Raw genomic sequence first — 276,813 nt, forward strand, 5'->3', positions numbered from 1 at the left:
CTGATATGTAGTATATAAAACTGAAAACAACAAAAGAACAAGACAAACAAATGAATAAACAAAAACTCATAGACACAGACAACAGTTTAGTGGTTACCAGAAGGGTAAGAGGGGAAAGTGGGTGGTAGATGAGGGCAAAGGGGGTCAAACATATGGTGATGGAAGGAGAACTGACTCTGGGTGGTGAACACACAATGTGATATATAGATGATGTATTACAGAATTGTACACCTGAAATCTATGTAACTTTACTAATAATTGTCACCTCAATAAACTTTAATTTAAAAACAAAAAAATACCCAATAGACTGTAGGGAATCCTGATTGGGGCCCCTGCCTCTCGACTCCCCCTCCAGGAATCAGTCCACACCCCACCCTACTGCACAGCCTTGGGCTGTGCACATTCCAGCTGAGAGCCCTAAGGGACACACACACACAGTTCCCTGGCAGATAGGCAGAGGCAATAGTCCAAATATTTAATACCCTGCAAGTTGCGGGCCCAGCTAATCAGAACATACACTGGCTACAAATGGCCTCCCTGAGGTTACTGGCTAAATATTGCTCCTGCATGAAGGGGTCTCATGTCACACCCTACATGTTGCGGCGGGAATACATAAATGAATGGATGGATGAGTGAATGAGAATGTAAAGTGGTCTTAAATAACACTGCAAAAGAAGAAACTCAATAGAATTACAACGTTATTAGCTGCAGCATTATCTGTCTACGTACTTTTAAAATAGGGAAATGTCATCATGCTGCTTGAAAAAATTATGCTGCATGTGAAAGGGGAAGAGGCAATAATGAAACAGGAAAGAAGCAGGGAGGCAGAGTTAGTTGGAGTTTGGCAGAACTAGATTTGGGAGGTAGCTTTGCACTTGTAGTTCTGTGACCTTGGACGAGAGACTTCATCTCCGTGAACATTTTTTCTATGAATATCTGTGACTGTGAGGGGAAGGAGAGGGACAGAGTAGTTTAACCAAGATTACACCAATTCGGGGTCAGATGGGCTGAGAGGTCTAGGGGACGTTTATTCTAGTGTGCAAGTCAGGGGAGGCCCAGGGATCCTAAATCCCAGATGATGTTTTTAAGGCCTTTCTCATCCTGAATGCAAGCTGATGGGGATTCTCGGTTAAACTTCTAAATCGCTCTTCCTCCCTCCAGGTGCCCTCCCGCCCCCACCCTGCCATGCACACCAAGAGGTACTGACTAAAGAACAGTAGGCTCAAGGAAACTTCCGGTTCCCACTCCCCGCCCTCCAAAGGCACCTGGGAATCCCCATGTCCTGTACTCTCCCTGCCTTTCCTGATACATTTCCTCAAGGATTTCTCCTGGGTCTGCCTTACCTGGCAATGGATACACATATTCTCTCCAAGTTAGCTTGGAGAAGACCCAGCATCACCAAAAAGATGAGGAAAATGGGCTGGGGGAGGTAGACTGAAGAATCTGTCTGAATTAGATTCACTGAATTAACCTGTGTCCTCAAAACTCACAGTTGATACTATCATTATATGTCATTTAGATGATTTCTGGAGTCCCCTCAGGAGTGTCTCCATCTCCTGAAGCACAGCTGGGATCCAGGCAGACATGCAAAAAACAAACAAACAAACAAACAAACAAACCTGAATTACTTTGTGGGGGATGAAAAATAATTTTCCTCTATCCTTCTGAGTTCTTAACTGAGGCCTCCTGTAATAAAAGAGATTAACAAGAGAAACAGATGCTTACGCAGGGAAGAAAGTAAGTCAAGAGGTGGCTTTAGAATTTTGTCTTCAATGCTATCTTACATACCATCTTAATAACGGAGAGGGGAACATGTAGATCTCATAAGGGAGAGTGAATGGTTTTTAGGAAACATGAATGACCCTTAGCAGAAGAGATGGGAGGTATGATTGTGACAAAGTTTTTGTGGTTGTGGTGTCTAGTTCTAGAATCTTCTTCTGTGTTAAGAGTCAACCTTCCCTGGATGATGAAACTCCCTGGGAGGGGACTTATGACAATCGAGTTCCTTTTGGAGGTTCTGTCTCTAGGCAGATAAGGGAAGTTCGGAGAAAACATCTCCCTGCATTTGCTATTTTTCAAATGTATGCAGCTCAAAATAAGCAATCTAACCAAACAGCATATTTTGGGTGGTATGTGTACCCCACTACCCTTCAGCTTCTAGCATGGGTTCCCAGTGAAGCCTGTTAAAAATAGGGGTCCTTGAGTTTCATCGAATAAGAACTTTTGAGGATGAGTTCTGAGAATCTGTTATTTGGACAAAGTTCTGAGAACCAAAATACCTACACTCCACAGAGCTCCCATCTCCTTAACACGGAGCTATTATTCCCTTGTCTTCATTAGCATGACTTTACTATTCCAGCAGATTCTTGCCTAGGCAAATGCCTTGATTATTCATCATAGAAATTGTCTAAAATATCTATCAGCTCTTCAGCGAAAGCATCGACAGTTTGTACCCTAAGATTATGTGAATCCCTTGCCTTATGTTGCTTTTGCTGCCAAACTCAGACTGTTGTGTTGTGAGTTTTTACCCAATCCTAGTCAGGACTTCCCCCACCTCCAGTGAGGGACCTGCCTGAAACCAAACTTCCAATTCTCTATGAATTCTGGCCTTGCCTCCTCCCCCCGCCCCCTGCACTGCCAAATCTCTGCTGAGACGGTGTTCTCTCTGTCTCAACAACAACAACAGGTTGTACTGATGGTTTTGGAGGGAGCTGGCATTCCACAGTCCCCAGGAGATTCTGTGACACAGATTTGAGAACTACTATACAGAATTAAGTTCAAATTGCTAAGCTTAACGTTCAATATCCCAGCAGTCTGACTGTTGCCTCACTTTCAAAGCAGTTGTTCATTTGCTCTTCTTCACAAAGCGTGCATTTAAACTAGCCCGTTCTGTATTTTTTACCAACTTTGTGCTTTTCTTCAGGCTTTTCTCTTTGCTCATCCTTCTCCATCTCAGCATCTTTGTCTACCCATTGCTGTAACTGGTCTCCAGGGATGGTTCCCGATTAACCATCCCTGCAAGGGCTCGTCCCCCTGTGAGTTCTTCCACAGTGAATCTGGTCTGGCTCTGTGACTCACTTTAACCAATTCAATGAAGCCTAAGAAGTCAGTTTGAAGCCGAAGTCTTGCACTTCTGAGAGTCCTGGGCTGATCAGATATTCTGCTGGAGAGAGCATGTGGAAAAGGAGAGACCATGAGACTATTTAGAGGTAGAGGGCCCCGCTCTGCCAGCGTCCTGGCTTAGCCCAGCCTTTCTGCCATCTTTATGTTACATATGTAAGTAAGCCTCATGGACAATCTGCCCAGCTGAGCTCCCTGCCAGCCAACATCCCATGGACCCGAGGGGTCCGATTGAGCCCAGTCAAACCACAGCATAGGGAGGGATAAAGAATTGTTGTTTTAAGCCACTCAATTTTGTGGTGGTTTGTTATATCGCCATAGACCACCAAATATTCACCTTCAAGGCTCACCTCAAAAGCTACTCCTTTATGAAGCGTTTTGCGTTATCCCACTCAACTTCCTTCCCGTTTCCACAGCTGGAAGTAGAAATCACCTAGTTCCCAGCTGAAGTCAAACAGAAAATATTCAACTTCCTGAATGGAACGTTCCATTTTGTTCTGGCTTCCTGAAGAGTATTCTAGGAATTCAACCTGTTCTATGGACAGCAGGCCTTTTTAGGTGAGACCAGCAATTTAGGAAAAAATACTTTCCACCAACAGTCAGAACAATTTGTGATATACACCCTCTCCAGTAGATCAAAATGCATTGCAAATAGAGATAAAACCACTCTCCTGGGAGGAAATCATAGCCTTTAATCTTTAAAGTCACCCAGGTTATGGTTTACCTGGTAGAGGCTGGGATATGGTTGAGGGGATATGGAGGTCTAACGACAGGGACCAGTGTAAGGGGAAAGGTGAAAAAAGGGGGTGGCTTTCAACCTTCTTGGTTTATGGTGCGGGCTTTGGACTAAGATTTTACCCCAGGGGCATACTTTCTGCCTGTTTTCAAAGCCAAGAGTGTTGATAAAGTAAAAGGCTCCTCTGATGGTGAGCAGTTGATTTTATTCTGGAAGCCAGTACCCCTCACTGCGTTGGCATCACTTACCAGCAGAGGGCAGTGCAGACCGCAGGTGTTGCCTGCCTGAGACTCTCCCTTCAAGCAATTGTAAGTGGCACACAGATGTGATCACCTTGCAGGTCATTTTATGAGACAGAATGACGTTTTTTTTGTTTTGTTTTGTTTTGTTTTAAATCCAGTTGTGGTTAAAAAAAACACACATAACCTAAAACATAAAATTTACCATCTTAACCGTTTCTAGCTGTTTAGTTCAGTGGCGTTAAGTATATTCACATCGTTGTTCAATCTCCAGAACCTTTTTCATCTTGCAAAACTGAACCTCCATGTCCGTTAAACAACAATTCTCCATTTCTCCCACCACCACCACCAGCTGTTGGCAACCCCCATTCTACTTTCTGTCTCTATGAATGTGATTACTCTAGGTACCTCAGGTAAGCAGAATCATACCGTGTTTGGCGTATTTCACTTAGCGTATTGTTTTCAAGGTCCATCCACACTGTAGCGTGTGTCCTAATTGCCTTCATTTTCTGAATGACTGTGTTGCCTTTTGCACAATATACACTTGGCACAAGTCTCCTCGTTCTTGATTTGAACACCTCCTGGTATGTCATGTATTTGTCACATCAGTGGCAAATACTTTTACTTATGTGGTTGCACTTGTGATCTCCATCCCGTTCCTCAGGTGATTTATTTACCAGATCTGTACAGTTAGGAATTGTCTGTATTGTGCACCTTTGTATGTATGAGGGAGGCATAGTGTCTCCCTTCACCTCCTGCCAGTGCCAGCCACACTCGAGCATTAAAAAAGGAAATGTCCTCATCAGAGCCCTTCTCATCTGCTTCCCCTTAATTCAAAGTCACCATGGGTCTTCCCTTCACAGTGTCAGCTTTTGGTCATCAAGGAGCAAGACACCCCTTCCTTTAAAGTCATTTATCTTCCTATGTCAGCAGCTGTGCTAAAACTATTTGAAATAAGGTAGACTACACAGTATTTGGTCCCCCAGAAAGGTATGGGTCAAGTGCTGGAGGAGTTCGGAGGAGAGAGAAATCATTTTCAAACTGGGCATATCAGGAAGGTTCTATGATAGAAGAAGCACTGGAGAATGGCCTTGAACAACTTGTTCTTTTGAAGATATGGCAGTTAACAAAGAATGGGAAAAGAGAGCAGAGGGCAGGGGTGGGAGTGAATGGGAAAGGTGAGAAATTGAAGAGAAGTTATCAATTTGACAGCAGGTAATGTCATTTTCAGACCTGTCCAGATCCCCTACATACCATGCAGTTTCAGGAAAGGGTCAAGGGTTTCTTACTGGCATTTACTTTAAAGAATAAGATTTAAAAGACGTAGGGTACAGAATACTCTGACAGAAAGTGTGTCATCTGCTTGTGAACCCATCTGTAAGACAGGTGAGACAGTGAGTGGTTTGGGTGTTTAAGTGACTAACCTGGTGAGTCACAGCCACGTCAGGGACAAATCCTGACTCATTTCTAGTATCACTGCCTGGAACATCCCTCCACCTCTTCTTCTAAGAGGCGCTTCCTGCAACCTCCTCAAGTAAATTGAGATTCTATCTCATACGAATTCATAGCTATTTTCACTTTTTCCTTTATAGGACCACCATTTCTAAGAATACTTTTACTAATGTGGTTGCACTTGTGATCTCCATCCCTTTCCTCAGGTGATTTATTTACCCGATCTGTACAGTTAGGAATTGTCTGTATCGTTCACTGTTGTATGTTAACTAGCACAGTGCCCAACATTGCGCTCAGCAAATATTTACAGTATGAGTGAATTCTGCCATACAGCGCTCTCACTGGACACTCATATTCTCTCTCTCTCTCTCTCTCTCTCTCTCTCCCCCCCCCCCTTTTTTCATTGAGGTCACATTGGTTTATAACATTACGAAGTCTGACAATTAAGTTCGCGAAATTGTTGCAATGATTGTTGCTAACCTTTTTTGACATTAGAGGGATTATTCATTATGAATTTGTACCAACTGGACAAACAGTTAACCAAGTTTACTATTTGGAAGTGCTGAAAAGACTGCATGAAAAAGTTAGACGAAAACGACCTGAACTTTAGCCAACAATTCACAGCTCCTGCATCACGACAATGCACCAGCTCACACGGCACTGTCTGTGAGGGAGTTTTTAGCCAGTAAACAAATAACTGTATTGGAACATCCTCCCTATTCACCGGATCTGACCCCCAATGACTTCTTTCTTTAGCTGAAGATAAAGGAAATATTGAAAAGAAGACATTTTGATGACATTCAGGACATCAAGGGTAATACAACGACAGCTCTGATGCATAGCTTCCCAAGGGGAGTACTTCGAAAGTGAGTGTAGTGATAGTCAGCAATGAGGTACGCAGCACTTTTTCTAGGATGCGTTTGCGAACTTAATTGTCAGACCTCATGCATAAGTTTCAGGTGTACAACATTATAATTTCACATATGTATATACTACAGTATGTTCACCACCAAAGGTATAGTTTCTATCTGTCACCATACAATTGACGCTGTTTATTCACCCAGTTTGCCCTCCCACCCCTTTCCCTTCTGATAACCACCAATCTGTTGTCTGCATCTATGAGTTCTGTTTTATTTGTTCATTTGTTCTTTTATATTCCACATATGAGTAGAATCATACAGTATTTGTCTTTCTTTGTCTGGCTTATTTCATTTGCATCATACCCTCAAGCTATATAGTATGTGTGTCTGTGTATGCATGCGCGCGTAATATATTTCACGTGATTATAATACAAAGCTTAAGAAGTGACTTGGGAAAGGATGATCTTGCAAAGACCTGGTCAGAAGACAGGCCACTCTCCTGTCAAAAACAAACAAACGAACACCAGCAAAAATACCATACAAAAGCCAGAAGAGAAAATCATAGAACCCACAAAATATCACCACCTCCTGGCAAACTGGCAGGGGTCAATGAGCAAGAATTCCACGAAGAACAGTATAGAAAAGCAACTGATTATAAATTGTGACGACCATCCTGGAAATGTGGGCACTATACCGGCTGGGCAGCAGCAGTGCTGGGTTTGCTTCATACTGAAGAAACAAAGGGAAGTCTGTAAGGTATGTGACGGCAGAGATTGAGTCTGCCTTGTTCGTCATCCATCACCGCTTCCCCAGAGCTCAGAGACCACCCTGTTACCACTGACCACAATTTATTCTTTCTCTCCATCCACCCATCTGCTCCTCCAGGCACCTGCCCAGTTCACCCAACACTGTCTTGTGTTCAGGGCTGCTTCACCGAAACACACATTTCTACTGGTGCCAGTCACAGGGCATGGGGGCATTCTGTACATTGAAGTTCATTCTTTGGATAGTGTGGTTGGCCTTATCCACATGGGATTACATGGGGAAGCCAGCTTTGTCCAGAGTCTGGGTCTGGGCATAGGCGACCTGATAGGTGAGACCCTGTCCTCGGTACCAAACATGGTGCCTCCCATCCGCAGTGCTCCTGTCTGGCCCATCAGGCACCAGGACACGGGGTCCCCTCGGGCCCCAGCAGACAGAAGGTGGGGAAGGTCCAGATATAATGCTCAATGAATCTCTGGCTCCTCTCATTGCCACCAAAATGCCAGAATTTATTCACCAGGGCAGCGTGGGTGACATCCAGGGATGAGAGTTGAAACATCTCTTGGTTGGTATTGGGAACAAGGGGAAAGAACAGCCTACACTATCACATGCACTGTGAAGTATGATATTTGCTTCCCCTCCACATTGTCTTCAGGGGCAAATAGGGGGCAAATTCAAGGGCATGTGCTCTGCAGCCAGGCTGCTTGGGTTCATCATCTGACTACTTGTGGGATTTGGGGCTGATGACTTCACCTCTCGCTCCCTTTATTTCCTCATCGAATACAGAGGGATGATAATCACACCTCCCTCATAGACTCACTGTGAGGCTTAAATGAGCCCATGGATGTAGGTGCTTAGAGTCAGTACCTGGCAGATAGTAAGCACCCCACAGAAATTAGCTGCAATTGTTTCATTTGGCCTTGGACATAACCATCCAAGTTAGATATGGCAGGTGTTCTTATCCTCATTTTACAGAGAAGGAAAAGTTTCTGAGAAAATAAATGCCTGCCCCGAAGCATATGCTAGCAAGCTGTAAAGCCAGAGCCGAGAATCGTGGAAGCTTAGAATGTTGGTGTTAGGGGGCCCTTGGCCACTGTGGGAAAGCTGCAGTCCACAGAGGGGCAGTGACGTGGAGCACCGAAGCTGGAAGCTTCTGCCATGGCCTAAAGGGGCTTTGACGGGTGTCCTGGAAAGAGCCCACAATGTGGTACCAGAAGATGGAGACTCAAGCCCCAATTATACCTTACCCGTCCACGTGACCTGAATGAGCTCCTAGTATTTCATCCTCTGAGCCTGTTTTCTGTCAGGAAAAGGGGGATAACATTTCCTACCTTATCTATCTCTTGGGCTGGACAAGAGAATCAAATGAGATGGTATGTGAGGAGGTGCTTTGCAGGTGTAACGTGCGATTCAGTAAAGATTTTCCAGGCATGTTAGCAGAAGGCCGTGGGATGGACCATCTCCAGATCAAATCGCTGCCGTCAGTTTTTAATTCTCTTCAGTGTTAGACTAGACATCAGTGGGAGAAAATATATCACTTGTTGAAATTATCTTTATTGGAAATCTTTTGTTCTGCGAATTCACTAAGTACATTTATTAAGCACCTACTATATGCTAGGCACTGTTGTAGCTGTTGAGGACCTTTCAGTGAGCCAGACAGACAGTGTCTGCTCCAGGGGGGTTTGCATCCTCTTGGGAAGAGTGCAAACATCAAATAAGGATGTAAGTGAACTAAGTCAGCTAATTTCAAATAAGTGCAAGTGCTATGACGAACATAAAACTGGGTCATGAGTGGCAAATAACGGAAGTGATTTTTAGGTGGGTGGTGTCACCAGTACTCACTGGTAACGTGACAGTTGAGAAGTCCTGAATAACAAAAGAAGTCCTGTGTGTAAAGAATCGGTGGGGGTGGGGAAGATATTTTAGGAAAAGAGAAAAGCTGACTCAAAGGGCCTGAGTTTGCTGTGATTGACAGCAGGAGAAAGGCCCATGTAGCTGGGGGAGTCAACAAGACAGGAGATGAGGTCTGAAAGATAAATGGTGCTGGCTCGTATGTGGCCGTGAAGGAGTTCAGAATTATTTCAAGGTGGGATGGGAAGTACTGGAGTCTTTTAAGAAGGGAGGGACATGTTATAATTTACATTTTTCAAAGGAAGATTACTTTGGCTGCTCTGCAGAAAATGGATGATAAGAAATCCGAGCGAAACTCAAGAGATATGTCCACCTCGAACCTGAAAATGTGACCTTATTTTGCAAAGGGTCTTTGCAGATGTAAATAAATTAAGGATCTCAACATGAAATCATCCTGGATTACCCAGTGGGCTCTAAATCCAACGACAATCCTTATAACAGAGAGAAGATACGCTCACAGAAAAGAAGGTCATGTGAGGGCAAAAACAGAGACTAGAGTGATGAAGCCACAAGCCAAGGAATGCTTACTTAGAGCCACCAGAAGCTGGAAGAGGCAAGTAAGGATTCTCTCCTAGAAGCTTTGAAGGGAGGACGGGCTTGCCGACACCTTGACTTCAGACGTCTGGCCTCTGGAACTGTGAGAGAATAAATTTCTGTGGTTATAAGCCAGCCCAGTTGGTGGTGGTTTTTTGTTTTTCGTTTGTTTGTTTGTTTGCTTGTTTTGGTGATTTTTTTTGCAGCAGTCCTACAAAATGAACACATGGGCTCCTGTAGTACTGAGAGACACAAGGTGGAGCCGTGCGGCTTCTGTAGGACCTGCACGAAGTTGTGCTTCCACCACTGGGGGATAACTTCTTTGCATCCAGCACAGAAGGAAACAATTTCTTTGCTGTCTCAGAGACCATAGAGAGAATGCATTGTGTTTGCCTGACCTTGACCAATTTAACAGCTACAAGATTTTCTATTTCCAACCTCATCCAGGATGGGCTGTGAATCTGGATAAAGAAAATGAGGAATAATATGAGATATCAGTGTTCATTTCAATGTTGGGAAAAAGCTGCTCAGGAGCTGGAAAGTTTGTGGGTTTAGAGTTCTCAAAACTCGTGTTCAACCATGACATGGCCTTTATAGGAAACTGTCTAAATCACTCCAACATTTTTAAATTTAATACTGGGATAACGCAATGTAGTTACGACTATCAAAAGAGATGACGTATAAATGTGATTACGTAAATTTATTGAACAATTCTATGCACTCTGTGCAGTAGATCATTGCAATAATGATTCCAGTTCTTTCCTCACTATCTGGATTTTTCCTCATGAAATGACTCTGGGCTGGACCAGGACATTTGTTTTGGCCAAGGGCACAGTAGCAAATGTGATTTACTAAGAAGCTTGAAATGTGGCAGCGCCCGGTGTTTTCCCTTCTCTTTCTGCTCTTGAGAACCCTGTGATGTCTATACAATGCCCAATCCACTTACATTGGCACAGTCACTAGCCAGCAGAAACAAAGCTAGCACCAACAGCCAGACTAGCGACTGTGACTAACTGAGTCCTACCAGCTCACAGACAACCCCCAGCTGACTGCAGCCATGTGGCTGATTCTTCATCTAGGAGGGACAAACTGAAGAATCACCCAGCTGAGTCTGGTCCAAATTGCTCACCCACAAACTTGGGAGCTAATAAGTTATTGCTGTTTTAAGCCACCATTTTGGGATGGCTCGAAAACCTAACTGATAAAACCAGACAGAGTGAATGCTAAGCACTTATTCAATACCTCACTGAGTCTTTAAACGGCTTTATCTCTCGAGTGCCCTTGTAATCCTCATTTTTATCCATAAGAAACGGATCCACAGAGAGGTTGTTAGTTGCCCTAAATCACACAACTAGTAAATGGCCCAACCAGGTCACAACCTTAGATAGTTTAGCTCCAGAGAGATATTCTTAACCACTGAATGCCTCTGTTGTAGATATGACAGAATGATAAAACAGAGATGAGACAGAGGGGAAGCTGTGCTCCCATACACATGCTTGCCAATAGATCCTGGAGAATAAATCATGAGTCCTTAGCTGTTAAGAAATGAGATTACTCCTGCTTTCCTTTGTAAACCCCATACATTGCCATTTCCAAGTTCTAATTCACTGTGGAGGTGGTGGCAGCTGAGAGAAAGGATGGACAGCAGGCTGAGTGTCAGGGGCTTGGAGTAAAGATATTATATGTGGAACAGACAGCTGTTTTTCAACATGAAGAGTGACCCTACAGTAGAGACATGGGAGATCTCAGCAGCTGGCACACATCCCAGTGCTCTAACTTTGAGTCTGCAAATGTTGTTTCCAGTTGATGACTTCTGGTGAGCCAACGAATTCCTGACAGTTTTTCGGGTCCTTGGAATCGATTTGGTAAGTATTGGAATAGTCATCAAGGTCATCTGTCATCTCTTGTTTGGTTTAACAAAGTAGAATCAACCAAAATATTTGTATTCCATGATTGCCATACTGTTTTTCAGTGTTCCATTACACTATGATATTTTAAAATGCTAAAATATTATACTTTTTCTGGGTGTGTTGCGTTTATTTAGGAATTATTTATAATATGAGGTCAAGTCAAGGTCTTCCTCATTCAATAATATTGAAAACTGTCTTGAACAAAACTATTCTTTTTCTATACCTCTATAAAACTCAAATAGAGAAGTAAACTGATCAGTAAAATCTTTGGCCAAATAAATCTTGCTCTAGTGCAAAGATTTTTAGACCATGTGGGCTACAAACATGTTTTTTTAAAACTGATACAGGTAACAGAATTAGAATATCCATCAATAAATGACGAAACCAAAGAAAAGGATGATGAACCATATATGCTTTTTTATAAAAATTAAAGTTTATTGGGGTGACAATTGTTAGTAAAGTTACATAAATTTCAGGTGTAATACATTATCTATATCTCACATTGTGTGTTCACCACCCAGAGTCACTTCTCTTTCCATCACCATATATTAGACGCTGTTTAACCTCTTCTAGAGGCCCCCTGCCCTCTTACCCTCTGGTAACCTCTAAACTATTGTCTATGTCTGAGTTTTTGTCCCTTCATTTGTTTGTTTTATTCTTTTGTTCTTTTCGGTTTTATATACCACATATCAGTGAAATCATATGGTTCTCTACTTTTTCTGTCTGACTTATTTAGCTTAGCATTATACTCTCAAGATTCCATCCATGTTGTCACAAATGGTACTATTTCATTTTTTCCTACCACTGACTAGTATTCCATTGTGTATATATACCACAATTTCTTTATGCATTCATCTATCTAAGGACATTTTTGTTGTTTCCATGTCTTGGCTACCGTAAATAAAGCTGCAATGAACATCGGAGCACACATGTCTTTATGGATAAATGTTTTCAGATTTTTTTGGTAGATACCCAGGAGAGGGATTGCTGGGTCATATGGTAATTCTATTCTCAATTTTTTGGGGAACCTCCACACTTTTAATTTTTTGAGGAACCTCCACACTGCCTTCCATAATGGCTGCACCAGTCTGCATTCCCACCAACAGTGTATGAGGGTTCCTTTTTCTCCACAGCCTCTCCAACACTTGTTACTATTTGTCTTGTTGATGATAGCCATTCTAACTGGGGTGAGGTGATATCTCATTGTGGTTTTTATTTGCATTTCTCTGATGATTAGTGATGTTGAGCATTTTTTCATATGTCTATTTGCCATTTGTATGTCCTCTTTGGAGAAATGTCTCTTCATGTCCTCTGCCCATTGTTCACTTGGGTTGTTTGTTTTATTGTTGTTGAGTTGCATGAGTTCCTTGTATATTTTGGATATTAGCCTCTTTCTGGAGGCTCTGTTTGCAAAAGTCTTCTCCCATTCAGTTGGTGCCTCTTTATTTTGTCAATGGTTTCTTTTGCTGTACAGAAGCTTTTAAGTTTGATATAGTCCCATTCATTTATTTTAGCTTTCACTTCCCGTGCCTTTGAAGTCAAATTCATAAAATGCTCTTTGAACCCAAGGTCCATAAGTTTAGTACCTATATTTTCTTCTATGCAGTTTATTGTTTCAGGTCTTATGCTTAGGTCTTTGATCCATTTTGAATTAATTTTGGTACATGGTGACAGATAGCAGTCCAGTTTCATTCTTTTGCACGTGGCTTTCCAATTCTCCCAGCACCATTTATTGAAGAGGCTGTCTTTTCTCCATTGTATGTTTTTTGCTTATTTGTCAAAAATTGTCTGTCCATATTTATGTGGGTTTATTTCTGGGTTCTCAATTCTATTCCATTGGCCTGTGTGTCTATTTTTCTGTCAATACCATGCTGTTTTGATTATTGTTTCCCTGTAATAGTACAAGCTAAAGCCAGGAGTGTGATACCTCCAGCATTATTCTGTTTTCTTAAGATTACTTTGGCTATTCGGGGTCTTTTGTGGTCCCATACAAATCTAATGATCTTTTTTTCTATTTCATTTAAAAATGCCATTGGGATTTTGATGGGGATTGCATTAAATCTGTATATTGTTTTGGGTAATACAGCCATTTCAACCATGTTGATTCTTCCAATCCATGAGCACGGGATGTCTTTCCATTTCATTGTGTCTTCTCACATTTTTTTTTAATGTGTTATAGTTTTCAGCATATAGGTCTTTCACATCCTTGGTTAAGTTTATGCCTAGGTATTTTATTCTTTTTGTTGAAATTGCAAAAGGAATTTTTTTTATTTCTTTTTCTGAGATTTCATTGTTAGCATATAGGAATGAAATGGACTTTTGTACATTGATTTTGTAGCCGGCAACTTTACTGTATTCGTTTATTGTTTCTAATAGCTTTTTGGTGGAGTCTTTCGGGTTTTCTATATATAGCATCATGTCATCTGCAAAGAGTGACAACTTAACTTCTTCATTTCCAGTTTGGATGCCTTTTATTTATTTCTTTTGCCTGATTGCTCTGGCGAGGACTTCCAACACTATGGAAAAGCAGAGGTGATAGGGGACAGCTCTGTCCCGTTCCTGAATGTACAGCAAAGGGCTTCAGTTTTTCACTGTTAATTATGAGATTAGCTGAGGGCTTGTCATATATGGCCTTTATTATGTTAAGGTATTTTCCTTCTATACCTAATTTATTAAGTGTTTTAATCATAAATGGATGTTGTATCTTGTCAAACGCTTTTTCTGCATCTATTGATATAATCATATGATTTTTGTCCTTTATTTTGCTTATGTGATGTATCACATTGATGGATTTGCATACGTTGAACCATCCTTGTGCCCCTGGGATGAACCCCACTTGGTCGTGATGAATAAGCCTTTTAATGCATTGTTGCATTCGATTTGCTAGAATTTTGTTTAGGATTTTTGAATCTGTATTCATTAGAGATATTGGTCTGTAGTTTTCTTTTTTTGTATTGTCCTTACCAGGTTTTGGTATCAGGGTAATGTTGGCCTCATAAGATGAGTTAGGGAGTATTGCCTCTTTTCCAATTTTTTGGAAGAGTTTGAGTAGGACAGGTATTAGATCCTCTTTGAAGGTTTGGTAGAATTCACTAGTGAAGCCATCTGGTTCCGGACTCTTGCTTTTGAGAAGGTTTCAGATGACTGATTCAATTTCCTTACTGGTGATTGGTCTGTTTAGATTTTCCGATTCTTCATGATTCAGCCTAGAAAGACTGTATATTTCTAAGAACTTGTCCATTTCTTCTAGGTTATTGAATTTGGTGGCATATAGCCCTTCATAGTATTCTTGGATGATCCTTTGTATTTCTGTGGCATTCGTGATAACTTCACCTTCTTCATTTCTGATTTTGCTTATTAGTGTCTTTTCTCTTTCTATCTTAGTGAGTCTAGCCCAGGATCTGTCCATTTTATTAATCTTTTCAACAAACCAGCTCTTTGTCACATTAATTTTTTTCTATTGTCTTTTTGTTCTCTACTTCATTTAGTTCTGCTCTGATTTTTATTATTTCCTTTCTTCTACTGACCTTGGGTTTCATTTGTTCTTCTTTTTCTAGTTTTTTAAGGTGTAATGTGAGGTTATTTATCTGGGATTTTTCTTGTTTTTAGGGATAGGCCTGTAATGATATAAATGTCTCTCTTAAAACTGCTTTTGCTGCATCCCACAAATTTTGGTAGGATGCATTTTCATTCTCATTTGTTTCTATGTATCTTTTGATCCCTCGTCTTATTTCTTCTTTGACCTGGTCGTTCTTTAAAAGTATGATGTTTAATCTCCACATATTTGTGTTTTTTCCTGCTTTCTTTTGCAGTTGATATCCAATTTCAAAGCCTTATGATCAGAGAATATGCTTGGTGTGATTTCAATCTTCTTAAATTTGCTGAGGCTAGTTTTATGTCCCAACACATGGTCTATCCTTGAGAATGTTCCATGTACACTAGAAACAAACTTGTAGTCTGATGTTCTAGGATGAAGTGCTCTATAAATGTCTATTAAGTCCATTTCATCTAATGTGTCATTTAGGGCTGCTATTTCTTTATTTATGTTCTGTTTGGATGATCTAGCCATAGCTGTCAGTGATGTATTTAGGTCCCCTACTATAATTGTGTTTTGGTCAATTTCTCCCTTTAGTTCTGTAGTTGGTGGGTATATTTTGGTGCTCCCTGATTGGGGGCATAAATATTGATGATTGTTATGTCTTCTTGTTGTGTAGTCCCCTTTACCATTATGAAATGTCCATCTTTGTCTCTTGTTACCTTTTTTATCTAAACTGACATCTGTTTCATCTGGTATCAGTATGGCTACACTTGATTTTCTCTGGGTACCATTTGCTTGGAGTGTCAGCTTCCACCCTTTCACTTTGAGACTATGTTTATCCTTGTAGCTGAGATGTGTCTCTTGGAAGCAGCATATGATTGGGTTTAGTTTTCCGATCCAATTTGCTGCTCTGTGCCTTTTTATTGATGAGTTCAGTCTATTTACATTTAGAGTGATTATTGATATATATCATTGTATCTCTGGTTTTTTTGGTAAGACTGTGTCTCCATTGTTTCTTTGCCTTTTTGTTGTTGTCTATTATTTCTGTGTGGTGGTATTCTATGATTTTTCCCTCTGTTTTTCTTCTTTTATTACATTATATATTTCAGTTCTGGATTTTTTACGAGTGGTTACCATTAAGTTTATGTAAAAGAAAGTTTCCTATTTAGAGTATTCCATTTTCTTCAGCATGCTTACTTTCTCCATTCCCATATTCTTGTTCAGGCGTTTACTCTCCCCCCCCCTCCACCTTTTATGTTTTGGTTGTCACAAATTATCCCTATTTATGCTGGTCAAATAGTCCCCTTCAGTGTTTCTTGTGCCGGTCGTGTGTTAGACGTTGTGTGTAGTGTAGGTCGTGTATATTCCCTCAACTTCTGTATGTCAGGAAAGGTCTTTATTCCTCCTTCATATCTAAAGGATATCTTTGCTGAATATATTATTCTTGGCTCATAATTTCTCTCTTTCAATAGTTTGAATATTTGATTCCACTCCTTCCTGGCTTGTAGAATTTCTGCTGAAAAATCTGATCATAATCTAATGGCTTTCCTTTGTAGGTTACCTTCTTCTTTTCTCTGGCTGCCTTGAGGATTCTTTCTTTGTTGTTCATTTTTGACAGCTTCAATACAATGTGCCTTGGAGGAGGCCTGTTGGGGTTGACGTAAATAGGTGTTCTATTTGCTTCTTGGATTGGAGGATCTAGTTCTTTCCACAAGTTTGGGAAGTTCTCGTCGTTTGGGTGCTGGCTTGGTTAGTAGATAGCCATCAGCTGCGGGTAGTCGGCCATCAGCTGTAACCAGTTAGCCAATTAGCCACTGATATAACTGCTGTGGCTGGGCTGGTTTGTTGGTTGGTTGTTGGCAAGCAGAGAAGCAGACAGGGGATTGCAGATCATCTGGATCCTGCTTTTTGCATCTCGCAAGGCCACCAAAGAGCTGGGGTGCAGGAAAATCCCGTTTGAGGTACTGGTGGATGTTTGTTCCCTGTGTCTCCAACCCAGCGCCAGTGAGAATATGGTGGTATGACTCCCCTATCTATGGCTCCATTGGTGTTCCTTTTTGGCCTATCCATATCCTGCGTTCTTATGCAGGGAGCGGGACCAGAGACAGTCTGTGTCTGTGGACCGCAGTTCTCAGAATGCAAATATTCTGTTCTTTTGATCTGACACTGCTACTGTTCTGCTTCTAGCACCGGGCAGGTGGGGGCGGGGCGAGCTCTGGGAGGGTAGGGAGGGGGTGGCTAGTCTCAGTGCCTAAGGCTTCCGTTCTCTGCGGCAGTGAGGGCTTAAACCACCGTTTTCAGCCTTCTTCCCTCAGTCTTTGCTCCGCAGTCTCTGCCGTGAGCGTTGTGTTCAGCCATGGTATATGCTGCCCCCTCAGCCCTGTGGGTCATAAATGGAGCCCTAGCAGTCTGAGTTCTTCCCTCTCCCGCAACTGCGGTAGTTCCGGGATGCAGCGAGCTCAGAGCACCGAGCTAGGTCTGCATCCTGCGCCTACGTGTCTCCGTCTCCGCACTTCTCCCTTCCTCCTGCCCTGCTCGCGCGATTTGCCCACCTTTAGGTGAATACAGTAGTGGGCCTCTTCATCTTGCCTGTCTGCTGTGCAGGGAGTCCTTTGTGGAGTTATGGTTGTTCAATGTGTTGTCAATCCCAGGGGAGATTTCCAGAGGCTTACCTCATGCCGCCATTTTTATGACGTGATCCTGTTTCATCTTTTATTGATGGGTGTTCTAATTCTGTTACATGTATCTGTTTTAAGAAAGACATGTTCATAGCCCATATGTTCTGAAAGTCTTTGCACTGGAGCAAGATTTATTCTTTTGGCCAAAGATTTTGCTGGTCATTTTACTTCTCTACTTGAGTGTTATAGAGGTATAGAAATGTAATTTTAAATGGGTCATTTTTGTTTAAAGTTTTAGAGCAATAGCTAAGAATAGTTTTGCTTAGGACATTTTTCATTATTATTGAATCAGGAAGTCCTTGATTTGACCTCATATTATAAATAATTCCAAATAAAGGCAACACCCAGAAAAAATATAATGTTTTAGTATTTTAAAATATCATAGTGTAATGGAACACTGAAAAACAGTATGGCAATCATGGAATACAAATATTTTGGTTGATTCTACTTTGTTAAACCAAACAAGAGATGACAGATGACCTTGATGACTATTCCAATACTTACCAAATCGATTCCAAGGACCCGAAAAACTGTCAGGAATTCGTTGGCTCACCAGAAGTCATCAACTGGAAACAACATTTGCAGACTCAAAGTTAGAGCACTGGGATGTGTGCCAGCTGCTGAGATCTCCCATGTCTCTACTGTAGGGTCACTCTTCATGTTGAATAACAGCTGTCTGTTCCATATATAATATCTTTACTCCAAGCCCCTGACACTCAGCCTGCTGTCCATCCTTTCTCTCAGCTGCCACCACCTCCACAGTGAATTAGAACTTGGAAATGGCAATGTATGGGGTTTACAAAGGAAAGCAGGAGTAATCTCATTTCTTAACAGCTAAGGACTCATGATTTATTCTCCAGGATCTATTGGCAAGCATGTGTATGGGAGCACAGCTTCCCCTCTGTCTCATCTCTGTTTTATCATTCTGTCATATCTACAACAGAGGCATTCAGTGGTTAATATCTCTCTGGAGCTAAACTTGTGACCTGGTTGGGCCTCTAACTAGTTGTGTGATTTAGGGCAACTAACAACCTCTCTGTGGATCAGTTTCTTATGGATACAAATGAGGATTACAAGGGCACTCGAGAGACAAAACCATTTAAAGACTCAGTGAGATCTTGAATAAGTGCTTAGCACTCACTCTGTCTGGTTTGATCATTAGGTTTTCAAACCATCCCAGAACAGTGCCTTAAAATAGCAATAATTTATTAGCTCACAATTTTGTGGATTTGAACTGGATTCAGCTGGGTGATTCTTCAGCTCATCCCTCCTAGCTGAAAAATCACCCATGTGACTCCCGTCAGCTGGCGGTTTTATGTGAGCTGGTAGGACTCAGTCAGTCATAGTCTCACAGTCGCAAGTCTGGCTGTTGGTGTTAGCTTTGTTTCTGCTGACTAGTGACTGTGGTAAAAACATGAACGAGCACAGATTGTAGTGATAAGTATGTTAGCTGTTTATCTTTATCTGAAAATGGCTTTATTTTACCTCAACTTTTGAAGGATATTTTCAATGCACATGGAATTACATGATATTTTCCCCTGAAGCACTTTTTATGACATTGTTCCAAAGCATTCTGACTTGTAGTGATGACGAGTCAACCGCAGTTCTTATCATTGTTCCCTATACAACATGTGTCTTTTTGTCTCTGATTGATTTGTAATATTTATTTATGTAATTGTGGTTGAAAAAATAATATGATATCTTAACAAATATTTAAGTGTAAAGCGAAGTATTATGTATAAGCTGTGTGTTGTACATTAGATCTCTGGAAATTTTTCATCTTGCATAACAGACAATTTTACCCATTGAACAGCAGCTCATCTTTCCCTCTCCCCAGCTCCTGGTAAGCACCACTCCACTTTCTGTTTCTATGAGTATCATTACTTTAGATACCTCATAAAGCGGAATCATGCACTGTGTGTCCTTCTGTGACTAGCTTATTTCATTCAGCATAATGTCCTCAAGTGTCATCCATGTTTTCACATATTGCAGAGTTTCCTTCTTTTTCCAAAGGATGAATAATATTCCATTCTATGTATATACCACATTTTCTTTATCTGTTCATCTGTTGACAACATTTAGGTCGCTTCCACGTCTTGACTATTGTGACTTAAGGCTGCAATGAACAAGGGAGGGCAGATCGCTATTCAAGATCCTGATATCAATCCTTTTGGAAATATACCTGGAAGTGGGATTGCTGGATCATGTGGTAGTTCTATTTTTTAAATTTTGGGGGATCTATCATACTGGATTCCATAGTGGCTGCACCATTTCACATTCTTACCCACAGTGCACAAGGGTTCCAATTTCTCTATATCCTTGCCAACAGTTTTTAGTTTTTGTCACTCACACAAAAAATAAGCACAAGAAGAACTTAATTTTCCTCAAAACCCTACAAATTAAGTACTATTATTAATCTTCTTTCTAGATACAGAAACAAAACATGAAAGATGAAACAATATGTCCAAGGTCACACAGTAGGTATGATGAGGTAAATCATCATCATACAGTACATTAAACAGTAAATGTTTAAATTTTAAAACTGTATTACAGTAAAAGACACATTGCCATTAATCCCCCTCAAAAACTACCCCTCGTTTCAAACACACTTATCCCATTGTTCTTGCCACTTTCTGAATCAGTTCTGGAAGTCCTCCTTTGTGAGTGTCTTTAGTTGGGCTATTGTGGCTGCCTCTATGTCCTGAATTGATTCAAAACCTTTATTTTTCATGGTCAATTTGACTTTGGGGAAGAGCCAGAAGATGTGTGGTGAATAAGGAAGATGAGGACACACTATAATGTTTTTATTTGAAAGAAATTGCCATCCTAGATGCCATGTGTGACATGAAGGCTTTCTGTTGAGATCACAAAACACAGTGAATGCTGCTGCCGAGTGCCATCCAATGGAAAGGCAGGGATCTTCAATACGGAGAAGCAGTACCTTGAACCTTAGTAACAGTGTGTGACAAATTCCAACTTGTTCGGTGCTGTCAGTCGGGTGTGAGCTATGGTTGAGAGAAGGTGTGTTTTGAAGTGTGCTGTAAATCATCCTACAGCATGACAACGATCCGTGTCACAATCATTTCTGGTATATTCCAATTTCTATCAAATAAAAACATTACCTTATTCACCACGTCTGGCACTGTGTGACTTCTGGGTATTCCCCAAAGTCACAATGATTCAGGACATCGAGGCAGCCATGACAATACAACTGAAGACACTCACAAAAGAGGATTTCCAGGACTGCTTCAGAAAGTGGCAAGAAAAATGGGATGAGTGTGTTCAAAGTGAGGGGGAGTATTTTGAGAAGGATTAATGGCAATGTGTCTTTTACTGTAATAATTTCTTTTTTTATTTAAACAATCACCATATTGTTGGATCACAGCTTATAAATGGTGCTGTCAGGATATCAGCCCTGTTAATTTGGCCATATCAGAGCTGTTATGTTAGGCAGACTGACACCAGTGCTCCTGAAACTTTGTGTCTGACCTCATGTTCAAGAGAAAATTTACATGCACTGTCTCATGTAAAAAACCACGAATGATAACCAGAGTCAAGGAAAAGCAGGAAAAATCCTTGGTTACCTGGTATGAAAATACTCTTGACAGCTGGGGAAACAACCCAGAGAGGTTAACAGCCTAGATTAAGTTACAAGGGAGGGCAGCAGAGACCCTAGATCTGACTGAGTAAGGCTGAGGGCTAAAGGAAACAGAAGACCAGAGGTCTGGTTTCTAGTACTGGGGCACAGGACTCTTCTGTTGTAGTCAACCTTTGTGAGATACGGACCCTGCTGGGGCCAGGGTATCCACTCTGCTGATAGTGACAGAATAGTTTCAATGGCCTTGGCCTTGGAGAAATAATAATGAATGGTTACAATGCCATCGACCCCAGGAGATAAGACTGAGGACTAATACTCTAGGAAGGAGAAGACTCCTAGAGAGGGCGGGAAAAAAGATGTGCAAACTTGGGCTGTGCTGGTCCATGGACTGAAGGGGCACCCCAGCTTTTCGGACTTTCTCTCTAGACACTAGCCACCCCTGTCTGTGCTCCTCTGATTAGAGTGATTCTTCTTCCCTCCATAATGAAACTACCCACTTACCTGGTAAACAAGGATAAGGCTGATGAGGACAAGAAGTAGTGTTAGATTTCCTCCTTAGTTGTTTCAAATAGGAGTTGGGACTCAAAATATCATTTCTAAGAACAATTCTCTTTTTTCTGTGGATGGTACAGCAAGTGTAATGTGGGGTTGTGGGCATGTTTGTGTGAAGAGGCTCTGGGTTTAAATTCTATTTAATTCAGCCACGCTGAACCTCAGTTTCCTTCTCTATAAAAGTGAGTCTAAGAAGTGCTCACAGGGTCATTCTCCTGTTGTTTAACTGCAGCCTTAGAATAGGCCGTGAGAGGGCAGAGCTTATCCTACAAAAGGAGAGTCCTTACAGCTTTAGTCACTCGATGCAAGTGATTTCCTGTTCTGTATACGTGTAAGGAAAGAGATCAGATTCTGCAAATCAGATCTCACCCATATCTTGCCTACTGTTTTGCTCTTCTTGCAGATATTTGAGAGTGGGAAGGGGAGGAAGAAGGCATTTATTGCCTACACAATCTGACTCCCCTTCCAGTATCTGGCCTGTTGGTTCACAAACATTGCAGAGTAGTGACAAAGCCTGTGGGAGCAAAGAGCAGCCTGGCGTTTTGGGAAAAAATAGCTCCGGCGGCACACTGTCAACCTGTGAACCTTGCAGAAGCAGCTCCTTCAGCACGAGGCTCCCAAAGGAAGGGCTGGATTGCGTAAGCGCTAACACCAGGAATTTTTCACTTTGTGTAAGGTCCACCTTAGAAACCTAAGCTCAGCAGTTTCTGGAAGAGACACGCCAAATTGCACTCTGTAAGGTACTGCAGAACTGACCACATCAGGGGGAAATTTCTTCATCTAGAAGTCTGTTCTTCTCATTTGTTCCTGGGGACAACTGTGAAGATTGGTATAAAGGCATCTCCCCGGGTGAGGACTCATGCCCTTCTCTCCCGACCTCAAAAGAGATAATCATTGCTTTGCGGCATCCTGTCCACGTAAGTGACACAAATCAAAATGCTCATACTGTGCTCTGCTCAATATCATATACCTAAGGTAAATGAATAAGTTCAACTTAAAAAATATACGTCTAGCACCTACTCTGTAAACGGCAACTAGTTAGGTGCTATAAAAGTTTCTTGCAGGTTTCTGATCTGAACTGATAAATGAATGAGGAGAGATTTGGGCACTTTTGGAAGCGGGTGGGTGAAGGGAGCACTGAATGTGTGGAGGCACTGCAAACGTGACCATACTTCATCCTTCTGGTTATGTTATAAGGTTTTTTCTGCCTGGCTGATGAGAAGGTTGTTGTACTTAAAGTCAGAAAGGAAATAAGTAGATGAATATAGACAAGATTTCAAACCAGATTTATCATTTTTTTAAGTCGTATAGTAAGCAAATTTACTTTAAAGATTTCCCCTATACTGCTACGACCACAATCTATTTTTTTATTTGTCTGTGTTCTGTTTAAACTTATGCTCGTCTATGTGCTCTATGGACTGTTTTATGTCCTACATTCTCTCATTTTCTTCTAACACTTTCCCAATGTGTCCATACATACAGGTATAATGTGAGTGTTGTAGAGTTGCTTCACCCCAGTAGATCATATATTACCTTTCCCTATCGCTGGACATTGGGATTTTGCGCAGACCGTGCTTATGTGTGTGTGACTTTATCTAATTCTGTTTAGAGCTTTTTTCCTTTTGAACTGTTTTCTTTCTGTTAATTTTCTACTTCTGGAATGACTGAGTTAAAGATTCTGAAGCTCACTCACGAGGAAGTTGCCTGTGGCCCAATTCGCCATCTCACAGTGACTGTGTCAGAATCTCAGTCTCAGTCATTTTCAGTCTCCCCTAGTCATTTGGCACCATCCTTGGTTGTTAGTTTGTGTGCACCTCCTTTGAGGGTGGTACGGACGCTACACTTTTCAGGGAATATGGTAGCATCACACCCCACGGCTTTGACAGCAAACTCTCCGTGCATGTCATACTCATGTAACCTCCTTGTGAGTTGCCTCTGAATAAAAGATAAGATTAGCTTTCAGAAATTTCCATTTTCACAGTCCTAAGGCCTTCAAATATATGACAAAGTTATCTCTACACTGGTCTGGTCTGGATTTTTCTTCAAGACATAACTTAGCATAAAGTAGCTTAAAATCTTTCTCATGCCCAGCATATATTAAGCACTCAATATACATACGTTGCTTGAATTCGTCAATTAATCATATCTATGCTTTGGACAGTGGAAAAATCAGACAGAAAGGCTACTATAAGCATTTCATGCATTCACTGCTTCACCACCCACTTATTAAAGGCATATTATGAGGCAGGGATAATGATAAGCGTAAGGGACAAGGTAATGAATAAGATCAGCTCTCGTCCCCACAGGAGTTCACACCTAGGGAAGTACTACTACTGTTAGTAGCAGTTTCATGGAGAGTGCCAGATCGGACACCCACCAACCTGGGGCTGTCTAGGTGGAAGGAGAGCAAAACGAAACAAACCAAGCTAAGTGGCACCCACCACGGTCCCCAGAGAAAGCTCCAACAGATTCCAGCCCCTGCAGCACATGCCCCCGAAACAGTCACTGTATCTGCTTCGCACATGACCCTTCGCATATGCTTTTCAAACTGCTGTCTCTGCACTGAAACTCATTGGGACTGAATTTGTGTGTGGGCCCTGTAAGAGTGGACACTCAGTTTCCCACAGCTCCTCGGCTCCCTCAGATGCCTGGCTTATCCTTAAACCAGATGTTATACGGGCTCCCCTTCCCAGTGCCAGTCCGGGTCCCTCAGGCTGGGAAGCCTGAGGTGGGTCTTAGACACTTGGGTCATTGGGGGAAGTCTGTGGCCATAATATCCTTCCTACCCGTGGCATGTCACACCCAGGGTGTGGGTCCTGAGCATACTGACTCTGCCCTGCCTATCTGTCTTGATGTGGCTTTTCCTTCACAGCCTCCTTAATATTCTCCAGTTATAGCGCATCTGTTCCACTAGTCTTCGGATTGTTTGCAGAGATACTTGCTCTACATAGTGGTAGTTTTGGTGTGTCCTAGAAGAATTGAGCCCAGGATCTTCCTAGTCTGCCATTTTGACCAGGAGGTTGATCTGTCTGGGGAGCTATTTTAGATAAAGGACCTGGGGGCAGGTGGGAAGGCAGAAAATAGCGGAGGGGCAAATAAGTACAGACAGCAATGACTTTCTTCTAACATCTACCTTCAGAAATTTACAACCACCTGAGTCTATCAAGAAATCATTGTTAAAAATTAAAAATCAGCACCATTTGTTGCAAAGACTATCCTGTCTTTATTTAATTGTCTAGACATCTTTGTAGAAATCCAATTGACCACAAATGTCTATTTCTGGACCCTCAATGCCATTTCATTGATTTATTTGTTGATCCTTATACCAAAACCTCTCTATCATGATTACTGCAGCTTTCTAGTAAGCTTTGAAGTCACGTAAATTTTAAAATCAGCTTGTAATGTTTTACAATTAATTTTTGGGTGTTTTATAACTAATTATAAACTATACATCAATTTGGAAAAGATGGTGACATATTAGCAATAATTGGTCCTATGGTCTTTTTTATTTTGCTCTGTGTAACATATTATAGATAGTTTCAATTGCTGTATCTTTAGTTTCACTGATCTTTTCTTCTGTAATGTCTGATGAACTTATAGTAACACCCAATGTATATTTCATTTTAGGTGTATGTTTTTCAGTTCTGTAAGCTCCATCGGGTTCTCTTTTATATCCTCCATTTTTCTTAATTGTTCATGTTTTCCTCCATCTTGTCAAACATGAGGAGCACTGTTATTATAGCTATTTAATATCCACGTTTGCTATTCCAATATCTCTGCATCTCCCTATTTTTAAAATTTCTTTAGGTAAGGAGAAACCTTATTTACAAGTGTTATTGCGTGGAAGTGGGGGAAAGAGACCATTCCAATAGGGGAAGAAACACCAATACAATAAGGAAAACATTTTGACCATAAAGTCTGCAAATGTCCCTTCTGAGTCAATACTTACTGACCTGTGCTTTTCAGCTGGTTAGGGAATCACGTTTTCCCATTTCTTTTCATGCCTAGCATTTTTGTTGTTGTTTTTGTTTTGTTTTGTTTTTGGATGCTGGAAAATGTGAATTATATACTGTTAGTTGATAGCTGTTGCTATACTTATTGAGAGCATTGCATTTTGTTCTGGTGCACATCTAAGTTATTGCAATCAGATGGATCATTTCAAGGTTTTCTTCTAACCAGTGTTAGAATGGATCTTGAGCAGACGTGGCCAAGTTTCACCCTCCTGCTAATCCGGAGCATCTTACTCAATAGACTTATGTTCTGAGAACTTCCACTCCAGCCTGTGGGAAACATAAACTATTCACAGCTTTGTGTGAGATCTATGAAGTTTTCCACCTGCCCCTTTGCAGTGCTTATTCTCCTAAGACAAAGTCTAAGGTAGCTTCCCCTTACACAGGTCAGTAATGTGCCAAAGATTCGAGGAGATCACTTTCTCTGAAGAGCTCCAGATCTCTATCTATCTATTATCTATCTATCTATTATCTATCTATCTATCTATCTATCTATCTATCTATCTATCTATCTATCTATCTATCTAGCTCTAGCTCTAGCTCTAGCTCTAGCTCTAGCTCTAGCTCTAGCTCTAGCTCTAGCTCTAGCTCTAGCTGTCTCTCTTTCTACTTTCTCTCTGTGTGAAGCTCTACCCTGTCTTCCACAAACTCCAATCTCTGTATGCTCGTCAGTGAGACCCGTGTGCTCAGGGTCAGGTTCCATTTCCTTGAGCTGCAGCCTTCATACAATAAGCTGATGCAATCATACGTCTCACATTCTCTGCTTTCCTTTTTTTGGGCTGTCATTGTTTTGCACTTCCCCCGTCCAAGAAAAGGTAAATCGAGATCCTGGTATCCAATCTTGGCCAAAAGCAGAGGTTTCCTCCCTCCTTTTCTAAAATCACAAAGTTACACTCTTCGGGCCTGGAGTGTTGCATCGCAGTCCCAGGGATTTTAATTCAACGTCCTCTCACTTACAAGTAACGTACTCCTCCAATGATCACAATTCCAAAATCAAAAACTGGTACAGCCTCTTTTCTCCCCTTTTTTCATATTGTTGGGGTATTATGGAATGTTTTGGTAATCTCAAGTTGATACAGTAGGTCAAATATGTAAAAAAAAAATGCTATTTTTATACTACCTAGTGCTTTGTACAATACGTATCACAGATCCAAGAGTGAGGCTTAGAGATGGAGTAAGACTCAGAAACAGGGTAAGACTCACTGACAGGATGAGGGTACCATCTGGGACGATGACTTGGCAATTTAAATAAAAGAAAAAAAGGTTAGTTGTTTATATTTTAGACCATGTCAAAATGCCCTCCATTAGAAAGGCTGCATCAAAATATCATACAATGTACAGCACGTGTACACAACTGGGGAGAAGGAAGAGGAGGGATAGAGGAGGAGAAGAAAAAGAAATACAAGGAAGAGCAGAGAGAGAGGAGGAAGACTGGTCGTAGTGATAAAATAGCACGCTCAGTGCTTACCATATGAAACCTACTCTTCTAAGCACCTACTTACTCATTTAATGTATTAACTCATTTAACCCGCACAAATTCTGGAAGTTGATTAGTGCTGTTATCCCATCTACCCTGAGGAAACCAAGGCACAGAGAGACTAAGTAACTTTCCCAAGGTTACACAGCTTAATACTGGTAGAGTCAGGAAAATCACCGATAGCAACTAAATTTCAAAAGACATTATATTTTTAAAATGTGCTTGTTACCATAACGTGAAACTGATGTCTGGAATTCACCGATGTGTAAGAAGGTGAACTACGAAATTCCAAAAGGTGCCGCCTGTGCTTTCTGCCATTCTTGTCCTTCCTTGGAGATGGTGAAGACCTAGTGAAGGTGACACCACTAAAGGGACCCTAAGAGGGACCTGTGCATTAGGATAGAACTTGCTCCTTTTGTTTCTGAATCTCTTTCAGCTCTTCTCATTCCTGGTTGTTTCTTGTTTATCTCCCTAGGCTAAGGTATCTGCCATGATGTTCCCATTACAAGGTGCCCAGATGCTTCAGATGTTGGAGACATATTTGAGGAAGAGTCTTCCTGAATCTTTAAAGGTACAGTTGAAAATTGTCAGGGAGGGAAGGAATAGAAACTTCCTGTGAAAGAAGAGGAAAAGAGAATAACATTTGTTGAGTACCAATTCTGTGCCAGGCACTGTTGCATATTTTCTGTCATTCAATACCCTACAAGATATTTGCTCTGATGTCCATGTCACGGGATAAGAAGGTGGAGGCTCAGTTAAGTCATGTGCCCTGTATTACACAGATGTGTTGAGTTGCCATGCTTGGTAAGAACATAGGTATGTCTGAGACCTACCACAGTCTTTTGCCCTGTGCTCTGTGATTCAAAAAGTATTCCTCACTCCTTTCCAAGGAACATTCCATAACAGCCCTGGAAATTTGCCCAGTTTTTCTCCAAAGGCAAGACTACATATAATGTTTAATTTGTTCCCCCTAAGAGAGCACTTTGCCAGGTGAAACATTGACCATCATGAGTCTTCTTTGAAATTAATAATAAGTCAATTCCTAGTTTGACTTAAATTTCCCAATTGCTCTGAACTACTGCATATCAGGCTATTTTGTGGTCAGATCCCAGTAGCTCCCTTAACCTAGTAAAATTGATCAGAAATCTCAGGGTTAGAAAGAACATACACATCAATACCTACATCCAGAAGTGTGCAAGAGCAACTCTACTGATAGGCCCAGGTCCTTACTTGTGCTTTTCTTTAACAACCGAAGGTATAGGGTCTGCACCATTGTGTGTGTGTGTGTGTGTGTGTGTGTGTGTGTGTGTGTGTAACAATCATTGTCCCTGAAACTTTTTTGTGGAAATAGATACCTGATTTCTCCTGTTTTATATGATACTTTTATAACATGCACACATGTTAGATCAGATAAATGTATTCACCTCCCTCAATGCCTAGTAGATTCGTTATTCACTTCTTTCAGTATAGGAGAAAATACTATTTTATTTACATTATTTTATTTATAGATCCTTTGGCTTCATATCACTTTTTGGAAAGAGACTAATGTAGTAACTTGTCTGTTCTTTAATTACTACCAAAAATAAATGGCTCCAAATCAACTAATCTAAAATTAAAGTCACTACATTGGTGAGGTGGAAGGTGGCAGGAGGGAAGGATACTGATATAGTCATTGGACTTCATCTGTCCCTGGGGAAGCCATTAAAGTGTCTACCATCTTTTGGACCTTTGGTCATTGGCTTGTTTCCTTGCTGGTAACTGTGGATTTGTGTTCGCAATTGTCATAAGGCCCATGCTGCCATATTCCCAAGCACCAAACCACATGGACACTTCATGTTCACAGGCTTGACATAATTCATTCTCTCCCCACTCCTCCTTCTCTCTCAATAGCCTGTACAACATGGTGGGGTTAGGGATCCAAGGTTGCCGCCAGGCAGGGGACCCCACACCCTATTCTCTTGAGCACTGTGTTGTAGCCTCAGCTTGTTGGTGGGAGTTCATTTGACCTTTCCAGAAGGTAATATGGACATATGTGTTAAAGAATTTTAAACATAGTCTTTGAACCAACAATTAGTTTTCTGTATATTCTAAAAAAATATCAAATGCCCATGCAAAGATTTCTGTGCAAGCATGTTCTATAGAGAATTATTTGTTAAAGTGAAAAGTTGGAAACAGCTGAAATAACCGTCAATAACCAAATGAATAAATGAAATGGTGATACATTCATATAATGGAATCCTGTGCAGCCATTAGAAAACAACTGAAAAGTATGTGTTTATGAACATAAAAATATGCCCACAGTAAATTTAGTGGGGAAAAAAACATGTATCAGATCATCTTATTTTTGTTCAATTATGTATCTCTGTGTGTATGAATAGGAAAAAGTCTGGGAAAAGATGAAATGCTAAAATAAAGAGTGATGTTCTTACAATCATGAATTTTATTTGTCCAAATATTTTCCTATATGCATGCATGATTCATAATGGAGGGGAAGAAAAAGGTCCTCTCATTTGACCTGTAGTACAAGGAGATTGTTTGACCTAGGTGCCCTATTTGGTTCTTTGCATTAAATTTCATGAAGTCACAGAAAGAATTTATTGTCCTGATCAAACAGGACACTTTTTCATCCTTTCCTAATATACTTACCCTCCCACTTTCTTGGGATGCTGTAGGTTTATGGGACCGTCTTCCACATGAACCAAGGAAACCCATTCAAGCTAAAGGTCCTGGTGGACAAGTGGCCTGATTATAATACAGTAGTCGTCCGCCCTCAGGAGCAGGTAAGGAGCCTGATGTGGAATGAATACACTTCTGCTTTCTTATTTGCTACGTGCCTACCAATTGCCTAGCAAGGTGGTAGACCCAGGAGATATAGAAATGATTTGCAGTGATGTTAAACAAGTCCGTGTCCTGAAGGAGCTTATAACCTTGAGGAAAAGAGAGAGAAGCAAATAAATTATAACTCATGGTGAAGTATGCAAGATCAGAAGATGCACAAGGTACAGTGATAGTACAGGCGAAAGCTGTTTAAACTATGGAGGCTGAAGATGGCGGTTACAGGATAAGGTTAGGGGCACTTCTCAGTGGAAGTTTCACCTGACTTGCATTTTGTAGATAACTAATTTGTTAGGCTGACAAAGAATAGAGGACATAGCACGGGCAAAGGTAGGAGGGTGTGAAGCAGGACAGTGAGGTAGGGTGATTGTATAAAGCAAATTTATAGAGCTAGAATTTCCATATACATTTTAGGGGAACCTTTAAAAATTAGTGAAACAAAATTTCAAAACCAAAAATTTTTAAGCTCATTTAAAAACATCTAGTGAAATTATAAATTTATATAATACAAGTATTGTACCTTTTCTATAAATAAATAGTATTTAAAATCACTAAATTAGATAATATATAAAATGGAGAAATTTATATTAATAATAAAAACTGAAGTGACATAAAATCATTTGATATGTTATCTTAAATGTGATCTTAAGGAAGAAAATGTGTTAGTATTGTCATCGCTGATTTGTGACTGTGTTTTGCGCAACTTTTACCAACTATTTTTAAAAAGCTTTCTAATTCTGCCCTGGTTTCGGTAATATTTTTCTGTGCCTCCTTCCTCCTAATAATCTCATCTTTTTTTAATAATGGGGCTCCTTCTAAATAAATGGTTTCTTTGTTTTTCGGGAACTACAATTTGTTTAACCATAGTATTGTTTTAAGAAAACATTTCTAAGTGGGTTTCGTCTTCTTTGAGTTCGTTAAGTATAGATGGAAATTTTAATCCAGAGTAACCAAATTTAATACTGTCATATTCATAGTTTTTGTGTTCTGTAACTATTTGAACTGTAGTAAATATTATTCTTGCAACAGAAGCTCTTCCTTGTCGATTGATTTTTCTCTTCTTCCTGTTGAGGATCATGGAAGTCTAGAACAATGCTTTCTAAATACTAGTGTCTCTGCTTGATTTGAAATTTTAAAGCAATATATGGGCAGAGAATAGTATTGTTCTGTAATTTTCCATTATAAATTGAATACTTGAAACTCTTCACCTCATGATTAAATGATTCAGAAATAATCATAATGCACCATTAAATACCAATATTTTAGTACTTAAAATTTTCACAGAAAAATGGAATTTAGAAAAAGTATTATAATCATGAAATACATGGAAGTTTCCTTCCCTATTCTCCTTTCTCTAATGATGACAGGAGATGATAGATGATTTTGATCACTACACCAATACCTATCAAATCTACTCCAAGGACCCTGAGAACTCTCAGCACTTCCTTAGCTCACCAGAGGTCATCAACTGGAAACAGCACTTGCAGATCCAAAGTAAGTAAGAGGAATGGGATTTGTGTTGACTCACTTCTCTGTCCTCAACAGTTTACCCTGTGGCTCATATCTCCTTTCTCCAAGCTCCAGACCCTCAGCCTGCTGTCATTTTTGGACTCTGCTTCTACTATACCTGTAAAGAGGGAAAAACACCCTCAAACTTGCAAAGACTGGCTTCATATATGGAACCATAACATAATTATTAGATAGCCAAGAATTTATGGCGTATTTTGCAAACATACCCAGAATCCCTTAGGTTGATTGAGTGCCAGAGCTGAGTTTCCCTAGGGGCTTCTGTTCCTAGAATAAGAATGACAACTGGTACCTTCAAATACCTCCCAGGTCCTGAAGGACAAGTGGCATGGTTACAAGCATACCCTCCGGAGTCAGACTCCCGAGGATGGCATCTGTCACTTGCTATATAATCCGAGCCACGTGACTTATTCTTGCTAAGATTGCGGCTTTCATATATAAAACTGAGGATAATAATGGTACCTAAAACACAGGGGTGTTGAAAGGATTATATAAAATCTTGAATAAGAATTGCTTAGCACAATACCTGGATGTGTCTGTTAACTTTTGCTGCATAGCAAACCTCGTAATTCTGTGAAACAATCTGGACTGGGCTTTGCAAGGCATTTCTTTTGCTGGTCTCATTTGGGTTTCCTCATGCAGTTGCAATCCATTAATAGGTGGACTATTGGCTGGATGTTCTAGCATGGCCTCAGTCACGTGTCTTTTTTTATTATTAAATTTTATTGTGGTGACAATTGTTAATAAAGTTACATAGATTTCAGGTGTTCAAATTTGTAGTAAATAATCTATATATCACATTGTGTGTTCACCACCCAGAGTCAGTTCTTCCATCACCATATGTTTGATCCCTTTTACCCTCATCTACCACCTCCCCCCTCCTTTATCCTCTGGTAACCACTAAACTATCAGTCACATGTCTTAATGATGGTTCTGGCTGTCAGTGCTGGTTGCTCTGGTGACAACCCGATAGGAGCACAAGTCATCAGCAGGCTAGTTTAGGCCTATTTATATGGTGTTGGTCTCAAGGTCATTAAGAACACAAAGAGAGGCAAAGCCTCAATGTGGAAGCACTCCTAAACCTCTCCCTACATCAAATTTACCCTTCCCCATTGGAAAGAACAAGTCATACGGCGAAGGTCAGATGCAATGCAGGAGGGAACTATTCCCAGGAATGGATAGAGGAAATGTGGACTAATTGTGGGCCATTCCTGCAACAATCTACCATACTAGAAACATAGTAAGTGTGCAATAGACGTACACTACTATTTTTTTAAATAACTCATCTCCTATGATTATCAAAACTGCATGAATATGTATCCCAGAAATCTTGGTTCCAGTTTGGTATTGCCACAAATGGCATAACCATGACTGCATGAATTTCTGAGCACTTTTTCACTTAAGTAAAATGAGGAAGTTGCACAAATCCTGATTCTGTGGCCTCCATCACATAGTGGCAGCACCAAGCCAGAACCAAGGTTTTCTGACTCTAATTCCTAGCACTTGCTCTTCCACTGGACAGCTTCTCCATAGAACGAACTGCAATCATCGCATCTCTCTTTATAATCCCCTCTAGGTTCACAGTCCAGCCTGAATGAGGCAATACAAAATCTAGCAGTCACGAAATCCTTCAAAGTCGAGCAAACACAGCGCTTTCTCTATATGACAACTGAGACTATAAAGAAACTGGTTCCTTCCCTGTTGGATGTGAAGAATTTACCCCCCCACAGTGGCAAACCGAAAGCCATGTAAGTTTGATAAAAGTCCCTCCCACTATTCCCACCTCTGAGTCCTGAAGCGCCTCCCAACTTCTCCTCCTGTTTTTACTCTGTCCATCCCATAATCAATATTATTCAAAGCAACCAGAACAATCATGTTTAGAAATGTAATTTAGAGCATGTTCATCTCCTGCTTAAAAAGCTCCCACCACCTCCTCTGTCATCTGGAATACACCAGGCCTCTGTCAACTTCGCCGACTTCTCTTTTGCTCCTTGCTTTCTGCCTCCAGCAACACTGGCCTTAGTTCTGTCCCTGTGTCATCACAAGCTCACCCTACTCCAGGACTTGCATTTGCTATCCCCGCTGCCTCGTCAGTCTCTCAAGACAACAGAGATAAGAACAAATATAATAAATAATCATGGACTTTGCTTTTTCTCTTGGAACCTCCATAGCAACCAAGAGATGTTTAAACTCTCATCCCTGGATGTCACCCATGCTGCCCTGGTGAATAAATTATGGCATTTTGGTGGCAATGAGAGGAGCCAGAGATTCATCGAGCGCTGTATCAGGAGCTTCCCCAGCTTCGCTCTGCTGGGGCCTGAGGGGACCCCCGTGTCCTGGAGCCTGATGGACCAGACAGGAGAGATGCGGATGGGAGGCACCGTGCCTGAGTACAGAGCCCAGGGTCTCGTCACCTATGTTGTCTATACCCAGTCCCAGGCTATGGAGAAACTCGGCTTCCCCACGTATTCTCATGTCGACAAGAATAACAAAATTATGCAGAAGACATGTTATAATCTGCATCATCTCCCCATGCCCTGTGACTGGAACCAGTGGCACTGTGTGCCTCTGTGATGTCCTACACACAAGACAGTGTCGAATGGGCCTGGGCCCCTGGCTGGAGTAGTGGATGGGTGGATGGACCAAAAGAATAAATGGTAATTGCAATCATCAGTAAGAGACTGGTCTCTGGGGAAGCGGTATGCATGGTCAGCAGGACCACCATGGTCCCTGAATTCAAATCACTCACAAGCTTCCCTTAGATTTGTCCATGTAAAGCTGTCCCAGGTACCCTGCATGGCCCCACATACTTTAGGTCCCCACACTTCTGGAGATCTCGGTGACACTTCTTCATCAGCTATGTGTGGCTCCAAATGGCTTCTCCTGAAACTCCTAGTGCATGGGATTGGTGGAGACTTGCCCAATTATCCAAGAAGGGGTAATGTTTTCTGGGAATTATGACTTATTCCTTTCTCTTTCTATAGCCTTTCTCTTAATGTTCATCAAGTGAACTCTGCTCGGTAGGTCTGTAGAGATTATTCTGTCCTCTGATTGCTGCTTTATGAGTACATTAAATATATTTTACACAAAACATAGGACGTATTTAGGTTAAACATTACATACATGGTATGGCAGGGAGAGTTACTAAGAAAAGGACTAACTTATATTAGCCTGTCCTCTCCTCACTCCCACACAAGGGAAAATGATTCATTATTGTTTCTAAAAATGGAGGTAACTAAAACACCCCAAACCACCAGAGATTCTGTGTTTGATTATAGAAATTGAAGTTAAGTGGTTCATGATGATAAGAATATGGGGTGAGTTTATGGAGAGTGGGAGGACCCAGACCAAGGAGGTAGATATTTATTGAGAAGAGATAGAAGTTGAGGGGGAGAACAGTACAGAATCGGGACCTATTGTTTCATTTGACCTTGGCACATTGTTTCATGTGCCTGAATTCTATGCAGTTAAGACAACAGTGTCATGGGTGAGTATGGTTGGTAATGCAGAGGGATATTTTTTCTGGTTGGTACCCGTTAGTTGGGAGAGTTAGCTGTCCTAACACTTCAAGAGAAGTAACACTAAATCCCAACATTGTGCAGCAAAGACAGCACTCAACTGGGAATCACCTGGATCAAGATTAATGTCAATTGTGTTCATTTTGTCTAACTCACTGAGAAAAAAGAGAAAAGACAAACGAAATCAAAAATGAAAGAGGACAAGGTACAATGAACACCACAGAAATACAAAGGGTCATACAAGAATACTGTGAAGGATGATGTGCCACCAATAAACTAGAAGTGAACAAGTTCTTAGAAACAGATAACCTTCCTAGACTGAATCATGAAAAACTGGAAAATCTCAATTAAATGATCAACAGTAAGGAAATTGAAATAATCATCAAAAGCCTGCCCAAAAGTAAAAGTCCAGGACCAGACAGATTTACTAACTAATTCCACCAAACATTCAGTGAAGATTTAATATCTGTCATTCTCAAACTCTTCCAAACACTTGAAGAAGAGGCAATACTTCTTACCACATTTTATGATGCCAACATTACCCTGTTACCAAAACCTGGTAAGAATTAACACTAGAAAAGAAAACAATAAACCAATATCTCGGATGAATACAGAGGCAAACTTCCTAAACAAAACACTACAAATCAAATCAAATACATTAAAAAGGTTATACATCATGATCAGGTGGGGTTCATTCCAGGGGCACAGGATGGTTCAACATATGCAAATTGGTCAATATGGTACACCACATAAATAAAATACTGGATAAAAAATTTAAGATATCAATAGATGTAGAAAAAGCATTTGACAAGATACAACCTCCATTTATGATTAAAACACTTAAGATCAGAGGGTAACAGGGGACAGGGGTGGTAGATGAGGGTAAAGGGGATCAAATATATGGTGATGGAAGGAGAACTGACTCTGGGTGGTGAACACACAATGTGATTTATAGAGGATGTAATACAGAATTGTACACCTGAAATCTATGTAATTTTACTAACAATTGTCACCCCAATAAACTTAAAAAAAAACACACTTAAGAAAATGGGTACATAAGGAAAGTACCTCAACATATTAAAGACCATATATCGTGTTTCCCCGAAAGTGGTGGGTGTTCCTCTTTGGCCTCACCATGTCCTGCGTTCTTATGTGGGGGAGCAGGAGCTGAGACCCCACAGGCCACCCCGCATGACAGTGGCTTTGTTCCCCTCCCAGGAATGGCAACTGCCAGACCTTAGCTGTCTCACTTCTGTATCTCCACCCCTGTCGCTGGGACTGGCAGCCGCGTATGTTTGCTGCTCAGGAAGGAACTTCTACTTCTCTAGTTCTAGAAGCTACCTCTCATTCTCAGGGCTGCAAACAGTGTGCTCTGTAACCTGACACTCACTCCTCCAGCTTCTTCCTGGTCCCCCTGCTAGCTCTCAGAGTGTAAGGGCATGCAGCCAGATTCCACGGCTTTGTTTTCTGCCTGGCAATGGTGGCTGCTAGGCCACAGCTGCCACACCTCTGTGTTCCATCTCTGCCTGGGTCACTGGGTTAAGCCACAGTGTGCGATGACCACGCAGGCCAGATGTTTATTCTACCTTTCTGATCTTTAGGGCTGCAGAGAGTGCATGCTGCAACCTGATTCCTCCCCTCTCCTAAGACCCTTAGTGAGAGTACCTGTCTCTGCCCTTCTCCCTCTCCTCCTCCCCTGTTCACCCCCTTGGTCTACCTTCAGTTGTTTCAACGCGCAGATCTCACACATGTTTATGTGTTGAGCAGGGACGCCTTTGTTGAATTATAACAGTTCAACTTGTTGTAACTTCAGTGGGAGAGACCAGGGCTATCTCTTATCCCCCCATGCTTCTGACCACATAATCATTTTTAATGACTGCATAATATTATATGGAAGAATTCTAATTTAATTTCTCTATCTTCTGTTGCTGGACATGTCACTTTTTTTTCTAAATTTTTGGTTGAATGAGCTTCTGCCTATTTAATAAGTAGAGACAGAACATGGTGTTGTGAGCACGGGTTTGGTGAACAAAGTCCAAGAGCATCACACACGGGGCAATCTGTTTAACCTTTTCCACAAACATTTGTTCACTGAAGAGATGAAGAAAGAGAGACCCTCCAGACTGGAAGGGGCCCTGTGGTTGTGGGGAGAGGGGAAGCAGCAGTGTGTGCCAGACAGGACCTCAGGACTAAGTGCAGTAGAAACATGGTGCCTTAGCAGGTAGCACAGAAGATGCCAAAGACCAAGGGCCAATGGAATGATGAACATTTCAATGACCAAGGACCACACCTCAGCCTGTGCTTTTGCACCCTTTTCATGACGTGTTTATGTCAGACTCAGGAGGAAGAGGGGGAGGCAAACTTTGAGTTACTGAGCTTTTATAAAATTATTAAATTTCTGCCATCGGCAAAGGTTCAATATAGAAATTAAGTGCAATTTTAGGAAAACTAAAGAGGTTACAAATTTTGAACATTGGTGTTTGGGACCAGTGACATTCATATGCACTAGATTAAAAATAGGTGAGATCACTTCTCTTTTCTATGCACATGCTAGCATCACTAAGTCAGAACATAGTGATCCAGGCGGCCACTACACATGGAATGAATTGGAGTTGACGTTAACCGATTTTGTATCCACTATTTGGAGAAATTGATAGGCAGTTTTTCAGGTCATGACACAAATATTTCTCTCACATGAGACGTTAGTGAGCATTGAATGGGAATGGGTTTTAAGCTACATCTTTGTAACAAGAACCATTCATAGAAATATTCTGGATTTCTACTTACGGGAAAAACTATGTCATCAAAGAGTCAATTGAGTGGAGAGAAGAAGCAATTATTCATTAAAGTTGAGGATCTGATATTGAGCCTTACTTGGCCTCACAATAGAGTTGGGCTAAGAGTAGTGTCAAGAGTTGTCTCACAAAAGTTGAGATCAATTTAACACAAGGAGGAAAGAATAATTCAAATCCCAGAAATCTGCCCTATAGAGGCAGAAAAACAAATTTAACCTAGAAAACTTTAAAGCAGCCACTCGAGATGAAACCATCCTAGTGCACAGAGCACCTAACTGATTTACTACCTCCCCCTCCGAAAAAAATAAAAGGTAGTTAGCTGTGGGATGCATTCATTCATTGAATAGGATTGCCAGCTGAAGGCCATTAAGAGTTAACATAGACAAATATTAGGTGATGCCTACCAAAACAGATGACTTTAGTTTTAGCACAGTTGATCTGGAGTCATTTTTTCTGGTAGTAATTAAAGGTAGAACAGGCAAGCGTTTAATCCATATCTAGTAAAGGAAAGTCTAATTAATTCCTTTCCTGAAAATGCACAGTCATCCTGGTTAAAGGTGGTAGATCCCTTTGGAGAAGACGGAGAGGAAGACTGACAGTATACATGTTTGACAGTGGAATGATTCTCCCTCAAGGGTACTTATTCTTCCTTCCATTCAAGGAGTTCCAGATCTGTAAATTGGCTCAAGTCTGGGAATTAATTGAGAGGCAGTGATTCTCTGTTTTTATGATTCAAGTAAGATGTTTGAGTTCATGTAAAGCACTTGGTGTACTTCCTGATACTTAGTAAGTGTTCAAGACATGTTGGCTCTTAATTTTATCATATCATTTTATTTAAGCTTCCCCACAACTCTGTGAGGGAATGATAACCCTGTAAAAGTTGGAGCAAGAACACTGAGACTCACAGATATTTAACTTTTGCAATGTTACCCAGAAAACTGAATTTGTGGAATCAAAGCAGTGTGACTCCAAACCCTGCCTCCTGGGTAGTTGTCCTGCCCTACCGCAGTTAGAAGGATCGGTGTATTAGTTTATACTAACTGCCTGTGGCTTAGTCTACAAAAGACCCTACACAAGGTGTCAGAGCACAAAAGGTAGGATATCATGTTATTTCTTCCAGATTTCCCATCAGCATGAACAGTATAATAACTATACTGAATCATACAGTGTGCTCATGCTTCCCTATGGAGTCCAGATGCATGATTCATCAGCAAAAGAAAATGGCATTTATTTTAGAGGCAAGCCTTGTAAACTAACAGGGTTTATACCTAAGGGTTTTGTTGTCTCTGTTTTTGGTGCTGTTATAAATGGTACTGATTTTTAGTTTTGAATACCAATTGTTCATTGCTAGTTTATAAAAATACAATCAATTTTTGTATTTATGGTATATTGACCTTGAATCCTATGTCCTCGCTAAACTTAGTATTATATCTAGGAGCGTTTTGTTTTTTGTAGATTTCTTAGGATTTTTTACATCAGACAATCATGCCCTCAGAGAATGAACTCTGTTTTATTTCTTTCTTTCCAGTATGTATTCCTTTTTTTATTTTTTCTTATTGCACTGGCTAGGATACCCATATCATGTTGAATAGAAATCATAAGGATGAATAATCCTTGCCTTGTTACTGACCTCAGAGGGAACCTTCAGTCTATCACTATTCAGTATTATGTTAGATGTATGTTATTCGTGTATGCTTCTCATCAGGTTGAATAAATTTCTTTCTATTCCTAGTTTGCTGAGAGTTTTATTTTCATTAGGAATATTGCATGTTGTCAAATACTTTTCTACATCTATTAAGAGAAGATCATATGGCTTTTCTGTCTGCTGATATGATGAATTACATTGATTGATTTTTGAATATTGAACCTGCCTTGCTTTATCAAGATAAATTCCCCTTGGCTATGACGTATTATCCTTGCAATATATTGATGGATTTGACTTGATATTTTGTTGAGGAGTTTTTCATCTATGTTCATAAGGGATATTGTTCTGTAGTTTTCTTATAATATCCATTTCTGGTTTTGGTATCAGTAATTCTGTACCCATAAAATGAGTTGGGAAGTGTTCCCTCCTCTGTTCTCTTCTGCAAGAATTGGTATTATTTCTTCCTTGTATGTGTAGTAGAAATTCTCACTAAAAGCATCTGGGCGTGGAGTTTTCTTTGTTGGAAAGTTTTAAATTATGAAATCACTTTCCCCAATATATATGAAACAATTTAGGTTGTATATTTCTTCTTCAGTGGCCTTTGGTAATTTGTGCTTTTCACAGACCATAATTTGTGGAAATTACGGGCATAGTGTTGATAATAGTATGTCCTTATTATCCTTATAATGTCTATTGGGTTTGTAGTGATGTCCCCTATTTCATTCCTGATGTTGGTAATTTGTATCTTCTCTCTTTATTTCTTGATCAGTTTGGTTAGTGATCTTTTCAAAGAACCAGATTTTGGATTCATTGATTTTCTCAATTGTTTTTCTCCTCTTAAGTTCATTGAGTTTAGCTGTTATCTTTTACATTTTCCTTAATTCTGTTTGCTTTGGGGTTAACTTAAACTGGTGTTTTTAAGGTGAAAACTTAAAGCATTGATTTGAGACCACTATTCTTTATTAGTGTAAGTATTTAATACTATATATTTCCCACTTATAGTTATATCCCAAAGCTTTAGTTATATCCCAATTTGATATGTTGTTTTCCATTTTCATTCACTTAAAATATTTTCTAATTTTTCCTCTGACTTTAAAGCATGGTTTATTTAGAAGTATGTTGTATAATTTCTAAATATCTAAATATTTTCAGATACTTCTCAGATTTAAAAAGTTTTAAGTTTAATTTCATATTATTCAAGGACATACTTGATATGATTTCAATTCTTTTAAAGTTCTTTAAAATATGGTCTATTTTGGTAAATGTTTAATGTGCATTTGAAAAAAGATGTAATCTGCTGTTATTGAGGAAAGTATTCTATAAATGTCAATTAGTTCAAACTGGCTCATAGTATTGTTCAGTTCTTCTATGTACTTAGAGGTTTTATGTCTATTCTATAAATTACTTATAAAAGAGTGTTGAAGTCTTTAATTATACTTGTGGATTTACCTATTTCTTCTTTCAGTTTTATCAATTTTTGCTTCATGTACTTTGAGCCTCTGTTGTTAGGTATATACATTTCAGCATTTTTTATGTCTTCTTGGTGAACTGATACCTTGATCATAATGCAATGGCACTCTTTATCCCTGGTAATATTCTAGTCCCTTTGCAACATATATTATTAAAGAAAAAAAAGAACTCTCTATGGTACAAGATCATTGATCCGTTTCTAAAACTAAATTTCTGTCTCACCACAAATTAAACATTATCCTTTCAGGTTTAACAAAACATACAATGACCTGTTGTTAATTTCAAAGAAGAGTCATAATGGTTAACCTTTCATCAGTCACTTGATTGTTTAGAAAAAATAAATTAAGCATTAATATGTTAGTTTCAGTCAACTTTGCAATTCTTGGAATAACTCCCGGTGTTATCTAACATAATTCTTGGTAGGGAACAAGGGGATGGTTTTGGGTCATCACACAGCAAAGGTCACAGTAGGTTCAAATCATAGCATTGCCACTCACTACTGGTGTGACTTTGGTCAAGTCATATGACTAGCCTCCCTTTCTTCTTTGGTTACATGGATATAATATACCTGACGTGCAGCAAGGTGATGTGACCCAAACGAGTTGCAAAATGAGTGAATGCCTGACAGAACAGGTGCTCAGTGAACACTTATTCTCTTTCCCACCTCTTTCATAGGCAGTTGCTAGTCCTTTATTCCCTAAGATGCTCCACTCTCACCTTCAAGGACTCAAGGAAGCTCCTCCTCAAGGATTTCTCTAGAGTCTGCAGCACTGTGGGCCTTGTAATCAGAACATCTTGGCAGGTACCTTAGGCTAAAGAGAGGATCAAGAACCAGGAATGAGAAGTGCTAGAAGACATGATAGGCACTTCTAGCTTTTGGTCTGGCCTTTATCACAGCCACTTCATTGGTGCCCCATTCACTAAACTCCTCATTATCTCAATGAAGGATAAGATTGGCAGGAAGCACAGCTGCCTCTTTCTGAAATTATTTTCAATATTTTTTAAACTTTTAAAAATATTTCTGAAATTTTAATTTTAATTTTTATATCACCCAGAATTTCAATAATTAAGGATTCACTGAGATTAACAAATGAGTATATTCTCTAAGCATATATGAGCATCTTATAGATTAAGTTTTCATTTATGACAAGCCTGACTTTGCCACTTAGAAGCTTGGGCAAGTTATTTAACTCCTCTGTAACTTGGCTTCCTCATCTATAAATGGCAATGACCTGTCCCATTGAGTAGTTGTGACAAATAAACCAATACATGTAAAGTTCTTAGAACGGTGTCTGAGACATACTAAGCACTCAATTAATGATTATGATTATTATTACCCTTTTTATTATCATTAGCAGAAGCAATAGTCAATCCACCCTGTCATCCAAAAAAAAGTCTATTGGGTGACCCTTCTTCTGCGCAAGAATTTATACTGAGTATTAAATGGGGTAATCCATGTAATGTGGCATATGGTAAGTGAGATAATAAATTTTAAATCTTTAGCAGAGTGACTGGCATGGAGTAGTCCTCAGTATGTGTCAGCCGTTTTAATTATTGCTATCACTATAACTTAAATAAAGCATATCATTTCTTGCTTTTGGAGCCAAAGAAAAAGAAAAAAAAAATCTTTTTCTATGAGCCCTTATATAGTAGACAAATAAATGATGTAGTGAAACATTTTCCAAACTTAACTACGTGTTAGAGCCACCTGAAAAATTTAAAAATTACTTAAACTTGCCCCTGCTATTGATGTAGGTGATGTTGGATCTGCCGGCAGTTTCTGAGTGTGGGCCGGAATCCTGTCTCGTGAAGCCAAAGAATGGAAACACGGACCAGGGAGAGGCAAAAAGTTTTAAAAAGAGGATAGTTTATTAGAGGCAGGAGAAGAGGTTGCAGCTCCCGAGCGGGAGGGGGTCCCGAATGGGGGGTGACCCCTGACTGAGGCTAAAGCTCTTACTTTTATACCTTCCCTTGCCTGCTTGGGGAAGGGGAGCTCTTTGAAGAAGAGGATTTGTTTTAAGAAAGGAACTGGTGCCTTCTAATGAAATTCGTCTACCAGGTTTGTTCTGCTGCCCATCCTAAAGGAATTAGCAAAGTAACCCACTCTTTATCTATCACATCAGCTCTGTTTGTCAGACCAAAATGAATTTTACGATTAACCTCAAGGCCTTGTTACATTATGTCCTGGAGCGGAGTGATTTTAAAACCTGAAGTTTTAGGATATGACTGTCTTTGTTTATTCCACCAGGGACCTCCCTGTCTACCTAGGGACATGCTAACTCTCCCGTATCACTATTTTTTATTTAGAAGGTCTTAAGGGAATATGAAATCTGGAATTATATATTTTTTAAAAGTTCTCCAGACTATTTTTATTATTGTTGTTCAGCTTAATTGAGATATAATTCACATACAGTAACATTTACCAACTTTAGATACTTTGATAGTTTTTAAAAACGTATGAATTTGCATAACTAACACTATAATAGTAATATAGACAATTTGAATACCCCCAAAAGTTTACTTAAGTCCCTTTGCAATCCATCCCCTTCTCTTACTCCTAGCTCTTAGCAATCATTAATCTGATTTCTGGCCCATGGCTTTTCCATTACAGAATGTCAAATAAGAGGAGTTATTTAGTATGTAACTTTCTGAAATTATTCTTAGTTTGCTATCAAAATGCCTTTGAGACTAATTCAAATTGTTGCATATATCAAAGGTTTGGGTTTTTTTTCAGTGTTCCATTGCAAGAATCTACCAGAGTTTGTTTATCTTGTCACCTATTGAAATACATTTGGGTTGTTTCTAGTTTAGAGTGATTGTGAGTAAAGCTACGGTGAACATTCATGCACAAATACTTGAACATACACTTCTGTTCCTCTTAGGTAAATGCTTACAAGGACGTTTGTATGATCATATACACACAGTAAGCATATATTTAACTTTATAAGAAAGTGCCGAATTGTTTTTCCAAAGTGACTACACTGTTTGATAGTCCCATAGCCGTGCAGGAGCACCCCATGTGATCCACATCTTCTCCAACACTTCTCCAAATGATTTTCTTGTGCAGCCATATTCAGAACCATTGATGTAGTGGTTAAAATCCTCAACAATACACTTTAAATCAGGAAAGCAAGAAGATTTGTAGTGCTAGTTCTCAAGTCAGGCAAAAGGCTGAGGTCAAAGTGTATTTCAGTAGATGCAATTCTCTGAGGGACTGACAATGTTGAATTTTACCCAAGTGCTGTCATCCTGGAAAACAGCAACAGTTAAAGAAATTCCTCCGCTGACTTTGCTGAAACAGCTCACTGCAAAGAAGTGACTTAAGACTCACAGATGTCCCCATTGTTTACCTATGAAAAAAACAGACCCTGACCCTCTAAATTCCTAGTCTTTGTCTCATAAGTGATTAGCTAAACTGTGAATCACCACTGGCATATCAGAACAAATTGCTTGTTCAGTAAAGGTGGGTTAAGTGTCTCTTATTCCCCTGGGATGAGTCAGCATACGAGGCAGGATAAAAAAATGTTTAAATTAAAAAATTTATTACAGTTAAAGACATATTTCCTTTAATCCCCCTCAAAATACTCCCCCTTGCTTCAAACACACTTATCCCATAGTTCTTGCCACTTTCTGAAACAGTTCTGGAAGTCCTCTGTCGTGAGTTTCTTTAGTTGCACTGCAGTGGCTGTCTTGATGTCCTGAATTGCTTCAAAATGTTTACCCTTCACGGTCGTTTTGACTTTGGGGAAGAGCCAGAAGTTGCACAGTGCCAGGTATGGGAAATAAGGTGGATGAGGACACACTGTAATGTTTTCATTTGACAGAAATTGCCGTACCAGAAGCAATGTGTGACAGAGTGTTGTCATAGTGGAAGATGAAGTAAAGACACGAAAGAAGACTTCCAGAACTGCTTCAGAAAGTGGCAAAAATGATGGGATAAGTGTTTGTAGTGAGGGGCAGTATTTTGAGGGGGGTTAATGACAATGTGTCTTTTACTGTAATACATTTTTTTATTTAAACACTCACTGTATTTTTCGATCACACCTCGTATAACTCCCTTCTTAGCCCCTATCAAGAAGAGGCTGAAGTCAGGGTAAAACTCTCTGAGTTCTTTCACCCCACTTCCCCCACAAGATTCCCTCTAGTCCCATTTATGCTTCCCTCATAAATGGTTAGCTTGGTGATTTAACCTCACTGATGGACCAGAACAAAATTCTGATGTGTCATCAGAGTGTTCACAGACTTGACCAAACTTTAAGCTTCTCTCCTCTACACAGGACTCTGAACTTTGACTCCCTCCACCCCCACCCCCCCAGCCTGGGGCAACATTAGCAGGAGAAAGCCTATCTTTATTACAATGATGCTCCATGCACCCTGCTTCCTCCTCTCTGTAAAAGGATAGCCGTTTCTGCCTGACCTTTCAGATGTTTGTAGATCTTATGGTCTGAAGGTTCTCTGGTTGACATTGTCCCCCTCTTTCTATTACAGTGGAAACTTCCTCTTACAATAATCCTTTCAGATAAATTCTCTGCTTACTGTTTGGTGTTTTTTGTTTGTTTGTTTGTTTGTTTGAGTAATATTTTGGTACAGCTTCATTGTAAGTTCAGTGGGCTTCGTGACTAGCCTACAAATCTGAATATCAATCTATTTATTCATTCACTCATTTATTCCTTCACTCAATAAATACTGACTGAGAACTTGCTGTAGTGGCTTGGTAAGGTGTCACCTCAGCTAGGCTGGACTAGATTTCCTGGAATTCCCTTCCCTGCACATTTCCAGTTAGGGTGGTCCACACAGGAGATTCCTACGGGAGATTGGGAGAGCAAAATGGAAGCAAAAGGCATTTGGTAGCTAACTTTGTGACATGAGGCAGTGGCTGGGTTAGCAAGTACTTCACTGTCCCTGTCCCCTGGATTTGCCTTCAGCTTCTCTGTCATCTGGGCTAGGGTGTTTAGCTTCCTAACAAAGGAACTGGCTTCTGCAGGACACCCACTCTCTCAAGGTCAAAGTCGTGTCTGTCCCTGTGAGCTCCAGCTTGTGCTGTGGGTTTCAGCTTGTTCTTGATGCCTCCCACTTTAAATTCATTTTCCTTTCCCAACTACCTTCCCTGAGTACTTCAATCTTCAGTGTCAGATGGGAAGAAACAGCCTTATAGAAGCTGCTTAACTAGGACACACACCTACAGAGGGCTGAGTCCCTGTAACTAACTAACCTACTTCTGCTTCTCTGTTTGGACCCTGACTGGCTCTCTGAGCAACTATCTGAGCTACTATGAGCTTAGAATAAATTAGAATATTAATAGATAGATTTCCTATTGTCTAAGAACTCATGATCTAATAAGGGAAATAAAACACGAACATAACTAAAAATGCAACGTAGAAAGAACTAAATTACTTCATATGTGTGCAGTTACAGTGCTATAGATTGTATGACATTTTAAAGCAGCTATTGTGATGTGGCCTAAAACATAGATCATTATGTTTCTCATTTTTATTACCACATAATATTTAAAACTGATTCTCTTATCCTTTACCCTAGTCCCAATCCTCACCTCTTTTTGAGCCTTATCCCATCCTTAAATCTAAGGGCCTGGTGTATATAGTGTATATTACTACAAAATGTAAAGAGTATTTCTATATTTTTGATTCACTGTATCAAATTGGGATTATCAAAATAATTGGATCATAAGATGCTGACTAAAAGTGGTGGACAAAGGCCACTTAAAGGCCACTTTAAGTATTCTGCCTAAACCCTATGAGAATTCACAAGAGGGAGGTATTACTCCCAAGTGGAAGGTTATCGGGTCCTTAACGGAGGTTGCACTAGAACTGGCCATAGAAGAGAGGATGGTGTTAGATTCCAGTTGCCATACTCCTGGGAAGCACTGGCTAACTCTTTCTGTTAGGAACTATGGAGAAAGGTCTTCTTGTTAGACTCAAACTGTGTTCAACTTGGATTTGCAAACCCCTGTAAATAGCAGGAGAAAGTGACTGTTGTCAAGCCCGTTTAGCTAACTACTTTCCTGACTGTTGTTTTCAAGTTCATCCCCGGTCGACTTTTGGTGTCCAGGAACTTTTGTAAAGCAAGATTAACTTATAGGAATGTACTGGACAGAATCTCAGTGTCTCTCTATGAAGATAATTTACATAAATACTTATCTATCATTATTTTGCCATATGGGAGAAGCTTAAAATGAAAAGAGTAGGAAATGACAGTCCAGCTGAGATTTTTAAAATCACATTTCTTTTTTATGATTTTAAATTAACACTTAATGTCATCTGTGTTGTAGTCTTTGTGCTAGAATCTACCTTGTCCCTTTGAAATTTCCATGAGGGCACTTGAGTTCCCTCATCATCATCGATCCGAGGAAAAAATCTGACTGCCTTAGAATGTTACTAAGGATAAAAATAAGATAAAGTTTGCATGGTGTAGCTACACAATATGCTGTATAGATGTCACCCAACCAGCATATTCCTCCCCAAAGACTGTTTTATTTTCTGTTACCCATCTACCAAATCCGTATACATTTATTTGCCAATTCAGAACAAAAGCCTGACTTTAGCCAGTCAAGAACTTCTCGCAGAACTAGGATATTGCCCTATACGTGGTAGGTGCCTGATGCAGGTTTCTTATATGGAAGCGGTTTCTTTTCCTCTGGCATAATTCTCAACATAAGTGGGCTGAGAAATTCTTATCCACATCCAACAGTAGCCTTCTGATTCGTTCTGCTTCAATGGGGGAGCAGAAGGCGATGAGGGGGAACTGCCTTCTGGTCCTAAACATCCTGCCATTACTCAAACCACTCCGAGCTGTGAAACCAGCCAGCTAAGAATTGGAAGATAAGTGAATTTCTATGAGAAATACCTCTTTTCTCCCCTCCCCTTTCACAAGTACTTGCAACAGCAGCAAGAAACAGCTGCTGTTCAGATTTGATGTACAGACTCAGAGCTCTTTTTTTAAAAAAAAAAGTTTTCATTAAAGTATAGTTAACATACGATATTATATTAGTTTGGGGTGTACAATATAGTGACTTGATATTTACATACCTTTCAATGTGATCACCACACTAAGTCTAGTGACTATCTGTCACTGTGCAAATTATTACAATATTATTGACTATATTCCCTGTGCTGTACATTACATGTTAGGCTTAGCGACATCTTTTCTTGTGTCATCTTCACAACTACACTATGAAGTTTTCTCCCTTCCTTCCTTCCTTCCTTCCTTCCTTCCTTCCTTCCTTCCTTCCTTCCTTCCTTCCGTCTTTCCTTCCTTCCTTATTATTTATATCTGTCCATTATTCATTCATTCAGCAGGTGTTGACTGATAAGTCCCTGGCTAAATCTTTGGACTAAAGTTTCAATATATTCTTTGCCTTCATGGAATTTACTTTCCAGTATTGGGAAGGGGATAAGCATTTAACAAATAATGGCACAAGTATTTCATTGACTTTGGGATAATTTATATGGATGAGAACTACAGCGTACTACGAGAACGTAGATCAGAGGAAACTGAACTAGTTGGGGTATTTATTAATGATGAATGTGTCACGGACTTTAATTAAGCACAGACTGTGTGACAAGAATTATCCATTCGTTCTCCTACTTAAGCCTCAAATGAAAAAACAAAAAAGCCTATCTGGTAAACTTTTATCCCTGTATAGGATAGAGGATAAGAATAATGGGCCGTAAATCTAGTGTGTCTGCCTTTAAAGACCTGGATTTGCCATTCTCTATGTTTAATTTTCTTTATATACAAAACTGGGGTAATAACAGCATCTGTCTCATAGGGTTACTGTGAGGACTAAATGAGTTAATACTTGTGAAGTGCTTTGGAGTAGAACCTGTCATTCGGTAAGTGCTCAGTAAGTGTACTTCCTCTATTATTCTAAAGACTGGAAGCCTCATGACATTGGGCAAATCACCTCACAAGGCAATCCAAATCACCTCTAGGCTTTGGAGTCTTTGCTTATGTTGCTAAATCTTCATGTGTAAGCAAATTAATAGAAATAAGGCACCTAGCATTGATACTGACGCACAGCATGCTCTCAAAAAAGATATTCTCCTTCTCCCTCTCCTCCATTTTCTTCTACTTCTCCTTCGTCTTCTTCTTCTTCTATTATTATTATTAGTAGTATTAGTAGTAGTAGTAGTAGTAATAGTATGTCTCATTATCCTCAAGTTGATTATCTTGAGGGTTGAATGGTAGATGCTTCAGACTGAGATCAGGTCAACATTTTCTTTGCTCATCTCTACCCAGAGTTGTTCTGAGTAGGAGTGTGTCCCTCACACATCAGCTTGAGGACAGCCAAGTGAGGGTTTTATAGTATGATCACATCATCAGAATATCATGACAAACATTGTGGCCCCCACGTGTTCCTGGATATTGCTAAAGAATCTGACTTATCTGTCTATAGCTTTTTGGGGCCTTTTCAACAATGGCCACCTGTGGCCTCAGCCTTGTCCAGGGCCTGAGCCCAGGGCTGCCATGGAGCCCAATTCAGAGGGCACATGAGCACATAGAACTCACAAGCCACTTAGCAAGACTGACCTGCCGCATGCAGGGAGAACAGACAGTGCTGCAGCCCCACCAGGCAGGGAGCCTAGAATCAGCCTTGCTGTTGAACCTGGCATGGAATGGGGGGGCTGGGGGGGGGAAGAAGGAAGAAAAAAATGAGAGAAGGGCAAGAGAAGACAAGAAAAAGATAAGAAAGTAGAAAGGGAATAGTAAGAAAAAAAGAGGAGGGGAAGTCTTGATTTCCCTCGGGCCCATTATAATAGGCAAGGTTATTTGTTGCAGGTAAGTTGGGCTGTATAACTCCAAATATGGAGAGGAGAATCTATTAGAAACATATTAGAAACCCATATAATTCCCCACAGTACCATTTTGGTGAGAATGTAAGGAAATTTCGGAGGAACACACCAAGACAAGTTGGCCATAGGCTGCCGCTGCTATGAGAATGGTCTCCAGTCATCTCCACGGTCCCATGTATTAGGTGTGAAGCTACTCAAGTGCCACTGCCCAAAATCCTCCAGCTGGGCTGGTGCATTTCCTCACTGGAATTCTGAGCCAAATGCTAGATCTTTCTCTGCCTCAAGTAAAAACTTCCTTGCCTGAACAAGGTCACTTTGACAATGAGCCATGGTGATCCCTACAGCATCATAGATTTTCCTCAACAATCCCAACCTTTCCAGGGGATCTGGAATCATTACATTTTCCTTCCTCCCCCCCCCTTTTTTTTTTCCTTTCCCCTTTTTTTGAGTTCCATAAGCTACCATCTCCCCAGACTTTAATCATGTTTCAGTCAAATTGCAGGAACTCTGATAATTATAATGGCACTTTGCCCTTTCTCACATCTGCTGTACCCAGGCTCTCCAAACACCCCAACCCCAGGTTCTTTGACCAGTCCCCTAGCTTTGTCTTGGCCTTGGAAGAAATGCCAACACATTCTTTCATGATTCCTTCTTGGCTTCCTTCAGAGGAAAGTCTCTTTTATTTATTCAGCAAATACTGATTAATCACCTGTTACGTGATTAGAATTGTGCTAGATTCTGGGGATATAGCGGTAGACAATAGATATGGTCTGGGTCGTCATGACTTCCAATGAAAAAGGAAAATGTTTAGCAAGTCAATATAAGCGTAACAAGTGTTATGAAAGAGAGCTTTGTGTACCATAGGAACATATTACACGGGAAACTGGAGGCTTCCCAGAAGAGAAGGCTTCACCAAGAAAGTGACATTTTGCTGAGACTGAATAGTGGGTAAGAGTTAGCCAGACAAAGGGAACTACAGCGGCAAGGACACTGAGTCTGAAGAGAAAATTCTAGTTGAAGAACTGTAGGAAGCAAGTATGGCCAAAGGGCGGAGAGTGAGGGAGAGAGGTGAGGTAACAACAACTGCCTCATATAGTGACTTGAAAACTACTCAAAGGACTTTGGATATGAGAAGTCACTGAAGATATTTAAACAACTAACTGATTAACATTTCAAGAATATTGTACTGGCTACAGTGAATAGACTACTTTTGAGGAGCAGGAGTGAAAGATGGGGCAACTAATTTAAAAGCTATTATGGAAATTCAGGTAGGAAATCATTGTTTCTTGGACTAAAGTTGTTGCAATGAGGATGGAAAAAAATCGATGGAGTGAACGTATTGTTAAGAAGTAGAACCAAAAAAATGCTTAGCAATGGGTTTGATTTGGTAGGGAGGGAGAAGAGGAAGCCAGGGATGACTCAGCTTTCTTGCTTGAACAAAGGAGTGACAGTGATACCAGCCACCAATATAAGGATCCCTGGCTAATCAGATGTGAGAAGACAGTGCTGAGCTCAATCCCAGATATGTTTGGTTGAGGTGTCTGAGGTGTTTGGTGGAAATGTGTGTTGTGTGTTATTTACTATAGTCTGGCAGTCAGGGGGAAAGGAGTGAAGAATTGTGCATGTTGGCAATACTCACTATTGAATCCATGAAATCGATTCACCCTAAGAAGAGGATGAAAATTAAGAAAGTAGACCTTAGGAGCGAGCCCTAAAAAGCCCATCATAGACTATGGAATTTCCATAGACTATGAAGAGTCAAAGGTGGAAATTAAGTAAACACAGCTAGAAGGCAGTAGAAAAAGCAGAAAAAATAGTCCGTGAAAACTGAGGAGAGAAACAGAAATATGGCTAGCCAGCTCATGAGATGGTTGGCTATTTGATCCCAAAGACTATCTTTTATTCTTCTTTGTATCCCCAAGATCAAGCATAATATCTGACTTTAACCAGGACTTAAAATTTATTTGTTGAACAAGTAGAAATATAGATGGATAAATTAATTAATTGAGGGGAACTTAGGTTTCTGAAACATGATATGACCAAGATTCTATCACCCATCATGGCCACTAAGAAAGAACTTGGGGGTTTAGTGGGGATAGAAAGATGCTAATACTTATTAAATATCTATTATAACAACATCGTCATCAAACAACCATTTTTGAGCACTTTCTATATGCCAGAAACTTTGCATATTTTACCTAATTTGATCATGACAACATTCTTATAAGTTGATATTGTTATCCCATTCTACATATGAGGACACTGAGACTCAGAGTGTAAGTGTCTTACCTTGGGACACATAGCTCACAAGAGAGAGAACTGTAGACTTGAACCTAGTCTCTGAGCCTCAAGCCATCATCTCTTAATCATTAGGATGTGTTATATGTTGAGCTATAATGTGACATAATCTTTCTTTGTAGACTGTTTTGAGGCCCTTACTTTGTCTGTCTTGTCACTCCCTAGTGGAAATGTCAAATAAGTAAGGGAAATTGCTAAGAAAAGTGATGGTTTTCACCTTACCGAAAAATGTGATGCACTTCTCAACTTACTAAAGCTTTCCCACTAGTCTCCATATCCCTCCACCAACAGGCCAATGCTTTCCTTATTCTCCCAAAAGTGCTGCCTCAACATTCCCTCCCTCCCTGGAGAATGTTTCTTAAAAAATTGAGGAAGAGAAGCATAAATTGTTAGGAACAACAAAGATGACCAATTCCCTTATCTTTCTTTCTCTCCAAAAGGGATGGACTTACTGAGCCCTGGCAGAATAAAGACATGTTTAACTTATAACACGAATAAGGAGAAAGACTGAACATTCCCAAATGTTCCCCGTGCCCATCTGAAAATGAAAAGTGAAGCAAGTCCAGCTGAACACACTGCTTTCTGCAGGAGAATCAGTATATATATATAAATTGAGGTATTTTGTTGATGATTGCATTCAGTGGTTTTACTCTCTCTCTCTCTCTCTCTCTCTCTCTCTCTCTCTCTATATATATATATATATATATATATATATATATATATATATATATATATATATATATTATACCACATGTTTATAGTATCATTTTATATATATATATATATATATATATATATATATATATATATATATATGTGTGTGTGTGTGTGTGTATATGTATATATATATACACACACATATATATGATAAAATTTATACTAATATAATATGTTATAATATTATTCAGCCAAAAAAAAGAAGAAAATCCTACCATTTGCCATTTGTGATAACATGGATAGACCTCAGGGCCATTATACTAAGTGAAATAAGTCAGACAAAGAAAGACAAATGCTGTATGATCTCACTTATATGTGAGGTCATATATAACAAAAACAAAAAACAAAAAAGAAACACAAACTCATAGAAAAAGATTAGATTTGTGGTTACCAGAGGCAGCAGATAGGGGAAGGAGGAATTGTATGAAGGCAGTCGACAAGTACAAAACTAGGGATGTAATGTACAATATGATGATTGTAGTTAAGAGTGCTGTATGGTATATTTGAAAGTTGTTAAGAAAGTGAATCCTAAGTTTTCTCATCACATAGAGAACATTATATTAAGTGAAATAAGCCAGACACAGAAGAACAAATATGGTAAGATTGCACTTATATGTCATACCTAAAATAGGCAAATTCAGAGACTGAAAGTAGAATAAAGTTTTCCAGAAGCTAGGGGGCAGGAGTAATGGCGTGTTATTGCTTATTGGGTACAAAGTTGATGTTGGGGATAATGAAGTTTGGGGCATAGATAATGGTGATTGTTACACAACACTGACTGTATTTAATGCTACTACATGGAGGAAACAAAACATGGAGAAAAAATGATCTCTGAGTCCCTGGCAACTTTCCATTTTTAGAGTCTATCCTTTTTCCTGGTTTTAATCTACATTTCTGTATTTGAGAATACACATCTCTATAGTTTTATTTATGTTAGAAAAAAAGTCCAACCAAGTAAATGTAAAGATCTAATTGGCTTTATTGAACAATTCATGAATTGGGAAGCATCCCGTCTAGTAAATAGAAAGGTTTTCTGAGGACTTGTACAAAATGGAAGGTTTCTATAGGCAGAAACATGGCAGGACAAGAAAGTTAAAAGAGTGGATTATTGTAGTCAAGGTCACCTTCCCCTGGAGAAAGTCAGAGTGTCTTATGGGGCACTTTATCTCATCAGTGCTGACCTGGAAATTCCAGACTAATTGGTTTAAAGTTCCAGTCCTGGGAGAGGCTGAAACTGCAGTCTAGGTATTACGTCTTGGTGGGGCTTGGCACACGTGCCTCCTCTTGTGACCGGTTTCTTTTTAACACATATAAATAAAATATTTTGGTTTTGCTCAGAGTAGCGCAAGTTGATCATTGGTCTTTGAACCTACACAGTCTTAATTAAACAATTTGGTAAATTTTTAGCAACAGTTTGTGCTTTGGAGTCTGGTCATCTTCTTTTAATAATTATTAGCTAGTGTACAGAGGTCAAAGGCAGAGAAAAATGTCCACACTTTATTTACTATGTGTTTCCTGAAGAAATAAGGTTTGAGTAACCTTCTAGTTTTAGTATTGCATGGGATCCAGGACACTAGAAGGGATCCCGGGGATGTCTATAAAGACTCCATATCTCTGGGTTCAACATTTCGTGTTAGAACTTCCCTAAGTGAAGCCATTCAGCCAACCTAAATCTAGAAGGCAGCCTGCGGCATTAGGGTAAGTGCCTGAGACTTACTCAATTCTATCTGTACAGTGAGTAGGAGTTGATTGGCTAAAGGAGTATAAACTAAGCTGGCTGACTCTCTGGTGGATTTCTCCAAAATGGGGAGGATCCAGGTACAGAATTACATGATAGATCATAGTCATCAATAAAATGCTTTTTTCCAGATTCTGATATTGCTCTGTGATAATTATTCCAAACCCAAATAGGCAGAATGTCTAATAAGTAGTTTTACTCTTCTAAGCTGTACAGTGACATGCATTTCATTTAGGTTATTTCCTTTAATACTAACAGAATTCCACGAAATATAACTGTCATTCTTTCCAATCACAGATAAGGAAACTGAGACAATAGTCAGGAACCCATACTTCAACTCATTTATCAATGATTATTAAACTTTAGCTATCTGTCACAGGTTATATCCCAGAGGTTAAGAATACCAGCTTGAGAGCCATATAAATGAATTCAGTTCCTGGATTGGCCACTTACTGATTGGGTGGCTTTAGACAAGAGATGTAACACTCTCTAGTGTGGTTTTCTCTTCTGTAATAACCATGCTTAACTCTCAGGGCAGTTTTGAGCACTAAATGAGTTAAAATACATGAAACATTTATATTACTGCCTGGAACCTATTAAGTGGTACCTAGGTATAAGATATTATCATGAGGCCATTTCTTCATCTTTGTATTGTGTCTCTGTGATTCCTTTGGCACTGTCTTTTTTCTTAATCTTTACTAAATTTGTTCGTTCATTTATTTTGTTCTTTATATTTTACATGTAAGTGAGATCTTATGGTATTTGTCTTTCTCCATTTGACTTATTTCACTTAGCGTAATACCTTCTAGGTCCATCCATGTTGTTGCAAGTGGTAAGATTTTGTTATTCTTCATGGCAGAGTAATATTCCATCGTATGTATGTACCACAATTTCTGTATCCAATCGTCTACTGATGGGCATTTTCATTCTTTCCATATTTTGGCTATTGTGAATAGCGCTACAGTGATCATAGGGGTGCATATATCTTTCTGAATGAGTGTTTTGCATTTCTTTGGATAGACACTATCTTGAATCAAAGCTTTCTACTTTTGTTATATAGCCGAGATATGCCATGGCTGCCAGAGGAACCAATCACGAGAAGCACCATGTCCTGGAATGTAAATTAGGGCAGGAAAAGTGGGGTCAGATTGGAGCTGAGTTCCTAAGTTGCTACCTCTATGTATAGGCAGGGTGGCTGGAAGCCTATCGCTGCTCAGACAATGATCACCAAGTCACACAGCTGTTAAGGCAGAGGTCTATTATTATAGGTTGGCTATGTCACCCTTTACCAGTCTAGGTGGGCACCTATTTTCAAGCACCAAGCACATTTTAAAGATGAAAATATTGATTCTGTTTTATTTAGATTTAAGTAAACATTTGCTAGGGTGCCTTCTCCCCCAAATCCCTTACGTGAATGGGACCTGAACGTCAATGTTACATATGACCTTGACCTCTAAGTCATAGTTGAGAGGATTTTAGATAGACACAGGTCTCAAACTAGAGTAAGTTCTTTCTCCCATGAATCTGGACCTAGAATATAGAAATGTTAGTCAGTCTCAGATTGAAAGTATGAGGTGACTTTACTCATGGAGAACATAAACTTGATGTTATTTTATAGGCTGAATAATGACCCCCTGTGATATCCACATGCTAATGCTTAGAACCTTTGCACGTTAAATTACTATATGACAAAAGGGATTTTACAGAGGTGACTAAATTAAGGATGTTGAGATGAGGAGACTATCCTAGATTATCCAAGTGGGCTCTAAGTCTAACCATAAGCGTCGTTGTAAGAAGCAGGTTGGGAGATTTGAATGCAGAAAAGCAGAAGGCTATGTGAAGATGATGGAAGTAAAGGGAGAAAAGATAGTGTAATTCAGGGCCATAAGCCAGGGAATGAGGATGGCCTCTACCAACCGGAGAGATGAGGAAATGGATTCTCCCCTAAAAGCCTCCAGAAGGAAGTGGCCTTGCTGACACTTTGATTTTTATCCCTTAAGACCCATTTTGGATGTCTGACTACCAGAAATATAAGATAATAAGTTTTTGTTGCTTTAAGCCACTAAATTTGTGGTAATTTGTTACAACAATACAAAATTAACACAGTATAGATATACAAATCATCTTGAGAATATAAAGTTAAGCCACACAACTCAACCTACCAAGCCCTTGTGATAAAAAGCTAGTCAAAAAACCAAACTTTCACTGACAGCCACATACTTTAATTCAGTAGAGTATCTCAAAGCTCTTTAGAGGGCATCAAGGACCAAGAACAATGATGCTGAGGGCTTTTGAATGGTCCTTTGGAAAACTTTGTAAGAGGAAGGGGAGGATACCAGAGCAGACTTTTTATTTTCAAACATAGAAGCATGAAAAAGTAAGATTCTTTCATGAAAGAAGTCTTCTTCAAAGAAGAAAATATTGCTTTTATTTTTTTTATTATTAGTTTCAGGTGTACAAAACAACATAGTGATTAGATATTTACACCCCTCACAAAGTGATAACCCCCTCAAGCGTATTACCCATCTGACACCATCATAGCTATTACAATGCCATTGACTATATTTCCTATGCTGTACTTTAGATCTTGTGGCTAAATATTTCTTTAAATTATAGTTGACATTCAATATAATTTTATGTTAATTTCAGGTGTACAACATAGTGGTTAGGCATTTATATAATTTATGAAGTGATCCCCCAATAAGTCCAGTACCCATCTGACACCGTAGATTTTACAATATTATTGACTATATTCCCCATACCATAGTTCACATCCCCGTGATTATTTTGTAACTACCAATTTGTACTTCCTAATCCCTTTACCTTTCTTACCTATCCCACCAACCTTCCTCCCATGTAGCAAATATTACTTTTAAAGGATTACTTTGGCATTAATAACTTACATTGTGGGATTTTAATTCTGAAATGTCTGTCACCATAAAGGAAAAGAATATCATCAAAGGTTCAAACTTCTTATTTTTTATATTATGGAGGAGAAGAAAGACAAAAATATTATATGAGAGTGGTTTAAGTAATGCATAGATCTCAGATTATTGGATGCTTTTTTGTGCTAATGTCAATTACCATGTTTGTGTTTGTACTGATGCATTTTCACTAATAAGAAAGGCTCAGAATGGACAATGGCACCAATCAGCAATATTTCTTGGGGGTACATTGCCACTGATGCCAGCCACAAGGACAAATGTTAAATCCAAAACTTCTGAATAATTTGTGGGATTCTTCTTTAATTTCTGCCACATGTAAATAAAATGGTATTTTTTTCTGACTAAGATACTCCACAATGTAGTAGGCCATTTCCCTCATGTTGCCTTGGCCTCGATATTTAGGGACAGTATAACCCATTCTTAACTCACAGGACTGTTCCATCACAATCCAAGAGACAGGGAGCTCCTCCGGACCCAGAATACCAAATCCTGGAAAATTCTGGAGGCAGCGTTCAATATATTTCAAGCTCCTTTCATTTCTTCCAAAGTCCCACTGGTCATTCACAAGCCCTGCATGTAAGGGATCCAACATGATACTCCGAACGTTTAATTTGCTGTCAAGAAAATAAATGAGCATTTATTCAGCCAGCATTTACCAAATACCAGGATTGCACACAATAAATAAGACACCATCCCTTTTCTTGAGGATCTCACAGCCTAGAGGAGGAAACAGATGCGCACACACACAAAAGTGCTATTTCTATGATTGCTTCAAAATCTTCCAAATAATTGAGAGGGACAAAACCCTATGTGTTTTACGATGCATTTCACAGCATGAAATTGGCATGACATAGCACAGTATACTTCAAAAAAGTCCAAGCAAATGCCCCAAGGAAGAGGAAAATGAGTACATATTCCTAAAATAGCAAGGATTAGACCACAGCGACCTCCCACATTGCTGAATTTTGAATTCTACTCCACAAAATACCTAAATATACAAGATGATATTTCTTTCAACAGATCTATCCATACAGTGCATGTCCAGGAGGATGAGAACCATGTTCTTCTTACAACTTCATGCACCCAAAGCCCATCACCACACACCTCTAGGGAAGTACCCTAAAATGAAGTTTAAGAAGCACCAGTATAGGGAGGACATTGGATTTTGGGGGTGGTAACAATCAGGATTTTAATTGGATAAGATAGCTGAGACTCAGTTTTCTCATCTACAAAATCAGAATAACAAAGAAGTTTTACCCATCCGCAGAGAGGAAGAGTTTTCAGGAATTTGTCAGGTTCAAAGTCACTCTATGTTTGCCAGTGGGTAGGTCACTGGGCACTACATTGTCTATACATAGGTGAGGCTTTCTTTTTGCTCTCTTCCATGCCTGACCTGATCCTGGTCCTGCTTCCTCAAAAATCTCAAGCGTTCTCCCTGCCCTCCTCCTGCAGTACAGGCCAACCTAGAGTGGCAAGGTACTAAGATATGCATTCGGGCTTAGAGGGAAGAAAGAATCACCTTAGGACAGTACTCCATTCCGGATTGCCATCCCCATTTACCATTTTTCCTTGTGCATATGCTTCTGTTAAGATTCTCATGGAAACAAGCTGGGCCAAAGCAAGATTTGAATATTGCTAGCTCTCCCGGCTAAATCAATTGTATGTGTGAGTATTCAGATTTTATTTTTTTTTAATTAGTAAGACAATTATAAAACATAAATTGACTGACAATAATTATTTCTTCTTTCTCTGATCCCCTACTGCCCAGTTACCTTCGCTAAAGGCAACTAGTGACACGATATATTTATGTAACCTTCTAGAGGAATTCATACTGTGTACACTGTTCTGTGTGCTTTGTTTCTTTTTTTCACATAGCAATATATTTTGGAATTCTTTTCTTATCAGTTCATATAGAGCTGGTTCATTCTTGTTAATGGCTGTATATCATTCCAATGTTTGGATTATACCTTAATGAATGGACGCTACTGATGGACACTTAGGTTGTTCCATATGTTATGCTATCACATATTAAATTCATCAAAGTCTTACCATCCAATCTGGTAATATCTTTCATTTAATATACATATTTTTGATCCAACCATTTCAATTCTAGGAGTCTATCTTTCAGAAATATTTATACAACTTGTGTAATGACCTATGTATAAAGACATTTGTTACTGAATTTTTGTTATAAGGAAGAACTGGAGATAAATCAAAAGTGTGTTGATATGGGAATACATAATGATATATCTCCCTATTAAGGAAATCTATGCAGCTGTCAAAATAAACGTAAGGTATCTGTGTGAACTTACATGAAAGATGTATCTTACATATTTCTGAGTGGAAAATAAGTTTTTCAGTACAGTATGTGCATATGTTATTTTTACAAAAAGAAAAAGAAAAGAACAAAAAAACTCACAGAGTACTGAAAGTATCCTCCCCAAATGTTAAGAATATTTACACCTGGTCAGGAAGATTGTGGGGAATCCAAGTGGGCAAATTTTCACATCTTATTTTGAAAACTGGGATACTTTGTATAGCATGTAGTAGTTTTGCAAAAAATAAATAGTTTTAGTAAAGATTTTTCAGTGCCACCATGTTGTCCGATACCCTCACAGGAGGACTCTTCTGAGACCAAAGTGAGTTAATAAATGTAAAGGATCTCATCTAATGAAGGCCCTGCCCATGGTCAGCAAACATTAGATAACATTTCCCTTCCTTTCCCCCATGGAACTGTGTACCTTATCACAATTTAGTCTCAAAGCCTACATATTCAAGACTTGCTCTTATGGCAACTGAATGATTCTACCAGGAATTTGGGAAGCAAAAAGTCAAATCTCACTTTTGACTTTTATTCTCTGTGGGCATATTAACTTGCTCCATCAAATCTGCCTTGCCATCACTTGATGTCTTGAGTTTCCTTGGCATTTCTAGCTTAAGGAGTTTGGTCCTTGTGTAATCCACCTGCACTGATTTTGAAGCTGCAACCTTCCTTATTGCTTCATCCAAGCTCTCTTGGCAACCTGGAGAGAGGAAAAAGACACTGCATCATCACTTCCATATCTGCTGTGAATGAACCAGGGGTTCTTTGCATTTTACATTTTAACTCAGACCAGTTACCTTGGATCTGGAAGGCTTGTTCCCAATTGATAACCTGGGGGCATGCCAGGACTTCCTGTATCTTGTCAGGGGCTTTGGTAAAAATGTGGTAAGTGTTGGTGTAATGATCCAGATCATCCTTCATCTCCTGATATAACAAATAGCAGTCATATTTACATAGCACTACAATTTCCAAAATGGTCTTGCATATACCTGGAGTGCTAGAGACTCAATTGCTTGATACCCTCTGTTTTTTTTGTTTTGTTTTGTTTTGTTTTTTGTTTGTTTGTTTTTGTGTTTTCTGGGAGAAGCACATAAAAATGGCCTTGGAATCCCTTGAAGAATAAATCACTCTTAACACACTGAAGGTGGTTCCTTTCTGATGGTGCATTGAAGTTGGATGCCCTTGGGAGGGGAGTAAGTCGCCCCATTGTCTAGAATGGACGGTACACCAAAAACAGTGGGTATTAAGGGTCTAAAAGAGAAGGGTGCCTCTGGAATGGAGAGAAGCATGGGGAACACAGCCGGGGGTCAAGAGTCTGGGTCCGTGAGGAGCGGATACCTAAGCTAAGTCAGCCCCAGCACTCTGGGGCTGGCATGGTGATTGGCACTTGGTGTACACAGGAATGAAGCTGACTTTTAGAAAAAGCCGTCATGGCGGGGCTCACAACAGCACCTGGAGTAGAAGGCCAAGTCTGCCACTGCATGGGGGTTCTGGGGGTTACTGTAGGTGATGTTGTGTTCTAATTCCCCCGATCACTATGTAAATGGGGTGGGCGTAAATTGTCCCTACTCTAGGAAAGAAGGGAGTCACTACTTATGCTCTCCTAACCTGGAAGATGGGGAAGACATTCTTATTAAATATACATGATTTATCTATTGTTTAACAATTCTCCCACATTGTAATTTTGTCAACTTCTCTTTTTATAGTGGAGAAAGCAGCAGTCTTCCCAAGGTCATATTAGTCACTTGGAAGATTTAAATCTCAAACCCAACTCTGATTCAAGTATTATTGGGTTATGTTCATTTAGTCACAGGGAAAGAAAAATATTTCCTAACTGTTTCCAGCCATAGGCATCTATGTTGAGGTGTACACCTGTGATCAGAATCTTAGTGGAAAAGAACTATCTAGATGGGATCCTGATGTTATTTACAAGACATGGATTATTGGCTATTTGGTTTACTCCCGTGCCTTATATCGCTGTCCTACCCTCTACACAAAGCAGACTTTCCAAAACCTAGATGAATCAGGGGTGCCAAGGTTCTTCTCCCCAGCCCCCAGCTTCAGCTCTGTCATTGTCACACTGAACATCCTAAATGTGACTGGCCTGGTATTCAGCAGCTTGTGCTCTTACCTCTTCCTGAGGCCGAGTAATGACTATTTGATAATCTGGCCAGGCATCAACCAGCACCTCCATGTTGAATGGGTTTTTATTTTTAATGTTGAAAATGGCACCATATACCTACAAGAGCAATAAAACAAAACAGGAGAGGTTAAAGTTTTTCTTTGAGATAGAATCTTGGATGTGGTACGGGAAATAAAACCAGGGGTTAGGAAGATTTGACAGAATAGAACTAGTGATTCCAAAATGGTTCATTGGCCTATTTATTGGAAAATATGCTGCAAAAAGGCCCAGTAGGGGTCCATGAAAATCCAAGTTAATAGCCGAGTCATTAGGAACTGGGTACCCTGACATTCATTCATTTGTTGTTTAAAACTTCACACAATTTTCCCCATTATTTTCATTTCATACGATACCATACCATTTACTTGGCATCTATTATATATCAGATGTGTGTCGAGTATAGAGAATTCAAAAGTGAATATGAAAATTGTCACTGCCTTCAAGTTAAGTGTAGATGCATAGAGAAATATATAGTCTGTCATAATGGGACACATGCTCTGACAGATGTATGCACTTAGTGGTGTGGCCTCCCAAGCAGGAAATGCACCACCTATCTAGGAAGTGGGGGGAGGCTTACAGAAGAAATAATGTTTGAGTTGGGTCCTGAGGCATAAGTCAAGTCTTTTCCTGGCAAAATAAAGAGAGAAGGACGGCAAGTCATTTCAGGTAGGAGAAGAAGCATGAGTGAATGCTTCAAGGTGCTTGGAATTTATCATACCTGCTGAACTGTGAGGGGCTCGGTGATTGCAGCATGTGGTATATGGCAGGGGATGTTGGGAGATGCAGTAGAAAAGGCTGGGGGCACTTGGTGATAAACCTGTGTAAACCCAACTAAGGACTATAGACTTTATGCCTTGGACATGGACCACTACTGAAATTTTAAAGCCAGGGAGTGATACAGTCATATTTGTGTCAGATAGATGACTCCGGTCAGCAAGGTGCAGGCAGGATGGTGATATTGAAAACAGGGAGACACTGCAATAGCCTGAGGCAGAAAAGGAAATCCACTGGAGATAGCAATAGAAGGGAGCCAAAAGGTGTTTAAGAGGCCCTAAAAGAAGTGAAGTAGATGAATGGATATGGGTGTTAAGTTCATCCCTGAAGAAGGACTCTGACTTTAGACTTGTACTCCCATCTGTCCAGGGAAGGTTTTGAGCCCTGGATATATCCTTCTCGTACAGCATCCCTCTTGCTCCAGACCACCCCCTACTCCCTCACCTTCAAGGACTCAGGGATGTTCTTTTCCAAGGATTCATACAGAAGCTGCATCTTCTGGGGTTCATGAAGCACAAACATCTTGTGTAGCACCTCAGCCCCCTTCCCTCAGGAAGATGATCTAAGGGAAAAAAAAACCACACAAACAAAAGTACCTGGAGAAATAAGACAGGTGTCCAGCAAGAGGAGGAAGGAGAAGTCACCTAGGACACCACACATTGTCAGAAGTAAAAGGCTTTAGCAGTTATCTAGTCCAAACCTTACATTTTACAAATGAGAAACGGAAGCCCAGGGCTGCAACTGGACCTCGGGGCTCCTTGGGGATCTCGCTACAATTCCATGGTGAGAAGTACCCTGAAACGAATCTCCACGTGGCCCATTTGTTCAAATCAAGCCAAGAGCTGGAAAGTGAATGTCTTCAGCTGTTCAGATGCAAATGAAAAATAATGCATCTCTTCAGAAACTGTCTCTGGTGCCTCTCAAGCACCCCAGGCATTGAAACACTTGTTCTAATGTTGTCATAGTATCAGTAGTATTTTTAGCCATCATGAAAGAAAGATCTTCTGGAAAAGATCCTAAGAACCATATTATGTGTAGTGCTTTTTCCCTAAGGAGGTCTCAGGAGGGGAAAGTTTGATTAGCAGTGAGACTCTCCAAGCATAAATTTTCAAAATCTAGGAATTATATCCTAGCAACCTTAAAAATAGAGAAAATCCTTTTATTCAATAATTCCACTTCTAGAAACTCATCCCAAGGAACAAATAATAGACATCTATAAAGATATAAACACAAGTAAATCCACTGTAGTATTATAATACTGTAAATTTAGAAATGATCCAAAATCTACTATAGAGAAATGGTTAAGGTAATGATGGTATATCCAAATAATGTATTACCAGGCAGCCATTAAAATTATGTCTTCAAAGTATGCTTAATGACATAGGGAAATGTTCATGCTATAAAGTAAAGAAAATATATGACATAATCCCAAATTAGTAATATAAAGATGGATAGGTGAATGGCCATATGTGTATATATACTTGTGTGTATACCCAACTCAAACTCTTTCTGAAACAAAGTAGTGTATAAATAAGATACACATATGAACTTCTAATCTTATACACATGAATATCTAACTATCTATATAATTATATAGTATATATTTATATTACATGTACCTAATTAAAGTATATGATACTTAAAAACATTATATAAGGATAGGCATATATTCTAAAACACCAACAAATACAAGAAATTCAAAGTAATTTTGATGGCTTATAGGGGAACCATCATTTTTTTCCCATCGTAACAATCCTGGAAAACCCAGTACCCATTGTGTGTGTGTGTGTGTGTGTGTGTGTGTGTGTGTTTAGCCAGAATCAAAACAAAACGAAGGACAGTGATTAAGAACATGGTTTTTGGATTCAAACAAACCAGAACTCAAACCTTGGCTCCTCTGTTTGCTAGCTGGGTCACTTTAAGTAGGTCATTTTACTTGAGCTTTTCTCTAAGCTTCACTTTCTTCATCAATAAAATGAGGGTAATAATACCTTCTTTGTAGGTTTTCCTGAGGATTATTCCCTCAAGTCAGAACATGTACGAAGTGTTTAGTGTGCTGATAGGTGGTGTATATATGTGATTCTGAAGGAAATGTTGAGGACGCTCAAATCTAATCAAGGGGACCATTCTATAGAACAGGAACATAACTGAACAAAACTGCAGCTTCAAAGACGGTGCTATATATAACTTGCTTCAATAAATCTATTAACACAACATTGACATTTTCAGGCAAACCAGCGCTCTAGAACAGTTACAGGGAAAAGAGGGTCCTTGGATATAGAGTTAGAGTAAAGGTAAGCTTATTTAGCAGAGAGTAAATAAGAAAAGAAAGGTCACCCCACAGACGGAGTGGCTGTCTCTAATTAATAGTGGAAGAGAGACTCCCTCCACCTCCCAGACTAGAGTTTACATGTGTTTTCTTGCTTCTGTGGAAAATGTATTGGTATGGGGGAAAAGAGAAAAGATGAACAATGGTAAGTTATGTTTAACTTCTGTAAGACACAAGAACAGGGACAGTTTTGTCTTTAACCTTTGTAAGGCACAACCTGTGCCATAATGGAATCTCTTCGTTTAGTAAAGCCTTTGGATGGTTTGTTCTGTGTGATTGATTAATGTCTCCCTGAGTTCTGTGTCTTAGAGCATGTAAGCAGTAGGCTTGGAATCCAACCTCCTAGTTTCTTCTTGTGTAAAAATAGTCCGCATGCCCTTTTCTTATAGTAGAACAAGCCAGTATGTTTGCAGCACCATCTGGGATGATGGATACGCTAACCAAATGGCAGATAATTCTGCTCATTCTGCAGACTCTTTGTAGCATCTATCCCCCAGAAGAGTGTAATCTTGGAAAGTGGGACCATGTCTTATTCTACCTTGTAGCTCAAGCATCAAGCATAGCACTTGGCATAGAGTAGACATCAATGATCTTTTGTTCAATAAATGAATGAATGGAATCAGTGAGGTGTAGAGATGGGGCCCTTGAGTTACATTTCCTTGAAGACTACGTATCAACTCTCTTTGCTCTGATTCCTGATTTAGTCAACTTTCTGAGGAAAATGTGGCTGCTAATAGAAGCTTTCAAGTAAAGAAGAAAATGTCCAACTGTAGATAGTTTGAGCACCTTATATCATTTATATAAGATGTAGGGGGATGCATTAAAAAGGATGTGAGAAAGATTGTGCATAGCTTTTGTTGCCGCCACCTGCTATCATCCAAAGCACATCCTCTCCCACCTGTTTGCCATTTTACAGCCAACGGCCCTCCATGGCAGGAACCTGGGTCACCTCCCATCCATTGGCGACATCTATTTCCAGCTCACCCTGGGGTCTTCTGGTAGTAGAATTTTTCTGGTTTAAACTGATCCAATGCATAAACTGATATGATTGATCATCCATAAAAATATGTTGAAGAATGTAGATATTTAACAAAATCAGAGAGGCAGAGGGGCCAACACAGGAGACCAGGGGAAATTGGCCAAAGAACAATGTGAAAAATAAGAGGAGGAGAGGTATCCCAGGAGTCAAAATTAGAGAAACTTTATTTAGAGGAGGAAGTGACCAGAGGAGTCAAATGTTGCTGAGAAGCCAAGAGAGACAAGTACTAAAAATGCCACTGCATTTGGAGTTAGGAATTGATTTCTGATTTGGTGAGAGGTATGTCACGGAATGATTGAGGAATAAAGCAGGGTAAGGGGATTAGAGAATAAATGAAATGTGAGGAAATGAAGGTAAGTCTTTCAAAGAGCTTGACCAGGAAAGGAAGGAGAAGAATATGAAAGTATTGAAGCGGGGTGGAGGGTGCAGGGCCTCAAAGGTAGGCATTTCTTATTAGATGAGAGAGTTAAGCATATTTATGCTAACTACAACAATCAGGTAAGATGGACAGTAATTGATATAGTTGAAGATGAAAAGGGGAAAGAAAAATAGCTAAATCCACTGACCAGGCACTGCTTCAAATCATTTATGTTTATTAACTCATTTAATCTTCAACTATGTCTCTAAGTGTAGTTGTTGGGATCATTTTGGGACAGAAATACCTCTTCTACAAGATGGAAAAGAGATATTTTAGTTTAGGTGTGATTGCAGGTATATGTACATGAGCACCTGGGGTAAGAAAAAAAGAGCAGAAAGTTGACAAGTTATCCTTAAAAATCTATTTTCTGAAAGAACGAGAATGGCAAGCCATCTTTTGGAAATGAGTAGGTTGAGGGAGTGTGCCAGAAAGGGTAGAGAAAAAAGAATAGTTTTATGAGAAACTATTAGGGTTTGAATGGGGTTTGGTGTTAGTGGGAGAAAATGCAGACTAGGAATATATGGAGAGATTGCCAGGCATTGCTTAGGTGCAGATGGAAACCATCATTTGGGAGTAATATTCATCCACATGTTATGAGCTCAGCATCCGGATACCAGAAGCATAGAAAACAAATTGAAATGAACCAGGGTTGGATTTTTCCAGTCATAGAGCAGCAAATAAGATAAGGGGCAAAGTATTTGAGAACAAGGAAATGAAACATTTTAAACTGAATTTAAATTGTGGAATCTAGGGGAGAGAAGGAAGTAAATGAACACGGGGACCAATCAAGTGGGAAAAGTTGGCGAGAGAAAGGGATGAAAGCACTTTATGAGGTCAAAGAATAGCCATGGTGATAGACAGGGGAAATGTATTCAAAGAATAGGAGATTAGCATCAGAAATTAGCCGATTCGAGGTGAGGATTTCAGAAGTATATCAGTTCTGGATACATGGCTGTTGGCTTCAACTTCAAGTCAGTAGAGGAGTCAATAAGGGACTGGGTGTTGCAGGTGTCATAGACATCGCCAGGATGGGACAAGAGCTGACCAGAGAGACATTTGTCAGAGAGCAACAGGAAAGGGTAAAACTTCACCTTAGCCATATGGCACAGCATTTAAAGAGGGAAGGGGTTTTCTACGCAAATGGACAAGTAACACTTTGGAACCATGGATTGAAGGCTGGGAGAATACTGATTCTTATCTTTTTAAATTTTTTATTAAATTTATTGGGGTGACATTGGTTAGTAAAATTATACATTTCAAGTGTACAATCCTATAATCTATCATCTATACATTGCATTGTGTGTTCATCTTTTTTTTAATGCTGAGTCTTATCTTTACTCATAGTGTTACTATGCGTATCTGGAGGGAGGCAGGGAAAAGTACATGTATGTCAATAATTTATCATTCAAGGAAAGGATTTGGATAGCTTACCAGTTTAAAATAACACACTCTGGCTTTGTAGGTTTTTAAAGGAGTTTCTCGCTCCAGGGCCTACAGTTTTTTGAGGAATTGGTTCTCAATGTTGGGACTCTGGTGAGCGCTCCTTTCAAGGGTTTGCAAAGAGGAAAAAAAAAATGAATTCACAAGTACAAATTCTTTAGAACCTGATTAATTGAAAAGCTTAATGTGAACAAGACTTTAGCTGTCCAAAACAATTCTACTTACCTGAAGTTTCTTCGTAGACGGGTATACACACGACCTTCGGCAGTCATTCAGTGTGGCAATGGAGAGGCTTCAGCTACCACCACCTTATGTTCTCATCCACACTCAACTTGAACTAAGTCAGGGGAAAGAGCCAAGAAGTAGTGGGTTTCCATAGAGCAAACTGGAGCTTCTGTCCTGTGATATGAAGTCAGAGGTTTTGTGGGCCGCAGAAAGATTGGGAATGTGTTTTATATTGAGCAACCTCTTCAATGATAAGACATTTCCAAGTGAAGCTTTTAATTTATACAGTAGCCCTTGTACCTGATTCGTTATTCCAAAACTGTAGAAATAAAGCCAGGTTATGGAGTTGGTGACAGTTGCCCAGCTGCAGCATTATTTAAATAGTATAATTAGGGCAAACAAAAGACTTGAAAAATTTGACTTCACTGAAAAATGCTGGCCAGATGCCTTCAACCATGTGACCTGGGCAAAGCTGAGAACACCTGGGCGAATTTGCTGTTAGTACAAGAACTGAGTTTCATATATTTTGTCCTTTGTGTTGTTTAAAGTGAATGGAGATAGATGAGGGGGGTGGGTGTAAACACAGGAAAAATAAAGAGTTGCTAGACAAAATTTGGGGAGGGACTGGAATTAGTTTTAGAAAGGTATAGAGGTAGAAATAGTTTCTTAAAGTGTGCTGCTCACACCATCCACATCAAGATCATCTGGGATTGCTTGTTAAAAATACAGGAGTTCTCCAAATGAACTGAATCAGCCTCTCCCAGAATGCTTGGGAATCTGTAGTTTATAAAAAGCTACCTAAGAGTCTGATCTACATTAACATTTTTGGAGACTTTGAGAAAGAGGAAAGAGAAAATAAGTTATCAAAATTTTACTCACTTTCTAAAATGATGTGGAGAAACTTCACACATTTTCATCATTCATTACATGAGAAAAGCAACAGTTATTTTCACACAGATAAAGAAGACGATGTTGAGAGAGGATTGACATCTTCCCCAGGATCACAAAACTAGCCAGCAGCAATGCCTCCACCAGAAGCCAAAGACCAAGTTCTTTTAATGACACCATGATGCTGCAGTGAGTGAGTCCCTACCCTTGGCCATTATATCTTCTTCCAAACCTACTTCATTCCCTTCAGATTACGTATTAAAAACCATCAATGAGGATTTAGCACTAACTATGTATGTGTGTGTTATGTAAGGCTTTGGGCCTTACAGTTTTAGTAATTCCAATTTTTGAACCAAAAATTGTTCACACAATCCATCAAAGAATTTTTACAGATTTGTAATTTTATATGAGTAATTTGTTCATAAAATTGCATATAGTTATATCATCTATTAAGTCATCCTTTTTAAAAAAATGTTGGTCTACTTTCTTCCAGTAAATGCACAATTTTTTTTTACATAGTTGAGATCGCACTGTGTGTAGTTGAGATGACACAATTTTGTATCCCACACTAAGTATTGCATAAGTAATTTCTCAAGCCATTAAAAAAATTTATAAAGTTAGTTTATAATGGTTGACAACTGAATTGCACAGCTTAGAAATAATTTTATTTCATATTTGCACTTTTCTAGAAACTCCAGACACCCAGGGGACATAATTAACATAAGCTTCCTGGATGCACCCTCCTTCCATAGACCTGTATAGTCACATTGTTTTTCTAATGGCTTATTCTACCAAAAATTCTTATGACTCATGCCTTTATGCAACTTGGACATTTTGGAATTTTTCGTATGCAAATTGTCAGTCTTTGGTAAACATGTAAAAGAAGGTTGGCAGTAGAGAAGGGAAGGAAGCCAGACAATAAAGTAGTATTATAAGAAGTCTTGTCACTGAGACATTGTAAAGGCAAATATATTAGTCAGGGTGGGTTACTCCAAAATTCCAGTGACTTAGCACAATAAAACTTTCCTTCTTGCCCATATCACAGCGCCATGTAAAGTGGTGGGGGTACTGCATCCCACACAGTCCTATCAAGATGCAGGTTTGTTCCATATTGTAGTTCTATCCTCCTCAGAGACCTGAGAATTCTCTCCAATCAGTTCATGGATGGTGAAAGAGAGTAAGGGCCAGCTATGGAAATGGTGCCATCACGTCACTAAAAATCCAATTGCCATAATTCACATGGCCATACTTAACTACAAATGAGACTGGACAATGGGATCTAGCTGTGGTCTTAACAAAAAGAGAGAACGCAGATATTAGTGAGCATGTGCAGAAACTGCTACAATGAGGGAAAATAACGTATTGAGATAAGGGAGGAAGCTGGAAAAATAAAAAAGGAAGCCTGATGGAGGAGGCAACCAACATCATGCAAATTCTAAAATCAGACAGGCATTGATTGGTACATGGGTGGAGAACCAAACATGTATATATATTTGTTCGGTTGTTTTTGTGTTTCTCTACAACAGACTTCAATTAACCCATCTTATGGAAACTGGAAAGGAGAAAACAACTACAGTTGACCCTTGAACAACACAGGATTTAATTGTGCAGGTCCACTTATATGCAGATTTTTTTCAATAAACATACGGGAACACTTTTTGGAGATTTGTGACAATTTGAAAAAATTTGTAGATGAACCATGTAGCCTAGAAATATTGAAAAAATTAAGAAAAAGTTAGGTGTGTCATGAATGCATAAAATGTATGTAGATACTAAATAATTTTATTATTTACTACCATAAAATATACACAAACCTATTATTAAAAGTAAAAAATTATTGGGCAGCCAGATGGCTCAGTTGGTTAGAGCGCAAGCTCTTAGCAACAGGGTTGCCTGTTCAATTCCCACATGGGCCAGTGAGCTGCGCCCTCCACAACTAGATTAAAGGACAATGACTTGGAGCTGATGGACCCTGGAGAAACACACTGTTCCCCAATATTCCCCGCCAAAAAAGGTTAAAAATTATCGAAACTTATGCACACAAACACAGAGCATACATAAGGGGACTGCCCTTATCTATCTATAAAGCTGCTAACCCTGGAGCCTTGAAGGGGAAAGATACACCCCAGTTGCCAGTCTTCTGGTTGTACAACAAGAACGCTGGACAAGAACGCTTTCTCTGGATTGATTCCATCAATGCTTTCCCCTCTAGTCAGGAAGTACCTTGCCAGTAAGCGATGGCCTTTTAAAGTTCTTTTAATTTTGCACAATGCCCCTGGCCACCCAGACCCCATGAGTTCAACCCTGAAGGTGTGGAAGTAGTCTACTTGCCCCCAAACACGACGTCGCTAATTCGGCCTCTAGATCAGGGGTCATAGGGACCGTTAAGGATCATTACACACGGTACTCTATGGAAAGGGTTGTCAATGTTATGAAGAGAACCCCGATGGAGAGAACATCAGGAAAGTCTGGAAGGATTACACCTTGAAGGTACCATCGTCGTTATGAGAAAAGCCATGAAAGACACCAAGCGGAAACATCAAGTCTTCTGCTGGAGAAGACTGTGGGCAGATGTTGTGCATGACATCACAGGAGCAGAGCCAATCGAGGAAATCATGAAATAGACTGTGGATACGGCAGAAGGTGGTGGGTGAAGGGCTTCGAGATGGGGACCTTGGAGAAATCCACGAGCTAATAGACACCACACCAGAGGAATGAACAGAAGATAACTTGACAGAGCTAAATGCTTCCAAACCAGCACCAGACGATGAGGAAGAAGCAGCCCAGAAAACAAACTGACGTGAGACAATGTGGCAGAAGCAGGCTTCGACTATCAAGGCTGCTTTTGACTTCCTTTGTGACGTGGCCCTTCTATGGCACGGGCACTGCAACTAAAGCAAATGGTGGGAGAACGATTGGCTCCTTACAGAAACATTTTTAGAGCAATAAAAAAGCAAACTAGTCAGGCAGAAATTGCAGTGTATTTCCACAAATTTACATGGTCTGTGGCTGCCTCTCGGGCCTCTGCCTCCTCTGAGACAGTGAGAGCAGCCTCCCGCCCCTTCATCCTCAACCCACTCACTGTGAAGATGACAAGAACAGACCCTTCTGACGACCCACCTCCGCTTCATGAGTAGTAAATACCCATCATGCCACACACTGAGTAAGCGTGTGTGTGTGTGTGTGTGAGTGTGTGTGTTGTGAACTGTATGACAAGACCTGTAAGTGACGTTTTTGTGTCATCGTCATCATTGTCACCTAAATATTGTCATGTAGAACATTGTGTACAAGACTTAGATGGAAGTGGATAACCTATCCTAACACAGGCATAGGTGAGTGATATTTAATATAACATTAATACTGTGTTAGTTTTCTTACTGTTTTACAACTTTGCTTTCAAAGAATGACATTACTGTACAGTATGCCTGTCTTTCTCATAATTGGAGAAACTGCATATCAGCTTATCACCACAGGGAAATGGTTTTTTAAAAAGTGTAACAGTGTTTCCAATACTGTACTATGAATATGACTATAATACTGTCTGCCATAAAATTTTATAAGGATTCATTCCTTAGTATATAGGCTAGACTACTGTGAAGCAATCGTATCAATTACACCAAAATGCAATCACATTGCTGCTTCTCTGTTATCAGTGCATGAGTCTTTGTACCTGTAAATAAATATGATTTTCTTTTTCACATTGTCTTTTCACTTTTGATGTGTAGTGTTAGTACCATGTTTAACTGAAAATAAGACCTAGCTGGACAATCAGCCCTAATGTGTCTTTTGAAGCAAAAATTTATATAAGACCTGGTCTTATTTTACTATAAGACCTGGTCTTATCTAACATAATGTAATATAAGACCAGGTCTTATATTAATTTTTGCTCCAAAAGACGCATTAGAGCTGATTGTCCGGCTAGGTCTTATTTTCAGGGAAACACGGTAATACGTATAACATCTAGTGTTTTGTATCCTAGAAGACAATATTGATGTAGGTACTGACTGACAGACAGTTCATTTTATAAACAGATAACATATCGATAAATACAGTACAGTACTGTAAATGTATTTTTTCTTCCTTATGGTTTTCTTAATAAATTGTCTCTTCTCTAGCTTACTTTATTGTAGGAACATAGTATGTAATACATATAATATACAAAATATGTGTTAATTGACTATTTATGTTATTGGTAAGGCTTCTGGTCATCAGTAGGCTATTAGTAGTTAAGTTTTGAAGGAGTCCAAAATTATACAAGAGGTAAAAAGAGGTCAAATATATGGTGATGGAAGGAGAACTGACTCTGGGTATTGAACACACAATGGGATTTATAGATGATGGGTTATAGAAATGTACACTTGCAACCTATATAATTTTACTAACCAATGTCACTCCAATAAACTTAATGAAAATTTTTAAAAAAGGAAATAATTATACATGAATTTTCAACTATGCAAAAGGTCAGCACCCCTAACCCTCATGTTGTTCAAGAGTCAACTGTATTGATTTTTGTGCAGAAAAACACAAATAGAAATAATTGCCTTTAGATATTTATTGAATGTAGCTACAATAAACCATTTATTTGCCGTTCCTTTATTTACTTAACAAATACTGGTTGAGTACCCACTCTTTTAGACACTGTCCTAGGCTGTGAGGTTCAAGAGAGCCTTCCTGGAAAATGTGATAATTAAACCAAATCTCTTGACGGATAAAATAGAACCAGCCAAGTGAAAGAGAGTTGGGATATTGGAGCTGGTGAGGACCACGCTCCCAGCAGAGGGACAGCATCTGGGACTTCTCAGAGCAAGAAAGAGTACAGCACTTTGGAGGACCTAATTGAGGAACTCAAGTATGACTGGAGTCTAGAAGGGATTTATCAACCCTGTGAAGAAGTTCCTAATTAATTGCAAGGATGAAGGGAATCCATTGAAAAGTTAGGCAGATGTCTTTTGGAGGGATACACACAACAGATGATGGCCATCTGAGCTAGTGCAATAGCCATTGTGATGGAAAGAGCTGGATAGAGCTGAGATATTTCAAAGGTAGGATTGGCAGAATTTGGTGATTAGTTGAGAAGTATGAAGGATGAGATTTAGGTTTATGGACTGATCCACCGGAGGATGCATCAATAATCTTAATTATGTTAAGGGAAAAATATGTAAATTGGTATCTGTTATTTCACTTGAGGTTTTCATTATGGCATTTTAGCATCTGTAAAACCAAATGTCTCTCTCTATTAATGAATGTACTTACTTTTGATCGGGCTCTCATGGTCTCTCACCTTCTAAAGTCGGCTCCCTCAACCCTATTCTTTCCATAAGATGAAATATATTTCTCAATAACAAATTCTGCAATAGGTTTTATTATATGCCCAGTGCTATCTCTACCCTCCCCTCATGCTTCATAAGGAAGGATTTGTTGTTTGCCAGGGGAGACTTTTAAATCTACTTATGGGCATGCAATTACTAGACAGTGAGAATGTAATTAACAGAAATTCAAAGATGTCCCCAAGTTGCCTGATTATAGGTTTTGAATAACAATGGCTAAAACTTATTGAGCAATATACCAGGCACATTCGAACTGATTAACATTATTTTATTTGATCCTCACAACCGCCCTATGAGGTAAGCATTGTCCTCATTTCATAGAAAATTTCTATTGTCCACATTTCCTAGAAAAGGAAACTGAGATACAGAGAGATTAAGTAGCTTGCTCAAGATCACAATCTATATAGTCTGGTTCCAGGGACGATGGCTTCAAAACCTTTGCCAAGAGCCTCCAAGTGAGGTGTGAAGGCGAACAATATTTTCCTGCTTGTCACTGCCATCAGCTATTTAGGATCACTTATCAGCCAGTTTCCTCATTCATGTGGAAGCCTGAACTACCAGGAAACCCCCAAAGGTATAATTAGATAAATACTTAGAGATATTTTTGTTCAACTATTCCTATTGAAAATGAATTCCCAAGAGTATAAGACAGTGCTTAATTCAAGGGGTGAGAAATAGAAAAATATTTTCAAATCAAGCTAGTTTAGTATAAATGTACTGAATTCCACAAGGCTCTGGGTCCAGTATTTCTGTGAGATTAGTAAACAAGCTGAAAGGAAGTTGGTGTACAGGCTGCTGCATCCGCCCTTCTCCTGTGAGTTTCCCCTGCCCACCATCGGTAGAGAGAGAGAGTATAAAATCATAGTTAAAACATGGAACTTTGGGGGATTGTGCCTGGGTTGCAGCCCAGGATCTATGAACTGTTGAGTGAGCAATTTAAACTCCCACGGCCTCAATTTACAGAGCTATGACATATAAATAATAACACTGTCTACCTCATAGAGTTATTGTGAGGATGAAATAAGATAATACAAGCGATGTACTTAGCACACTTTCTGAAACTTATTGCATGTTTTCAAAGTATTATTTTCTCTGCCATGATGTCAGTGCGTCAGTATTTATTGTTTTATCTGGTTGCTCAGCATCCATCTCCTTTTCCTAATAATGTCAAATTCTTATTCAAGAAAATAATATATTCCTCCAAGCCCCTGGTATCCAGGCAAGATCAACCGGATACTTTCACTGGGGATGTTGAATCCTGAGGGAGTGATGCTATACTTCTTCCTTCCTGGGCCTCCAGAACTTTATTTAGTTACTCTCTGTTCCCAAAGCTTGTTCTAAGGTCTCTTCCACCACAATGAATTCTTTTTTTCAACTTTAATTAGCCAGAGAGTTGCTTGCCACCAATAACCGTCACTGATAAAGTGTCTTTATATGATAGCAGTATATTTGTTAGTCATCCATTTGATAGTCATCTGATTTATACATGTTTTCAAGAATTCCATTCACTTAGTCATTTATTCATACCTAGTTTAGCTCCGCCATTCAACTAGTTGGGTGACTTTAGGCAAATTAACCTGAATCTTAGCCTCTTTATCTGTCAAATGTAGGCAATTATACAAACCCTGCAAGACTGTTCGCAAGATTTCAGGCCATATGAATATGTGTCATTATTAAATAGTATTAATCTGGAGCATCCATATGTTTGGGAGAGACATGGCTCTTGTTAGAAAAGAAAGGCAATAAAGAGGAAGGAATTAATGTTTAGTTTCTGGTTTCCAAAAACAGGACTGTGAAGCAAAGGTTTTTTTCTCCTCCTCCATTTATCTTATCAAATTCCAAACTTGGAGTACTCTTCTCATAGACATCTTCCCTTTGCTGATGTCATCAAAGCCATGTGATTTGTTGCGCAATGGAAGAAAGGGGATATGACAAGGAGGAGACCCTTTCAGTGGTCTGGGACTGTGAGAGAGAAGGAGGGAGAGGGAGAGGGAGGAGCCTCGCCATCAGACCTGTGATTTTTCCCGTAAGGGTTTTGCTTTGGAGAAGGGAAGGAGTGTTACATGAGTAAGGGTAGTGCCATGGGTGAGAGATTCCTGACTCCACGTCACTTGGTAGCCGTGAGACAGTGATGTTGTGGAACTCCCTGTACAACCTGGGGTGCAGACCATTAGAACGCACTTGGTACATCAAAATCAGAGAGAAACCTTGAAGCTAACGTATCTGGAAAAAATGGAACCCAGACCTGGGCACCATATTTTAGAGGGATCACAAAACTAAATTTCTTTAATAACACATGAGCTCCTCCACCACTTGGGCCAGTTCTCAGGGCTGACATAGTAAGTACAACATACACCCTTAAAAATCTGTTTTGGGACTAACACTGTTCAGGCCCCTGGAAATTGCTTCTCCACATTTTTTAAATGAAAGGCTACCATCCAAATGCCATGAAGGTTTTGTAGGTTGTGCCATTACTGAAACACTGTAAGAAAAAAAGGCAAATTACTTAACTTACTAAATCCTTCCTCTCAGATAGCTTGAATGCAATACATTAGTAATTACATAAGCTCCAACTGTCCATTTTCTTTGTATTCCAAGTCATGAGTCTGGAGGGTCTAATGAATTACTACAGTATTTGCAATAATTGCACAAAGGAGCTAAGACACATTTTGCAATATTAAATAATTGATATTGCTCTGTAATTTGTATTCATGTAGATGTAGAAGGAACATGCATGAAGTATGACATCAATTTTTTATATTATTTTAAGAATCTAGTTCTTACTTTAAAGATGGTAAAAATAGTAATATAAAAATAAAAATATGATTGTGATTTGTATAATAAAATTAAAATCCTTTGAAATATCTCTACAGTAATAATAATTTATCTTACATAACCTACCTTACTACAATGTCTGAAAAATATACTGGGCATGCCAAAAAAATATATGCACATGACTTGTATTCATCTTTTGTTATCGGCATATATTGAGTATTACAATTTTGATAGTTTTTTCCTTGCTTGAAATGTGTATAAATTTTTTGGCACCTTCCGTATATAAAAGCCTGACCACTGCAGTGTATACCTGAAGCTGAAGCTGAATAATAATGAATGTCAACTATAATTATATATATATATTCACAGGATGTGGAGTACAGCATAAGAAATAGATTCTGTGGAACTGTAAGAGTTATATATGATGTCAGAGGGGTAGTAGATTGGAGGAGGGGGTTATCACTTTGTGAGGGGTGTAAATGTCTAACTATTACATTGTTTTGTATACCTGAAACTAATAAAAAAAAAACCAAGCAGTTGAACAAAGCATTGTCTCTAGTTAAAAGGATTCTTCTGTTCAAAGAGTCATACAATAAAATGACTTCCAACAAAGTTTTAAATAAATAAATTCATGATTGATTTCTAAATTTAGGTATTGCTTTAAGAAATTTAATACCAGTTGATATTGCCTCAGCAGAGCAAGTTTTCTCCAAATTTAAATTAGTAAAAATCAATATAAGAACTATAATCATTCAAGAAAGTTTATCTCATTTATCAATAATGTCAAAAGAACACAAAATATGTGAAAAATTGCTTATAACAACATATTTTGTAATTTTGATTAAATGAAAGTGAGGAAAATGAATTTTATTATATAACTATATAATAACTGATAAGTTACATAGACCCTTATTTTATCACTCATTTAAATACCATTAGTTTATCATACAGAACACCCAATCATATTCAACATAATTAAATCTAGGCATCTTTGATACATTGTTGACTTTTGATCATATTAAAACCATACTTACTAGATTTTTTTTTTAATTGTGCTGTTATACAAGTATATTTGTCAAGGTAGGAACATAAACATTATCTAGTAGTTTGATAACTGATTTAGAACAGGTAAATATCTAGACATTGGTACATGGGCCTCCATCAGTACCCTTGCCCTAGGTGCTACAGAGAGGAGATGAACCAGCTTACGGCCTCCCCAGCAGTTTCAGTTTTCATTGCTAAGGATACGGTGTCGATTGGGACAGGACTGGTATAGTCTCCTAGGTAACAGGGGCCAAGGAAGGACATGGTGGAAACTATAGGGTCTGCAGCCAGGGGACTGACCTAGGGGACACCATGTCAGTAAGAGGGAGGTAGCCTGTTCCCAAGGAGCATTGTGTGACTCAAAAGATGGTCCATCAGTACCCCATCTATTAGTGCCAGAAGGGCAAGAAGCTATCAGGTGAATGGGATCTTGAAAACCACCGGATTACCAGCCAAAAAAACCCAAGTCTTATCTCCTGCCTTAAGTTTGCACGAGCCACTCCCTTCCTCTTATACACTCAGATAATGTCCTATAAAATGCAGAGAGAAGAGAAAAAGGATCTGAGAGAGGGAATATCACTGACAGAGACTATTTAAATGGACCAAGAATAAATAGAATGTGTCTAACTAGCCTGTGGACACTCAAGAAGAAGAAAAGAAAAATTATGTAGAAAATAAAGAAGCCACAAAATATTACCAGGAGTAGAAAAGATACTTATGAAGTCTATATGGCAACACGAAGAAAGTCTTTTATTACCACTATAAATGCAAAGAGAAGTTATTCCAACTTGCAAACAGAGGATCTTCTCAATCATGATTAAAAAGATAATAACTGAAAGAAAGTCTGGAGGAAATATATAAAAATTTTCAGCAGCTATTGAAGGTTCTGGAATTTTGCACATTAGTTAAGATTCTTTGGGTTATAGGCAGCAGAAACCTTTATTTTTTATTTTCTTTTTAGTATAAATAAAAGAAGAAATATTTGAGAAGAAATCTCTGAGTTTGGAAGGAAATTCGGAACCCAAGGACAGCCAGCCCAATTGTGGAATCCCAGCCTACAAATCTGTCAAGTTACACCCAAGATTGCTTTCCCTAGGTCTCCTCTCAGTTTCGCTCTGCGTGTTTTGTTTCTTTTCCTCTTTCTAGACTTGCTTTCTCGGCTGGTCCAAAACTAACATCTCATAAGCCTTACATCAAAGCCCCTTTGGTATAGACCACTGAAATTGTGACCACAAGGACACCCCGAATCTTACTTTAAAACCCCTGTGGTATAGAATTGTTTACCTTAACTCAGATTGCGTTCATCCTCTGTCCAGGCAATAATGCCAGAATAGCAGGGAAATGTGGTACAAAGTATGGCTACTGGGCTGCATACAGCTGTGACTAAAAGAAGTCATTGCAGGAAGGGGGTGTGGTAAACCAATAAAAATCCCCTACCCCCAAAAGTTATACACTATTCTACAATGCATCTTTTATCCTGCTGTGGGGACAGAGCCAGGAGTACAGTTTCCAGGCTCTCACCCTTACATGGAAAGTTGCTCACTTGGATAGTAAATGGCCATCAACTCTGATTGGATGGCCATCAGCTGTGGCTAGTTGGCCGTCAGCTGTAACCAGTGAGCCATTGGCCACTAATATAACTGTCATGGCTACGATAGCAGAAAATGGGGGCTAGCAAGAAGATGGTGGCTAAGCTAGCAAGAGCAGATTACAGTTAGCATGGAGGATTGCAGTTAGCAAGTGAGGTTGGTTGGCAGAGAGAAGTGAAGGGCAGTCTGCGGGTAGTGTGGCTGCTGCTTCCTGTGTCTCCAACCCAGCCACCAGCGAGAATATAGTGGTATGACTCCCCTATCTATGGCTCCATGGGTGTTCCTTTTAGGCCTCACCATATCCTGCGTTCTTATGTGGGGAGCGGGAGCTGAGACCCCGCATGACATTCTGCATGACACTTACTTTCTGCTTCTGTGTTCTCCTGTATAGCGTGGTGACTAAGAACATGGGATTAAGAACTCGATTTCTGAGAAACAGAAACTCATAGACACAGACAATAGTTTAGTGGTTACCAGAGGGTAAGGGGGGTGGAGGGTGGGAGATGAGGGTAAGGGGGATCAAATATATGATGATGGAAGGAGAACTGACTCTGGGTGGTGAACACACAATGGGATTTATAAATGATGTAATACAGAATTGTACACCTGAAATCTATGTAATTTTACTAACAATTGTCACCCCAATAAATTAAAAAAATAAATTAAAAAAAAAAAAAGAACTCGATTTTCAGGTTTGATTCCTAAATTGTTTACTTATTGGTTATGTAACTTGGGCATAATCTCTCTTCTGCCCTCATTTCCTTATTTATAGATAATAATAGTACCTCATTCATAAGATTGCTTTAGGGACTAAGAAATTTAAGATATGAAAAGCAATTTACAACAGTGTCTGCCACATTGCCTGTGGCCAGTACAGGAGGTCAGATAATTAAGTTCATGAACGCATCCTAGAAAAAGTGTTACATATCTCATTGCTGAATATCACTACGGCCACCTTCAAAGTACTCCCCTTGGGCAACTATGAGACCATTCCAGTGTAGGGCCACCCTTCAAAGCAATTTTGGAACTCTTTTTCTGGAATGGCCATCAGAGCTGTTGTGGTATTACCCTTGATGTCCTGAATGTCATCAAAATGTCTCTTTCAGTATTTCTTTATCTTTGGGTAAAGAAAGAAGCCACTGGGGTCCAGATCACATGAGTAGGGATGGTGTTCCAATACAGTTATTTGTTTACTGGCTAAAAACTCGCTCACAGACAGTGCAGTGTGAGCTGGTGCATTGTCGTGATGCGAGAGCCATGAATTGTTGGTGAAAAGTTCAGGTCGGCTAACTTTTTCATGCAGCATTTTCAGCACTTCCAAGTAGTAAACTTGGTTAACCGTTTGTCCAGTTGTCACTATTTATAATGAATAATCCTGCTGGTTAGCAACATCATTGCAACAAGTTTGCGAACTTAATTGTCAATCTTGTATGTATACGCTTGACAGTATGCAGAAATAAATGTCTGCCACTTGTTTATTTTTTTCAACATCTTTTCTAACTCCAAAAAGTCTTTGAAGAAACTTAAAGTGTAGATGTAAGAAAAAGAGCTGTTTTGAGTATATTCTTTTTCAATTGTCTGTATGTATATTGGCAAGAGGGCGGAAAGGCTAAGAAATTTGGCTTTTCCTCTGGAATTGGGACAGCCCCAAGTCCAAGGTGAATGACAAGGGCCCAAGGTCCATAACCTTGCTCAGAGCCTTGGATTAAGATATTAATAGTAGAGATTTGGGGGAAAGCTCATTAAAGGAAAAATTTCCGTGATTTATGTATGTAACATTATATAATATACATGTATTATATTTGTGTATATATTTTTATATATAATATATAATATTTTCCTGAAGGATAGCCTAACTTTTTTCCTTAAGGGCAAATGTTACCATAAAAAATTTTATAAAACCTCTTTATCTGGGCGGGCCGGTGTCTCAGGCGGTTGGAGCGTGACTGGCAACTAACTCCCTCAGCCGTGGGGAGCACGAGGTTCATAATACCAGCATGGGCCAGGGAGCTGTGTCGTAAAACTAGATTGAGAAACAACAGCTTAAAAACGGGGGGTGGGGGGGGAGGCAGGGGGGATCGGGGGCAAAAAAACACAAAAAAACCTCTATCATATTTAATCCGTGTCTTGCTCACTGAACACAGACTCAAAATTTTTTTTAAATAAAATTGTTTTCTTTAATTATAAAAGTAATGCAGGATTATTGTCTATACTGGAAATTCAAAAAAGTATAAAACTAAAATTACCCAAAATTTTACCACCCTAGTGAAGCATTATTAACATCTTTATATATCATATGTAACTTCAATCATATTGAGTCAACAATTCTGTTTACTACTTTCTTCTCTTAACATTATATAATGGCAAATTTCATTACCATTAAGAAATATTTTTAAACCTAACTTTAAGATCTGTATAATATCTATCTGCTGATGTAAATATGCCATCATTTATTTAACCATTCCTGTATTTTGGAAATTTAGGGTGCTTCCAACATTTTGCTATTATTAAAAAACAAATGCATAAGGGGTACTTTTGTACATGATTGTTAGTTTTGAGGTTATAATTGTTTTAGGATAGAATTCTGGAAATGGAACTGCTGGGTTAAAGGCTAAGAGTAATTCTGAGATTCTTGATACATGCTGTCCAATTGCTTTCTAGAAAAAATGTAATTATTCTTATATTCATAAAAAGGCCATGGGGGCCAACCCTGGGGCTCAGGTGGTTGGAGCTCCGTGCTCCTAACTCCGAAGGCTGACGGTTCGATTCCCACATGGGCCAGTGGGCTCTCAACCACAAGGTTGCTGGTTCAACTATTCAAGTCCCGCAAGGGATGGTGGGCAGCGCCCCCTGCAACTAAGATTGAACACAGCACCTTGAGCTGAGCTGCTGCTGAGCTCCCGGATGGCTCAGTTGGTTGGAGCGCGTCCTTTCAACCACAAGGTTGCTGGTTTGATTCCCGCAAACCATGCTGCGCCCCATGCAACTAGCAAGGGCAACTGGACCTGGAGCTGAGCTGCGCCCTCCACAACTAAGACTGAAAGGACAACAACTTGACTTGGAAAAAAGTCCTGGAAATACGCACTGTTCCCCAATAAGGTCCTGTTCCCCCTCCCAAATAAAATCTGGAAAAAAAAAAAGAAAAGTCCATGGGAGCATACATTATAGTGGTTGTCTTTATTATTCATAATTAATAGTAGCTGAATTTGTTGTTCATTTCCACTTGCAAGTCATTGTGCTAATTGTTTATATATGTTATGCCATTTAATTCTGAGAATAATCCTACAAGGTATGCTGTAGCAAACATTTTAATTAATTAATTAATTATTAATTTTTTTTGCCTGCCATTAGCATTTGTTCTCCACTTCTCTGTTAACACACCTCATTTTTCCCATTGCCTATAGTTATAGTGGCCCTGTCAGTCAAGGTTCTCTACCCTTCCCTGACCTACGGGTGGTGGGCATGAGTCCCACACTAGTCTGATCAGACCTTTGGAAGCTGAATCGTGAGGCTTGTGGCACATGGATGGAGAGGATGGAACGGATTCATCCTTATAACAATGTCCTAAAGAAACCAGCCATTGATTTCCATACCCAGATAGACAAGGCTGCCTGATTCCTCAGCAAGTTCAGGGAGTTAAGTTTTTCCTTGACTTCTGAGAGCTGTCCTACATCTTGAAAATTAATTTTCCTTTCTTGCTTAGGTGAGACACAGCCAGTTAGCACAATGACTCTTGAATTAAAACTTCTTAAAACCTTGACTGAAAGTTTCAAGGAGAAAATAATAGTGAAAAACATGAGATTGGGTAATTTTAGATAAATTGGGGGAGAAACAAAGAACAGGAAAAGTATTTGCAGGTGAAAAAAAACAACACAGTAGCTTTGTCTGACAGCTACAAGAACAGCATAAGAAGACGTGTCAGAGACACAATTCTGTTTATTTAAACATTCAAACATTCTGAAATCCTGAGTTCAGGCAATAGGAAGCTTTCGTTTACCTCCTGTTTCATGAAGCCATAGAACATAGCGTACCTTTAGCAAGACTTTAGCCCAAGCAAAGAAAAAACATATTTGTTAACTATTTTCATCTCCATGGGCATTTTCATCTCCATGAACATAAAAAAAAATTTAAACATCTATATTAGCTAATTGGGTAATGACTGCTTCAGATATCTGATTCATGGGTTCCTCCTTTTACACTAATCTACTTGGTAAGTTCTTCACATTTTTTATTATTTTTCACATCACTGGATATAAAGCCTAAATCTATAAAATAGCATGTTTATAATTTTTTTTTAAACATTTGATTAGTGATTTTTTTTTTTTTTTTAGTGGGGAAGGGATACAGAACTTTATTGGGGAACACTGTGTACTTCCAGGACTTTTTTTTTTTTCCAAGTCAAGTTGTTGTCCTTTCAGTCTTAGTTGTGGAGGGTGCAGCTCAGCTCCAGGTCCAGTTGCCGTTGCCGTTGCTAGTTGCAGGGGGCGCAGTCCACCATCTCTTGTGGGAGTCGAACCAGCAACCTTGTGGTTGAGAGGACACGCTCCAACCAACTGAGCCATCCGGGAGCTCAGCAGCAGCTCAGCTCAAGGTGCTGTGTTCAATCTTAGTTGCAGGGGGCACTGCCCACCATCCCAGGATTCGAGGAATAGAACTGGCAACCTTGTGGTTGAGAGCCCACTGGCCCATGTGGGAATCGAACCAGCAGCCTTCGGAGTTAGGAGCATGGAGCTCTAACCGCCTGAGCCACCGGGCCGGCCAAGCATGTTGATAATTTAACCAACACAAAAAACTAACATATGGTAATTACTTTGTGCCAGGCATGATGCTAAGTGTTTCATAGGCACTACATGGTGTAATACCATACCTCTGAAAAGTATGCCCTCTCATCTCCAGTTTACTGATTAGAAAACATTTTGAGACCAACTTGATGAAGAAATTGGAGGCAGAGCTAAAATTTGAACCCAGCCTGAGCTTTGAACCACTATCAGTTAACGCTGATGACCTTCTCCAAGTGATTGTTAAATTCTTGGCCCATTTCTGAGAATTGCGAATGTCATTTCAATTGAACTTCAATGGTTTAGTGTCAAAACTTTTCCTTGTTTTTAAAATCTAGTAATGAAACCGAGACAACTTCTGAAACAGTCTAAAACACTTTTAAGAAAACATTTGTCAAGCCCTGCTCTAAGTTTCCTTTCCTAACTGTCCTTGAAGTGCTAATATTTTCTATCCCTGATAAAAGAAGGCTTGTCAGGCATCTGTTGACCAAGATATAAGAAAAGCATTGTTATGGTGGTGGTGGAGGAGTTCCGGACTCATTCATCTGTGGTTTCAAAATCTGACTCTGCCTCTCTCCTTTGTGGCTGAACTAGAACTTACTTAGTCTCTCTAAGCTTTGGTGTCTTCCAAAGGAGAGTGACGATGACATCCACATGAGGATTACTTGGTGAATATGTGTAAAGTGCACTTGTAATTCCTTTGGTCCTAAACCTTCTCCCTCTCCCTTTACTTCTAATCTTTTCAGAGTTTCTCCCTGAAGAGCTCAAAGACCGAAGTGCCCCACAAAATGCTTCTGCTGCGAGATTCCTCAAAGCTGCTGACCTTATACAAATCCTTGGCCAGAAGCATCCCTGAATCCCTGAAGGTGAGAGGGTAGCAGGAGGTTGGGGAAGGGAAATGGGGTGTCGAGGACAGGGAGATACCAAGCTCATAATTCTGCTTCTCCTCCCGACTTTCTGTAAGGGGGTTGGAGCTGCAAAAGAGGATGGAGGGGGAGGCACCTCTGCTGCTGCTTCTTCTTAGGAGGAGGCAACTGGGCAGTTCTGCAGGTTTTGTCATTCACTTGGGGAGGCAGTGGAGGAGGGTGGCTAAGGGCATAGGATTTGCAGATAGACTGAGCGGGTAGCATTCCAACCCTGCCACTTGCTAATGGTGTGCCTTTGGGCATGTTACTTTACGCTTCTGTGCCTTGGTCCCTTCATCTGTGAGAGAGGGATAATATTAGCACCTTCCTCTTGAAGTTATTGTCAGCACTCAATTGTATATGATGTATGTACTAAGAACACAGCAAGTGCCCAATTAGTGCACACTGGCTGTTTGTTATCATGAGGACGCCTGTGAGTTCTTCCACCTGCTTGCTGGTGCCTTTACTTCCATAGATATGGCCCTGGGGACAGGCCTCATGTATCTCATCACTGACTTGGTCCTGGTACCCTCTCCTGGCCTCCGTTTCTCTCTTCATCTCATCCAAGTGCCCATCTCTGAGGATGCCAGGGCGACCTTCCCAATCGCTCCTAGTCCCTTCTGCTCCTCCTTCAGGTGTATGGCTCTGTTTATCACAACAACCATGGAAACCCCTTCAACTTGGAGGTGCTGGTAGACTCCTGGCCTGAGTATCGGACAGTCGTTGTCCGGCCTCAAAAGCAGGTAGGCGCACAGACCTGGACAGGTGGACCTGCCAGCTCCAAGGGGCCTGAGGAGCCAACACAGTTCCGACACACCATGCTGCTTGTGTAAGGTAAAAGAGAAATTGGAATACTTTAAAGACACGCCTTCAGTACTTGGTACCTGGGATGAGCTCCATATCCCCACCCTGCCTGTCAAAGCGTAGAACTCAGCTACAAGAGCAGGATGTGAGGGGGAGGAGGAGAAAGAGGAGGGCAGCATGAGAAGGAGAGGGAAGAGAAGAAGACTGGCACTGGCAGCTCACCTCTGACCTGATGCAAATTAAGGGCTGATTGGGAGGTCAGCGACAGGGGCGGAAAAAAGGCCAGCCTAAAGGGAGACATGGGTGTCCCGGACATCAGAACAGCCACTTGGAAACAAAAACCAGGCAGAAGTCCTCTAGTAAAAAGGCCTCTCAGGAAGGGACCTGTAACGACTATGTGTCAACCAGGTGGAGACACTTCTCCTGTTAGCGAATGTCATCCTCAGAACAACCCTATCAAGTGAATATCTCCAATTTAGAGATGAGAAAACTATGCGGAGAGATAATACGTCATGTGGCTGCAAGAGACCATAAGTTAAAGCAAAAAATAAAGGCAAAAAATAAATAAATAAAATAAAAGAGTTCGCTACAACATACCTTGTCTGAGGATTATTCTCAGAATTAAATGGCATAACACATATCATATCAACAACTAGCACAATGACTTGCAAGTGGAAGTGAACAACAGATTTCAGCTACTATTAATTATGAATAATAAAGACAACCACTACAATGTATGCTCCCATGGACTTTTTATGGATATAAGAATAATTACATTTTTTCTAGAAACAATTGGGCAGCATGTATCAAGAATCTCAGAATTATTCTTACCCTTTAACCCAGCAGTTCCATTTCCAGAAATCTATCCTAAAACAATTATAACCTCAAAACTAACAATCATGTACAAAAGTACCCCTTATGAATTTGTCTTTGGCTTTGGCTAATGTGGCCTGAATTCAAATTTGAATGACTGCCGATTTTACTAGCTATGTGACCACAGAAGTTCTCTGAGCCTCAGTTTTATCATCTGTAAAGTGGGGATAATATGAAGGAATTGAAAGGAATTAAGAAGTATACATTGTCAGTTATAAAAATAGTCATGAGGATATAAAGTACAGCATAGGGAACATAGTCAATAATATTATAATAACTACGTATTATGTCAGCTGGGTACTAAACTTATCAGGGTGATCACTTGATAAGGTATATAAATGTCTAATGACTTTGTTGTACTGAAACTCATATATTATATGTCAACTCTAATTAGAAAATAAATTAAATAAAAAGAGTAGCTTCGATATAGAATGACAAAGTTTAAATGAGAGGCTGTATATCAAAAACTTAATATACAGTATGTGATTGTAAATATTACAGTTGTTGATGGCTGAGGTCCTACAAAGAGTGATTAAACTGAGAGAGATGCAAGCTTGGATCTATTTTTGCCCTAAAGCTTATGAACTTCCCAGTGCCATGGACATCTAGTCAGTGCACTGATGCTTCAAGGCCAGTAGGCTTTATTGTGGGTACGGAAGCTGAGTCCGAAAATAATAAAGTCATCCAAATTAGGCCTGGGGTACAGAAAGTAATGACGCGACCTCAGGTGAGGAAACCAGGGAACCAGGCTGGGCTGGACGCGCTCCACGTCTTCCTTCTTGACACTTTTCCTAGGGAAGTGCATTCGGTCTCCTGGCTTCCTGGCAATCTGGGTGTGAGGACTGACACTCAGCACATGAAATCCCATAACCCAGTTTCTTCAAAGTGTGGTATGCTAAATGTGGTCAAAAGGTGACATATGGTCAAAGATTTCTTTTTATTTCAATTAATTTCATATTTACGATGTGTATTGGAGAATATAATTATAGCCTCAAACCCATGATGTCACATATTCATTGCTTTGAGCAATGCTAGTTTTTTAAAAAGTGAGGTAATAAAAATACTAAATACATTAAAGTGCCATGGTATATCTATATGACAAAAATTGGGAAGATGTAAGATAATACAATTTATTTTGAACTATATTCACCTCACTTAATTCCATAGCATACCATGTTCCTTTCAGTATTAAAAAGCAATCCAATTGTCATGAAATTATGACTGATTTTTTTTAACTCCAAATCAGTTTTTATACATTCCTTAAATTTTCCTTCAAAGTATAAGGTACATAGAAAATCACTTGATCCCAAATTGTATTTTGAAGTTGAACTATCTTCCTTTATTCATCTGACCAAATTCCACATTACTTTGTAGTGTTACAAACATTCAAATTTACATGCTGAAACTTTATTCAGAGACTATCCAAGTAAGTTCCCCACAAACATCAGTGGTGTTATTTTTTTAAAAAGTCAAAATTCTGTTAACAACTGAAGTATTTCAGGATGAAATAATCCATTGGAGGGTACACTAGAGGGTACAATTGAAACATAATTGGTCATAAATAGAAAATTATTGAAGCTGGGTCATGAGTATATGGGGGTTAATTTTATATATGTATAAAACTTTTTCGACTTTTGTGTAACTAACATTTTCCATTAAAAAATGCTCAAAACAAAATTTTGTTTTATTTATTTATTTTTAATTAAAATTTATTGGGGTGACAATGGTTAGTAAAGTTACATAGGTTTCAGGTGTACAATTCTGTATTACATCATCTATAAATCCCATTGTGTGTTCACCACCCAGAGTCAGTTCTCCTTCCATCACCATGTAACCAAAAAGTCTGTTAACTTCCTCAAAACTTTGGAGGAGTAGCTAGGAACAGTAGAACTAACATTGGGCTAGCCCTGTATCTCACGTGGCCACTTACTAGTTGATCTTGGAAAGGCACAATCTTTTTACTGAACTTCAGTTTCCTTATTTGAAAAATAGGGGGTTCACCCTGCATTCGAGTCCAGTGGGATGATCATTTAAACTACAGGTTTTAAGATCCTACCCAGATGTAATGAATAAGACGCTGTGGGGGTGGGGATCTAGATAAGGTTTAAACTTTTTCTTTGTTACTTTTTAATCATCAAGGTAATACATGCTGATGCTACAAGTGGAACAATCCAGTGTTGTTTTAAGAGATTAATAATCTCTCCTTTCCCCCTTTCTCCTCTTTTCCCACCGCTTGAGATAATCAGTGTCTTGCTCATACTAACAAATACAGCGTATTTGTTATCTGTTCTTTCATAACTTTTTCTTAAAGATCTAATTGGCTTTATTAAGCAGTTCAGGAATGGAGCAGCATCCCATCTAGCAACTAGAAAGGAACTCCCTTTCTTCATAACTTTTTAATTTGCCTTGAATTCAGCATGGACATCCCTTTGGGTCAATGAATATAGCACTACTTCTTTTCTAATAGCTGTGTAATATTCCATAGAGTGACTGCACTGTAACTTAGCTATTCTCCTATTGCTCTATTCAAATTACTCAGTTTTCTTCCAATACAAAGATGCTTCAATAAACATCCTTGCACACATATGTTTACATCCTGGAATACATCTCAATAGGACTGAAAGTCTATAAACAAGTCAAAGGGCATGTGTGTTTCAAAGTCCAGTAGTCTCTGCCAGATTACTTCCCCAAAAGATTGCCCCAATTTTATTTCTGTTAGCAGTAAACGGAAGAACTATTTCCCCACATTCTCAGCAGCCTTGAGTGTTATCCCTCAATTTATTTCAAACTCATGGATGAAAAATGGCATCTTATTCTAGACTTAATTTGCATCTCCCTATGAAAAGATTGAACACATTTTCATATGTTTCTCAGGCATTTGGGGTTTACTCCTAATCATCTGTTCATATCCTTTGACCACTTTTATACTGGATTTTTACATGATTATTAAAATTCTGCAAGAGTATTCTGAATATTAGGGATATGCACACTTGAGGTATATGTTAAAATTTCCCAATTTACAATTATCTTTATTTTCTAGATAGAGCTCTTTTACAATTTTTTTCCCATTACAATTGACATGCAATATTATGTTAGTTTCAGGTGTACAACATAGTGATTAGACATTTATATAATTATGAAGTGGTCACCCCGTTAGTCTAGTACCATAAATGGAGATTCTGACAAGCAGAAATTTTAATTTTCATGTAATCAAACATGTTATCTTTTTCACTATGACTTCTGAGTTTCCTTTTTCTAGTTGGGAAGGTTTTCCTACTCCACAGTTATACAAATATTTCCCTATTTTTTCTTACAATAAGTTAATTTTTACTTTTAACATTTTAATCTTCATTTCATCTGGAATATGTTTTTAAATAACATTAATTAAGATTCTTTTACTCTTTGCACACGTCTGTCAAACACAGTGAAGGGGATGTACAGCCCTCATGTAAAAATCACATTCTTTTTTGCATTTCTTCATTTGTGCAGTTTGCTGGTGCTGCCTTATTCACGACTCCCCTCCCTAAATACCCCCAACTAGCCCTAACCCATGCACTTCTTATGTCTCTATTGCTCCCTCTTTTTTTCCTGTTATTCTGCTATAATTTAATTTTCCCTCTACATTCTCAATGTTTTGACCCCCATTTAAAAAAATACATAATACGGCAATGACGGAGAGCTCCTGGATGGGAGTTGGAGGGCAGGAAGGCTAAGGAACAAAGGAGGTGAAGTTGAGTCTAATCTTCAGGTGAGGAAGAAAGACTAGGGGCACTCATATGAATATTACCGTTCTATAACAAAATACACATTTTAAGGCCTTGAGAACTGTTCTCATTTGACTAAAGATTTCGGCATAGCATTGGACAAACTTATCGGGGGGATCACTTCATAGATTGTGTAGATGCCTGGCACTGCACTGTGCACCTCAAGCTGATATAGAATAATATCAAATGTCAACTATAATTATATATATATTATATATATTATATAATATATATAATATATACAATCATGGGATGTGGAGCACAGCATAGGGAATATAGTCAATGGTATAGTAATAGATATATATGATCTCAGAGGGGTAGTAGATTGGTGGGGGTTATCACTTTGTGAGGGGTGTAAATGTCTAATCATTATGTTGTTTTATACACCTGAAACTAATAATAAAAAAAAAAAGATGCTTTTATATCTTTCTTCCATATGGCTAGCTCATTATGCTAGTACTATTTATTAAATAAATAATTCCACTGAAACTTAAACATCTCTTATGTCACATAACACATTTAAATGTTTTTGTATCTATTTGTTTCTAGTCATTTCTTATGATATTTCTGTGGCTTTATGGTAAGTTTTAATGCCTGATAAAGGAAATCTCCCTCCAATGTTGATTTTTTAATTTTTTTTCTTATGGGCTTATGAGCTGTATGGACTTAAACTACTAAGTTTTCCAGTTTCCCACAAACTATCCCAACTACCTACTGCAATTGTAACTGGAACTGGATTAACTTTTTTAAACAATTGTGGAAGGGTTAATATTTTCATAACACTAAATCTTTTCGTTTAAAAACATGGTATGTGTCTCAATTTTCTCAGTTCCTGTTTTATACATTTGGTAAAATTTTAGTGTTTTTCTTGGGTAAGCCAAATGACTTTCCATTAAACTTATCTTTGGGGATTTTGTGCTATTTGTCGCTACTCTTGGTAGAATTATTTTTCTTTTCCATTTCTGAGCATTATTACTTTGCTATTGATTTTTATTTGTGTTCTAAATTTCAAAACATGTCACAAGATTCTTTAAGATCTCATTGGTTTATGTGGTTTTTGTCAGTCTCTTGGATTTTGTAAATACATAATACTGTAATAGTCAGATAATTTGTTTCTTCTTTTCTCATATTTGTATTGTTTTTTAGTCTCTTGCCTTATTGTATGTAGTAGAACCTAAGAAAATAATACCAACTAACAACAGTAATATTTCCATTCTCATTCTTGATTTTAATGAGATGGCTTTAACAATTCATATTTGGAATTACATTTAATCTATCTTTACATATTCAAAGTATTTTCCTATTATTTGCATTTATTTCATACTTGTTACTTTTCTTTTTAGCAATTGATATATCCATGCAGTTTTTCTCTTTTAATTACTACACTGAAAAATCTTCTGATTCTAAGCCATTCTTGCCTTTCTAAAACTCTACTTGTTCACATCTTCTACTCTTTTGATTTACTACTGGGTATTTTATTCAGGATTTTTGTATCTGCGTACATAAATGAAAATGTTCAATAAATATCTTTTATTCCTTTTTTTAGTATATTTTGAATTGGGCATCTTCCCATGTTGCTGTGGCCTTATATTGAAATTGTGTGTTAATTTTTGGTTTATATAGAATTTAAATGTAAATAATCTGATTTTGGCCAATTTTTAAATGGCAAATTTTTCATTTTAGTTTTAGTCATTTCTATTAGTCTTTGAGTTTCCTATTTCTTTGAAGGTCAGTTTTAATAGTTTATTCTTGAGAGAAATCATTCATGTCTTTTAACAGTAAATATATTGCCTTGAAGTAGCTTATAACTTTCTCTTATAACTCTCTTGTTCCCTTATCTTTTTCTTTCTCATCTCTAGTACTGCATGCTTTTCGCTTTTCTTTCTCTTGTTTTTCCTTAAAAGTCTTATTAGGAGTTTATCCTTTTTGGGGCCATTTAAAAATGAGCTTATGGAGCTGGCCTGGTGGCACCAAGGTCATGGGTTCGATTGTCACATGGGCTAGTGAGCTGTGCCCTCTACAGCTAAGGTTGTGAACAACAGCTCTCCCTGGAGCTGGGCTGCTGTGAGCAGCCAGAAGTTGGCGTGAGCTGCTGCGGCTACTGTGTGCCACTGTGAGTGGCCGGCAGCAATCATGAACTGCTGTGGGCTGCTGTGTGCTGCCGTGGGCTACCATGAGTGGCTGGTAGTTGGCCGCTGGCAGGGGAGCGCAAGGTTCATAACACCAGCATGGGCCAGGGAGCTGTGTCCTACACAACTAGACTGAGAAACAATGGTTTGCACCGGAGTGGTGGGGGCGGGGGGCGGGGAGGCGGGAGGAGAGGTGGAAGAATGGGGGGGGAATGAGCTTATGGCTTTGTATATCCTTTGTACTAAATCATATTCTCTATTTCATTATTTTCAGCTTTAATTTTTATTCACCATTGCCTTTGTTTTATTTTGGTTCATCTTGATATTTTCATAACTCCTTGAATATTTACATTTCCTATCTCCAGTCATTCTTTTAAAATCAGGCCTCTTAAAATATTTATTGTCCTGAACACATTAGGTTTTTGTTTGGGGCCACACTCAGTAACCTGCTTGTCAGGCGGGGTCTCAGCTCCCGCTCCCCACATAAGAACGCAGGATATGGTGAGGCCCAAAAGGAACACCCACGGAGCCACAGATAGGGGAGTCATACCACTATATTCTCACTGGCGGCTGGGTTGGAGACACAGGAAGCAGGAACCACAGGATCCACAATCCGCCGTTTGCCTCCCTGCCAACCAACCCACCAACTAACCCCCTAGCGTAGCCACGGCAGTTATATCAGTGGCTAATGGCTAGCTGATAACAGCTGATGGCCACCCAGCCACAGTGGAGGGTCATCTGATTACAGCGAATAGCCATCTAATAAGTGAGTCAGCACCTTTCCATGTGAAGCCAAGAGCCTGGAAACTGTTCTCTGGGACTCTGGCCCCACACTGCATTTAAACAGCACTCTTAAATTCTTGAAGGATACTTTTAAATTAGTTATACTATATGTTTCATTCTTTAACAATATAATTTCCAACCTAATACATTCATCGCCCAACCTCTAACACTTGCAGTACCTTGCCATGCCTCTGACACTGAGAGTCTCGATAAATGAGAACTAAAGAAAACGTTCAGGGGAATGATCTCACCTTTCACTGTTCCATACAAGAGATGATTGATGACAATGATCTATACATAAACAGATACAGTATATTCTCCAAAGAGCCTCAAAAATTACAGGAAGTCCTGAAAAATTGTGGGGTCATCAACTGGAAACAAATGTTCCAAATCGAAGGTAACAAGTCAGAGGTAATGGGTAACGGCAGTCGCTCTCAAAGTGGGTCCAGAACCAACAGCATCACCTGGCAACTTGTTAGAAATGTAAATTCTCAGCTTTACTGAATCAGAAACCCTGGGGACTGCGAGGGGACAGCAGTCTGTGGTAGAACAAATGCCCCACAAAAGCAGAGAACTCTGAATCGCTGCCAGTATTGCTTTCTTACCTTTCTTCCCAGGTTGCCAAGAAAGTCTGGGTGAGGGAATAAGAACAGCTGCATTTTCAAAGTCAGCGAGAGTGGAGTATCTGAACTTAATCCTGTATGTAACGGAAGATATTATGAAACTCAATGCCACCAATGAGAGCAAGCCTGGAAGCTGGCGTGAGGCAGACCACCCAGACGACGTACCTAACAGGTACAAAACACATGTGCTACCTGATCCCGTGGCTTTCCTTCAATATTGTTAATTCGTACACATTTTTCTAACTTCCATAAATCAGTTTTGGAGTGAGGAGAGGACAAATGTGTTCACTGGGATGAATAAAGGTTGTCGATTGTCAAAGCCAACAACTTCGCAGAAGTGGGGATTTAATCAAGGAGATGAGTGCTCGAGAGCTCTAGCATGAGGTGGAATCCCGAAATTGCAGGAGCAGGGATCAAAGTTCTGTTCGTCTTAGTTTGTTTCCACAGTGAGGATCTGAACTGGAAGTTTTCCCGGCTGAATGTGTCCCATTCTGGGCTGGTCAATGACTTCTGGGAACTGGGGAAGAACGAGAGGAGCCTGCATTACATCCAGCGCTGCCTCCAGACCCTGCCAGCTTACTGCACGCTGGGCCCGGAGGGGACTCCGATCACCTGGAGCGCCATGGACGCCACTAGTGAAATAGTAATGGGCTACACCCTGGAGAGATAGCGAAACAAGGGCATCATGAGACGGATGATGGTGCATTATGTGACATACCTGCGTCAAGAAAATATTCCGTTTTACCTCTCTGTGCGGGCCGAGAATGAACAATCTCACAGAGTGCTAAAGCGGTCTGGTTTCTCTGTGGCCTCATGTGCATGGCACCAATGGACCTGCTACCCACAGAAATGAGTCCTCTGTGAGCTGTGGAGCTGTTTAGCCATCTTGGGAAGGTTCTCTCAGTATTGAAGCAGAAGTCACAATATAGCTTTCTTTCATTCACAAATGGCTCTTGGGCGTTTATGATATGCCAGGGACTGTTTGTGGGGGCAGAGCCCCAGAAAGTAGTTTACAGGCTCTCGGCCTCACATGGAGGGGTGCTGGCTCGGGTAGTAGATGGCCATCAGCTGGGGTTGATTGGCCATCAGCTGTAGCCATTGAGCCATTGGCCACTAATATAACTGCTGCGGCTACGAAGGAGAGCCGAGAAAAGTGGAGGAGAGTGAAAGAGAGTCGTCGGTGGGTTGCAGACAAAACGGACAGCAGGTCGCACGTCCAGCGAACCCAGCCTCCAGTGAGACCGTAGTGGTATGACTCCCCTACCTATGGCTCCGTGGGTGTTTCTTTTTGGCCTCACCATATCCTGCGTTCTTGTATGGGGAGCAGGAGCAGAGACCCTGCAGGCCTCCCTGCACGACACTGTTCAACGTGCAGATAGGATTTTAAAAGATGCTGCCACAATCCTGAGGGGCTTACAGTCTGGCGGAGGGTGAGGTGGTGGTAATTCAGTCTTTCAAAATGTATGATAAGGGTTGTGGGGAAGGCAGGGGTTACCACCAAACCTGTAAATGGGAAGCCAGAAGCACTTCTTACTTCTGGGAGTCAGAACTCTTTATGAAGCTGGATTGATTGAATATACCATCTGGAAGACAAATGAGGAACTTCGATTGTCAATAGAATATACTTAGTCTGTATGGGTGTTTATTTATGGATTTATGGACCTGCTATTTATGGATTTATGATGCACAAATACACTGAAGACTGGAAGTCAGTCTCATAGTTTGTGACCAGCAAGGTATAAAAAGTGAAATCCCAAACAAATGGCTTCCCTAGGTTGACCTCACCCACTCAGACAGTTTCCCACAACTGCCATGTGGAAAATGAACCTAGAGAAGTGAGCCTGACGGCCTCAGGGCCTCTGTTACGGAGGTGGTGTTTGCTGCAGTGCCTTTTGTGTATCCTTTGCTAATCATTCGTGAAGCTTGGTCCTCGGTAAGGTGTTTCCTGTGAGTCTGGTTGTTTGTTCAGCCCTTTGTGTGTGCCACGGCTGTGTCAGGGGTAAGATCTGGTATCAGGACGGTTCCTAAAAGAAGTAACAACTAAGGTGAGGATGTAAGAGTCTGGAAGAATGTACCAGACTAAAAAAAAAATGTGGTGGGAACTTCCAGATGAAAGAGAGAACACATGGCAGGAACTTATTATAAGCAGTTTATCATCGAAAACTTATATTACCAATTCAGAATCCCTGAGCTGAAAAAGGAAGGAAGGAAGGAAGGAAGGAAGGAAAGAAGGAAAGAAGGAAAGAAGGAAAGAAGGAAAGAAGGAAAGAAGGAAAGAAGGAAAGAAGGAAAGAAGGAAAGAAAGAAAGAACATCAGGAAGAGTACAGACATACCAATGGCCTCTTTTGGCCCTTCCCTGCAATCCTGCCTCTGGAACTTAGGCTGTTGTGGATACTGCAGCTATTGCATAAAACAAAAGTATCTTAATAAAATTGGCTTTGGGTGATTAACCAATCCTTGCCCCTATCTCTTCGTAAAAAAGTAAACCTCCACTGAATTTAATGTTTATATTTGAAATGATTTTAAAGGATGCAATTCCAGCAATTAAAGAATTATGTAAGTTAATGAGCTTTTAAAAAACTCCAGTGCATCATAGAAGACTGTGATGGGTTGTCACTCACACCTTAGTAAAAATTGGTCCAATCAGATTGTTAAACTCCTAAGATCTGGCTGATGTTATATTGATCAAATGAAAGCATGGTCTGAGAAAGAAAGGAAAGATATCATTTTGAATTTTGAAGGATAGAGAAGTAGATAAAAAATAAAATCTGGAGCTTTGGTTTAAATGCAAATAGTTACATCCTTGCATTCAAAATGCAGGAGCAAATATAGAAGTGAAAAAAGAGAAAGCAAATAAAATTTGCCTATTTAAAAATGGTGCCTCAGGCAGGTACTCTATTCAGAAGAGGATATGCATCCAGGGTTTGGGGCTCAGGCTACCTTAGCACAAATCACCTGGCAGTTTCCTTTACCTGACTCTAGATGGCTCCATTAAGACAGTGATTCTCAAACTTGATCATGTACCTGGATTAAAGAAACAACAAGAAAACCATGGAAAATAGGAAGGAGATCTTTTAAATGTGACAAAAATAAGTACCCAAATATAATAACCACAATAAAAGTGAATGGATTCATTTACCTCTTAAAATACTGGTCTCTCGTATATTGAGTTAAAAATAAAACCCAAGAAGCATGTATTAGTTTGCTAGGGCTGCCATAACAAAATACCATAGACTGGGTGGTTTAAACAATAGAAATGTATTTCTCACAGTTCTGGAGGCTGTGAAGTCCAAGACGGAGATGCCAGCAGGGTAGGTGTCTTTGTTGGCTTGTAGGTGGCTGCCATCTCGCTATGTCCTCACATGGTGGACAGAGAGAGAGCTCTGAACTCTCTTCCATTGCATAGAAGGACACCAATGACATCATGGAGGCCCCATCCTCGTGACCTCATCTCGCCCTAATCACCTCCCACAGGCCCCACCTCCAAATACCACCACCTTGGGCATTAGAGCTTCACCATGAAGACTGGGGAGGGACACAGCATCAAGTCCACAATAAGGCTCATCTGAAACAAACAACATGGAAGGATTAAAAAGATACCCTAGACAATGTGAAACCGCACGCAAGGTAACAACAACAATATCTGACAAAACAGAATTTAGGTGAACACCTGATAAATACAGAGGCCTCCCACAAGGGAGTGTGACCACACGTGAACTTCCTTTCTTTAACATGCATTCTGCTTTAATCCAAGCTAGTTTTGTTTAGCCCCATAGAACCATGACTCACTTGCATTCTTTCTCCAGGTCCTCCTACCTGTGCCTATCATGTGTGTCCATTCCTTTTAACCATTAAGCTCTGAGGACATTAGGATCTCATCAGCGTCAAATTCACTTAAGAGTAAAGCTTCAGGTCTGTCAGCCATGACCAAGATGGAATCACCAAATGTCAGAGTAAAGTTTTAATCAAACAAAGATAACACTTTGGCCTCAGTTATGTTGCAGCCCCAGACTCATGACAGCAGAACGGCCCCAGAGACTGCATCTCCTGGAAACCGGACTGAACAATGCCATGACTGACACCAGGACTTGGGGCCATGATCAGTTAGCCTTAGGCCCCGACCAATCCATTCAGCCCATGACCCCAACTCCCATATTAACCATGATTAATGGTTCCATGATTCCCTTCTATAACCCAGCTGTTAGAGGCCATTGGGGAGCCGGGTCTGAGCACGAGCTCACCTGTGTCTCCAGACTTGGCACCAACTCCTTAAATAAACCTTTACTTTCTTTGCTGCAAACTCCTGCTCGTGTGTGTCTTTTTTTGGCCTGGATGCACGCAGGCAAGCGGACCTTTGAGTCCATGGTAACGAGAGGTCATGAAGCTTCCTAACACAAAGCACCCACAAAATATATAGACACACAAAGAGAAATTAGTAAATCCACAATCATAGTGGGAGAATTCAGGATACTTTCAGGGTACAAAGCAACAGATCAGGTAGATTTAAAAAAAAAAAATTGTTCCAATCCAAAAAAAAAAAAAAATTGGATTTACACAATATCATTATAACTTGATATTTTGATGATTTTTGGTTATCTACTTATTTTGTATTTGAGAACGCCTGCTGCTCTGTATGTTTGTCTATCACAGTTGACCTACAGGGACTATGGGGGGTGGGAGTGGTGTGCTACCACAAGTGGGCACTTGTTCCTAAGTCTAGAGGCTCCCGGTCCCTTCTTGTGGTCATCGGCTATCTATTGGGCTGGCTCTGCATCTCTAGCCCCAGTGGTGACACTCGCCACTTTAACCTGTGGATGTCACAGCTGTCATGTGGCTTAGGACAACCGGGGACATGAGGATGGAAGAAAGAGGGCTGACTAGGTGGACCACAATAAAAGTATATCCTAGGCCACCGCCCACCCATTTCTTACTTCTGTCATCCCCAAACTTGAAGGATTTCTTCGGTTCCTATCTCCATAGCAGTCTGTGCCCTCAAGTGTTTCCTCCAGGTTTATCTTTCTGCTCAAAATTGTTGGCCCAATGATAGTGTTTTTGCTGTACTGCTGCAAATATTTTTTGTTCTTGTTCCTTTTCATTTTTTCCATTACTTCATATCATTATTGTTGTGAAGCAGAGAGACATGTATAGGTCACTACCTTGGTCCCGCCCCTCACGTGTATCACTTGCCTCGGATTTGCCTCAGACAGTTGCCCTTGCAATCAGACGACCCTGGGCCAATCCTGCTTTAGCATGGACACTAAGTCCCCTGAACTATTACCCAAGTCTCAGGCTTTCCATATGCATCTCCCCTTGACACAGAAAACAGTCTTTTTTTTTTTTTTTTTACCTGACTGAAGGCCTCAGTTCAGGAGTTATGGGCAGCACTAAAGCTGACCCCAATGGCCTGTCTCTAAAGGTGAACTTGCTGTGCCTTTTTAGGGTACAGGGAAGAAACAGTAGGTCAAACGGAGCCATTGCTTCTTTCCTTACCCCGAAGGAGTTCCTGTTACCACAGGGAAAATTTAGGGACAGTCAAATGGAAGTTCTTGGCAGCCAAGCCTTGCCTTGTCACCTAGCCTGTGCGCCCAGGAGTGAGATGTTTAAAACTTTAACAATGATGCCAAGGGGTGATAATAAAAATGTTTAAAAACCAGTAAGGTCACCACCATTCCGAGCAGTTGGTCTGCCCAGGGGAGATCATGGCACCTCTCTAGCAGCCTTTCGTCTGCCCACCAGCCCCCACCCCAACACACACACACACACACACACACACACACACACACACACACACTGCTATTCTCTTTGGCCCCTGAGCTCACCTAAACTTAGCCCAAATTTTTATCTCCCTGTGCCCCAAACTCGTGTTGTAGGGCTTTTGTGAATCCCTTTCTGAGCATGCTCACTGACCTCCTAAAAATTATTCATGAGAAAGGGTAACATTTTTATTTTAGGCCAGATTAGCCAATCTTATTATGTATGAACACTGAACTATTCAGTTGCTGTGAAAATATATTGAAAAGGAGTTACGCTTGTATGTTGTGGTTATGTGCCGTTGAGTGGGCTCCAGCTCCTGAGGTTCCAATGAATGAGTGATGTCCATTCAGTGACTGTACAGTGTGACTATGCATCATGCTCGTATAGTCACAGGTCATCTTTGCAAAGGTAGTGTCTAGAGAATGTGGTGAAAATGAATTGACTTCCCGTGTATACTCTTTTTTTCTTTTGAAAAGTGGGCTGTGCCTGTTCAAACAATAATGTGTTTTGTATAAGGAGATATTGCCTCAACTAAGAAATCATATGAATTCACTTATCTATCATATTCCCTTATTAACTCTTTATTCAGTCAATAGTATTTTTCTTAGTGCTCATAGCGGAACTCAAATTTCTCTACTCTTATACAAAATAAAGTACCAGCTATTCTCCCTCTGCTTCCCTCTTGCACCCCAATAAGACTATATCTTCCCAAAAGATTCATCCCCCCACTTTCTCCCTCCTCACATCCAGAAGAGTGAGTGTGATGAGTGAGACAAAATACCTCTACTCCTCTAACCTGGTCCCTCTGAGCCCAAACACTGGATATTTCAGTTCCAATATCATAGAATTTCCCTTGCAGTGAGTCACTTCTATTTAAAGAATCCTTCTTTAAATCTTTAATTATACATTCTCAAAGAGTCTATCACTGTCCATTTAGATTTAACTAGGTACATAATTTGCCAGATCTTTTTCCTCTCATTTTTATCTGCTCCTATCTTAGGCCTTCGGCTCCCATTCACTTGATGTTTGGTTAGAATTCTCCAGTATTTTCTACATGTGAGTAGGTTACCAATACGATTTCTGAAGTCTTCCAAACCCACAAATATCTTTCATTGACCCTCAGGGACCCCACGTTTTAGGCTGACCAAATTTTATTTTCTCCATTTTACACATGAGGACACGGAGAATCAAAGAAAGAAGGTATCCTGTTCAAGGTCATGCAGCTAGTCAGAAGCAGATTAGCAATGGGGGTTTCAAATGTGGATTAACAATTAAAAGCACAGGATAAAACAGGACTTAACCCAACTCCAAGGTGATAAAATGAGGACTGCGAAGAGCAGGCAGAGCATATGCGCTCTCATCAGGAGAACTGCACTGATCCAGGAGTGACTTCCAGGCCCAGGCCTAACACGGAGCACGCTTGGTCGCACCATCTCAATACGGAGAAGCTAGTGCATGTCTGTCTGCACACTCAACTTTATACCTTGCTGATCACACTAGCTCTTCAGGGATCTGTAAATAGCTCACTCGTTATAAATCATATAACAGATAATCTCTCTGTGCAGGTTTGCAGGATGTTATCCTTGTATTACACAGAAACTGGCAGTTGGGCAAGACTCCTCATTTATCTTTAGTTCAAGAAACGGGTTCAGGAAGAAATTCAGTCCAGGGTCAACTCCTAGGTGCCTGTGGCTCCTGTGTCTAGGAGCGGACTCGGATCATGTGAGGACAGGGTGTTCAATTATCCTGTTCACTCCTTTCTTTGGAGGCAAATCCAAGTAAGGAGATTAGGTCTTCTGGCTTCTAGTCCAGGAGTGAGATTTTAAAAAACTTTAACAATGATGCCAAGGGGTGATAATAAAAATGTTTAAAAACCAGTAAGGTCACCAACCATTCAGAGCAGTTGGCCTGCCCAGGGGAGATCGTGGCACCTCTCTAGCAGCCTTTAGTCTGTCCACCAGCTCCCACCCCAACACACACACACACACACACACACACACACACACACACACTGCTTTCCTCTTTGGCCCCTAAGCTCACCTAAACTTAGCCCAAACTTTTATCTCCCTGTGCCCCAAACTCATATGTTGTAGGGCTTTTTTGAATCCCTTTCTGAGCATGCTCACTGACCTCCTTAAAATTATTCATGAGAAGTATATCTAAGGGTAACACTTTTAGTTTAGGCCAGATCAGACAATCTTGTTATATATGAACACTGAACTGCTTAGTTGCTGCGAAAACATAGATAGAAAATATCTGTACAAAATATATTCTACAACACAACAAATGCCATTAGTGAGAAGATGCTGAGAGAGACAAACATCAGAGTCTCTCTGAACTATAACTCAGTCTTACTGGATGTCTTTGCATATCAGAACTTTACCTTTGCTACCTGCTGTGGTGGGGACTGAAAATGTGTTATTCCTCACAAAAGGCAGAGAAAGACTGCAGATAACTGGGGTAGAGGGAAGGGCGGGCCCTGAGGATTGCAAGAATGTAGGAACCAGAAGAAGCGTGAACCATCTTCCCCTTACTCCCACCCTAGGCCCAAGAGATTTCAGGAGGCTCTAGGCAAGGCTTTCTCCCTCCCTCCCCAACCCTCTGGGGCACTTCCTGGGCACACTGGATTTGCCACCACAATGCCTTTTACAAAAACCCCAAGAACCCAGAGTGATGGAAAGACAGATTTGCCCAGAGGAAAGTAAATTGGAAATAAAGGGTTGAGCCAACATGAGCTATAGCAACCTTGGACAAAAGTGTACACCTTCAGCGAGCACATGATGAAACATCTCCTACATCCATGTCTCCATTCCATGCCACAAACGTGGCCCCCTAAAGGGGTAGGAAACTCTTGGGTGCCAGAGAATCAAAATAGTCATGAGGATGTAGACAGTATAGGAAATATAGTCAATAATATTGTAATAACTATGTATGGTGCTACCGTGTTTCCCCGAAAATAAGACCTAGCCAGACAATCAGCTCTAATGCGTCTTTTGGAGCAAAAATTAATATAACACCCAGTCTTATATTATAGTAAAATAAGACCATCTTGTATTAATTTTTGCTCCAAAAGACACATTAGAACTGATTGTCCGCCTAGGTCTTATTTTCCGGGAAACAGGGTAAGTGGGGGTTCATTAGACTTATGGGGGGGTCATTTTGTAAGTTATAGAAATGTCTAACCAGTATGCTATACACCTGAAACTAATATAATATTGAATGTCAACTATAAATGAAAAAAATATTTTTAAAAAGAGTGGGCAAAGCAACACTGTGCTGCCATTCGGCATCATGAATGTCAATCTTACCCCGGTACATCAAGGTTATCTTCTGGCCCCATCTGCAGGCCACTTCCAGAACTCTATCCGCTGTGAAAAAGCTGGCAGATACTGCTGGCCCCAGGGCGGGGCGCTGTTCTTAGGGGGTCTGTTCGCAAGTGCCATGGCGGTTCTGGAAGGGGACTACCCGCGGTGATCTCTCTCCCAGGAGCTGCGAATAAGGGAGCCTCAGGCGCTGAGGGAGGTCACAGAAGGACAGATGAGTGCGGCGGAAAGCGAGATTGGAAGGGAGCAAGGCTGGGAAGTGCTGGGGTGGGCGGTCGTGGAGCCTGATTTGAACAACAGAGAAGCTATGATTAGGGGCTAAGGTCACTCTGCCTGGCTGCTTGGGTTTAATCCTGGCTCTGCTAATGGTTTTGTGTCTTGAGGCCAATTGTTTATCTGTATGGCCAGTTTCCTTTGAAATAGGGCTAACTGTAGCTGCCTCCTATGGTTGTGATGAGGATAAAATGAGTTCATATTTGTAAAGTACTTAGAGTAGTTTTTGTCCAATGAAATTAACAATTGGCATTAAATATGGCCACCAGCACCACTGGCATCACCTCTTGAGAAACGCAAGTTATTGGGCAACCGTCCAACTGCACCGAGTCAGCAGAGGGAGCTCAGGACTGGTTCCACAAGCTTGCCAGAGGATGCTGATGCATCATGAACTTTGCAAAGCATTGGCCTGAGTTTCTCAGGCAGGTCTATTCCTGCCTCTCCTTGTTAAAAGGTGCAGATTACTGAGCCTCACCGCAGACCTACTGAACTTAAATATATCTGGATTAATTCCCAGAATCCATGTTTAAAAACTAACAAACAAACTACCCAAGAATCAGGCAGGCAGCCGTCCCGGTTGCCATGGGCTCTCCCGCTTTCTTGGGTGGTTCCCTCCTTGCTCCTTCCCGGTAGGCGGCGGCGCGGTCCCTCCCGGAGGCGCGGCGTAGGACGAGCGGCGGCCGCGGAGCGTGGAGCCCAGCGCGGGCCGGGAGATGGTCCCGCCGCAAGTGTTAGACGTGGGGCCGCGTCACACTAACTTTCGTACCTGGGCGAGGGCGCCTACCGCGTAGCGCGGTGAGTGTCCGCAGCCGACCGCCCACCCCCGCTTTCCGGGCAGCCGCACCCCAACCCTGGGATTCGCTGCGGTCCGCGCGCCTGGGACTTCGGGCGGGGCCCCCGGGCCGGTGGAGGTTTGGGTGTAGCTTGCGACCCTAGGGGGATGGGCCCTCGCTCTCGGCGGGGCGGGGCGCGGGTGGCGGACCCCAGGAGCGGGGGTGCGCCGCACCCCGCGCAGCACCGATGTTGGAGCTGTGACCCCCAGAAAGGGAGCAGAAGAGCGTCCGGCTCTGCCCCCTAATGCCAGCAAGGTGGTCTTCTTTTTGACATCCGGTTGTAAAGCCCGGAATTGCTTCAGATGCTTGTGGGTGGGTGGTGGTAGCGGCCGCGATCGTGAAAGCGGTTCGCCGCGTCTTGTGTGTAGAACACCGAAATGAATCTGTTTTCCTCCTCTCGCCTATGTTTTCCGCGAACGGCTTGCATTACATATCTTTGGTGATGCCCATGGTGCTGTCCTGCGCAGGCTTTCTAAAAAGTATTAGCGGCATCAGTGCTAGTTGTGTGATGTTTCAATCTTGAAGTTTTTTAATGGATTTTAATACCGTGCTGTTTGCGTTTAAGGAAGGATAAGACAGCATCACTCTCTTGATTTATTGAAGAGTCGTTTGGAGTTGGGCCTAATTTGACTCCTTTTTTTTTTTCTGTACCCCAAGGGAGCTCTGTTAGCAGCATAAATGCATCCAGACGTTATAGCACAGTTACTGTGGCCTTTTCTTGTTAATGTTTTAGTGGTTCATATACGACGATATGCAGACTTAATGGAGGTCTTGCAGAGTCACATGCAGAGACCCTCATCTTAATCCATATCTCAGAAACGCGGAATGAGGGTGACGGTATTATTTGTGTTAGAACCAACGAGCTGCAGTGTTTTATGCTGATGAAGACCTGGAAGTGTAGACTCCCTTACACCGAAATCTTCTTGTGACTGTGTCTTTTATGTTAAATGAAGGACATCCCATTGAATGAAGGAAGTATTTATTGTGACACCATTCCCTCCCTCCAGGTGGCTGTTTAAATAAAATAACATCCAATTGTGGCAGGTACTGTGCTAGGTACATTATCTCATTTTATGTGAACAGCCACCCGGAGGGGGGGGGGGGAAGGTGGTGATATCCCTCTTTCAGGTGCGAAAAAGTATTTCAGGTGAAGCCGATTCCGAAGGTCATGGAACTAAAGAGTGACACTTGAGTCTGTAGACTGAGATCCTAATTCAAATGCTGCAGCTCTTTCCATTACGCCATTATCCTTACTGTTACTACTAATAATGTTAGAATTTTATCATATTTTACTATTAGGAGCAAATGTATTTCAGAAACATTCAAATTTGAATGATGATTATTTTAGAAATGTCACAGAAGGCATACTTTACCAAGTATGTTAGCTAGATTGAAAAACTAAAATTCTTAAAAAAAAAAAAAAAAAAAAGACTTCACTTGAATCTTGAGTATTCTCATTCTCTTCAGGAGCAAAATGCTGCACAGTAGACAACTGTGAAAATTAACGTGAACTCAGAGGCTTAGGAGCCAATAGAGAAATTGAAGTAGGTCAGACCTAAAGGAAAGAAAAGCTCTAGAAAGTAACTGTCTACAAGGTCACTTCTCTGTCATACACCTGATTGCCGTTGCACCTGGTGTTAAGTATGCCAATCAACATGTGTCACTGTAACAGGCTCTGAATTGCCCATCATGGCCTTCTGTTTATAATAAATGTCACATTTATAATAAAATCCAGATTCTTTACTAAGTCCTACAAGGTACTTAGTGCCCATAGCACGTACAACCCCTCCTTAAGGTTATGTTCCATTGCAGGGCAAATTCTGTCCCCGGAGATGTCAGACAATTTGCACAGCGCCTTTTTCTCTCTACCACCTCTTACTTCTCATAAATTTTTAACATCTCCAGATCCTACAAAGGAAAACGAATCAGCAAGGTCTCTAATGCAATGCAATAATTGGTTCTCCACCTATGGATATATGTTGGACCCAGTCACCTGTAACCACTTTAGGGTGATTTAAGGAACAACCATGATTTGATAAAACTATAAAAAAATTTTCCTCTTTTTTCATATTATATTCACAACAATACTTTATTTATTTATTTATTTATTTATTTTTATGTGTCAAACTCTACTGGAATACAGAAAATAGACAATGGGAATCACAGTTGGTGCTGGCAGCTGTAGGTCCTGTGCCCTCATCCTTCTCAGCCTCAAGGCCTGGGGGATTCCTGCTCCCCACAGTGCTCTCCCACTTGTCTGGACCCGGAGAACCCTCCACTTTGGAAAACTGCACGGGGTGGGAACTTCCAATTTGCATTCTTCTGCCAGCTTCGTGATTAGCAGCAAATGCTCACAAGTTCCCAAAGATGCTAAAATGATGACAATTCACCAACACAAGAAGTCTCTACTGTCCAGTCAGGTAAGTTGCAATCTCTTACTCTGGAACAATCTAATGCTGAAAAACAGCCCTGAAACAGCAAATCTCCTGAATAGTAATCTCTTGAAACAGCAATCAATCCAATCCAATCCACCTGAGGTCTGTCTTATATCTCTCTTTAGATGCACCCCAGAGCCAAGTTTTGTGTTCCATCCTCCCTTCTCAAGGACTAGACTGCTCCTGGAGGGTCTGGCAGTCAATGATACGAATGCTGCCCATCTGGCTGAAGGGCTAGTTCATCTGGTTAAGCAACAAGGCCTGGTGATGTGCCTGTCACGTCATCCTGAATACAACGTAGCTACTTCTTCACTTCATCTGCTGATTTGGATGAAACAGACAGAAAACAACATGATCTCATATCTCCCCTATTCAGGAGGACAGGAGATCAAAGAGGGGATTTACTCACCCCCTAATCAAAGCACAGACTTCTTTTAACCCTAAGCTAACCATTACCTCACATGCAGGAACAGACAAAAGCTAATAGACAAAAGTTAACACCACCGAGTGTAGGCAAATTTTCCTCAATATCTTTCCTACAGGACACCAGGCTGGACCTGGTGGGCAGCAAGGGCTGGCTGTGGCCCGGGTTAGCTGGTGAGGTCAATGGCCACACAACTATACTTTTAAAGTTTACTGTCTCCAAACACCACAGGACACCTGGAATTAGAGCAGTGATTGTAGATCTCAGTGTATATTTCACCTTAGGCCAAGTTACAAGACGCTTCCACGATTTTCCAACGACACCATCACTTTTACATAAAAATCTATTTTTCCATAAATTACAAAGGGGTGGTCACCATCATCACCTGTAAATTATACCCCTCCGACCCCAGCCAACTTTTCAAACATAGCACCCGATATGGAAGGCACCTGCTCCTATTCAGGTTCTTAAACAGTAAGTGTTTTCTCAAGCCTCTTGCAAAGCAGTTTTGCTCAGCAGTTTGGAGACGCCTGACTCTGGAGCCCTCCATCAGGAGGGTCAAGATCTGCATCCAGGAGTGCCAGTGGGGGCCTCTTCCTCTTCCTCCTCCCATTCTGATGTGAGTCAGCCTCTCCTGGAAGCTGGCCCATTTGCCAGGGCAGGGGCAGGGGGCAGGGGGGAGAGGATGGGGAGAGTTGGGGAGCGGTGGGAGCTCAGTTTCCTCTAGACCCCACCGCGGGAGCAGGCTGCTTGCTGTCTGCTTTGAGCCATTTCTGCAGCTGGAAGCTGGTGAAGCTCACCGCAAGGACAGACGCCTCAGGATGACAGGCGGGGTCTCTGTGTGGCTCCGCAGCGACCACAGGTTCTGGCCCGGGATGTCTTTCCCACGCCCACCGCCCACCGCGCAGCTCCTGAAGGGCTGCGATGGCCGAGCACCAAGCACCAGGGGACAGGGCTATTGGCCCCGCCACGCCAGACGCGGGGCGCGCCGTTCCCGCTCCGCGAGCCCCCTGCGCAATCACAGCCCCGGGAGGCGCAGGGTGCTTGCTGCTCAGTCTCCCGCCCCGCTCGCTCAGCTTATCACGCGACGGCAGCGGACGCGGGTGGGCGGGGAAGAGATGGAGGGAAATGAGTGCTCAAAGTTTGTCCTGGACGCAGAAGCAGGCGGTGAACCGAGTGTGCCCAGTGAGGGGATGAGTGGGACGCAGCGGGATGGTCCCGACCGCTAGGACCGGTGGGCGGGCGCGTCCCTGAGCCCGGCCTTTCGACTCCTCAGCCCGCGTGTTGGGCTCCCCGCCAGTCCTTCCCCTCCCCGCCACTTGGTTGCCGCAACCTCGCCGTCCATTGGCCAGAAACGCTGCTTCGTCACGAGCGCGGGTTTTCAATCACCAGCTGAGAGGGAGAAGTTCCCGGGCGGTCACAGCCCGCCGAGCGCCATCTTCGCAGCGCCTGGGAATCCCAGTGCGGCGGTCACCGGCACCGTTAGGCAGGCTCTCCGCCTCTGTGAGTTGTTCTTCTGGACTTGAGTTGTACCTGGAGCTCTTAGGGGGTGTTTGGAGAGGGCACCAGGCAGAAGGACCTCAGCCCAGACCCCAGGAGGTTGGGGGGGGGGGGCGGGAGCGATAGCAGCTTCCCATTGTGGGAATCCCCTTCCTGCTCCCCAGCTTCAAAATCAGGAGTTTTACTTCTGGAAAGACACTTGGAGACAGTCTAGCTAGCTGATGCAACCAATATGCTGTGCTCATTTGCGAGGAGGGGAGGGGGGGAGGATTCTGGGCGTTCAAGTGCAAATTCCTAAACTGAACCCAGGTGGTACTGAACCAGGATTTTTGAGGGAAGGAGTCTGGTTTCTTCCTTTTTAACAAGCCAGGGGGTAATTTACAGGCACAAAGTTTGGTCTGAGCCAAGCTCCTGCCTGAGGAAACTGAGGTGCCCATGTGAGATGTAGGGAGAGGGTTTGAGGGAAGTTATCCTCCGATGGTGTTTGTTTGTTTGTTTGTTTGTTGAAAGGTGGGGATTCTTTCCTGGCCTTAGGTAGTTTTCACCAGGCCTACTCTGCCAGTTCTAGAAGCACACCTGAGACAGCCCTCTGCAGGTATCCCCAGTGCTCTCTCTGTGCAGGTGTCTCCCTCTGTGTCCTGTGAACTCTTGCCACCTCGGTCTCTCAGCTCTATCTCCTCAAAGCAGGAATTCCAACGGGCTCCGCCTGGCTGCCCACCTTGCACCCTGGCTTGGTGTCTCTCCAGGCAGACACCCCGAGTAACCACTCGCTGTACTTCATTTGTTGCTGTCCTTAATGCATGATGCCCAGTTCCTTGCCCGCCACTGTTTCACATATTTAGTCCATTTTGTCTTCTTTTGTTTTCAGATGAAGGGTAAATCCCATCCCTATCACTCCATTTGGCCCAAAATCCAATGTAATACTGCCTTAATGTTCTCATCTACGAGTTCTGCTTTAGGTGACACTCCTAGATCTGTTCCCATTCATTGATTTCCCTCCTCATTATGGACCATATTTTCCTGCTTCTGTTTTATGCCTGAAAGTTTTTGATTGGATATCGAGCTTGGTTAGTCTCATATTTTGAGGGTGCTAGAAATGCTTATATTCCTAGCCATATGCTCTAACTTTGTTCTCACCCACAGTTCCTCTCCTAGGAATCAGTGTTATCCTTGTATGACTGGAATTTCAAGTTTATCAGGTGGCACCAGAGCAGCCTTCCCCCGAGGGCTACTTTTGTGGGCTGTGGAGGCAACACCTTTCTGAATACTCTGCTTGATAGCTCATGAATTCTGAAGTTTTCTAGTTTGAGTTTTGAGAACAGAAACTATTCTCAGCCTGGATGAGCGTCAGAATTGTTCCAGCTTTCCCTTTGAGTGGACAGTGGAGGGCTCTTCCCCTGGCTTCCAATAGTTTCATCACTGTCACGCACTGACAGATACTTAGCTGAAATTTCAAGGGGTGCCCACCACAGATCGACTCTCCGCCTGTCTCTGCAGCTGCTGCTCTCTCCTCTCTAGTACTGTGCCCTACAGACTCCAGCCACCTGGGCTTCCCACAACTCTCAGCTTATCTTCTAACTAAGGAAACCGCCAGGCTCTGTTGTGTTTCCCCTCCGTGAGATATGGCCTGGAAAGGCTCCCGAGTCAGTCAGCTAGACAGCTGTCAGGCTTGCCTCTTTTGATTTCCCTCTCTTAGGGATCAGAGATCACAGTTCTGAGCTGCCTGATGTTCAGTGTTTGAAAGTTGTCCTTTTGTATATCCTGTCTTCAATTGTTTTCATCATTTCCAGTTGGAGGATAAACCCAGTCCTTGTTTCTCCATCTTGGCTGATAGTGCAAGTGAGTTATATTCTCTTGGAACTCATCATGACTTCCGTAAAGTGTGAAGAGAACGAGTCATTCAGTGCTGCTGAAAATGACCAGAGTACCAGACGTGAAGTCGCAGAGGTATGTCTACTTTTTACAACTCTTGGGTGGAACAGCACTCTAACCAGAGGTCTACACAGGGATTCTGTAGGTTGATGGCTCATAAAGAATGGCAATTATGGGGTGTCTGGTTAGCTCAGTTGGTTAGAGCGTAGTGCTAATACCATGTTTCCCTGAAAATAAGACCTAGCCAGATCATCAGCTGTAATGTGTCTTTTGGAGCACAAATTAATATAAGACCTGGTCTTCTTTTGATATAAATAAGACCAGGTCTTATGTAATATAATATAATATAGTATAGTATAGTATAATATATAATGTCATATAATATAATATAATATAATATAATATAATATAATATAATACTGGGTCTTATATTATTTTTTGCTCCATAAGACATATTAGAGATGATGGTCTGGCTAGGTCTTATTTTCGGGAAAACACAGTAACACCAAGATTGCCAGTTCGATCCCCTCATGGGCCACTGTGAACTGCGCCCTCCTTAAAAAAAAAAAAATGGCAGTTATAATTCCTTTTCTTGTGTTGTTCAAAATATATTTGGGGACAATATCCATGCCACTGCTTGTGTAAAATGAAATGATAGTATATGAATTAATGCAAAGAATGCCTTGTTAGACAAGGTGGCTAATGAACAGTAGAGACACCTCAAATCCCTGGAAATATAGATAGGCGAAAATCATAACAGTTAATCTTTACTGAGAAATTACTGTGTACCAGGAATTAGCACTTTCACTTCTTATGGGTTATCTCATTGAACGTTTAATACAACTCCATGCGATCGATATTATTACCACCCCTATTTTACAAATGAGAAAACTGAAATCCAACGTTCTTAAAGTCTCAAAAGTAATGGACTTCAGAGCAAGGATTTTGAACCCAGATGTCAATCTCCAGAGTCCAGTTTTTGACCAGCACAGGATTATACTCAAAAATAGGCAAAATGATGATACTAAACCGAGATATGAATGAGGTATTTTAGAGTGCAGAGAGAAGAATGTTTGTGTGTTTGTATATGAGTATGTATATTTGTTTGCATATGAATATCTATTTGCATATGAATATCTACCCAATCCTGTGATTTAGAGAGTATTTTATCATATTTCCTTATGCTGTTGGAGCCATGTACAGAACAGAAAATAAACAGATCATTAATGGGAAGTTTGTAAAGGTGTTGTCTCAAATGTCCAAAAGATGTATTAACTAAGTCCAGCTTTATTAGAAAGTAAGTAAATGCAGATTTTAAAAACACTCAAATCAGTTGACATTTCATCAATTGGCTAACACTTAACATCATAACACTGAAATGCTTTGAGGAGTCACCCATTTGGTTGATGCCATTGGACAGCAGGGTGAATTGATGCCACTTTCCTGGACAGCAGTTTGGCAGTAGACCTCTTGTGAAGTACATGTATAACCTTAGTCCCAGTTTTTTCACTGCTGGGAATCTGGCCTAGAGAAATCATTCACTTATTGTGGAGAAATGCTTGATACATTTAAAGTACGAAAAAATTGGAAATAATCTAAACAGCAAGAGAAGAGAAGATTAGAAGAATTTTAGAGAGAATCAAATTGTGTTTTCAAAGGTTGTTTAATGACGTGAGAAAGCACTGATAAATCGTTGTGTGAAAAGTGAACTCATACATAGAATAATAGAAGCAAAGAAAACGGAGAATGGTTATCTCTGGTGATGGAATAATGATTGACATTTTCCACCATTATTCGGCACCCATTATATTATGTAATTTTCATCCAGCATAGCTATTATGTCACAATTAGAAAAACATGAAACATTGTTATTAAGGGCAATTGGTATTAAGAGTTTAATCTTTCCTTTCTTAAGGATACTGTCACGAAGCAGACATGTTCTGGCACAACTGTTGGTCATTCTCTGTCTGACAGAAGAGAGTGTAGCGGCTCCAGTCAACTTAGAAGTGAAATCAGTGAGCATGAAGCGACCCTTAAAATGCAGAACCTAAATATGAGCATCAGTGAAAAATGTCATTTCACCTTTACTTTGAATGAAAGTTCTGGGAAAACAGACCGGAGTGTGTTTACCGCATATGGTGAACTCAATGAGAATATCTACTCAGCTCTGAGAGCAAATGAACATTTCAGTGAAAAGATGCAGAATCATTTTAATAAGATCATCATGGCTTATGAAGAAAAAACAATTCAAGGCTACATAAACTTAGGAATGCCTCTCAAGTGCCTACCTAGAGGTTCTCACCTTCAAATTACAGTTAGTCAAAAAAAGAGTAACCACGAAGAAGGTGATCAGATATTACGCCTGTGTGAAAATCCAGACATTGAATGCATTCTTTTTCACGTTGTTGCTATTGGGAAGACAATAAAGAAGATTCTTAAGATCATGGAACTTCATGTAAAGGGAAGTACACTTTGTATCTATGCCCCGAAGGGTGAGACTCTCAAAGAAGCCCTATGCAAAGACGGCCGATTCCGGTCTGACCTGGAAGAATTACGGTGGAACCTAATGGATGGTCATAAGAACATTCATGGAAAACAGTCCAAGGTTGAGGAAGTATCTGGGAAAATCTTAGAAATGGACATTTTTAAAAAGCTATCTGTCAGGAAAGGTACTCATCAGAAAATTAAACAGGAGAATGAAAATGCCACTGATGAAATCGAGGTCCATGAACTAGAGAAAGACGGAGAGACTGAAGATGAAGAACACAACCGAGAAACAGCTCTCGTACCTCAAAGTCTAAGTCATGATATTGAAGATGAAAAATGCCGGACAAGTTCCCTGATTGGAAGTAATGATTTCAACAGGAAACAAAACTCACAAGTTAGGCAAAGGCCCCATCTGGATATGTCATCTACTCATAATCAGGATCTCCAGAGAGGGGAAACTGATCTCTGGCTAAAGAATTTAGGAAGAAGTTTGGACAAAGGTTTCATGGAGCAATATCCAAATTTTAGGGAACAGGCACGGTGGATGACAGAGTATTTTCAGGAGGAACAGAGTAGAAAAAAACTGTCACCGTTTAAACAATTCAACACATTTAAAAAGTACTTTGCAAAAGAGACTGAAAATTCTACTTCAGTTGCAACCTGTGAACATCTTATTCATCTTAGTAAGTCAGTTGGGTTCATGAAATGGAACAATAATGGAAGGGAAGGCAATGCTACTTGCTTTGTCTTCAATGGTGGTTATATTTTCACCTGTCGACATGTTGTGCACCTTATGGTGGGAGAAGGCACGGTTCCAAGTTTGTGGCCAGATATAATAAGCAAATGTGCAAAGGTAACTTTCACTTATAAAAATTTCAGCCCTTGTGCTGTCGAATGGTTTTCCATTGAGCCAGAATTGAAAATGTCTGAAGGATCTCTAGATTATGCCATTTTAAAACTAAGTGAAAAAGAAAATGGGTTTCCTCCTGGCCTGTTCCGGCAAGTTTCCCCTCTGCCACCTTGTGGTTTGATTTATATAATTGGTCACCCAGAAGGCCAGATCAAGAAAATAGATGGGTGTGCTGTGGTTCCTCTAAATGAACGGTCAGGGAGGTACCCAGAGCATTACCAACATGTAGCACATCAGACTGCCACTTACAATGCTTTCCCTATGTTTACCCAAAGAAGCTTCCTATCAGAGGCCTCGAGTACTGACACGCTTAGTTACGATACCTGTTTTTCCACCGGGTCCTCTGGCTCCCCAGTGTTTAATGCGTTTGGCGAACTGGTCGCTCTGCACAGCGTCGGGCATTTTTATAAACAAGGAGCTATGGTTCATCCCCTTGTGGAATTTGGCTATTCTATAGAATCAATCCTTAGTGATGTTAAACAAAAAAATGAGGCCTTGTATAAATCGTTAATGGAAGAGAAAAACGAGATCCTCAATGAAGACAAAAACAACAAACAAGAGTCATCGATTGAAAATGATCAGAAGGAACCCATGGAACACTAGAAAAAAACATGGTGTTTTCAAGAAAATATGCCCATAATTTAAAGTACCTGGTTCTGCTTCCTTAAAGTATGATGAATACACTTTGTTCATAGAAAACTGTTAGAGAGTCATGTGGCTGTGCAAAACACATATGAGAGCTCAAATAAATAGTTGTTGTTTTTCTCACTGGCTTCCTCTTTTTATGTCAGACAATCTCAAGCCTCACGTAAAATACAACTACAAAGAATGTGGTATGTACCTTCCTGAATGCCTGGGGTGGTACCTCCATCCCAACTTCATAACTGGTGAAGTGATTCTTGTTCAATGGGGAAATGCACCTTTAGAGTTAAGGAACAAAGGTGTATTTTTCCTTTAAACCCCCAAATTCTTGGTAATCTTAATTGTTCCCCTTCTATGTCACCTGTCACAGCAGCCTCTATTGCAAAAACCAATAGAGAATCCCAGCTTTTCAGTTCTGCCCTCTAGTTCAGCGTTTCTCTGGCAGATGGAAGGAGTGACGCGTTTAGTCTCCATCCCCACCCTCTCATGTTCAGAGTCTAGAAAGCTAAAAGCTAATTGCCTCAGTCAAATTTGCAGTGAAGGGTCCGGATATAAATCGGATTCCTTGAACTGATGATGCACATGCATGTCATTTGGAAGATAGAAATGAGAATTTCCTTCTGCCTCATCTTCTGGCAAACTAAGTCATAGGGTGAGCGTGTGGAGATTGTAGCGTGGGCACGGTCAGTGTCAGTGTCTAGTCATCAGCTTGCTCGGTATCCAGACTCCTTACTATGGCCTCCAGGGTGCCTAGTGCCAATGGTACATGCAAGCGCGCTCCTTAAGGGATGTCCCATTCCAGGGCACATTCTCTGTCCCCAGGGATGGTAGACACTTTCCACAGGCCCTTTTTCTCTCTCTACTGCCTCTTGCTCCTAATACTTTTTTCACATCTCCGGATTCTACAAAGGAAAGAAAATCAACAATTCCCCTTGTACAGTAAATTCTTCTCCACCTATGGATATACGAGTATAACAGCACCTATACCACTTTCGGATGATTTAAGTAACAACCGTGATTTGATAAAACTATCACAGTTTTTCCTCTTTTGTTTCTTTTTTCATGTTGTTTTCACAACTATGCTTTTAAAGTTTACTGTCTCCAAACTCCACAGACCACCTGGATTTTGGACAGTGGTTGTAGTTCTCAGTGTATATTTTACATTAGGCCAAGTTAGAAGACGCTTTCACGATTTTCCAATGACACCATCAATTTATACATAAACATCTATTTTTCCATAAGTTACAAGGGGGTGGTCACCATCATCACCGGTAAACTATACCCCTCCTACCCTGGCCAACTTTTCAAACATAGCACCCGATATGGAAGGCACCTGCTCCTATTCAGCTTCTTAAACAGTAAGTGTTTTCTCAAGCCTCTTGCAGAGCACTTTTTGCTCAGCAGTTTGGAGACGCCTGACTCTGGAGCCCTCCATCAGGAGGGTCAAGATCTGCATCCAGGAGTGCCAGTGGGGGCCTCTTCCTCTTCACAGACTGATGTGAATCAGCCTCTCCTGGAAGCTGGCTCATTGGCAGGTGGGGGGAAAGGAACGAATGGGGGTCAGCAGGTTCCACTAGACCCCACCGCGGGAGCAGGCTGCTTGCTGTCTGCTTTGGGCCATTTCTGCAGCTGGAAGCTGGTGAAGCTCACCGCAAGGACAGACGCCTCAGGATGACAGGCGGGGTCTCTGTGTGGCTCCGCAGCGACCACAGGTTCTGGCCCGGGATGTCTTTCCCACGCCCACCGCCCACCGCGCAGCTCCTGAAGGGCTGCGATGGCCGAGCACCAAGCACCAGGGGACAGGGCTATTGGCCCCGCCACGCCAGACGCGGGGCGCGCCGTTCCCGCTCCGCGAGCCCCCTGCGCAATCACAGCCCCGGGAGGCGCAGGGTGCTTGCTGCTCAGTCTCCCGCCCCGCTCGCTCAGCTTATCACGCGACGGCAGCGGACGCGGGTGGGCGGGGAAGAGATGGAGGGAAATGAGTGCTCAAAGTTTGTCCTGGACGCAGAAGCAGGCGGTGAACCGAGTGTGCCCAGTGAGGGGATGAGTGGGACGCAGCGGGATGGTCCCGACCGCTAGGACCGGTGGGCGGGCGCGTCCCTGAGCCCGGCCTTTCGACTCCTCAGCCCGCGTGTTGGGCTCCCCGCCAGTCCTTCCCCTCCCCGCCACTTGGTTGCCGCAACCTCGCCGTCCATTGGCCAGAAACGCTGCTTCGTCACGAGCGCGGGTTTTCAATCACCGAGAGGGAGAAGTTCCCGGGCGGTCACAGCCCGCCGAGCGCCATCTTCGCAGCGCCTGGGAATCCCAGTGCGGCGGTCACCGGCACCGTCAGGCAGGCTCTCCGCCTCTGTGAGTTGTTCTTCTGGACTTGAGTTGTACCTGGAGCTCTTAGGGGGTGTTTGGAGAGGGCACCAGGCAGAAGGACCTCAGCCCAGACCCCAGGAGGTTGGGGGGGGGGGGCGGGAGCGATAGCAGCTTCCCATTGTGGGAATCCCCTTCCTGCTCCCCAGCTTCAAAATCAGGAGTTTTACTCCTGGAAAGACACTTGGAGACAGTCTAGCTAGCTGATGCAACCAATATGCTGTGCTCATTTGCGAGGAGGGGAGGGGGGGAGGATTCTGGGCGTTCAAGTGCAAATTCCTAAACTGAACCCAGGTGGTACTGAACCAGGATTTTTGAGGGAAGGAGTCTGGTTTCTTCCTTTTTAACAAGCCAGGGGGTAATTTACAGGCACAAAGTTTGGTCTGAGCCAAGCTCCTGCCTGAGGAAACAGGAGCCCACCTGAGATGTAAGGAGAGGTTTTGAGGGAAGTTACCCTCCGATGGTTGTTTTGTTTTTGTTTTGGGGGGGAGAGGTTGCGGCTGGAGTTCTTTCCTGGCCTTAGGTAGTTTTCACCAGGCCTACTCTGCCAGTTTTAGAAGCGCACCTGAGACAGCCCTCTGCAGGTATCCCCAGTGCTCTCTCTGTGCAGGTGTCTCCCTCTGTGTCCTGTGAACTCTTGCCACCTCGGTCTCTCAGCTCTATCTCCTCAAAGCAGGAATTCCAACAGGATCTGCCTGGCTGCCCACCTTGCACCCTGGCTTGGTATCTCTCCAGGCAGACACCCCGAGTAACCACACGCTGTACTTCATTTGTTGCTGTCCTTAATGCATGATGCCCAGTTCCTTGCCCGCCACTGTTTCACATATTAGTCCATTTTGTCTTCTTTTCTGTTCAGGCTGAGGAGTCTGTCTGGTCTCTGTCACTCCATTTGGCCCGAAATCCAAGGTAATACCCGCCTTAATGTTCCCCTCTACTAGTTCTGTCCTAGGTGTCACTCCTGGATCCGTTCCTATTCATTGATTTCCCTCCTCATTATAGACCATATTTTCCTGCTTCTTTTTATGCCTGATAATTTTTTATTGGATATCGAGTTTGGTTAGTCTCATATTTTGAGGGTGATAGAAATGCTTATATTCTTTTTTTTTTTTTTTAAGATTTTTATTGGGGAAGGGGAACAGGACTTTATTGGGGAACAGTGTGTACTTCCAGGACTTTTTTCCAAGTCAAGTTGTTGTCCTTTCAATCTTAGTTGTGGAGGGCACAGCTCAGCTCCAGGTCCAGTTGCCGTTGCTAGTTGCAAGGGGCACAGTCCACCATCCCTTGGGGGAGTCGAACCGTCAACCTTGTGGTTGAGAGGATGTGCTCCAACCAACTGAGCCATTGGGAGCTCAGCGGCAGCTCAGCTCAAGGTGCCGTGTTCAATTTTAGCTGCAGGGGGTGCTGCCCACCATCCCTTGCGGGAGTCAAGGCATTGAACTGGCTACCTTGTGGTTGAGAGCCCACGCTCCAACCAATTGAGCCATCCTGGAGGCAGCTCAGCTCAAGGTGCCGTGTTCAACCTTAGTTGCAGGAGGCAGAACCCACATTCCCTTGCGGGACTTGAGGAATTGAACTGGCATCCTTGTGGTTGAGAGCCCACTGACCCATGTGGGAATCAAACCGGCAGCCTTCGGAGTTAGGAGCATGGAGCTCTAACCGCCTGAGCCACCAGGCCGGCCCAGAAATGCTTATATTCTTATCCGTATGCTGGAACTTTGTTCTCACCCACAGTTCCTCTCCTTGGAAACAGTGTTATCCTTGTATGACTGGAATTTCAAGTTTGTCAGGTGGCACCAGAGCAGTCTTTTGCGGAGAGCTCTTTTGTACCACTGTGTAGGCAACACTCTTCTGAATACTCTGCCAATATTCACGAATTCTGAAGTTTTCTAGTTTGACTATTGGAAAAAGAAACTATTCTCAGCCCTGTATGAGCCTCAGAATACTTCACATGGCTCCTGCTTCCCCAGGTGTCCAAAGAAGCAAAGAAACAAAGAAGAGGGCAGTGAAGAGAGGTGGGTGGAGGAGGCTTAGGCAGGAAGAGCCAGATCGGTAGGAAAGTGAAAGAAATGCAAACGCACACAGCGCACACAGCTGCAGTTCCCCAAAGACCAGAGAGATTTTCAAATCTCAGCCCCACCTCCCACCTGTCCTGAGGGTCTGAGGTAACATGGGCTCATTCTCCTGGGCCAGTTGTGAACAACTCAAAGGCCTTCCCTTCCTTTGAGAAGAACCAATCTTGGCTGGGCTCTGGATTTGAGCCCGGGGTGCTGGTGGTGGGTGAGGTGCACCGTGGAGTCGGTGAGTGCTGGAGCGCTAGGATGCTCCGCTGGGTGGGCAACTGCATACAAGTCTGTGGGGCTGGGAGCAGAAGAGGCTGGGAGTCCCCCCCTCTGCCTCCCCTCCTGGCGCCTGGGTGGGGCAGCACTACCTACCTGTGGGGCTGAGGGGGCACAGGTTTTAGTTCAGTGGCTGCTTCTTGTCATGTGCTGTGTGCTAGGGGAAGGCGAGGTGGTGGGCTTGGACAGGCCTAGGGTTAGCAGGGATCCGATCCCTGCCCCTTTGCAGCTGTGCTCAGCTCTAGCCAGGGAGCCCAGTGTCAGAGAGTTGAGTGAGAAGAGAGGAGGGAGGGGGAGAGAGATGAAGGGGAGAGGAATTCCTAGGGGAAGCCCTTGGGAAATGGACCAGGGCTGTATATCTTTATCTCTTTACTGGGGAACACAGGGCACGTCTTTTAGGTCAGCAGAGAATTGACTTCTCCAACAGTAAAACAGGGCTTTGAGCAGGACAGCTAAGGACACTTCACATTTTGATATAACATGGTTCAGTCTGGACAGGAATCCATGTTGGGGACAGGATGTTGATGTATTTTCTTAACCTTTGCCCCTCTCCACTGTGACTGCTCAAGTTCATCCCAGTGGAGTGCAAAACTGACATTATTTTTGCCCACTTTGTGTTTCTCTTTTGGCCTATGTGTAATAATCACTCCTAAAGCACCTGGGTCCTCTCTCAGATTCCGTAAGATGGGTCATCATCAGCAGACATACTGAACCCTCAAATTCTCTTAGTTGTTGGGTAGTAAGTTCCTGCCTTCAAGGACCTTGCAGCGTAGGGTAGCTCCTCAATTACGTGTATCTTATCTTTGTTTCCCCAGGGTCTCCACTGTATAAAAAGTCTCCCTGTGGTAAGTATATTGATAATGATAATATTAACAGCAGTAATATTTACTGGGCAACCTATTATATGCCAGACACTGTTCTAAAGGCTTTACATGCAGTATACTTTTTAATTTTCACAACAATGGAGGCTGATTCTACCACTACTCCCATCTTAGAAGAGTGGAAATGAGACACAAATTATTAATTAATATGCCCAAGGTCATGCAGCTAATAAATTGTAGCCTAAACTTTGAACCCTGATGGTGTTATAAAAACTAACATTGAAAAAACTAACATTCCGGTCAAGATGGTGGAATAGGTAAACACTGTGCTTTACTTCTCTCACAACCACATCAAAATTATAGCTAAACTACAAAAACAAGAACAAAAAACCATCATTGAGAATTGCCTAGAATCTTGCTGAACTGAAACCATACAACTAGGGACATAGAGAAGAAGCCACCTCAAGACTAGTAGGAGTGGCAGAAATGCAGAACAGGCTGGTCCTATACCCACATGTGACCATTAAAAATCGGGAGGGATATCTCAGTTGCGGAGGTCTCCCAATCCCCAGAGGAGCGAGGAGTCCTAGCCCTTCCCCAGCCCAGAGTTTCAGAGCGAGGGAGACAAGTCCCCATAATTTCTGGTTGTGAGAACCAGTGGAGATTGTGACTGAGTCAGGTGGAGGTTGGCTAGAATCCCAAGCCCTCCTCTTAAAGGGATCACGCTGGACTTACTCACCAATGGAATCACTAGCTGTGAGCTCCCGCTGTAGAGGTGACAGGGACACATGGGGGGGAGGAGGGGGAACTGAGTTGTCTGGCTTCACAATGAGGACTGGAGAGGCAGCTTTCTCCCAGACAGAGGAGCTGGCCGAAACCATTGTTTCTTTGTTGAGCCCTTTACCCCTCCCAGAGTGCAGATGCAGTCAGCCGCCATATCTAAGTCTCCATCAACATGGCTAACACTAGTCATTCACCATGCCTTCATGATTCTGAGACCCTGCCCCATGCAACTTTTGGGCACATCTAAGCCGCTTCCAGTGGCTTTTTCATACAAATCACCTCCCTTGACTCATACTGCAGGCTTTCCTAGGGTCTCTCAAAGGTTTGCAGAACCCAGACAAGCAGCATATGGCTTGAGCATATCCCATACCTCTGGTACTAGTGGCAGCCCTAAGCCCAACACTAGTGGCAGCCGGCCTTGGTTCACAGGTTGGCCTCTCGAGGTACTTCCAAACACAGCATGAGCAGTGGCCATCTAGGGATTGCTTTGTGGCTCCTGCTGGGTGGCCCCCAGGTGGGGCATGGGCTATGGTGAACTTGCCCTGCAGCAGGTCCCCTCCCAGGTGGCCTGGGGCTGGAACCCCCAGTGGCCAGCTTCAAAATGAGCTGGAGCATCACCTAGCCACCTCCAAGGACAACATACCCAAGGGACAGATTGGGCAGGCACCACAGCCCTGCTGAGGCAGATCCTGCTCTGTAGGATCAGCCTCTGTACCACAATTCTACCACTATAGTCATGGCCAGTCCCCATAACAAATGACCCCCAAGGGTCAATTCCTTCCATTGACATGCAAATAGCAATCAAGGCTCAACTACAAGAGGAGGGCACACACAACCCACACAAGGGACACAGCTGGAGTGCATGGCTCAGGTGACCAGGAAGCCTGTACCACTGAGCCCCACAGCACACCTACTTCATGAGGCCACTCTACTAAGACCAGGAGACATAGCATCTCTACCTCATAGAAACAAACACAGGGAGGCAGCCAAAATGGGGAGACAAAGAAACATGTTCCAAATAAAAGAACAAAGCTCCAGAAAGAGAACTAAACAAAATGGAGACAAGTAATCTATCAGATGCAGAGTTCCAAACACTGGTTATAAGGATGCTCAATGATCTCAGGGAGAACTTCAACAAAGAGATAGGCAACATGAAAATGGAGATAGAAAACATAAAGAAGAACCAGTAATAAATAAAGAATACAGTAACAGAAATGAAGAATACATTACAGGGAGTCAACAGTAAATTAGATGAAGCAGAGGATCGAACCAGTGAGGTAGAAGATAAGGTAGCAGAAAACACCTAATCAGAACAGCAAAAAGAAAAATAATCCAAAAAAATTGAGAGTTTAAGCGGCCTCTAGGACAACATCAAGCATACCAACATTTGCATTATAGGAGCACCAGAAGGAGAAGTGGGAGCAAGGAATTGAAAAACCATTGGAAGAAATAATGACTGAAAACTTCTCTAACCTGGCAAAGGAAATAGATATACAAGTCCTGGAATTGCAGAGTCCCAAATAAGGTGAACCCAAAGAGACCCACACCAAGACACATCATAATTAAAATGCCAACGATTAAAGACAGAATTTTAAAAGCAGCAAGAGAAACGCAGTTAGTTACCTACAAGGGAGCTCCCATGAGACTGTCAGCTGATATCTCAACAGAAACTTTGCAGACCAGAAGGGAGTGGCAGGAAATATTCAAAGTGATGAAAAGCAGTGACCTACAGTCAAGATTACCCAGCAAAGCTATCATTTAGAATCAAAGGACAGATAAAGAGCTACCCAGTCAAGAAAAAGCTAAAGGAGTTCTTTAAAGCATAGTCTTTAGATAACTTCTGCTTGACAAGAACTACAGGAGCTAGAGCATAAATTAAACAATATGATGAAGCAAGCCAGGAGGTAAACATACTGTAAATGACTTCTCTGTTCTCTTCAAGAAATCAATGATTTTTCTAGAATAAAAGAAATTTAAGAATTATAATAATTAAAGACAGCTTTTCTATCTCAGTTGGATTTTGGTCTGAATAAATTAGAAAAGTTCTAAATTTTTAGAGACAGAAAGTGATAATTAGGGTTAAAATGTCAGGATGTCTCTAACTGTAAAATAACCTAGTAAAAGAATGATGCAAATTTGCCCCCAAAATGAGCAATCATTAACCCTATGTGATAGGTACATGGAGGCTCATTATATTATCTTTTTTTTTCCTATTTGAAAATGTTCATAATTGAAAGTCATTAAAAGTATACTCTCTGGGGCTTTATGACCTTGAGTAAATAGCTTAATCTCTCTGGTTGTTTAAGTTTTGTTTTTTTTTAATTAAAATTTTTTGGGATGACAATGGCTAGTAAAATTACGTGGGTTTCAAGTGTACAATTCTGTAATACATCATCTATATATTGCATTATGTATTCACCACCCAGAGTCAGTTCTCCTTCCATCACCATATATTTGACCCCATTTACCCTCATCTACCACCCTCCTCCCCCCTTACCCTCTGGTAACCACTAAACTATTGTCTTTGTCTATGAGTTTTTGTTTCTTTGTTTGTCTTGTTCCTTTGTTGCTTTCAGTTTTATATTTCAGCAATCCCTCTGGGTATCTACCCAAAACATCTGAAAACATTTATCCATAAAGATATATGTGCTCCAATGTTCATTGCAGCTTTATTTACGGTGGCCAAGACATGGAAACAACCAAAGTATCCTTTAATAAATGATTCGATAAAGAACATGTGATATATATACACAATGGAATACTACTTTGACATAAGAAAATATGAAATAGTGCCATTTGTGACAAAATGGATGGATCTTGAGAGTATTATGCTAAGTGAAATGTTCAAGTTCTTTAAAATGGGACTAATAATGCCCACCTCACAGGGTTGTAATAATTATATGAGGTAGTTTATAAAAACACATAAAATAGGGCATAATACAACATATGCATATTCCATTCATTCATTGAATGTATCTTTATAAATGTATCTTTATTGAGGGCTTGCCACATGACAGCTGCTACCCTTCCATGGTGTTTATCACTACTGGAGATTTCACTTTTGTTTACATTGTTCAGTCTCTTGGGAGAAATCAGAGGAAAGACAGAGGAGAAATTATCTCTTTCAACAAAAACGAAGCAGCAACCAACATTCCTGCCTTCCCAGGCAACTCTCATTCTGAGGTTATTTTGTCTTCTTTTCCCATCCGTTTTCCTGTTAGTACAACATCCCTGTGTTATCTGCAACTTAAGTGGAGGCCAGATTTTAACATCAATGTAACTAGAACACACTTTTGAATTCTCCAACTGCCAACCCTTCTATAGGGTATTTATGCCTGCCTTTGAATTCCATCTCTGCCACATAGCTCTGGCCTTGGGCAGGTCAACTACCTTCCTAAGTTAAATATACTTTCCCCATATGCAAAATGCAGACATGCCTATTTTGCACGGTATCTGTGGGCATTGGCAGTTCGAGGTCATTTTTGTGAAGTATTTAGTATGGTGCGCTATCAAGGGGAGCTTTTATTGTTGGGATGGTTGTAGCTGGTGGATAAGCTGTCTACTTGCTAAATCAGCATCTCTGAGGACAGCGAGGCTGGAGCTGAAGGGAAAGGTGGGATCTGGGGGTCTCTGTACAATTAATGATAGCTATGAAGATACTGCTCTAACTTGAACCTTTTTAATGTTTCAGCTGAACTGTCTGTTCATCTTCAAGCCATCATGAGTTCTAAGAAACGCAGATCACAGAAGGTCTTATCCGACGTAAAGAATAATATGAAAATTGACCACTATTTTCCTCAGGTATGTTTGTAAACACTATGTACAGAATACACCAATATTAGACTAGCCATCCTTGACACTGGCTTTCACAGTCTTCCTGCCAAGAAATTAGCTCATTGTATGTAGGGAATATTAGATAAGTTAAAATCTTTCTCATTCATTTTATTTTTTCCTTTTTGGGCAGTGGTGGGGTGAGGAGAAGCTTTAATAAAAATCTTAGACATATCAAAGCAGCCTTTAACAAAAAGCTATTGGAACACTTCCAGAATCAATTGTAATGTATTGCAGTAAAATATGGAATAAAAGCAAAATGAGTGTTATTTCATAGCTTGAAAATATATACCATGCAAATAATGGCTGATCTATTTGATAACATTAATAACCTACATTTGCATAGTGATTTACAGTTTATAAAACAATTCTTAAAAGATTTATTCTTACCATAACCTTGTTAGGTAGGCAGGGAGGATTTTATTATCCTCGATTTGTTTATAAAGAGAGGAAAGGAGTGAGTTTTTGCCTATGGCGTAGTGGCATGACGACTTGGACTTAAGTTTACCTACACCAAGTAGGGGCTGTTTCTACCAACTGGGCTCTGTTATCATATCCCTTCCTGAGTCTAAAATCTTCCTCGAATTTATTAAGAAGAAGGCTAAGAAATGGTCAGCATTTGAGAATGCAGCGTAAAACCCTTTGACTTTTCTTCTATCCTGGTTCTAACTAGAGCATCCGAGTATCTAGAAAAGCCAAGCCAAACTAGTTCTGCTTTTCTCTGTCCTGCTCCACGACAGTGCAAGCTAGTAACCATTACTTCTCCAGGGCCCCCTTTTTGAAAGTGTCTGTGTCTGCCCAAGAACCCTTTGAATAGTTGGAAATCTGTCATGGTGTTCCGATGGGCTGAACAACAAGCACACTTCTGACAGCATGAGGCTGAAGGGACGCTCTCTGAGAGTTTGTATGTATGCCCAGAGTAAATTTATATTACCTTAGTCCCTTTTCTTGATCCAGACTATTAGTACCATTACAAAGAAGGAAAATAAAAGTTAACCTACTAATGTGCCAGTCACTGTGCTAGGCATTGTCACACACGATGTCACACAATCTTTACAACAATCCTGGCATTGTTATTCCCATTGCCAGCAAGTGGCATCTGCTGACCCCCATGCCATGATGAATATAACTTGCAAAAATGTATCTTTTAGACATAGGAATCAGATGCTCTTAATTTTTTATTGAATTTCTGCTATTTGCTTACTCCTCATGTAATTCCTCGCTCCTCCCCCATCCCTGGTCTTTAAGACGATGCCCTATAAAAATGGGACTCATTGATATAAATTTACAAAAAAAGAATATGTAGTCTAATGGAAAAAACATTGGACTAAGTATTGGAGTTCTGATACTCACTTCATTAATTGGTTATTATATATCCTTAAGAAAGGCATTTATAGGAAAAACTTTCTGTGCCTCAGTTTCTCCATCAAAAGGACAGAGAGGCCATGTTTGTTGCTCCTCATTTCATAGGATTTGGGGATTAATTGATATAATAAAGGAAATAATTTGAGTTCTTTATATGATAGATGCTGGGTGAATCGAGATTTTATTATTAGAAATAACTATATTATTATGACCAAATGATTATTTAATTAATGATGGTTTTACATTTAATGCCTGATAATAAATCATGGTACCTTATTCTTGTTGAGTTTTGTACTTTAAGAACCAATTTTTGGTGTGCTCCATCACTGTGCTCAGAAAAAATAAAAACTATACAGCTGAAAATAGTAAACAAAACTTGAAATGACACAATAAGGGAGGTGGCAGAATTTTAAGCATCTCTGTTTTTGATGCACCTAGAAAACAGTTATTTCTTTCCTCATATTTCTCAGAACAATGCACCAGTATAGCAGTATTAAAAGCTTATCTGACTGAGAGGACAGAAACGTCAGCTTGTATTTCGGCTCCCAACACAAACTCTAATTTAATTGTACTACTGGCCTTTGGAGATTGGTTCTGAGTTTCCTATAGAAATTTTGTGAGTTACATACTAAAAAGACAAGCAATAGACAATGGTTGCATTTAGTTTTACAATATTTGACATTTCTTTTTAGGTCAATAAAGAACAGAATCATTCCAGTACTCCTCAAATGAAGACAGGCTCTAGAAAAGGTCCAAAAGATATAACTAATACCCAGGCTCAAGGACCCAAAGACCAGGCTACGTCCCAAAATAAGGTCATTCATGTTACCTTGGGTGTACACCACAGGAAACACAAACAAATGAAATACAGGGTCGCATATAATGAACAAGGTAGCTTATTTGAGGCACTCAACACTCTTGAGGCTGTCGAAGAAGAGAGGAAAGCTCACCAAGGGAAAGAAATGCTGGTGCGTGGCACACAAGGAATTGAAGGGTACCTGAACCTTGGAATGCCCCTCCGCTGTTTTCCTGAAACCTGCCACCTGTTAATTACATTTGCCCAAAGTAAACGTCAGCAGAAAGAAGAGAACCAGATATTTGGCCGGCATGAGAAGGCATCCACTGACTGTGTCAAATTTTTTATTCATGCAAAAGGGAAGAATAAAAAAAAGATTGTCAAATGCGGGGAACTTGACAAAGATGGGTGCAAATTCTGCGTCTATGCTTTCAAAGGAGAAACCATCCATGACGCTCTGTGCAAGGATGGCAGATTCATCCCCTTACTGGAGAATAGGGAGTGGAAACTCATTGAAAAACTGGACTCCATTGTAGAAAGCAAACAGCCAGTTGATGGCTTAGAGGGCAAGCTCTTTCAGGTTGAGGTTGAGGGAAGAATGAGTTCTCAGGCAGCAACTGCTCAGGATTCTGAGTTGGAGAGAAGAAACTCTGTGTGGAATGAAGAAATTGTGCACGAGTATCCCAGTTTGATAAGAGAGAGTAAAAAAATTAGAGAAAACTTTGAGAAAGAAATGAATAAAAGAAAGACGAAAACTTCGTTATTTAAATGTCATCAAACAAACTTTGGGAAACTGACAAAAAACTCTACTCCAGTTAAAATGCACAAACTTCTTTCTAAACTCAGTGACTCAGTTGGGTACCTATCATGGGACAACAATGGAAATACGGGTTCTGCCACCTGCTTTCTTTTTAGAGGGTTATTCATTTTCACTAATCTGCATGTGATAAATGATATTGTGGGAAAAGGAATAGATCCAAGTAAGTGGGCGGACATAATTGGTCAATGTGTAAGAGTGACATTTGCTTACGAAGACAGTTGTGAAAAAGGAGAGAATTGCTTTTTTATTGAACCTTGGTTTGAGATCTATGATGCAATTCTTGATTATGCTGTTCTGCAACTGAAGGAAAATGGACAGCAAGTACCTTTGGGACTATATAATGGAATTGGTCCTGTGCCATATAGCGGGTTGATATATATTATTGGTCATCCATCTGGAGAGCTAAAGTCTACTGATGCTTGTACTGTAATCCCTCAGGGCCAGCGATTAGAGAAATATCAGGAACATATTCAGGCTAGAGAAGCAGAGGGTTTCAGGGATATACAGTATATCCATATGCACACTCAAAGTAGTTTCCAGAAAATAATTCACAGGCCTGATGTGATTACCTATGACACCACTTTTTACTTTGGGTCTTCTGGCTCCCCGGTGTTTGATTCAAAAGGTTCATTGGTGGCCATACACAGTGCTGGCTTCGCTTATGAGTACCAAAATGGGCATTCCAGTATCATTGAGTTTGGCCCTACTATGGAATCCATCATTGGTAATATTAAACAAAATCATAGGAAGTGGTATGAAGAAGTATGCATAACTCAGCAGGATGTAGAAATGGTCAGTGATGAGGACTTATGACAGTGAGAGTTCAGTCTATTTCTGAACTTTGAGATTACCTCTGGAGTTGTTATTCCACAGGCAATGGTGACAGTTTTCTAAATTCCAAAATAGTTAATTACAATCTGCATTCTTTCTTTTGACCTCCTAAGTGATTGTTTTTCATTGCTTACATTAAGGTTCACTCTTCATGCTGTAAATTCTGTGGGTCCTGGATGCATAGTATGTGTCCACCATTAAAATATTATACAGAATTGTTTCACTGCCCTAAAATTCCCCTATGCTTCTCCTACTTATCCCTCCCCTCTCCTCTGAACTCCTGGTGACCACTGATCTTTACACAGTCTTTATAGTCTTGCTTTTTCCAGAATACAAGTAGAATCACATAGTATGTAGCTTTTTCAGATTGACTTATTTCATTTAGCAATATGCAGTTTAAGTTCCTCTGTGTCTTTTCATGATTTGATAGCTCATTTCTTTTTATCGCTGAATAATATTCTATTATATGGGTATACCACAATTTCTTCATTTACCTTTTGAAAGATAATTGCTTTCAATTTTTGGTGATTATAAATAAAGTTGCTATAAGTATTTGTGTACAAATTTTTGTGTGAATATAAGTTTTCAACTCAATTGAGTAAATACCAAGAAAGGTGACGACTGGACTGTAGGGTAAAATTATATTTAACTTTTTAAGTACGTGCCAACGTGCCGCACCATTTTGTGTTCCCACCAGCATGGAGGAGAGTTCATGTTGATTAATATTCTCACCAGCAGTTGGTGTTGCCAGGTTTTTTTTTAGACATATTAATACTGTTGGGATGCGTGATATTCTTCAGGGGATTATGGGATTTATTCATGAAACTGGCGCTGTCTTGTATGATCTAGCTTATGTGTACATAGTTATGGTATCGGTCTAGATTCTGTCAGGAGAATAAAGCCACTATAAATATTATAAGAGTAAAGTATTTAATTAGGAATCAGGTGAGTACAGGAGGAGCAAGGCAAGTAAAGATCTGTTACACTGTAGCCACAGAATGTTAGCTAAAGCACTGGGAGGGGGAGAGAAGTGGCTGATTGATGAGGGGAAGTCTGAGAGGCTCCCACCTCTTGTCACCATAATGGTAAAGTAGTAACTCACAGAGAGGTTGCAAAGTTGCTATGTCGGATGCAACCTACCAGTGGGAGCTTGTGGAAATATTACATAGTCCTGTCCGACTGCCATGATCTTCCAAGAAATAATGCCTCCCACTTCATTTCTACCTTTCAAGTTTTTCTCATTGACAAATGCTAACCCAGAACAAATAGTTTTCAGCTTTATAAGGAAGTGGTGGTGCCACTAAATTGACAATAGGTAACCAGCATACACACACATACAATACATGTACATATACACATCAGAAATTATCATTTTTAGATTGTAATGTGGTTCTTATTATAAAGTATATGTTACAACTTTAACTGATTACTGCAAGTTCTCTGCACACTTACTATGTCCTGTAAATAAATTATGCTACAAACAAATCCTAGTACTGTTTTTGTTCAGCTGAAATATTCTGTCATGTTTAAGATCTGATGGAATCACAGAGAAGCATCAAGTAAAACATCAGGCTAAAATTAGACACAGGTAGGAAAAAAACACAGTTTCTTCCTGTTCCCTTTTGAAGCCCACTTCTTTTCTGTCTTTGCTTATTTTCCACATGGGAATTCCAGGTGAGCTTACAAAAGCTTTAAACATAACCTTTTATTTCTCATTGCTACCTTTGTTTCTTTTTCCAAAACACGCATTTTCTTATTTTATCCCTTCCCATCTTTCACGCTAAAACACTAACTCTTGTTTTCTGTCACACTCTCTCCCTGTTAACACACTTTGAAGACTGCCAGAAAGAATTTTGAATTGCAGATTTTGAAAACTGACCTCCCTGGAATGTATACCCAGTGTACCTAGGGGGAATTACTCCAAATCCCTGAACATTGATGTCTTACCTGTATATTCTCAATTATATAGCATGTTAAGCACTGTCGTTAGTACTTTACATATGTTAACTCTAAATCCTCACATCAGCCCTATGAGGTTAGAACTTTCATTATCTGCATTTTACTGATGAGGAAACTGAGGCACAGAGAGGTTAAGGAACTTGGCCAAGCTTGCACAGCTCCTGAGAACCAGAGTACAAACCCCAGGTAGTCTGACTTCAGGGCCCACTCCTAATTCTTCTACACAGTGTCTCAGAGTGTAAGTTGGAAATAATAGTGATCTAATAATAATTAATGGGGTACCCCAATTCCTTTTCCCCTTGTCCTTCAAATTCTCCAAGCAGTGATTTTATGAATCATCCTGCTTTGGGTTGGATTCGGAGGTTTGGTTTGAGGTCTAAAGAAGAATACAGCTAATATTTTTTAGAGTTGTACATGGACTTGGGAGAAAGGGAGGGAAAAGAATGGGAAATTGTAAAGGTGGGAGAAGGGACAATTGCTCTTTGGAACATCTGACCTCTGATCAAATTCATTGGTTTTTTATCAAACTTTCTCCAGGCTTTCTTTCTTTCTTTCTTTCTTTCTTTCTTTCTTTCTTTCTTTCTTTCTTTCTTTCTTTCTTTCTTTCTTTCTTTCTTTCTTTCTTTTTCTTTCTTTCTTCTTTCTTTTTTTTAATTGGGGAAGGGAAACAGGACTTTTATTGGGGAACAGTGTGTACTTCCAGGACTTTTCCAAGTCAAGTTGTTGTCCTTTCAATCTTAGTTGTGCAGAGCGCAGCTCAGCTCCACGTCCAGTTGCCGTTGTTAGTTGCAGGGAGCGCAGCCCACCATCCCTTGTGGGAGTCCAAGTCCAACCGGCAACCTTGTGGTTGAGAGCCCACGCTCCAACCAACTGAGCCATCTGGCCACCCGGGAGTTGAGCGGAAGCTCATTGACTTCATTCTAGTTGTGGAGGGCACAGCTCGCCTGCCCATGTGGGAATCGAACCGGAAGCCCCGTTGCCCAGAGCTCACGCTCTAACCAACTGAGTCACCCGTCCGGCCCCCAGGCTGTCTTTCTTATTTCTTAATTGATACTCAGGAAAATGCACTCTTTTATTTTGTCATACTGTCTTATGAATTTAACACATGAAAGATTCTTGCTACCACCACTGCAACACCAACACCCCAAAGAATCTCCTGATGTTACCCCACGGGTGTCTGACCCTTTCCCTCCCCTGGTCCCTAACAACCCCTTGTCTTCTGTCTTACAGGGTCTTTTATTCTTAGCTTTTTAGGACATCTTGATTTTCCTTCTATCTTTCAAACCATTCCTTTCTCTTCTTCCTCTTCATAGGATCCGAAAGTTCCCTTGGAGTTGCACCTTCAGTCCTTTCCACCCCTTGTTCCCTGCGTGGCAATTGCAGCTTCAGAGTCCCGAGTACCTCTCTCTCTGGATCACTATAATTATTATTTTAGCCCTGATATCACTCAGGAGCACAAATATGCAGTATCCCTTCAAACCCAACTTGTTAAAAACCCAGCCACGGAGACTTCCCCTGCTGCCTGGATCTGCCCCGTTCCCGGTACCTCTATTCTGTTCACAGCCCATCATCCACACAATCTTTCACACCAAAATCTTTGGGAGAATTTTGGGTCTCATTTCCCCTCATTGCCCATATCTACACTGCCAACAAGTTGTGTTGAATTTATGGCTCTCCCCAAACATTACCCCTCCTCTCTAGTTCTTCGTTTCTTTCCATTCTCTTTCATGATCAATAACGATCATGGTGGCTAACATTTATGCAGTGCTTAGTATTTGGGGTCATGCACAAACTTTAAACACAATACCACATTTAAGCTTTGCCGCAACTTCAGGAGGTAGTTACTGTCATCATCTCAATTTTACAAATGAGAAAATAAGTCAACTAAAGTGGAAGGTCACCCTGAGCAATGGAGTGGGTTTTGGACCACAGGTGTCTCATTCCATAGCCTGAGAGAGAGCCACAGAGCTCACTCAGCCATCTGGAGCTTAGAAATCCATTCCAGATCACCAAGCACCCTAAACCCAATTTTATCTCCTGGCTTCCCCTTGGGATAAAGCTTCAGAAGGTGTGAAGATCTGGAGCATTCTTTTTTCCCTTGCCATGCAAATTGCTGAAGGAGGGGGGCAAGATCAGTGACCCCCACCTCCACCCCACCTGCCCCAAGCCTATTATAGCATGTTGAATTGAATTATCTTTCTGGTACTTTTAAGCTCTGAACTTCTGAAATCCAGAGAGGAGGCCACAGACATAGGGGAAATATTAACTGGGTTCTTATATGAAGGGAAATGCATTAATATTTAGGTTACATAACAGAAACACTTACAGAGGTTGTAATGGGTTGAACTATGTCCCCCAAAAAGATACGTCCAAGTCCTAGCTGCTAATATCTTTGAATGTGAATGTGACCTTTTTGGAGATAGAGTCTTTGCAGATGTAATTAAGTTAAGGATCTCTAGATGAGATCAGCCTAGACTTAGGGTGGGCCCTAAATCTGATGACTGGTGTCTTCATATGGGAAAGAAGAGGGAGGTCTGACCCACAACAAGAAGGCCTTGTGGGGGGAAAAAAGAAGAGGAAGACATGAAAATCTGGAAAAAGCCTGAGATGGGCCAGCTGAGGTGGTGGGTGAAAGGGCTGAGGAGAAAGAAGACTAAGAAGCCCACCGGTTTCCCTCCAGGCTGGAACCCATTTCAAAGCCAGTGCCTCATTTAGATCCACTTCTCCCTCCCTCCTTACGCAGCAAGAGCTAAACTTTGTCACTTGTTTGTCAGCCCCCAGATCTCTCCAGTCCCTTCAATTCCTCCACTAAACCTCTGGACTGCCCACAGTGCTCTCTGCAAGGAAAAAACGTAGGAATCAGTGAGTAGGGAATAGGATTCTGTCTCCATTGCATGGCACAGGCATTTGGGAGCCCAAGACTCGAGGTGTCACCAGGGCAAAGTATGTGTGAAGGGGCACAGAGCGTCCATGCCCTCTCCAGGGGCACCACTCTCCCAGCACCTCCACAGCTTCATCCACCGATCTTGCTATTTGATAGCAATTGCTACTGATCAGCTTTGAATGAACTGAAATATTAGAAGTTCATTTGGTTGAACCCAAACCTCCATCAGCCTCTCAAAACCAAGAATAAAGGCATGTAGTCAGTCAGTCCTGTCTCCCTCCTCACCCACCTTCTAGTCCCTCTTTTCCCCTGTACCAAAACCTCAGATGCTTTTGGAGGAAGATAATTAGAGATGGAGCTGAGATCTCCCAGTCTGCAAAGGGGACCAAAGGCCATACACACTTGTGTGAATATGGCAGGGAAGGACTCAAACTTGGCCCAGTTGAATTCAGGTACCCAACTCACCATGCTACCATCTCATGAGAGGAAAAGATTCTGGGCACAGGAGTTGGCAAAGTCACCAAGAAGTGAGGGGTGGAGTTAAGGCAATGTGGTGGGTGGGGGTGGAGCAGATAGGGGTCCCTTGACCTGAGTACTCACCAGACCCTGAATGGTACATGGGAGAGGAACTAGCACTGGTGCTTAGGTGCTAACCCGGGAACAAGAGGACAAAGGCAGGAAAGAGATTGACAATTAAGTTTTCTTTCCTCCACTGTCCTCCCTTTCCCACCCTAGCTAGACTTACCCCGTCACCCTGAACTTCCCTGGGCTCCTGGATGGAATCTATGACTTGCATTGTGTTCCTATAGGAGGAAAGACACCCTAATTCAATTCATGAGGTTTAGGCAAGATTTGAGGTGGAGAAGAAAAGCTGATCTTGCAGACGGGACCCTTTGCATGGATTCAATATAATGTTGTGGAATTGATGTGTCCTGTGCCTACACTTCCCATCATATAAGTACCAGAGTGGATTCTCTTCTTCAGGAACTGCTTCACGTGGAATATGTAGATTGTCCCCAAACTATTTCACTGTCCCCTTGGAATATTCTATGTTAAATAAAATTAATATAGAATCTTCAAAAGAAGGGAAATCCCACCTTTGGTTAAACACTGAAAGGCGACCAAGCACTCAGAAGTCATTTCCTGGTACAACATCGCCACCTGCTGGATGCAGCCAGCAGTGTGCCCCTTTCAAAAAAAAGGCAGCCATTATTACTAATGCGTTGCTAAACTGTATTGAAACTGACCGCTAGACCCAAGGCAGTGTCTTCCGTCTGGCATTCCCTTTCTGGGGTGGTTCAACTCAGACTCACTGACTAACAAAGGAAGGATCCAAAACACCTTGGTAGTGAAATATGAATGGTATGTTTACTCAGGAGTTCAGCCAGCGAGGCCTTGGCACCATCTTGCATTTTAAATGAAAAAGTAGCAGTTGCCTTTGCTGGGAAGAGGTGAGTGGACACTTTTTCCCCTACTTCATCACCTGGGTTTTGTTGTTTTCCTCCAGGAAACAGTCACCCTGTCTTCTGATAGACAAAGTGAATAAGATTGTCTTAATTCAATCATGGACGAAAGTGACTTGGGACTCTGTTCCAGAATGTTAAGGCCCTGTCCACTTCTGTCTCTTCACTTCTAGAGCTCAGCCCTCCAGGACTCCCACCCAAGAGCTTGGTATGTTTATTAGTGCCTCCTCCCTTATCAAATCCGGAACTCTGTAATTTTTATCTCATCAGCACTATACGTTTTTAGGGAGTTCTGCCCCACTTTTCATTGACTTACCCAGGTTGGGGTTGGGGAGGTTGCTGAAAATTAGTGCAATCCTTAAGGATCTAAAGAATATAAGAATAATGGTCTCTATCAGATATGAATTTAACTTATCGGCCTGGCCCCTGCGGGAACCTAGCACGTCCTGGAGAGTGACAGTTGACTACCGCAAAGTCAAACTAAGCAATAGGCCCAGTTGCAGCCACTGCACCAGAGGTGGAAGAGCAAACAAGCACTGGCCTGGGTACAGGGTGGCCCCTGATTGGATGAACAGATTATTTCCTGTCACTGTCAGGAAAGGGGTAACTCATGTGGACTAGACAATAGTATACATTTTTAGTTTTGTCCTAAGACTATATTAACACTCTCTTCTTTTGTCATAATATAGATAGAAAAAGTCTGGACTATTTGTATTTCCTGCAGACCACCACATCAATCAGGCCAAATGAGGCAGAAGTAGCCAGCACATTAGAGGTCATGGCACACACACATTTCAGATGATGGCAGATGAACCCTATGAAGAATCCAAGGCCCAGTAAATCAGGGACATACCTGGATGTCTCATCCAAAGGAAAAGATAAATGAATGAATCTTGCATACCCCACGATGAAGAAGAAAGTACACCGCCTTTTTGGTTTCTGAAGGTAGCATATTGTATGCCTGGGTATATGGCTTCAGCCCATTGACAGGGTGACACAACAGGCTGCCAGCATTAAATGAGGCTTAGATTAGGAAGGGTTCTACAGAATATCCTGGCTGTGGTGAAAACAGTGCTGCTACTTGCACAGTGCAGTCTAGCTGATTCAACGGTATTAGAAGTATCAGATATAGGAAGAGACACTATGTGGAATTTATGACAGGCCCACATAGGAGAATCACAGGGCAGACGCCTGAGGTTCTGAAGCAAAGCCATGCCATTCGCAATGGGAACATATGCCTGCTAAATAACGACTCCTGGTGTGCTATTGCCCTGGTAAAGATGGAATACCTGCCTTGAGACATCAAGTGACTGTGCGTCCAGAACTGCCCATTATGTGATGAGTCCTATTAGACTTACCAAGTCATAATATCAGGTGTGGCCAAAAGCTGTCTCTTGTAGTTTGGAGGCGATGACCCAGGAGTGAGGATGAGCAGGACACGGGAGTTGCATGAGCAATGTGGGGAGCGTCCCTGCAAAGACATCCGCATTCTAATTTCCAGAACCTGTGAATACGTTAGGTTACAAGGCAAATGAGGGGCATCTCTGATTGTCCATTTTAGCTCCTGAGCTCCCCATTGGCCAAGTTCAAGAGGTCCCAAAGATCACCTTCAGGTTCAATAATTTGATAAAAGATTCCTAGGACACAGAAAACTGTTATATTCATGGTTATGGTTTATTTCATTGAAATGATACAAATGCAAATCAGCAAAGGAGTGGGATTTATTCCAGGCATATACGGCTGATTCAACATTAAAATTTATTGATGTAATTCATCATATCAACAGGCTAAAAAGAAGGAAAACCATATGGTCATATCAATAGATGCAGAAAAAGTACTTGACAAAATCTAACACCTATTTATAAAAACTCCAAACAAACTAGGAGGGGAACTCCCTCAAGTGTACAAAGAAAATCTACAAAAAAAAAAAAAAAAAAAAAGAAAGGAAGAAAGAAAACACCTACAGCTAAGATCATAGTTTATAGTGAGAAGCTAGATGCTTTCCTGCTGAGATCAGAAACAAGGCAAGGATGTCTGCTTTCACCACTCATATTTAATATCTTACTAGAAGTCCTAAGAATGCAATGAGATGAGAAAAGGAAGTCAAAGATCTACTAATTAGGAGGAAAAAATAAAGCTATCTTTGTTCACAGATGACATGTCTGTGTACTATGTACAAAATCCCAAATAATCAGCAGAAAAACTCCTGAAACTGAAGTTGCAAGATACACAGTTAATATGCAAAAGTCAGTTGCTTTCTTATACACCAGCAATGAATAATTGGAATTTAAAACATAATACCCTTTACTTTGCCATCACCACCAACCCCAAAAAAAGGAATACTTAGGCATAAATCTAATAAAATAAGTATAAGATCTATATAAGGAAAACGCTGACGAGAGAAATCTAACTAAATGGAGAGATACTCCATGTAAAGTAGAGGAAGATTCAATATTGTCAAGTTGTCAGTTCTTCTCAACTAATGAATATAATGCCAATCAAAATCCCAGCAAGTTATTTTCTGGATATTGACCAATTAATACTAAAGTTTATAAGGAAAGCCAAAAGACCTAGAATAGCCAACACAATATTGAAGGAGAATAGCAATCTAGTTAGAGGACTGTCACTACTAAACTTCAAGATGTACTATAAAGCTTCAGCAATCAAGGCAGTGTGGTATTGGTGACAGAATAGACAAGTAGATCAATAGAACAGAATAGAGAACCCAGAAATAGACCCTCATAAGTGTAGTCAACTGATCTTTGACAAAGGAACAAAGCAATACAATGGAGCAAAAATAATCTTTTCCACAAATGGTGCTAAGACAACCGGACATCCCATGCACACTCACACACACACACACACACACACAAGAAAAAGTGAATCTAGACACAGACTTTACCCTTGCACAAAAATTAACTCAAAATGGATTATAGACCTAAGTATAAAGCATAAAACTACAAAATTCCTAGAAGCCAATAAAGGAAAATCTAGGTGACCTTGGATTTGGTGATGTCTTCTTAGTTACAACACAAAATCATAATCCATGAAAGCAAACATCGTGATGTCTGACTTAAAATTTAAAGTGTCTTCTCTGCGAAGGACACTGTTAAGGGCACGAAGATCATCGCTGCATGGTGCAGAGGTAAGTGCTGGGCCAGGCTGGAGAACATCCAGTGAGCCTGGGTACTGGGGTGCCAAGGCACTTCCTGCCACGCCTGGGCCTGTGGTACCTGCAGCAGCCCAGATGGAGCAAGCACCCATTCCTTAGACAGAGACAGAGACAGAGTGAGAGAGAAATAATGAAAAGACAAGCCACTGATTGAGATAAAATATTTGTGAAAGACACATCTGATAAAGGACTGTTTTTCTAAAATATACAAAGAACTTTTAAAACTCAACAATAAGAAAAATAACAACCCAATTAAAAAGATGAGCCAACGACCTTAACAGACATTTCACCAAAGACAAATAGCAAATAAGTAGGTCAAAAGATCATCAGTGTCATGTGTCATTAGAAAATTGCAACTTAAAACAGCAATGAGATACCACTACCTGTGTTCTATGGGTTCCATGACAAAACCCACAGAATGTACAACACCAAGAGTGAACTCTAATGTAAAATATAGACTTTCATCCATAATAAGTATCAATATTGGCTCATCAATTGTAGCAAATGTACCATACTAAAATAAGAGGTACATATTTCATGATTCCATTTGTGTAACATTCTTGAATTGACAAAATTATAGACATGAAGAACATATTACTGATTGCCAGGGGTTAAGGACGGGATGGTAGGAAAGGACTGGATGTGGTTATAAAAAGGCAACATGATGGATCCTTGTGGTGATAGAAACTATACTGCACACATCTGTATACAAAAATGTATGTTGCATAACATAAAATATGTACTAGATATGTAATATATAATATGTGACAGTATAGAAACAATACTTTAATAACATTGTATAATATATGATCAATTATATTGCATCAATAAAGGAGCAGAATTGTATGTAACTACTCTGTATTTTCACTCTGTCAATATCAATAGTGATGTATTACAGTTTTGTAAGTATAGTTTTATAAGATGTTACCTACCATTGGGTAACATGGGGGGAGAGGGTACATGGTATCTCTCTGTGTTATGTCTTACAACGGAATGTAAATCTACAATTATTTCAAAACAAAAATCGTAATTTAAAAAAATAGCAGTGCAGCTTCTGTCCAGCTCTTTCTCTTGAGTCACATTCATTTGGATCCCAACTAGCTCTATGCTGTGAAGAAGCCAGTCAGCAACGCAGACAGGCCATGAGTAGGTGCGTGGGCTATAGCCCTAGCTGAGTTCCCAGGGGACAGCCCTCGTCCAGCATTAGACATGAGCAAACCTACAGGTGATTCAGCCCCAGCCGTCCTTCAAGCTGCCTTGAGTTCCATATGGGGCAGAGACTAGCTGTCATCATCAAGCCTTCCCCAAATTGCAGATCTGTGTGCCAAATAAATGCTTGTTGTTGTTTTTAGCAACTAATTTTAGGGCAACTTGTAACAGAGCAATAGGTAACCGGGGGTGGGAGGAGGATGGAATGAAGGATGACTTTTGTCTATGAATGTTCCACAGAAAAAAAAGTGAATTTTTTGTATTGAAACTTAATGTTAAGCAATTATGGCAGTTTTTGAAGTATCATCAAATTATACCTTTGAACAATTGAGACTGGATTTATTCTAATCAGTCTTACTTAGTGGAGTTTTATTATAGCTGCCATATTCCAAATTATGAATTGGGCACACCCTTTGCTTAAAGATTATTCTGTCACTTATGGGTGGGAACAGGAGGCAATTTGGGAAGTATAGTTTGGATACCAAAATGGAATGTCTGAGATTTTCAGGCATGGTACAGATTATTTAAAATTAGGATTGTTTTGGAAGATCTAAGAATTGTAAATACAAATATGTTACTATTATTATTGACATGTAATTATAAATTATTAATGCCAAGTGGGCTATTATGAATTATAAATTATCATAGCTTATCAAAAATATACATATCTTACAACTGTAATCGATTACTAATGTCAAGTCATCTAAATATTCACTTCCATTTGCAAATGAAGCAGGTTGCCTACAAACCCTCTCGTGTGCTTTTAGGCATTTATTTTTGTTCTGTAAGACTCTGCCATGTTTAACATGGCAGCGATCGGAAGACCAGATGCAAAATCAGGCTGAACATAGGTTAGAGCCAGTTTCTTCCTGCTTTACATTCATCTCTTAAATAACCTGTTTCATATTTGTCAATCACCCCCTTATCTTTTCCTACCTTGGAATTTCTGGTTTAGCTGGTCAGGTGCTGTTTTCTCCCTGGTACTTCCAGCATCTCCTTAAACCACCACTGATCGTCTCTGGATGTACATCTACCCACACCACAAGAAAGTGTACAGAGTTTCTGCATACTTTCAGTCTCATGATTGGAAGTAAAACTAGTTCGATAAACATAGATTACCTTTTCTTCAATGCTACTTATGTTCTTCCAGAACACTTTAACCTCGTTGTCTCCTTTCCTTTCTTTTACACTGAGACACGTTGACATTGCCACATACCTTGCCTGTTATTGCAACACCTCCTCACCATAGAGCATGTGTTATTTTTTTCTGGGAGCCCAACTTAGTTGCAAATATCAGTTTCCCTTCTGGATAAATATGTAATCTGGAGCAAACTGCATAAATTCTCTAAACCTTGTCATTAGTGAAATGGGAATAATAATGGCTCTTGGTAGGATTAGTGTAGGTATGCTTTACTGGTTTTCCTTTTGTCCTTCATAGCCTAAAATTTGATGTTTTAATGAATGGTGTTGATTGAGTTGAGTTGGAAGCATGGCTTTAAGGGACAGTGGAGTTTCGGAGGTCATGCTGGGGAGATTTCTGGGCAAGGGCATCACTAACAAGAACAAAACTCAGAGGTAGCCCCAGCCTGTGCTTTTGGAGGGTTGAAGAAGAGCGTGTATGATATTTTTCTTTTGCTTTGCAGTTAAAACTCTGTGATGAAGGAGATAAGGAATGAAAGAGATATAGAAAATACTAATAATGATTAAAAAAAGGACAGCTGTCATTCAAGGGAGCACAAGAAAGAGGGAAAGCCAATCTTCCAAAAACAAAAAATGATGATGTGATATTATGAAAGGGAATGATTACTTTAGAAAGATTCATAATCCCAGTCCCTAACATTAATCTATTTACATTCTTCCATATCCTATCCTGGATCTCTATCATATAAATTCACTATTTTATGTGGTTGTAACCTCAGCAAAACAAAGTTTGTGTTCTCAGGCAATGTTAGCATGTAATCCGGATGTTAATCTGCCCTTTTAGATTATTTTACACATTAACTATTGGTGACCAAAATAACCAAGTCTACCTTGTGTCTGTCCTAGTGTCTCATTACTTTGGTTACAGAAACCCTGCAGAATAAATCAATTTAGCATATGTCTTCTTGACGCTAGTGACGTCGGAGCAGGCCAGAAAAACCACATTTGCTCTCGACATAGACGATATAAGTTCATCATTCATCAAATTCCTGCATCCCTTTGGACTGGACCTCATTAGCAAAGGTTGAAGTTGAGCCGTATGGTAGTTGTGTGGCCATTGGCCGGCACGCCTCGCCTTGGGCCAGCAGGGGGCGAGTGAGCTCCAGGGCACCTGCCCGAGCAGTCGAGGGGTGTGGCTCTGCATGCTTGACAGACAGCTGAGGATGCGGGCGAAGATGAGGTAATAGCAGCCGGAGCAAGGAGGACGTGGGGGTGTGGGCGCCTGTGCGTGCGAATGTGAGTGTGCGAGTGCGTGCACAAACCGGAGACACTGCGTGTCTCGGGGCTCGCGCTGCGGAAACCGATAACGCTGTATTACAGTTTTTTAAAAAGAAAAGAAAATTCCATTCCTGGAAAGGAAGCTGCAAAGTAAAGGCCGGGCGAGAGCGGCGGTCCCGGGGCGGTGTCATGGCCGGTAGCTTTACGTCGTCTAGGGACTGGGGAAACCCTCGCAGACGCGGGTTTGCCTTAGCGCCCCGCTGGGAAGGGCCGATTCATTCTGGAAGCGACTAGGCAGAGCCACAGAGAGGGGGAGCTCTCGCAGAGGCAGCGACAGCGTTTCGGGCGGTGAAAGGGTGGGGAGAGAGAGAGGAGCGAGGGGAGGGAAACACAGCGTGCCAGTCCGAGCGCGAGCGCGCGGCGAGATCCCACCCCGGCGACTGCAGAGCCCGAGGCGCAACTGGTGCGACGGCTCAGTCCTCGCCTTGCAGTCCGCGCCAGCTCGCGGCCGCCGGGGCTCCGGCCGCGCGCCCGCCGGGTGGCTTTGCAAGGCGGGGGCCTGTTTGCGGAGAGCCGGATATTTGCATGAAGCCACTCGACCCCACGGAGCAGCGGCAGCAGCGGCGGACCCCGGCAGCGGCGGCGCGCGGTGGAAGCCAGGCGGCCTCGGTTTCCGGGCCCCGGTGGATGCGCGGCTGGGGAGCGGCCCATGGGCCGGAGCTGAGGCTGCCCAGGGCGTCGGGGCGCGGGGCTGGGGGCGCGGTCGAGGCCCGGAGGCGGCGGCGCAGGAGGAAGCGGAGGAGGGCAGGCGTGCCGGGCCCGGGAGGGGGACAGCGCAACGCCGCCGCAGCCCGGGGCTCGCCATGCTCCTGGCCTCGGCCGTGGTGGTCTGGGAATGGCTGAACGAGCACGGCCGCTGGCGTCCCTACAGCCCCGCGGTGAGCCACCACATCGAGGCTGTGGTCCGCGCGGGCCCCCGCGCCGGGGGCAGCGTGGTGCTGGGCCAGGTGGACAGCCGGCTCGCGCCCTACATCATCGACCTGCAGTCCATGAACCAGTTCCGCCAGGACACCGGTGAGCCTGCCGCCCCTCCCGTGCGCACCTCCCTCCCCGCCCTGAGATCTCCCGTGGCGCGAGCCCACCGGGGCCCACCCAGTCCGCACCTCCGTGCAGTGGTGTCACCTAGAGGTGGTCTTGGAGGGGACTCTGTCCTCCCCATCATCCTCTTAAGATACCCCCTGCAATAAACGTCCGTGCAATTAGTATCTGTGTTCTGGTTATGCAAACCCAACTGCACCCTACCTCCTAACAAGCCCCGGTTTACGTCCCCTTTTCAGCGCTTGGCATCCCCAAGTCCTCCCCTGTGGAAATTCTGGGCCCACCCCGCCCTCAAGCCATCCCAGCCCGGAGCAAAGGCTTCCTGCTCCCAGAGCTCAAGCGTCGGTTGACCCTGCTTTGTCCCCAGGCACCCTTGGGCCTGCCACCTGCCACCCTCATCACCCACCTTACTGCCTCTGCCCCTCGTGTGTGGGGTGCCTTTCCACAGTGGGTTCCTGGGTGCGGGAACTGGGGGGAGAAAGAAGGGATTCCCCGGAGATTCAAGCTGTAGTCTCGAATGGGAAGGGCTGGGCTCCCGGGGAGGAGAGACTGGAGTTGGGAGGATTCCAGGGCATGAAGTACCCTGGATGCTGTGGCATTGGCGAGTGCGGCTGCTTGTGCACTCCAAGTGCTGAAGCAACAGGCCAGAGCAGATGGAGAAAGGAGGGGGAGGGACCCGGCTTCTACGGAATGCCTGGCAGGGAAGCCGCTCGGCTCCCTTTGTCCGCGGAGGGGGAGGAGGCGGATTCCTCAGGAGAAACTGCCCCCAGCTTCCTCCCGAAATCCTCGCCCAGGAGGAACTCTCTCGCCTTCCCGAGCGCTAAACTCCTATCTTTTCATGAGAAGCAAATTGCCACAGCAGCTACCACAGTCCAACTTCCCAGCTGCCCAGTTTTCCCATGTCAGGGCGAGAAAGACAGCCTGCTTGGGTGGCGGGCCATTGGCGGGAGGGGCAGGGCAGAGCTGCATGTCTTTGCTTGGCCCAGTGTGTCCAGTCTTCACTTATGACTCGGGACAAGTATGTCTCCATGTAGTCTCCTCATGGGGGTGGGGGTGTTTTCTGGAATTCTGGCTTAACTTTCCGAAGAGAGTGAGGAGGAGCCTGGAGAGGCAGGTGTGGGGAGGGGAACTGAAAGGATGCCTGGAAGAGTCCCAGAAGGCCAGAGAACAGCTGTTGGAGCAGGGCATCTAAGCCCCCTTGGAAAGCCCCCACATCCTGTGTGCTAATTAGGATTGTCATGGGAAGGGGGCATCTCTCCACTCTCATGTCCCCATCTTTGGTCATGACTCCAACAACCTCTTTGCCAAGGGCTTTGCACACACTGGCCCAATGAGTCAAGCTTTCTGGGGAAAGGCTTCCAGAAGTGTTATCATCTAGAGGGGCTAAACCCCAGTGGGAAAGTGAGAGGAGGCGGGAATAAGGAGGATCTGGGGAGATTGAGAAAGAGGATTAAGTGTGGCTGAGGGGGAGGGAGAGAATGAAATTGTGCAATTTGGATAGAGGTTGTGGAGGTGAGGGTGGAGGCGTCAGATTGGGGGGGGGGTACGTGTGTGGAGAAAGGGACAGCTGGGACATGGAGGTGGGACTAGAGAGACCAGCAGTTAAGACACCTGACAGGGAATTTCAGTACTGCTCAAAATAAACAGGCAAGTGTGAGCTTTTCTAGTTGAAACAAAAGCTCCACAGCATATGGAGAACCACCCTGGTGGCATAAAGGTCCCAGCCCTTGTCCCACATTTGGGAAGGGAGAAACTTTAATCAGTGTTTAGGGATATCTAAGATGGGCATGGTGCCTAGAAAGGGTCATGGCCTGAAGTCAAGTGCTGGAGAAAATTGGGTTGAAGGACGGAAGCTACCTCCCCCAGGTCTGATCACTCTTCCCTGAGGACAGGCTGACCACTGCCTGGTGGCTCGCAGTTTAGTCCATGGCAAGCCAGCAGGCAGTGGGGAGCCTGTCCTCAGGGAAGAGTGACCGGGCTCCCCAGATTTTAGACCAGAGGCAAGGGGCTGGCCCCAGATCATTTTAAATACGGCCTCAGCGTGTGTTTCACATTTTTGTCTGTCTGAGGCTCACATTCAGATTGCTTAGGTCTCACCCACTGGTTCTACTGGTCAGTTGTTTGCATACTGAGCACCTCCCTCAGCGCCAGGCCCTGCCCTGGGTGCTAGAGGCACTGGGCTGAATTCCCAGGAATGCTGGGTCTGTCGGGGAGCTTGTCAAAGTAGAACAGTATCTCTGGGTTTCTGGGCTGAGAGCCCCCTCCTCTCTCTTCTCCAACAGACAGAGTTCCTCTCAATATAACTCATTGATGAGGCTGTGACAGGGTAGGAACTTTAAACCACTGGCTCCAAGGCAACCTCGGTCAAGCACTGGCAATGTTTAATTAAATTACCCACCGTGCCCCACCACAGTTTGAAGCTGGGAACCAGAAACATCCCCATAAACAAAGGAGAGCTGGAAGTCCCCTGCCTAGAGGCCATTCCTCTCTTTTTTCTTGGCTCTTCTATGTGAGGACATTCCCTGACATGGGAGCTTTGTTTCTTCAGAAGTGGCCTGTCCTGCTGTAGAGGGGGTCCTCAGACTCCCCGCTGCCCTGACTCCCACCTCATCCAGCCTGTCTCCAGGGAGCTGGCTAGAAGTTTGCAGACACCCTCTGCCTGCCTGTTTGCCCTGGGCCCTTGTCTCCAGATCACCTCCCAGTCTGAGCTTATTTGCATTCTGTGCTAGTCTCCTCTCAGCATTTTGAGCTAGTCAATGTGGAAGAAGGGAAGAGATGGAGAAAAATGGAGGTGTCTGGGTCTTGGCTGCTCCAAGAGCCGTGGTCGGGTCCTCTCTACCTACGATCATTTACCTTCACTTGGCTGACCTTTTCCTCTTGTAGGACAGTGACTAGAGCTCTGTACTTCAGCATCAGTTTCCGCTGTGTCTTCCAACACGCCCGGTCATTGCCATCTCCAGGGCCCCAGCATCAGGATGGGGGACGACCCAGGCTGGGAGGGAGAGACATGACTCAGGCTCTCATCCCAGACTCATTGGCTTATGATGTGACCTTGACCAAATCCCATAACTGCTCAGGCCTCATTTTCCTCTATAGAATGAAGAGCAGCCTTAAGATTCCTTCTGGCTCCTTTCTTCCCATCGTGCAGATTGGCAGGTGAACGCTTTTGGCCCCTACACCAGTGATGATGCCACTTAGAAGCGGCCTGGTGTAAGGGAGGGATCTTTCCAGCTCAGAGTTTTCTGTGCAACTTCGGCCTCTTTTGTGTCTTTAATGTGGTGAGAGGGTCAGATGGAGAGAGATTAAAGGATTTGACAGAAGCCCATTTTTAGCCAGCCCCGGCCCCCCCACATTACCCTCCATCCTCTGTGAGCACAGAAATGGAGGAGGCAAAGGTCACGATGACCACCTGATAGTTACAGTGTGGGGCATATGCCAAGCACATTGCACACATTATCTTGTTTAATCCTCCCAGCAATCTTATGAAAGACTTATTGTTGTTCCATTTCATAGGAAAGGAAGTGAGTTGAAAGGCATTAAGTTGCTCAAAGGTTTCCAGCTAGTCAATGGCAGAACTGAGGTTCCAAATCAAGAGACCCATGCTCTACTCCAATATGTGGTGAGCACATATGGGCACCAACGTCATGTAGGCTCTGTTCCAGGCATGTGGGGTACAGCGATAACAAACACCCAAGTGTTTGTCCTCCTGGGACATTCCAGTGGGGGTGAGAGATGCTGGTAAGAGAGGCCGGGATTTCTTGGGTACAGCATATGCTCTAACACAGGGTTGCACAGATGTGGGTGACATGCCCTGGAGACCTCAGGTCATGCCTGAAAGGTGTTGTCTCCCATCACCCAGGAGGCAAAACATCTTGGGTGCTTTGGAGTGCAGGTGTCTGGGTTGCCAGGAAAAAACTGATTTTCTTTCTTTCCTCCTTAGTCTGGGATTTTCTTTCTTTCTTTCCTCTTTATCCCTATCATATTAGAGGCCTTTTCCTTGGGACACTGAACCTTAGGACCAAAAGGATTTCCTCGGATCTTCCAGGTCATGGTCCTGATTATAGAAAGGTCTAGGGCTAGCCCATTCCAGATGGAGCCGGCTCTGAAGATAATCAGATCCTGAAACCCCACCATCTCCCTTTGTCCCACAACTTTGGTTCTGAGGTCTGCTTCTGTCTCTAACTAACCCCCTAGGGCTGAATCAAACTCATCATTTTTCTATCCCAAACCCAGCTCTTCCTTTTGACACCCCTCTGCCTCTTAATGGTGCCATCATTTCACCATGTGCCCGTGGTCAAAGCCTCAGGACTCTGACACGTGATGCCATTCAGAATCTTCTTCGGGTGCCCACGTGGCCAAACAGTGGAGACTTTAGTGTGCATGATGAGAACTCAGGGGGTCGTTCACCTGCAGGTTCCCAGAGCTGGTCCCCGGACACACTGAGCCTTGGGGCTGGAGGGCACTGCTGCTTTGTACCCCAGGAGCATCTGAGGCAGATTCTGGAAGCCCTCTTGGAAAGCATTCAGCTATGCATGGTCAAGTCCTACCCATTTCCTCTCTGTAGGTTCCCTCCAATCTGTCACCTCCTTTTCATATTCACTGCCAACACCCTCATTACTTCTCACTTAGAACTGATTAACAGAGCAGCCTTGGTCTTGTCACTTCTGTGTCACAAACGTCACTGGCTCCTCATTGCCTACAAATAAAACCCATCACAGCCTGGCAGTCCAGACCATCTATGCCCTGGCTCTCACATACCTTTCCAGGTTTATCTTCTTCCATGCCTTATATTTTCCTCTACCCCTGACAAACAGATGTCCATCCTCAAGCATTGCCTCAGAGTTCTCTGACTTCCCTCCCCCACAACTATTCACAAAGTCCCTTCTTCGGAAATGTCCTCCTTTGCCATCTTTCCTATTGAAATTCTCCTTATCATTCAGGTCTTATGCTACTTGTCATCCATTTCTTGAAATGTTCTCCATCATTATTTCATTTATTTAATTGAAATTTATTGAGCCCTTAGGACATGCCAGGCATGGGGGATACAGCCGAGAGCAAACACACCTGGATGACCACTCTCGTGGGGTTGGGAATCCAGTGAAGGGAGACAGACGTTCATCAAATTAATCACACAAATAAATGTGTAAATGCACATCAAGATAAATGCTATAAGAAAAATAGGAATGGGAATTTGACCTGGTCAGGGCAGCCAGAGGAAATCTGTAGAATGAGTAGTGAAGAGGCCGCCAGAGTGTTTGGGGGGGGAGACTAGCATTGTGAAAAGGCCCAGAGACGCATGGCCGTGGGCAGAGACTGAAGGGGGCCAAGGGGGCAGAAATGTGGGCAGAGTGTATGAGGTGTGAGGGGGCCACAGAGGTTGGTGGGTGGAGGGGATCCCCGCCATGACCTCAGGAGAAGTCATGGAAAGGATTTAAGCACAGTGAGGATGTGGTCGGATTTTCTGCCAACATGCATTTTGTTGGCACCCTTCTGGCGGCAGTGCTGCCTCCTAAGTAGTCATTTGCACACCTGTCTTGTTTTAGACTGTAAGCTACTTGAGGCGTGCCTGGATCTTGGCATTCCTCATACAGCGGGTGAGTACTCAGCAATATGTGGTAAATGATGAAATGCCGAAGTGGCAAGAAGTCGTCCATCAATCGCAGCTCATGACGGAGCCCTCATTGCTGCCAGTCACCACACTGGGCATTAGGATGCAGAGATACAGTGTAGCCTCCACTGAAAGCCCGGGTGTAAAAAGTGCCCAGACGCTGGTGCACATCGGGCATAAATAGATGTGCACCCCAGACTTGGGGAGCATGGGACTGGACTGGGAGAACCTTTCAAGAAATGGGTGGCAAATGGCATAGCACCTGAAGGACTGGGGGAATTTCAATGTAAAAATGGCCAAGATGGGCATCTCTGTAGAAGGGACCTGGCCAAGAGTAGGAGAGGAGGTCAGGGAACTCTGAGGGAAAGCATGAGCATCGAAGGGGCATCTGTTTGTCCGGAGTGGAGGAAAATACCAGCACAGAGGACGCTAAACCTGGGAAGGTATGTGAGAGCCAGGGCACAGATGCCAGGAGTTCTGGGGCAATCCGCAGCATCTCCGGGATTGGTAACACTTGTTAAAAAAAAAAAATGCCTTTTAAGCACATCTATGAGAATTGGTCAAGTACATTGTCCCCGCTACCCTGGAGAAAATATAAAATAATGTCATTTAAGCTTTTTATACTTACTTTCTTCATCTCTAAAAGATGTTTCATAGGATTGCCAAAGAAGTTCATATGGTTTGGGATAGGTGAAGGTGCTCTCTAAATAATAAATATTGTACAAATATGAGTTATATATAAACTCTCCTCTCTCTCTCTCTCTCTCTCTCTCTCTCACACACACACACACACACACACACAGCATCCCCTGAACTAAACTTTTCTCTGACTCCTCCATCCTGCTTAGACATACAATAGAAAATAAATTACAATAATAATCACCAACTTTTATTGAGCTCTTGCCATGTGACAGGTGTTATTTCAGTGCTTTATATTCATTCTTTCATTTAATCCTCAAACTCACCCTTTGAAGTAGCTACCCAGGGCCCAAACAGATGAGGAAACTGAGGCTTGATCACACAGCTGGAGGGGACACCTCCACTGTGGGACACAAAGCCTGTGCCTTTTGTTCCCCAGGGAGCTGGCTACTTAGGAAGGAAATGGAGGCAAACCAGGGGACTATTGCCCCCCTTCCTCCTCTTATCCCCCCTCTTCGGCTTCCCTCATGTCCCCAGCAGAGGTCCTGGTGCTGAATAGGGGATTGTTCTGCCTTTCCCTCCTGCCTCTGAATGTTGATGTTTTGGGTCATTAAGGGGCTTGGAGATGGGGTGGGGGGTGGGTTATGACCCTGGCAAAGGCCTGAATAGCCTTTGTTCCTTTTCTTCCCCCCTTGAATGGGATTCTGTCCCCAGTCTTGGTGTCTCCCTCTGGGATGGAGGAGGGGAGGGTAAGAGGCCAGAGGAGGGGAGCCTTTTCCCACCACTTTGATGGATAGGGCTCAAGCCTCCTTGGAGCTCTCCAGGCCTCCCCACCCTGCCTCAAGCCAGGTGTCTTCAGCCTTGATGATGATACCCATGAAATGAGCCCTGGTGGGCATGGGTCTGAATGCATGTCTGGGGTGAGTAGGGGAGAAAGAGGCGACAGTTACAGGGATAAAGAGCAATGGTGGCAGGCTTAGTTTCCCCTTCCAGTCCTGCACGCTCATGTCCACTGTACTATTCCCCGGCAACAGCCCTGGCCTCTTACCTCCCCCCACCCACCCCACCCCCACCAACAGCAAGACTCTAAAAATTAAAATGTTCTCTTCAGAAGAGTTTGAACTTCTTGGAAGAAAGACATCAGATAAACAGAAAATTATTTTTATGGCCATTACTATTGTTGATATAAGAGTTAACGCTGGGACATTTGAGAGAGTGCTCTCAACCTGATTTTCCTTCCATCACCACTGCCTCTGCTTCCTTCCTGGAAGGAGGCAGTCTTCCCCTGCCCTCTGGGCTTCCATGGCCCTGTGTCCTTTTCCTCTCTAATCCTCAGGGCAGGGGCATTTAGAGGAGCATTTAGAGAAGGGATATGATATTTATGAGCACCTACTGTGTGTCGAGGGCTTTATATGCCTTAGAACCTGGCATATACTAATGCATATTTGTTGAATAAGTGAGTCACAATTAACTTTCACAAAAACTCAGCAATGTCACTATTATCCTGTTTCTCAGGGGAGAAAAGGAGGCCCAGGGGCCTATAGCAGCTAGTAAGTGAGCGAACTTGGCTGCTGACCAAGGTGTCCGGAACCCACACCAGGAGGTGCTCCTTCTGGTGTCTGACACTGCCTGCTCCATCCTCTTCCTCTGTTTTCACCCTTGTGTGACTGCAGAGATTAAAAGGCAGGAATGAGTCTCATTCACAGCTGATACCTCAACAGGCAGCCTAGTGCCCGGCACACAGTAGGACTCATTTAATGTTGGCCTATTAGTGAAACACAATTCGGTTTCACTCCTTGCTGACCCTGACCCTCTCCTCTGCCCCCCTCTGGCAGGGACCCTCCGCCCAGTTCGCCGCAATTACTACGACCCGTCCTCGGCTCCCGGGAAGGGCGTGGTGTGGGAGTGGGAGAACGACAACGGCTCTTGGACGCCCTATGACATGGAAGTGGGCGTCGCCATCCAGCACGCCTACGAGAAGCAGCACCCCTGGATCGACCTTACGTCCATTGGCTTCAGCTACGTCATTGACTTCAGCACCATGGGCCAGATCAACCGGCAGACCCAGCGCCAGCGCCGCGTCCGCCGGCGTCTTGATCTCATCTACCCCATGGTCACTGGCACCTTGCCAAAGGCCCAGTCCTGGCCAGCCAGCCCCGGGTCGGCCGCCTCGCCCCCCGGCCCGCCCTGCTCCTGCCCACAGTGCGTCCTGGTGATGAGTGTCAAGGCAGCAGTGGTCAGCGGGAGTGCTGGGCCCCTGCAGCCCCCAGCGGCCCGCAAGAACATGCCCCCATCTGGAGCAGTCAAGATGCCACCACTATCAGGCCCTGGGGCCAAGCCACTGGACAGCACGGGCACCATTCGAGGCCCAATAAAGACCGCTCCATCACAGCCAATCCGGCGACAAGCCTCCAGCACAGCGGCAGGGGCCACTGCGGGCTCTCCTGCCAGCCCCCCAGGGGCCAATAGCAAGACGGGAAGGGTGGCCCTGGCGACTTTGAATCGTACCAACCTGCAGCGACTGGCCATCGCCCAGTCCCGGGTGCTGATCGCCTCCGGGTAAGGTGCTCCCGTGGCTGCCTCCAGCGTTTACTCATCTGGGGCGTAGCACAGGGCTGATCTTGCATCAGAGATGGAGGAGGGGCTACCAAGACCTAAGCTCCCATCACCTTGTCTGGCCCTGGCTGCATGTGGAAGGTGGTGTGGTGGGTGAGGCAAGGTTTGGCCTTTGGAGGCCCACAGCTCTGGAATCTGATTGAGGCTTTGCCTCTGACTAGCCCTGTGATGGGGACAAAGCCCTAGCTCCCTCCTCGGTAAATGCTGGCTGTAATACTCACCTCAGGGTTGCTGTACAGATTAAAGGAGATCATGCATATTCAGTAATAGCAGGCAACCTTTACTGTGCCCCCACCGTGCTCTAGTTTGGGGGCTTTATAACCTCATTTAATCCTTTCAGCAACTCTGTGAAGTAGGCATTTTGATCCCATGTTACCTATGAAGAAATTAGAAGTTCACTTGCTCAAGGGCATGTAGCTAATCATCGGCAGAGACCAGGAGTCACACTTTAGCAAGTGTGATGTCTGAGCCAGACTTTCCTGTCCAGCACGCCCATGGTGCCTGGCATGCAGTAGGTGCCAAATAAGGGTTTGTCCCTTTCCTTTGGTCTCTCTGGAAACCGGAGGGCTGCCTCCAGATTGGAATAACAGCCCACATGCTGGACATTCTCCATGCATGGTCTCAGTTACTTCTGTGACAACCTGGTGATGTTGTAGGTTCTGTGATTACTGCTTTTTATGATCTTGGTCTGGCCCGATCATAAAATGAGAGTGACCCAGGTGTTCACAGCCTTTGCCTGCCAGCCCCTGGTTTCTCATGAGATTGGCCTCTCATAGCCGTCCAATCTTCCCTTTCTTCAGAGGGGTCTGGCCCTGCCTGCAGCGCCTGAGTCCCAGGAGGTAGGAGTGGTTTTAGCATTAGGTGGGACACCTGAGTGTGGAATTCAGGCTGCCCAGAAGGGGGGGTCTCTGCTCATAGAGATTCAGCACTGGGAGGAGAGAAGGAAGAAGGTCCACTGCAAACTGAGAGGCCCAGCCTCTACTCCTGCCTCTGCCACAAGGATGAGCTGCAGAATCTGTGTAAGGCCCTCATGTGTGAAATGGGGGTCTTCATGCTTGCCCTGACTACCCCATGAAATGTTTGTGAAAACCTCCACTTAAGTTTACAAGGTGCACTCACCAGCATTATCCTGTTCCCTTACCCTGTGATGCAAGTGTCAAGCATGACACTTAACTCAGAATTAACTCCCCAAGGAAAGCCACACAGCTCGTGTGTTACAGAATGGGTGCTGACCCTAGATTTTAGTCTCCCAGTCTACTGCTCTTTTTGCTTGAGCCTAGCTACTTATTGTATGTAAAGGCAATTTATAAATGGTCAAAAGCTGGTCAGATGCATAGGCTGTTTATATGACTGCCTCTGAGAGAGCAGAAATATTTGGGAGAGGGGACTGTGTACCTAAATGGTGCCTCTGGCTCAGTTTCTCCACATTGTCACACAGCATCCTGGGGCCTCGGGCAGAGTTCAGGGTGATTGCTGACGTGGATAAGAACCCAGCCACCAGAACCTGGGCTTCAACCCAAGTTCCTTGCTGTGTAACTTGGGGCAAGTTTTGCATCCTCTGAATTCAGTTTGCTCATCTGTAAAATGGGGATAATAATGGCACCTCCCTTATATAGTTACCATGAGGATTAAATGCAATACTTGATATATAGATTTAGCACAATGCTTTGTACATAGGAAGACTTCAGTCATAATTAGCCACTAGTGTCGTTAGTTGTTATTATTCACAGGTATCTACTGAACGTCCACTGTGTAATTGTGTAACTGTTGAATTGAAGGCAAAGTTGAGCAGCCCCACCTCATTTCTGGCACCTTTGACAAATGCCAACTGACCCGATGCCATAATTGAGGGAAAGGAACCCCAGATCGCTTTAAATCCCAATGAGGGAATCGGCAGCTCTTTATCTCTCTGCTTTATTCCCTCTGCCAGCCAGTAGAATTGGAGCGAGAGAATAGGGTGGAGGGCTGGGCAGTGCCGTTTCAAAAGGGCTATAGAAACAAGTTGTTTTTTTCTCTGCTCTGTTTTCCTGACAAGTGAGGCCCCTCGCTACCCCTCTCTATCTTCCAGCCCTTTCCTTTTCACCTCTTACCACCTCCCTCACCCCCACTACCATCTTCTCCTCCAGTCTTTCTTGGCCATTTAATTAGCATGTTTATTCCCTTTGTCTGGTATTGCCATCGACCTTCTGTCGTCCAATGGCCCCTTCCCCCTCCTCTCTCTGCCCATGACCTCTTCAAGTAACTTTCCCACGGAAGAAAGGAAGACCAGGGAGGGTGGGAGAAGTGGGATGGAGAGAAGGGTTTGGGGGGAACAAAAGATCCTGTGAATTATTCAGAGACACAAGCAGGGGGCTTCTAAATGGAACAGAGAGAGGGGCTGTACAGCAGAGGGCGGGAGTCACCCCTCTGGCCCTCTCCTCCAGAATTGAGGCTCCTCTATCTCCAGCGAGGCCTCGGTTGCTGGAGAGACAAGACCATTGTTCTGCCTGAGGATTCCTGGTTTGGCTCATGACTCCAAGAAAAACACTGCTTCTCAGCACAGTGTCTGCAGAGCCATGCTCCCGCCATTGACCCTCCTCCCCGGCACCTTGCTGGTTTTTCTCTTTCCTTCGTTTTGTGTTTGTTTGTTTGTTTGTTTGTTTTTAATTTGAGGGATGGAAATTAAAATTTGCACACTCCATAACTGGGATCAGCCCAATGGAATGTGGGTAGGGAGGAGAATATCTTCTGATTGGCCAGCAAGTGGTTAGGCAGATAGCTTTGGCTGAGCTGAGTTCCTGGAGAATGTGGACACATGCCTGCCATTGGGTTGCTAATTTCTAGAAGGAGGGCTCAGGCATATGAAGTTGGGGCCCCAACAGGTTGTGATCTGTGTGGACTACACAGGCCAGTCAGTCTCCATGGTTTTCATTTTACCCAGTAACAGTGGGGGAGGGGTGATCAGTCCGTGTCAGCTCCACAGTCCTAAGTACTGCCCCGCACTCAGCGTGGTACCTGACATGTGATGTCCTCAAGCATCTGAGCAAATTGAAATATTACAGCAGGAAAAGACTATATCAAGCCCAACTTCCTCCTCCAGTTGGGAAACAAAAATGTAAATAATCACCCACATTTGCATAGGGTTTGGCTGTTTACAAAGTATTTATTCTGGATCCTAAATCCTCACAGGGACCCCCCAACAGAGATTTAGGGGGCCCTGTTTACAGTCGTGGTGATTCAGATGTGGTCAACTGCAGAGAGGCTGTGTGGCTGTCCCAAAGCCCACGTCAGTGCACAGCCGGACTGGAAGCTGGACTTTTACATTTCTGTATTTCATAAACAAATATGCTCGCCCTCCCCCAGCCCCAGTGTCACCCAGAGCCCACTGACAAGTCCTTCCGCCACGCTGTCCCTTTCTTGGCATGGCAGGGACACCCACCTCTCTCACAGAATTCACGGGGCTCCTGGGCCCCATGTGTGCAGACCCTCCCTCTCGTCAGAGCGAGTTCTTGGGCTGCCTGGGGAAGGGGGGTGCTCTAAGGGTTGGACTATTTCCTGGTTAAGCAAATTGGGTGTGGAAACCTGCCAGTCCAGTTTACGGGAACAAAGGTAGCTTTTGTCACCCAGATCACAGTTACTTATCAACGGGAGGGAGCAGGGGCCTTGGAGCTGGTGAGGGGGACAGACAGGCAGGTGCGGGGCTAGATGGCACGCTGCCCCCTGGTGGAGAGCCGGGGGACAGGCACCCGAGGCCGGACCTTCACTCCTTCTCCAGACCGAGCCAGGTAAGGAGGCCACTCAACTGTGGGTAGGGGACCCAGCGCTTAGACTGTCACCTGATTCTTAGGTACTGGGGTGGGAAATCGTCATGTAGTCACCCTGGCATCTTCTACCCACAGACCCTCACAGTTAATAGGTAAGGAAATTAAAGCTCAAAAAAGATAACAGACGTGAAGGCATTACTGGCAGGATTGGGATTCGAACCCAGTGTTCCTCACTCCCCGTCCCAGTACTGGGTCGGAGCCCAGGGTTTAGATGGTGCCTCTTTTCTTGGCCGACTTTCCCTTGTTTTGAATTCTCCTCCCCCATCTGGGTTTGATTTATCCTGGGGACAGTTTCCTAAGAAAAGTAGCTTTTGGTGGCCTGCTGAGACACAAACACTCCCACATCTGTTATTTCCACATCCTTCTCTTAACCCTGGTGCACATGTCATGGTCCCTGGGAAGTGACAGAGGCCCTGGAAGACTCAGCATAGCTGGGGAAGCACCCCTGGGTATGTGGGGGACAGAGAGACACGCCACTCAGCCTTGAGGTCCGTTCCAGCTCTCCCCTGTCTTAGTTGTGGGTTTATTCCTTTACCCTCTGAGCTTCATGTTCTGTGTCTAAAGCATGGAGTGGTGGAAGGATGGCACAGAGTGGCTAAAACAATGGGTTCTGGAACCAGATTTCCTGAATTCAAATCCTTAGCTGTGTGATCTTCGGCAAGTTTGCTTCACCTCTCTGTGCCCTCAGCTTCCCTGCCTATTAAAATGGGGTGAATCATAACAACACCTCTTGCACAGATCATTGGAAGGATTAGATTACATGTTGTGAGCAGTTAGAATCATGCCTGGTATGAGGGTTCTGTGCATGTTCAGCAATTGTAACACATGGACGAAGACTCAGGGGCTCTCGTGTTCACCACCGTGTCCCCAACATCTAGCAGCACATCCAACAGAAAGTTGGGCTCAATATAAAGAAACAAATAAACAAATAATAAACTAAATAAATAAACAGACCAACACACTCTTTCTCCCTCCTCCTGTTTTTCCAGCACCACCCCACCCCCGTAGCAGAACTGCTGGCCTCTCAGGCTGTCTGGCTCCTGGAGTTATCTGTGACCCAGGCCATTGGCCTCTCCAAGCCCACATTGCCCTCTGAGCCCAGCTGTGGAAGCCTGGGGGGCAGGGGGAATAGCGCAAGACCCAGCCCCGCACACCCCATATTTCTCCAGTCGGCACCGTGGGAGGCCTCGTCTTTCCCAGGCAGCTGTGCCGTCTCCTCTCCAGCTTGGCTTGAGGTGCTTGGGAGAAGGACAGGAGAGAAGGAGGCTTTGCCTGGTATTTCTATTTCTCAGAGAAAAGGAGACGTGACAGCTGTTAGAGCAATGGTTTCCAAATGTTGGACTGGGGATGGGCTGCCTCTGCATCCTCTCAGCAGAAGCCTGTAAAAATGCAAACTCTGGTGCCCCACAGCTGGAAATTCCGATGCAGGCCTGGGGCTCTTTTTTGAAAGCTTCTTAGATGACTATGTTATGTACACCCAGGTTTGAACTTGTTTCTTTTTTTTTTTTTCATTCCATCAGTAAGTATTATTCATTGAATTCCTACTAGTGTCAGACTCTGAACAAAAAGGTATTTGCCCTTGTAGAGCTTCAATTCTAGGAAGGGAGATAATAAGCAACAACTTATTTTAAAAGATTATAAGTTCCTTAGGGAAAACAATTTTTTTTAAAAAGAGCAGGGTAAGAGGGCTTGGGGGTCCCAGGGTGGGATGGATGAGTGGGTAGCAGTATTAAATCAGATGGTCTCAGGAACCTCACTGAGAAGGTAAGATTTGAGCCAGGAGTGAAGGTGTTGTAGGAGGGAGCCAGGCAGCTATCTGGTGGAAGAGCATTTCCGGTCAGTGGGAACAGCATATGCAAAGGCTCTGAGGCAGGAGCGTGGCTGGCATGTAGGAGAAACCGCTGGAGCCGCGTAAAGGGGAGTGAGATGAGGGGAGGACAGAGACAGGAGGACCGGGGTGGGGAGTGTTGGCAGGTCATGCCGGGCTGTGTAGGCCTTGCTGGGACTTTGCATGCACTGAAGAGCTATTCTGAGTTTTGAGGTTCCGAGTGGAGGAGTGACATGATCTGACTGAGGTTTTGAAGGTATTCCCTCTGGCTGCGGAAGGATAAGTAGCTTCTATACAAAAGGGCGAAGCTGTTCAGTGGGTGAAATTTTGGGGTCTCAATACTGATGAATTTTGTCTCAACGTGTCAAAACCATAATGCATCTGCTCTTTTCACAGGGTCCCCACTGTTCCAGTGAAGAACCTAAATGGGTCTAGTCCTGTCAATCCTGCCTTGGCAGGTAAGAGAAACCCTGGTTTCAGGTAGAAATATGAAAAATAGGTAGTATTTGTAAGGAAGAGAACTCAGGTGTTAAAACAAACAGGGATCTTAGGAGTTGGGTCTGAAGAGCAGGAAGAGTTTGGGGAGAACTGATTGCTAAAAGCAAAGCGTGCTGTTGAAGATGAGCGAATGGACCCATTTCTGGGAAAAGTAGAGGGTAAGTACAGAATCCATGAGTTGTGAGAACTCTGTTGGAGAAGAGGAGAGTGGGTTGATGGGAGGGAGGGCCCAGATGGGGGGTGGAAAGCTGACTGTCCGCCTTCTGCACTCATGCTCTGCCTTTCCAGGAATCACTGGGATCCTCATGAGTGCAGCCGGGCTGCCTGTGTGTCTCACAAGGCCACCAAAGCTGGTCCTCCACCCGCCCCCCGTCAGCAAGAGCGAAATAAAATCCATTCCAGGGGTTTCCAACACAAGCCGCAAGACCACCAAGAAACAGGCCAAGAAAGGTATCAGCCACCTTACCTTCTGGGGGACTGAGAGTCAAGGGCTTGGCTCCCAGCCCTTGCTCTGCCTCCATTCCTGAGGGTCACCCCCGTGGCTTACCCCCTGTGCCTTCATTTCTGCATCTGCTAAGCCGGCCTAACTTGCCCTTGTTCTGATGACCATACCAAAATGAATTGTTGTGTATGGATCAGAGGCAGACACCTTGAGAAATACAAGAATGCAGTGCAAAATTTGGCACTGGTACCCAAACAGACCGGATTCAAATTTCAACTTTGTCACTCGCAAGTGTGTGACCTCAGAGAGCCTCTGTTTTCTTAATCTTTACAATGGGGTGAAAACACTCACAAGCAGGAGCCAGCAGGCATGGCCTGGAAAGCATCCATGACAGTTGGCAAGTATGCACTGTCTTGTGTCCCTCTAGAGTCCCCAGACACTGTGGACACTTGAACCCTCTTTCAGAAGTTCCTTCCTACCTGCTCACAGTCCCACAACTAAGGGGTCAACCTGTGCCTGCCATGGCACGAAAGGACCCAGCTCAGCCCTGTGGCTGGTCTTGCTGGTCCCTGGCACTGATGGTTAAATGTTTTGACCTTCACCCGTAAGCCCCCACCTTGCAAACGTGTGGTGAAGTTTCAGTTTGATCATATGTATATTGCACTGAGCCCAGGGCCTGGCAAGTAATAGGCTCGCAATTAATAGAAGCTTAATTCTTATAAGAGAAGCAGGACAGTGGGAAGGAAGGGCCTGCATCCAGCTTTGGGCTGTTTCATGATCCACTTCCTCAAACCCTTGTCCTACTTTTCCAGTCTGTGAAAATTCCTCTGCTGAAATGAACTCGATTGCCTTGCTCATAATCTGATAGGAAATGACAGGATTTTGCACTTTCCCACTCTCCTGTTATTATTAATAGCACAAAGCATACCCTTAGCCGGCAATGTGTCAAAGGGCTATAAGTCCATTAGCTCATTTAATTGTCAAAGCTATTCTTTGACTTAAGTGCGATTGCACTTCCCCATTTTATAGGTGAAAAACAGAAGCTTAGAGAAGTCAAGAGAGACTCCCAAGGAGGCACTGACCCTTTTTTCTTTCTATGCCTCCTTGTGAGGCCGTGTCATCCCATCCCCTGCTTCCAGGCTGGGCTGCCTCCTAGGAGTCCAGTCCCGGGAGGAATTCCAGGATCATTGCACCTGTCAGGACGTTTCCAAGAGTGTCAGCCTTTCCCTGCTGCTGGGCTACATCTGCTGGCAGTGACTGCACCACCAACAGCCAAAGGAGACTGTTCTGAAGCTGTGGTCATAACTTTCTGGTTTCCCATGAAAATAATATCACTTTGACGCCACATTGTAGATGGAGACAGTACTTAGCACATTGTAAAATAAATGTGATAAGCCTAACAGTGTACAGAGTGCTTTCATTTCAGTTATCTTATCGCATCGTTTGGGCAGGTCCAGGCTCTCTGATTATATGGAAGAGAAACCCACTCAGTCTTTCTCAGCTAAAAGGTGGGTTTGTTGCAAATAGTCAGGGAAATGACTGCAAGGGGAAAAGGAAGGTGAGAGCACCTCCCTCCTCCTCACACCACCTCCCTTGCTCTTTATCCCCTGGTCCCATTTTAAATTCTTAAATCCAATTGCTGAATGAATTCCTCCCCTTTCCTGCTGTAAACCTCACTGATAACGCTCTTCTTTGTCATATCCAGGTTGGCAAGGCTGTTTGATCCCTTGTCTCAGTCTTGGTGGCCCACTGATCACCCTGTCCCCACAGGTAAAACCCCAGAAGAAGTGCTGAAGAAGTATCTGCAGAAAGTCCGGCACCCACCAGAGGAGGTGAGTGCAGGGGGAGCGGGCAGGGCTCCCCTTCCCCATCACCCACCAGCATTTCTCCTGTCAGAGTTCTCCGCACAATGCAGCTAAGACCTGCTTCCTAAGTCCTGACAGGTACAGAGATGGTCAGAGTGGACGCCCACCGGGGCTCCAAGGTTGGTGGTCCTGAGCTGCAGCTTAACTGCTCCCACCTCCCCATTCAGCAAAGAGCTGATCAATGCTAAACTCCCTTAACATGACAGTCTGCATTTCAGAAAAACAGCCTGCGGAGCTGTGGGAACTGGCTGTAAAGGGAGCTTGATGTAAAGGGAGTGGTTCTCGACCAGAGACAATTTTGCAGAACTTTCAGGGGAGAGAGGGTGCTACTGATATCAGGGGGTAGAGGTCAGAGATGCCGCTAAACACCCTGCAGTGCCCCCGCAGCAAAGAATTGTCTCTCCCCAAATGTCAACAGTGCCAGGTGGAGAAATCATGTTGTAGACTTACTTAAATAGCAGCCCCTCTGGTACCCTAGAATTAGAATTCCTTTACAGAAGTTCAGCTTAAATAAAAGTTTGTCAGTGGGTCTATCAACAAGCATTTGTTTCCGTCACTAGCCATTGAGGGACACTGAGGAAGGACAGTGCGTCATCACAGACCTCAAGGAGATTGTAATTTTGTTGGCCAGCCCACGTTAACTTATACCGACACCAGGAATTATTTCAGGAATTTTTCTGTTGTGTAAAGCAAGACAACACTGTATTTAGATTCCCAAAGGTCCATATACCCCGGTTTATGGGCTTTCCAGAAGAGAAGCAGTGACAGCTCACCTGACCTCTGATCACGCAGGAACCAATGCAGGGTGAGGGCTGATGGCTTCTCTGCTCTGTCCCCCGCTACCCCCAGGACTGCACCATCTGTATGGAGCGCCTCACGGCCCCCTCGGGCTACAAGGGCCCGCAGCCGACGGTCAAGCCTGACCTGGTGGGAAAGCTGTCCAGATGCGGCCACATCTACCACACCTACTGCCTGGTTGCCATGTACAACAATGGCAACAAGGTGAGTGCCAGCCTATAGGGCTGCTGCCACCTCCTGCACTGGGCCCTGAAGGAGCCAGAGCATGAAGGCCCTATTGGGGTTGTACCCAGGTGATCTGGGGAGTCCTAAAGGCATCCCACAGCAGCAGGAGTGATGAGCTTGGCTGTTCTTATTAGGATATGTCCTCCACAAAATTATAATATGGCAAAACCTGTCTTTACCTTCCCTGTGTGCTATGCTACCCTACTGCCCCCAGTCTCTACACTGGGCACGATGGTCTGAGAGGTATAGACTTCTGTCCCTGAGGGTTCTGAGGGGAGTGGTCCATTGTCATGGCCCATTGCTGGGCCCCATCAATGAGGTACAAGGAAGTTCTTATCATAGCCATGGTGAGTGTTCATTCCTACTGATGTAGATGGGTTTCCCAATCACCCTTCCTTCTCCAGGACTAGTGATTTTTCAGTTATCATTCATTTTGGGGGGCAATTTCAGAACACCCTTGATTGCCCCTTCAAAAGCATTACAGATTATTTCCTGGGTATCGCTGGTAGTCCCTTAAGATGCCTCTGTTGGAGTTATGCAAAGCTGTCCATTACTGACAGTGAAGCAGTCTTCCCCTGTTACAGCTGGTGTCCAGGAATCTGGGAGCGTCCTTAGATGATAACTCTCTCCTTACAATGTCCTAGATTTTTCTAAATCCTTGACTTTTCTCATGATTTTTCCTGAGCCTGTGATAACTGTCTTTCCCCATTTCCATGAAGTCAAGCCCTACTCATTTCTGCAGGCTCAGCTTGGACTACATCAGAGTCTGAGATTTCCCTGATAGCCTCCAACCTCTTACTCATCCAAACAATGTCTGGATTTTGGGGGCTGCTCTGTACTTCTCTTGCTGTGGGAAAGAGTAGAGGCAAGACAGGCAGCTGACCCAAGATTGAACTTGGGCTTAGTAGCAAGATTTTCAACTCTCTGAGACTTCATTTTTCCATCTGGAAAGTGCAGATAAAACAATACCTGCTTTATAGGGTGTTCTTACTAGTATGATTCAAATTGATACTTCTTTTGTATTAATTGTGGCTAACACATTGTACGAATTAATTTTATTAATTAATTTTCCTTCATCTTTATGTAGCCCTATGATTGACTTTCCCAAAATGCTGGGGCTCTTTCTCAGTTGTCTCAGGAAGGGCATCCTCAGTCCTGAATGGATGATGCATAGCTGTCTCCCATGCTCACTGTCCTGACTCTAAACTAAAAGGTTTCATTGGCACTTTGCATGTTAAGAGGTTGTTTTGGGTTTAAAGGGATTTCTTATTACATTCATTCCCTTTTGATGACTATATTTAAGACTAATCTAGTACCTCTGCGTTTATTTCCATGGTGCTTTAAAAATGTTTTTTAAAACATGATTCTTTATTCTCTTTGTTTGAAACATTTATTTATTTATTTATTTATTTATTCATTTATTTATACAAAAGAGAGGAGAAAAGGGCCTAGAGAGAAACGGAGTGATTCACCCAAGGTCATGAAGCTGGTTAAGGCCAGAGCAGAGAGTGGGACCCTGGCTTCTTGATCCCAAGCCTTGCGTTCCCATCCTTTGATCACATGGAGTAACTCTGTTGTCCTGAATATCAGCTATGCCTTTAAATGTGTAGAGCTTGAATTGAAATGTCCGTAAATAGCTCCACAGAGGATCCCTGTCTTCCCGAGGAGATGCGGGTGTCCTGGAAAGCTTTGGTCCCAGCTGTGCGACAGTGTTTTTTTACACACGTTGCTCCCTGTGCACTCATGCCTTCCTTCTCCTCAGTCCCTTTCTTCTTGTGATCCTGGAGATAGGATTTACTGTCCAGGTTCTCTTCCCTCCCTTTCAGGGGACACCTCGGCAGGTCCTCTGTGAAATCAGGACCCCTTACATCAATGCATCCAGAGTCACCCATCTCCCTTCCCCCAATAGAGCCCCAAGTTACAGTGCAAAGCCTGGTCTCCTTCTCAAGGACAGGGTCTCTCTTACCTGTCCCTCAGCATGGAGTATGGGGCTTTTTGTGGAATGTACCTTCAGTTACTTCGGAGAAAGCAGAAAGGGCCTCGGGACGTGTGCAGGGGAGTGACTAAGGCTCATTACTCACTTGGATGCATTTTTATCCACCTGGATCTTTACCTCTGGCATTTTTGGGGGTTGGGTGGGGAAGTTATTACCGAAACTGTTCCCCAAGCTCATTGTTCTGGCCTTGTCTCCTCAGGATGGGAGTTTGCAGTGTCCAACCTGTAAGACCATTTATGGGGTGAAGACAGGCACCCAGCCTCCTGGGAAGATGGAGTACCACCTTATCCCACACTCCTTGCCTGGCCACCCAGACTGCAAAACCATCCGTATCATCTACAGCATCCCACCTGGCATTCAGGTGAGCCCAGCTTTAGCCAACAACTGTTACTATTTTAGGCTTAAATGTTTGCAGGTAAATGTTTGTCTTAGTCTATTCAGGCTGCAGTAACAAAATACCACAAACTGAGAGGCTTTAAAAAAAAAACAAATATAGAGAAGATCCAGAATGGCAGAGTAGAATAAACACCATGCCTGCTTCCTTCCGTGAACACATTAAAATTACAACCAAATTATAGAACAATCAACCTGGAGAACCATCTGAAGTCTGGCTGAAAAGAAGTTTTATAACTAAGGATATAAAGACGCCATATTGAGACTGGTAGGTGGGGCAGAGACATGAAACAGGCTAGTCCCATACCTTTGTGTGGTGGTTGAAAACAGGGAGGGATATCTCAGCCACAGAGGTTCCCCCTGGACAAGCAAAGGACCCCAGCACCACTCCAAATTCATCAGCCCAGAGTACTGGTGCCAGGAAGAGGAGCCCCCATAACATCTGGCTGTGAAAAACAGTGAGGATTCCAACTATCCAGGTGGGACAGAAGATTTTGGGAAACCCAGACGCCCTCTTAAAGGGCCCCTGCACAGACTCACTCACTCGCAGGCACTCACCTTGGGCTCCAGTGGAGGGACAGTGACTTGAGGGGTGTCAGAGGAATACAGGGAGCAGACTGAGGTGTGTGGCTTTGAGGCCAGGGCTGGAGGACAGTCAGTATTTTCCCTGTGTGGGGTCCTGCTCCCATGCAGCCGGGCAGGCAGCTACCCTCTTTAATGTGTTGGACCCGCCCCCTATACTTATGGCCAAATTTGAATCTGATTGGCCTGGTTAGGTCCTGGGCTCTGCTGTGCTGACTCACTGTGACCCTGACCCATCCAACTCCCCCAACACTGGAGGCACTTTATCAGCAAGCACCCTGCCCTCCTCACACCACACTCTTTCTCCGAAAACTGTCAGTGTCCATGGGCCACAGGAGGGCAACGACTGGCCTTGGTGTGCTGTGAGACTTTTCCTGAGTAGCTCCAGGATCAGCACTGGTACCAAAATCTACACAACTGGTCCCACTCTAGTGACTCCCTGAGACCCTGCCTCACCCAACTTGCATACCGCATGAGTCTTTATCAGTGGCTGAACTAAGGGAGTTGGCAGGTGGCAGCAGGCCTTGGGGTGTCCCGGCTTTTTGAGGAGCTACCCCAGGCCCGGTACTGGCGGCAGCCGTCCTCAGTTCACAGTGTGGCCTCTCCCACGTGCTTCCAGGTTTAGCATTGGCAGCGAACAACTGCGGATCACTTTGTAGCTCCTACCAAGTAATCCCCAGTGGGTTACAGGCAGTGGGTGACCTAGGCCTGCATCAGAGCCCCTCCCAAGAGGCCCAGAACCAACATACCTAGATCTTGGCTTCACAGCACAGTAGAGCACTGTGCAATTAGCCCCACAAGTGGCATACACAACGGGCAGTCTCAGCAGGCACCAGAGCCTGCTGTGGAAAATCCTACTCACAGGGGTTAGCCCCACACACAGCAGCCCATAAGCTATGGACATAGCCAGTCCCACAGCTAATCAGCCTGAGGGTCAATCCCACCCACTGTCATGCCAATAGCAATCAAGGCTCAACTATAACAGGAGGGCACACACAACCCACACAAGGGACACTCCTGGAGCACCCGAAGCACGTGACCAGGGAAACTGTCAGGGTCCCACAGGCCACCTACTACATAAGGCCACTCAGCCAAGACTGGGAGACATAGCACATCTACCTAATACATAGAAAGAAACACATCGAGACAGTCAAAAAGAGGAAACAAATAAATACATCCCAAATAAAAGAACAGGAGAAATTAAACAAAATGGAAGCAAGCAATTTACCGGAGACAGTGTTCAAAACAGTGGTTATAAGGGTGCCCAAGGAACTCAGTGAGAACTTCAACAAAGAGATAGCAAGCATAGAAAAGGACATAGAAACCATAAAAATGAAGCAGTCAGAAGTGAAGAATACAAAGACTGAAATGAAGAATGCACTAGAAGGAATCACCAGCAGACTAGATGAAGCAGAGTATCGAGTCAGCAGTTTGGAAGACAAGGTAGCAGAAAACACCCACCTTGAACAGCAAAAATAAAAAAAGAATCCAAAAAAAATGAGAATAGTTTAAGAGACCTCTGGGACAACATCAAGTGTAACAACATTCGCATCATAGTGATACCAGAAGGAGAAGAGAGAAAGGGATTGAGAACCTATTTAAAGAAATAATGACTGAAAACTTTTCTAACCTGATGAAGGAAATAGACATACAAGAACAGAGAGTCCCAAACAATATGAACCCAAACAGGCTCACACCAAGACACATTATAATTAAAATGGCCTAGGTTAAAGACAAAGAGAGACTCTTAAAAGCAGCAAGAGAACACCACCAAACCAGTATTACAAGGAATGTTAGAGGGACTTCTTAAAACGGGAGGATAAGATCAAAATTATGAATAATAAAATGGCAATAGCTACATATCTGTCAATAATTACTTTCAATGTAAATGGATTAACTGCTCCACTCAAAAGACATAGGAGAGCTTAATGGATGAGAAAACAAAACCCTTACATATGCTGTCTATAAGAGAATCACTTCAGATTGAAAGACACACACACAGATGGAAACTAAAGTGATGGAAAAAAATATTTCATAAAAATGGAAACAAACAAACAAAAAAGCTGAGGAGCCATACTTATACCAGACAAAATAGACTTTAAAACAAAGGCTATTACAAGCGACAAAAAAAGGACCCAGTAATCCCACTTCTGGGTATTTATCCAAAGAAACCCAAAGTGCTACTTCAAGGAGACAAGTGCATCCATGTGTTCATTGCAGCATTATTTACAATGGCCAAGATGTGGAGGCAGCCTGGGTATATGTTGATGGATGAATGGAGAAAGAGGAGGTGGTACATATATACAATGGAATTTTGCTCGGCCATGGAAGAGAATGGGTTCTTGTCATCTGTGGTGTCATGGATGGACCTAGAGGGTATTGTACTGAGTGGAGTATGTTAGAGAAAGACAGATGAAAAGTGATTTCACTTATATGTGGAATCTAAAGAACAAAATAAACAAACAAATCAGAAACAAACTCATAGATACAGAGAAGATTTTGATGGTTGCTAGATGGGAGTGAGGTTGGGGGTGTGGGTGAAAAAAAGGGAAGGGATTAAGAAGTACAAATTGGTTGTTACAAAGTAGTCATGAGGATGTAGGGTATAGCATAAGGAATATAGTCAATAATATTGTAATAACTATGTGTAGTGTCAGATGGGTACTAGGTTTGTTGGGGTGATAAATGCGAAGGGGCTGGGGGGCAGGGTGAAAAAGGTGAAAGGATTAAGAAGTACAAATTGGTAGTTACAAAATAGTCATAGGGATGTGAAGTAAAGCATAGGAGATCACTTCTTACATTATAATAAATGTCTAACCACTATGCTGTACACTTGAAATTAATATAAAATATTGAATGTCAACTGTAATTTAAAAATTTTGTAAAGGAGGGGAAGGTGAAGAGGAATAAGTGGTCCAAATTTCCAGGTATAAAACAAATAAGTCATGGGGATGTAATGTACAGCATGGGGAACATAGTCAATAATATGATAGCATAGTATGGTGTCAGATGGTTGCTGGACTTACCATGGTGATCACTTCTTTAGGTCTATAAATGTTGAACAACTATGGTGTGCCCCTGAAACTCATATAATATTGTATGTTAGCTATATTGTTAATAAAAATATTTTTAAAAAACAGAAATAGAAATTTCTCGAGGCTGGGAAGTCTAAGAACAAAGTGCCAGCAGATTTGGTGTCTGGTGAGAGCCCTCTTCCTGGTTCATAGACGCCATCTTCCTTCTGTGTGCTCACTTGGTGGAAGGGGAAAGGGAGCTCTCTGGGATCTCTCTTATGAGGGCACTAATCCCATTCATGAGGGCTCCACCCTCATAACCTTATCACCTACCAAAGGCCCCCACCTCCTAATACCATCATGTTGAATATTTGGTTTCCACATATTAATTTTGGGGGGACACAAACTTTCAGTCTATAACATTCTACCCCTGGTCCTCTAAAATTAATGTCCTTCTTACATGCCCAATACATTCATTCCATCCCAGTATGCCCAAAAGTCTTAACTCATTCCAGCATCTAAGTCCAAAGTCTTGTCTAAATATCACCTAAATCAGATATGGGTGAGACTCAAGGTATGATTTATCCTGAAGCAAACTACCCTCCAGCTGTGAGCCTGTGAAACCAAACAAATCATATGGTGGAGACTCACCAGACATCACATCTACCCACACTTTGATCTTGGACTTCCCAGCCTCCAGAACTGTAAGAAATGAATTTCTGTTGCTAAAAGCCACCCAGTTTGTGGCATTTTGTTATAGCAGCCTGCGCTAAGACAATGTTATACCCCCAAAAGTCTCCTTTCCACTTTTGTCCCCCATCTACTGGGTCTCAGCCTCCCCCACTCTCCACCACTGTTCTTAGTTTCTTTTGTCTCCTTCCAGGATTCTTTGTGCATAAGCAACAAAGCCTGTGTCCACTCCTCCCATTTTCTTAGACATATTGCTTTCCATTCTGCATTTTTCAGTTAACAAGATAGTCTGTAGATCTTTGCATGTCCGTATAGAGAAAGCTTCCTCATTCTTTCTTAGCTTGTGGAATAGCCCATTGTATAAAGACACCGTAATTCATATTCAGCAGTTTTCATTTGATGGGCATATGAATGGTTTCCACTCTTTAGCTACAGCCAATAATGCTGGAATGAATAACCTTGTATGCGTGCGAGTATATCTGTAGAATAATTTTCTAGCAGTGGAATTTCTCTGTCAGATGGTATTTACATTTGTAATTTGATAGCTATTCCTTGGCTTTGATTTTTGTGGGCATTTCTTTCCTCTTTTGAGTCTTTGAAAGACAGTCCTAAGGAACAAATTGAACAATTTTCCTGAGTGCAACTACAAATGTGTCATACACTGAAGCTTTGCCTAAAAGTTCTAGGCTGTTTACCAGATTCATTTCTTTAGTAAGTATTTATCAGTTCACTCTCTCTTCCCTCCTCCTTGCCTTCTTCCATTTTGTCGTTTATTTAACAAACGTTGAGTGTGGATTATGGACCAGATGCTGGAGAAACAATGATGAGCAAAATGGACAGAGTCCTTGCTCCCTGGAGACCTTATTCCAGTGGGAGAAGGAAGACAATAAAGTAAACAGATAAATAAACAAGGTACTTCCAAATAGTGATAAGTGGTGTGGAAGAAAAACAGGGAGATGTGATAGCCTATAAAAGAATTCAATGAAAAACACAGTTCTTTTTCAAGGGAGTTACCAACCAGTCAGGGAAAAATCACTATACATCACTAAGCTACAGAGCCCAACAGGGTGGGCACCACTGATAAAAGCTGTGGGAGGCAGCGTGCACACCAGCAGTACAAGGCCTGCAAAAGTCCTGGCTGGTCCTCACTTGACCTTCCTGACTTGATTTCCTTATCCCTACAGCCGGGAACCTAATATGCAGGGGTTTCATGAGGATGGGAGATAATGCTCGTGTGTGCATATTGTGGTCCCGGACACAGTACCTGGGTGCTCGATATCTGGTCACCCTCATTATGGGAGTACCCTGTGTCAGACTAAGGAAGAGAGCCTGTGTCTATGTGACTGGCAGGGTCGGAAGAGACTCTCTGGTGCAGGGCAATCGCTAGGAGAGACTTGAAAGGCATGAAGACATGGAGAACATTTTTAGTAGGAGGAGACGGCAGAGTTGCAGAGGATAGAAGGTGGGGGTGTTGAAGGGCCATAAGGAAGAGTCTAATTTGGGGCCTCCCCAATTAAGATCACGATTGCATTGCCCTTTCTCAGCCCATCCACGGAAACTTGGGCTCTGTGAGGAGTAGAGACCTTTAAGCTCAGCCTTCGCTGCAGAGAACAGTTCCCTGGGGGAGAAACTCTGATCTGGGCCGAGGCAGAGTCGTGACTGCTTCGCTTAGCAACGTGCCAGGAGCACACAGCCTTGCTGGGTCTGTGCCAAGCAGGCATCTGTGCTGGCCGCACCGCAGGCGCGTCCCAGGCAAGCGAGGAGCAGGCAGAGCCCTGGTGGGAACTGGCCCTGCAGTCAGGCAGCCTGGCTTAGACTCTGCCGTGGCCATGGGAATGTTGCAAATGTGGCGTGATTGCATGTCAGTGTGGAATTCAGAACTGTCTCATCCTGCATCTCCAAGAAGACACTGCGGCCTCTTTCAGCTCACAGCGATCTCTCCCTTCTCCGAGACCCCACTGCCATTCTGTTTGCCAAACCAAAGATGATCTTGAACCATGCTATTAAATAAATAAATAAAATCACAGAATTTTAATAACATTTTGGAACCATTATCCATAATAAGAGAAAATGAAAAACCTGTGTTTTCTTGCAGTTTTGTCGTTCATTCATATATTCACTTAGTCATTCATTTATTCAGCCAGGACACATTGACTGATCCTCTGTGTGGGAGCTGGTGCCAGGACACGCATGGAATTATCGATGTTATGTTGGTTTCATCTAGAAAGGATTTTAAAACAGGATGTCACGGGCTCTGAGTGGGTCAGGGATGCTCAGAAACTATAGACAAACATTTGGGGAAAATATGCTACTGGACAAAAATCCCTCACTTTTCCTGAATTTCTCAAAGGGGCCTGTGAGCCCATCCTGGAGGAGGAGGTCTAATTTCTGGCTAAATTCTGCTTCAGTTTTGTTCCCACCCAGTGGCCTGAGACTGCTTGATAAGATAGGGTGATGACAATTGAAATGTTGCTAGATTTTTAGTCATGAATTTCCCAATCCATATTGTCAAACAAGAAAACAAACAAGAACCCATGAGGACAGAGGACAAAATCCACAAGCATCCGTCAGATCATTCTGATTGCATGGCTCATAGCTCAGAGGCATCTGTGTTATCCTGAGTCGTTTGGAGGTAAGACATCCAGGATGTGCCTCTGGAAATCAGGTTTGGCAAAGCCCATAACATCGTAGAAGTCATTTAACCTCTGGGGGCTGCAGTTTTCCTCTTATGTAAAACAAAACAGTCAGAATACATGATGATGACGGTGCCGATAAATATTTACTGAGCTCTCAGTATGCAGCAGGCGCCGGGCTCACTTAACATTCCTAGTGGTTGCACAAAATGAGAATTTCACATCCGCCATATCTAACAGATGGGGAACCCACGCACGGAGAGAGGACTCTGCAGCACCTAGTGTCCAAAGCCAGGCCTGAGGACACCAAAGTGACCATGTTGAGTGACCACTCCGACTATTTTGTGGGTCTGTTCTCTGTCTAGACTCTATGGCCGTTATTATTGCCATGATTATATGAATTAGTCACAGCCTGCAACCCCACACCAGAAATATTTTGAAAAATGCCCTTCACTTTCTTTCCTTCTGCTCAGGGGCCGGAACATCCGAATCCTGGCAAGAGTTTCAGCGCCCGTGGCTTCCCGCGACACTGTTACCTTCCAGACAGCGAGAAAGGGAGAAAAGTAAGAGTGGGGGTGTCAGGTTATTTACTTCTATGTCAGGACTCCAAGTTTTGCTCCCTACCATGCACCGGTAAAAGAGGCCTGGGTCTGTTGTAACTCTAGATGCGCATAGTAACAAGGTCATAGCTGAGTCAACCAAAGGTAAAGGTGTATGGGATCAGAATTTTTTCCTGTAGGGTGGCGGGTGGGCTGTGGCTTTTTCCTCTCCTGGATATTACTGGCAGTAGTTCATCTATGTCAGGATCCTTCCTTTAGGGTTTTGCTGCTGTACAGCTGGTTCTGGGGCCAACACCAGCGGCAAGATCTAGAAACTTGATAGAAATGCAGCACCTTAGAATCTACTTCATTTTAACAAGGTCCCAGGTGATCTAACAGCACAGGAATGCTTGAGAAGCACTGCTCTGGGGCACGGAATGGTAGCTCCTAGTTTTAGTGTCTGGACTATTATGATTCCCCACCTCTGGTTCATATCATGCTTGTGGTAGTTCAGTTTTGAACCCAGTACATTTTTATCAGGTGCCTTCTTCATGCAGGACAGGATTCAGGCATTTGTCTTGCTCAACAAAGATATACAGAGGGTGCCCCCAAAAAGTATATGCATTTTAAGAAAGGAAAAAACTCTATTAAAATTACACTGGTGGTAACCACTTTGAGCACGTCTTGTAATTGCAGAAGTCGTAAACGTGACTTGTATTCGTCTTTTATTATCAGTATATATTGAATATTACAATTTTAATATAGGGTTTTTTTTCCTCTCTCAAAATGTGTATACATTGTTTTGGCACCCTCCGTATATATATATTTTTTAAATTTTAGCTGAATTAGAACATTCTGCTAGCCTTAACACCTCTCTGGGCCTCACCTGTAAAATAGGCAATAACAGTACCCGCCAGAGCTGCCTCAAAGTGTGGTTGTGAGGACCAGATGAGAAAATAAATATGAAATAGCCTTGAAGAGCTTGAACCACACCATTGGAGAAACATTCCTCAAGTTTAGCTGTGGCAAACCAATACCACATTCAGGTGGTGGTGGTGGTGACGGAGGGCACATTTTCAGAAGGTCTCAGCTCAGAAGTGCCTTGGACTCCTAGGTCCTATCTTTTAAAACATAGCTGTGATGATGTTGGTCACTGACATTTGCTGAATAATGTGTGCCAGGCGCTACCATGAAAGTGCTTTTCACGTGGCGCCTGCTAAATTGCTCACAACATTTAGAGGCAGATTGTACAATTGCATTTTATAAAGAAGGAAATTAAAGCCCAGAGAGGTGATATAACTTGTCTGAGGTCATACAGGTAGCCGGTGACAGAGCCAAGACTTACCTGCAGGTCCCTGACCCCACATCCAAATTTTCCAATCATTGCGCTGCTTAGGGTGTTGTGATACAGGAAGGGGTGGGGCTCTTGGGAGGACTCTCTACCAACCAAGGGATAGTCTTTGACCAACACTGCATGTCGGACTTTGATATCCTGCCTTTTTTCTCATAGGTTCTGAAGCTGCTGCTGGTGGCCTGGGATCGCCGTCTCATTTTTGCCATTGGTACCTCCAGCACCACGGGCGAATCAGACACTGTCCTCAGGGAGAGGAGCCCATAGCCTTTTGCCCAACTCATCCAGACCAGCTCAAAGATTCCATGAGTTTCATCACGTCACTGTGAGTAGAGCCTGTGCTGGGCTCTGTGCCATCTGTGTATGTGCATATGTGTGTGGATGTGTGTGGATGTGTGCATACCACTGCGCCAGGCTGGTGGAGAGTCCCATCATATTCCCACACTCTGTTTTGCAAGATGTCAAACCCCAGTTCTGACGGGGATCAGAGAGCCAGGCTGTGGTCCCTCCCTGAATTTCTCTCACCCTTTGACAACCCATCCCATGGTAAACTTGGACTCTGATGGAGACAGAACTGTGTTTGGGGAGATGTGTAAGGTGAGAGCTGGACTGACCCCTTTTTATATCTCTTTCAAGATTGGATCTGAGCCAATCTCCATCCAGTCTTATTCTTCTGAGGTCTTCAATCTGTGTCCATGCAAATATGCTAATCTGAGCCCAGAGATGGTGCTGGGCCCCTCATTGCCTTCATCTATTAGAGATTGACCTAGAACATGGAGGGGGCCTCTTTAGCTCATAGCAACAGGGTTAGGCCCACCTTATGGTCCAGTCCAACCTGCGTCTGGGTTGTGTCCCAAGACCCTGTCAATGCCCTCCCCAACATTCCTCTTGCCTTTGGCTCCTATTAAGAAATGAATTGGGGGTCAGGGAGGAGTGAAGGGGGATCAAGAAAGGAAACCCAATTCCCCCTTTGAAAGTGGGTTCTTTGAACTATGTGTTTGGAGGAAGTTTCTCTGGATACTAATTTGAATTTATATACCTCATGTTTTGGGGGTTTGACGTATATATATGCATATATATTTCATAATATTTGGAAGGTTTTTGATGTTAGAAAAGTTGAAACAACAGAACCTTCAAAAATGGTACTTAAGTTAGAACCGGAAACCAAGCTTCCCTGAGAACCAGCTTGCTGGCTGGCCTGCAGCCATTTGGACATCACTGTGGCCATCAGATTTACCCGAGTGTCACCCTGTTCCTTGGGACATGCTGCTGCTGAGCCTTTCCTCGTTTTCCAACTGACTATAGGGACGTTGATTGGCTCCAGCAGAGGGAGCTCTGATAGGCTGAATTGTGTCTGTCATGTAAGCTCCAGTCTTTCCTGTCAGTTGCAGCCATTTTATGCCACCAGCAGATCCAGCTGTTCGTCCTGAGTTCGCTGCTGCATGGGGGTAGTTCCCTGCCACAGTCGGGAAGGAACATCTGAACTTGACAGGAGAGACATCCCGTGGTGTTTAACGTCACACCCTGTGCCCCTCACCAGGTTACCATGTACCAGAGGTTATCAGAGAGCCTTCCTGTACGCTGAGTACCACCTCCGCCTTCAGCAGCCCTGTCAAGGATCTGCTGGGCTTGTCACCCACAGGGATGAGGAAGTAGACTGAGGGTGAGTGGGAAGAAACACAACTGTGCGATAGGCGGGGGGGAAGAAAGAAGATATCCCTTGACAACTGGCAATGGGCAGTGGGGAAAAACTGATGTCTTGCGTTAGGGAGAAGAAGATGTGGGTGGGGAAGGGGACCCATAGAGTATACAAGGCAGGCTGTATGTCAGGGGCAATACTACTTTGAGAGTACGTCTTTGTACCTCCAAGCCTTTCCTCCAGAATGTCAGTTGTGTCTGTGCCCCACTTTTCTTCCTCTCTGAGGATGCTCAGTAGGGCCTACCTCATCCTCATCTCCTTGTGGGACTTTGTGAGCAGAAGGAATCTTGGATTTCCTTTCTAACACTGCCAGACAAGATGGGGGGCATTCCTTTGCCCTTTCTCTTGTGCCAAGCTGGGAAGACACAGCCCTGCCAACAGAAGGCTTCTGTACACCCCCCCACCCACGTTGGCACAGGATGTTTCCCCACCAGAAGCCCTGCTGATACCTGGCTCATGCAGGGAATTCCATGCCTTTCCTTACATCGTTTTAGCACCAGCAGCCCAGGTTCTCCCTCCCTGAGTCTCCAGGGATGACAAATGGGATGGGAGACAAATCCTGTCAGATGCTCATCCCTTAAAGGTTAATTGTGTATATGTGGTTGTGTGTGCCTTTGTGTTTTCATCTCCTTCCCCCCACTTTTTGGTAAAACTTGGACTTCTCTGTGGTTTTAGACTTGGTCAAATGTACTTGTCCTGGTATTGCACTGTTGTGTGCATGAGAAGATTGGGGGAAGGCCCGGTGTGGTACAAGAAAGGGCCCTGTCCCCTTTCCTTGTCTGTGGTCACTGGCACTTGAGTGGGGGGTGGGTTTCTGGGAGAGGGCAGGTGAATGTCCTAATGTAAATCTTTGTGACTGGTGTGTTTTGAAGTCCCTGGTGTTGCTGTGAGAGGACATCGCCACCTGGTGCTCATGAGGTGTATGTGCAGAACAATAAATGGCAAATACGTGAACAACCACAAATTGTTGTCAACCTTCTGCTTTCTGTAGATCATGGCACCATCTTTGAGGCATTTGGGGTACCTCTGTGAGTCTGTAAGCAACTGCAAGCCTTTCCTCTGGATGGGGTGGTGGGGTGGGGGGAATCCCTTTTCTCTGCTTCTTTTTCCCCACATATTTTCTACACACACATTTGACCAAGCGACCTGGCTTGACTTCTTGTTCCTCTAAAGGACACAGCCCATGTGGCAGGGGAAATAAGTAAATGAACCTGTGGGGAGAAACCTTAAAAACCACGAAGGTTCGCTTCTTCAAGTTCCCTTCCCCTGACCACACAATAGTGTGTGTTTCAATAGTTTACGAGCTGTTGTTTGTTTGCTTTTTTCCACATAAATATTTAGTATTAATTATCCCAGTACTAACAAGAACACAAAAATAAAATTCAATTGCAAAGCTACCTTTGTCCCACAAATGTGTCTCTATTTCTGTGAACCCACAGAGTGTGGTTTTCCTGAAAGCCGGATTAGTCTTTCCCAGACCCCAGCCTGAGCTCCCCGGTCAGGAAAGCAGAGCCTGGCAACAACCCCCTCTGGGTCCTGACTGGTAAAAGCACTTGATGAATGTACACTGCAAATGCCCTTGTTCTCATTTCAGACAGAGTGTTCCTCAAGTACATATGCTAATGCATATTTATGTGCCATTTTGTTAGTCAAAATATAAATCTGTGAAGAAGTTTTTCATTTCAATGGGTGGTTAGTGCATTAAAAGTCTGGGAGCCTATAGCTCTACTTGGTCTCTGACTTAGTAATCTTCAAAGAATTCATGGGAAAGTCCGTATTTGCAGAAAAGTGGTTAGCTTGGCTGAAACTCACCCACAAAACACCCAGAGGTTGAGGAGAACATTTTAATGCTTAAGGGGCGGGGTTAACTAAAGGGGTTGTAGAAATCTGTGTCCTTGGCTGGGAAGTCAGGAGAGCAGGGCTCCAATTCTGTGATTCGTGCCTCTTCTCTGTGTCACAGTAGAAGGTGAAGGAAGCTTCTTCCCATCTTCCCACGGGTTGGGACGCTCCAAGCTCCTCAGAAGAAGGATGTTTTGTAAACCTAAGCTCTTGGTTGTGAATGTTAATGAGGAGAGGACAAATGGTCCTTCACACATCACTGACAAATGACACTTGATTTGGTGAAGAAATATGTAACCTTTTTAAATGTTGTGGAGGAACATTGAAAGATTCACCCTGATAATTACAATTAGGTGAGAGTGGTATTAAAACTGGGCAGAGCCCCAACTGCCAGGTGACAATCATGCATCCTCTTAGGTGCCCCAGGGAAGTCAGCTTGGAATGGAAAGAAATATATCACAAATGGTGGTGGATGCCCTTTCATTTCATTTAAAAACATGGATTTTATCATGGCAGCCCCCATTCTGCTGGAATAAAAATCAAGGTAGGGTACATCATTGATGTCTACTCTGTTTTGGTTTTAGGGAGGATGAAAAATTTAGGTGTGGGCTTACTTTGACTTCATGGTTTTTCCCTTGTCTCCCACCCCCAGAAAAAAATGAGGATTTCTTGTTGGAATGTGCTGTGTGTGTGTGTGTGGGCGTGCGTGCGCGTGAGTGTGTGTTTGGGGGTGTATGTGCATGTAATGGGAGTCAGAGCAAGGGCCACTCATGGAAAAGGAAAGGGTTGTACTTTGGTAACAGACAGGAAACTGTAATGCTTGTTCTACCCAAATCTACACTCCTTTCTTTGCCTCATTTACGACGAGCTAAGAGGGAAAAGCCAGGTAGTTGGTTGTGGGTAAGAATTCCAATTTCCCCTGAGCACCAGAATCTTTCCCAGTTCTTACCCTTTCTTCACTTACTCCTTTTCTACAAACTATCCCTTCTCCCTTGACATCCTAATAGATGTGTATAAGCTAAAATATCTTCTGAGGACTTTATGACACTAGTCCGAAGTCCAAGAGTGGTCTGGTCTAAGTAAGTCTTAAATTGTGGGGAAGTTGGAAAACATGGGCTACGTATAAGTGATATTTGTCTGTTCAGATGATGTTGAGATGACCCAGAGGAGAGGACACAGCCTGTTGACACAGAGCTCTCAAAGCTGAAAAGCTGTGCCCAAGCAGGACTTCCTGTGTCTCCTGGGGGCTCTGTCGCCTCCAGGAGCAGGAGGTAGATCCAGACAGCTTTTAAAAAGCAAAACAGTGGGAGGCTAACACTTAAAGGCATAAATTCTTATAGCCCATGAACTGGAAACCATGGCCAACCTCAGATTAAATACATCATTTCCAAATTCGTATGTCAACATTCTCCCTCCTCTCTTTTTACACGTATACATTCAGGTGAAGCTAATTCATAGTGCACGTCAAGAAAAGATACCCCCTTTATGTTTTAGTCCCCAGGGTGACTTTTGCTTAGAAAGTCACAACTGCTCCCAAACTGTCCATGTCACTATTTATTTCCCGGCCCAGACAGAGACCTAAAGAAGTTACAAAGTTATACCTGCTTTTTGTAGCACTTGCCACTGCAGTAGTTAAGAAGGCAGAAGTGGAGAGAAGGAATGAAAGACATGCTTGAAGCTCTGCTCGGAAATGAAACCGTTTTCTGGGAGAGATTTAGGCTAGACTCTGCTCCTGCTCTTGGGCAGGCGTGTCTCCAGCCTCTTCAGTGCTTGGAGCCAAACTCTTCCTTTCATCCTCAATTGCCTGATATTCCCTCTTCTTGTACTTCCGGGCACCATAGATGACCACGGTGATGGCAACTGCCAGGACGGTGGTGACCCCCACTGTAATCCCAGCAGCTGCTCCTCCCGAGAGACCACTGTCGTTCCCGTGGATGACCTTCATGGCTCTGCGCAGCTCTAACGGCTCCCCCAGCCTCCACTGGTTGGTCTGGGGGTCTTTAATCCAGGAGCTTGAAGTTTCAATATTAGTCACGATGACGGTGTTGGTGGCAGCCTGACTCATGAGGGGAGGCCGGGTAAAAGGTGGGAGCCTGACGGGGGGCAGAGACCCTCCTGTAAAGAGCCCAGACTTGACACAGTAAGACACTAGGCACCCGTCGCTGATGAGAGCTAGGTGTTGGCTGAAGCCCCCGGGACACTTTTTCAGAGCAGGTGCCCCCAAATCCTTGGATATGGCAGAATCCACCAAGGGGTTCCCGACTGCACAACTAAAGAACCCACCAAAGGGGACTGAAAACCTGTATCCCAACTCATAGTCCTGAGAGGCACATACCCTGAGGCTTTCAAAGAGTCTCAATGGAACATAGCCAGCTGGGCATGACTGTGCATTTGTCAAAGGGTTAATGCTCTTACCGCTAAAGACGCCCCCAAAAAGCAATCCTGAGTTTTCTGGTACTTGGCCACTGGCCGCACACCAGAAAGCCCTAAATTCAGCCTTTGCCACTCGGAACACATCTTCACACACCGTCTTGCAGAAGACAAGGAGGGTGCACTTCCGGTGACACTCCAACCCGTTGTAACCCTCCTCATGGATCTGAGAGAGCAGGTGGACTGGGGAATAGCCAGAGGGGCAGGAGAACTCGCCAGTGAGTGGATTCTTCTGCTCCAACTTTTGGCAGAGTTGGACAGCCTCGTTCCCCAAGAGCTGGGTGCAGTGTTGAAAAACCCCGCCAAAGGAAAAGTTGGTCATCTTCCCTTCACAAGAGCTATCATCAGTGTTGGCCTGAAAATTGAAGTTGGGAGAATTAAGATCTGTGCACCCAGGGTAGGTGTTGAACGTGTAGTAGCGCCTCACAGCACTTTCCACTGTCTTCGACAACTTCTTCACCAAGGGCCCTGGCAAGTCAGGCAGCATGTCGGGGTTGATGAAGAAATGCAGAGGCAGGCCAGCACGATCTATGGCCACCAGGTGGTTGGTGATGCCCTGCTGCCAGGCCTGCAGGGTGATGCCTGGGTAAAAAGGAACCCCTCCAATGCTTTGCACCCTGGAGTTGGTTCGGTTTGAGAGGTAGCTCTTGGTGAAGGCATCCTGGGATGTGTAGTTCTCTTCAAATCTGAAGTTCACGACATTGAAGAAAACAGCCCCAGCAGATGCAGTCACAGCGCTCCGGCTGACCTGGCTGTCCTGTATGAAGGAGGACCTGACGTGGTCCTCCTGAATGAGAGCAGCCCCAGCGTCCACACTGGTGATGACGTGGGTACCAAAGTTGAGGACCAGGAGCTCTGCCAAGTAGGTGGCCATCCGGGTCTGGTTGTTCTCCAGACGGTCAGAGATGTCCATGAGCAACTTCTTAAATCCCCAGTTCAGTTTTGAAACAGGGTTGATTTTGACTGTGTAGATCAGGTTTCTTACCTGAACCTGAGTGGTTACAGCCTGGTTCTTCACTTGAAGGGTCTTCATCCTCTGGAACTCAGGAGAGAACTTGCCATTGACTTTGGAAAAAAGGGAGAGCTCCGTGTTGATGGAGTAGGAGGTGCTGCTCTGGTAATTCATCCAGGATTCCAGGATTTCTGAGTTCATCTCCAGGTTGCTCTGTTTCTGGGGAATGGTTACGATTTCATCGGGGATGATGTACTGTCCATCCTCTGTGGTCCTGCAGTTGGTGTAAGTCAAGTCCATCACCCCTCCCATGTCCACATTCCGCAAATTATCCCAGCCCCCTCCAGGTAAAGCTTCCAGAACAGGCAGTTTTAAGGCATTCTTGCATTTTTGAAATCCAGCCTCTTCTGTCTCTGCCAAGACCTTGTCTGTTTTAGCCCATGTTGCCACCGCCCAGAACAGGATGGCACCCTTGAAGCTATTCATCGTTCAGACAGCCCGGCCACAAGCCAGCCCTAAGCTCTAGCCAGTTAGCTTGGTATAAACTGAACTGATGAGAAAGAAAGCAGTTGCTGAAACAAAGAAAAAAAAATTCAACAGTTCTCCTAAAGCCACCAGTTCCTCTTTAGGCTAATCTGCAAAATGGGGAAATGAGAGTTGACTGGAATACTAAGGTCCATCAGGACTTCGAAAAAATTATGTTGTGCTAGATATGCAAACACAGCCCTATATCCTTAACAGGTAACTACCCTAGCTGTCCCCTACTTACCCCAGCCCCAGTTTGCAGCAGTGCTGGCTCCCCTACCCTGCAGCAGTGCTGGCACTCAGGAGAAGTGCAACCACAGGCCTTACTGCCTCCTTTCCATGAGTTTTTTGGCTTTGAAAGAAAGCTTTGGTTTTGCTTTTTGTTCACCTTCGTGACGTTTCAAATTTTCCATGACTGCTCTTTCCTGGAACTCCAATACCGGTTTCCTTATACTGTAAGTGCATTGGTGAATGGAGCACCACCCTTTCTGAGACACCTTGCCTCCACCATACCCAGGCTAGAGGTAGGTCAAGGCCAGGGTCTGGGTTTTCCATTCACCTGAGGGTGAAGGTTGTTCACACGGAAAAAAGGCATGAAAATCTTGGACACGAGTCCTGTGGAGTTTCATTGTTATAAGCCCTAATAGGCCCGGCTTTGGAGATGGCATTGTCTGGAGCAACGCTGCAGGGATCTGAAGAGGATTCCACTTGGTGTATGCTGGGAGCTTCAGTCTGTCGTCCTCAGCGTTCAGAGTGGAGGTGAGGGGCCCCCACCTGCACTGTTGTTTCCTTTCAGATAGAAATATTTGAGCAAAGAGAAAATCCACACTATAATCTAGATTTTGTCAAAAAACAGACAGTGGTCAAGGAATATATCTGTATACACTCTTATACAATTGTATTGTGTTCTGTAAATCCAGAAACACCATTCTGGGTCTATTCGTGCCTCAGTTCTCGTGCTCTGGGAATTCACTTACACACAAGAAGGATTAATTTATGAGCCAGTGTCCAGTTTATACTTGGCTAGAAAAGCAAGTGTCTGTCCTGGTTAATTTACAAATCAGTTAGTTATATATTTATTGCTCAGTAAAATAATCTGAGGATTAGAAAAATTAGAGTTGAATACTTTTTACTGCTTCCAATAACTCTTTGAAATAGCCACACATTTTTCTCCAAACCGTTTCAAGCCTAGTTCATCAGAATCAGAAACCTTTCATCCACTTCTTTCACTGTTTTGAAGTCATGCTGGCAATTTCTTACTCTTTGTTTTCGCTTTAATAACTCCGGTGGAGACCTCACTCTTCTGCAGTGAGAATATAAGCAAGGCGAATATCGATAGTTCTGTATTCCAGTGTTCCTATGATCCAAAACACCCAGTCACAGCCTTCCTCTTCATTTTTATCATAGCAAAAAATTTGTAAAGAACTAAAAGAGCTAACAAGAATGAAATTATATTGCATCCATCAGCTAGTGGACTGATTCTTGTGAACTGAAATATTGTATAGCCATAATTATAAATTCAAACAATTTTAATCACATGAGAAAGTCTTATGCCATAATGTTAAGTGAAAAAAGCACGATGTACATTCAATGTCATTCAACTATGTACAAATGCAGAGGGTGCCAAAAAATGTATACACATTTTAAGAAAGGAAAAAACTATTAAAATTGTAGTACTCAATATATACTGATAAAAAGAGATGAATACAAGTCACGTTTGACTTCTGCAGTTACAAGAGCTGCTCCAAGTGGTTACCATCAGCTCCATACACTTCTGATTACGGCGAACTACTGCTTGAGCAACGTTGACCAAAGTGTCCATTTATATACTTTGGCACCCCAGGTATACAAAACTAGAGGACTGTACAACAACCCATTGACAGTAATTATACCTGGTTGATAGGTTTTATGAACTGTTTAAATTTTTTCCTCTTACTTTTCTGTATTTTTTGAGTTTTCAACAATGACTATGTCCTTACTCATTTGACAAACTTTTATTGAGAATCTACTATGTACCGAACACAGGGATGAGTCCTGGGTAATCATCACTTTTGCGCTCAGGAAAATAACCAACAAATAGACATTAAAAATAACAGAAGAAGCACGTTATTTCTGGAATTTCCATATACTTGAAATGATCCAAAGCCTATGACTCTGTGATTGCTGTGCTCAAAGAAGTTCTCTTTTCAGTTCCCGGGGAAACAATGAAGGGAGAAGTGCGAATGATGGGAATTTTGGCTCAACTTAAATTTGCATGCCACTTAAATTTGCTGCTCATAACATAACAGTCAAGGGGGAGAAAGCAGCCTGCGAGTTTGGCCAGAGCATTTCATGAATTTCTTTCTTGCTTTACTCAGGTCACCAGCAATCTCCTCTACTTTTTTCTTGCATGGAAATGCATATGCAACCACATAAACTCTGCAGATGGTCACACTCAAAGCCCCATGTCTAAAAACTGAACTCTGATTTCTAAAAGAAAAAGACCACTTTTCTACAAAAGACATGCATATGTATTGCAAAAGAGCACTTTCACTTCCTCCAAAAAGAGGCAAGAAGGAAGTCCCATGTCTGCTTTCTTTCTCCCTTTGAGCACGTGAACCCTTCTAGCAGAGCCCAGACATGGTTCAGGGCTGAGGTTCAGTTCTGTGTGGGCTTGGATCCGGTCCAGGTGTTTCCCCTTTCTGCATTTCACCTGTGGTCTGAAATGGGTTGGCGGGTGTATCTGGCTGCATTTGCGAGCACCATTTCCTTTCTTTTTTTTAGTAGGAGTCTAGAAAACCCATCTGAAATCTGACAGTCAAATAATCGAATTGCTAAGTGGATCAGAGAACTATGACTCTTATGGACTCTGGTTCTAAAAAATCTGGGAGGTATCAATTAACAAAGTGACAATATTTTCTTTTCTGAGTGGTTGATTCCTGACCTGACGCTTACAGAGTTGCTTTGTCAGCTTCTTCCATTCAAAGACTGTTCTTCTCACCAGGATTGTTTGTGTCCTGACCAGAAAAATAAGAACACAGTGGTTTCTTGACTTCTTTTAATCTTGTGGGTCAAACCAGAAGGTCCATGTGAAATTCCCATTAAAACCTAGACTAGAATTTGGCAGCCTTAAGTCATTTAATTTCTTTTCTCTATTAATACTTTTCCCTCCCAATCTTCCTTTTTTTTTTTTCCTCTTCATCAGCTATCCCTTTCTGCTCCTTTTCCCTCTTTGCCATATTTAGATTTGAAGGATATAAGTCTGTGATTTCAGGTGCTACTTCCACTCCTGATGTGGCAAAGATTTACTTAGTCTTTAGGCTGCCCCCACGTCATGGCAGATTCACTGATCAATCACAACTTTCATTTCCACTGAGCTCTGAGGCTGCATCAGTATCACTCTCAGCACAGTTCTCCAGGACATTCGAATGGAAGTCTATCGCATCCATCCATTAAGTAAATATTTATTGAGCACCTGTAATTTGTCAGGCATCCGTAGTAAGTGCTATTTTTGCAGTAGCCAGTGTCAAATGTCATGCTCTTTTAAGAGTCTGGTTGACCAAGTGAGCCCTCAAAGCCATCGCTCTCTCTTCATCTACTCATTTTCCAGAAAATGAACACTTAGGACCAATCTATTTCCCCTCCCCATGTGCCTTCAGGTTTTCTAATGACATCAGCCTGGTATGAAAAGTGCCACTTGTATTCTCCTTCCAACGGGAAGCAGGCTGACATGGAGGCCACTGCACACAACAGGAGTGGGAACACAGAATTTCTCTAATGTCCTCATTTCTCAGTCCCCATGTCTTTCCTGTCATGTAACTTCTTCTTTTCAGGATGATTTGAGCTAAAGAAATAACAGAGTGGCATTTGACCTCTCTGGGCTAACGGCTGGCAGATTTCATATTTCTATATTTGTTTCATTATTGGGTAACACAAAACCAATCTAACATTCAATTTTTCCCTCTTTTGCCATAGGAACTTAGATGGACCTTAAGCAGAGACAAAGTAAAAACCACCACCATTTTTCTTTCTACCTGAAATAATCATGATTAGGTCAGGGTGAAAAAAAAATGAATTATGTGAGGTAGTTCTTCCAGAATTACATGGAACTGGGAGCTTTGGGTCATCCATTGAAATATTCCTATCATCTCTGTTACTTTTGCGTATGTGAGATCTAAATATGAAACTAAGAGCATGGGCTGGGTTATGGGTCTATTCAGTTTCTAGAGTTTGTTCTGCTTTGTATAGTCATTCAAAATATCCCAACTACTAGACTGATAAACATGGATGTGAAATAGAGGTTTCAGAGTTGAAATATAGGCGATATCCTGGCTCCATACTCTGTTTCCCCAAATATAAGACCTAGACGGACCATTAGCTCTAATGCATCTTTTGGAGCAAAAATTAATAAGACCCCATTTAATATAATATAATATTTTAATGTAATATGGCCCAGCTAAGTCTTATTTTCAGGGAAACATTGTATGTGACCCTGAGAAAGTTCTGGAGTCTCCCTAAGCCTCCATCTTCTCAACTGTGAAACACAAACAATGGTATCTACCTCTATGTTATAGATGAAGTTGCTAAGTGAACTGATTGCAATCATCCATGAAAAGCCCTATATGACCCAGTGTCATGCGGGGTCTCAGCTCCCGCTCCCCACACAAGAACGCAGGATATGGTGAGACCAAAAAGGAACACCCACGGAGCCATAAGTAGGGGAGTCATACCACTATAGTCTCACTGGTGTCTGGGTTGGAGACACAGGAAGCAGGAGCCACATGATACGCAACCTGCCGTCCGCTTCTCTGCCAACCAACCAACCCTCTAGTGCAGCCATGGCAGTTGTATTAGCGGCCAATGGCTAACTGGTTACAGCTGATGGCCATCTACTATCTGAGCCAGCTCCTTTCCACGTGAGGTCGAGAGCCTGGAAACTGCTCTCTGGGACTCCGTCCCCACACCCAGGAAGGAGATCAGTGCATATCAGCTTTCAGCTTTCCTGAACTTGGTGCTGCAGTCTTCAGGTTGACTTTGGTTCAATCTTTATAGGATGGGAATGGGAGAAAAGGCATGTTAGAGTCTCCTCAGACCTTGGCTTTCCTCTGGGATCTTTTACTCAAAACTTTTAAGAATATTCCGTTCCACACAGGTCAAGGTGTGCACATTTTCCCATTAGTTTTCCTGCTGACACTTCCTATTGGTGACTTGTCTACTTGTGTGGTCTCTAATTTATGACTTGAGGTCCTTCTTCACTGGGGTTTGCTGTGGGAGGCCAAGTTGCGCTGGTTCACGCAGTTGTCCCTCCCAAATGATTTTTAATTTGTCTCTGCTGATGCCTTATGCTCCTACGGGGCCAGTGTTTATACCAATTTCTTGGTTTGGCGTCAATGTGAATTCAAGCCTCATGTCTGTGTGAACACAATGCTCAGGTTTTGATATCTCCTGGAAGATGGCAGGCATCCTGGCCATTTTCCACAAGTTAGTGGGTGGAGTTTTTTTCGTCTGCAGGTGGTGGCTGAGACAGCTCCTGACTCCCAGGATAATTTCAGCCCCACCTGAGCACCGTACAGGACCAGTGGCCTGGACCACGTCCCACAGCCCTCAAGGACTCTGTACAGTGCAATGTGGTCTGCGTCTGCTCAGAAAACCCCTTAGCCATGGGGCTTCAGCCCCCACTCACTGCTCTCATTTTAAGTTCTCTCCTTCTGACACTCAAAGAGTTCCCTTTCTTGGTTTTGAGCTTGAATTGTTGTGTTCAGAGAAATGTCGCCTGTACCTGTGTTTCTAGGGGGGGCCGGGCATCTTCCATGCACCAGCTCAACCAGCCAAATTCTCTCTTGTTATGGTTATTTTGTACAGTTAACCTTTTCATAGATATGATGGGTGGCCACACATATATCTAGGTGGCAGGACTTTGGGAAACAAACTTTTCTGCTATCACACTCCCTCCTCCCAATAAAAGAACACCGTCACTGAAGTCTGAAGCCCTTCTTCCAGAGGTAATAACTTTTTGTCCACCAAGAGCGCTCAGGCTTCCAGTGTAATCTGCCTTTCCCTCTCCCTGTACCCCAGGAAAAGATGAAGAACCGCTATTCTCATGAGGTGACGAGAACAGAACTTTTCCTGACAGCAGAGGAGGGAAAGAAAGCTGTTGGTTAGTGTACAAGATGGAGAGAGGGGAAGATGAAGAAAGCCGAGGTCCTGGGTGGAGAAAGATCTGAGACTACTTTTACTGGCAGTAGGACATAACAAGAACCAGTTCTTCCCGGTTCCTCCTTCACTTCCATGGTGTGTGTGTGTGTGTGTGTGTGTGTGTGTGTGTGTGTGTGTGTAAAAAAGTGCATGGTCGAGACACCAGTGGTTTCCCACATAGTGAGAAGGCCTTTCTGTCCCTCTCTTTTTGTTCCTCTTTTGAAACTAGGTTTTAATTTCTACCTTTGGAAATGAGGGCAGCATGGGACAGTAAGTAGCACAGGGCTAGCATTCTGAAGGCCTGGATTCTATTCCTCATTCTGCCGCTAACTTGTGAGTCAGGAGGCCTTGATTTGAATCCTGGCTTCGTCACTCTCTTGAAAATTGCTTCTTTTGTCTGGACTTTCATTTCCTCATTCACAAAATTAGAGGGTTTTTATTAAATTTGTAGATTATAAGACTGATTTTAGCATTGGAACCTTTATTTTCAAATGCAAGCTTACATGGAAACTAATATATAAAATGTAAAAAGTTGGGTGGCTGGATGGCTCAGTTGGTTAGAGCGCCAGCTCTCAACAACAAAGTTGTTGGTTCAATTCCCACATGGGATGGTGGGCTGTGCCCCCTGCAACTAAAGATTGAAAACAGCAATTGGACTTGGAGCTGAACTGCGCCCTCCACAACTAGATTGAAGGACAATGACTTGGAGCTGATGGGCCCTGGAGAAAAACACTGTTCCCCAATAAAATTAAAAAAAAAAAAAAAATGTGTATATATATATATATATATATATATATATATATACATATAGTAAATAATATATCTATATTTGTGTATTTTGAATATATATGTATGTGTGTGTATATATATATATATATATGTGTATATATATATATATATATATATATATATATATATATATATATTTTTTTTTTTTTTTTATGTTAAAAGGAGCTGCCTCAGTTCACATCTTGGAGGAGGGCCGAGCAAACCCTGGGACTCCTGGAACACAGTTCGAAACACCAGTCCACATGTATCTTCTACATTATCTTCCAGTTTTGTAATAATGATGAGAAGAAAAGTTTCCCTAGCCATAAAATTCATGAGACAGAGCTGAAGTAGCACGATTTCCCTGAAAACAGGAAGTCAGAGTTGCCAAACTATGAAGCAAGGATTTTCAGACCATCCTGCATTCTGCCTTAGAGAACCTTTCACCTCCTTTTGGATAATTTGTTGACAGGCAACGACCAGCTGTTATGTAGTAAATGGAAAGATTGCTGGGCTGGAAAGAAGGGTTTTCATTAACCAGCTGTGAGTCATTAGCAAATTATTTCCCCACTCAAAGCTTTAGTTCTTTATTTGTGAAAATGGAGGTGGAATAGAGTAGTCACCACTGTTTCCCCGAAAATAAGACCTAGACAGACAATCAGCTCTAATGCACCTTTTGGAGCAAAAATTAATGTAAGAATGGGTATTATATTATATCATATAATATCATATCATATCATATCATATCATATCATATCATATATTATATTATATTAGACCCGGTCTTATATTATACTAAGACCAGGTCTTATATTAATTTTTGCTCCAAAAGGCACATTAGCCAGCTGATTGCCTGGCTAGGTCTTATTTTCAGGAAACACGGTAGGAGGTTACTGATAGCTCTAAAAACTTTCTGAGGTCTAGTGAAATGATTAATGTAATCGCAAAAAACCCTGCATAAGTACTATGTGTCAGGCACCACTCACTTTGTCATGGAGATCATAGTCTAATAGGAAGACAGACATTGCACAGTGATGCATTCTATGGAAAGGGAAGTGCAGTGTGCTCAAGAATATGGTAGAGGGCTCAACTCAGACCAGAGAGTCAGGGTGGTTCTCCAAGACACAGCGAGAGAGAGATTGAGAGAGAGAGAGAGACAGAGACAGAGACACCTAGTGACATAGAAAGAGACATACAGAGAAAAACGTTTGAGAGGGAATTAGGAGAACGATGAGGGAGAACTCTCGAATGACTACAGATTAGGGAGATGGGTGTGATCTGAGCAGAGGTTAGAGATATTGGTGACTAAATATCCCATGATGAATTCCCTTTCTAATGTACCAAGCTGGTGGGTAAAGCGAACTCTTGGTCACTTTTATATTCTACTTTAATCCAAAATGTTGAAGCAAGCAGTTTGCAAAGATATATCAAATATACAAGAGAAAAGACTAAAAGAATGGTGAAAGAAAAAAGTAGGGATGCAGACTAGGGCCAGGAAGAAGAAAACTACACGCCAGAGTGACCTAAATTCTTGCTACAGATGGGGCACAAATTTTACTCAAAAGTTCTCAGCAGCCAGCGTAGAAAGAGTTCATGTTTCCATGTGCAGTAATACTATGCACAGGGTCAATAGGACAAACACAGAATTGTTCATAAAAAGGCAGTTGTTAGAAAGCAGAGTCCTCCGGTACAAACAATTCGTGTGGGTGCTGATACAAAGTTGTCTGCTAAACTCTCTTTTATCCGGTTTAATCCAGGGGTAGACTTTAATACATCAACCCTCCTCCCCTGTTCTCTCCCTGACCCCGATATCTCCATACATGGCCATTCATGACTGTTTCTCCTCACTGGAGCCTACAGTACAAGTGATCATTTTCTTAATCTGAATATAGAGGCATACTCATATGCTGTAACCCGGGATGGAGTCTCCTTACTTTTGCTTACCTTTGGAGAGCATTATTAATTCAGTTCTGTGTATGTTTTAACATTTTGACTTCTTCCTTGTTTCACCATCATTTGGGAATAAAACCATGTATAAAATCGTTCCATTGAGAAACCCATTTTTCAATAATGCTGTTTTAAATAAAGCTTCTCACTCCTGGTATGTCACTTAAGAGATGATCTTATTAAAACTAACCTTAACTATTTAACAGAAGTCAGTTCTCCTGTCTCTGTCTGCACTTACTTTCTGCCTGACTTGAGAAAATAGTTTTTGACAGACAGAATTTATTTTGATAGTTTCTCCTTTGTCTCTGGATGATGCTATGCATACATGTGAGAATATGTATTTTCAATTAATGGTCTTGGTATCATGTAGATACACACTTAGGAGCTCCCTGACTTAGTGTGTGCCTTTGTGTATGTTACTTAACCTCCTTCCCAAGCCTTACGTATCTCATCTTTTACATAAAAACCCCTATCTCATAGTGTGGTTGTGAGAACTGAAAAAAAAGAAAAGTGGATAGAAAGTCTTTATGTGGGACATTATATGTAAATAAGAACAATAAACAACCCTATCCAGCAGGGTCACTCCAGCAATTAAAACAAGATATATAAAAAGCTCATCAGGTAGGAAAAAATTAAGTTTTGATAATATTATCCTTCTTCAAGGCTACAAGGAGATAGGTGCCCTAGTACACTGCTGGCGGGAGCATCCACTGGTAGGCATTTTAGAGAAATTGGCAATATCTATTAAAATTTAAATATATATATATATATATATATATATATATATATATATATCCTATAGGCAGCAATTCAACTTCTCAGTTTCTGCCATCAAAATTGCATATTAGCACAATGAGGTATATACACACATACATATTGCAACACTGTTTGTAATAAACTAGCAAAAACTGGTAACTACCTAAATGTCCATCAATGGAAAAAGAGGTACATAAATTTTGGTATTTCAATTCTATGAAACAATTTAAAAGACGGGTAGAAATCCAACGTGGCAGACTAGTTAAACACTGTGCCTGCTTCCTTCTGTGAACGCATTTAAATTACAACTAAATTATAGAACAATCAACTTGGAGAACTATTTGAAGTCTGGAAGAACGGAAGTTTTAAACTAAAGATATAAAGAAGAAGCCATGTGGAGACCGGTAGGAGCAGCAGAGACGTGAAACGGTCTGGCCCCAAATCTCTGTGTGGCAGTTGAGTACCAGAAGGGATATCTCAGCCGCAAAGATTCCTCCCTAAGAAAAGACCCCAGCCCCACACTGGCTTCCCTAACCCAGAGTACTGGTGCCAGAAAGAGGAGCCCCCACAACATCTGGCTGTGAAAAACAGTGGCGATTCTTACCATTTGGGTGGGATGGAAAGCTGTGGGAAACACAGACACCCTCTTAAATGGCCTGAGCACAGACTCACTCATTCGCAAGCACTCACCTTGGGCTGATGACTTTGGATTCCTTGAAGACATATGGGGGGCAGACTGAGTTGTGTGACTTCAGGGGGAGGCAGGGAGGACAGTTGGTATTTTCCCGGTGAGGGGTCCTGCTTCCATGCAGTGGACAGGTGGACACCATCTTTCCTATGTTGAGCCTGCCTCCACAGACCAAATCTGAATCTGATTGGCCTGGTGAGCTCCACTGCTCCGCCCTGCTGACTCAGCAAGAACCATGCCTCCATGTAACTCTCGCTCCACCAGAGGCACTTTCTCCATGAGCAGCAAGCCCCTGCCATATTGCACTCTTTCTTGGAAAACTATCAGAGTCCTCGGGCCTTAGGGAGGTGGCAACTCACCTTGGTGTGCTCTGAAACTTTTACTGAGTAGCTCCAGGCTCAGCACTGGCACCAAACCAGAGTCACATTAACCCATTAACCACAATTCTTCCCACTCTAGTGACTCACTGAGACCCTGCCTCACCCAACTCGTGCACCACATGGGGCTTTATCAGGGGCTGAACCTTAAAGGAGCCAGCAGGTGGCAACAGCTTTGGGGTGCCCTGGCTTTCTGCAGAGCTACCCCAGGCTCAGTATTGGTGGCAGCCATCCTCAGTTTGGAAGGTGCTGAGCACCTCGTCGCTGAGGGTGCCGTTTAGAAGTCAGGGGCTGGAAAGTGTTCCTGGATTAAGCAGAAGTTGAATTCAGGGGCCTCCAACATTTCCACTCAGTTCTAGAATTCAATTGTTAGCAAAAATTTTAGGAAGACATGTGATAGAAGTTACTAGAATCCCACATGTCCCCATCTTTGGGGAAATCATCCCATTTCCTATCCAAGGTCATAAAGAGATTCTTCTATATTTTCTTCTAAAACTTTAGAAGTTTGCCTTTTACATTTAAATCCTTAATCTTATAGGGGATTGATTCTGGTTTATGTTATGAAGTGAAAGTCAATTTTATTTTTTCTCCATGGATAATCAATTGTTCCAGCATCATTTACTTATCAGTCCGTCCTTTCTCCACTCACATGACGGATATCTGTACACATGTGGGTCTGTTTCTGGGATTTCTAATCTGTTCCAGGTGTTTCCTTGTCTGCTCTTCACTGACACATTACACTGCATTAATTACTATTGTTTTATAGTAAATCTTGATACAGGTGTCCCCCACTTTTCAAAAGTTTGCTTTCTGCCCCTTCACTTTTACAAAAGACCTACATTAGTACCTGCTTTTGTGAACCAAAAGAAATCCAAAGAGAATTTTTGCTTTTACGATAAAAGGCAAAAAGCAAAAATAGCAGTCAGTATTTGTTTTGCAATGAGTCTTATAGAGGCAGCGCTCACCAGAGCGGTGAGAGTGGGCCCCCAAGCTCCTTGTCTGGGAACCACACTCAGCATCCAGCATCAAGCCCCACAGCTTTGAATTGTGTCTGTGAGCACCTGTGCTTTATCTCGATTTATTTGTGCATCTGTTAGCAAGCTGCGTCCTAAAGTAATTGCTTCTTCGCTTTTCACCACTTCAGCTCATGAAAGGTTTCGTAGAAGTGCTATCCTTTCAGATAGTGGGAGAAACCTGTATCTAGAACTTCCCTGAATTCCCTCTTTTCAGGAAAGGATGTCTTAACTAAATTACCTTTTGATCATCCATCTAAATTTCATATTCCATGAAAAACTCTGTTGAGGTTTTGATTTTACTTACTCTTACTCGATAGATCAATTTAGGAAGAACTCACATCTCTTTCTATTGAACTTTCTGATGTGGCTACCACTCTGTTCACTAAGGTCAACTGTAATATCTTTCAATAAGGTTTAACCAACTTCTCCATAAAATGTTATATCTTTCCTTAGATGTTTTTTCCTAGATGTCTTTTATTTTCCTTGCATACATAGATTTCATTTTTCTTGTGTAAATAAATTTTAAAGTTACGTTTTCAAACTGCTCATTCCTGGTGTGTGTGTACATGCAACTGACTTTTGCATTTTGATCTTATATCTAGTTAAGTTGCTAAACTTTCTTATTAGTTCTAGTGATTTGCATGTAGGAATTTTTACAATTTCTGTGCAGACTATCATATCATCTACTAATAATGACAGTTTCTTCCTTTTCAATCTGCCTATGTTTTCATTTCTTTTCCATGTCTTATCATCCTGGCTAGTACCTCTGTCGTGCGGGAGACCTCACCGCGCCATCTTTCAGGCGGGGTCTCTGCTCCCACTCCCCACACAAGAACGCAGGATATGGTGAGGCCAAAAAGGAACACCCACGGAGCCATAGGTAGGGGAGTCATACCACTATATTCTCTCTGGCGGCACTATACTCTCACTGGAGGCTGGATCCACACTGTCCGCAAACCGCCATCCACACTTGCCAGCCCAGCCACCATCTTCTTGCTAGCCTCCATTCTTCTCCTTCTGCTAGCATAGCCACAGCAGTTATATTAGTGGCTAATGGCTCACTGGTTACAGCTGACGGCCAACTAGCCACAGCTGATGGCCATGCAATCACAGGTGATGGCCATTTACTACCTGAGCCAGCACCTGTCTATGTGAGGCCGAGAGCCTGGAAACTTCTTTCTGGGGCTCTGCCCCCACAACCTCCTTCCTGCATTCTTAGATTTCAGCTACATTTTAGGTTTTAGTTCCTGAACTAAACCATCTGGAACTAGGTTATAATTTTCAAGATTTCAGATTATCCAGTTCAATGCCTCCCTCAAAATTTACAAGGCTTAGTCACAATAAATGTTTTCAGAGCACTTCAGTAACACAGGCAGCAAACAATTGTGAATTGCTTTATAACTCCTACCAGGTACTCCCCAGCTGGTCACAGTCAGTGGGCGACCTGGGCCTGCACCAGAGCCCCTCACAAGAGTCTCCAGAACCAATATATTTGGAGGTTGGCTTCAGACCACAGCAGAGCAACAGTCAATTATTCCCACAAGCAGCACACCCAAAGGGGGGTCTCAACAGGCATCAGAGCCCACTGGGGTAAATACCACTCAGTGGGGTAAGTCCTCCGCACAGCAGCCTGTAAGTTGTGGACATGGCCAAACCCCATAGCCAATCAGCCTGAGGGTCAATCCCACTCACTGATGTGCCAATAGCAATCAAGGCTCAACTATAACAGGAGGGCACACACACCCCTCACAAGGGACACTCCTGGAGCACCCAGAGCACGTGACCAGAGAGACTGTGCAAGACCCCACAGGGTATCTACTGCATAAAGCCACATGGCCAAGACTGGGAGACATAGCAGATATACCTAATACATAGAAACAAACACATAGAGGCAGCCAAACTGAGGAAAAAAAAGAAATATGTCCCAAAATTAAAACAGGAGAAAACTCCAGAAAAAGAATGAAGTGAATTGGAGGCAAGTAATCTACCAGATACAGAGTTCAAAACAATGGTTATAAGCATGACCAAGGAACTCAGTGAGAATAACAACAAAGAGCTAGCAAGCATAAAAAAGGACACAGAAACCATAAAAAAGAACCTGTCAGAAGTGAAAAATATAATAACTGAAATGAAGAATGCACTAGAAGGAATCACCAGCAGACTAGATGAAGCAGAGGATCGAAGCAGCAATTTGGAAGGCAAGGTAGCAGAAAACACCCAATCAGAACAGCAAAAAGAAAAAAAAATGGGGATAGTTTTAGAGACTTCTGGGGTAACATCAAGCATAACAACATTCGCATCATAGGGGTACCAAAAGGAGAAGAGACAAAGCAAGAGATTGAGAATCTATTTGAAGAAATAATGACTGAAAACTTTTCTAACCTGGTGAAGGAAATAGTCATCCAAGTCCAGGAAGCCCAGAGAGTCCCAAACAATACCATGTTTCCCCGAAAATAAGACCTAACCAGAAATTAAGCCCTAGCATGATTTTTCAGGATGACATCCCCTGAACATAAGCCCTAATTTGTCTTTTGGAGCAAAAGTTTATATAAGACCCAGTCTTATTTTCAGGGAAACACAGTATGAACCTAAACAGGCTCACACCAAGATACATTATAATTAAAATGGCCCTAGATTAAAGACAAAGAGAGACTCCTAAAAGCAGAAAAAGAAAGGCAACTAATAACTTACAAGGGAGCTTCCATAAGATTGTCAGCTGACTTATCAACAGAAACTTTGCAAGCCAGAAGGGATTGGCACAAAATATTCAACATGATGAAAAGCAAGGACCTACAACCAAGATTACTCTACCCAGCAAAGCTATTGTTTAAAATCAAAGGACAGGTAAAGAGCTTCCCAGACAAGGAAAAGCTAAGGGAGTTCATCACCACCACATTAGTATTACCAGGAAAGTTAGTGGGACTTCTTTTTTTTTTTTTTTTAATTTTATTAAATTTATTGGGGTGACAATTGTTAGTAAAATTACATAGATTTCAGGTGTACAATTCTGTATTACATCATCTATAAATCCCATTGTGTGTTCATCACCCAGAGTCAGTTCTCCTTCCATCACCATATATTCGATCCCCCTTACCCTCATCTCCCACCCCCACCCCCCACCCCCCTTACCCTCTGGCAACCACCAAACCATTGTCTGTGTCTATGAGTTTCTGTTTCTCATTTGTTTGTCTTGTTCTTTTGTTGCTTGACGTGGAGGAAGGGGGGGTGGAGATCAAAATTATGAATAATAAAATGGCAATAGCTACGTATCTATTAACAACTATTTCCCATGTAAATGGATTAAATGCTGCACTCAAAAGACATAGAAAACAAAACCCTTACATATGCTGCCTACAAGAGACTCACCTCAGATTTAAAGACACACACAGACAGAAAGTAAAGGGATAGAAAAAGGTATTTCATGAAAATGAAAGAAATGAAAAATGCTGGGGTAGCAATACTTATACCAGACAAAATAAACTTTAAAACAAGAGCTATAACAAGAGACAATGAAGGACCCAGTAATCCCACTTTGGGGTATTTATCCAAAGTAACCCAAAGCGCTACTTCAAGGGGACATGTGCATCCATATGTTCATTGCAGCATTATTTACAATGGCCAAGATATGGACGCTGTCTGGGTGTCCATGGATGGAAGAATGGACAAAGAGGAGGTGGTACATATACACAATGGGATATTGCTCAGCCATGGAAGGGCATGGGTTCTTGTCATCTGCAGCAGCATGGATGGACCTGGTATTGTGCTGACTGGAGTACGTCAGACAGAGAAAGACAGATGCAATTTGATTTTGCTTGTATGTGGAATCTAAAGAACAAAATTAACAAAGCAAAGAAATCAGAAACAAACTCATAGGTATAGAGAATATATTGATTGTTGCCAGATGGAAGGATTGGGGTGAGTGAAAAAGGGGAAGGGATTAAGAAATACAAATTGGTTGTAAGAGTAATCATGGGGATGTAGGGTAAAGCATAAGGAATATAGTCAATAATATTGTGATAACTACGTATGGTGGCAGATGGGTACTAGGTTTGTTGGGGTGATAGATGGGAGGGAGTTGTGGGGCAGGGTGAAAAAGGGGAAGGGATTAAGAACTACAAATTGGTAGTTAAAAAATAGTCATGAGGATGTAAAGTAAAGCATAAGGATTATAATCAGTGATACGGTAATAACTATGTATAGTGCCAGGTGGGGACTAGACTAATCAGGGGGATCGTTCCTTTTCCTTAAATTATATAAATGTCTTACCACTATGCTGTACATCTTAAATTAATATAAAATGATACTGACTGTCAACTATAATTGAAAATTTTAAAAGGGGGGGGAAGGTGAAGGAAAATAAGAGGTCCAAATTTCCAGGTATAAAACAAATAAGACATGGGGATGTAATGTACAGCATAGGAAATATAGTTAATAATATTGTGATAGGATAGTACAGTGTCAGATGGTTGCTGGGCTCATCATGGTGGTTACTTCTTCAGGTATATAAATGTTGAATAACTATGGTGTACACCTGAAACTAATATAATATTGCATGTTAGCTATATTTTTAATAAAAATCTTTTTTAAAAAGACTGGGGTAGATTTATATGTATAGCATGGAAAGGGTTCGACTAAATAATGTTGAATGGGGGGGAAACAAGGCATAGAATCATCATTCAGTGCAATACCATTTATGTAAATACACACAAAGCCACATAAGGCAGTATTACATATTTTCAATTGGTACATATATGAATATTAATATGCAGAAAAGGTATTATATTACATGCCAACATAAATAATCATTACCTCTTCCGGAGTGCTGGAAGGAATTGAAATTGAGGGTTACGGCCAAAGGAGACATTCTCTTATGTATAACATTTTAATTTTTAACAAGGAATCTGTGTATATCTTATAGAATTAAAACACAATTTTTAAAAATTGCTGGGCACAATGCCTGGCATACACTAAGCATCCATAAATGTTAATTCCCTTCCTTGGCATGAAATCTCTAAAGTATCTGTCAAGTGAATTTGGATTTATTTATTCATTTATTAAAGAAATACTTATTAAGTACACTGTTTGCCCCAGTCATGTCCTATGCTTTGAAGAAATAATAGAGAACAGTTAGACAAGGATGTTAACAACTTGGGGAGAAGACAGATAACTAGAAAGAAGAAACAATGAAGTCTCATAGTTGCTGATAGATGAAACAGAGGATGCTATGGGAACACCCTGAAGTAACTTTTATCCAAGTGGTCAGAGAACAAATCAAATAACATCATGAACTGAAAAGAGGATTTAAGCAGAAGAATAATCATAGCCAAAGTTCATGTGACTTAGGGATGACTGTCATGAATCACCATGATTTACATACAAAACCATTAAAGAAGTAGGACTTCCGATCATGGCCCCTTCTGAGATAATGCATGAAAATGAAAGCAAGGATGTCAGAATCATGGGACAGGCTCAGGTCAGATTTCAGCAAGACAGAAGACAGAACCCAACTCTAGCACATGAAGTGGAAGTACACTGGGGATGGAGGTGAGGAGAGAGTGAGTCAACTATCCATGCAAGGCCAGGAGTGAGAACCAGTCTAGGGAGCAGATATGGAATCAGAGCTTTCAGGGAAGACTCTCTTCCTTGACCTTGTTCCTTAAACCAGCTGGTCCCACCCAAGCACTAGGAGGTTCAGCCATGAAAATTAACCTCATGATGCTCTATTCTCTAGGTCTTCTCACTTGCCCTTATCCTTGCTTTTTGCTCACTGCAACATCACAGCTTTGTATCTGCTGGTTTCGAATCCTATTTCTGGCCCCAGGAGACTTCATGACCCCACAGATGTGATCCTTGGCTCTTCTCAGACATGGTTTACAGGTACCTTATTGCTCTCCTGGTTCTGAGTAACCATTGCTGAACCCACACAGTTAGGTCTCTCAGGTTTTTAATCAAGAGTCAGCCTTGCTGGTCAGTATCAACCTTTGGATAGGCAGGAATCCAAAGCAAGGGGAACAGAAAATGTGTCCCGAGTGGTTCATGAATTGGTATGAGCAGTGTTATATTATAAAGAGGTCTATATGGAGTGCTCATGGTCCTGGGGCCGCGCCTCAGTTGATTCTAAGGTGTGGTATACTGAACCCAGCACCCAAGGTCATAAAGCTAAGGAGTGTCACGGAAAGGCATATTTGTTTTCTATTGCAGAGAACCAAAATCGAAACCCTGTTGGTCCATGACAAGAAAAGCAAAGGGAAGAAAACAAACCTTTGTTGAACCTAATTGTACAGTAGACATGTATGTTGGGGATCTTATTTGAAATAGCTTCTTAATTTATCATTTAGATTCTGTGAGTCACATTATTATTATGCCTATTTACATATAGCAAAACTTAAGGGTTTTTTTGTTTGTTTTTAACTCAAGGAACTATAAGATACAAAGAGGACATCTGCTTCTTTCTCTCCTTGCATTTTTTCAACACCTCTTTGATCTCCTTGTTTTACAAACTATATATGATGGGATTCAGCATGGGAATTGCAGCTCCATAGAATATGGACACTGCCTTGTCTTGGTCCCGTGGGACCACATCAATAACCTCCAGAATTATCTGGAGATAAAGATATAGAAGTAGAGTTGTGTGTGTGTGTGTGTGTGTGTGTGTGTGCACGCAGGCATTGCATGATCTGAGGACCACCACCACTTAATTTTACAGCAGTCTTGAGTTTATACGGCATTTTCACATCCATGATCTTATTTGTGTTCATCCAAAGCAAGGCTTTGCTGTCAGACAGAGCTAGTCTCTAATCCTTCCATCACTACTCAAGAGCTGTGTGGCCTTAGTCAAACTGACACATCACTCTTAAATCTCTTTCGATTTCCCTCAAATGTAAAACAGAAGTAATAATAGCACTACCTCATAGATTGTGAGGATTAAACGAAATAACTCACACCAAGTTTTTTCTTTTTTTTAAAGATTTTATTGGGGAAGGGGAACAGGACTTTATTGAGGAACAGTGTGTACTTCCAGGATTTTTTCCAAGTCAAGTTGTTGTCCTTTCAGTCTTAGTCGTGGAGGGCACAGCTCAGCTCCAGGTCCAGTTGCTAGTTGCAGGGGACATAGCCCACCATCCCTTGCGGGAGTGGAACCGGCAACCTTGTGGTTGAGAGGACACGCTCCAACCAACTGAGCCATCCAGGAGGCAGCTCAGCTCAAGGTGCCGTGTTCAATCTTAGTTGCAGGGGACGGAGCCCACCATCCCTTGCAGGACTCCAGGAATTGAACTGGCAACCTTGTGGTTGAGAGACCACTGGCCCATGTGGGAATCCAACCGGCAGCCTTCGGAGTTAGGAGCATGGAGCTCTAACTGCCTGAGCCACCAGGCCAGCCCCTTACACCAAGTTTTGAAGAGAAAAAAATAAATAATTTTTATTACTTAACAAATGACTAGCACTGTAAGGATTTGAACCCAGGTCTCTCTGTCCCTAATCCAAGGTCTGCTCTCCACTACACCTGCTGCCTAAACCCAGATGCATGTACTTGTACATGATAAATAATGGCTACATGGACCAGATGTCCCTTATGTTATTCCCAATATTTATAGCAACACGTTGGCTTATTTCATTAACACTTACCACACTCTGTGTTTACTTTTGTTTGCTGACTTGTTCTGTCTGCATTCTTGACTGTAAAGTCGGGGAGGGCATTATAACCTCAGTGCCTTGCACAGAGTCTGGCACATAGTAGACATTAAACAATATTTGCTGAATGAGTTCAGTTTACAACAATTCCAAAAGACACATATTTCAGACCAGAAGCTTACTGAGGTTATGACAGTTTAAGGACTTATTAAGTGACTAAGCCAAGATTTAAACCCTTGATTCTTCTATTCCAGAGCCTGTTCTCTTTCCTGGATGCTATAAAATAATCTGGCAATGGGTCTGGGCAGTCCAGAAGGCCATATTATCGGTGTAATTGCAATAGAGATGACCCTTTCCTCACGACAACTGACTGAACAAGACTGGTTATGTGAAACCTGAATGCTGAAAATCACAGTAAAGAGTTTTCTTCTCTTCCTCAACCTGGATAGGTCCATTTACATTTGAACAAAGTCAAAGCTACACACCAAGATAAAGAAGAATGAAGTTCTAAGGTGGTAGTTCCCAAATGAATGATACATTCGAGGTATGGAAGTATTTGCAGTTCAGATGACTTCTCTTCAGTGTAATATCTTTCGGATGACTCCAAGAGTTGGAACTATGACTAAACAGGTAAAAGAGGGAGAGATGGAGAGCGAGGGAGAGAAGAAAGGGAGGGAAGGAAGGAAAGAGGGAGGGAGACAGGTTGTAGGAAAATGATAGAACAGTTCAAAGCTAGAATAGATGTCCTGGAAAAGAGTAAATTCTCCATCACTGGAAATAAGTAATGAGAAGATAGTCCACTTGACAACGATAATCTCACTTGTATGTGGAAGAAAAAACAAATAAACAAACAAACAAAAACCTCATAGAAACAGAGAACAGACTGATGGTTGCCAGAGGCAGGGGGTGGAGGGAAATGGGTGAAGGTGGTCAAAAAGTACAAAATTCCAGTTATAAGATAAGTAAGTTCTGGGGATCTAATGTACAGCATAGCAACTATAGTTAATAATACTATGCTCGTATATTTGAAAGTTGCTAAGACAGTAGATCTTAAAAGTTCTCATCACAAGAAAAAATCTGTAACTATGGAAGCTGATGAATGTTAACTAAACCTATTGTGGTAAACATTTCACAACATATACATACATCAAATTATTATGTTGTGAACCTTAAACTAATACAATGTTATATGTCATTTATATCTTAATAAAACTGGAAAAATAAAAGAAATAGATCATCAAAAATAGAGAGTCTGAATTAGCTAAATTTATGAGTTCTTTAAAACTCTAAGATTGTATAATTCTGTGACATAAAGACAAAGAGAATAGAAGACAGACAGGTATTAGAGTTTTGGTTGTGTGGATTTGGCCTTTGCATACTTTATTTTATAATATCCTCACAGTAGCTCCCAAAGGAAAGCATTCTTGAACACGTTTTCAGATGAGAAAATGGAATTGTGAAGAAGTGCTTGCTAAATGTCACATAGAAAGATTGCAGCAAAGCTAGAATTTGTACGCAGGACTTCCAGAAGCCAAAATCTACACTCAGTCCTCCACACCCCACTGCCATCCAAAAAGACATAAAAAACAGATGGCAAGGAGGGAAATCCCTTCATAGACCTCATTTGTCAAAAGACCTATGTGCAGGAAGTTTAAAAGAAAATAATTCTTTGCTGTTTGACTAGGCCCAGATTTCCCTTGTGTACGTGTTTTGTTTATGATTTATCAAATATCCAACTTGAAAAGACTTGAAGTCTATTTGTGTGTCTTGGGGAGGGACATGCAAAGAACAGAAGGAAGTGGGCATTGTGCAAACCCACAGGACACTGTGGCTTCTTTCAAGGATTTGTGAAAGATGGCGGCCACACCCTGTTTGTATTGGCAGCTCTTCAACTTGCATCCAAATGAGAAAAATCTGCCGTTTCCCTTCTTTACTCCCAAACCCCACCCACTTCTCTTCTACAAGGGCCATAGTCTCCTACTGTGAAGCCAAAATATTATACCCCTTTCCCCAAATTCCCAGCTCTTGGCCTTATGCCTACATTCTTGGGTCTTGCTAAGGCATGATATTGGGGAAAGGATCATCATATTCAATGCAGTCATTCGTATGCAATTAATCTTTACTAGATTAAAAGAATAATAATAAAAACAAAACAAACCTCTCATTTCATACTCCTTATTGTAGAGTGAAGGATGTAAGCATAGGATGCTGAAAGACTGTGGTGTGGTGTTTTTTTTTAAATTCCTTCCTCTCTCCTTCCCTCCCTCCCTCCCTTCTCCCCAAGGCAAATTTTCAGAAAGGACTCTCTTTGTCTTTAATATTTACAGACTATAAACATCATCAGTGGAATCAACAAAGCCTCCTGACATCTCCATCCCAGCTCCTTTATCTTCAGGCAGTTTTAACCTGATTGTTCCTGATCTTCCAAAATCTTCTAACTGGTCTTTTTGCCTGCAGACTTTCTTCAACTCAACCCTTCTTTCTTAATGTGCAGATTACCTCCCTAAAGAGCAGGTCCAACCACGTCATCCCTTGCTCAAGAATATTGTTAGTTTCTTGTTCTTCATAAATAGCCCAATTGCATTCAAGTTCCTTATCCTGCTCCTCAAAGCCTTCGCCACCTAGTAATGCTTGGTGAATACGGCATGGAAATCAAAGAGAAAAAATAAAACATGAATAAAAAGGCCATCAGATGGCAAGAAGGAAGGAAGGTGTGATCTTCCCAGGAGTTTCAATAGCCCGTTAATCCCGGATGGGATATCTGGAGTGGGGACCATGGGGAGATATCCAAGTGCTGAAGAGAGTGAGATGCCAGTTTAGCAGTGAAAGAAGAGAAGGGAAAGGAAAAGGAAAAGCATCTGGCAATGTCAAGTGAAAGAATTCTCAAGATTGGAGAAACTGGAACAGGTTTGGAGACTGAAGGAAAAGCCACAGAGAGGGGTACTCTGGCACAGAGGTTCTCATTCATGGCTGCTCACCAGATCACAACCGGTCATTGTCATGGCTGCTCACCAGATCACAACCAGTCATTGGCAGAACCAGCACTTAAGCCTGTGGCTCCAGTTACCGGGAACAAAGGAAGGCTGTATGAGAGCATAGAGGCAAGCAGTAATGGGAAAGATAAGGAACCCAGATGGGGATGGGGAGGGCTTAAAGTGTGAGGGGGTGGCACAGAGGACAAAGTTAGAGGACTTCATACTCATGCCTACAGCTGGTCTTGTCTGCCTTTGCAAATAGTTGTTTTTAGCTCATTGAAAATAACATAAAAAGAGATCCAAGATGGCGGAGTATAGAAACACTGTTCCTGCATCCTTCCATGGACACGTTAAAATTACAACTAAATTATAGAACAATCAACCTGGAAAACCATCTAAAATCTAGCCAAACAGAAGTCCTACAATTAAAATTTTAAAGAAGCCACATCCAGACTGGTAGGAGGGGAAGAGATGTGGAATGAGCCTCACACCTGCATGTGGTGATTGAGAATCAGGGGAGGATACTTCGGCTGCATTGGTTCCTCCTAGAGGAGAGACCCCAGCCCCCCATACCAGGCTTCTCAGCCTAGAGTACTGATGCCAAGAAGAGAAGCCCCCATAACATCTGGCTGTGAAAAACTGATGATTCTGACGAACTGGGTGGGACAGAAGGCTGCAGGAAACCCAGAGGTCCTCTTAAATGACCCGCGCACAGACTCACTTGCTCGCAGGCACTCTCCTTGGGTTCCAACGGAGGGACAGTGACTTGGGGGGCAGCAGAAACATACAGGGAGCAGACAGAGGTGTGTGGCTTCAGGGGGAGGATTGGAGGACAGTTAGCATTTTCCTGGTGAGGGGGTTTACCTCCTGTGCAGCCAGCAGGCAGGCACCATCTTGCCTGTGTTGAGCCCGCCCCCCACTGGCCAAATCTCAATCTGATTGGCCTGGTGAGCTCTGCTGCTCTGCCCTGCTGACTCAGCTGGAACCCTGTAATAAATATGTATGATATCAGCGTGATCACCTTGTAAGTTACATAAATGCCTAAGCACTATGTGGTACACCTGAAACTAACATAATAGTGTATGTCAAATGTAATTGAAAAATAAAAAAATTAGTAAAATATAATGTGAAATCCAGGAAAAAAATATTGAATGTCAACTGTAATTGAAAAATAAAAATAATAATTTTTTTTAAAAAAAGAAAATGATATAAAAGTTATTTATCCCTTGAGATTATAATGCTAAGCGAAATAAGTCAGACAGAAAGAGAACCATATGATTTCACTGATATGTGGTATATAAAACTGAAAACAAGAAAAGAACAAGACAAACAAATGGAGGAACAAAAAAACTCATAGACGGGACTGGTCGGTGGCTCAGGTGGTTGGAGCTCCTAATGCTGAGGTCACCGGTTCGATTCCCACGTGGGCCAGTGAGCTGCGCCCTCTACAGCTAAGATTGTGAACAACAGAGTGGCCAGCAGCCAGCATGAGCTGCTGGCAACCAGCGAGAGCTGCCATGAGCTGCTGTAAGCAGCTGACCAACTGACTGCCTCAGCCGGGGGGGAGCGCAAGGCTCATAATACCAGAATGGGCCAGGGAGCTGTGTCCTACACAACTAGATTGAGAAACAATGGCTTGAACCGGAGTGTGTGTGGGGGAGGTGGAAGAAGAGGAGGAACTCATAGACATAGACAATAGTTTAGGGGCTACCAGAGGGAAAGGGGGAGAGGGGAAGGGGGCTCTAGAAGAGGGTAAACAGTGTCTAATATATGGTGTGGAAAGAGAACTGACTCTGGATGGTGAAAACACAATGTGACATATAGACAATGTATTACAGAATTGTACACCTGAAATCTATGTAACTTCACTAACAGTTGTTTAAATTTAAAAAAAAGTTATCTATTTTTCTGGATCCAAGGTAAATGGAGAAGGTGTTCTCTGAAATTCATTTTCATCTTAGATCTGTAAACTAGCACCTAGAAAATATTTGCCCAACCACATGTGTCAGCCAGATGTGGCTCTCCACACACAATGTCTATTGTCTAATGTTTAAAGACACTGTGATCCTTCAATCCTGTTTGGAGGGATGGGAAGGCTAGAGCCTCTTCTGGGAAGCCTCATTGCTGTGAGAGATCCTAGCCAAAGCCTTTCCTACAGTGTTTCTGAGACGAGGAACACTGACAAGCATAAAGCCACTGAGAATCATGCACCCAATTAACTGGTGTACACTGCAAGACTGAGTCGTCCCTTAAAACAGACCTGAAAATGATCCAGAGCTGCTATGATTTAGGAAATGTACAACCACTCTGAACTTGCTAGATCTCACAAGCAGTATTTTTTTCAGCACGGCTCACTTCCAAGAAGAGGCAGCTGTGATGGGAGGCAGGAAATTAGGTTGATGAATATTCACTGGAGAGGGCTACCCAGCTGGATCCCAGATGGTGGGAAAGGGCTTGTCTATGAGGGGCCAGAAAAAGCCAGATGAATAGGGGACCCATCATTGTATGTGGATGTGGATGGTGTGGGGAGGCAAGAGAGGAAAAAAGAGAAGACAGCTATGGGTTATCTGTTTATTGTACTGAATCATTAATTAGTCTTGAAATCTAAATTAGTCTTGAAATTCTCTCTGTCAGCTATAGCAGATAGAAAAATGGGGGGACGGGGTGAGGGAAACCAACAGGTTCCCTCTGTGCACTGCCTATATCTTTTATTAAGGCCTCAAGACATCACTCTTCTCAAATTGATCACCAATGGGTTTGGGCAATCAGCTTAAAAGAAACCGCACAATGCTAGGAACGGCAAGGAATGACCTTTTGTTCACTCATTTATTGCCTCTCCTCCAGACCAAATTTCAAGCTCAATAATGCAGAAAATGTTTCTGGATGGACTTCTCCTCTTGTGATGATTTCATTCTTCTCTATGCTTCTCAAGTCAAAATTTACTTATCCCTCTGTGTTTAAGGGCAACCAGAAAAATTAGATGGTTTCAAGGTTAATGACCCTCCAAATTCCTTAGCTGCACACTGTCTAGACCTCTGTACCTCCACTGACTTCAAACCCTATGCCACCCCAGTCACCTGATTCGGCGGTCCCTCCCAGACCTCACCCTAATGGGAAACTGCTTAATTCTCAAACTCTAAATTTTCCCTTCACTAAAACTTCCTGTTTTTCTACTGTGCAACTCTCTGCGAATCTATTTTTGGTGACGTCTTGCTCCTCAGACTCTCCCAAGTTCATGAGACCATCACCCTGGCTCTAAGGGGTTTCTACCACCATCACCCCTGACCATTTTCTTCTTTTTCTGGTGCAATCCCAGATTTAGGTTTCTGGTGGGATCAGCTATTTAAATGTGACCTCCAACCCACAAAGACATTCACTGCTGCATAAAATCTTTCCCAAGCCTCTTGTTGTTGATTCCTTCCCTTATCCTTCACAGACACCCCAAGACAACCTTTCTTGACACCCTCAATTGGATATGATTTCTCCCTCTTCTGAACTCTCAGAGCTTGTATTCTCTTGTAGCTTTATCACTCAGTGACTCAGATAATAGTTATGTTTCAACTTGTATTATTTCCCCTTGAGGTCTTTTAGGGTTTTAACTTGTTCATCTTTGTATCCCAGTGCCTGGCATCAAATACATGTTCAGTGACTGTTTCCTGAATTGAATGAGACAACTCTTCTGCAAAAGAACTTTTAAAAATAGCTTCATCAGGGTATCAACTGTGAAGTTCAGAAGCGGGTAGTTTTACAGAGAAGCAAACTAAAATGTGCAATGAGGATATTAGTTTCCTATTGCTTAAAATGAAGTAACACAAATTTGGCAGCTTAAACCAACAGACATGTATTATCTCACAGTTCTGTAGGTCAGAAGTCTGAGAACAGTGCAGCTGTGTTCCCTGCTTCCTGCCTTCCTCCTGAACAGGGGGAGGGAGGATGTTGGGGTCATTTAACCCCACCTACCTCTTCAAGCAAAATTTTCTCCTCTTTTGGCATCATATGAGGTCGGGAGGGAGAATACTATAATGTCCCTTTTGCAGATCAGAAGTAATTGGTTGAACTTAGTTGGAAAGAGCTTGTTGCTTAGTTCAAGGGGGGATTTTCTCATAGTCATCTTTATCCAAAGATAAAAGGGACTGACCAAAAGATGGTGAACCCTCAGGATGAAGAAAAGTATTAAGGAGAATATTCGTACTTCCTGGGCACAAAGCAGAGGTGGATTATTCAGCCTCTCTCACGCATGCATGCCAAAGTATGTGAAGTGATAATCCCCGCTAAAGTGGCAATTATTTGGGAAAAGCGAGGATCTTATGTGGACCACTGTGGGAAAGGTAACATTCTGTCCTCTTGGGAGACACTGGTACACACACCTGCCTTGTCCCTCACCTGCTGCTCGTTTGCTAGGCCATCTCAGCAGGCGTGAGCTGAGGTTCTGCTTCCTCATCTATAGGATGGCGGTTTATAGCCCAGCCGTCGCAAAGACCAGATGTTTGTGGATATACACTGTATAAAGAGTTACACACGCTAAAGTCAGTATCGTCACTAGTCAGACCCATTTCCTCCCCCACCTTCTCTGTGTTAATATCTCAGTTACTATAGTCTTGCTCTGGATCTCCCTTTACTGGTTAATAAAAGTCTTCCAGGATTTCACATTTTGATGCCTTGTCATAAAAAATATATCATTCATATATAAGACATGTTCCATTTTACTTGCCACTTCATTTTAACTGGTTAATTTGGTCGTCTTTATAGCCATGTAATATATTCCTGACAATACAAAAGTAACTCTCATCTCTACAAATCAAGTCATCTTTTAAATGCATAAAGAGAAATGGCTACTTCAAGGAAACCTATGGTAAATCTCTTCATTTCTACTTCTAACCAAAGGGGCTGCTGCTTTCTCCTCCTCTTTAATTCTGCATTTGGCTCAGTTCTGTCCTGAGAACACCTACTTGTCCAATAAATGTCTTGTTGGTGAATGATCTATCTGGACCATGGCACCACACAAAAGGTGGGAGAATTGCCAGAATCCTGGAAGTAATTGTCAATCAAGGTTCCACGAGAGCCTGAGGTCTGTGCAGGGTTATGCAGGCGTCAAACAAGGACTCACGCTTACACGGTTTCTTAGTCTAAGGGTATCCTCTTCTGTTGGTGTAGGGAAGGGCACTTCCTTTTGTATATGCTGACTTACTCAGGAACAGAGATGGGTTGGCGTTTTGTTTGATTTTTTATTTTCTTAGGACCTTTAATTTCCATGGCTCACTTCCTTTTTCTCTTTCATTATCAAACCTCTAAGGAATACCCACAATAGAGATGGTGCCCTCCCGAGAATGTCACCTTTGGTCCTGTGCACTTTCCAGCCTCTTTCCTTTTTGTTTTTTAAACAGCATTATTGAGTTGTACTTCATAATATTATAAAATTTACCCTTTTAAGGTGTGCAATCCAGTGGCTTTTAGTATGTTCACAGAGTTTTGCAATCATTCCCACAATCTAATTTTAGAACAGTTTCATCAAAAGAAACTCCATACCATTAGCCATCACTCTCCACCCCCTCCTCCCTAGGCAACCACTAATCTACTTTCTGTCTCTATAGCTCTGCCTGTTTTGAAGATCTCATTAAAATGGAATCATACAATACAGGGTTCTTTGTGGCTGGCTCTTTCACTATGTTAACCTTCTGAAATTTGCTCTTTCATAGGAGTAGTAATCCATTAATCCACTCCCCTGGATGTGTCTTGGCTTAGGAAATGTAGGAACCTTTGCCAACTCCATTTTCTTTTTCACTTTCAGACATCTCCATTCGTTCACACACACACACACACACACACACACACACACAAAAAAAAAAAATTAGAACCCTTATACGAAATGGTACATATAACGTTATTTTCCAAATTTAGAATATAAAGTAATTGAGATGTATTGTGATGAACAGAACAACTGATCAGCAATCAGGGATGAAATAAGAGCTTTTAGCCCAGAGTCCTAGAAGCTGTCAAACCCCATCCTCATCTGCTAACACAGCAATGAAAATACAACTTCTTAGAACGCAGAATTGACTATTCCTTATCACAGAGCCCTTCTATTCTCAGTCATAGTGCTAAGTTCCTTCAGCAGCCTAGAGCCCCAGAAAATATTGTATAATAGAATTAATAGAGGTAGACCGTTTTCTCCCTAATATAAAATCCCACAGAGTACACTTGTTTCTTTAAAAAGATCACCAACACAAAACTGTTAATCACATGTAGTTACAAAAAGAGAAACACAGTACTGTCCAGGGATCTCATTACTAAGCCTCTCTCATGACTAATTAACCTCTGATTCTTTGTCATTTATGATAAACTCCTGCACAAAGGTATGTCTCCTCAACCTCCATATCATTTAGATGATTTAAAGATCAGAATAAAATGGATGCTGGTCTTCTGTGAAAGTAGGCCCATCTGATTTAAGGGCCATCACTCTTTTCTGAGTATTATGTTTTTCATAGTTGAAGAGATTCTGAATTTTACATAATGAAGCATTTCTGCTGGCTATGACATTGTCTCCAAACAGTACTTCTTTTCAGAGATCTTAATTGTCTGTGGTCATAAAAATATTAAGCATCTAACAAAGCAAAATGTATGATACTTACAAAGTTATTTCTTTTCTTCAACTCCAGTCCAGTCTTCACCTGATGCCCTTCGTCATTAGGCTAAAGCTGAAGACGGTATGAATGGACTCACTAACAGATGTTAGTGCTGAAAAGGACATTAGAGGAAATCTAGGTCTACAGCCTCGTGTCCAACTTTCCATGACAAAAGCCTATCCAATAACTGCAACTCAGTCATTGTCTAAAAGAACTTTCTCTTTCACCTTCAAGCTTCATGAAGTTAGATTCTACCCCAGGAATATGGAGTTTTAGAAATAGCACATTCCAAGCTGTAGTGCCTACAGTTTCCCAAAAGGTTTGCTTTAAATTCTTACAACATGAACACATGTAGGGATTTTGAATTTTCCCTTCTGAATACAAAGGAAGCAATGTACAGAATGCTTTTGCCAGGAAGAATCTCTTGAATAAATCCCTAATTTCTGGTCTAAGATTATGGAACTCAGGAACCTATCTGAAGATAAACAAGTGGACTGCTCTTTCTGTCCCAGTCTCAACTCTCCAGTATTTCCCTATTGTAGCAATTTTCCTGCCTTGTAGCAATTTTCCTGCCTTGTAGCAATTCCAACTAAGGTTACAGTGAAAACAGCCAAATCTAGACTTTCTAATGCACCAGAAGTTAAGCTTCTTATAGCTAATTTCATCATCCACTTCCCATTTGTTAATTATTGGAAAAACAACTTTCTAATGGAGAATTGTTCTACTTTAAAAAACAAAACAAAAAAAAGTAACATGAAGACATTGTCAGAGGTGCCAAAATCAGGCACTAGATCACCTCATCAGCAGAGTGTCAGTTTCTGATTCTCTTTTCTGATTTCATGGTGAAGACAGAAGAACAAAAAGATGATCTATAGCAACAGCAGATGAAAAATTGTCTAGGGATCCCTAAAGAGCCAACTAGTCAACCAAACCTTAAACATGACAGATATGTAAGAATTCCCACTACAACAAATTTCCTTTTGTGTGAAGTTGACATAACTTTGATCTGGTATGCTTAATTTTGCTTTGAATAAACTCACAATGAAGAAATTAATTTACAATTTCCAGAGGTAAAAAAAAAAAAGGTTAAGTGGGAGAAGTAACCTACTTATTTAGTAATTTTTTAAAAAGATCTCTCAGTACTAATATTAACCCCTTCCCTGCCTTCACTGAGATGCTATGAGGATGTTTGCTGGTTTCCTGGCAGCTTTGACCAGTGCTGGCATCTCTGGTCCTTGAGATAGTGCATGTTAGGTAGGGATGGAATATTGAAGTTGAAGGAAACACCACCACTATTAGCTACAAAAATACTTATGGGTTGCTTGGCCTATTGATGTATTAGGTCATGACTGATGAAGAATGGATACATGAGTATTGAGCTTCCAGATACTTCTCATGCATTTTCCTGTCTTTGTGCCAGCTGTGGGTTTGCATAACAAGAGTATGGTAACTGTAATTCAGCCCACAATTAGAAGAGTTGTGGGTCAATATTTTAGTTGACATTTTTCCTATACTGTACATCTGAAATAAATTCCATCATTAGTAACACCAGGAGAAGATTCTCTTCTTCCATCTGTCTAGGGCATCTTTGATTTCCTTGTTCCTCAGGCTGTAGATCAATGGATTTAACATGGGGATTATAACAGTATATAAGACTGACGCCATCTTGTTTTGGCTCAGGGAATCATCAGAATTAGGATACATATAAACAAAGATACCTGAGCCGAAGAAGAGAATCACTGCAGTCAGGTGAGAAGCACAGGTGTTGAAGGCCTTGGACCGGCCTTCAGCTGAAGTGATCTTCAGAATGGTGGCGACTATATAACCATAGGATATCATGATAATCAGGAAAGACGTGAGCCCAAAGATCACTGTGAGCACAGACATTATGACTTGAAAAAAAAAGGTGTCAGAGCAGGACAGGATCAGCAGTTGGGGCAGGTCACAGAAGAAATGGTTGATGACATTTGGCCCACAGAAATGGAGCTGAAATAAGATGCACAGTTGGATAAACGAGCCAAATATTCCAGTCATATAAGATCCTGCCACCATCTGCACACAGAGGGTAGGGGACATGATGGCTGTGTAGAACAGAGGATTACAAATGGCAGCATATCTATCATAAGCCATGGCTGTCAGGAGACAGCACTCAGTCAGACCCAGGCTAGAGAAGAAGAAGTATTGCATGGCACAGCCCATAAAGGAGATAGATTTCTGCTTCTTGAAGAAGTCTGAGAGCATCCTGGGTGCTGTAGTAGAAACATAGCAGATGTCCAGTAAGGACAGGTTACTGAGGAAAAAGTACATAGGTGTATGCAGATGGGAGTCCAACCTGATGAGGGTGATGAGGCCCACATTCCAGGACACTGTCACCAGGTAGATCCCTAGGAATACTGAAAAGAGGAGAATGGTGAGCGTTGGGAATTCAGAGAATCCCAAGAGAATGAACTTCATAATCATTGTACTGTTCCTTCCCCCACTCATTGTGTTCGTGGCCCCAGGATCTGTAGGGAAAGAAGAAAATGAATGTCCAAGTCAGTTGTTATCTCAATTTCTATTGAAATAAATCACATCTACCCACACTGCACACAGAATCAAGAAAAATATTGAGCCATTTTAGAAGAAATAACCCTTGTTAACTTTGCCCCTAAATAGCTATAATGATTCCGTGCATCAATTTTCCCACATATGAAAAAGAATAATTATAATTTTCATTATTAACCCATTGGGCTTTTACAAAGACAAAAGAAAATATAACATTTGGAAAGCCCTTCTTAAAGAGGTTTTTGGAATATGAGAACTTTATTAATGGGGTTATAACGCCTGTGTGTAAGCTTAGTGACTAAGAGCATGGCCTTAGATGTCCCATGCATTTCTGTATTATGGCTATGCTATCTGTGAGCTTTTTGACTCTAAACAGGTTGTCTGTTATCTTTCTGCCTAAGTTACTGCATCTGTAAAATAGGGATAATAATAACAGAACTGATTTCATAAGGTTTATTTGAGGTTAAATTAGTTTAGTTCCATTATGTACAGTACCTGCCTCGCACATAGAAAGTATTGCATGAAGTGGTGTCAGTAGGAGATATCTTTCTAATGTAGTTTTGAAGCACTCCTTTGGTTTGTGAAAAACTTTTAAAGTTTACATTTTAAAGGGTTGATCATAGAGATAACATTCTCAGATTATAGTGTGATTGTTAGAAATAAATAACAAATTGGGAATTAAGAAACATCATAATTGTGGATACTAATTACATATTTCTAAATTATTCAAAAGTCAAATAATAAATTATAATAGAAATTAGAAAATATTTTCAACTGAAATATAATGAAAAATACTATTTATCAAATCTTCTGCATTTTTTTTATTGAAGTGTAATTGACAATAACATTGTATAAAGTTAAGATATACAATGTGTTAATTTGATACATTTATATATTGCAATATAATTATTATCATAGCTTTAGCCAACACCTCTATCACGACACATAATTATCATTTCTTTTTTGTGGTGAGAACACAACAAACCCTGTGGATTTAACTAAAGATGTATGTAGAGAGATATAGTTGTCTTAAATGCATATAAAAGACTGAAAACAAATAATCTGACCATAATTCTTAGTTAGAAAAAAAAATTAAGTATAAAGAATTTCAAAATAATACAAGAAAACCAAAAGTTAATATATCAAGAAAGTTGATCCTTGACATATCTGGTGATACCAAGCCAAAAATAAATAAATAAATAAAAACAATGGAAGAGGGTATATAACTTTAGATTCTGGGGATGTTATAAAGGTAATAAGAGGATACTCTAAACAATTTTATGTCAGTAAATTTTAAAACTTAAATAAAATGTACAAATTTCTAGGAAAATTTAACTTGCCAAAACTGACTCAAATAAGAATAGAAAATCTGAATATTCTATAAACATTAAAAATTGAATCAATAGTAAAAATCTTCCCATGAATAAAACTCCAGGCTCAAATGGTTTTATCAAAGTTGTACCATGAATTAAAGGAAAACAATAATTCCAATTAAACACAAAATTTTTTGCATATGAACATTTGGATCAATTTCCAACTACTTTTGTGAGACTATAGTTTAATACCAAAAACTGACAAGGATGGAATAATAAAGAAATATTATTGCTGTAGTCACTTATGAATTTAATAGATTAGAAACATCTTAAAATTTTGGTAAACTGAATCCAATAGTATATAAAAATAATACATTATGAATAAGTTGGATTTATTCCAGAAAAGTAAGGTAGGTTTAATACTAGAAAATCAGTTAATGTAATTCACCACATTACAAGATTAAAGAAGGGAGCAATATAATTACCTAAATAGATAAAATTTTTAAAAATTATTTACGATTTTACAAAATAGCAACTAAGGGAAATATTTTAACCTTATAAATAGTATCTTACAACCAACCTCAGTAAATTACATCCTCAATGATAAACTATCGCAAGCATTATCCTAAGGGTCAAAACAATTAAAACATTTCCTTATCTTTAAATTAGGTTTAATTGTTTCAAAAAAAGTCACTATCACATATTTTATTAATCTTTTCCTCAAAGATTCTACTTAGTGTAACAAGGGCAGAAAAACAATCAAATTTAAAAACCAACTTAAGAGGATAAGGTCCAAGATGGTGGATTAGAAAATTTAAAAAAAGTCACGGGGATGTAAAGTACAGTTTAGAGAATATAGTCAATAATATTGTAAAAACTATGTATGATGCCAGGTGGGTACTGGACTTATCAGGGGATCACTTCATAAATTATATAAATGTCTAACCACCACACTGTACATTTGAAATTAATATAAAATAATATTGAATGTCAATTATAATTGAAAAAAATAATCAGGATATAAAGCACAGCATAGAGAATATAGTCAATAATATTTTAATAACTATGTATAGATGGGTAATAGACTTATTGGGGTGATCACTTTGTGAGATATCTAATCACTATGTTGTTTTGTACACCTTAAACTAACATAATATTGTATGTCAACGGTAGTTGCAAAATACATTTTTAAAAGTTAAAAAAATTAAAATCAACTTAAGTGAGGTATAATTTACACATAATAAAATGAATTGATTTACATATAATAAAATGGGATATTTTGGTGGTGAAAATTTGAGGCTTTATGGCCCGAATAGTGAGCTATCAGCAAATCTTCATGACTTCCATTCTCACTCCATCTACTTGCTAATGTCTAAAATTCCATGTTAGATGTATTTCTTTCAGTTCAAATACTTTGGTTTCTGTTAAAACTCAAATAATCCCATCGAAATAGGGGAGAGGGAGCGTGGTTATTGTAAGAAAACAAAAAAGTAAAAATAGTCATTAGGTTTCTGGGTTGAGGGCATAGAAGAACCAGGTTGCAAGAAGCAGAAAGAGTCAAACTGAAGAAAGAAAGCTATTCTGATTTTGCCCACCTGGAAATTCTTGTTGCTATACTGACAGGTGTGTTTTGGAGAAATCTGGGAGGCACTGCCTCCACGGCTACCTTCTCCTGGACCTGAATCTTGACCACACTCTAGATGTCCAGATGTGTATAGAGTTCTTCCAGAAATCAGAGGACACAGACATCGTATGAGCATTCCAGATGGAGACATTTCACTTCCTCTAGACTCTGTGCTTTTGGTTCCTACCAGCCATTGCTGCAAGAGAGGTGCTTCCAACTAAAGATTCTCTTAAGTGTATCCTTAGGGTCCAGTGTGGACAGAGAAGAAGCAATTAACAGAAGGTACCATTTTCAGTTAATTGCTCTCTAGAGTGATGGATGGGGAAAACAAACAGAGAAATGCTCCCAGCTGATTTCATTTCTCCACACTATCGTGCACCCTCCATGACCTAAATGAATCAAGTTCCAATTTTTCTTTCCAGACTTTCAGAATCATGACATCTTGGAGGGACTCTCAAAACAGGGTGATCAGATCATTTATTATGCAAACTGGACAATTTTGGTCATGAAAAGGAGAGTTATTAATAATCATGTCAGAATAATAAGCACAAACCAGGATTTTCCCGGGCAATCCAGGTTGTATTGGTCATCCGACATTAGAAGACTTTATCAGCCATGTCATTCATTGTGGTTTTGGTGATTGTGTGCTCAGGCTCTGGACAGACCTGCTTCAGTTGAATTCTAACGTAGTGACTTATGAGCTCTGTGACCTTGATCCTTTTGTTTAATCTCACTGTGCCTTGGTTACTTAGTAAAAATGGAGGTGATAATAGCACAACTACCTAAAAAGGGGTATGGTGAACTTAAATGAAATAATACCTGCCCAGTTCTTGGAAGCACTTAATATATGTTAGAAATTTATTATTACTAATATTATCATTATTGCAATCTTTCCATTTTTCTGTTCATATTTTTACAAAACTGGGGTCATACATGTACAATTCCTTACTCCCCTTTTGTTACACAATATTATTTTCATATGTTTTTAAAACTTTGTAAAATGTTTCAATGGCTATAAAATACACTATTCAAATTTTTAATTTGGTTAACAGTTTTCTTGTTCTAGCAGATCTTTACCTTGTTTTTTGTATTATTTTTAATAATATAAATGTAACCCATATATTCCTGATCTCACCAACCTTAACTATAATCCTATTATACTTGATTTTTATTTAAACATTTTAAACCTTATTGTTAAAAATAACCAAATACAGAATACAACAGAAAAACATACAGCTTAATGAATTACATGAGAACATCCCTGCAGCTACCACCCATGTGAGACGATAACACTTTGCTACCCACCTCAAAAGTCCCCCACACGCTCTAGCCCAATGGAGCCCCTCCCCTCACCTAAGGTTAGCCACTCTTCTGATTCAATGATAATCACTTCCTGAGTTTTCTTTATAGTTTCATCACTCAAGTGTGCATACCTAAATGCTAAAATGGGTTTTGCTTTTTTTTTTAACATGTCAATTCTCTCTCTTTTTGTCTCTCTCTCTCTCTCTCTCCCTCTCCCTCTCTCTCTCCATTTTAGGCTTATAGGTCTTCTTTGCAAGAGTCACATTCTAACTCCCTAAATTTCTTTTATGTGAACCATTTTGTCAAATTAAAGAGTTTACTGAGCATGACGTTAAACCATTTATAGTTTATAACAATGGGGTGTGATGATTACATTCTTGATTTGGCTCTTGATACAAAGCTGAGTTTTATTGGTCTTTTTTGTCTCAGAGTCCCACTACTTTATACGTTGCAGATGAAAAGCAGGTTTCTCTTTTAAATTTGCCAGCCTCCAAATCTCTTGACGCTTTCTATATTCTCGTTCATTCTTATTTGCAAACTGAACTGTTGTTTTGTGAGCTTGTCTCATTTTTGTATGGCCTTGTTAAACACATCTAACAGCAATTAACTCATGCTACGAGCATTCTGTTTTCCCACATAATCTCCCTTCCAAGTTATCACAGGTGACAGTGTACCAAACGTTTTACTGTGTCAAACAGAAATTGCTACCCTTCTAGTTGGCAATAACAGATTCCTTGACACCTACTGCCTGGCCCTGAAGAAACTTACGGATGTTATAACTTTATTTTTTTAAATAGTACAGTTATGATGACACTATGCTACAGTAGCAAATAATCCAAAACAGATTTATTTCCTGTTAACACTATATGTCCATCCAGGATCAGCTGGGGGCACTTTTGCTGCATCATCATCTTACTCCTTATGAGTCAGCCACTAATGGGAGCATTGAGAAAGGAGAAGGTTTAACAGGAACACACATAGTAAGATGTGCCATATCGTCTCACATTTCATTTCTCATAATAAGTCACATGGCCAAGCCTGACTTCAAAGGGATGAAGTACAACCCTCTCCCAGGGAGTGGAGGGGAAGCAAATATTTATGAAAAGCCACACAATATATCACAAGGCTTATAATGGCCATTACAGCTATTTTCATACACTGTTCTAAATGTTTTGTGTCCTAAGCCCTAAAAGGCACCCCGTAATCAAAAATTCCAGGAGAATATTCTCTTCTTCCATCTGTTTAGGGCATCTTTGATTTCTTTGTTCCTCAGACTGTCGATCAATGGATTTACCACGGGGATGACCACAGTGTATACAACAGAAGCCAGCTTGTTTGGGCTCAGAGAATCATCTGAGCTAGAACACAAAGAGACAAAAGTGCCTGAGTCGAGGAAGAGGATCACTGCGGTCAGGTGAGAAGCACAGGTATTGAAGGCCTTTGACCTGCCTTCAGCTGAAGTGATCTTCAGAATGGTGGCAACTAGTGACATCATCAAAATGGCGCGTGAGGTGAGCCTCTGGAAATCTCCCCTGGAATTTACAACAAACTGAACAACTATATCTCCACAAAGGACTCTCTGCACAGCAGACAGGCAAAACGAAGAGGCTCACTACTGAATTCACCAAAAGGTGGGCAAATTGCATAAGCAGGGGAGGAAGGAAGGGAGAAGTGCGCGGAGACGGAGCCGCGGGGGCACAGGACGCAGACCTGGCTCAGTGCTCTGAGCTCGCTGCTTCCCGGAACTACCACAGCTGTGGGAGAGGGAAGAACTCAGACTGCTAGGGCTCCATTTATGGCCCACAGGGCTGAGGGGGCAGCATATAACACGGCTGAATCCAACACTCACGGCAGAGACCTCGAAGCAAAGACTGAGAGAAAAAGGCTGAAAACAGTGGTTTAAGCCCTCACTGCCGAGCAGAGAACGGAAGCCTTAGGCACTGAGACTAGCCCCCCCCTCCCTACCCTTCCAGAGCTCGACCCGCCCCCACCTGCCCAGTGCTAGAAGCTCAACAATAGCAGTGTCAGATCAAAACAACAGAATATTTGCAGTTCTGAGAACTGTGGTCCACAGACATAGACTCCCAGCCCAACTAGTTCTGGCAAAGTCCTGTGGAAGCAGGACTGGCTGTGGTGGTGGTTGCCACCACTGCTCAGGGCCACCTCTCATAACCCACCCTGCCACTGTCCCCACCTATCTGGGCAGATCCCTGCAGGAGTAAACAGAATTGCTAAAACACACTGGCTCTGAATCTGGTGCAGGAAGAGCTTTGGAACTTCAAAAGCTCTCCACATCCCCACACGGCTGTAGCGCTCTATGACCCACGCAAATTGTTAACAGAGGAGAAGCCTGCCTTCCAGGGAATCCCCCCATTGTGTGAGAAGCTGGAACAGTACAGAGAAAACATAACACTACAGTGTGAGAGGGAAACAAAGGCTGAGGTCGGAGAGAAAATACAACATTCTACCAACACATACTGAAAAACAAAAGAAAGAACTCTTCCTATCAACCTGTTGCAGAACCTACTCCTGTAGATGTCTAGGAAGAAAAATAATAGATCATTAATTGCCATGAATAACCAAAGCAACAAGACAGCTCAGAAAGAAAGTGAAAAGTCTCCAGAAAAATGAATTTAAAGATACAGAAATATGTGACTTAAATGACAGGGAATTCAAGATTGCAGTTCTGAGAAAACTCAACGAGATGCAAGAAAACACAGAAAGGCAGTTTAATGAACTCAGAAACACAATCAAAGAACAACATGAACATTTTACCAAAGAAATTGAAATTTTAAAAAAGAACCAAATAGAATTTCTGGAGATTAAGAACTCAATAGAAGAAATGAAGAATGAAATAGCCAGCTAAGGTAATAGAGTTGACCAGATGGAGGAAAGAATCAGTGACATCGAAGATAGAAACCTGGAAATGACACAGATAGAAGAAGAAGGAGACTTGAGACTTAAAAGAAATGAAAGAACTCTACAAGAATTTTCTGACTCCACCAGAAAGAGCAATATAAGAATAATGGGCATATCACAAGGAGAAGAAAGAGAGAAGGGAACAGAGAGTATATTCAAACAAATAGTCAATGAGAACTTCCCAAATTTGTGGAAAAAACTGGATCCTCGAATCCAAGAAGCAAATAGAACACCTAATTACAACAGGCCTTCTCCAAGGCACATTGCATTGAAGCTGTCAAAAATCAATGCCAAAGAAAGAATCCTCAAGGCAGCCAGGGAAAAGAAGACGGTAACCTACAAAGAAAAGCCCATTAGATTATCGTAAGATTTTTCAGCAGAAACTTTGCAAGCCAGGAGGGAGTGGAACCAAATATTCAAACTATTGAAAGAGAGAAATTATGAGCCAAGAATAATATACCCAGCAAAGATATCCTTTAGATATGAAGGAGGAATAAAGACCTTTCCAGAAATACAGAAGCTGAGGGGATTTTCTAATATACAACCTGCACTACAAGAAATACAAAAGGAGGCTATTCAACCATCAACAGGGACAATTTGTGGCAACCAAAACATTAAAAAGGGGAGGGGGGGAAGGCCTGAACCAGAATATGGAAATGGAGAAAGTAAGCATGCTGAAGAAAATGGAATACTCTACATATTAAACTTTATTTTACATAATCTTAAAGGTAACCACTTAAAAATAACCAGAACTGAAATACATACTGTAATAAAAGAAGAAACAGAGGGAAACATCATAGAATACCACCACACAGAAATAACAGAAAACAACAAAAAGGCAAAGAAACAATGGAGACACAGTTTTACCAGAACAGTAAAGATAGAATGATAGGAAATCCTCACATACCAATAATCACCCTAAATATAAATGGACTGAACTCACCAATAAAAAGGCACAGAGTAGCAGATTGGATAAAAAAAACTAAACCCAACCACACGCTGCCTCCAAGAGACACATCTCAGCTACAAGGACAAGCATAGACTCAAAGTGAAAGGGTGAAAATTGACAGTCCAAGTAAATGGTACCCAGAGAAAATCAGGTGTAGCCATACTGATATCAGATAAAACAGACTTCAGGGTGAAAAAGGTAACAAGAGACAAAGATGGACATTTCATAATAGTAAAGGGGACTTTACAACAAGAAGACATAACAGTCATCAATATTTATGCCTCCAATCAGGGAGCACCGAAATATATGAAGCAACTACTAACAGAACTAAAGGGAGAAATTGACCAAAACACAATTATACTAGGGCACCTAAATACATCATTGACAGCTATGGATAGATCATCCAAACAGAAAATAAATAGTGAAATAGCAGCCCTAAATGACACATTAGATGAAATGGACATAATTGACATTTATAGAGCACTTCATCCTAAAACATCAGACTATACATTCTTTTCTGGTGTACACGGAACATTCTCAAGGATAGACCATATATTGGGACATAAAATCAGCCTCAGCAAATTTAAGAAGATTGAACTCATACCAAGCATATTCTCTGATCACAAGGCTTTGAAATTGGATATCAACTGCAAAAAGAAAGCAGGAAAAACCACAAATACATGGAGATTAAATAACATACTTTTAAAGAATGACCGGGTCAAAGATGAAATAAGAGGAGAGATCAAAAGATACATAGAAACAAATGACAATGAAAATACATCCTACCAAAATTTTGGGATGCAGCGAAAGCAGTTTTAAGAGGGAAATTTATCTCATTACAGGCCTATCTCAAGAAACAAGAAAAATCCCAAATAAATAACCTCACGTTACACCTTAAAGAACTAGAAAAAGAAGAACAAATGAAACCTAAGGGCAGCAGAAGAAAGGAAATAATAAAAACCAGAGCAGAACTAAATAAAATAGAGAACAAAAAGACAATAGAAAAAAGTAATGTGACAAAGAGCTGGTTCTTTGAAAAAATTAACAACATTGACAAACCCTTGGCTAGACTCACTAAGATAAAAAGAGAGAAGACACTGATTAACAAAATCAGAAATGAAAAAGGGGACGTTATAATGGATGTCACAGAAATACAAAGGATCATCCAAGAATACTATGAAGGACTATATGCCACCAAATTCAATAACCTAGAAGAAATGGACAAGTTCTTAGAAACATATAGCCTTCCAAGGCTGAACCATGAAGAACTGGAAAATCTAAACAGAACGATCACCAGTAATGAAATTGAATCAGTCATCCAAAACTTTCCCAAAAGCAAAAGTCCGGGACCAGATGGCTTCACTAGTGAATTCTACCAAACCTTCAAAGAGGATCTAATACCAATCCTGCACAAACTCTTCCAAAAAATTGAAGAAGAGACAGTACTCCCTAACTCATTTTATGAGGCCAACATTACCCTGATACCAAAACCTATTAAGGACAACACAAAAAAAGAAAACTACAGACCAATATGTCTGATGAATACAGATGTAAAAATCCTAAACAAAAGTCTAGCAAATCTAATACAACAATGCATTAAAAAGATTATTCATCACAACCAAGTGGGGTTCATCCCCGGGGCACAAGGATGGTTCAACATCCACAAATCCATCAATGTGATACATCACATAAACAAAATAAAGGACAAAAATCATATGATTATATCAATTGATGCAGAAAAAGCATTTGACAAGATACAACATCCATTTATGATTAAAACACTTAATAAAATAGGTATAGAAGGAAAATACCTTAACATAATAAAGGCCATATATGACAAACCCTCAGCTAATCTCATAATTAATGGTGAAAAACTGAAGCCCTTTGCTCTATGTTCAGGAACACGACAGGGCTGTCCCCTATCACCTCTGCTTTTCAACATAGTGTTGGAAGTCCTTGCCAGAGCAATCAGGCAAGAGAAAGAAATAAAAGGCATCCAAATTGGGAATGAAGAAGTTAAATTGTCACTCTTTGCAGATGACATGATGTTATATATAGAAAACCCTAAAGACTCCACCAAAAAGCTATTAGAAACAATCAATGAATACAGTAAAGTTGCTGGCTACAAAATCAACGTACAAAAGTCCATTGCATTCCTATATACTAACAATGAAATCTCAGAAAAAGAAATAAAAAGAATTCCTTTTGCAATTGCAGCAAAAAGAATAAAATACCTAGGAATAAACTTAACCAAGGATGTGAAAGACCTATATGCTGAAAACTATAAGACATTTTTGAAAGAAATTGAAGAAGACACAAAGAAATGGAAAGACATTCCATGCTTATGAACTGGAAGAATCAACATAGTTAGAATGGCCATATTACCCAAAGCAATATTCAGATTTAATGCAATCGCCACCAAAATCCCAATGGCATTTTTAAAAGAAATAGAACAAAAAATGATCAGATTTGTTTGGAACCACAAAAGACCCCGTATAGCCAAAGCAATCTTAAGAAAAAAGAACAATAATGGAGGTATCACACTTCCTGACTTTGGCTTGTACTACAGGGCAACAATGATCAAAACAGCATGGTATTGGCAGAAAAACAGACACATAGACGAAAGGAATAGAATTGACAACACAGAAATACAACCACATAAATATGAACAGATAATTTTTGACAAAGAGGCCAAAAACATATAATGGAGAATAGATAGCCTCTTTAATAAATGGTGCTGGCAGAATTGGAAAGCCACGTGCAAAAGAATGAAACTGGACAGCTTTCTGTCACCATGTACTAAAATTAATTCAAAATGGATCAAAGACTTAAGCATAAGACCTGAAACAATAAACTGCATAGAAGAAAACATAGGTACTAAACTTATGGATCTTGGGTTCAAAGAGTATTTTATGAATCTGACTCCAAAGGCAAGGGAAGTAAAAGCTAAAATAAATGAATGGGACTATATCAAACTGAAAAGTTTCTGCACAGCAAAAGAAACCATCGACAAAATAAAGAGGCAACCAACTGAATGGGAGAAGATTTTAAAAACAGTGCCCCCGATAAGGGGCTAATATCCAAAATATACAAGGAACTCATGCAACTCAACAACAAAAAAACAAACAACCCAATTGAAAAACGGAGAGAGGATCTGAAGAGACATTTCTCCAAAGAGGACATACAAATGGCAAATAGACACATGAAAAAATGCTCAACATCACTAATCATCAGAGAAATGCAAACAAAACCACAATGAGGTATCACCTCACCCCTGTCAGAATGGCTATCATCATCAAGACAAATAGTAACAAGTGTTGGAGAGGCTGTGGAAAAAAAGGAACCCTCATACACTGTTGGGAACGCAGACTGGTGCAGCCACTGTGGAAGGCAGTGTGTAGGTTCCTCAAAAAATTACGAATAGAATTACTATATGACCCAGCAATCCCTCTCCTGAGTATCTACCCAAAAAATCTGAAAACATTTATACATAAAGACACGTGTGCTCCAATGTTCATTGCAGCTTTATTTACGGTGGCCAAGACATGGAAACAACCAAAATGTCCTTCGATAGATGAATGGATAAAGAAGTTGTGGTATATATACACAATGGAATACTATTCGGCGGTAAGAAAAGATGATATAGGAACATTTGTGACAACTTGGATGGATCTTGAGAATATAATGCTAAGCGAAATAAGTCAGACAGAAAAAGCAGAGAATCATATGATTTCATTGATATGTGGTATATAAACCAAAAACAACAAAAGAACAACACAAACAAATGAGAAACAAAAACTCATAGACACAGACAATAGTTTAGAGGTTACCAGAGGGTAAGGGGGTTTGGGGAGTGGTAGATGAGGGTAAAGGGGATCAAATATATGGTGATGGAAGGAGAACTGACTCTGGGTGGTGAACACACAATGGGATTTATAGATGATGTAACACAGACTTGTACACCTGAAATCTATGTAATTTTACTAACAATTGTCACCCCAATAAATTAAAAAAAAAAAAAAAGTAATACCAGCATGGGCCAGGGAGCTGCGTCCTACACAACTAGACTGAGAAACAATGGCTTGAACCAGAGTTGGGGGAGGGAGGCCGAAGAAGGGCGGGGGGGCGGGGGGGAGTTCAGGGCGGGGGCCAAAGTCCATAAAAGAAAAAAAAGAAAAAAGGTGTGCTCATGCTTCTAACGTGTCTTTAGTCTCTTGTTTTATCCCCATCCAACACTTTAAAAAATATTTTCACATCAAATATGTGGTGATGGAAGGAGAACTGACTCTGGGTGGTGAACACATAATGTGAGATATAGATGATGCATTACAGAATTATACACCTAAAATCTGTGTAACTTTTATACATCTAAAATCTGTATAACTTTACTAACAATTGTCACCCCAATAAACTTTAATTTTAAAAAAATCAAGACAGTTTTTCAAGAAAATATTTTTTTTCACCTAGCTGTATACAACAGCTAATAGATAATATTTTTGAAATATTATCTAGCTTTGTACCTAATATTTTCTTCCCCACATCTCTGACCATTTCCTTCCCTCAGGCATGTTAAGTTGTTAGGTTCTCAAGCCTCAGAGAAGGAATATGACAGCAAAAGAAAGTTGAAGTGGGGGTCTACTGGACTGGTTGGTGTGTTGAGATTCGGGTTCTCAGAACCCACCTCTTCTTGATGAGTCTCACAGGACACCTCCCAGCTGCATCTCAGCTCCAGATGAAGTCTTATTTCCAATTGTATTCTAGACTGAGGGTCAAGTTTGAAGGGTGAGCATACCCCAGCCAGGCTACTGCCTTAGCTTATAGCTGTTAGAAAATGAATTATAAGTTTCAGTGTATTTCTGATATAGGGACTTTCTTCCTCAGGTCCATATGGAAAATTTTCACTCCTTAAAAATTTTTTAAGATGAAAACAACCCAGCCTCCCTTTTCATAAAAAATAGGTTTATTAGAATAAGAATATACCATACAATGTCAACGTGATACTTTACACATGCCAGTTTTTCTATTTATGTTGACATTTAAGTCCAACCTGATATTCTGGTCCTATTTCAGACGAATTTTGGAGAGAGAGATGAAACCACTGTGCTTCCATGAGATCTCCCTGGGTCCCAGATGCTTGTTTATTTCTACAGTGTGGTCCCACCAAAGTGTGTGGCTTGTCTGTCTTCCAACTAGATGGTGCCAGCCATCTAGTCCGGCAACGCTGACGGGAGATGCTGCAACAGCCAGTTTATAACAGTTCTGAGTCGTGACTGCAGGAGCCTGCGATGGCTATTTCTTGTAGAAAAGTGGGGAGTCTCACCCCTGGTCAGATCCACAAGCAGTATTGCCCATAGGAAGTCAGCATTAGAAGGGAGAGGGAAAGGTGAGAAAACTGAGGGTGGACTAAAAGCAGCAAAAGTCACATGTACACAGTTGGTTTACCTTCTCCAGTTATTTAGGAGATGTTACAAACCACTCCTCGCCATAGTCTCTGCAGAGCCATTCCACCAAAAATTCAGAGAAGGCGTTAGGAGAATGCTGGGGTACGTGCTATATCTCCTTGTATGAAAAACAGTCAGGCTTTTTGGCTCAATTGCAGGTCAGGGAGATGCAAATCAGTTATCTGGACATGGGAAAGTGAAACGCCAGTTTTTCCTCATTTGTGTGAATGATCACAGGATAGGCAAGCTCTAGGTTTGTCTAGGTTTAAGACTAGAAACAGGAGACTATCAACCTTTAGAAAAAAGTTTAAAATCTCATCAGAGCCCATTTAATGCATCAGTCACTAATTCATGAGTATATGAGTGAGTATTCATATATATATATCCCCCCAAAATTAGGGGAATGTAGGTGATACATATGGACAATAGCATAGCCAGGTTTCTGAAAACTCTAAAAATTAAACCACAAAATCAGATAATGATTGATAAATAAAATGTGTAATAGAGGCATTTTGGAGACAAAATATTTCCTGGACCAAAAAAGGGAAAAGCTGTCCATTAATCAATCTGCAAATAATACAGTGGTTAGCGAGGAAGACGGTCCCTTAGAAGAGAGGACAGTGAATGCTTGGGGAGCAAACTTGGTCGTGCCCTGCCCAGGCCCTCAGCCTCCATGGGCCGTGTAGCCGAGCACACTGGGCACTGACACACATAATCCACTTTGCTTCGATTCCTTTCTCTCTAAATAGACTTTTGATTGTAATTTGTTTTTCTCTGTGGTTTCCTCAACAAGACAGGGAATTGTGCCACTGGCACAAGTACAAGCTTGGCAGTTTTGTTCTTCACTGAAAACTAAAAATGGCATCCTGGTTTATGCAACTAACTATTCTGACCTTGGTAAACTTCAGCCCATCTGGAAAAGATTTTCAGAGGTTGCAAAGACAAGTGCCACACCCTGGATGGTGGTAACTTACTAAAGTGAATTCATCTCCAGCTAGCTAACCCCCTGGAGACAACTGTACCTTGTCCTGCTTTAAATAACTATAAAAGAGCTGATTCTCTTAGTGCCAAAATATTCTGTTTAATGTATGTCTGTTTATATGTCCCACAGCAAATACACTTATTCGGGAAGTTTTATTTAACATGGGGCTTACAGTAAAACCCAGCTCGTTTTTGCTTTATTCAAGCCTCATGACAAATCCCCATTTTATGCACTAGATTTAAGGATCGTTAATGAATGAGCATTACTTTATCCTTGGTAGTCAAGCAAGCTGAAAAAGTACTGTATATCTTCTCAATGCAAAGAAAAAACTTTTCATTACTGGAAAACATGCGTGGCCAAACAGGAGATTTTTATACAGATTTTTATTCATTTTTATGTGAACAAAAGTTCATCAAAAAAGAAGAAAAAAATTACAGATGATAGGTCAGTGACAGCTCAATGTAAATCCAAAGTATGAGATTTTATGTATATATGTATGTATGAGGTCAGACAATTAAGTTCCTAGAAAAAGTGCTACATACCTCATTGCTGAATATCACTACAGTCACCTTCCAAGTACTCCCCTTGGGAAGCTATGCACTGATGCCAGCGCCTAGTCCACCTTTCAAAGCAATTTTGCAACTATTTTCTGAAATGGCCATCGGAGCTGTTGTCATATTACCCTTGATGTCCTGAATGTCATCAAAATATCTTCCCTTCAATATTTCTTTTATCTTCGGGTAAAGAAAGAAGTCACTGGGGGCCAGATCAGGTGAATAGGGAGAGTGTTCCTATACAGTTATTTGTTTACTGGCTAAAAACTCCCTCACAGACAGTGCTGTGTGAGCTGGTGCATTGTCATGATGCAAGAGCCATGAATTGTTGGCGAAATGTTCAGGTCATCTAACTTTTTCACTCAGCCTTTTCAGCACTTCCACATAGTAAACTTGGTTAACTGTTTGTCCAGTTGGTACAAATTCATAATGAATAATCCTTCTGATATCAAAAAAGATTAGCAACATCATTGCAACACGTTCGTGAACTTAATTGTCAGAACTCGTGCGTGCGTGTGTGTGTGTGTGTGTGTGTGTGTATGTATGTATGTATGTATGTATTGTTCCAATACTTTTGGCATTAGGAGAATTTAAGATTAGCTACCAAAGGTAAACTGAAGGACAGGAGTTCAAAGAATTGAGTATGGATAAAGAAAGATGGAAGAAAAAATGGCTATGAGGAAAAAAGCATGGTGTCCAGGTAAGTGATAGAGTTGGCACAATGGCAGCATTTCCACGTGTGGCCATGTCTGTGAACTTGAGCTCTTTTCGTTTCCCTAAGGACTGCTTCCTATATGCCAAGGAAGTAGCAGAGGTGAGAGGTATGGACACGCCTTTTACCGAGACTATCATGTCCCTATTTGAGTAGAATTCGAAAGATACTCGATTTGTCTCTTCTAGCATGTTAACTTGGATTTCTCTTGATATATACACAATTGATTAATTATATGGACTAACTAAATAATAACATGAGCTAACATTTATTAAGCATTACCATATACCAGGCAATAGGCTAAATAAGCCCTTTCCATGCATATCCTTACTTAATTGTTGTGCCTATTCTATGAGGTAGATACAATTATTATCTTCATTTTACAGATGAGGAAGGTGGATCTTGTAAGTAACTTGCATAAGGCCACATGCCTGCAAAACGACAGAGATGAGATTAATAGTCTCAGTTCTGATAACATAAGAATTTGTAATGAATACTCTTAAGCACTCTTTGTTATAGTCTCTGCAGACCTGCTTTCCAATGCATCAAAGCCATTACAAAGATCACATTTTCTACCAAACTAAGGAAATGTCTTCTATTTCTTTGACTCAGATGGTGCTAAATCATTGCAGAATAACAATAATAATAATATCACCTCTTGAGCATTTGCTATACACCAGGCACTGTTCTACATGGTTACATATACTGACTCATTTAATTCTTCACAACAAGCCTATGACAGAATTACTATTATTATTCCTATTTTACAGATAAGGAACTAAGACAGATGGAGCCCAAATAACTTGTCCAAGGACACACAAGTAGATACTGACTTACTCACTTATTTACAGCCTACCCAAGACAGCCAAATAAATTTATTTCAGTTCTTTACTGCTGGTTCAAGGACACATATTCTGAGAAAATGTGTAGGAGAAAAAAAATCCCTCTCTTCGTCTCCTTGCCTAAATTCTGTTGTAGGACTTACCACAAAACGGACTCAGAACCTTTCACCTCAAGTGAAGGCGTGCTCCTCTTCTGTAGATTCTTAAGAAACTTTGAGTGTTGGTGAAAAAGCCGTTACTGTGGACTTAAGTGATAATTTCTGGTTTTGTTGAAATCATTACAGTGACCCCTTTTTGTATAGTTGATTGCATTAGCCACAAGATTGTCTCATTTGTTCAGTCAGTAAGGCCCTAATCAGAAGTTTTCAATCTCCTTCCCGTCTTCACACATCTAGTCAGGACTATACCCCACCAGTCACAGTGGCTCACGATGGCCAGGATTCTGAAATAGGGGAGGCTGTCGGCCTTGTGCTGCTCATGTGCCTGACAGGAAGGATGTCAGAACCTCATGAGAGGGAAGGCTACTGTTTTTAGAAAGAGTGTCCCCCTCCTCCGGTTACCTTGCTATATTTTCCCATCCTACCTTAAGAAAGTAGAGAGTACGTCTGAACTCTGTCCCTCACCTCTGAGTTTGCCTGTCTGACATCCCTGCTATGAGCTTCTTGTGAGCAGGAGCCCCGTTTTGTTCCTTACTTTATTTTTAGTGCCTTGGACAGCGCCTGGCACCAATAAATGCCTTGGGGAATGACAAAGAAAAAAAGAAGAAGGAAAGTAGAGAGTAGAATAGTGGTTGCCAGGGGCTGGGGTGGGGGTGGGGAACAGAGAGATATTGATCAAAGGATACAAAGGTTCAGTTATTCAGAGTAAATAAGTTCTAGAGATCTAACGGACAGCATGGTGACAATAGTTAATATTACTGTATTGTATACTTGAAATTTTCTAAGAGGATAGACCTTAAATCTCACCACACACACACACACACACACACAGAAACAGAAGGGTGGCTATGTAGAAGTGATGGGTAAGTTATTTAGCTTTATTGCGGTGATCTCATACTGTGTGCATATATATACCATGTTTCCCCGAAAATAAGGCCTCGCTGGACCATCAGCTCTAATGCGTCTTTTGGAGCAAATATTAATATAAGACCCGGTCTTATATTATATTACATTATGTAATACCGGGTCTTATATTAATTTTTGCTCCAAAAGACGCATTAGAGCTGATAGTCCAGCTAGGTCTTATTTTCGGGGAAGCACGGTGAAAACATGAAGTTGTACACCTTAAATATATACAATGTTTGTATGTTAAAGATATCGCAATAAAATTGTTAAAATAAATACTGCTCCTAAGAAATACAGCTCCTTTAGAAAGTTTTGTGCTTTCTAAAAAAATTAAATCTCCCCACAATCATCACTGACTGAGCAGCCAAAACCAAGAAGAGCTGACACTGCTCTTCACTAGGACATTAATCTATTCTTTTCACCAAAGAGGAGATAAGCGACCCAACGGCAAGCAGGAAGTTTTGTCTTTTCTGTTTACTGACCTATCCTGAGCCTCTAGAACAGTGTCTGGGACATAGGCACAGTAATATTTGTTGAATAAATGGAATTTTTTTCATTGCTATGCAGAGCTTAGCAGAGTGTTTGGCTTATAATACATGCTTAATGATAATAATATATAGTGTGATAGAATCGCAACCACTTATTTAGGGCTTTTGAGTGTCAGGCACTGTTCTACGGACTTGATTTATATTAACTCATTTAATCCTCCATGGAAGAGGGTAGAGTTACTCTGTCCCTTTTACAGATAAAATGTGGAATAGACTGTAAATTTATAATTGTCATTTGTTGGATGAATGAGGTGGGAGGGAGGGAGCTGGGACTTAGTGAATTATTTCAGGCAGAAGTGTCCTCAGATCTCATGCTATGGAGAAAAATTATTAGTTGCTCTGCTCCAATAACATTTTTTGCATACTTCAGTTGAGCTGCATTTACCGCTGCTCTATGCCTGGTTTCTGGAACAATTTTTTTATATTTTGGCCTCATGCAAACAGTAATACCTGCTTTTGGATTCCTGCTCCTTTATTACTGAGTCTTCAAAATGGCCTTTGGGAGTTCATTATTTTAATGAGCAGAGGTAGCCACACTCTTCCTCTACTTGGCTGTCCTGTTACTCACTCCTGGGTCCAAAGTGAAAGCCCAACAATCGTTAGTGCCAAATACTTTTAAGTGCTAACCGTTCTCTGGAGTGAAGCAGAAAGGGGCCAAACACCCGTCGCCAGAGTCCTGTTTACAGTCCCTTTCCTTAGTCTCCTTGGAGCGTTCCCTGATCTGAGTCCAGTGCATTGGTGGACGGCCTCCTGCGTTAAGAGACCCTTCACTGGAAGTAAACCTCACACAAACAGATTAAGCCTCATAGTAAAATATAGTGCTTAAAATGAGAGTTGGGTTTCAAATTCTGGCTCTGCCATTTTATCCATATAAACATGGACACAGTTTTTAAATCTCTTAAATATGAATTTCCTCACTTATAAAATGGGTGTAATAATGATACCTCAAAAGGGTCATTGTGATAATGAAATGAGATGTGAATAAAGTCTTAGCACAGTGCCTGAGGCATTGAAATCACTCAATGAATGTTAACTAATGACATCATTAACTCTGCCTCTAAGGTCGTGGCCAACGCTCTTTCCTTTCTCTCTTATTGTGACTCATTTTCATTGTGATGAAAACAGTTCCTTTACTCTTTAATATTTTGAGTGCTGCCATGGCCTGGACTTGCCACTGTGGGAGAGTAAATTAATCCCTCCCACCCCCGCTAGGCCTGAGTAAACTGGGCTCACTCTCCAAGGACCCCTCAAGCTCTGAAAGTCTGAAATCTTGAGACATTGATTTCCTGTCTTTTGAAGTTTTTTCTACAGGAATAAAGTTTACAAAAAGGAGTTAATTTGTTTCATGTAGATCAAGTTAGCAATCCTTAGTCTGAAAATAAAAATTAATTAAATGACAGAAATATCTCCTATATGAAGGACTATAATTACTCAAACTCTTGACACACAAGTTAAGAGGCTAAATTTAGGGAAAGAAAGTTAGCAACTGCGATCACTGAAAGAAAAAGGGGTAAGTGCCTCCCAAAATAGACTGTGAATAAGAGAAGGCAAGGAGTTCTTCCTCAAGAGAAGCATTCCTAGCTAGGATTGGAGAGAAACTGGCCCAGGAGACCCTGAGGCTGGAAGAATCAAGCCCAACTAACTACAAGAGAGTTTTGATACGGATTTAAGATCCAGGATAATTTAGAAGGTAAACCCCTAATTAAGATCCATACATTTTCTTGAGACTAGAAAAGGCTGACAAAAGAGGATGGTCATATAGTTCATATGTCATGCTAACTCAGATTATAGTGATAATGACTATCTACAAAGTAAGATTGAGAAGCTCAGCAATAAAGAGCAAATTACAGTTTAGCAATGTCTGCATTGGACAGAAAATGTAGAGTGGGGACCATCGGTGTATTTGTCAAGTTATTCTATAAGAAATTAAAGAATGAGGGGAAAAGCTGCCTTATTAAATTCACCTGGATATAACCATAAAGTCTTCAGACCCTTACTTTAAAATATCAAATTTCAAATATGATTAAATTTAAGAATTTAAAGCAGTAGTGTAAGTGAACATCAATACGTATGAAAGCAAATAGCACATAAAAGCAAATAAACTCCATATGAAATTAAGAATGTTTAGGAGACATTTCTTTGAGATTCAATTCAAAATGTATCTCTCTAGGATTCTATGCAACTTAGAGTTTATTCACTGAAATATGGTTTAGCTTCTCCGAAAATATGATTTACTTTTGTTTGTTTAACATTTTAGCAGCTATTTTAATGAGATTATTTTAATTGTTTCCAAGTAAAGCCCAGAGAAAAATCCCAGAAGTGCTTAGCAGTAAAATACAATCTTAATTCTCAAATTGGAATTAGAAAAGTTATCTCACTTTGTATTTCTTCCATTGCTGATGAATAAAAATGTCAACGTGATATAGATCCAAAGTCTTTTCACCAGGCATTCCAAACAAAAATAAGGTACAAGATAAAATTACATTCAGAGTTTTAGAGATCTTTTAAATATATATACAAGAGAAAAGTACTAAGCTAGAAGTCATAGAACCCAAGTACTAATTCCTATTCTACTGTGGCAAATTAGGCTCTTGTTCTCTCCGGGTTTTGTTTTTGTGTTTTTTTTTTTTTGTTTGTTTTTTTCACTCTGAAACAAAAGAGCTAACTAAGAAAGTCTCTGAGAACCCACACAGCATGATTACAACTGAGACAAGTATATTAACAAACCATTATCTACACAGATGCCTATTAGTTTAGCCGCCCCTATGGAATGGTGCTGCCACCTGGTGGAAGAATGCCTAAATTGTAGAGTCAGTTTTAAGAGCTGACTTTTGAGGACTAATACTGTACCTACAGGAGAATCCAGTACTGCAATAGTAATTGAGCATCCTCAAACACGTACACTATGCTCTAAGGACTGTACCATGTGCTCTTCAAATACCTGAACTCAGTATTAGCATGCAGTTCAATTCCGGGAAAGAAACCAGACCAGGATGATGGGCAACTTACTGAGCATATTGAAAAGGGTGACTTGAGATAAGGGTGATGTAATTGAGAACAGGTAAGTCACAAGTTCACATGCTTGGTACCATTTTAAACAAATCTACAACTTTTTTTCATAATAAAAAGTTTAGTTAATAAAAAGTAAAAAATAATGGCCCATAAATGAAAAAACCAAAAACAAAACAAAACACCCCAAATATCCCTCAGTTGTAGAATGATAAAACAAACTGTGTTATATCCATGCCATGCTACTCGGCGACAAAAAGGAATGGACTGCTTACACACACACCAACATGAGTGACTCGCAAATGCCTTGTGACAGGTGTAAAAAGCCGGACTCAGATGCTATACATCCTGCTGCCCCCTACATTAATTTTGCCCACCTAATCTCTGGAGGGTCAGCACTGCCGCCTGCCTTCACAATGAAATGCAGACATCTTCTCAATGACGGCATCTCTCAGTCACCCTGCCATGCCGCTTTTCAGAGATGCTGGTTCTCCCCTCGCTCAGTTGTTTCTTAATGCCTTCGTGAAGGGACTTCCCTCTTAGCCCTCTAGGTAAACATGGTTGGGAAGGGGATATGCAGATCACACATGATAAACCTACTTTAACATTCCTATGTCCCTGAGACTTTGAATTCTTTCCTCTGAATTTAGCCATGGAAGATATGTCATTCCAACCTATTGAATGCAGGCTATGGTTTAATCTAATAAACAGGGTTACAATTTGAGACAACAAATCCAAAATCCAGAGTATATAAATACATTTCACTCAATCTAATGTTATAGTCTATTTTCTTGCTAACACTGTTAGCATCCATTCTAAACATTCTCCCAGGACTTTTCCCCAAATAATTCACCAATATCTTTCACGCTTGGGAGGAATAATTTCTCTTCTTAAAGGTCATACTTTGCATTTGTCCTCCTTAAGTATCCTGCTAATTGAGTCTAAATTGGCAGCAATGAAGGATGGTGGGTGGGTCTTTACATGAGATTAAGAAATAGTCATTGAGCAAGGAAAGGCTAGTCTCTTCAGACAGGTTAAGAGGACCGTTCTCATGGCTCGGAAGGCACAGAGTCGTTTGGGGTTCAAGATTATCAGTTGCATTTGTGCCTACTCAAATGTCCCTGTTGGAATTCTCATCAAATATTCTCAGTTTGAGAAACAAGTGAATCAAAACTTTTATTATATTTTTCTCCCTCCATCTCCAAACATATGAATTAGTAGCTTCCTTTCTGTTGAATGTCTGGCCCAAAATTACTATGTTATTTTTATGTGGCCCTCCATAGAATAAAAGTCCTACATCTTTATGCTATGTCATGCTATATCAGACTAAGTTAACAAATAATTTACGGGGGAACACACGCTATCTAATGTTTCTCTCCTGGACAAAGGTAGTAGGTTTCTGGAAAAAGAGAATGAGTTCATGAATTGAGGGTTGTGATTGACCATAGCGACACATTGATGGGCAATTGAGTTCCAAAATAAATGCATGTACCTTACATTCACATGCAGAGTTTGGTGTCACATAGTCATGGGTTCAAATATTGGATCAATCTCTTACTAGCTGCATAATTTTGAGCAAGTTATTTAGCTTCTTTGGATTTCAGTTTCTTCTTCTGAGGTGGTGGGGAATGGTTTAAAGAACTTAGTGAGTTAACACACATAAAGCACCCAGCACAGTGTTTCGCACATAGTAGGAACTCCCTAAGATTGAGTTCCCATCCTTTTAACAGCCTTCAGGCCAGAGAGGTTTTATGGAGGAGTCAGTATGTATGCAGTCTTGCTTCCTTCTGCAGAGTAGGTGCCGATCTTGTCCTGTGTGTTCCATTGCTATCCTGAGTTTGTTCATCATGTACTACCAGAAGAGAACTTGCTTGCTCTGGGGGATGAGAGGAGCTGGCCATTGGGATGGCATTTAATAAGCATTGTGTTCAGAGTATTTACATAAGTATGTGTTCTCCATACCACCCCAGAGATCAATTAACAATTAACTACACATCTGTGAGGTCATCCCTTTCTCTTTCAAAAGAGACCCTCAAGGGCAAAAGTAATAAAACATCTCTAAGGAGAAAGAAAAAAAAAAACCTCTCTCGAATTTACCCCCAACCCCAGCTTTTGAACACTTCCAAAATGACCCCAGTGCAGATATTAGTGGGTCCCAGAAGAGCTACTTAAAAATTACATCCTCCCTCTTCTCCGTATAGCTTTCCCTCCACTTTTCTGCCCACAAACACACATTTTATGCACCGAGTGGATATTTTTATCTTTGATGAACAAAGCAGCCTCAAGTTTGCTCTCAAAACTCATTAGCACTTCGGGGATTGGCAGCAGTTACTGAGGCGTGATTACATGCCTTCCCTCCTAAGCAGAACTCAAGGACAGACAGAGCAAGAGGGAGAGAGGGTGAGCACTCATTCATCTTTTACTTGGTGTCTTCAGGGCCATATTAATCGCACTTTATAGAGCACCCTGGATCTACAATGACTAAGGAGTACTTTGGATTTCAATTTTTCTCCATGTACCTTTCTATTCTATTTGTGTTTGCCCAAATTTAGCCCCAAGCTTCCCTTACTGCTGCTTTGATGGGCTTCCTGGGCAATGCTTGAATTCTTGCAATGAGGAAGAGAATTAAGAGGGAATGAAATTTCTGAAGGAATTGCTATGCCCTTGAACACAGCCCTGACTCACAGTAAGTAATCTGAAATGCAATTTGGAAGAGCTGTAATCGAGGCAGACTTTACCTAGCAGACTTCCCAAACACTGCAGAGAACTCTACCTTCTAAAACCCTGCTCTTTTCCAATTGATGGCTTGAATTGTACCATCTGAATCTTAATTCTTGGATTAAAGCCTTGGTGTCTTTTGAATTGTCACCTTACATCAAGAGGGACTCTTTCAGTTCCATCAATCATTTGTACATTCAGATGAAAGACAGAACTGGAAGAAGAAGACCTTGAGGGCAATGGGCTCCTGCAAGGGTGAGAGGAGAAGGCGTCAAGAATGATGGAGAATCACAGACAACCCACACCAACTCCACAGTTTCACTAAGGTTCTCCTGCCATTATTCCTTTTTTTTTTTTCTTCCCTCTCCAACTGAGTCTGTTAAGCTCACACTAGACAGACTTGATTATAAAACTCAACACTGTCTTGCAGATATTTTATAGAAGATGAACTGAGTCATAAATCAACTCTACAGGTTCCCATCAACTCCTGTCTTCTATGTGCAAGGTACTGTGCTAGATGCTTAATTTGACTGTATTATTATATCTTCACCGTGGTCTTGAAGGCTAGTGTTATTCACAAAGATGCATCTCCAGCATCTATGAATCCAGTCAGTGAGCCTCTCAAACTCTCCTTCTTCAGCTCTGTAAGACAGACCTGGTATTGGTTGTAACTCCATCATAGGATCGTAGGGCGTCCAGACTCAGACCAAGCTGAGCTTCCCCGAGTTTGCTGCCAGAGTGAATGCGATTTCCTTTCTCTCTCAAGGGAAGAAGCACGTCTTCCTGAGCAGAGTTCAGTGACATAAAGTGGTTCAAACAATCCTTAAGATACCTTCCAGTTAACGTTCTAGAATAAGATGCAGGGCATCCATATGTGGGAATAAAACCCTAGATGTGTTTTCCTCTTATTTCAACTTGTCCAGCTTCACTTTGTGTTTCTGGGGGTGGGGACATTTTATCTTCAAATGTGAAAGCTCCCCATTCTAATGGTAACATTCAAGGCAGACTTTTGGTTGACACATCAAGCCTGAGATTAATTTTTCAACCTCACTCTTGAACAAGTCTTACAAACCTACATGTACATCAGTGAACTCCTGATTCTCTAAGATAAGCACACTTCAACCTATGACATAAGGAGGAAGGCACTTTTTTTTTTATTAGTTTCAGGTGCACAAGACAAAGTAATACTTAGACGTTTATCATTTATATCCCTCACACTGTGTGAAGCCCCCTCCCCAATCCACTATCCCTCTGACATCACACAGAGCCATTACATTTCCACTGTCTCTATTCCTAATGCTGTACTCCGCTTCTTGTAAGTATATACATATACATATATATATATATATATATATATATATATATATATATATATATATATATAAAATTATAGTTGACATTCATTATTGTTCAGCTTCAGGTGTACAGTGCAGTGATCAGGCATCTACATCATCCCTGAGGTGGTCTCCCAAATGGGACAAGTGTCCATCGGATACCCTACAAAATCTTTACAACATTATTGATTACATTCCCCAACTTAATTTTCAAAACCCCGTAGCCATCTTGTGGTTAATGACTGTTTTCTAGTCCCCTCACCTTCCCCCTTATCCCCACAACCCCTCCCATCTAGCAACCCTCAGTTTTTCCTCTATGTCTCTAAAACTGTTTCTGATTAGTTCATTCACTTATTCTTTTCTTTAGATTCCGCATATAAGTGAGATCACATGGTATTTGTGTTTCTCTGTCTGACTTATTTCACTTAACATAATGTTCTCTAGGTCCATCCATGTTGTTGCGAATGGTAAGATTTCTTTCTTCTTTATGGCTTCATAATACTCCATTGTATAAATGTACCACAGTTTCTTAATCCAGTCATCTACCGATGGGCATTTTGGTTGTTTCCATGTCTTGGCTATTGTGTATAGTGCTGCAATAAACATAGGAGTGCATAAAGATTTTTGAATTAGAGTTTTGGATTTCTCTGGATAGATACCTAGGAGTGGAATTGCTGGATCATAAGGTAGTTCCATTTTCAGATTTTTGAGATACCTCCATACTGTTTTCCATAGTGGCTGCACCAATCTGCAATCCCACCAACAGTGCACAAGCGTTCCCTTTTCTCCACATCCGCACCAGCACTTGTTGTTTGTTGATTTATTGATGATAGCCATTTTGACTGGGGTGAGGTGGTATCTCATTGTGGTTTTTATTTGCATTTCTCTGATGGTTAGTGAGGTTGAGCATTTCTTCATATGTCTGTTTGCCATCTGTATGTCCTTTTTAGAAAAATGTCTCTTCATGTCCTCTGCCCATTTTTAATTGGGTTGTTTGTTTTTTGGAGTTGAGTTGAGTGAGTTTTTTATAAATTTGTGATATTAACCCCTTATCAGATATATCATTGGCAAATATCTTTTCCCATTCAGTAGGATCCCTTTTTGTTTTATTGATGGTTTCCATTGCTGTGAAAAAACTTTTTAGTTTGATGTAATCCCACATGTTTATTTTTTCTCTTACTTCCTGCGAGGGGATATATCAGTAAAAATCTTACTCTGAGTAATGTCTGTGAAGTTTCTTCCTATATTTTCTTCTAGGAATTTTATGGTTTCAGATCTTCCATTTAAGTCTTTAAGCCATTTTGAATTTATTCTTCTATATGGTGTAAGAAGGTGGTCCAGCTTCATTTTTTTGCATGTGTCTGTCCAGGTTTCCCAGCACCATTTATTGAATAGACTGTCTTTACCCCACCGTACATTCTTGCTTCCATTGTCATAGATTAAATGGCGATATAGGCGTGGATTTATTTCTGGACTCTCTATTCTGTTCCATTGATCTATGTGTCTATTTTTATGCCAGTACCATGCTGTTTTGATTACTGTAGGATAATTTGATGTCAGGTATTGTTATACCTCCTACTTTGTTCTTATTTCTCAAGATTGCTGAGGCTATCCAGGGTCTTTTATGGTCCCATATAAATTTTAGGATTATATGTTCTATTTCTGTGAAAAGCATCGTTGGTAGTTTGATAGGGATTGCGTTGAATATGTATATTGCCTTAGACAGTATCGTCATTTTAACTATATTAATTCTTCTTTTTCAGGAGGAAGGTTTTTGGTTTTTGTTTTTTTTTAAAGGCTTGGTTCCATAAATAATTTTTTAAGGAATATTTCCTACAGATAGCAGTCACAGTCCCAAGGTATTAAGCAAACATCCTATCTCAAGACCCAGGACTTTCACACGTTATCTTAAGTGATCTTCAAACAACTCTGGTAAGTAGTCACTGTTGTCCCCATTTTACAAATAGAGAAATTGAGACTCAGAAAGGCTTTAAATGAGTTGCCCAACATCCTACATCTGGCCAGTGACAAGAGTCAGGATTCGAAGCAGACTTGTCCTGAAGCTTACTCAGGATCATAAGCCCCACCTTACCCCATCCCCTTCTGATAACCTGAATAGGTGCCCCAGATGACCCTGAATCACATCATGGACCTCAGGTACCTCCCTGCCTTGCTAAATGTTTGACCCTATACAGAATGAGCAAGGGCTCCAGCAAGCTGCTTTGTTCAGCTTCCAGTTTCTCCATGTGGCTCCCCATCTGTACTGGACTGTGGCAAACTTTGCTGCAGGTCCCTTTCTTTCTTCAAAGGGTAAGAACTCTCTCCTGTTTCTGGGAAGTCTACGTCCCTCTCACAAACAGGAGTAGAACCTCTTAAGTAGATGTAAAAAACAAAACAGAAAACTAGACAGCGTATTATATTATTAAAGGGAGATGGTAGCCACCTTTAAGGAGATAGAAGATATGGTAATAAACAGACTGGCAATCCTGAGTTTGGCACTTTTAATGTTAAGAACAAATTGGTTATATATAAAAACCAAAACGTGTGCCAAAATCAAGAGTTATAGCATAATATAAAAAAGAAATACAACAAAAAGACTAAATTGAGAAGCAGTTATATCTTGAAAAAAAAAAAAACAGAAGAAAGTCAATGAGACCTTGGCTGGCAATGAGTAGATATGGATTGATTTATGATAAACTAGGGATATTAAAGTAAAGTGCCTCTCCTAAATGAAGCAAGAAAAGTTCAGAGCAAATAGAGAAAGTGTTACTTTCCGAATCATGAAGTTACTGACGTGGAATGATTTCTATAATACGTAAATTATAGAGGGTCTGTGGACTGTGATACAAAGACACATATACATATACTTGCACATGAAAGGCATACACCAAAATGTTAACAGCTGTTATTTCCAGAGACGGAATGGCACGATTTCCAATTTCAATGTTGTTGGGTTTTGTTTTGTTTTGTTTTGTTTTGTTTTGTTTTGTTTTGTCTTGTCTTGTTTTTGCATCGATGAGGGACTGCAGGTGATTTTTAGGCTTACTGTTTCACGGTTGTTCACGGATCAGACTATTCTACAGTTCTCACATATTGCTTTAAAATTCATAAAATAATATTTTCACTTTGAAAAATCAAATTTGTGAGATTCACTACATTTTAAGAGGCAGACAGATTAGGCTGAGGATATAGTTTAAAAGACAGTTAAGGTAATTTTGTTGATTTTCAAATTATTTAGACAAAGACCTGAAGAAGGATCAAGATATAATCCAAACCATTAAGCGTCATTCACCATGAGCCACCAAGCCCTCTGACCACACTTTTCCTAGTACTTTCTGCAAGGGTAGGACCCCAGCTTCAGAGACCTGCTGACAGCAGGAGTTCTCTTCTACCTGATGTGCATTGAGACAATATGGATGTGTGAGGGGGTGATGGGAATTCTTACAGATATGAATGGGATGGAGTCAAATTCCTGATCTTGAAAGATACTTTGCACATGGAAAATTCTTAGAATTTGATTGAGGATACTTTGTAATTTAAGGTTTTAAACAACAACGGCAACAACAAACACATATAACACTTACTATGGGCCAGGCATGTCCTAAAAGAGATTAGATAGAAGATAGATGATAAATAGATGATAGATAGACAGATAGATAGACAGACGGATAGATAGATATAGACAGATACTAATAACAGTGAGTGCTATTATCATCTTGAATTTTACAGAGTCACAGAGAGTTCAAGTGACCTGCCCAAGGTCACACATCTGCTAAGTGGTAAAGTTGGGAATTAAATCCAGGCAACCTAAATCTGCAACTAACATTCTTAACAATTAAATAGTTAAGAGACTTCATACTGATTTGAAACTGAACTACATTAGCATATTCAGATCTAACATTTGACAATTAAGAGCATTTCTATACACATCTGGTCTAATCCTTTGGATTAAAAACGTCATAAATGTCTGATTGATTGTTTCACAACTACAGAGCTGAAGCTGGACCTTCCATCGGTTTCTCCATTCCATTACTAAAATTTGAATAAAGTTAAGATGAATGGATATTTCAGGGCATGACATGACACATTTTGGACACTCAAAACTGCCCTAACAATAACTTTCGTTGAGGACTTACTATGAGTCAGGTACATTACCCACTATGCCTTATTTAATTTTTAAACCAAATATGTGAAGTAGGTCATGTTACCCATTTTAAAGATAAGGAAATTAAAGCCTAGAGATGTTAAATATCTCATCCAAAGTGACACAGCTGCTAAGTGGTGGAATAGGAGTTGATCATAGGGAGTCTGAACCTAAAGTCTCAGCTCATACGGACCACCTGCACCATATTAAAAAGCATGTAAGACGATGACTACAATTGCCTTCTGAGATAAAGACACAGAATCTGCATAAAGTTGTAACTCTCTGTAATACTCTGCCCTCCTGCTTATGTATTTTGTCATTATTTGTTGCCGTGGTCGTAATGTAGATTATCGTTATTGCCTCGGGTCTACATCTTGTCCTTGCGGACCATGGGCAACATGTCCACCACTAAGGCTTGGAACAGCTCGTCAGTGACCATGTTCATCCTTCTGGGATTTGCAGACCATCCAGAGCTCCAGGACGTCCTCTTTGTCACTTTCCTGGGCATTTATCTTGTGACCCTGGCCTGGAACCTGGCCCTCATCTTTCTGATCAGAGGTGACGCCCGACTGCACACACCCATGTACTTCTTCCTCAGCAACCTGTCCTTCATTGACGTCTGCTACTCTTCCACAGTGGCTCCCAAGATGCTCTCTGACTTCTTCCGGGAGCAAAAGACCATATCCTTCTTGGGATGTGCTGCTCAGTTCTTTTTCTTTGTCGGCCTGGGTCTGACTGAGTGCCTCCTCCTGGCTGCTATGGCATACGACCGATATGTAGCCATCTCCCTGCCCCTGCTGTACACGGCCATCATGTCCCCGGGCCTCCGCACATGCTTGGTGGTTGGGGCCTATGTTGGTGGCTTCCTGAGCTCCCTGATCCAGGCCAGCTCTATATTCCGGCTCCACTTCTGTGGACCCAACATCATCAACCATTTCTTCTGTGACCTCCCACCAGTCCTGGCACTTTCTTGCTCTGACACCTTCATCAGTCAAGTAGTGAATTTCCTGACAGTGGTCACTGTTGGGGGGACATCACTCTGCCTCATCCTTGTCTCCTACAGTTACACAGTGGCTGCTGTCTGGAAGATCCGCTCAGTGGAAGGGCGAAGGAAAGCCTTCAACACGTGTGCCTCGCACCTGATGGTGGTGACTCTGCTGTTTGGGACGGCCCTTTTCATGTACCTGCGACCCAGCGCCAGCTACTCACTTGGCAGGGACAAGGTGGTGTCTGTGTTCTACTCGCTGGTGATCCCCATGCTGAACCCTCTCATCTACAGTTTGAGGAACAAAGACATCAAAGAAACCCTGTGGAAGGTGTTGGGGAAGAAGAAAATATTTTTCTAGTTCACAGTTGAAAACATATTTCTCCAAATTGCCTGAGATGTAAGTGACCCATAGTATCTACCTCCACCTCTGGCTTAAGCAAGGGGGCATTTTGTGGGCATATTTGAAAATGCAGGTTCCTCCTGCATTATTCCTCTCATCATTCCTCATGGTCATGTGTCTGCTGACACCACCATGGACAGTCAATGACGCCACCATGGATAGTGAATGATGCCATCATGGACAGTCAATGACACCACCATGGATAGTCAATGATGTCACCATGGACAGTCAATGACACCACCATGGATAGTCAATGATGTCACCATGGATAGTCAATGACATCACCATGGAGAGTCAATGATATCACCATGGATAGTCAATGACATCACCATGGATAGTCAATGACATCACCATGGATAGACAGAAGGGGGAAGAGATTGTTTCAACACAAAACTCTCCCTAGCATAGCCTATTCTCACAATTGATATTACAACAACCACATTATATTGGGTGCTTAATATATACCAGGCACAAAAGCTATTGAATAAATACTCATTGCAGTGCTATGATGCACATAGCACTGTCCCTATGTTACAAATGAGGAAACAAGGTCCTTGCAAGGAACAGTGACTTGCCAAGGTCATACCAGAAGTAAGGTATACCAGAACTCCCATTCAGACCCAGGTCTTGCTGACCCCAGGACCCACACTCTGCCCAAATGCTGCCTTCCATGTTCCACAACAGATAGCCCTGAAGATGTACAAGTGCATTACTCTTACAACCAGCATCTGGCAGAATCCACAAAGGTACACTGTATATAGCTGAGGTGGATTACCAAACCAGATGCTTATTCCACTAAACACTCTCTCTAAGATACTCTGCTGTATTCCCATGATGGCTATTGAATAATTGCTAAGCAAATACTGAAGGACATTACCTTTCATGGACATTTCTATCTCAGCACATAGTGGCCTGGAAACTTTGAGTCCGGTGGCATCACATCAATACTCTTCTCAATCTCATCACCTCGGCGGTCTACTAGTATTTCCTTGATTTCAACCATGTCATTCCTTTACCTGTTCAGCACCTGACACGATTTCACAGCCAAACCTGTCAAACCAAAACTAGCTACCCAAATAGTCAAGCTCAAACTTAGCCACAAGTTTTAAGACATTTGAAACTGGTAAGAGCCAATTAAATGAAGTAACATGTGTAAAACATTCTGGGCCTTACACACCAATAAAATCTTACTTGTTTTATTGGTTTTAGTGTCATCATCTTATTAAAGGATCGAGTCCCAAAATGCCTCCCACCACTACCCCACAATATACATAAAGGAATTAAGGTTCTCATGCAGCTTGTGCCAGACACTTCACACTTACTAATCAGCACAATCGCCTGCAAGGTGGATATTTGTCAGATGCTCAGGTTCTAATCCCAGATCCAAAACTTGCCAACTCTGACAATTTATGGAAGTCACTTATGCTGTCACATCCTTAGTCTCTAAATCTACCAAGGAAATACTACTTATATAAAATTGATTGATATTTAATTTTCATATCTATTTTGCAAAATAGGTGTGGGAATGAAATATTTACACCTATGTAGTTTCTGTAATTTGTGTCTCAAGGAAAGAATCCCTTCTTCTAAATTCAGGTAATCTCTACACCTTTCACCATAACAATTCAAGGATTTCAATTACATCAAAGATCCCTGATGATAAATCATTCTGATTTGTTTCTGAAGTAACATTCAGAGTGCATATCCCTACTCCTTTTCTTCTGGTGACGACTCAGCTAATAAAAAATATAACTTATGGTGCTAAGAAATCTTACCCTTAACTTTAAAGGTTCTTTCTCAAGGCTACTCTCTAAACTAAATTTTTAAGGACAAAGTAAAAGAATGATTAAAAAGAGCCCCTTGATGGACATTTCAATCTCAAGAAGACTAAATCCCCAATATCACCTTTAAAACCACCTACCCATGAACTTGCATATCTCTCATAGTGGACTCATTCATTTTGTATTTAGCATATGACAACATGGAGTCCCATGACATATAACCCATCCATACCGAAGGGCCATCCTTATTTCTATACCCCTTTAAATGAGCCCTCGCTCTGTGCCTATAACTGTATTGTATAAACTTTATCTACATCCTCTGAACCAAGAGTCTCAACAGCCCTATGAGATAGGCAATATCATCCTCATTGAAGAAAAGACACTGAGTCTCAAAAATAACCTGTTGGCATAATTGTAACCCAAAGTCATGCAACTAGTAAAGGGGAGTTAGAACTAGAAATAAGTACTATTTTTAGTCTCCAAAGCCCACCCAACATTAAACCACTATATCCTCTTACCATCCCTTTCTGCCAACACAGAGGGCCAAAACGAGACTCAGCTTCCACCCAAATCTTCCTTCCCTCTCTCCTTCAAGGGACCAGGCTTGCATTGTGGTCTTACATCCCTCCCAATCTTCCCTGTCTCCTTCCCCATTTCCTCTCACAGCAATTTCCTTTACTAAAACCCTTGCATGTTCAATCCTGTATGAGTGTCTGCTTCTTGGAAGACTTGGACTAACACATATGCATTGTTTATAAAATGTCCAAATAATAAACCATCTAAATGTCCATAAAGCTGTGGGTGAATAATGGGGTTATATTATGCAATGGAATAGCATATAGCGAAAAGCGTAAATAAATTATGCTGCAATCAACAACCTGGATTAATGCCACAAGCATATTGTTAAACAAAAGATGCCGGACACAAAATAATACTTATAATATGACTTAATACATATAAAGTTCAAAAAAAAGAGAAAATTAACTATATTGTTTATGGATGCATAAGGTGTTAAAATAATAAAAACAAGCAAATGATTAATATAAAAGCCAGGATTGTGTTTGGCTGCACTTGGGCAGAGGTGGTAAGAGTGTAACACTCCGGGGCTTCTGAAGTGTTATGAATGTTTCATTTGTTGATCTAAGTGGTGGTTACACCAGGTTTGTTCTATCATTATGCCTTGCTTTACGGAAAGTGAGATATAATTTATAGTAAAAAGGTTTTTAAGTCACCTGATGATGCAAATAGTCTAAATACATCAATTAAAAGAGAGAGATTACCAAGTGGATTTTTTTTAAAAGACCCAACTTTATGTTTAGAAAATACATGATTCTTGTAGAACAAGAAACACCCCTTAAATATAAAGGCACAGAAAGATGAAAAGCAATGCAATGGAGAAAGATACACCAAAAGAAAGTTGGAGTAGATATATTAATTTGAGATAAAGCAGACTTCAGAACAAAGAGCATTATCAGAGATAAAGAGAGGGTCTTTATAATGATAACGATAAAAGGGTCACTTCTCTGAGAATACATAACAAGCCTTAATGGGTATGCACTTAACAACAGTGTCAAAATAAGCAAGGCAAAAACTGAGGGAAAAAGAAGGAGAAACAGACAAACCCACTGTTATAGTTGGAGACTCACACCCCTGGATCAGTAATTAATAGATCCAATAGGCAGAAAAGCTGTAAGGATGCAGTTGAATTGCATAGCAACACCAAGCAGCTGGATCTACTTGTTTATAAACCATTTTATTTATCGACAATAGAATGCACATTCTTCTCCAGCTCACGTAGAACAGACAGTGCACATTCTGGACCATAAAACATGCCTTCACAAATTATACAAAGTATGCTCTCAGACCAGAGTGGAATTAAGCTAGGAAGCAATAACAGAAAGATAGATGGGAAAAACCCCAATATTTACGTAGGTTGCTTAGCAACTTTTTAATAACTCCCATTGCATCTGTAACTGCCATCTTCTTTAAAAGTTACATTTGCTACAAATACCTGACAATATTCCCTATGCTGATTATTACATTGTTAGACTTCCAACTCAGTGTCTAAGGAAGCACTGAGGATCGTGCATGTATTTAGGCGAAGAAGAGCAGAGCCATGAAGGTGAGGAACCCAGCAGGCTCACCTTTCTAACTCAAAGGTAGGTGAGAGCATCCTGAAGACACAATTGCTGGCAACTTTAGCTTAGCTCACATACAAGTATAATTTTATAATTTCTATAGTGTTCAGTCGTCAGTCCCTGAAAGGTAAATTATCCATGTGCAATTCTTGATACATATGTCATTTAGAACTAAAAGCCTTAGGTTAATTAAAATATCCTGCCTCTCATGTAAAATATTAGGTTTCTCAAAACACATTCAAGTTATTATAGAAGGTGATATTTTTTTTCTTGATAATAAAACTCATTCCATAAACTTTTAGCAAGCATCTATGATGCATAGGAAAGTAACTGGCACAGTCCCTTTTTTAAAAAAAAAAAGTCATTAAATGCTAGCTGGAAGCAGGGAGAGAAACACAATTATATAAATGACATTCTCATTATGATGATATTAATACCTTACATCTTTATAATGCTTTGAAGTTTTGCATGTGCTCTCATACGAATTGTCTTGAATTGACTTATGCAGTAACAAAAGTTAATAAGGGTGTTACAGGGGGAAGTCCAGAATGAGGCTGGAGATGGTGAAGGAGGTCAAGTGCTTGTGGGGTAAACACTGCACATCAAGCCCTTTGATACATTTGCTCATTCATCTCTTCAGAAAGAATTACTGAATAACTGATATGTGCCCCGTAAGAGCTGGGGGGGACACAGTGGTGACAAACTAAAGTCTCTGCCCTCAAGGGGTCTGCGTTTGGAAGAACAGGCAAAAACAAATAGACACATAATGACAGGCAGTAAAAGTGGTAGATTGGCTCAAGTAAACCCCACTGCTGTGGAAGAAGATTCAGAAGTGCATAACGATTACGCTGCTCAGGGTCACACAGCCAAAATTTAAAATATGTGAACCTGAATTCAAAGGCTGAGCTCTTTTGAGCAAGCTGCCTCTAGGTTCCATAATGCAGCCCTGAGGTTCCAAGACAGAAAGGCCATCATTTGATCCTGACCTGACGTTATGCCTGACAGCCTAAAACCTTCTCAGGTGATGGACCAGAAGAGCAAGGGGAGTCATATTAATTCAAAAGGGAAATCAACAGTAGGTAGCTGCCCCCTGACTTGGCTGGTCCCAGGCTCTCTACTGGATGCCTCCAGCCAAAGCCTCATGGAACCACAACGTACCAAAAGAATAATCAGAACTGTCTTCCCCGCACACCTCTTTCCTCAATGCCTCCATCCGTAAGACAATTTCACAGAAAAGGAAGAGTATAAGAGGCATATTATCAGAGTTCAAATGAATGGCGAAAATCTTTCACTTTAAGTTGTAAATATGTGTATGAGTTTTTTCTGATTTTCAAAATCAGAAACCATTTTAAATCATTTTAAAAATTAGATATAATAGGATTTATTTTTAAAGAAAATTGCCAAAATCCAATTATCCACAGATAACGGTTGCTACTATTGAGATAGACACCTTTCCAGATTTCTTCTAGGCTTGTAGATTTTTTTCCAAAAATAACATTATATGATACAGTCCATGCTTCAACCTGTCATTAAAAGGGAATCTTACCATGCCTCAGAGTAAAGCTCTACATTATCAATTTGAATGGCTACAAATACTGAATTTTTCTATTGTATCATGACTATTAAACCAATTTTATATATCATGCATTAACTTAAATTCTAATTTCTTCTAAACTGTACTGTAACGAGCTTTCTATGACACTGAGCATTTGGTTTATTAACTCTTTAGCATCAATTCCTAAAGTAGAATTTCCGAGTCAAAGGATTTGCACATTCTAAGTTTGACACATATTTCCAGAATTACCCTAGAAAGTTTCTCCCTGTGTACATTCTTACCAACAAGATATGGAGGTGTCTCTTTCTCCACATCTGTGTCGATAATGGATCTTTTTAACAGTGGCTAATCTTCCAGATGACAAGTGATATCTCATTGTCATTTTAATTAGCACTTCTTTGATTAATAGTGTGATACAGTGTCTATAAAAAGAAATCGAACATTCAAATACAATTAGAATTAGGCTGTTTCTTTACAATACCTTAATCATCAGTTAATATTAGAAAATTAATATATGATTTCACCCAGTGGGTCTATATCTGGACTTACAGATGCACACAAAAATGCATTTTAAAAATGTGGAGTGTAGCATTATTTCAAAGAGTAATTAGAGCCCAACTAGGCAAACTGAAGAGGGCAATACCTGACTTTTGTGACCCCTCGCCTCCTGCACGTTCTATAAGACTAACCCTCGATGCCATCCATTTACCCCTGGTTATCATATTCCCTTTTCAACCCTTGTCTTCCAAGACTGCTGTTCTCTCCTGGTTGGTGCCCAGTTCCAATATAGCCTTCATGACCAGTGCTTATTCTCAACCTGCAATTGCCATATACCTATGACGACCTTAGTAACCAATGTATTTACCCAGCACATTCCACAAAGGATTAAGGAGATCTTAACAGCAACAACAACAAAACACATACAATAAAGCAATAAAAGCAGGTAAGAAACTGTTAACATGGAGTAGGAAGTTAAGCTACATATATTTTTTTCAGTGTGTGGAAGACAAAACAAAGACAAATGGCTCAGTACGCAGCCTTCATTTTCCAAGAGGAAGAATCTTACTGGTTTACCAGGGGAGCTGTCCCTTACATTTAGGTCTAGGACAAATGTTTCCCTTGGGGGTCTCAAATGGGGGAAACTGAATAGATCTGACCATTAATACAACACTGAGGTGGGCTCTTCTTTGTAGACAGCCTTAATAAAAGACGATAACATAATTCCAAATATAGTATTTACATAGCTTTCTGCCAATTGCTCAGAGGCAATAAAAAACTCCAGAGTTTCAGTTCTAGGTAATACGTCACTGAATGCTGGGATATTAAAGTAGGATTCCTATCAGATCATATTCAAAGAACCCTTAAGATGAAATTCACTTTTCCATAGGAATTAAATGGTTTTACTAGTGAAAACATCAGGGACCCAGGAAAATCAACAGAGAAGATTTTTAGTTAAGAGGCTTTCTGTATGTCCTAACCCTTCAATTTAAACCATAAAATATACCCAACTGTAGCAAAACTGGAAAAAGAGACAGCAAGAAATAGGCTATTGTTTGCAGGGTGCTTTATTATGCTTTTATTTCAGAAAAAGTGTTTTGTTCATTTTGCATCTATTCTACTCAATTCTTTCTTATCCTGTTTTCTTCAGATATAATTCCATTGCTTCAAATACCAAGACTGTCTGCTTACTTTCTATTGTTGAAATGGATTTTGGTCACCTCAATTATTCAAATTTTAAAAAACTGTCTGGGATATGAGATTCTTTGGACATTCAAATATTCTTACTGAAAAGAGTTTTGTCCTCTGATTGATAGATACCTGATTTGAAACACACAATGTGATTTATAGATGATGTAACACAGAATTGTACACCTGAAATCTATGTAAATTTACTAACAATTGTCACCCCAATAAACGTTAAAAACAAACAAACAAACAAACAAAAAATTTAATCCACTATAATATAGAAATTGTAAAAAACAACAAACCAAAACAAAAAAAACTAAACCCCTGGAATTTGAGTCAACAAACCTGGTTAAAATTCTTTATCTTTCTATGAGTTCAACTATTTTAGATTCCTCATACAAGTGAAATCCTGCAGTATTTTTCTTACTGCATCTGCCTTATTTCACCAGGCATAATGTCCTCCACTCGCAAAAGCAGAGTGTAGAATGGTGATTACCAGGGCTGGGAGGAGGGCAAATGGGAAGATGTTGGTCAAGGGGCACAAAATTTCAGTTACACAGGATAAATAAATCCTGGAATTTAATGTACAACAATGTGACTATGGTTGACAATATTGTATTCCTGAAATTTGTTTAAAGTGTAGGTTTTAAGTGTTCTCATGACAAACAAAACAAAAAACAAAAACACAAAAGTACTTGAAAAAAAAATTTTCATCTTTCACGAATTCATAGACTGATTATGGAAAAATAAACATCCTTCTCTGATCACCCCTAAAGTGAGGAGGGTTGGGTTAAGTCACCTCTGAGGTCCTGAAGCTTTAGTCTCTGTTACTTTCATTTACTCTGAACAATTATTGAAGCTCTACACTCTACCAAGAACACTGTGGGCCCAAGAGAGGTCCACATGTCTCAGAGAGCAGGGGGGAGTACTTATGAGGGACTGATTCTTCTATTCCTTTAGACGAGGAGATGAGGATTAAGTCGTCAGGCTACTTAATTAACTGTTTAAGCCTTTTCTACCGACTGTAATTCTGACAAACCAAAGTAAGCCCTAGGCTCTCTGTTATGGCAGAGTAGTACAGTGGAAAAACCTCTAGAGATTGTTTAAAAAAATTATTCACCGGACTCTTGTCTAAAATGACAAGACAGATTTTATTCAAGACTATTGCAATAGGGGTCAAGACTATTGCAATAGAGGAGAGGGATTAATCTCAAATCAAAATACAACAAGAATAAGTGGACTTTACAGCGAATTAATAGAGTGAGGGTGTCAGTGGATGGAATCTAAGAGGAGGCACCAAAGACAAGGAGATTCTTGCTAAAGACAAGCCAAGAACTTAGATACAAGGAGTCAGATATCAAGGGTGGGGGATTTGATCAGATATCAAGAGTAGGGGCTTCTTGCCAAGGTGATTTATCAAGAATCTTGCTAAAACTTGGTTCAGCAATGAAAGATATAGAAGGCCAACATTGAGGCCTCATTGAGAAGAGGATTCAGAGGAGTCTAACAAAAATTTGGTAAAGGAGGGAGTATGTCAAGTCAGAAAAATTATTTGGGTTAAAATCCTTGATTTGCCACTTACCAATTTTGCAATTATGCAAATGTGAACAAACTTCACATTTTTAACTGCTCAAAGCTACAGTTTCCCCCCTATAGAATGGAGATAATCATAACCATTCTATAGATTCCACAGAGAGAGACATCAGAAGAATCAAAATCAAGATGAGATATTGCAAGTGAAAACCTTTGGTAAAGTAGAAAAGCTTTGCATACATATGAGGAAGTTGCTCTTACAGAACGTAAGATAAACCAGAGTCAAAGACCATAATCCTCCCATCTCCTTCTGGTGAGAGTAAGCACATAGGAATGTGATGGTTCTTCTTGTCAACCCAGGGTATTTACAGTAGGAAGGAAGAATCATCAAGAATATCCAGACCATTTTTCTGACTAGTCATGATCATTTGGATACTTGAAAGAGCCTTATAACAATATATGATAAATGATGTTGTCACCCCACGACACCAACCCCTAATCCTAACATGTCTCCTCCCAAGGCAGACCTGGAAGAGGGTGATGGGCGAGAGCAACCACACCAACGTGAAGGAATTTGTCTTCCTGGAACTTACTCACTTCCGAGAGCTCGAGTGTTTCTTGTTTGTGTTTTTCCTTGCTGTGTATGTAACAACTGTGCTGGGCAATGCCCTCATTGTGGTGACCATCACCTGTGAGTCGCACCTCCACATTCCCATGTACTTTCTCCTAAGGAATAAATCAGTCCTGGACGTTGTTTTTTCATCTGTCACTGTTCCCAAGTTCCTGGTAGATCTTTTGTCAAAGTGGAAAACCATCTCTTACAATGGCTGCATGGCACAGATCTTCTTCTTTCACTTTGTTGGTGGGGCGGATATTTTTTTCCTCTCTGTGATGGCCTATGACAGATATCTTGCAATCACCAAGCCCTTACATTATGTGACCATTATGAGGAGAGAGGTGTGGGTCTCCTTGGTGGTGGCTTCCTGGGTGGGTGGTGGTTTGCACTCAATTGTCCAGATAATTCTGATACTTCCACTCCCATTCTGTGGCCCCAACATCCTGGATGCCTTCTACTGTGATGTGCCCCAGGTGGTTAAACTGGCCTGCACTGACACCTCTGCTCTGGAGCTTCTCATGATCTCAAACAATGGGCTGGTGACCCTGCTGTGGTTCCTCCTGCTCCTGGGGTCCTATACTGTCATTCTGGTGATGCTGAGATCTCACCCTGGGGAGGGTCGGAAAAAGGCAATCTCCACCTGCACCTCGCACATCCTGGTGGTGACACTTCACTTTGTACCTTCTGTTTACATCTACTGCCGGCCCTTCACTACACTGCCAATGGACACAGCTGTGTCCATCAATAACACGGTTGTCACTCCCATGCTGAACTCCATGATCTACACCCTGAGAAACCAGGAGGTGAAGTCAGCCATGAAGAGGCTGAAGAGGAGACTTAGACCTTCTGAGAGCAGTAAACTGGGGTGAGCAGTCAGATTGAGACTGGAAATCTAACTCTGATTTGGTGTTCTCAGACTGCTAGCTTAAAGGTAAGAGACAGCTAGCTCTTTCTCCAGGCATTTCTATGCATCCTCATAGCCATTCAACTCTATCAGAGGGACTATAAGAACAAAAGGAAGAGATGAGATGAAACAACAGGAACTGTAGGCTTGTGGACTGGGAGAACTAGAGGGTATAAGATGGAAATCAATAACCTAAATGCTATTTTGGTGTAATCTGTGACTCTCAAGGCAACATTTTTACCTCACATTCACCAGCTGAATATGGAAATAAAATTGTCTACTCACACGGTTGTCATGAGAATGATAAATGTTGAGAGGAGGACAGTTGCAATGGTTAGCACCACTCCTGGCGTTAATCAGGCATACAATCAATATTCCCTATTATCTACCCCTCTACTCCTACATATGCACACATGCAGAATATGGAGGCCTTTGTTTCACATATGCTCTCTCTAGTGAGTCTGTTATTTCCTGTTGGTTATTAAAATAACTTCTTGATTTTATATTTTGAGTACAGAATTTTCTATGTATTTTCCCAATTAGTGAAAAGAGAAGGAATATTTTCTCTTAAGCCAGATAAATACATGGACAAATCTACACAAGGACCAAGGATTTCCTATGCTCAGGTTCATTCTACTTATTTTCCCACTGAAATTAATCTCAAAAGTACTTGTGCCATTTGGGGATATATTGCACAAAATCCACAATGATAATTCATTTTATGTTAACCTGAATTTTCTTTTCCTTCTATCTGCTCTTTCCATTCCACCTCCAAGCCTCTTCTAATTGGAGCAAAACTATAGTCTTTGTAGATCTGAAACTAATTAAAAAGTAATAATAATTAAATAAAAATTAAAAAAATAATACTCCCCCAAAAAATAAAGACAATTTTTGATAGTTTGAAAAAAAAAAAAGAAAACTCTAGTCTTTGTCTGTGTATGCATAGACAATTCAAGACAAGTCACTGTAGTACCAAAAAAACAAACTTAAAAAATAAATTTTCATGTACTCTAGATTCATTTTGTGTACCAAGAGAGAAAAGATACACATCATGTGCTATTTAGGAATAACCACTGGGTCTGTGTTGTAACCCAACTCTCTCCCAAGGGAAAGATTCCGAAAGAGTAGAGATTCAGAGAGACAATCTCCCTTCTGTCTCTAATGCTCTCCTCAAATGCCACCCTTCAACCTCCACTGGTCATTCAAAAATTGGCCAAGAGGAGTAAGGAACTCAGGAAGTTGCAACACACAGAACAATGTTTTTGAAAATTGTTATGCTGCATTAATATTTGGCCAAAAAAGATCCTAGTAGGTGAAACATCTGTGATGTTCTCTGAGTCCTACAAGGCACAGACATTGGACCAAAACTCCTATCAACTGAAGAAATTGTTTAAATGTTTTAAAGACTCCTAATCATATTCCAGTGCTTCTCAAAATTTTTAAAAAATATTGCCTCCAAAGGAGATTTTTAGATATTTTTTAATTTTTTCTGATATCTTATTAAATATGTAGTACCCCACCCCCCAAGAAAATTTAATACCAAAGACATACTGTATATCTTTTTATGTCATGAGGCTCTGTAAGGGCCACCCTCATTGTAATATCAGGTTTTTTTCGCCCCCAGTCAGTTTTTGCAGTGCGCGACATTGTGGATTATACGTGAGCATGAGGAATGCACCTGCTGTATAAGATACCTGAAAGACAGTAAAAAACTTTAGTGACAGAAAACACAGAAGTTAATGTTAAATATTAGGAAATAAGGAATGTCTTCATAAGAAGCCACAGAGATGGGGTCAACATGGTTAAGGGAAGGTAGTCTGTATTTGATGGCACAGTTGAGTTGCATATAAGGAACAGATTGTCTCCCAGCTTAGGGTTTGTCCATGGGGATCACACAGTCTCTTTCCACAGCATGGGTCCTTCCTTAAAACCATGGTTTTAACCCCAAGTTCCCCCCAAAAACCTGTGGAGCTTTCAAAGGCAGCCCCATATCCATGCGTTGCCCATGACTCACTGGGTTTCTTCTGCCTCTGATCCAGGGCCAGCCTTATTCCTGAACCCAGTGACCCAGCACTGAAACTTCTAGTCCACTTGGTTAAGTCACACAAGTTCACTGAAACAAAAATAAGCAAGTTGATTCAAAGAGACGCTATTGTTCTATTGAATAGCATTTTACGTGCCACAACTGTCTTCATAAATAACCCTCATGATAGGCAGAGCAGATACTGTTTTCAGGGGAAAGAGAAAGGAACCAAGTTAACTGAATGCCTACTATGTGCTGGGTACTTTATAAACAGCATATATTTACTCCTTATGCTACCCAATGAAGTGTATGCTTCCCAGTTTACAGAGGACAAACTTAAAGAAAAATAAAGGACTTGCTCTGGGCAACAACAAAAAAAAGAGGCAGAATTCCAACCCAGGTGTACTCTACTCAAAGCTCTTAACGTTGTCCCACAGTACATTATATTAGAATGCCCTGATATTTTACATCTAAGCCTCTGGGGCACAGAGAGGCAAGGTGACTTTCTCAAGGTCACAGAGCTGTTTTCTAGTCTGAATCAGAAAACAAATTTCTATCTGGTATCACAGTATCTAGAACAGTGTCTGGCCCATAAGAAGCTATAAGTAAGAGTTGGTTGAATCTGTGGAATGGAAGAAGATGAATGTATGTAATAAGATGATACCAAATTCTACTTAATCTTGGTTTTTAGTATTTAAAACTGACTTTATTTCTTGAACAAATACTTCTTCATGGAAGCCAAAGGAAACAGAAATGACTGAATCAGTGTATTGTGAGCTTATACTTTCTATAAGGACAGAATAACCCTATCCACAAACTAGGTAATAGCACCTAAAGTATCTAATAATATCACATATCTAATTTATATCTACTCACCAATCACACTGAACATAGATGTAAAGTTCTTATAAAACAATAGCAAAGTACATAGCAACGAATTAAAACAACAATAAATGATCATTAAAGAGGGTTTATTCCAGAAATTCAAAGATAAATATTGCAATTCATTGTACTAACAGATTAAAAGGAAAAACAATGTGATTATCTCAATGATACAGAAAATATTTAATACAATTCAACCCACATCTCTGGGGAACAAAATACCTAAAAAGCCAGACACTGAAGAAAAAATGTATTATTTTCATAAAGAATATCTACAAGAAGTATATAGCAAACATTATACCTAATGATTAAACATTAAAATAATTTCCACAATTAGGCAATGACGCCCACTATCACCACTAAGATTGATCACTAAACTTGAATTTACTGACAATTCAGAAGCACAAGAAAAAATGAGGAAGTATATAATTTTGGAAAGCAGGAGAAAAAAGTCATTATTCTCAGAAATTGAGATGATAAACCCAAAATAATATAAAGAAATCTACTGAAAGATCATTGAAAATAATAAAAGAACTCAACTAGGTGGTCACAAGCAAAATCAAATTACATACTTCATTGATTTCCTGTACACCACCAATATCTATGGAGAAAATGTAATAGGGCCATTTCAGGCAATATGAAAGACCACATATCATCTGAAAGTCCTGATTTAAACATGTACACAGACGTTAGAATTGTTTCTTGCAAATATCCATTTAAGTGCATGTCAGAACTCACAGGAAAGGAAGGGAAAGGCTCAGGACCAAAACTAGATATAAAGCAGAAAACTGGAGAATTGAACACTCCTCTATCACTGGAAGTGTAAACTGGAAAAAAAAAATCCACCCAGCAACAAAGAAGATAACAAAACCTGTCTGCCTCAGCTTTGGCTTTGAGTGAAATAAAGATGATTTCTTGAGAATTCAAAACCCTAACACCAATATGGGGTTCAAGTTTGTATTGTCTAGGAAGAATGGGAAACCCCAAAGTGAAAAATTAACTTAGAGTGATGTAGAGCTACTAATGTCTGATGATGTCTGGAAAAACACAAATACTCACCCTCTTTGAAGGACTGCACACTGAACCCAAGCCTTCTAAGATTTCCACATAACTAGCTGAGTATAAATCCATAATTCAAAATAACAAAATGAATGCAGAACAAGCCATTATTAGCAAGAATCAAAAGAGACTATCAAAACATAATCAGAATTTCAAAGACTTTGAATAGTGGAGTAATCAGATACAGAATATAATATTAATATGAAAGCTAAAAGAAAAAATGTAAAGGAGATGTTTTTTAAAGACAAGAAACAAGATAATAAAAGAAAAATAGATTTGTCAAAATAATGAAATGGAACTTCCAGAAATGAAAGCTATAATGAATGGAAGAAATTTCCTGAAGTGGATCACATATAGACAAAGAGAAAGAATGCATAAAAATGGTGGTTAAGAGAAATGGAGAAGAAAATTAACGAATCTAATAAATAACATATCTGACATGAGTTCCAAGAGGAAAAAAATAGTAAGAATGAGAAAAAGGCACTATTTTATGACATATAACTGAGAAATTTCCACAATTGAAAAATACAAGTTCTCAGACTCACAGCATATCATAGACTACATAAGCAGTAATCCACATATAGTCACATTGTAGCAAAATGGCAAATCACCGAAGACAAAAAGTACATCGTTTCTATATGCTAACAACAAACTATCAGAAAGAGAAATTAAGAAAATTATCTCATTTACAATTGCATCAAAAGAATAAAATACCTTGGAGTAAATTTAACGAAGGAGGTGAAACCTCTGTTCACTGAAACTATAAAACACTGATGAAAGAAATTGAAGATACAAATAAATGGAAAGATATTCCTTGCTCAAGGATTAGAAGACTTAATATTGTTAAATGTCTATACAACCCAAAGAGATCTATAGATTCAATGAAATCCCTGTCAAAATTCCAATGGCATTTTTCACAGGGAAAAAAGAAATCCAAAATGTGTGTGTAAGATTGCTAACAGCCAAAGCAACCCTAAGAAAGAAGAACAAAGCAGGAGGCATCACACTTAAGATTTCAAACCACGCTACAAAGATATAGTATCAAAACAGTATAGTACTGGCAAAAACAAAACAAAACAAAACAAAAAAACTGACAGCAATATATCAATAGAACAGAATCGAGAGCACAGAAATAAATCCATGCATATTCAGTCAACTGATTTACAATAAAGAACCCCAGAATATACAATGGGAAAAGGATACTCTCTTCAATAAATGGTGTTGGGAAAACTGGATAACTACATGCATAATAATAAAGTTGAACCTCTATCTTACACAAAAATGAACTTGATATAGATTAAAGATTTAAACATAAGACTTAAAACCATAAAACTCCTATAAGAAAAAAATAGAATAAAGTTTCCTTGACATTGGTCTTGGCAATGTTTTTTTGGATATGACATCAAAAACACAAGCAAAAAATTAATGTGTTACTACACCAAACTAAAAAGCTTATGCACAGCAAAAGAAATAATGAACAAGTGGAAAGATAACCTACAGAATGAAAGAAAATATTTGCAAATTATATATTCAATAAGGACTTAATAGCCAAAATATATAAAGAACTCATACAACTCAATAGCAAAAAAAAAAAAAAAAAAAAAAAGTCCAACTGAAAAATGGGCAGAGGAACCAAATAGATACTTTTCCAAACAAGACATACAAATGGCCAACAGGTACATGAAAAGGTGCTCAACATCACTAATCATCAGAGAAATGCAAATCAAAAATTACGATGAGATATCACCTGTAAGAGTGGCTACCATCAAAAAAGACAAGAGATAAGCGTTGGCGATGATGGGAAGAAAAGGAAACTCTCGTGTACTCTTGGTGGAAATATGAATTGGTACAGCCATACTGGAAAACAGTATAGAGGTTCCTCAAAACACTAAAAATAGAGCTACCATATCGTCCAGCAATCCCATCTCTGGGTATCTATCCTAAAGAAATGAAATCAGAACCTCAAAGAGGTATTGGGATTCCCATCTTCACTGCAGCATTATTCACAACAGCCAACAATCTAAGTGTCCAGCAATGGATGAATAGATATCTTCTTTATCCATTCATCCCTCTGTGGACACTTAGATTTTGTGTGTGTATTATTATCTAATATATATATACATATATATGTATATATATACATATATATAATATCAGCCATAATGTATAATATCAGCCATAATATATATAATATCTATTATCTATTATATATGTATAATATCAACCATATATATATCAGCCATAAAATATATAGAATATCTATTATTATCTATTATATGTATAATATCAGCCATATATATATATAATATCAGCCATAAAAAAGGAAGGAAATCCTGCCATTTGCAACAATGTGGGTGGACCTTGAGGGCATTATACTAAGTGAAATAAGTCAGAGAAAGACAAATACTGTAAGTGATGTATGACACGGAGCATTATCATGATGGAGGATGATTTACGATACACTTTAAAACACACCTTCTCTCAACTGTAGCTCACACCCAAACTCATTGCAGGGAACAAATTGAAACTTGTCACACACTGTTACTAAGGTCTGAGGCGCTGCTTCCCATATTGAAGATCCCTGCCTTTCCGTTGGATGGCACTTGGCAGCAGCATTCACCGTATTTTGTGATCACAATGGAAGGGCTCCATGTTACACATCGCTTCTGGTACAGCAATTTCTATCACATAAAAACATTCAGGCCGGGTGGTGGGAGGTGACTGGTTGGCTCAGTTGGCTAGAGCAGGTGCTCTGAACGACAAGATTGCTGGTTCGATCCCCACACGGGCCACTATGAGCTGTGCCCTCCACAACTAGATTAAAACAACTAACTTGACATGGAGCTGATGAGTCCTGGAAAAACACACTTAAAATAAATAAAAGTTGAAAAAAAAAAAAAAGAACATTACGGTGTGTCTTCATGCACCTTATTCACCAGATCTGGCACTGTGCGACTTCTGGCTCTTCTCCAAAGTCAAAATGATTCAGGACACTGAGGCAGCCACGACAGTGCAAATAAAGACACTCATTAAAGAGGACTTCCAGAACTGCTTCAGAAAGTGGCAAGAATGATGGGATGAGTGTTCAAAGTGAGGGGAAGTATTTTTAGGGGAATTAATAACCATGTGTCTTTTACCGTAATAAATTTTTTTATTTAAACATTCACTGTATTTTTTTATCACACCTTGTATTGTATACTTGTAAGTTGCTAAAAGAGTAGATCTTAAATGATATCACCACAAAAAGAAAGAATTGGTAAATATGTGAAGTGCTGGAGTTGTTAGCTGACACAACAATTATAATCATTTTGCAATATATAAATGTATCAAATCGATACACTGTATACCTTAAACATCAAAATAATATATGTCAATTATATCTCAGTAAAACTGGGGGGGAAAAGAACTACCTATCTCAAACACACAACCTGCCTCATTACAGTTCTTTGTAGACTAGTTTAATGTAGTAAAATAAAAGGGAAATGTAGTTAAATCCAAAGCCATCATCATTCTAGAAACAGGGGAAGTGCATATATAAGATAAAACCATTCAATGAATCAATTTAATCTTAAATTACTACTGTATCTTAAATTACAGATGAACTGTCTACACAATTAATTTAGCTGTATCTGAATTGAGAGCTTCCATGAGTAGAATGTTGGAAACCAGGGAAAATAGGGATTCACCAAACATCATCTAATTCACATTTCTCTGCATGCAGAGACTAATAGCAACATCGTGAGACTATAATCACCTTGTGTATAATTAGAAACTGAACTGGTAACAAAGGATTTTAGGTCTAGTTCTCTTCTTCCAGTTTTTTGGCAATCAAATTGAAACTCACTTGTATATAGTGTCCTATGAGCCTTGCAAGCCATGAAAATTGACACTTGTAGTCTCTTGGGCACAAAATTTGGCATGTTTTAACAATGTTCTGATTGAGCCACAGATAAGGGGATAGACATTCTAGACTGCCTCTAAATAATAACTTGGATACTAATCAAAATAGGTCCATGTGTGTGTGTGTGTGTGGGTGTGTCTCAGTAACTTTTTAATAACTCCCATTGAAGCTTCATCACCAATAGCAGAATCCGGCACTTGACTTCCACTTCCTTGTCCAAACTTATTCCCCTTGCAATTCTTATATTAGGCCTGAAGCTGAGGGATTTGTACATAAGACAGGAACACAGTGGGAATTCTTCAAGATGTGATTCCTTGAATCTGCCCTTTCTCTCCCAAAAGGGGAGCAAAAACACTAAGATATTTAGTCTTCCACAAGGCCTTACCCTTCAGAAACAAAATTTTCAAGAATTAATGTCACCAGTATTCTGTTCTGCACTGTACCTAACAGCACACATCTTGTAATTGGAGTTTGAGGATCAAAGGAATTAGGTAAAGACATTAAACTTCTAGCGAAGGCTAAGATTATGCATAGAGGAATTGAGATGTTATTATTTTGAAAATGTATAAATGCTTTGACTTTGTTGTTTTCCAGGTATATTAAATGCTTCAGAGCCGAGATGGTCTCAGTGACAGAAACAACACAGGTGGGTACTAACTATTGGGAAGAGAGATGTTGTGTAAAGAGGGATTCAGGAATACAGTCTATTCAGGATCAGAGAAGGGATCACGCATTGTGACACTTTGAGCTACTTATTGGTGAGGCTGCCTCAGACTCAGGTCAATGTAAATTGAGCTTCCGGAGCCCCTTTCTGCCAAATTCTTATCTTCAGACAGACTTTATCAAACATCCTTATTGTACAAAATTAGGCTATATATGTATATATATATATATATGTGTATATACATATACACACACATATATATATATATATATGATTGAAGGGAAAAGACAACTGTTTCTTCCATCCTATTTCCATCTCTTCCCTTCCTTCAGCCAAACACAGATACATAATATATTCCATATGAAAAACAAGAATAACATTAATACTTACTGAAGGATGGGAGTGAAAAATTAAATAACTCGACTTTTCATATCTCTTCACACATAGTAAGCACTCAAAAAAATAGTAGCTTTTGTTACTGCTGGAAATCATGGGATCTCCTATCATATCTTCTGTCCCACCCAAATCTACCTCTACTTCTCTCATGACACATTTCACATTTTGCCATGTGTTATGTTCAGCAATTTACGAAAATCACCCACGTCTGATCGGCTGCAAGCACTTTGACAATGTGGTCCAATTTATCCATATACATTTGGAGAGTGCAATAGATGCAATAGAACAAATCATTGTAAAGTACCTAAGAATGATCAATAACAGCTTATTAAAAAGCAGGCATTATTCTGATGATACCAATGTCCCTCTCTGCTGCGTGAGCCCTCCCTCTCTCATCTGAGATCCACGAAGGGAAAGAGGCAGAGGAAGGGTGTGGATGATGCAGTGTGGCCCACCTCTCAGAAGGGGGTCACCGCCTTTCTTCTGTGCCCCACACTCCAACAAGGATCACATCAGTTAGACCAGATGAGTACGTTCTGGAGAATCTCTATACAGCAGTGTGGCTATAGTTAACAGTACTGTGTCATGCACTTGGAATCTGTTAAGAGGGTAGCTCTCACCTTTAAGTGTGATTATCACAGTATAAAAAATTAATGATACTCTTCGAGATCTGTATTTATGCATCATTTCAATCTGTTTCCCAATAGCAAATTATAAATATTTTGAAATAATTACTAAGCAATTAATCTAACGAATATAATCACAATGACAAGTTACCTACATGGAATAACAGGCTGCAATTTTCAGAAATTCAACATTAAACAGCCAAGAGCAAGAAAACTGACTCATGCCATGGCAACACTGAAACACGAAACAAAACAACATGCTTTTTTTTTTTTTTAGCAAGACAACACCCTCTTGAAGTCACCAGAAGATTCACTAATCTGAATATTAAACTGTGGACTGGAAGTCCACACTGGCTGGAATAATGTCTTACTTGTCTTTGTATTGAATGCTTCAGATAGCTCCTGACATTCAAATATCTGTGGAATAAAAAAATAATACAAATTTAAAACTAAAATACATTAATTAAAATATGCTATGTAAATATCGCTACTTAACACAAATGCTTTTTCTCTCCAAAACCAGTTTTATAGGAAAAGAATTATTGAATGACTTTGCATGTGATCATTTGATGTGATCACCAAATTGTTTACAACCGTAAAAATTTGGACAACTCAACAAATTGCAAACACTACGGCCATGTGGGAAACACTCTGCATTGCGTGCTTAGTGCTTAGGAAGGAAACCAAGTAAATAGCCGAGTACTTTCCTATGAAGTAGCTTGAAACAAAAACGTGAAAAAGAAGATGATTCAATGGAGCTAAAAAACTGCACCAGAGTAAGAGAATTTATTTTCCTCGGCCTAACCCAGAATCAAGAACTGAGCTTGGTCTTATTTCTTTTCCTGCTTTCAGTGTATGTGACAACTCTGATGGGAAACGTCCTCATTGCGGTCACTGTGACCTGTGAGTCTCGCCTTCACTCCCCCATGTATTTTTTGCTCCGTAATTTATCCATTGCCGATATCTGCTTTTCCTCCATCACAGCTCCCAAAGTTCTGGTGGACCTTCTGTCACAGAGAAAGGCCATCTCCTTCAATGGCTGCTTTGCCCAGATGTTTTTCTTCCACCTTGTAGGAGGGGTGGATGTGTTTTCTTTGTCGGTGATGGCATTAGATCGCTGTGTGGCCATCTCCAAGCCCCTGCACTATATGACCATCATGAGCCCAGGCCGTTGCCTTGCGTTAATAGTGGCTGCCTGGGTGGGGGGATTTGTCCACTCCATCGTGCAGATTTCCCTGTTGCTCCCACTCCCCTTCTGTGGACCCAGTGTTCTTGACACTTTCTACTGTGATGTCCCCCAGGTCCTCAAACTCACCTGTACTGACCTTTTTATGCTTGAGCTGCTGATGATTTCCAATAATGGACTGCTGAGTACACTGTGGTTCTTCTTCCTCCTGGTGTCCTATACGGTCATATTAGTAGTAGTAAGGTCTCAGGCAGGGGAGGGCAGGAGGAAAGCCATCTCCACCTGCACCTCCCACCTCACTGTGGTGACCCTGCATTTTGTGCCCTGCATCTACGTCTACGCCCGGCCCTTCACTGCCCTCCCCACGGATAAGGCCATCTCTGTCACCTTCACTGTCATCTCCCCACTGCTGAACCCTTTGATCTACACTCTGAGGAACGAGGAGATGAAGTCAGCCATGAGGAGGCTGAAGAGGAGACTCAGGCCTTCTGACACGGTATAGACAGGTGGCTCGCTCCTTCTCACCACCTTTGAAAATGTTTGTCCATCAAATAAACTGTATTTTACTAAAATGTTTCTAGTTAATGTTTATATTTCCACTAAGGTACACATCACTTTCAAAGATTCTAATTAGCATGAAATAATAATGTAAAAAGATGGGTTGCGTGTTACAAAAGAAAAGTAGAGAAATTGTTAACCAGGGAGATGGATATTGCTTTTCCAATGCAGACTTGGAAGAAATAAAGAAAACGAAATTGAAATACACTCAAACCATTTTGTCACATTGGAATTGTGGGTTTTTTCCAGCTCTACTGAGGTATAATGGACAAAAATGAAATATATTTAAGATGTGCAACTTGATGTTTTGATATACATATATAGTGAAATGATCACTGGAGGAGTGGATTGAGGTGGGATATCTCTGTGTTGTTTCTTACAACTGCATGGCAACCTGCAATTGTTCAAATAAAATGTTCAGTTAAGAAAAAGAATATATATATATACATATATATATATATATATATTCAGACATTCGCACTACATTGCTCCACTGTTACCAGCAAGGGAGCTGAGGCACACATTGGAAAATAATGCAGCTTGGTCATTTGGATTCTATAACGTCTTTCATGAACTAATCACATCTTAATGTAGTAAACAATTCCAAATTTCAGTTTCTCCTCAGATACCTCCCTCGGGTAACACCCTGAAGAGTTTTCCATCTAAAGCCCACACTCCTGTGGCTGAGAGCAGGTGCCTTGAAGTTAGCACAGCTTGAGTTAGAATATGGACCTCACCAATTGTGAGTTCTGTGACCTCGTGCAAGATCCTTCCTCATCTTGAACTGCCTCTGAACTCCAGGCCGCTGGCCACACACCCACCCCTCAGTGCCCTGTGCTTAGTTTGCCCCAGCACAGCACTCAGGACCCTGTTTCCGATTCCCTGTTCTCTTTCTTCCTATCTCCCCAAGTAGGATTATTCTTGATTTATTGTTGTATCTGCAGCCTCTGGCACAGCAAGCAGAACATAGAAAACATGCCCAAAAATTGTTGAATCAAAAAACTCAATGAGTTAATATTGCCTCTCATTTATTTCTGCTCCACAAATCATTGGAGAGGATGATTAAGAAAACAATTGAGTTGTTTTTATTCTCTGATAACATGACTCCCTAAAAATGACAGAAACCTATGAAAATGTCTCAGACTCTGCATATACGTTCAAAAAGGTTGGAATGAAGTGGAAAACATTATTCAATATATTGACTCGGCTTGTATTTACTTACTTACTATGCTGTTTACAGCTGCTGGGGGAGCTCCTCCTGCCTATCCCTGGAGGTAGATCCTAGATCTAAATTTTTGAAAGTAGAAAAATGTGAATGCCATGGTACAAATCTCAGTCCACAAATCAGACGTGCAGAGGCCCTGAGGAGGGGATGTACCCAGAGCATCCAAGAAACAGCAAAGGGGACTTTGTAATTAGATGTGAAGCAGCAAGGAGGACAGAGGAAGTAGTTGAGGTCCAAGAGATAATGGTGCCGTGGGACCAGGTAACTAGGACCGTTTTGATCACTGTAAGGATTTTGACTTTCACGTTAAGTAAGATGAGATGCACTTGGAGGGCTTCAAAGAGCAGGAAAATGGTGCGTGTTTTCACAGAATTGCAGGGGCTACTGGTATGAATTGATTGAAGAGGGGTAAAGACAAAAACTGGGAGACCAATTAAGAGGCGACTGCAATAGTCCCATGAAAGAAATAACAAAAACATGACTTAGGATAGTAATGATGGAGGTGGTGAGAATTTTGAAAAACTTTCGAGGTTGAGCAAGTGGGATTTGCTGATGCACCCAGGGTGGATTTCCTGGCTAAGTGTGCACCCCAGGAGAACTCCATCATCCACTTTAGTCATCAGCCATTGAGAGTTCCTTCACTCTCGCCTATGGAACCCCTTCAGATACAATGGTTCCTTCCAATACCTGTGCATCACACTTCACCCACATGGGTGAAACTGCCTGAGGAAGTTGCCCAGAATCCCTAAGAATGGACATTTATTTCCCAAGAGGAAAATTACTAAGAGAAAATATCAGGGTATGGGGGCAATTCTGACTAAATCGACCTAACAGGATTTTTGCTGAAGGCAGGACAGGGTGATAAGACATCACTCCAGGGATGGTGGAGGATGAGGAACCTGATTAGATATCAAGGGTGATCAGATGTGGAGGGTGGGGGGTTCTGGCTAAACTGACTTAGCAGGATTTTTGCTAAAATTGGACAATGCAGAGACAAACATAGAGGTCCAAAAGTTGAAGTCTAGTTGAAAAGCTCAGGGGAGAATGAGTAGAGTTTGGTTAAGGACAGATTCTTTGTCACTGCTAGAAAATTTTAGACCCTAAACAAAATGTGTGTTCCTAAGCACTTGTGCCTGAGTGACATCTTAATTACTCCCACTGAAACCACCTCACCATCAGCAGAGTTTTTCCACAGCCACATCCAACTACATGCCCTCTGATAATTTTCACACTAGTTCTGGGATTAAGGAATAGGTACATATGATGGAGAACTATGAATCATCATGGAAGAACCAAGAAAATGTTATTCCCTGAGTCTACTCTTTTCCACATAGAGACAGAAGAGAAGCCACAGAAATCACTGGCCTTCAAAGGGCTATTTAACAGAATTTTCTGAAGCTGCACGAATCCCAAGGTTCATGTAAACATTATTTAAGTCGTTGGAGTCCTTGAAAAAAGGCTGCAGATTTTAGGTAAGAAACATAACTCTGCGTAAGTGTGTATGCCTGTGGGTTCGGAGTGTCTATGCCTGAGAGTGAGAAAAATTGAAATCTAGTTATAATCATTAATATTCATAAATACATTTTGAGCAAAAAGAATGTAATATGAGTATATACACAAGATGTTACATTCCAGGGGTAATTTTTGGTGACAAACAGTACAGCTAAGAACTATTAACAAAGAGAATATTGTGAAATGACAGACAGAAATGAGTTCAGTTTGGAATTGGGGAAAAGGCAGTTTTTGTTTTCTGGGAGCCCTTGAATTACACAAAGAAGACACTTTTCTCAAGCTTATTTCCTGTAGATGGTGCCCCTCAAACTGAAATCTACAGAGGTATTTCTTATATTAAAGGTAAAACTAGACAGAAAATATTTTAAACTTTCAAAAAAGTTGAAAGAATGGTACAATGAATACCTACATACACTTACTTAGATTTATCAAAAATAAAAATTTTATAGCAATGAGTTTTTTTCTATGTCTTTCAACACCTTCATGTCGGTGTCCTTTCTTCCCAGCCAAACTGAGACACGTTATTTAACATGTTGTTAGGAAAACAGGAAGGTTCCTGTTGGAATAAACAAAAGGTAGCCATATCCTGAAACTCCACGTTCTGGAATGTCTCCTTCACTCCCGGACAAAGATATAAGAAGTTTAATAAATTATCTCATAAATCCCTTTCGGCAGGACAAAGGAGCAGATCTGATAGGGATGGGTGCATTAATCCCTTTAGGGTGGGCAAACAGGATAAACCTGATAGAAGAATTCCATTAGAAGGCAGCAGCACCCTTCTCCAAGCAGGCAAGGGAAGGTATAAAAGTAAGAACTTTTACCTCAGTCACTGGACAACCTGGTCAGGACCTCCTCTCATTCCGAGAGCTGTAACTCTTTACTCTTTACTTTTAATAGGCTTTCCTCTTTTATAACTCCTTGCCTCTCCTTGGTCCGTGCTTCCATTCTTCAGTTTCATGAGACACGACCCCGGCACTTACTCACAAAGAAAATACCCTACATCAAAACTTCCCACATATAAGCAACATTTATGTACTCAAATGGTCCCCTAAAGCCAGAGCTCCCTTTCTCTCCATTGCCATGTGCCCCAAACGTAAATGTCACCTCCTCCATGCAGGTTTCTATGAGCTTGTGAGGGAGAAACTATCCTTGTCTCATACTGTCTTTAGATGGTCCCCATCACCCCTATATTATTATTAAACTTCAATTCTCCACTGGTTCTAGATTATATTCTTCTCTCTCAAGTAACCTAAAACTCTGCCAATTTTCAATCAATATTTGCTAAACAACTAGAGGGACTGACAATAACAGAAAGATGGAACAGAAGCTAGTGGTTGTTATCTGAATTATGAACGGTAGTTTTGTGAACATGGGACCTATTTCTTTCTGACAAATAGACCTGACCTGGGGGCTTTGGTACCTTCTACCCTTCTGTGTAAACCATAGTCTATTATTTACGTGGGGTCGCTGTGGAAGGCTTTCATAACTAGGTTGGATCTCCTCAGTATCTCTAGTAACAATACTGAGTTGGTGTTTTCTGGTGATCATTTCCTCTCTTTAACCCAGTCAGGATGGATAGCTCAATTACCATTTGGTTCAACACACTCCTATACGGATGAGCCTCCAGTGGTAAGTTTACTCAGCATAGCACTAAACATAGCATTTCCCCAGCCGTGTGTGCTGAGACTTTGCCTGTGTTAATTCACCTAATCCTCATAACATCTCTGTGAGGTGGGTATTATGACCCTCATTCTATAGCTGAAGAAGCAGAGACTCAATGAGGCCTCTTACTCACCCAAATCACAGTGACGAAGCCAGGACTTGAACCCAGGTGGCTCTTGCTGCAGAGACCGTGCACCAGATTTCTCTGGTCGGCTAACATGCAGTCAGACAAGAAGCCAAACCAAACAAGCACTCCGCTTACAATCACAGGCTGTCACCACCCACTGGCCCACTATTACTGCCACTGAAGGAAAAATATCTCCTTGAGAAGATTTCCCATAATGGCCTAAAGGGATTTATCTTATGCAGAACTAGACGTGTCAGAGTCACATTCTTGTGACTAAGTTTAGACAAAGGCAGAACCTCAGGTGATCCTACACAACGAGCAGTTTATTCTCATTATGTAAGAACTGATTTTTCCAGTTGCAGCCGTGTCAGGGCCAATCTCTACCGGCTTTACCACTGAGGGTTTACATTCTTCCCACCAGAGAGAGTGAGAGGACGTTAAGGAAGATAAAGTTCTAACCAGTCTGTTTTCCAATCTGTTGGTATTTGTGAAGAGGCCATATAGGCTAGTGCTTTTGTCTAAGCACGGTAAAAGTAAAGTAAAAAGTAAAACATTATTGCTGAAAGGTCTAACTTCTGAGTCATACAAACCTGGATCCAAATGCTATCTCTGCCATCCACCATCTGTATGCTACTGAGCAAGTTATTTTACCTCTTCACAGGTCATAGTGCCCCTATTCAAAGGTACTTATAATATTCACGTCATGGAGCTGTTGTGAAGGTTAAAATGAGATGCTATATGTGAAATATGCCTGGCAGATAGTAAATGCTCAGTTAAAGGCTAATGTCATTATTAATATCTTTGTTGCTTGCTCTGTTACACTCTTCTTCTATATGGCCCATACTCCTCATTATTAGGAAAAAAAACTGATGGGATAAAAAAACATGAGAATGTACATTGAATGCAAACCACCTACTATCTCAAAATTTCTAGCTTTCTGTCATTAAAACATGGCAGTAGGTTTGCTTGCTTGCTATTTATACAGCTCAAAGAGTCATTCTGAAACTGAGGAGATAGCGCATAAGAGAGCTGCTCTATCAAAAGAAGATAATGGCTTAAAGATAAACCCTGACTTTGAGAGTAGAGATAGAGATCAGACCAAGAAGGGAATAGAAAAGAGCTCAAGGAGAGTTAGCCAGAGAACAGTGAATGTTGAAGACAAACTTCCCTATGTCCCTCCTTGGATCTGGGCAGGCCCCACAACTATTCATAAACTAACTGGCTCAATTGTTTGCCATGTCTTGTCTCCTGATCAATCAAGCCTAACTTTTTACAATATTAACTTTCTTCCCCTAGCATGCAAATTCTAATAATTCACACTTGTCAAGTCACCATTCCTAGAGTCCTGCTACTTTTGCTCAGTCAGGTAGCTCTGGTCTCGAGTCGCTAGGCTTTTTGTTAGGCCATATTTAGGCCAGGAACAGGAACCTTACCTTAAAAGCCATCTTGAAAAAAAAAAAAATAACTGAGATAAAAAACAAAAAAAAGAAATAAGAAAAGCCATCTTGTCTTGCTTTGTGCCTTGTATCTGCCAGCTTGTGTTTGCCTTAGGCCTGGAGAAGCCACCTGGAATGTAGAAACCATCTTATCCTGTCTTGCTTTGTACTTTGTTTGTCTCCTAGGGGCTTATGATTGGTGGGCCTAGGCGGGCCTGGGCGTCCAGATGGAGGCCTGGGGGCCAGGGCGTAGAGCCGGAGGGCTTGGTCATGCCCTGAAACCCTTTGTTATAGAGAAAATGTGCAACGAAAACCCCCTGAGAAAATGTGCAACGAAAACCCCCTGAAGCATTGAAGGGAGAACAACCTTGTTTACCCCCTCCGATAAAACTCCATACCCCTTTTTGCTGGGGAGGTTATGGTCTTTTCTAGCCTGACCTCCTGCAGCTCAAACATGCCAAATAAATTCTAACAGACCAATTTTGGTCTCCTGTGACTCATTCCTCTGGCCGTGCGTAACACTTTTCTTTATGAAATTGCCAATGAAAACTGCATACCACACACCACTTCCTAGTCCATTGCATTCAAATATGTCTTTTCCTTTCCTTCCTATCTCTTGTGACTCACTCAAATCAGATTTGTATCACTATGCCAGAATTGGGTGGCACCAAAGATCTATGGGGGTCTAAATCATTACATCTCAGAAGCATAATCTCTAGGGTCAGGAAATGCTGCCACATCATTGTCCCTGATGAGATAAGTTAGCTGGCATGTTGTTAGGTAAACAGGGAAGTCCCTGGTAGAAGAAAGAAAGGCAGCCATGTCTTAGAACTCGAGGTTCTGAAATGACTCATTCGCTCCAGGGCAAAAATGTAATGCACTCTGTGGGTAAATGGGTTATCTCATAAATCCCTTTAGGTTGGGCAACAGAGTGTCTGATACCATGTTTTCCCGAAAATAAGACGTAGCCAGACAATCAGCTCTAATGCGTCTTTTGGAGCAAAAATTGATATAAGTCCGGGTCTTATTTTACTATAAGACCAGGTCAATATAATATAATATAATATAATATAATACAATATAATATAATACAATACAATACAATACAATACAATACAATACAATATAATATAAAATAAAATACTGGGTATAATATAATTCCGGGTCTTATACTGATTTTTGCTACAAAAGACGCATTAGAGCTGATTGTCCAGCTAGGTCTTATTTTCGGGGAAACATGGTAGACAAAATCCATTAGAAGTTGCTACCTCCCTTCCCCAAACATGCAAGAGAAAGAATAAAAGTAAGAGCCTTTTGCCTTAGCCAGTGGGCATCCCGGTTTCAGGTAGCCCCTCTCCTAAGAGAGCTGTACTTTCGCTTTTAAAAAAAATCTTTGCTCCTCTACCTCTCCGTCCAAGTCCACGTTCTTATTCTTCAGGTACATGAGACCACAATCTCCAGGCATCAAACAACAGAATCCTGTATCACTGAGACGTCCTCAAAACATGTCTCAACACAAAACATAACCTGATTCAATAACTCAGGGGAAGGGGAAAGCAATTGCATCTGATTACAACACATATCATTTATCTGGATGACATAAAATCACACGCTGGGCTGCATTTTTCCCATTTAAGTCAGTTTTTGTTATTTCTTAAGCTCTGCTAAGAGCCATAGAAAAGTCAACTCATTCTGCACACACCCGGCTTTCAAATTACCCTTTCCTACATTGCTCCCTGAATCAAACATTTCAGCTACCCGTGAACCCAATAACATAAAATAATTCTGAAGTAATTAAATAGATGGATATCAAGAGCTGTTGCCATGCCACCTCCCTAGATTCTAAGGGAACTGTGGATCTCGGAGATATAGATTAAAATAATTGCATAGGAGCAATGTACATGACACATTAAACAGAAATTGCACATACAAATCTAACCACCCAGTCTCTGAGAGCTGCTCTGAGAGTAGTCAGAAAGCTTTGATTTTCCCATTGCTACCCTTTTGCTGAAGTTTCATTTCCTAGCCGACTGCAGGCAAAGTGATTTTGGAGAGGAGAAAAGCTGCAGTCATTGGTGTGGTTTAGCATACACTTTCTTCCTAAGCCAAGGGGTCTAATGCACTGTCTCATATACTTTCTCTAGAGAAAAGGACATGTCCTAAATGTTCACTAGTACCTCTGCATGTTCATGTGAGATGAGGCAGAGAGGAGATGAGGGAGAGACAGCCAGAAGGAGGAGGGCTTGGTGATATTTTAATGACTGCCACAGAAACACCATGAATCGGTCACTCAGCTTCCCCATTCACGCCCAGCAATATTCCCCTTGCTAATTCCTTTACTGGGCTTGTGGCTGCGGGACTAATAGAGGTAGCTGAGACATTGGAAGGCAATGTGGGAGTCAGGATAAGTGATTCCCTGAGGTTGCCTTTTCCCAGCTGAAGGAAGACAGGAACAAAATCATTAGCTTGAGGTAGGCTTTCCATTAAACATAGAATTCCTCCAGAACCTACTTCTTCTGAGATGCAGTGGGAAACCCTAAGAGGATCCATGTCCCACCTGAAGGCTGAAGTCAGTTAGTTGGTGTGTGTGAGCTTCTGAAACTGAAAGGCTGTTATTGTTGATTTTTTTTTTTTTTAGAAAGCTGCAATGTGTAGACTTCATACGGAAACCAAAACTCTTAAATGAAGCAAAGAAAAGCAGTAGCTTTTCACTATTAGGAAGAAGGGAGATGTGGCTTGCAAAACAGAAAGGAAGTCAGTTGGCTCCAGAGGATGTCATGTATTCTACTTGGTGGGGTGTTGAGGTTCAAAGTACTTTGCAAGTAGTTGAAAAGGTGCTGATGCCCCCCAGCTCTCAAGAGGGTGACCACGTGGGGAAAATAGCACTTGGAGACAGCAATTCCTGAATTCATTATATGCGGTCTGGCCAGCTTTGCTTCTTGGCTGCAAATAAAATTTGGGGGGCTTTGAGTCAGGTGTTCTAATAGCTAACTTATCTGTGCCCTCGTGTGCTACTAAATATGAATTAATGCTCCTACAACTTTTAGGGATTCAATCAAGAGTAGAGGCTTTTCAGCACTGGGAAAGAGAAGCCTGTGTCATGAGGGACCTCTGAGAGACTCAACTCAATGTAGAGAATGGAGCAGCATTTGCTCAGTGGGAAGCTGGCGCGTGAGCGTAACCCTCAGTTTGCAGGCTCTGTCCAAGATGTTTGATAAGCTTACTTGCAAATGACAATCCCCTTGGGTTGATTTGTAAGAAATCCTTGAGCTCCTTAATTTCGACCTTGCAAAAAAACACATAGAATTGTATTTCTTTATCCATTTCCCCCTCTCCCTCTATAAGTGCCTGTGTTTCAATGCAATGTGCATAATCCCGCACTTTCAAAAAGACAGCAGCCGTAGGAACCCACTAGACCCTTATTTTCAAGAGGAATGTAAGGTAACGCTCCTGAGAACTTATTTCTGTACCTCATATGGAGAACTATGTAGTTGATCCAGGCTCGTGGTGAAGGTACCTCTAAGGACTGCAAAGTCTGCTTTTTCAAACTCTTCCTTTTTTTTCCAAAGTCACTTATGACACGTCTCATGCTAAGTCACCGTCAGACACACCTCTCACTCATCATGGGCAGGCTTCTTACACCCACATACGCATTTACTTGATTTGCAAATGATTTTCCTGAGCCCGTTTCTTTGCAGGTTTTTCTGGGAAGGGCTGATCAACACTGGGAAGAAAGTTTAGTTGCAGCCGTTGAGAGCATAAGTCTTTGAAATAATACAGGTCTTGGTTTGAGACACGGCTTTACCAGCTGTGAGAAATTGAGCAAGTTACTTCCTCTTTATGTGCCTCGGTTTCCTCATCTATAAAATCAGGACAATAATAGCCATTTCACATGGGTATTATAGGTTTTGAAAAAGATAAAATGGAGCAGTTGGTAGAGAACATAAGAATCACTCCATGAATGTTTGCTAAAAACAAGCAAAAAATAAGCAAAGCAGAGCTCCATTATTCTGCCCACAGTTCTACAAATTCTTTGACTTTGAACACTGCCTGGACCTTCCTGGGGCCTGATAGCCATATGACTGCATTTGTAATGGAAGAGTCCATGTTCTTTCTGTAAAGGTTTATAATATAAATACCTATATTTACAATTGCATACAAAAATGATTTATGTTTAAAGCAGGTGTGTGATAAAATACTCTGATTTTTTTTTTTTTTTACATGTCTTAGCTCAAATTCCTAAACAAAAAATAAAAATATCCCCAGAGGGCAGATGGCATTTTCCACTTACATCAAAGAGGGCTTTGAATCAGGGTCAACAGCAAGACCAAGCTCTCTCAGACAAGCCCCCACAGCTGGACCTGGCATGTGTGAGCGAAGAATCCGATTTCTCAGCTGCTTTCAGTTTTCAAAACAGACATCCAATCTCACCTACTCCTTAGAAGCACCCTCTGTATGAGGTAGGTCCTCTTATCATCATGTTGTAGCTAAATTATAAGGGTGCAGGCTAAGAACTGACTTTAAGCCATGCCCCGTGAACCTCATTTGTACTTCTCATGAGTTTCGTGGTATTATTGAGTAACTTGCCCAAGGTCACACCAGCTGGGAAGTGGTAAAACCCAAACTGCATAAATGCTCCAGATAATCCACACATGTGTATCCAAAATGCAGGTGTGGGAAATGATACTATTCAGCACACCTCCTGGACAGGGTTTACAAACATGACACGCCCAAATGGGACTGTTTATTATACACATCCCATCCCCATGACTTTGGACCTCCTTGCTTCCTTCCCCCTCCCTATCCCCCTCCCCACACCCACTGATTCCACAAGCTGCGGCACTCTTATGGTCTTAACTGTAAAGTCCTTAAGGAGAGGAACTATAGGTGAGTCACATTTCCCGCAAAAAGACCATCTCATGAACCATATGATTTCACTCAAATTATCAGCACCTCAAAAGCCTCCCTTGTGTTTCGTTTACTTTTGTATATTTTTGTTCTTTATGGGAACAAAATAAGAGAGTGTACACATCAGTGTGATGACCCTGCATTTTGGGGCCCTGCACCTACGTCTATGCCCGGCCCTACCCTGCCCTCTCAACAGATACCGCCATCTCTGTCACCTTCACTGTCATCTCCTCTCTGCTCAATCCTATGAGCTACACTCTGAGAAATCAGGAAATAAAGTCAGCCATGAAGAAACTAAAAAAACAACTAGGGCATTCAGAAAGGATTTATATTTTATGAGAATGAGTTATAACACCAAAATGTAAAGATAGGCATTAAATTTCACTTTCTCGAAATGGGGACAGATCACGTAACGCCAAACACAAAGGGATGTCTATGGATGTCATGGAATCCTAAAAGAGGTTGGTCCTATACGTGCTGGGGGCTTCTAGGTGACACTGCTTTAAGGTGAGACCCCATTCATGTCTTCCTCTATTCACCTTGGACTATTCATTCAGCGAATATTTACAGACACATATTATATGCCTGACAGTGCTAGGATTTAAATGCTCCAAAAAAATTAAATACAATCACTGTCCGAGAGGCATGCCCCAAAATGCTTTAATGATGATACGAACAAAGTGCTGTGGAAATACTGTAGTCACTTTTCTTGTAGCTGGAAATACTGTAGTCACTTTACTTGAGAGCTTCAAAAGACATTTGACAGTGAGTACACCTTTTCAAGGGGAAAGAGACAGAGAGGGACAATCCAAGCAAATAAATCAATATGTGCAGAGGGAGAGACTGGTGTAAGAATGTGCCAGGTTTATGCAACAGGGAGCTCAGTGTAGGCATGACATAATACACTCATGGAGTGAATACTTGACATTTAAAAGGAACACTGGGAAAGAACTCCACTGTGGTCCTCTGAACAATGCAAACCCTTGACTTCTATGAGGGAGAGAGGATCCTCAAAATCCTGGTTTCTTCCTGGGCAGAAGGAGGTGGTGTTGTGAGTAGGAGACTTGATAAAGAAATAACACTTATGGGTAGAGGCTGTGGACAGGTAACCTTGACTTGCGAAAGGCTTAAGCAAATACAGATGCTAAGTACTCCTTTGGGGAAGAAACTGACTCCTCATTGTAGAACAGAATTATCTCAATTTCAGACTAGCTAGGCCCAAATTTCTCATTGTTTCTGCACACAGGACTTCACAACTCCTTTCCATTTTCTACTCATTCCACTAGAAGGTAAATAAAGGGTAATATAAAGCATGCAGGTTTAATCAGTGAATCAGAATTTGCTGATCTCTGCAAAGAAAGCAATGAGAATGGTGCTAGGAGAAACGTTTATCTAACAATCCAACTCATATTTTGCTAAGATCTATTGACTTTACAACGTCTCCCATTGTGATAAAGCTCGAGCCACAGCAGCTGGTATTCATGTATTAATCACAGTAGATCAAACACTTTGACAAAAACATCCAAAATCAAAGTAGCTAACCACAATAAAAGTGTATTTGCTGCTCACGTCACAGGCCAACACTGGTCTTTAGAAAAAGTGGTTCCGTGCAGTCCTTTAGAGAGAAGTGCTTCTTCCATCTTGGGCTCCACCTTTCTCTAGATCCTCAGAATTCTCTCCATTTATCCAACAAATGGAGAAAGGGAGAGAGGATTAAGAATTATGGGGAGAGTGGGGTGGGGGGGAGGGAAGGGGTCATTATGGGCCAGGCCTGAAAGCGGTGTGTATCACCATTGCCCAGCCTTTGGTCATATAGCCCCAATTAACTGCAAAGGG

General features: G+C 41.4%; 12 protein-coding genes and 1 long non-coding RNA gene across 17 annotated transcripts; 8 read left to right on the top strand and 5 right to left on the bottom strand.

Moving 5' to 3' along the window:
* Nucleotides 1-7,442: 7,442 nt before the first annotated feature.
* LOC109438812 (glycine N-acyltransferase) lies at nucleotides 7,443-11,521 on the bottom strand (the record flags this gene model as incomplete). The annotated part of the gene is given in 6 exon segments (XM_074337093.1): nucleotides 7,443-7,525; nucleotides 7,528-7,584; nucleotides 7,587-7,765; nucleotides 9,903-10,045; nucleotides 10,047-10,075; nucleotides 11,392-11,521. Coding segments are annotated over 6 exon segments (621 nt in total), but the record flags the coding sequence as incomplete, so codon positions are not given.
* A 10,893-nt stretch (nucleotides 11,522-22,414) lies between these two features.
* Nucleotides 22,415-34,412, top strand: LOC109439517 (glycine N-acyltransferase). 3 transcript variants are annotated; one of them, XM_074336423.1, is made up of 6 exons: nucleotides 22,415-22,865; nucleotides 27,853-27,948; nucleotides 30,050-30,157; nucleotides 31,580-31,706; nucleotides 33,316-33,487; nucleotides 33,911-34,412. In XM_074336423.1, the coding sequence occupies exons 1-6, from the start codon at nucleotides 22,827-22,829 to the stop codon at nucleotides 34,311-34,313; spliced, it is 945 nt and encodes a 314-aa protein (XP_074192524.1). In that variant the 5' UTR covers nucleotides 22,415-22,826; the 3' UTR covers nucleotides 34,314-34,412. The 3 variants fall into 3 exon arrangements, with proteins under 3 accessions (XP_074192524.1, XP_019575401.2, XP_019575400.2); XM_019719842.2 differs by having other exon boundaries at nucleotides 22,415-22,739; XM_019719841.2 differs by having other exon boundaries at nucleotides 22,423-22,807.
* A 20,084-nt stretch (nucleotides 34,413-54,496) lies between these two features.
* On the top strand, nucleotides 54,497-95,641 carry LOC109459546 (glycine N-acyltransferase-like protein 1). The gene is given in 7 exon segments (XM_074336429.1): nucleotides 54,497-54,693; nucleotides 59,270-59,343; nucleotides 85,556-85,675; nucleotides 86,350-86,457; nucleotides 94,338-94,464; nucleotides 94,685-94,862; nucleotides 95,138-95,641. Coding segments are annotated over 5 exon segments (897 nt in total). The 5' UTR covers nucleotides 54,497-54,693; nucleotides 59,270-59,343; nucleotides 85,556-85,597; the 3' UTR covers nucleotides 95,544-95,641.
* GLYATL2 (glycine-N-acyltransferase like 2) lies at nucleotides 56,017-63,605 on the bottom strand. Its single transcript, XM_074336428.1, has 5 exons — nucleotides 63,402-63,605; nucleotides 62,133-62,240; nucleotides 60,799-60,925; nucleotides 60,521-60,701; nucleotides 56,017-58,292 (listed from the first exon to the last, which is right to left on the bottom strand). Exons 1-5 carry the CDS (start codon nucleotides 63,477-63,479, stop codon nucleotides 57,884-57,886), a joined length of 903 nt encoding a protein of 300 aa, XP_074192529.1. The 5' UTR covers nucleotides 63,480-63,605; the 3' UTR covers nucleotides 56,017-57,883.
* A 3,424-nt stretch (nucleotides 95,642-99,065) lies between the features above and the next one.
* Nucleotides 99,066-143,945, bottom strand: LOC141572272 (uncharacterized). The gene is made up of 3 exons (XR_012497596.1): nucleotides 143,698-143,945; nucleotides 136,753-136,865; nucleotides 99,066-103,958 (listed from the first exon to the last, which is right to left on the bottom strand). It is a non-coding gene; the product is annotated as an uncharacterized LOC141572272 (long non-coding RNA).
* On the top strand, nucleotides 108,441-115,270 carry FAM111B (FAM111 trypsin like peptidase B). The gene is made up of 3 exons (XM_074336427.1): nucleotides 108,441-109,236; nucleotides 111,024-111,180; nucleotides 113,021-115,270. Exons 2-3 carry the CDS (start codon nucleotides 111,100-111,102, stop codon nucleotides 115,103-115,105), a joined length of 2,166 nt encoding a protein of 721 aa, XP_074192528.1. The 5' UTR covers nucleotides 108,441-109,236; nucleotides 111,024-111,099; the 3' UTR covers nucleotides 115,106-115,270.
* On the top strand, nucleotides 117,187-130,573 carry FAM111A (FAM111 trypsin like peptidase A). 3 transcript variants are annotated; one of them, XM_074336426.1, is made up of 5 exons: nucleotides 117,261-117,493; nucleotides 118,362-118,411; nucleotides 120,657-120,686; nucleotides 125,137-125,246; nucleotides 127,334-130,573. In XM_074336426.1, the coding sequence occupies exons 4-5, from the start codon at nucleotides 125,166-125,168 to the stop codon at nucleotides 129,068-129,070; spliced, it is 1,818 nt and encodes a 605-aa protein (XP_074192527.1). In that variant the 5' UTR covers nucleotides 117,261-117,493; nucleotides 118,362-118,411; nucleotides 120,657-120,686; nucleotides 125,137-125,165; the 3' UTR covers nucleotides 129,071-130,573. The 3 variants fall into 3 exon arrangements, with proteins under 3 accessions (XP_074192526.1, XP_074192527.1, XP_074192525.1); XM_074336425.1 differs by lacking the exon at nucleotides 118,362-118,411 and having other exon boundaries at nucleotides 117,187-117,493; XM_074336424.1 differs by lacking the exons at nucleotides 118,362-118,411; nucleotides 120,657-120,686 and having other exon boundaries at nucleotides 117,391-117,493.
* Nucleotides 142,070-175,474, top strand: DTX4 (deltex E3 ubiquitin ligase 4). Its single transcript, XM_019754057.2, has 9 exons — nucleotides 142,070-143,267; nucleotides 151,374-152,097; nucleotides 158,182-158,243; nucleotides 158,572-158,733; nucleotides 160,496-160,557; nucleotides 161,440-161,592; nucleotides 163,809-163,970; nucleotides 171,395-171,484; nucleotides 172,971-175,474. The coding sequence occupies exons 1-9, from the start codon at nucleotides 143,057-143,059 to the stop codon at nucleotides 173,076-173,078; spliced, it is 1,734 nt and encodes a 577-aa protein (XP_019609616.2). The 5' UTR covers nucleotides 142,070-143,056; the 3' UTR covers nucleotides 173,079-175,474.
* An 866-nt stretch (nucleotides 175,475-176,340) lies between these two features.
* Nucleotides 176,341-180,314, bottom strand: MPEG1 (macrophage expressed 1). The gene has a single exon (XM_019754076.2). The coding sequence runs from the start codon at nucleotides 180,215-180,217 to the stop codon at nucleotides 178,064-178,066; it is 2,154 nt and encodes a 717-aa protein (XP_019609635.2). The 5' UTR covers nucleotides 180,218-180,314; the 3' UTR covers nucleotides 176,341-178,063.
* Nucleotides 180,315-210,751: 30,437 nt separating this feature from the next.
* LOC109459493 (olfactory receptor 5AN6) lies at nucleotides 210,752-211,696 on the bottom strand. The gene has a single exon (XM_019753995.2). It carries the CDS (start codon nucleotides 211,694-211,696, stop codon nucleotides 210,752-210,754), a length of 945 nt encoding a protein of 314 aa, XP_019609554.2.
* A 29,904-nt stretch (nucleotides 211,697-241,600) lies between these two features.
* OR5A1 (olfactory receptor family 5 subfamily A member 1) lies at nucleotides 241,601-242,557 on the top strand. Its single transcript, XM_019754012.2, has one exon. The coding sequence runs from the start codon at nucleotides 241,601-241,603 to the stop codon at nucleotides 242,555-242,557; it is 957 nt and encodes a 318-aa protein (XP_019609571.2).
* A 9,275-nt stretch (nucleotides 242,558-251,832) lies between these two features.
* OR4D6 (olfactory receptor family 4 subfamily D member 6) lies at nucleotides 251,833-252,777 on the top strand. The gene has a single exon (XM_019754011.2). The coding sequence runs from the start codon at nucleotides 251,833-251,835 to the stop codon at nucleotides 252,775-252,777; it is 945 nt and encodes a 314-aa protein (XP_019609570.1).
* A 10,338-nt stretch (nucleotides 252,778-263,115) lies between these two features.
* On the top strand, nucleotides 263,116-264,051 carry LOC109459494 (olfactory receptor 4D10). Its single transcript, XM_019753996.2, has one exon. It carries the CDS (start codon nucleotides 263,116-263,118, stop codon nucleotides 264,049-264,051), a length of 936 nt encoding a protein of 311 aa, XP_019609555.2.
* Nucleotides 264,052-276,813: the final 12,762 nt, after the last annotated feature.

Source organism: Rhinolophus sinicus, linkage group LG06 (genome assembly GCF_036562045.2).
Source record: "Rhinolophus sinicus isolate RSC01 linkage group LG06, ASM3656204v1, whole genome shotgun sequence".
NCBI lineage: Eukaryota > Metazoa > Chordata > Mammalia > Chiroptera > Rhinolophidae > Rhinolophus > Rhinolophus sinicus.

Excerpts from the sequence above, each read along its gene's own strand:
- FAM111A (XM_074336425.1), top strand. The coding sequence starts at position 125,166 with ATGAGTTCTAAGAAACGCAGATCACAGAAGGTCTTATCCGACGTAAAG. Across the intron at positions 125,247-127,333 it reads TTGACCACTATTTTCCTCAG|GTCAATAAAGAACAGAATCA; the intron begins GTATGTTTGTAA and ends ATTTCTTTTTAG.
- LOC109459494 (XM_019753996.2), top strand. The coding sequence starts at position 263,116 with ATGGAGCTAAAAAACTGCACCAGAGTAAGAGAATTTATTTTCCTCGGC.
- LOC109459493 (XM_019753995.2), bottom strand. The coding sequence starts at position 211,696 with ATGAGTGGGGGAAGGAACAGTACAATGATTATGAAGTTCATTCTCTTG.
- OR5A1 (XM_019754012.2), top strand. The coding sequence starts at position 241,601 with ATGGGCAACATGTCCACCACTAAGGCTTGGAACAGCTCGTCAGTGACC.
- OR4D6 (XM_019754011.2), top strand. The coding sequence starts at position 251,833 with ATGGGCGAGAGCAACCACACCAACGTGAAGGAATTTGTCTTCCTGGAA.
- FAM111B (XM_074336427.1), top strand. The coding sequence starts at position 111,100 with ATGACTTCCGTAAAGTGTGAAGAGAACGAGTCATTCAGTGCTGCTGAA. Across the intron at positions 111,181-113,020 it reads CCAGACGTGAAGTCGCAGAG|GATACTGTCACGAAGCAGAC; the intron begins GTATGTCTACTT and ends TCCTTTCTTAAG.
- GLYATL2 (XM_074336428.1), bottom strand. The coding sequence starts at position 63,479 with ATGTTTGTGCTTCATGAACCCCAGAAGATGCAGCTTCTGTATGAATCC. Across the intron at positions 62,241-63,401 it reads ACATCCCTGAGTCCTTGAAG|GTATATGGTGCCATTTTCAA; the intron begins GTGAGGGAGTAG and ends TTGCTCTTGTAG. Across the intron at positions 60,702-60,798 it reads ACAAGCCTTCCAGATCCAAG|GTTGCCAAGAGAGCTTGGAT; the intron begins GTAACTGGTCTG and ends TCCTCTCTCCAG.
- LOC109439517 (XM_074336423.1), top strand. The coding sequence starts at position 22,827 with ATGCTCATACTGTGCTCTGCTCAATATCATATACCTAAG. Across the intron at positions 30,158-31,579 it reads TCGTCCGCCCTCAGGAGCAG|GAGATGATAGATGATTTTGA; the intron begins GTAAGGAGCCTG and ends TAATGATGACAG. Across the intron at positions 31,707-33,315 it reads ACAGCACTTGCAGATCCAAA|GTTCACAGTCCAGCCTGAAT; the intron begins GTAAGTAAGAGG and ends AATCCCCTCTAG.
- DTX4 (XM_019754057.2), top strand. The coding sequence starts at position 143,057 with ATGCTCCTGGCCTCGGCCGTGGTGGTCTGGGAATGGCTGAACGAGCAC. Across the intron at positions 158,244-158,571 it reads TGTCAATCCTGCCTTGGCAG|GAATCACTGGGATCCTCATG; the intron begins GTAAGAGAAACC and ends CTGCCTTTCCAG. Across the intron at positions 171,485-172,970 it reads ACAGCGAGAAAGGGAGAAAA|GTTCTGAAGCTGCTGCTGGT; the intron begins GTAAGAGTGGGG and ends TTTTTCTCATAG.
- MPEG1 (XM_019754076.2), bottom strand. The coding sequence starts at position 180,217 with ATGAATAGCTTCAAGGGTGCCATCCTGTTCTGGGCGGTGGCAACATGG.